We start from the raw sequence: 256038 nt of genomic DNA, 5'->3' as shown, positions 1-256038 counted from the left end.
TGTCTGGCCAGCAATTGACCAACATGTACCCGATGTCAAAGATTGGCCTCAGAGATATGGCCATAACTCTATAATTAGTATTTGCTAGTAATTTCCTTGCGGAGTCTTGGCGCATATTTGTTGGTTTAAACCTGTGTTTGGTGGTCACAGATGAGGATGGAGTCTTCACTTAAATGTTGTGAACATTCTAGAATTATTTTTCATAATACATATCCTGTATGACTAATAAACCTGGCACATGCCTGAAGCATGTAGGTGGTTATCATTTTATATGAGCAGGTGTAACAGCTCTAGAAAATGTAACTAATAACTTTCGTAGTTGGCAGTAAAATCAGTCAATGAAACTTCTTGGAAAAGGTGGGAGGTAGACTTGGAGAAAGTGGCAGGTAGACTTGGAGAAGGTGGCAGATGAACTTGGAGAAGGTGGCAGGTAAACTTGGCCATTGAGAGTAACCATAACAGAGTCTGGCGCTCAACATCCTGGAGTCTGCCAATAAAACTTTCAAAATGAAAAAGCTGAAAAGATGGTGCTTAGTTTTCGGCTTGCAATGACCTGATATGATCAATAACTGTCTTTGTGCAGCGAGTTACTTGATAGATCGATAGATCACTAGTTCATTTGATGATACTGACATGTCAAAAAATGACCTGACCCTAAAAACAAAGCAATCAACATTTGCGATGAGAGACCAACTGAGCCTAAACTGCAAAATATTCTCAGTAAATAAAACATTTTCATGAAAAATGTAGTGAAACCGGAAGTTGATCATAATATTCAGTTTGAGAACCTTGAACAAAAATAATTTTCCATGAAATAAAATAACATAATTGCTGACAATACGTTTTATACTTCTGTATTATTATTTTTTCAGCGAGTAAATAAAGAAACTGGTCATAAAGAGATGTAGTAACAATATTAATATATAAACAAACATTATATATAATCCCACGACCAATCGAGCGGAAGCGAAGTTTGAGAGTTTTTATGATAAATGCATGTGCACACAACTTACAAAAATTATTCATCAACAATGAGACGAACCCTTGTCTCGAAATCTCATCAACAAATTTAACCATCGTTTTGTAGAGTCGTTAAAGTATAATAACGATACAAAACACATATAAGCCTATTTAAATATGTTACCAAGTCTTTGAAAAGTTTCGACATATTCTTAAAACTTACCCATCTGATCAGATTATACACAAATAGACAGATTAATTTGGCCAAAAATCGTCACAAAATGCTTGAAAGCTTGGTTTAATAAAAGTTAAGACCGGAAATTGAAATGCCGAGCGACAGAGAATAGAACCATTAAGTCGTGAGCATTTCACGAAAAAATAATGTGCACATTTCACCAGTCTATAGCATTGTCGAATTGCCGAAGGTTTCTGTAATTAACGTATAAGTACAGAAATCGTTTCCTTTTTGCTGATTTCAAAATAACTGATATTTTAGACACTTTTGAGTACTTTGGTATTCTAACTGATGTCCAACGCAGTGTAAGTAAAGGAAATGACGATGATATTTTTTTCTAACGATTCTTATGAGATTATCACAATATTTAATTATAAGTTTGGATGACTACAGAACAATGACTACGTAGTACAGATTTGCTAAAAATCTATATAAATATCACAACTTCTTGATATTGCTAGCTACATGTATGACAATCTGAAATGTAAACAAAATTGTGCATTGGTTTTCTATTATTACTCTATTACTATATTAATAATATTAGTTATTCTAATAATATCAGTGCATTTTACTTCTAATATTGGCCAATATTGCATTTCTCCTATTGCAGGGGGAGAGATATAAACATATAATCTTTTCCTTTCATTATTGCTATTTGTTGTATATAATAACACCCCACCCAGTACATTACAGCTACCATTGCCGCTGCCATTGCAGTTCTCCTATTGCACTGCAGTGCCATTTGACTGCTAATATTGCATTTCTCAACCATCAGTACCCTTTCTTTTTTTCCAATATCTCTTTGGTCGTGGGCTGTATGACAGTGGAATTTCTAGTATTATTATATATAATGTTATAATCACATAAAGATTTCGTGAGTCCGGCTTATGTATCCGACTTGAATTTTATTTATGTACTCCTTACAGTTCGAGAAAAATAAGCTGTTTTCCTTCTATTCTGGTAAATGACAGGACAGGGCATCAGATTATAATTGCTTCGTAGACAGCATGAGCCTAATAACATAGCCTGAGATCATCCTCATTATGTTTATGGGCTATGATGAGAGCATTCTCAATATGATATGTTTATGGGCTATGATAGTCATATAAGGGACATGATAGGATAATCCTGAAAATGTTACTTTTGAATTTGGCCAAAAATCTTTCTATATACTATAAAATAATGACATGTGTTAATCGCTTATTGTCGAAGACATAGAGAGGATAACTCCCGATGTATAAGTATTTGAAGGCGTAAGTGGGTGCTCATTGTAGAGTCTCAGTCAGAAACAGATAATGTTCAGGTGCACCCACGAAAAACATTATTTGAAACTAAAAGCGGCCTGATGCTAGACGATCCAATAAAACTTGAGCTTTGGTACTGCCTGACCAATTAGCATTGAGCATGGATGAATCAGCTCCCATCTGTGCTTCAAGCCTTTTAGTTTCAGGTGCTTTGACTGCTTCTACCATTCAAAGATTTTGATATCAATAGTTTTGGTTTGATCACTGCCTGAACTCCTTTGATATAACATAAGTTCATAACCATTAAAGGTTGACTTGCAACAAAATTCACATTACAGTTATTTGATATAAAAAGATTCACCATGTCTTACTCTGTTGTGTTGTAGGTGCCAAATATGTGGGAAGGTGACTTCAAGCTCTTAAAAGCTAAAAAATGAACAGTTGATCGCAGCCACACAAGACCGCCGTAGTTTGGATTCTCTTTCCAAAACGGCTCAAATGTGATGTAGTTGTGGTAGATGGTTTCTGTTTACACTTTCATGCAACCTTATTCGTCGAAATATTTTCACAAATATACTTCACGCAGTCAATAAAACCATGTCTATTGTTCTTACGCGTCTGTTTTATTGTCTCTGTAATGCTGTCACTTTTAGCAGTGATATCTTATAACTTACCGTAAAAATTCATTTAATTTTTAAACCTTACCTCGAAGGAGTACATATCATTGTCTGATAATCAAGACGAGCCTGTTAGTCACCTGTGATAATCGAAAAGTGCTGCCAAAATTTATTTGCGAAGTATTGGGTCACATGATCAGATTACGACTTGACGATTAGATCAAGCTGAAACAAAACTGTAAAATAGCGAGCATCTATATTTGATACGGGGTCTTCAGCAAAACCCAAAGTGTTTGTCATAAACTAGTGCTACGATAAGTTTATATTGAGCTTTTTATTGGCCTTTCAATTCACATGAGAACATCACGTGACAAGACAATAACCAAACTGTCATGACAACGTCAGAGAAATAAAAGAGATTCCAATCTACGGCGGCTTTTCGTTTCTGAGCTTTTAAGAGCTTGTAATCGCATTTCCACATATTTGGCACCTACAAAACAACAGAGTAAAACATGGTGAATCTTTTGATATCAAATAACTGTAATGTGAATTTTGTTGCAAGTCAACCTTTAAGGTACCATTTTTTACATTTCAACTTAGCAATGGAAGTGAGATTACAATATATGACAGAACTCTATGAAGCATCTCAAATAATATCTCTGTCTCTTATAAACTATGAACAGAAGACTGGTAAAGTATTACTTGTATATGAAGGCTAGTTTACCATGATATCGACGCCAAGTTTGACACTGGTTCACCTACAACAAAAGTCAGAAGGATCAATCAAAAATAGCTACAACTTCACAAAGATCACCACCTCACAAAGGTTACATTCTCACAAAGGTTACAGTCTCACAAAGGTCATAGTCTCACAAAGGTCACAGTCTCACAAAAGTTACAGTCTCACAAAGGTCATAGTCTCACAAAGATCACATTGTCACAAAGGTCACAGTCTCACAAAGGTCACAGTCTCACAAACGTCACAGTCTCACAAAAGTTACAGTCTCACAAAGGTCATAGTCTCACAAAGATTATAGTCTCACAAAGGTCACAGTCTCACAAAGGTTACAGTCTCACAAAGGTTACAGTCTCACAAAGATCCCATTCTCACAAAGATCATAGTCTCACAAAGGTCAGTCTCACAAAGGTTACAGTCTCACAAAGGTTACAGTCTCACAAAGATCCCATTCTCACAAAGGTCATAGTCTCACAAAGGTTACAGTCTCACAAAGGTCATAGTCTCACAAAGGTCACAGTCTCACAAAGATCACAGTCTCACAAAGATCATAGTCTCACAAAAGTCACAGTCTCACAAAAGTCACAGTCTCACAAAGGTCACAGTCTCACACAGGTTACAGTCTCACAAAGATCACAGTCTCACAAAGATCATGGTCTCACAAAGGTCACAGTCTCACAAAGGTCACAGTCTCACAAAGGTTACAGTCTCACAAAGGTTACAGTCTCACAAAGATCACAGCCTCACAAAGTTCATAGTCTCACAAAGGTCATAGTCTCGCAAAGGTCACAGTCTCACAAAGATCACAGTCTCACAAAGATCATAGTCTCACAAAGGTCACAGTCTCACAAAGATCACAGTCTCACAAAGATCACAGTTTTACAAAGGCCACAGTCTCACAAAGGTCATAGTCTCAAAATGGTGAAACTGTGACCGTTCTGAGACTGTGACACGTGAGATGCCTCTGTGAAAGGTGCCTCATGATAATCCTTCCTCAATTCAGGAGCAGTGTCTCTTTTTATTCTTTGATGACCTTTAATCCTTGATGACCTTTATTCATTGATGACCTTTAATCCTTGATGACCTAGCTTACCATGATTCTAGCTTTGTTGGTAGACTTTCTTCAATCCTGATGTACTTTGTGGCAAAAAGGAAAGAGGTCCAATCCACTGGTGAGCCTGTCATAACTTCATGTTGTCTAACACAGGCTTTTGGCACTAAGGCTTTAAAAGGCTGTTGTCTTTAAAAAAATTATATATAAGAACTCCCCTAACCTTGAACAGCAAATTAAAATTTTTATTTTTAACTGTTTCATAAACCTGATACTTTAGGTAGATTGATGTTTTCTGCTTTAAAAAGCTGCCAGTGTATGTAATCTTGTGAGCTTGGAAAGCTACGGGTGTGTCTCTGTTTTCGCACTGTCAACAGTTATCGCTGAGATTGCATGCAATGACTCAGTCAGGCACAACCAGGTATACCTTTACCACATAATGTTTGCTTTTAACCTCTGAGTGTGGTTTTCAGAATTTTTTTGTCTCAAATCATTCAAACCATTCATCAGCACGAATGTGTTTTGGAGCATTAGCTGGGAGTCAGAATGACAAAGGGGGGGGGGGGGGGGGGTTAGAGCTGCGCAAAACAGCAGCCTGAAAAACAGATACTTTCTGTATGAGTCATGATAGACACATGGTTTTACTTGCATGGTATGAGCTAATCAGCAGGTTTAGTTTAGCAAGATAAGATATAGGTCAGATAGCAGTGTTCATGTAATTATACAAGGTCAGGTATGAGTGTTCACTTAATGATATATAGGTCAGATAGCAGTGTTCTTGTAATTATATATGGTCAGGTATGAGTGTTCACCTGATGATATATAGGTCAGATAGCAGTGTTCATGTAATTATATAAGGTCAGGTATGAGTGTTCACCTGATGGTATATAAATCAGATAGCAGTGTTCATGTAATTATATAAGGTCAGGTATGAGTGTTCACCTGATGATACATAGGCCATATAGCAGTGTTCATGTAATTATATATGGTCAGGTATAAGTGTTCACCTAATGATATATAGGTCAGATAGCAGTGTTCATGTAATTATATAAGGTCAGGTATGAGTGTTCACCTGATGGTATATAAACCAGATAGCAGTGTTCATGTAATTATATAAGGTCAGGTATGAGTGTTCACCTGATGGTATATAAATCAGATAGCAGTGTTCATGTAATTATATAAGGTCAAGTATCAATGTTCACAATGATGGAGCAAATTACATTACTTATAAACTTGTAGTTTTGACGATGTTTTTTGAAACATACCAACCCTTTAGTATCTGTCTACTTATCAAGAATACCTTGCTTGTTAAGAGTAATGTTCTCTATTCTATCATTAGTAGCTCTTTGGCCATCTTATCTAAATCTGTTGTTTCAACTATAGGACTTCAGAAAGATGCTATGCAGCCAGATATATACATTACTTTAAAGAATAATATAGGATCAATAATGGAGCTTTGTTTTTTTATCCAGTTTTGCAATAATACTGAACAATCATAACTTGGGCTACAACTTAGCAGCGATATAATGCTAACGATTTAGCCAGTCTCCCCTGATATTATCTTGAAAAGCCATGTGTTAAAGCACTTGCGCCATTCCTGAACTGCGCAGCAGCTTGAAAACTCTTCTTTCTACATTATATTATATTAGTAACTCTATGATGTGAATCAACTGACACAGAGTATTATAGTAGTAACTCTATGATGTGAATCAACTCACACAGAATATTATAGTAGTCACTCTATGATGTGAATCAACTGACACAGAATATTATATTAGTAACTCTATGATGGGAATCAACTGACACCGAATATTATATTAGTAACTCTGTGATGTGAATCAACTGACACAGAATATTATAGTAGTCACTCTATGATGTGAATCAACTGAAACAGAATATTATAGTAGTTACTCTATGATGTAAATCAACTGACACAGAATATTATTTTAGTAACTCTATGATGGGAATCAACTGTCACAGACCTATGACAGCATGAAAAGAAGTCAGAGTGGGGGAGGCTGAAGGAATAGACAATAAATAATAGAACACGCATATTGATAGACCGACAGTTGATAATATATAGGTAATAAATTCAGTATGTTTCTCAGCTTGCTACAGTTTATTTACTGGTAATCTTCTGAATGTCAAACTAGGGTAAACTTTTACATGTTTGCAAAAATAGCTTCAAATCAAACTAAATGACTAAATCAGAATAAATGATTAAATCAGATTGAATTACAATTGTCTTAAGGCTGTCTCTTTTGCTGCCTTCTACTGCTTCTAGTAACTCTTGTCACTTTATATTAAATTACTCTTTATGTATTGAAATAATTTTAGTCTAGTGCCCCTTGTGGCCTTTTGTGGTAAAATCAGTTATTTTTAGGTTTTTTTTCTTTTCCAAGTTTACTGCCAGCTCTAATGTTTAATAATTGCATAGATACATACCCTACCTACAGTGAGACATATCCTACCTACAGTGAGACATATCCTTTCCTGCAGAGAGACATATCCCTATCTGTAGAGAGACATATCCCTACCTGTAGATAGACATGTCACTACCTGCAGAAAGACATGTCACTACCTGCAGAAAGACATGTCACTACCTGTAGAGAGACATACCCCTACCTGTAAAGAGACACATCCCTACATGTAGAAAGACATATCTCTACCCGCAGAGATATGTATCCTGCTTATCTTAAGACATGTCTCTGCATCTGGTTTAGGGAAAGAGAAGATCTTTTGACTGTTGCTAAGCATTTGTTTACCTGTCTCTGATGTCTCACCAGTCTCCTCATTTGACTTCTCTACGCAGCTGACAATAACATAACAGAATAAATTATGTCTTACGTGACCGTCGCTTTGTCTCTAATACCGAGTTATTCAAATGAGCTGGCGGCCACATATCCCTCTGCTGTTCACTGGATGAGAGAAGTGTCATAACCAGCCAAAGACAATGCGTCTCTCTGTAGCTATGCTTCCGGATGGCATAGCGGTTGGCTGCACCGATAAACTGAAGACTGCCAGCTGGAATTATCCGCAACAGGGCATCAAGGGCCATAGTCTAGCCTGTAGGGCAACTCCAAAAATGTTTAAAAAGTGAGGATATCAGGGGCTGTCAGGGTTACCATTCAAATTTTGAACTAACTGCCCACTTTTTAGGTAGATTATATTCACAATCTATATGTACATGTATATGTACTTACAGGTATATGTACTTACATGTATATGTACTTACATGTATATGTACTTACTGGTATATGTACTTACATGTATATGTACTTACATGTATATGTACTTACAGGTATATGTACTTACATGTATATGTACTTACATGTATATGTACTTACAGGTATATGTACTTACACGTATATGTACTTACATGTATATGTACTTACTGGTATATGTACTTACATGTATATGTACTTACATGTATATGTACTTACATGTATATGTACTTACAGGTATATGTACTTACACGTATATGTACTTACATGTATATGTACTTACTGGTATATGTACTTACATGTATATGTACTTACATGTATATGTACTTACATGTATATGTACTTACTGGTAGGTACCGTAAAAGCAAAACTGATTAAAAGCACAATAGATTTTTTATGAATGACTCATTACTGAGGAGAGCAATAAATCTCTCACGCTCTCAGCGTATGTCACGCTCTCAGCGTATGTCACGCTCTCAGCGTATGTCACGCTCTCATCGTATGTCACGCTCTCAGCGTATGTCACGCTCTCAGCGTATGTCACGCTCTCAGCGTATGTCACGCTCTCAGCGTATGTCACGCTCTCAGCGTATGTCACGCTCTCAGCGTATGTCACGCTCTCAGCGTATGTCACGAGTTCCGATGAGCTTTTCCATTGACATTATTACAAGTCAAATATTCAAAAGAATATAAGTACATGTTGGGCAAGTGCCAACTAAGATTAAAAGTTTTAAAATGTAATTGCATATTTGGATTTAAATTGTTATTACTCAAAATAGTATAAAAGTGAGATAAAAAGAATATTTTGGCATTGACAAAGCCAATTTTTGTTTTGCATAACTTTTACTTTTCCACAGTCCACTGAGCCAGCTGTATTCCTTCTCGAGCTGATAATAACAAGGTTAGACAACTACTGTTACAGTAGCATTTACTAAAGTTTTGCGACTTTTCTCATAATTCCCTTACGAAATGACTAAAATTGAGTTTCATATATTATAGTGACATCTCTGATGATATGCTGTTAGCAGGCTTTGCATTGCTTATCCACTGCTTGTTTTCGAATGTTTGTTGATGCCAAGATGAAGTGTCTAGAGTTGTCTGTGCATGGAGTTGGTAGACCCGCTGTCATCAGCTTGTTCAAGTGTAAAATGCTGAATTGGAGTTAAATAATAATAATTCACCTTTCGCTCATTGCTTAAACACAAGTCTCTGGTGTAAATGTCACAAGTGAATTCCATAAATACATACGCATGTAATAAGTGCGTACATAAATACATACATAAGTACATATGTAATACAGTAATAATAGAATTTTACATACCAATCACGAGTGCAGAGAAACAAATTGTAACATTTACTGAAATTCTAACATTTGATACTTTCATGTGTCACCAGTTTATGTTCAGACATTAATTTTCAGCATAGATCAACTCTTATATATTTTACTTTTGCAAAATAAAATAATTTAATGTTGAAATAAAATGATCCCTGCTAATCTCACATACTTTCAATCCTTTCCTTTTTTAAGCATCTCAAGTTGGTCTTGGACTGTCTTGGACAAAGGCCTCGTTTGCGATGAAGTGTAGGCCTGCTCTTCCGTGTTGTCGGATACAGCTTGGAGGAGCGTATTGTTAATATGACATGTTGAATTATGGTTATACTTGCAGCCATGCTAATCTGGGGTTTTATGGAAATTAGATATGTTCGCTACCTGTTGGCGTGTGCCTATGCAGAATATGGAATAGATTGATGGAAGATATCTTCAGTGACCTCATCCTTCACTCCTCTTCCCGCTACTCTCTGCTACTCTCGCTCTCTTTTTCCAGTTTCTGATTCCAATGTCTTCCCTTCCCTTTTATACTTTTCCCTTAAATGAAGCTTGTTTACTCAGTATCACTAGCAGGAGTCATCTTCTCTAGTGGCAGCCAGAGGTAAGTTTATTGTGAGATATGTAGACTTATTGTTACTGCATGGAACAATCAACATGGTATTTGTCACCATATGATAATAAGCCACACTCTCAACTTGGTAGTGAATTATGCAATAGATATTTTGACAAGCTGTGCTAGGCACAAAGACTGCCTACATAATTTTCTTCAAAGAAATAGTACACATCAGCGTCGCACCATCAGTGTGGATAATTTTGCTCTTTTTGAAAATGATTGCTCACTGGTGTAAGTTCGTTTTACTTACTGCTTAGCGCACATGGTGGGTTGTCGGTAAAGAATTACAGTTTTAATGTTTTGTAAAACAGGATAAAGTTTCATCTAAAGATTTAAGCATCAGGTTGTGAACAATACGACCCGAATGTGTTCACTACTCGACTTTCATACAGACATTACGTCAAAACAGAAGTTGACTGTAGAGTTGATATAGCAAATCGATGGCCATAAACAACTAGAATAGATTGACAATGTAAAGTGTTCTTAATGATTTATTAGTCCATAAACCGACCGCAGTGCCAATGAGTAAATATAGCTGGATCAATGAGCTTTTATATGATTTCTCTAACTCTATGAAAAAGTGCGTGTAACTATTTCTTTAAAAAGATGAAAACTCCTACGAAGGTTTTCTTTGAAACAAGGAAATGCAATGATTGCTGTCATAGCTGATGCCACCAACACTGCTGACACTGTAGCAGCTGCTGACACTGCTGGCACTGTTGCAGCTGCTGACACTGTAGCAGCTGCTAACACTGTAGCAGCTGCTGACACTGCTGGCACTGTTACAACTGCTGACACTGTAGCAGCTGCTAACACTGCGGACACTGTTGCAGCTGCTGACACTGCTGACACTGTTACAGCTGCTGACACTGCTGACACTGTTGTAGCCACTGACACTGCTGACACTGTAGCAGCTACTGACACTGCTGACACTGTTGCAGCTGCTGACACTGTTGACACTGTTACAGCCACTGACACTGCTGACACTGTTGCAGCTGCTGACACTGCTGGCACTGTTGCAGCTGCTGACACTGCTGACACTGTTGCAGCTGCTGACACTGCTGACACTGTTGCAGCCGCTGACACACTAAACACAAATAATTCTAATCTAATGTATGCTTAGTAAAAAAACGAACTGTACAAATTACTTGTGAGTTAGTAGATTTGTTAACAAAGGTTTACCACTCAACTGGACACAAGCTTCAAATAATACTTTCTCGATTTGTGGACAGAGGAAACAACTCCACAGAAATATATGCATATTTGAGAGCCTCATTTTGGCTCTAGGTTTGAACTTTGATGTTGATGAATACTCAATGCGCTCAAGGGGTGCAAGTGGTCTCTGTCACTCTAGGGGTGCGAGTGGTCTCTGTCACTCTGGGTGTGCAGGTGGTCTCTGCCACTCTGGGGGTGCAAGTGGTCTCTGTCACTCTGGGAGTGCAGGTGGTCTCTGTCACTCTGGGGCCATGTATTGTTGCCCGAGTAAAGGGACTAATGATTACCAATATCACCCATACAGCTGCATCGCCGGAGAGCTTCTCGGAATCAATATATCCTAGAGTCATCAAGTCAACATTGCCACAAGTGTTCCTGTTGATTTTCTTACTTTGTAAGAGACACCAATTACGCCCTTCACAATTTTAAGTTATCCATTTAGTACTTAGGCTTTACAATAGGTCTAAATGACCCCCTGGATAGTAAATCATGGGACATCATTTTAGCTAAATCTAATTACATCGTCCAATAGCGATGACGTGTTGACCGTCGAGCATAGACATTGTGAGAGTCCAATCAGCTGTTTAGACTGTTAGCGCACTCAATATCTTAAGTATAGAGGACACATTCTATTTTGAGTTGTCTGCTCTCTAATTAAAATTATGCTCCCGAATGCCTAAAACCTAGTTATTTGTAAACAGAACTCGGCTAGATGATTTTAAACTTAAATAGAGTGATGAACTTGACAGTAATCCAGTCTAGCCTCAAATAGCTCTATCAACTCTAGTTATGCAGTTATATCAACTATTTACAAACTAGAACATGATTTGCATCACAGATGTAAAATAGCTCATAGCCAGATATCATTGTGACAAAACAGCAGATGAATCCTAGGAGATATTTTGTTGGTAAGAACCAGCTGCCTTTCCATTGCTAACACAAACCTCAACATAGAAGCCCAAACAAATTATGCTTTGATTTGGTAAAAGTTCTCAAAATGACTCAGTCATTTTAACTGTAAACGCAATCTAAAATTTTGGTCATAACAATATAATAATGGAAAAAGTCCTACTCTGATCATGGATTCAGGTGTTAAACTTTCACTCAAACTCTTTGGCACTTTGCTTGAAATATATTGTTTAACAATTTTCTATTCAAGATATTTTCAAATAACAACTACTTGCTTTTTGATGAATTTATCAAACCAATGCTTACTCATTTGTCTATTATTCAGCAATTTATTTCATTTAGCCAATCCACCTGCATGGTTTCCTTCTCACCATATCTCCAGGCTTTTCTGTGTACATGTCTGGCTGTCCATCCCTTGATCAGTTTACCTGTTTACGTTATACTGTATGTTTACCTGTCCATGCACCGAGTCACCTAATCACTTGTCTACCCATTTATGGAAAGCCTATGTTTTAGGAACTGTCACCATCAATTAATATACCACATTTGCCAGACTCATAATTGATGGATAGAATTTTCTAAATCTGTTGGTTCATATTCATAGTTGTGGCAAGTTTAATGGAAACAAACTATTTTACAAGTAACATGGTTGACTGTCTAAATACACCCAAATTAATTTACAGATCATGTATAATACTTTGCCAAGCCCTAAAAGAGATTACTTGAACAGTATTAAGTCTTAAAAGAGGTGACTTGAACCGTAATAAGTTTTAAAAGATTTAAACAGTATTAAGTTTTAAAGGAGATGACTTGAACAGTAATAAGTCTTAACAGAAATGACTTGAGCAGTAATAACTCTTAAAAGAGATGACTTGAACAGTAATAAGTTTTAAAGAAGATGACTTGAACAGTATTAAGCCTTAAAAGAAATGACTTGAACAGCATTAAGTTTTAAAGGAGATAACTTGAACAGTATTAAGTCTTAAAAGAGGTGACTTGAACAGTATTAAGTCTTAAAGGAGATGAAGACATTTTTGTCTTTTGTATTGAAGTAAATTATCATTCTGCTCTACATTATCAGAACTCTATAGTGAATCTCAAAAAACTAGCAGTTTCCGGAATTTCAGTAATGTTGTTGACTATTGCAAAAAAAGACAACTCCTACTCCATGTTACTAGCCCACAGTTCATTCACAGTTCTCATCCTTTCATGCCTACACATGAGAGTCCTGCAAAAGAAGCAACAATCTTTGATGCAGCAACCATGCAATCAGATTCGCATATTGTGTTTAGTTTTTGTTAATTGTGTCTGATGAGTGTCAGGGACATCAACTGAGTTGAATGAATTCAGCAAATAGACTACATGGTAGTACATGTTATATGAGTAAATGGTTATATAATTGAAGGGAAAACAACTCCATAGTAAACGTCCCGGTTTTTGCCAGTTCTTGGTTTAAAAGGGGTGGCTATATTTTTTGTTTCAAATCAGCAGCTTTCTTGCCAGTTAAGGGAAACAATTTGGTGGCTAAAGGTCGCTGTGCACTGGCAGCTAGTGCTATCGGTGTAAAAAATATTATTCCTTGATACTTTTACCTTAGTATACATCTAAAAGTGAAACTTACTTTGCTGATGCACAATGCTGCCATACAAAAGGCCAAGAACATGATGCTAATGTTCAACAGAAAAAAACTTTTAGCAAGATATTACGAGGTTAAAGGCTAACCTAATGCTGTCCGCCGCTTGAAACGAAAGAAAGAGTTGATGTAGAAACTGCTCAACCATATATTTATGTGCTGAAATCTATCACAGATGAGACTCTTTGAATAAAACTTCTAGATTGAGGCTGTTGGTTATAAGTAATTATTTAAGTTCACAGGCTGCAGATTACAATCTTAACCTTAGATCTAAGTGCATTTCTTGACTTTTGGATATTATTATTAATATTATTATTTGTTCCCATTACTGAAGAATCATGAGACCAGGAACTTTTTGAAAATAACACTTTAATATTGTGAGCGACAGTTTTCTAATGCCTTCCTAGTTATTCAGATCAAATGTTTCATTGGGGCAGCCAATCCTAATAAATATGTTTTAGCATCAGTTCAGAAACACTATCATAGATCTTAACATACGAGTACATACAACTTAACATCTCATAGCATTATACAAACCATGAGTATAAATATAACTTTGCATATGGCTGTTCAATCAACTGGTGATGGAATAGTCATAGTGATTTTAGACTGTTACAACTAGCTTTGTTGTTGGAGTCAAGATTAGATGTCACTTATTAAGATTAGCTGTCATTTAAATAAGTTTTAATGACTATCAACAGGTGCTCATTGCCGGCAAGAGACAAAAGGTGTCAGGTGGCCCGACTGTCTTGAATAGTGAGCCACTCATTGAGATCTTGAAAAGAAAATGTCTTCAAATCAATCTAAAGAGAAAACACAGAAGGATGATGTTCCTCAAAAGTACTTACTCTGTGATGGAGTAGGCCATGCTAAAAATTCCTTGCAACTAGATAACCAAGTTGGCGACTGTTTTTTTATTACCCAGACAAGGCGAAGACAACACAAAATGGAAAATAGATTTCCTTTTGAAGGTCATTTGAACAGAATATAGAAACAAAAAGTTAAAATTTGAAGAGTGATGCCTTGATTGTGGCATACAAAAATATATGTAATCATGGATGGCACATAAGTTGTGTGAAGGCAACTCTAAAAGTTCTCTACAAAGTAGCCATCAAGCTCAAAAATATGTATTGGAGTTGCCATATCAAATATACAGTGCAATTTTTAAAATACCAAAATAATCTTATGATATAAATACAGCTAACTACAAGTAGTAGCAATGAATATATAAAATATAGGCCTTACTGTACAGGAAAATAAATAAACTTAATCTAAAACCTTTTGCGGAGTTGTCTGCTCTTTGATAAAAGTAAGATGACTCCGAAAAAATCTAATAATGAAGATGGCTACAAAAATTTACATGGTGTCTGACTCTTAAAAATGGCACTAGCTCCAACTGATCTATTCCTCGCACAATCTCAAGTTGATGAGACCACAGCATGCATGAAAGTGAAAGTCAGCAATCGCTGACAAAGTCATGTGACCATCTCGCATATTTTAAATACCTGCGTAGAATAGTTTTTTCAAACAATGATAAAAGCTCAAGTCTGCCATCGGAGAGGAAAGATTAGACTTATCAGTTTGAATATAGGAAAAGAAGTGTAATGGTGTTGAACAGAGGTCCTGCGCTTCGAGTCATAAGCGGCTCAGACCAATACTTGAGCAGTTGAAGAAACTAGCTTGCACTAAAGTCTAAAAAGGTCGTAGTAAGCCTATAGCTTGCGATACCAGATACTAGCTCGGGTTACTATAAGCTCTCCACTCTATCCCTAAGAGAACATTGGAGGTGGCTGAGGTAGCCGTTGTTGACGGTGCTATCCAGCCATTTTTCTGTACCATCCTCGATATAGAATCGCACCCTCATCTCAGCCTGTGTCTGATTGCAAACTGGCTTTGGTGCCTGCAATTAACATAAAATACGAGGGTTGTGTTCTCATGCCCATAATAGAAGAACTTGTTTAAACGCAACTAGAAAACTTTGCTGTATTCATTGTAAGCCGCTCCGTATATTTGTTAGACACATGCCTGTTCAGAAAATAGTTTTGTGCCAATAATTATGGGACACTTTTTCAATCAATTTGGACCTCATATTATTGAGTATTGACAACGTATTGAATAGAGGAACGATTTTAAATAGCTGAATTAGGTGATGTAAGCGATTGTTCCCGCTACTAGGTTTAATAATTTGTCAGAAGTTTCACAACATTTGAAATAAAAATCATTAGTTAGATTTTGTAAGAGATTTTATAGAACCCAACGCTTCACTTTAAACTAAATCCTGTGGTAAGTTTTACCAAGTGCTTTCAAAATAATTTATTTGACAAACTTTATCAAGTGACAGCAAAAGGTCGCCAAGGTAACTTGAAATTATACTCTGGCAAAAAATCTATTTGGATTCACTTTGTATTGAATTGTATTTATAAATAAATGATGTATTAACCCTTTCAATGCCGTAGATGCAGAAATGTGTTTTCTATGGTTGAGTGCCGTCGACGGATAATTGCGACTTTCCCAGCAATTGCGCAGTAACTTCATTTTATTATTTGTTGACAACATAACCCACGGTTTTTAGGAGTTTCATAATATTTAAAACATTTTCCAAAGATATCTCTATAAAATTAGCCTAAAATAACGAAGCAATTTTAAACTTTTATTTGAGTACTAACCTAAAAACAAACAGTTTTTGTGTAAATTTTGCTAAGTACTGTTCTGATCAGAAAACAGGTAATTACTTATGTTGATGGCGTTATAGCCAATTCAAATTTAGATTTTCATAATTATACAGATAATTAAAGTAGCAGCAGTGACTCTGATAGTGGTGAAAGTAATAGTTTTGTAAGAGTAAGGAACATTGTGGAGAATCGTTTTAGCTTCGCATCGATCGTAGCTTCACATAGCTTTATCATTGTGCAAAGTATAGATACATTGAATTTTTTGCATAGCAGTGTTAGTTGAAATGTTGGCAAAATAAAATATGTTACAAAAAACGTTCTAGAATCTAGATAGAATTTGGAATTGAAAAAATATTGTATACATATCATGAAGCAGTACCCGCAATTTTCGGTAAAATGGCTGGCACTAGACCGATAGCTAAGCTTGGATGGCACTGAAAGGGTTAAGATATTATAGTATTTTACAACAAACTTCTAAGTCTATGTAACTTTATATAACATTAAATAAGTTTGTGTCTTGCCTGCTAAGGTACGTGCATCCAATGCAATTATAATGTCATTCAATTTCTTAATCTCTTACAAGAGAAGACAACTTCTTGATTGAAAGACTAACAGTAAGAGCAGCGCGAAACAAAAGCATGCGCTAATAAAAACTTTATCATCGTGAAAAGTTCATCACTTCTTGTGTTGCTCTACACTTGACTATTGAACACAGGAAACAGCTCACTCGACTTTCAGCTAACTTTTTCAAGTCTTTTGAAAATTTTGAACATTTATATCAAACATAAAAGATGGTAAGCATTAGTCACGGCACACAATAATTTTAATTACTGCATTTCTGGCAGCCATCATATAATAGGATGATGTCGATACAAAGATTTAAATTTTCAAAAAGTATTTCTTGTGAATTGTTAATTTTTCAAAGAGATCAATTTAAGAAGGGTCATTCAGCAAATGAAATCTTTCAAAACTGAATGATATTATTTTAAATCTATTGTTATATGTATTTTTGTATATGTAAGATAACACTTGGTGTCATCTTCAAAGTTTACATAACCTAGACTAGCTGTAAGTGAACTAGAGATAGTTTCCTAGACTAGCTGTAAGTGAACTAGTGATAGTTTCCTATACTAGCTGTAGAGTGAACTAGTGATAGTTTCCTAGACTACCTGTAGAGTGAGCTAGTGATAGTTTCCTAGACTAGCTGTAGAGTGAGCTAGTGATAGTTTCCTAGACTAGCTGTAGAGTGAGCTAGTGATAGTTTCCTATACTAGCTGTAGAGTGAACTATGGATAGTTTCCTAGACTTAATATAAAGTGAACGTAGAAAGCAAAAATTAACAACTAATTTTCAGAATGGACAAACATATCCATCATTTTTCAAATAGCTTTCTTTTGCTAATCTATTCTTGCATAACATCCAAGCAAACAACCTGCCAATATGCTTCTTGCGCAAGCTGAGTTGAAGAGCTGTATTGATGCATGAGACACTGTTGGCTCCTTATGCGCTATTCCCATGCAAATTGCATTTTCATCTATATCTAAATAGCTCTATTATTCTCTGTTGAAGAGGTATCTCTATGTTTAAGGAGGGTCATATAGCTACGGCTCATTACCGTTATCACCTATTTGCCAGAAGCGCATCACTAGACCGGCGCTAATCTCTCGTCTCACTTCAACTCTTAAATCCTCAAATCTACATCTGCAGAGGTGTACCATGACAACCTCTAAAACTACAAAGGCACCAGGAAGTGGCACCTCTCAGAAAACTGCTAATCTGCTAATGACATAACCAAACTCTTCAGGTTGTGAGCCAAGTGTCTTGCTCAACCCTAGAACTATGATCACTGTTTCCTTGAAAACATTTGACAGGCTTATATACATATATATACACACATATATATTATATATACTATACATATGTCGTTTCAAAGTAATTAAGGTAAAAAAAGAAAACTCTATGAGTTGAATATATTAAACTTGAAGGATTTTCAATAATCGCAGCCTGACAAGCGCCCAGAGTGAAACAAAATTGTGGCTGCCACAGTTTTAATTGTTAAAACTGTGGCTGCCACAGAAACTTTAATCATAAAGCTTTCACGTAATGTAACGATTAGCTAGAAGCGTAGAGCGGAGTACGTTGAAAAATCTTACATAAGCTGCCTCCAAGTCAGCATGGACCCCTTGGGCGTTAAGCATGGCGGAGCAGAGGGCTAGGACGTCGTTGGGTTGAGATGTGTAACTCCCACAGGGACAACCCGGGCAGCCATTATTATTTGGGATATCGTTGTTCTGCTCCTTGAAATCATTATTGCCGTGGAAAACTGGTTGACCATCGACTCTGCAAATAGGTGTAATGCCATGTTGTTGACAGAATCGCAGGCAGCATGAAGGTAAAGACAACTCTTGCTGTTGGCATAGCACGCAGATTTGACTGCCAAGGTCATCATCACCTTTGGCTATACCTTGGTTATACTGAGCTAACCTTAGTATATTGTACGCTTAAAGATAAGAGTATGGGATAGAATAACAGATGTACTAGGAATTTATGACACAATCCTGTAGATGAAGCGATTGCTCACAGTTTATCATGTCTTTAAGGATGTGAAGCATGCAAGATTTAATAGCTCTCGTTGGCAGGTCAATGAAAGGCATCACATACTTTTGATATGAGCTACAATTCTTAACCTTAGCAGCTGACATTTTAACTGGCACTACTTCTTGAACTGACAGCCGCTAGAAAAGCAGCTTTGCTAACTTATTCAATAATTTTTTTTCTATTGCCAAACTAGCAATTTTCCTTGTGTATTTGTTTACAAATTGAAGACAAGTGTCAACAAGTGTCAAGTCACCAGTACTTTATTACAAGTACCTGCTTCATGTAATCTAGTTAAACGATATAGTGTCTCTACGAAAGGCAGAGGAAGCCATCCCTAATCGTACTAATTGGCCATTGCACATTCCAGTTTGTAATTCTTTATGACTTGATGAATGCTTAAGCGGAGAAGCAGCTGTCGGCAGCATCCTTGCGAGCTCACTTAGTGAATGTTTCAAACTTTGTTTCAGTGGAACGCGGTAGGTACAGCTTCAGCCATGGGTGGAGCTGATTGAAACCTTGAAACAACTTTGTTTCCATGGTGATCCATTTAAGTGGTTATGACGTAAAGCTGATGAGAGTAGAAAATGCAAACAAGTTTCTGGTAAACATCGAGTCATTAGGATAAAATGCTATGCCAGTGATTATGGGTTTGCAAAAAATTAAAAGTTGGACACATTAGACACAGGATTTCACACTGATGACACTTGTTGTACTTGTCTATTGCCAAACAACTGCAGGTGTTGTGTATTCTGTTAGATTCGTAGATCAAATAGAGAAATAATAGAGATGTAACAATATAAATAATAATAGTATAAATAGCATGCGAGAGCTACATACCCGTCATACAGTACGATGATTGTGGTCGATGCTATTTATGTCATATTTCCAGAAAAATCATAGGGCTTAGCTGATTCAAAAACATATCCTTTTAGATTTGTGTTGGTTTACAGTCACTCTTTTCAGTGAGTTTGATCTGAGTTTCATCCTAGTATAGTTCACTAGGTGTTTATCACTATTAAGTGACTTGAGACATTGAGCTCTGCTCTCACTATTGATAAAACATGGATGAACGTGTTTATACATGTAAATTAACTACCAAAAGGACTCTCTATGTCTATGACTCTCTATGTCTATGACTCTCTATGTCTAGCAACTTATGAGTAATAACCAAACTGAAAGATTGTTTATAATTATCAATTTGGAAAGAAACTGACTTTTTTGCCAAAATGTGAATTTCATATTTTTATATTTGGTGTTGTTTAATAGTAAGAAAAGACATCACTGTCAGGGACAAATTCTAGCAAGAAACGGTTATAATATGATTTAAGCTTGTTAAAATATTTATGCCAAAAGATAGAGCTTTCCTCTATGAAACTAAACCTATAAGATAGAGCTTTCCTCTATGAAACTAAACCTATAAGATAGAGCTTTTCTCTATGAAACTAAACCTATAAGATAGAGCTTTCCTCTATGGAACTAAACCTATAAGATAGAGCTTTCCTCTATGGAACTAAACCTATAAGATAGAGCTTTCCTCTATGAAACTAAACCTATAAGATAGAGCTTTTCTCTATGAAACTAAACCTATAAGATAGAGCTTTCCTCTATGGAACTAAACCTATAAGATAGAGCTTTCCTCTATGGAACTAAACCTATAAGATAGAGCTTTCCTCTATGGAACTAAACCTATAAGATAGAGCTTTCCTCTATGAAACTAAACCTATAAGATAGAGCTTTTCTCTATGAAACTAAACCTATAAGATAGAGCTTTCCTCTATGGAACTAAACCTATAAGATAGAGCTTTCCTCTATGGAACTATACCTATAAGATAGAGCTTTCCTCTATGAAACTAAACCTATAAGATAGAGCTTTCCTCTATGGAACTAAACCTATAAGATAGAGCTTTCCTCTATGAAACTAAACCTATAAGATAGAGCTTTCCTCTATGGAACTAAACCTACAAGATCGAGCTTTCCTCTATGGAACTAAACCTATAAGATAGAGCTTTTCTCTATGAAACTAAACCTATAAGATAGAGCTTTCCTCTATGGAACTAAACCTATAAGATAGAGCTTTTCTCTATGAAACTAAACCTATAAGATAGAGCTTTTCTCTATGAAACTAAACCTATAAGATAGAGCTTTCCTCTATGGAACTAAACCTATAAGATAGAGCTTTCCTCTATGGAACTAAACCTATAAGATAGAGCTTTCCTCTATGAAACTAAACCTATAAGATAGAGCTTTCCTCTATGAAACTAAACCTATAAGATAGAGCTTTCCTCTATGAAACTAAACCTATAAGATAGAGCTTTCCTCTATGGAACTAAACCTACAAGATCGAGCTTTCCTCTATGGAACTAAACCTATAAGATAGAGCTTTCCTCTATGAAACTAAACCTATAAGATAGAGCTTTCCTCTATGGAACTAAACCTATAAGATAGAGCTTTCCTCTATGGAACTAAACCTATAAGATAGAGCTTTCCTCTATGAAACTAAACCTATAAGATAGAGCTTTTCTCTATGAAACTAAACCTATAAGATAGAGCTTTCCTCTATGGAACTAAACCTATAAGATAGAGCTTTCCTCTATGGAACTAAACCTATAAGATAGAGCTTTCCTCTATGGAACTAAACCTATAAGATAGAGCTTTCCTCTATGAAACTAAACCTATAAGATAGAGCTTTCCTCTATGGAACTAAACCTACAAGATCGAGCTTTCCTCTATGGAACTAAACCTATAAGATAGAGCTTTCCTCTATGAAACTAAACCTATAAGATAGAGCTTTCCTCTATGAAACTAAACCTATAAGATAGAGCTTTCCTCTATGGAACTAAACCTATAAGATAGAGCTTTCCTCTATGGAACTAAACCTATAAGATAGAGCTTTCCTCTATGAAACTAAACCTATAAGATAGAGCTTTCCTCTATGGAACTAAACCTATAAGATAGAGCTTTCCTCTATGAAACTAAACCTATAAGATAGAGCTTTCCTCTATGGAACTAAACCTACAAGATCGAGCTTTCCTCTATGGAACTAAACCTATAAGATAGAGCTTTCCTCTATGAAACTAAACCTACAAGATCGAGCTTTCCTCTATGAAACTAAACCTATAAGATAGAGCTTTCCTCTATGGAACTAAGCCTATAAGATAGAGCTTTCCTCTATGAAACTAAACCTACAAGATCGAGCTTTCCTCTATGAAACTAAACCTATAAGATAGAGCTTTCCTCTATGAAACTAAACCTATAAGATAGAGCTTTCCTCTATGAAACTAAACCTATAAGATAGAGCTTTCCTCTATGAAACTAAACAGTAGCTCTCTATTGATTGAATGCTCTTTTACTAGATATACCTGAATACTATATATATATATATATATATATATATATATATATATATATATATATATATATATATATATATATATATATATATATATATATATATACTGAATTCAGTATATATATATACTGAATTCAGTATATACAGTATATACAGTATATATATATATATATATATATATATATATATATATATATATATATATATATATATATATATATACTGAATTGAACTTGAGCTGACAATTTACTTCTAATGAATAGTAAAAAAGATTTGTTATATCAGGTTTGTTTCAGTGCGCAACAATTTAGCCAAATTTTAAGGAAACATAATTTATGCGTCTGTGGCAGGAGTATTGAAATTACCATTTGGTATTATGAAACGGAACTGTTCCAGCAAATTATGACTTGTTACTCATAAACACACCGGTTTGATATAAGTTATTAGAAATTAGTTATTCTTGATTAAGCTGAGTCCTAAAGTCATCATAAACAAGAAATTTACTCGTGTTAGTCTCAGCACGGTCATATGCCTGTAACTTCATGCTTCGTAGCCTATAATTCTGAGAGAATTTCATCTGCAGCTGTAACCAACCCTACATAGTGATTATCTCATCTCGTGTGACTATCACCTTGAGTGGTTGACACTTTAATAATTGAGGGCTGTTTAGACCAGGTCTAGATGGGAACAGTACTACAACATTAAATGTATTTAATATGGTTAACATCAAATACAACGTAATAACATAAAAAGGGAATTTTCTAGAGATGAAATTAATGCATCAGAAGAAGGTGGTTACCTTATTTTTAATTTTTCTTGAGAATTCTTTTTAGCGATCAGATAATATGTGGGACTGCACTATAGCATTCAAACTGCGCTATTTCATTGCTATGTCTCTTAAAGTACCAAAGAGTCGAAGGATTTCAAAAACACTCCTCCATCAATGTTGCGTTTAAAATCAAGTTGAGAATTTATAACCAGAATCCTATTGGCTATAAGCCAATAGGAATTGGTACGAGCAGTTTTTCTCTATTTTCTAGCTAGTAAAAAGTGTCTACTACTTTTAACAAGGCTGTTTATAGACGGCTGACTACCAAGAGCCTTACTACACTGGGAATGTGTAATTGTGAATAGTTTTATGGAGCTAGCTGTAACAAGGAACTGGTTTGCAATATCCGGAAATCTGCACAAACACTGGGAGCTGAGAAAAGAGACTAATTTCTAAGGTCCTTTGGGACAAGGCGAACTGCTAAGCAGTGTGTAGGCGGAGCTGCAGTAATGACACCAGCGGCAATGTTAACATGCGCATTCATGCTTATAATAGCGATTGGCCTAACTTCAGTGCTGATGCTTCAAATAGCAATTACCTTGAAATGAATCAACTATTTTCATTTCAATATGTAAATTAGTTACAAATATAAACATGCCTGGTCTAAGTGACAACTTGCAGACACCTCCTACAATTTTAGACCACCTTGTTACCGCTTTTAGAGCAGCCTACTACAGCTTCAAAACACCTCAATACAGCTGCAGAACACCTCAATACAGTTTCAGAAAACCTCACTAAAGTTTCAGAAAACCTCACTACAGCATCAAAATACATTACTACTGCTTTAGAACACCTCACTACACCTTCAGATCGCCTCAATACATATTACTGGCCATTTCATTCTACCTTACACCTTTCATAGCAATTCTATTTGAAGATATTTTATGCTCTATCTATTTTAGCATCTATCAACCAATCATAGTTGAATATTAGCATCTATCAACCAATCATAGTTGAATATTAGCATCTATCAACCAATCATAGTTGAATATTATTTTGTTAGTTACTCTTTCTTGTTTTTGAAACTCTGTAAAGTTGAGTTGCCACAAGAATACAAAGTGAAAGAATGAGCTTACAAACGTACAAAGTTTGTGATTCGACGTCCGTTATGGTTATCAGTCTTTACTCAGCCGGAACAAGTTATCGCTCAATCCTTTCTAATGAGGACCTTCTTCACTGTTTAGCCCTAGCACATTGGCAAACCTACATATTTTACACTTAAGTCTAGTCACAACTCATCTAACCCGCCGATGAGTTCTTCAGCCTTGTTACCAATCATTAGTACGGAAACTGAATAAGCTAAACTCAACTCTATCAGCTCACCGAATGTCTGTGCATGTGTACATCTCTTGAGTATATTTCCTGCCCAGCGGTGTGCCACTGCATGACACAGTCCTGTTGTTCACTACCAGCTCCTTGTTAAAAGAAATATCTACAAGCAAAAACAAGAATATAGTCCTGAGTATAAGTTATCGCTGACCTCTACACATGCATCTGCTGGATGGCTTTTGAATTTCATCCTTTGTCAAAAGACATGGAAGGTATTGCTTGCTTTTTTACAAATGTCTTAAGGATTTGACTAGTAGTAGTTTCCGGTGGCAGAATCACAGGGCTGTTGGCAGTGAACTGGAAACCTATGTACTGAGTACTACTAGTAGTTGCCAGCGGCCAATGCAAAGGCTCAGTGTGGTTCAACTTTCGCAAGAAGCTGCAGGCAAAGCTTTCCAAAATGTATTAGACAGGTGAAGGTCAGCACTTTCGAGATAGCATGGTAAGCGACCCAGTTTTATGTACACATAAGCTGCCAAGCCTAGCGATACAGGAGTTTTACTACTTGAGATTAGCGACGGATCTCGCAGCTGATTTGGTAATCAGGCTTTAGAGAATCTTTCAATGAACGAGTCTCAAGTCTCTAAGAGCGCTTTTGGACCCTGAAATCTAGAGAGATATGTTTAATAGAATATTACAAAGTATCTCATAAAATGTCATATGCTATGGGTATTCAATTATTCCTATGCATATCCAACAACTTGAAGTTATCCTCTGCATGCTGTCAGCAATACGGCTGACACGGTAATTAATCTATCAAGAAACCATGAACAGATACACTAAAACATTTTTGGCAGACACTTAACGAATTTGTTATGAGGTAAGCGTTTGGTGAATGTAGGCGAACATTAAAATATTTACAAATATCTCTGGCAATAGTTTGTAATGCTTCGTCTCACCGTATGCACTAGTTTCCTGTCAACTGACTAGATTTGAGCTATCATGTACCCGCCGAAAAAAAACTACCATAGTTCTTCTAAGATTCCGGGTTACATGATTGGAATCTGAATGCCTCATGTGTTCCCTAATCCTACAATTCCAGATGTGAAGAATCAGAAACCTCAAAAATAAGAAAGTGGCTTTGAGTGTTTGCTACCATAAGCCTCAAAACTTTGGGTAGGTATGCATTATATTATTGTTCATTTCTGTTAAATAGCACTACTCTTTTCTATCGTTTGTTGAAATATCATTTATTGACCAGGAAGCTGAGCCTAAAGTCATGGGTTCCAATGAATTACAATTGGCAGCTGTTAAATTTAACTCTTTCGCTACCGCAAGCCGATATATCAGCTTTCGCAGTAATTTAAGAACTGATCGTAAGTTGATGTATTGGCTTATCAATAGGGTTTCACTTCTATTTTCATTACGAAGCCCGCGCATTGGCCAGACCAATCAAAATTTGTCTCCAACAGAAAAACCTTGTTGCCAATCACGTGCAACCAATAGAAAGTTTTTTGGCTCAACAATTACATTTCTAATTATTTTTCAAATCAGGAAAACCAGATGTTTATCGTCATGACAATAAAAAACTCACCGCGTTCGTTTAACGCAAAGGAAGCGTCAGAAAGTTTGTGACAGTGGTGTTCACGAAACAATTTTATACTTATCTTATAAAAAACTTTGTTCTGAATAAGTTTTATGTTACAGTAAAACAATATCTGTTTTGATTCTCAAGATATTGCTTGAATACTAACGGTATATTGGTTTTTCGAAAATCTGTTCAAATTAATTTGGGCAGAACAATTGTTTGGTCAGAATTTAATGCGGTAGCGAAACAGTTAAAGAGTCTAGCTCTCTCTATCAAAGTGCAATGGATTGTATGTCATGGTTCTCACCCCCTCCCCCTCTTCCTATAACCATGACTTTTCTTGGCAGGTCTCAAGCGTCATTTTCCATTGCCTCCAGCAGGGCAATTTTATTGAAACACTCTCTAGCTATCTCGCCACCGGCTCGCAGAGGAACTCCTCCACCTTTTATCAGGTTTCGGTTTTATTTCTGCTAGGTTGCTAGCTACTCTCGTCACCACACTGGAGTGCAGACGGAAGAGCCGATTTGGTCGCCGATGGTCTGCTTAGATTCAGCACAGGAGCAATTACGGTTGGCTGCCCTTCCTAATACCACCAAAGGTTCTTATGTTATTTGAACTATGGACCTACTCATTGTATGCCAGTGCACTAACCACTGAACTATAGCTGCTTCCTGAAAGCGAGAGAGAGAGAGAGAGAGAGAGAGAGAGAGAGAGAGAGAGAGAGAGAGAGAGAGAGAGAGAGAGAGAGAGAGAGAGAGAGAGAGAGAGAGAGATAGAGAGAGAGAAAGAGGGAGAGAGAGTGAGAGAGGGAGAGTGAGAGAGGGAGGGAGAGGGAGAGAAGAGAGCGAGAGAGTAAGAGGGAGGGAGAGAGAGAGAGAGTGGGAGGGAGAGAGAGAGAGTGAGTGAGAGGGAGAGACAGTGAGTGAGAGGGAGAGAAAGGGAGAGAGTGAGAGAGGGAGGGAGAGGGAGAGAGAGAGAGAGAAGAGAGAGAGGGAAAGAGAAGGGAGAGGGAGAGAGAGAGAGGGAGAGAGAGAGGGAAGAGAGAGTGAGAGGGAGGGAGAGAGGGAGGAAGAGAGGGAGGGAGAGAGAAAAGAGAGAGATGAAAAGAGCGTGAGAAAATGAAAAGAAAAAGAAGATGAGAAAAGAAAGAGGGTGAGAGAGAAAAAGTGAAAAAGAGAGAGAGAGAGAGAGAGAGCAAAAAGAGGCCAAAAGGGTAAATACTCTTTTTCCACTATTCCTCAACACTTCACGGTGAGCACTGCTTTTGATTTTCATTCAGCTTCCGCAATCAGGCACACAACAGATGGATGGTACAGGCATGAACTTTTCCTATCAGCAGCGCATACTTTCAAATTTGTACTCATTTGTTTCATGTAATGACGAAAACAATCGCGTGTATGAAAACATGAAAACAACAGATATTTGGTTGTTGACAACTATTTGAGAGAACTGGACGTAGCTGATGACAAGTAGGTGATTCATGCACTGACTAAAGACTAACTTAGTAGACTCGTATAAAATCACAGGAGTGATTACACTCTTTGACCTTTCCAAGCTTTTCAGAATGGTTCATGCTTTCAATTATATACAATAGATGAATGAAATAAGAGCTAATAATGCTTGTTTGATAGAGTTACGTGTGCAGATGGGAATGCGTACCTAATTTCATCTATAATCTCAGTCTATATTCCTAGATGTAGAGTGGGATCTCTCGGACAGACTGAGATATGAACAGTAAATTAACAGTGTGTTCTTCTGTCTACTGTTTCCGTTATACACCAATATAATAAGAATATATGGAACATAAGGACCCAAGTTTGCACTATTCTCACTAGCTCCTTTCTGTTTTTCTATATAGTTATGATTGGCTTAACTTACTAAGTGAACCATATTATAATCTCAAGCATTTTTTACCAATAACAAAAAGTGGAGAGAATTGAAACACGCAGTGAAACCACCGTCACAATCAATATTTTTAGACAGTTGGAGTGGCTTCACTACTGATTATAATCACTTATATGTGATCACGTTTTACTTGAATTCCATTCACGATGACCTGTAAATTGGCTATCAGCCACAGATTGTTCTGGACTATTAACTTTTCATAATCTATAATAAACCAAACCAGGTATTCAGCTGTGTATAGGAGCCTTTGAGCTATCAAACCTAAAAGAATAATTGATGGTCACCGAAATCATAACTCTTGCTATCATTTGTTGAGTACTATACTTACTAAAATAAAACATGTATATCACAACAGACTATCTTTAGTTTAGGTATCTTACAATAGACTATCTTCAGTTTAGATATCTTACAATAGACTATCTTCAGTTTAGGTATCTTATAACAGACTATCTTCAGTTTAGGTGTCTTATAATAGACTATCTTCAGTTTAGGTGTCTTATAATAGACTATCTTCAGTTTAGGTATCTTACAATAGACTATCTTCAGTTTAGGGATCTTATAATAGACTATCTTCAGTTTAGGTATCTTACAATAGACTATCTCTAGTTTAAGTATCTTACAATAGACTATCTTCAGTTTAGGTATCTTATAATAGACTATCTTCAGTTTAGGTATCTTACAATAGACTATCTCCAGTTTAGGTATCTTATAATAGACTATCGTCAGTTTAGGTATGTCATAATAGACTATCTTCAGTTTAGGTATCTTATAATAGACTATCTTCAGTTTAAGGATCTTATAATAGACTATCTTCAGTTTAAGTATCTCACAACACTCCATTCATGTGAATATCACTTGTATTCTTTTTGACAGAACTAACAATGTGATTGATTTATGTTTCCTGTAAACATAATAAATACTTTTAATAGACATTTAACCAGGTAGGAATCCTTTTTTATACTTATGGTTATTTGATAGCCATTCAACAGATAAGCTGACAAAGGCATGCGAAATACTTACTATAGACATACTTACTGTTGCGTATCGATGCACTTACTTTATAGCGTCGATACACTTCCTTCAGAGTATCAATATATTTAATTTAGAGTAGTGATATACTTAATTTAGAGTCTCGATACTATTACTTTAGAGTATCAATATGCTTACTTTGGAGTATATCGATATACTTACTTTACAGTATCGATATACTTACTTTACAGTATCGATATACTTACTTTACAGTATCGATATACTTATTTTACAGTATCGATATACTTACTTTATAGTACATCGATATAATTACTTTACAGTATTGATATACTTACTGTTGAGTAACGCATTACTATACAGCAGTTGCTTAGACCAGGAAATATGGCTGATAACTAGGTAATAGAGAATGAAAAACATAGAGTGGCCCTACGATTACTATTTGTTATGCTTCAAAACTATATATATATATATATATATATATATATATATATATATATATACATATATATATATACAATTACTAATTCTGTTAAGTATTTTCAAACCGGCTAATCGTTGACATTGACAAATCTTACCTTGTATGCGTGGTTTTCATGCAAAACTAAATTTAACAAATTTTTAATGAACATGTACGCGCTGAAAAAAGCCAGTATGGGTTTATACCTACACGGCCATCTTTCTTTTTAAATAGCAAATGTTTTCAACAAGAGGAAAGAAGAAGGATTAAGAGTTACCCAATTATACCATCGACAAGATGGTACAACTGACCACCAAATTTGCCTGCTTCATGGAAAAATATAAAAAAATGTATAATTTATTTTATCTTATGACAAAGCTTGCCACATTTTGAGACTTTAACGACAAGAGGGATGTGCAAGAAGTTGACAGTGGTTGACCATAATACTGAAAATACACCAAGCATCTGGTGTGATATGTGAGAGCCAGAATCCTACTAGCTAGAGAGGCTGGTTAAAGATGTAATACCATGATGTGGTTGAAAGTTTACCAATGCATATTAGCTGTGGTTGAGCTTCCCTTGATCATAGTTGAAAGCTCTGAGAGCTCTGAGAGCTCTAAAACCTCTTTCAGCCATATGCTGAGGTGTTTGTATTGCAAAACAAGATGGTGGACAAACAGAGAAAGTGAAAAATACATTTTAGTATAGAAAAGTGATATTTCCTGTATCTACAACATCTGATATTTCTCTTATCCCAAAGGAGACAGTTTGATAAGAAGAATTAGGTTCTATATTACAGTTCCAACATTTACGCAAACATAAAAACCTGCTGGAACAAATTGAGATGAAGCTGCAGGCCAACTAAAAGCCGGAAGTAATATCAGGTGACAACATTACTTTAAAGGTCCAAACACACTAGACGATTTATCGCGTGCGTCATGAGGAGCGCGGAGATATTGCTGGCGGTGTGTCTAAACGCACTTGAGCGATTCACTAGCAAACAATCACTATGTTTCCATGATGCGCAGTGCTTCGGTGTTGCGCTATCTCCGAATCATGGAAACGACGTCTTCGCACTGAAATCCCTGCGCACTGATCAGTGCGAAGCCAGTGCAAATTCGCAGCAAAGAAACAGCGACTGCGCAGTGGCTGCGCATAGCTCTCATGCCGTGGAGTCGGATTCTTTGAGGGCCGTAAACTAGTACAAAGGTTGTCTTGCTAATCTTGTTTTTTTTCTATTCTTCCGATCTTCTTTCCCCTAAAATTAATTATGGTCTGCATTGACGAGAATGATGAGGTGATTACTTTCCTGGACTTTGTTATCGATGCCACCACTTTTCGAAAAATAGGTGGCAAGTCCTAAATTAACGTTTAAATAATATATTACTTAAAAATACTTGTTAATGACGACAGAATCATAAAAAGACCGTTTATGACGTTCGGAATCCGTGATCGATTCTATTTCTCCATCAGGCGATTCGATTTATACAATTTCTCTTCTCTGGCTAATTTGCTGAAAACCACTGCGCAGCATGGAAACGTACATTCCCCTCGACTTCGGAGGGGGCTGCTTCGCAGTACTGCGCACCATGGAAACATAGTGAATAATGTGGGCACGCTCACAAGCTTCTAATAAAATTCTGTAACATTAGTTTTTTCGAAGTTGTTAATAAATTTAGGTAAGTCAATATGGCGCCGTCTAGGCAACAGCGTAAACAACTTTGTAAACAACTTCCGCTTTTATTATTAGGCCAATCTCCCTTTCACGAATTGTACTTGTGCAAACACACTTGGCATAAAACCGCTGAGTGTGTTTGCACCTTTAGCCATGTCAGGGTCTGTAGTTGTAAGAACTTCTTCAGTGGAACTGATGCAGGACTGAATTACGTAATAGAGATCAGTGGACACACCGATCTTTATTGTGTTGTACCATCAGCATATTTCCTAACTAGTATGTAAATTGCATAAGAGAATCTGCCCAGGGCTACAGACAGCAGGTTTAAACCTTTCCATACTAAGTCATGTAAACAACTAGTAGACATTAGACCCTTAATGCAGGTAGGGGAATAAAAATGTATTGCGTTCAGACTATGTCCTAGTTAAGTTGCCCTATTAAAAGATGTTAAAAATATTTACAGTCCAGACTATTCAACTATTGAAAAATTTCTTTTATAGCAGCAGCCTTGTATTCTGTGACAATAAAGTCTTAGCTCTAATTCCTATAATTCCCATAATAAGATTTTATAGTAACTTAGATGGTTTAATTCCTGTAAAGGAATAGCATTGCATCTAAAAGTACTAGAAACGCCCTACAATGTTAACCCTGGCTCCTATGGCAAAACAGCATTGATTCATCCATTCCATGTATCTGTTATAGTGAAAGTTAGTCTGACGTCATATGCCTCTAGCACTCTCCAGGGCTTGCTAAGCTTTGCGTCACATATATTTCTTGTCATTAATTTAGCAAAACATGATTTAGCCAGCAGGGAAAGGAAAAAACAAGTTAAAGCCTCATTTGCAAGTTGGTAAACCATGCAACTCTGTTTTGACTGAGAGTGACTGGTAATTAACGATGTGGGGTTAAAAACACTCAAAATACTTGGCCGTGTTTGATGGCGATAACAAGCCACTAGTTCGGAGTGCCGTTGGTCGCTGGCCTCGGCTCGCCTCGATTCGTTATACAACAAGTGGCAGCAGCCTACTGGGTGGAAATAATAATGAAATAATCAATATATATGGTTTGAACGCTTCAGTATGCGGCAAACTGCTCTTTGAATGGTGCATTCTGGGTGAATAAGTTTAAGTAAGTCGGCTAGTAGATGGAGAGTTGGCTCAGAGTGAATAGATAAGAACATTGGAGGTAGCCTCTGGTCTTCATCCAACAGACAGAGTGATTTCATAGAGATATAGTGATTTCACCATTTACGCATATCCAATGGTTTCTTGCCAAAAAATAGAAAAGCTGTTAACCAAACATCAGAAGGCCTTCACTATGCATTCACAACTTGTAGCTCTTCCAAATATACCGATAGGGAGGATTTGATCTAATTTTATGTTATTCTTTTATAAACATTTAGTGAAGTAACCAGCCCTCTAGCTCCTTGTAGATACTAATATATTTATATCTGGTGTTCATGCAAGTCTAACATTAGAGTACTAGACTAACAACCCCTCCCTCTGGCAGCGTAGCGCAACACGGGCCATAATGCTGCTCATGAGGTATTATGCACAGTAGTCACTATTTTTAGAATACGTAGATAAATTCCTAAAGCAAGGTTAGGGAGTTGCTTGATGTACCTCAATGAATCAAATGTTTAAGGCTCATGTAGTCTATGAACTGCCTATGAAGTTTTGGAGTCTATGGAGTTTATGGAGTCTATGAACTGCCTATGGAGTTTATTCAGTCAAAACACCACCAGTTATTTGACTGTCACCCAGCAGTACAAATAAGATCAACTCACGGCTGCTTGTTCATATTTCAGGTCTAATCAGCAATCCTTCGCCTCCTTACACATCTACCAGTTTTAAAGAGACAACAACATTCTAGATATGCCCCTGGCTGGCTTATATCACAGCAAAGGTAGTTTAAGCGTTTTTAGTCTGAATGAAATTAAGTATTGCTAGGTGGCACTCAGTAAACCATCACGTAGACTCAGGATGCGATAGGTACGAGGCTAAATACTGAATATTTTTTCAAATTTTTTTCGTTCCAAGTAACTATTTACGATGAAGTTTTGAGGTTATTTTTAATGGTAATATGATTATTAATATTTTTTTACAAAGAGGCACACGATAATAGTGATAGGATTCATATTGATTTTGCTATCATGCCATGCATGACTTGACTCTTGTATCGTTAGACTGAGGACCTTCCAGAGGTTTGCTGTGTTTCTATGCGTGGAGAATCAACCCTTGCTATCAACAATAAATGTAGGGTACACCACTAGCAAGGTTTAATTCTTCAAAGGAAGTCCTCCCTATGACCTTTATCCTTTAAAGAACAAATCCTCCTAAAGATTAGTTGACGAATGGAAACTTAATCTTCAAAGATTCCAGCTGCCAAAAGTATTATGATAATATAATAGGATTTAATAAAGGTTGTTTGAATTCCTACCTCAACTATTCATTCATACAAAGCAGCCATAACGAAAAGTAATTTCATATAGTTTCAATTGAGAATTAACTCCGAATATACTTAATAACCAATTAATTTGAAGGCAGATAAAATCTCAAAAAAAGAGATGTTTACTATGAAATGGACCGGGATAACTAATGAAATAGGTAATCAGAATAATAACAATATAAAATACATTCAATGGTTGGTAAACGTTTGGTTTGGCGCAATATTCAACTAGAATTTGTAAAATCTGGCAAAATATGATTTCTGCCTGCAGATAAACCGATTGACCACACTTCTTTAGAAGAGCGAACTTTTTGATAAAGTCCTTATCATCAGATTCTGCCGGCCCGACTCCGTTACTCACAGAATGCTGTAACTAATCACTATAATAGCTTTTAAATTATTATTATCATCGTTAATAGCCTTATCATGGCTGTATTATCACCAGAACCAGAACCGCTGCTATGAGTAGAATTGTTAGCTTAATGATTGAACCCTTAAAAAAATTAATTCCTAACAAAAGCAGCCTCTAAGCCCACTTCGAAGTTAAAATACTGCCTCCACACGGCTGCCTTGTAAACAATTGATTTAGTTTGTTGCTATCACCTTTTCCTTATACAACTGGCATCTGATTAATGCTAATAGATTCCCAAAATCATTGATATAACTGCCAAAGCCATGATCTATTTTAGTCCTGTTAAAAGGCTTGTAGTGAGATATGAGAAGAAGCTATTACATAACGGAGAAGCTATTACATAAGGTGAGTTGAAGAGTTAAAGGATTAAGCAGGCATCAGTGAATAATGGAGAGGGGCTGTCAGCTAGTCCTACTACAGATACCTATATATAGTCATCTCAGTCTCTTGTTTACAGGCTAGAAAATTTACGTGGCAATGTGTGTGGTTGGTATTATGGGAAGCCATCGACCAATGTAACCAAAGTTTAGGGTGAGCGGTTGGCTAAGAGGTTTCAGTGTTATGTATAGGGCTTTCTTTGACCCAGCCTGTCTCTTAATACAGCGATACAAGAACCCCGACTGCATTGCACTGGTTCATAACTGATATCCATAGTAATAAGTTGTTTTTAACCAGAGTGGTATGCCAGAAAGTTTTTTGCCGCCGGATAAACAAAAGCCTATATAAGTGGAATCTGGGAGCCTATCAACTCTGTTGGTTGTCCCCAGATGTTCCGGTTATTTCTAAAGCTGGCTGTACTAAAATGGCTCCTGCTGAGCTAACCTTAACTTCTGAATAAATGCCTAGAATCCAGTCTTTGTTCTGCACCAGCTCGCTGTGCACACCAGTAATAAACTTGCAAGATTTTAATGAAAATATCTGCTACTTTCTGACTAGCTTCATGTCAGAAGAAAACAGCAAATCAGACTACATCATAACAGAAAGAGAAACAATTGCATGCAGATCCCTCTTTGGCTCAATTTTTAAGAGGAAAGTGAAAGTTGTGATGGGGATGGGGGAAGGTAGAGAGAGAAACTGAAGTTTCCTGCTGATGTAAGGGCACCTGCTGATGTAAGGGCACCTGCTGTTAATTCTCATCATGCAATGTAGCTCCAAGTGTTGATCAGATGCACTTGACCTAAGATGAGCCCCGGACATAGTTCTACTGATTATAATGTCAACTCTTGAATGATGCAGCATTGAGTGAAAGTAATAGAGGGCAGGCCTAGCATATCATAGCATGGGGCTGCCAGGCCTGCGGTCTACATAATTGCCCAGCGGTGTTACATGATTAGAGGGCAATGGGTATACGCAGTGAGTGAGCAGAGTTGAGCAGCAGGCATAGTTAACGGAGTTTCACCAAGGGTAAATATTAAAACAAGAAATCCTTTTTGCTTAAAGTAATTTAACTATGCGCCTGATAGAGACTGTCAGATCTGTTGTCTATGTTGAGCACGCAGCTAAATCCTTGCTTCTTATATATAAACAGCGAATATAGATGTCTACATTTAACCCCTATCAAGGGCTGCCAGGCTGCATAATCCTCCATAAAACACATTGCAGATTTGATAGTCCAAGCAGCCCGGCTTAACCACTTGTTTGCTCACAAGATGGCAGGCTGTGCAATACATAGCTTTATGCTTCACGAAAAGAAAAGGCTTTACATAAATTCTCATGCAGTGTTTGAAGGCGACGTAACACGAGATATGTACAGCCATAATAACAAGCGTCTGAGCTGGCCAGTGATTAGATAACAGGGCATGGAGTGGGCCCTTTGTCGTGCGTCTTGGCGACCTTTGTCACGCTGCTTTTGTATGTTGTCTAAGTGATATATGACGCGATTCGCTGGTAACATTGTGTTTGATATTAGTATAAACGTTTGATAAGGGGGAAGCAGGCAGGATAATCACCTGCTGTAGCGTGGGGCTAGTAATTCGGGAATGATGCAAGCCTGCCCACTGGCCTCACATTATTGCCTCACATTTAGTTGCTGAAACAGCCTTTTTATTAGCCTTTAGTTTTGGTTTGGAATGGCTGACTTTCTCAGGTGGCTTGGGAAGAAAGATGGAAACTGAGAAATGATTAATCGAAGGAAATAGGTGTGCTTGTAGAGCTCACAACCTGCCCCACCATGTGACACGATCAATAAAATTAAAGTTAAACTGTGACGATAAAAAAGGAGAGGAGGGAGGAGCATGGGTAGAGAGTGAAAATGATTTGAAAAAATTGACAAACGTTTGCTAATCGTGGAGATAGATCAGTTCAATTTAAGTACATGATCAAAAAGCGAAGCAATATCTTTGTGATAGTCGACAGCCGTTATAATGTGTGATAGTCGACAGCCATTAGACTGTGGGATAGTCGACAACCGTTATACTGTGTGATAGTTGACAACCGTTATACTGTGTGATAGTCGACAACCGTTATACTGTGTGATAGTCGACAGCCATTAGACTGTGGGATAGTCGACAACCGTTATACTGTGTGATAGTCGACAACCGTTATACTGTGTGATAGTCGACAACCGTTATACTGTGTGATAGTCGACAGCCATTAGACTGTGGGATAGTCGACAAATGTTATACTGTAGGATAGTCGACAACCGTTATACTGTGGGATAGTCGACAGCTGTTATACTGTAGGATAGTTGACAACCTTTATACTGTGGGATAGTCGACAACCGCTATACTGTGGGATAGTCGACAACCGTTATACTGTAGGATAGTCGACAGCTGTTATACTGTGTGATAGTCGACAACTGTTATACTGTGTGATAGTCGACAACCGTTATACTGTAGGATAGTCGACAACCGTTATACTGTGGGATAGTCGACAGCTGTTATACTGTAGGATAGTTGACAACCTTTATACTGTGGGATAGTCGACAACCGTTATACTGTAGGATAGTCGACAACCGTTATACTGTAGGATAGTCGACAGCTGTTATACTGTGGGATAGTCGACAAATGTTATACTGTGTGATAGTCGACAGCCATTAAACTGTGGGATAGTCGACAAATGTTATACTGTAGGATAGTCGACAACCGTTATACTGTGGGATAGTCGACAGCTGTTATACTGTGGGATAGTCGACAAATGTTATACTGTAGGATAGTCGACAACCGTTATACTGTGGGATAGTCGACAGCTGTTATACTGTGAGGTAGTCGACAACCGTTATACTGTGGGATAGTCGACAACCATTACACTGTTTGATAGTCGACAACCTTTATACTGTGTGAATGTCGACAACCGTTATACTGTGGGGTAGTCGACAACCGTTATACTGTGTGATAGACAACAACCGTTATACTGTGGGATAGTTGAAAACCGTTATACTGTGAGGTAGTCGACAACCATCATACTGTGGGGTAGTCGACAACTGTTATACTGTGGGATAGTCGACAACTGTTATACTGTGGGATAGTCGACAACCGTTACACTGTGGGATAGTCGACAACCGCTACACTGTGTGATAGTCGATAACCATTACACTGTGTGAAAAAATAAAAAGTAGATAAAAATTAAGGATAATCAAAATAAACCGCCTTTAATGACCCCCAGCAGAAGTACAAAATGCTTGACTACTTCAGTTCAGATAGGTGATAAAGGTCCAACAAAAACAACTTTTTGTGTCTGCCAAAGTCAACTCAGCGTCTACTAAAGCGTGGTTCCAATATCGGCTGCGAGATCCTGGCGGCAATCTTGCGCAGCAAAACACTTGCGGCGCTAGGTTCGGCGGTTTATGTTCACATAAAGCCGTGCCGCTGATTATCGTTAAAAATGGCTACTCGCCATGCCGTTTGGAAAGTGTTGACCTTTACCAGTACAGTGCATTTCGAGAAGGTTTTGCCTGCGGCTTCTTACAAAAGTTGAGCAGCACTGAACTCTTGTAATACCGCCAGCAACTAGTGAGAGTACTCGGCGTGTTGGTTCTCATTTCACCACCGATAGCCCTACAATCCTGTCACCGGTGCTGGCGGTGTATATGGGAACCAAGGCTTCCCATCCTTTTCTCTCTCAACTCCGTGTCATTCAAGTACTTGGGTTTGTAAATGGAGAGGTCAGTGGTCGCATACCTATTGTGTTAAATTGCAGGGCTAAAAGCATTCAATGAGCTTCAATGTGATTACATGGTCACTACCTCTAGCAGCTATTATTGGACGTCAGACTGGTGCTCTCTATATGCTCCAGTATACAGAGCTGGTACTGGCAGCATCGGCTCCTGTTGCAGAGAGAAGATGCAGAGTAGGGAGTGACTTTCACCAGCTTATTGTAAAGACATAACTAGACTCACTTTTAAAAATAGTTCTATTGCGAGCAGCAGTGAACTGTTGTCATACGAAACTATTTGACAACTGTTTAACGCTGTTGGAAGGAGTTCCGGCAGGAGAAAGTGTGAGTCATGAATGCTGGACAATAACAAGTAGTAAACATAACTCCAAGGAGAGTTGAAGAGAGGGAAGAGCTGAATAGAGATGAGAATGTTCGTATCTCCAAGCAACATAATGAAGGGAAGAACAAGAAAAAACTGAAGAGTTTTTCTAGGTGAAGGTCATTAGTGAGCTTCTACTGTTAAGCCTGTCAGCAACTCGGTTCAACTAATTGTTGAATATTGATTATTTGATGCGATTCTCCATCTTGAAATACATTATATTTCACGTAACCACAGGCTTGCCTAGGAAGTTAGCTTAATTATCTTCAGTGTCAACAAACTGATAGGAAGAAAGGAGCTTTTACTACCTTTTTAGTAGATAATTTAAAAAAAGTTTTTGGCAAATAATAACGCTTGTCGTTGCTTTTTCGAAACCCATTAGATAATCACGCTCTAACAGCACTTGGTGATTATGTGTTTCATATTATACATCCATAGGGTCTGTCTATTAATCTGGCTAGCTCTAAATCATCAGCTTTTTTAGTTAGGGCAGAACCTGATTCTACCTGAAACCTGTCCCGTCTTCCTACTACAATAGAACCTTTTGCTGTGACGGTTGCTTTATGTCTCTAGCCTATGTTTTATAGACATTCACGAAAGATTGTATTAGAGTCCCGATGGTTACAGTGAGCATTTCAAGTATGAAGACATTTATATAGACATCAACATAATAACACTAGCCCTTTCAACTCAAGCTCCTCTCAATTGCTAACACATATTAGATATATTATAAATATAAATTGTATTATATCAAAAGTGCAGTGTCTCACCTTCATAAAATGATCGTGCGAGATCCAGGTCCAGAAGTCCGATGAAGATGAGAAGAGTAAAAATCTGGAGGCGCATGCTGGCGAAATGCTTGACAATACTTAGTTATTTGGTCTCAGTAGTACATTACTCGAGTATCAGTTGATCTCTTAGACTAAAGTTGAAAGTTAACTAAAGCCACAATACAGCGACTGTCTTCACAAAGTTGCTTAAGGTTCGGTTGTACTATCTGGTTTATCGATTGCCCCACACTCTATATTCCAGAGAGGAAGCGACAAGGCGGCTGAGTTAGCTAATACCTCCTGAATGGTTTGATCACCGCTGCTTCTTTCTAAAGCCTAGTAGAAAGCGTGGCGCTCACTCGCGACAGAGCAGACGCTGAATCCCTCAGCAATTATTATGAACAATGCCTGTATTGCTTCAACTTATTCAAGCTTACACAAGCGGCCAGATTTCTATAACCTACAGTCATTATGATGCAGTATTGCGTTGATAACAACACACGCACATGTTTATTATAGCCAATTACGTGTAATGTTCCTTAGGCTTGAACCAATGAATTGAGAGGAAACTATCACGAGCTGATAATTCCATTATTCTATAATTAGCCAAAACCTGGATTTTGTTGCCAACAACAAACAAATGATCAGGAAGGAAGTAAATTGGTCACATCAATATCTAAAACTGGACACTAAAAACAGAGCTTATCCTGATTGTGAAATTCAACGATAAACTATTTAAGGTTAACAGTGCCATATAACATTAGACAGTTAAAGATGCGATTGCGTCAAATTAGACGATTTAATGAAATTAAAACCAATAAAAGGCTAAAACATCAGCTACAATTTGATGTCATTTTTGTCTTTGTAGACCAATCCTGTCCAGAGATATATGCGTTTAAATGAGGCCATCTTTTAAAAAGCTCAGATTCCAACTGGTACTTCATTCATGACGTAACTAGAGAACATCTGAAAAGAGTTCACGAGTGATAAATATAAGGTCGCTTCATTAGCCAATCATCAGCACGAAATTTTTATATAGGTCGTAATAAATGTTATCACTCGTAAAACGCGTTGTCTGTTATCTCAAATTTAGGGATTTTACTCTATTATTAAATCGCATGGACATCGATATTTACTAAATTAATTTACAATGTAGCTTTAATGAATGACTCGATCGACACGTTTTATTGATGAACCACAGAATTGTAAAAATTGCTGTAAAGTTACTGCGAAGGTGACTTCGAGTTTTCTTGGCATCAGGTAATTAAAGTGCTACGGAGGAAAATAGGAGAGTTGAGATAAGTTTATCTTTTACTTTGAGTCTCCTATAGATATACTGTTGAGTTTACATTCAGATTATATTTCCCTGTTTGAGGTTATAATGTAATTTCCTGCGCGTGCAAGAGATGTATGTACAGTGAGTTCTTGACAGATTCTTTTTAATCCATAGCATCTAGCAATACAATGGCTTAGATTGATGAATATACTAAAGGTAATATTTTTACTACTCATTAATACATGTACTAATTATTACAATTATAACCTAATGCTATCACCAATCATCGTTATTATTTTTTATCATTTCACCTAACTATATTTGCATCAAATTTTCTTTGGCAGTTTTATCTAGTAAATTAGATTTATGATTTGATTTCAGATGTACACTTCTCACTTGTAAAAAGTGAAGAAAATTGATTGACCAATCCACATCTTTAACTTCCAGAACCAAAGCTTCGAATTGTTCGCTTGGCGTACTTATGCTTTTGTTAAACATTTATTCATTTTTAAAATTACACTCACAATCTATCTAACTCACAATTTGAAAGCTTTCAGTAGATACGCGTTAGAATAAGTATCTATGAATGACATATAGTTATTGCATTTGTTTTACTGATTACAGGATGTTTATGTGGTCCCACCAGCCGAAGCAGCTTTGTCAGTGTGGAAACTGCCATAGATGGGAAAGAGAGACTTGAGTGTGTGCTGCATAAACCATGATGCTTTGTTTGAGTTTGCTGCAGTAGATGAGTTTGTCTTTTGTATTAGCTGAAACTATGTGAGTGGCCACGACTTGATGGATATTTTTAACAAAAGCTTTATGCTGAGATGAAAATTTTTTGCTTGTAAAAATTATATAATAAAATAATATTGTTGAAGATAATGCAAAACATGATTTGCAGGACATTGAATGCCTCATAGCCCCGTTGACACCTGTGCTAAAATCTTGTCTGATAGATGGATTTATGAAGTGCAATCAGAGCTGCATGGACAGGCACTTTTGCATAGCTCGACCATTTGTTTAGTACTTCAATCAACTAATCAAATGTGAACAGTAAATTTTTTTCTACAAATTGATACCAATAATGACTCAATAACGTTGACAGTCAACTATACAATGTACATGACTTTTAGGGATGTAGATTGTTTCGCCACAGAATCTTTTCAAAGACGCAGCTAGCTTATTTTACTTAGTAAGAAACTAGTTTTCAGTGTGGGCAATGATATACAGCTCCTCTCCCAGGATAGGCGACAGGCATCATGTGGGCGGGGCTTTTGGGGGCTGTATATCATTAATGCGGGTAGCAATGGAACTGTGTCGATACAAAGACCCTTTTTCTACATAGTTTGCTTGACAGAACTACCATAGACCGGCAGAATTGGTAGTCGGTACTAAGATGTTTACACATCATTTAGAAAAAGCTAATATGACAAGCTTTTAATTTTCCTTATTTGAGGCGTTTGAGACATTGGTAATAATGTATCTGTAGCTGGATTTAAAATTTTATTCTAGCCAACGCGAGCAAATATAAGATAAAATTCATGCCAATAGAACCGCGCAGGACTAGACTTTTATAGCAATAGCCGATGTGATTACGAGAGTTAGAGACAGGTTGTATCACGCGTTACATCATTTTCGGCAAGTCTGGGCATGTTCTTTGGCTTGAGCGACGTGATCGAACTTCTTCGATTTCAATTTTTTAAATATCTTGACATTGAGATCGCCTAACACAACAAACAACATATCAACTGACAAACAAAGAAAAATACTTTCTTTTAAAATCAACTCAAACTTGACGCAACCACATCTTTAAGGTTTCTCTCTACTACAACCTAATATAACATTAGATAGTTAAGGTTTTTCTCTACTGTACTTTCATATAACATTAGATAGTTGAGGTTTCTCTCTACTGTACTCTCATATAACATTAGATAGTTGAGTTTTCTCTATACTGTACTCTCATATAACATTAGATAGTTGAGGTTTCTCTCTACAGTACTTTCATATAACATTAGATAGTTGAGGTTTCTCTATACTGTACTCTCATATAACATTAGATAGTTGAGGTTTCTCTCTACTGTACTCTCATATAGCATTAGATAGTTGAGGTTTCTCTCTACTGTACTTTCATATAACATTAGGTAGTCAAGGTTTCTCTCTACTGTACTCTCATATAACATTAGATAGTTGAGGTTTCTCTCTACTGTACTTTCATATAACATTAGATAGTTGAGGTTTCTCTCTACTGTACTCTCATATAACATTAGATAGTTGAGGTTTCTCTATACTGTACTCTCATATAACATTAGATAGTTGAGGTTTCTCTCTACTGTACTCTCATATAACATTAGATAGTTGAGGTTTCTCTCTGCTTTACTCTCATATAAGATTAGATAGTTGAGGTTTCTCTATACTGTACTCTCATATAACATTAGATAGTTGAGGTTTCTCTCTACTGTACTTTCATATAACATTAGATAGTTGAGGTTTCTCTCTACTGTACTCTCATATAACATTAGATAGTCGAGGTTTCTCTCTACTGTACTCTCATATAACATTAGATAGTTGAGGTTTCTCTCTACTGTACTCTCATATAACATTAGATAGTTGAGGTTTCTCTATACTGTACTCTCATATAACATTAGATAGTTGAGGTTTCTCTCTGCTGTACTCTCATATAACATTAGATAGTTGAGGTTTCTCTCTGCTGTACTCTCATATAACATTAGATAGTTGAGGTTTCTTTCTACTGTACTTTCATATAACATTAGGTAGTCAAGGTTTCTCTCTGCTGTACTCTCATATAACATTAGATAGTTGAGGTTTCTCTCTACTGTACTCTCATATAACATTAGATAGTTGAGGTTTCTCTCTACTGTACTCTCATATAACATTAGATAGTTGAGGTTTCTCTTTGCTGTACTCTCATATAACATTAGATAGTTGAGGTTTCTCTCTACTGTACTCTCATATAACATTAGATAGTTGAGGTTTCTCTCTACTGTACTCTCATATAACATTAGGTAGTCAAGGTTTCTCTCTACTGTACTCTCATATAACATTAGATAGTTGAGGTTTCTCTCTACTGTACTTTCATATAACATTAGATAGTTGAGGTTTCTCTCTGCTGTACTCTCATATAACATTAGATAGTTGAGGTTTCTCTCTACTGTACTCTCATATAACATTAGATAGTTGAGGTTTCTCTCTACTGTACTCTCATATAACATTAGATAGTTAAGGTTTCTCTCTACTGTACTCTCATATAACATTAGATAGTTAAGGTTTCTCTATACTGTACTATCATATAACATTAGATAGTTGAGGTTTCTCTCTACTGTACTCTCATATAACATTAGATAGTTGAGGTTTCTATCTACTGTACTCTCATATAACATTAGATAGTTGAGGTTTCTCTCTACTGTACTCTCATATAACATTAGATAGTTGAGGTTTCTCTCTACTGTACTCTCATATAGCATTAGATAGTTGAGGTTTCTCTCTACTGTACTCTCATATAACATTAGATAGTTGAGGTTTCTCTCTACTGTACTCTCATATAACATTAGATAGTTGAGGTTTCTCTCTACTGTACTCTCATATAGCATTAGATAGTTGAGGTTTCTCTCTGCTGTACTCTCATATAACATTAGATAATTGAGGTTTCTCTCTACTGTACTTTCATATAACATTAGATAGTTAAGGTTTCTCTCTACTGTACTCTCATATAACATTAGGTAGTTGAGGTTTCTCTCTACTGTACTCTCATATAACATTAGATAGTTGAGGTTTCTCTCTACTGTACTTTCATATAACATTAGATAGTTGAGGTTTCTCTCTACTGTACTTTCATATAACATTAGATAGTTAAGGTTTCTCTCTACTGTACTCTCATATAGCATTAGATAGTTGAGGTTTCTCTCTACTGTACTCTCATATAACATTAGATAGTTAAGGTTTCTCTCTACTGTACTCTCATATAGTATTAGATAGTTAAGGTTTCTCTCTACTGGACTCTCATATAACATTAGATAGTTAAGGTTTCTCTCTACTGTATTTTTATATAACATTAGATAGTTGAGGTTTCTCTCTACTGTACTCTCATATAACATTAGATAGTTAAGGTTTCTCTCTACTGTACTCTCATATAGTATTAGATAGTTAAGGTTTCTCTCTACTGGACTCTCATATAACATTAGATAGTTAAGGTTTCTCTCTACTGTATTTTTATATAACATTAGATAGTTGAGGTTTCTCTCTACTGTACTCTCATATAACATTAGATAGTTAAGGTTTCTCTCTACTGTACTCTCATATAACATTAGATAGTTGAGGTTTCTCTCTACTGTACTCTCATATAACATTAGATAGTTAAGGTTTCTCTCTACTGTACTCTCATATAACATTAGATAGTTGAGGTTTCTCTCTACTGTACTCTCATATAACATTAGATAGTTAAGGTTTCGCTCTGCTATAATCTCATAGAACATTAGACAGGCAAGGTTTCTCTCTACTGCAACCTCGATTTACCTTATTATACAATCACATGCATTATCGTAATATTAATCTTAAATTTTTAAGTTTAACAATGTAGAAAATTATTGTTGTATTGTAATACTATATGGTTTATAGAACAACATTATAGTATTGCGATATTGTACAAAATTATAGTAGTGTTTGGTATGTAGTAGTGCATGGTATATTATTACAATGTAGTTTGTATTATTCTACTGCATTATAGTCCTGTATTATTTCATTGCCTAATAGTCTTATGTTATGCTAAAGTATTTCAGTATTGTATTGCATTATAGCATTGTATTATTTTTTTACAGTATTTTAACCTCGAATTATACTATTGTGTTGTATTATTTCTAGTAGTCTAGTATTATATAATTATATTATACATGTGGTAATGTATTATAGTTTTGTATTTTTGTATTATAGTCTTGTATTGTAAAAATGTATTATATTATTCTATTGTAATGTAATGTTATATTTTTATATTAGCGAATAAAAATAAATATTTTTTTAGATTACAATGTAATGTCACTCAAAGCAACAAGTTTTTGATTGATCCCATGTTTATTTTTTAATGTCTATGTCTATGAAGGTGTTTATTCTTTAATGTCTATGTCTATGAAGGTGTTTATTCTTTAATGTCTATGTCTATGAAGGTGTTTGGATTAATGCTCCATTCATCACATATATGTACTGTAAAAGCATTTCTAGATCTCATACCTGTGTATAAAAGAGGTTTACTAGCACAAGCAGCTGTAGTTACTTGGCAATCCTCTGTTTATGAGCAGACAACTCTTAAAATTAAACTGATTAATTTTGATTGGTGCCAACAGATTAATTTGAAGTCAGAATTTCCAAAAATAAAAGAGCAAAACAGGTTGTGATTTGTTCTGTCTGTAACATGCCAGATTGGCAGCTACCTGAACATAGTCGTTCATAACAAATTCGCTGGCATTTGTTTATCATTATTGGTGGCTCTGCGAACCTGAACAAAGCTCCATTGTTTACGGGAGACCTGATAGAAAGACAGAGGTTATGACTGCGTGTCACATTTGATAAAGTGAATGTCGCTTTCTCTGTCCGGCTGAGAGCTGCGGTTGATCCATTCTGATATTGCTGACTAACTACGCAGATTTACAAATTCTGATGAAAAATTTGAAGCTCACGATGTACAAGGCAGCAAAAAACGATCAACTGCATAATTACTTTCTCTGTTTAATAAAAACAGCAATTTCTACACAACATGCTGTAGGAGCTTCATCCCAGGTGATGAGAGTTGGCTGTTTTACACATGCAAGAAGAATTGATGGTGAGAAGAGAAAGTGTTGGATGGAACCTGCTGTAGGTGGAGCCTGTAATGGCTGAGGCTTGTGATGGGTGGATTCTGCAATGGGTGTAGATTGTGATGGCTGAAGCTTCTGAAATGGATGGGGCTTGTGATAGGTGAAGATTGTGATGTGTGGAGCCTGCAGTGGACAGAGTTTGTGATGGGTGGAGCTTGTGGTGAGGGAAACTGGAAAATGAGAGGAAATGGGAGGAGCTTGTCATGCAATGGAAGTGGTGATGAGGGGCCATGTAATGGGAGAATTATAAGCTAGGAAAGGCTTGCGATAAGGAGGGTCATGATGAAAAGGAACTAGATAAAATGCTGGTAACTTAGTTATATTTCAAACACATGCAGCTGTAAAGCTGTCAGATAACCTTTAAACAGTCAATTTGGAAATTTAAATTCATCAACAGACAAACTTTTTTATGCTGCACACCCTTCCTTTGCTAGAAAGAAGGAGTCATTGTCTATCAACCATTTGAAGGCTGTGCTGGCCATTTTTAACTGGACAGCGATAATTTTACAGCTGTTAATGTATCTTGCAGGCTGCTGTTGATAATGAAAGCAGCTAATATATTTGACCATCAGGTTTGGCTATACAGAGAGATTGACACTGCAACCTTTCATTTGAGTACCCTTCCTTCTCCCCCCCCCCCAGGCAGTTGGTGTACAGATTACGACAAAATAACAAAAATGTTAATATGCTGTTCTACAAAATACACGTAGCTCCAACAACGCCTTAAAGAAATGTATGTTGTTTGCTATCTCAGTTCAGCATCATTCATAAAAACAGATTCTCTCACACCTGAAACACTTGAAACTTTGTAAGACTTCAGAGCCTTAAAAAACTTGAAGACTCAAAAGTCAAACTTAAAACTTGAAGTGTTAATGTGTCACCTCTTTTTGTCTATTAGGTTACAATGTTAACAATGTTAACAGTTAACAGTTAACGCATTAGTAGTGAAATGTGTTAATAGTAAATGATGTTATTAGTTAGCCATGTTAATAGTTAACTGTGTGAATAGTTCGCTGTGTTACTAATTAGCCATGTGAATAGTCAACTGTGTTACTAGTTAACCATGTTAGCAGTTAACCAGGTTAATATTTGTTATTTATTATAGTTAACTATTAGTAGTTAACCACATTAATAGTTAGCCATACTAATAGTTGGTTATGTTAATAATTAACTTTGTTAATGGTAAATTGTGTTAAAAGTTAACCATGCTAATAGTTAACTGCGTTAATAGTTACCAGTGTTACTAGTTAGCCAGGTTAGAAGTTAACTGTTTCAATAGTTTGTTGTGTAGGTAGGTAACTGTATTAATAATTAGCCATGCCAATAGTTAACCATACTAATAGCTAACCATGTTAATAGTCAACAATTTTAAAAGTTAGCCATGTTAATAGCCAATTGGTTTAATAGTTACCAGTGTTAATACATGTAGTCAACACCATCAGTTGACACTGACTGTCAGTTCAACACCATCAGTTGATACTGACTGTCAGTTCAACATCATCAGTTGACACTGACTGTCAGTTCAACAACATCAATTGTTACTGACTGTCAGTTAAACACCATCAGTTGATACTGACTGTCAGCTCAACACCATCAGTTGATACTGACTGTCAGTTCAACACCATCAGTTAATACTGACTATCAGTTCAACACCATCAGTTGATACTGACTGTCAGTTCAACACTATCAGTTGACACTGGCTGTCAGTTCAACACTATCAATTGATACTGATTGTCCGTTCAGCACCATCAGTTGACACTGACTGTCAGTCCAACATCATCAGTTGATACTGACTGTCAGTTCAACATCATCAGTTGATATTGACTGTCAGTTCAACACCATCAGTTGATACTGATTGCCAGTTCAACACCATCAGTTGATACTGACTGTCAGTTCAACACCATCAGTTAACACTGACTGTCAGTTCAACACCATCAGTTGACTCTGACTGTCAGTTCAACACCATCAGTTGATACTGACTGTCAGTTCAACACCATCAGTTGATACTGACTGTCAGTTCAACACCATCAGTTGACACTGAATGTCAGTTGAACACTATCAGTTGACACTGACTTTCAGTTCAACACCATCAGTTGACACTGACTGTCAGTTCAACACCATCAGTTGATACTGACTGCCAGTTTAATACCATCAGTTGATACTGACTATCAGTTCAACACCATCAATTGACACTGACTGTCAGTTCAACACCATCAGTTGATACTGATTGCCAGTTCAACACCATCAGTGTATATTGACTATCATTTTAACACCATCAGTACAACACGTAAGTGTCTGTGTCAGGATTCAGGTCTTATACGAATTAACAACATGCAGGTGTTCGCAGCAGGTATATTTGCATTCGAAACAACAAAAACACGAACACATCTGTAATAGGTGTTCATACGAATTAATATTAGCATCAAGATGTATATTCCAGGTACCCATCTGAAATAACAATTACGCACAGGTACCCGTTTCAGGTACCCATATGAAATAACTATAACATGAAGGTGTCCGCAGCAGGTACCCTCACGAAGAAACAATAACACGCAGGCGTCTGTTGCAGGTAACCCTACAAACTGACAATAGCATACAGTTGTCTGTACCAGGTACCCGTATGGAATAACAATTGCACTAATGTGTCTGTACCATGCACTCGCACAAAATTGCAATAAAATGCAAGTGTGTGTACCAGGTGCTCATACAAATAACAGTAGCACGCAGGTTTGTGTGTGTACCAAACACCTGTTTAAGATAATCCTGATATTAAACAACCAGGTGTCAGAAGTAGCTGCTCACATTTAGGTGATAAATAGTTTTTCAAAGATGCTTTAAATACATGTATTAAAATGGCCCGGTGTACATGTTACATAGCTGTTCAGGAGCATGTGTGTTATTCAGAGTTATTCCCTCGTGTCGACTTATCAGTAAGAATAAACAACTCCGAACAAAACAAAAACATTGTTGGTCTCTGGTTTCTAGCGGATATAATCTAAAACTGGTAATGATAGATTGAGTAGTGTTTGCAAATGTTATTTTAAGACATTCGTTTGGTCGTAGCAACCATTTACCCCTGAGGCTTGTTAGAAATATGAGTCACTCACACCGCCTATTGACATTGTTCATTGTTTATTCAGTACAATAGCCCTCAAGCTCTCAATGCAAAATACATAATTATCTAGCTTGATTTCCCTCAACCAAGATGAGGGGGCTATAGTACCCTCGCTTATGCAGAATGGAAATTCAATATATTGATGCAAGCCTGCTTGTATTACTCGCTAGCATGGGCTGCCTGACGTATGTGAATAGCATTACAACTCAGCATAAACCAACACCTAATAGTTTATACAGAACAACTTGTGAAGATACACGTTATCCTCTTTTCCTTGTAGTAGCCTGCTGTCAAGACAGAAAGGAAACTAAGGTATGGTGTAACAGTATGAGGTACTTCACCTTATTTTTGATATGAAGGGGTGTTTGCACTTCACATATTGCTATAAACAACCGCTAGCATTTATAAAAAGAGTTGGATACAAGTTTGTAACTGCAATTAGGCTAATTATCTTTTTGTGATGCAAAAACACAGGTTTTCTATTCTTGCTGCAGATGGTTATAAGGGTCTGTTCGGCTCAGAAACACTATTGGATTGAAGCATTCAAAACACACCTTTAACACTGGAATAAGTGCAGAAGGCGTTCAGTGAACTAACAGGTTTTTTAAAGATTACCTGATCACACAAGAGGCAAAAGAAATCAAGAGAAACATAGTACACTAATAGCAGGGTGACCTAATTCAGACAAACCTGATATATATCTCCAGTTATTTCTTTGTAGTTCACTAGAGATACAGTGCGATGTGTGGCAGTATTAAGGTAGTCATCTCGCTGCTGATGTTCTTATTGGACAGTGCAGTCAGCTCAACAACAGGATCTCCTTGTCCCTTAGAGAGTGCTGCTCAACAGGTATTTTTACACCCAACCATCTGCATGTATAAATTTCAATATTCGTTTGTTTGTCTGTTTGTTTGTATGTCCGTCGGTCCAGCTATAGAGATAAACTTTTAAGAATGAGAAATCCTCTGCAAACTGGATTTAAACCCACATCCTCTAGTTCTATGGACATCCATTTATCCGATACGCTACACGATCATAACTGACTATACCATGGAATAAATAGGGCACTTACTTGGAACACATGCCAATATTTTATGGCTTCACATTAAGCACTACTACTAGTAGCATTATGGTAAAGTCCTACCAGAAGTAAAAACATGAAGCCATACTAAAAGAAAAATGCATACCCAAACATGAAGAACATTGTTTAAACTTGTACGTATGTCTTACAAAAATATTGCAATCAGTATAGATGTTATAGCGATTTGTTATTCACTAGACTTTAACTAACCGTTTGACTGTTCACAACCAGGAAGGCTTGGATCTTTGCAGTTGAGTGTGTTTTATCTTATTTCACTATTTCGCTGACACCGACACCACGTCAGCACTACCATGAAGTTTAAAATTACATAGCATGCTGTTACAAAACACACAATATGAAATCATACATGTAAAACTTTATAAAAACATTCAATGTAAGAAATGTAAACCAGTGTATGCATTTAAAGTATAATAACATGTAAAGAGACGTGCAGCCTTTGCCTCCTTTTCTATATTACATCTTGGCTCTCAACATGACCATCAAATGGATTGCACTATAAGTTGAAACACAGAATCGAATAAATTTTAAACAGACAGCAAATTGCTTGTAGTTTTATATAATCTACTAACTATCTAGGAACTTTGCAGGGGCTGACAGGCCCAACATAAAAAGCCGTTAAAGATTAACTTACAAACGTTTTAGTAGTTTCCATCAGATACTATCGACTTTTTTCGTAAAATTTGCTTAGAAAATCAAAACATTAAAATCAAAGTTTTGTACATTTGGGTGTTTCAAGATTACAACCGACAAAGCTTGATTGCGGTACCGAAATGATGCCATCAGTCGTGGGCTGCTTGTCTCTCTTGTTATTAATAAAGGCTGCTGCGTTCAAGTCGCTCTCTGCCAAAGTGCAACTATTAACGTCATAATAGCACTTTCTCTTGAAGCTGAGCGCTTTAATCGTGGTAAAGTTATGTTAATTTTAATCTTGAAACATCCTGTCAATCAGATCCACCAAACATTAAAAACTATCGCAAAGAATAAAATAATACAAATACTTTCTGATGAAATATACTAAAATGTTGTCTAAGTTCATCTTTAATGTAGGTGTTTGTAGGTGAAGAGGGGTTGGGGGTAGGGGTTTGTAGGTGTAAAGATCCTGTTGCTCTGGTGAAACAATCTGTTAACATCGTGATGTTAACAACAATCTGTTAACACCGTGATGTTAACAACAATCTGTTAACACCGTGATGTTAACAACAATCTGTTAACACCGTGATGTTAACAACAATCTGTTAACACCGTGATGTTAACAACAATCTGTTAACACCGTGATGTTAACAACAATCTGTTAACACCGTGATGTTAACAACAATCTGTTAACACCGTGATGTTAACAACAATCTGTTAACACCGTGATGTTAACAACTATCTGTTAACACCGTGATGTTAACAACAATCTGTTAACACCGTGATGTTGTCTAAGTTCATCTTTAATGTTAGGTAGTCGCCTTGAGCGACTGAGTTTAAAGTGCAGTATACCATTCACTCACTCTCTAACTCACTCACTCAATCACTCACTCAATCACTCATTCACTCAATCACTCACTCACTCAATCACTCACTCACTCAATCACTCACTCAATCAATCACTCACTCACTCAATCACTCATTCACATGTATCGCTAGAATATTTTACTTTTAGACAGCCTACAAACTTGAAAGTTGATACTGTTAGAGTTGATCAAACAAGATGCAAGTGAAACTAGTCCTATATCAACTCTGATTAAGCTTTATTCATTAAAATAAGAAAGAAATTTATCAATTAGTTTTTGCCCAAAAGCTCTATATGTGTAGCTCAAATGCTGTGAATGTATTGTTTAGTCACTCTATGTGTTATCAAAGGATTCATATAGAGCTTAGGTGTTTTTTGAGCCAGTCAACCTGTATATTTTAGACTTAGAGAGTTACATAACAACTCTTCTTTAAACAAACAATTAAATTGGTAGTTCTACATGAAAGTCTCTGATTAGCAACACGGTGTTAACAGATTGTTTCACCTGAGCAGAGACCAACAGAACCGTCGAGTATTGAATCAAGTATACGTCTTCTGTCTTGCCTAGTTTCAATTTCTATGGAACCACACAACCCCTTATTACGCCTCCTGATGATCTTAGCCATAAAATCTAAACATGTTCTTAAATCAGAGGCTATTTCACCATTTATGTGACTTCACATAAATATGTAAATGAGTTGTTGAGTTTTAAAATGCTTTCTTTCCGAGCTGACTTCTTATGCTGGCCATCTTTCTGTGTGCTGAACTTTTGGTGTTTGTAGCAGTTAATAGTAAAGGTTATTAGTGTTAGTTTCTGGTACTGGTTGGTAGCATTAGTTATAGTTACTGGTACTAATAGCTAGTACTACTAACTAGGAATAGTAGCTAGTACTTCTACAACTTGCCATGGCTAGTTTCTACTACTAGTCACTACTACTAGTTTCTACTACTAGTCACTACTACTAGTTTCTACTACTAGTCACTACTACTAGTTTCTACTACTTCTTGCCATGGCTAGTTTCTACTACTAGTCACTACTACTAGTTTCTACTACTAGTCACTACTGCTAGTTTCAACTACTTCATGCCATTGCTAGTTTCTATCACCATTTATTGCTGACTATTACTCTTCTGAAGTACAAGATTTTACTACATAGACAAGCAACTGTTGTCTCACATGCATGATATCTGCAATTAATGCAATTACTATCATCAGCTGTCATAGCAAGTGTATGACTACCTTTTATGTGCTATAAAATCGTTCTATTACAGTATCAAAATTTTTGCATTCTTATGGTAGCGTATTATATGCCTCTCTAATATGTCATACTAATGATGTTTGTCTTTGTATCGTCGAAACCACTCACTTAAAGCTTGTCTGAAAATAGCACCTTGCTCATCCGGCCCACTGGATAGCCTAGATTCAACTAAATAGCCTAAATAGCAACTACTTGTTGTCAAAAACTACTCCTCCGAGTTTCCTAATAGCAACCTGCATAGTTTGACTCTCCACCTCCACCTTCCCCTGCCCTCTCCACCTTCCCCTGCCCTCATCTCCACCTTCCCCTGCCCTCATCTCCACCTTCCCCTGCCCTCATCTCCACCTTCCCCTGCCCTCATCACCACCTTCCCCTGCCCTCATCACCACCTTCCCCTGCCCTCATCACCACCTTCCCCTGCCCTCATCACCACCTTCCCCTGCCCTCATCACCACCTTCCCCTGCCCTCATTACCACCTTCCCCTGCTCTCATCACCACCTTCCCCTGCCCTCATCACCACCTTCCCCTGCCCTCATCTCCACCTTCCCCTGCCCTCATCACCCTGCTAGAGTTATAGTTCACAATTTGAAGGTTATCAAGGCTGTGCAGCGGGACAATGACTCCAGAAATTCAAGTTGTTGTACCTTCCTTACAAAGAAATTGGAGACAATTATTAGGGGTTATTGAGTGGCAATGTACCTTCTGTTTATCTGTTTTCATTGAGCTCTAACCAAGGTATGATCGCTAGTCACATGATTTCAGGTGGTTTAGAATTCTTTTCATAAAAATAATCAGTAGGAAACGATTCAAGCTATTATTCTCCTGTTGAGCTTATGTCCGATTCAAGTCTAACATAGAATTTTAGTAATAGCTACCATCACTACTCATCTCACTTTTATTCTTACAATGTTGAGCTGTCTGTTTGTAAATGCTCATGACAACTGGAGACATGATTAATTAATTAATAATTAATTAGCCTTTTTATCACCTGGCTGCAAATACCCTGTTTGTAGATTCAACTCCAGAATTGGACAGATAACTCTCAAAGATATGAGCCTCTTTTATAATTTCGCACTCTTTAGTATGATGTGCGTTTTTTTAAAGAAAGGATACAGCAAATATCAACTAATTTATGTATGAATAAAAGCGTAAAAATTTAGCGAAGTGCTCAATGATCAAATCAAAGCAAATTAGAATTGATAAAGCAGACTATAACTTTAAATAAAACATTTTACTACTAATAGTTTCACGTTTGCTGAGAGCAATCCTCAGATAAAATGTTTGGACCAGATTTAGTTACTTTATAGACAGATTAAACTATTAAAATTACTAAAACTTTGTTGCTGGATGATTATGATAGTTAAAGGCTTCATAAAAACATCAGGTTTTAAAATTAGACAGTAAGAATTTGCTAGCATTTCTACAGGTGCTGATGAGTTCATTACGCTCGTTCAATGATGCTAGGTGTGGCCTGTATATTATGTAAAACTTAATGTTTCTATGAAGCCTTTTATGATCATAATCATCCAGCAACAGAGTTTTAGTAGTTTCAACAGTTTCCGCTATAAAGTAACTGAAACTGAAAAGCGTAATGAACTGATCAGCGCCTGTAGACACGCTAGCAAGTTCTTACTGACAAACTTCAAAATCTGCTGTTTCTATGAAACCTTTAACGACCAAAATTATCCAGCTACAGAGTTTTAGTAGTTTTAACAGTTTCACTGTTAAAATTAAAAGTAAACTTAAAGTAACTGAAACTGATACAAACATTTTATCTGAAAAATGCTCTCAGCAAGCACAAAACTATCAGTAATAAGTTTTTGATCTAAATTAAATGTCTGTTTTACCTATTGGTATGTATATATAGTATATCTATTTCTGAAAGTTTGTGTATGTGGGTGTGTAGTTCCAGCCATAGCTATTTAATGCTTGGAACAAAAAATCTGTACCACAGAAGATTTGATCCCAGATCCTCCGATTTGCTAGTCTGATGCCTTACCAATTCAGCCACACAAACTTGATGGATTCATTAAGCGATATATTTTGATTTATGGGAGCAAATATGCTACCGCTCTCCGTCACGACGCAAAGTGATGGCATAACATATTGAGAAGCGGTAGCTCTTATTAGTGAGCTTACTCAAATTATCCATTAGCAATGTGGCAGGCTAATAACAAGTGGCAGGCAACTCTCATTAACTCTCTTTATTTATAAGATGAATTTCAATACCCGGGCAACGCCGGGTAGCACAGCTAGTGTACTATATATGTATGCCATATATATACATATATATATTTATTTATATATATATATATATAATTTTGGTAAGAAATTTGTTAAAATTTGACTAAGCTTAAAAATTACTAAAAGTTTCATATTACACAAAAGGTGTGTAACACTCATCAGATAAAATGCTTATTGAGGACTAAACTGTACAGTCTATAGACTATACAGTATAGTCTATAGACTATAATGTATAGACTATAGACTATACTGTATAGTTTATAGTCTATACATTAAGCTCAAGTATTAAAAGCTAGATGGATGGGATCTATTATGTAACGCTATTTCGTAAAAGATGTTTCTTAGAATGTCTACAATAGATATTAGTTCACCTCGTTTGTTTAGAGTTGCCTTCTCGGGTCTTTACATGATGAAATATTTTTTAAAGTACATAACTTGCAATTTCCGCCATTTTTAGAGTAAGGCTTGGCGTGTGATAAATTTTCTAGGTTATGTGGTAGTCGGTGCTGCTTTCTTTGAGGTCCCATATGTAGCTGTTTAGCTCAGTAGAGTGGCGTTTAGATATGTCCTTGAATGTAGATTAGTGATGGTGATATCTTGCTTTGAAGCTGTTTTCGGTGAGCCCTGCATATGTGGCTACAGGTTTTTGTTATCGGTAGTTGTTACACTTGCCTGGTATGTCACTGATTTTGCTAGGCAATTGTCTGGTAATGGCCAGGTGTTCTTATTTCTGCAATTGCAGCCAGGATTACTTGTTTTTGGACTGTTCAGTGTTCAATTCAGAACACTGTGTTCAGTTCAGAATTTTATCACACTATCAAACTGTAATCATGTGATTTTAGTGTTTAGTGTAACCGAGAAGATAACTCCTAGCAGGTCTGCAATTAAACGACTCATTCCTTTTATTCAATGTGCTCAAGGTAAATAATATATATAAATATATGTATATTATTTCCCTCAAAAATCTAGAGGTAAATAATATATACATATATATATATATGTTGTTATATAATGCAAATGTTGTTATATATTAAATACAAATCAACTTTCTGTCCAAACACTCTTCTATTACACGGGCAACATTGGGTGGTACAGCTAGTATATGTATATATATATATATATATATATATATATATATAGCATTTCTAACTTTCAATCTACATAGCATGAGAAAAATAAAAACAACTGTAAAAGGTTTTAAAACTTTGTCAAGCAACTGTACCATTCAAGCTAGTAGCCTGGCATATTGCCAATGGAATATTCCACAAAGCTAGTTAATAAGGTTAGGCTTCTAATGACGGTAAGCCATGACTTTGAGTCTGCATTGTTGTCCAGCTCAGGTGTTCTAATAATAGCTATAGCCGGAAAACCAACAGACAGATATACGACATACAGACGGACTTTGAGAAATATATATATAGATATATATATATGTATATATATATTATTTATCTCTAGACTTTTTATAAAACATTCACAATCAATTTTTATATTAGATATTCCTAGGAGTAAGTGGTCAGGAATAATGAGTCATATATGAAGAGACTAGCCTGTTTTGACAAACTGTTGTTTTTGCAGAGTTTATGTAGAGAAAAATAAGATATAAACATTTAACCAGAGACTAGCCTCTGCGGTAAACTTTAGTAGAACTTGAGAACTTAGGCAACAACAGCAACTAAACATGTTGTTACTTGTGTGATCAGTCAGTTTTATTTGTATTTTTGTTTCAGTCAGTTTTATTTGTTCTTATTGATTTTATTTTTAATTTATTTTATTCTCAAGTTCTACTCAAGTTTACCGCAGAGACTGATCTTTGGTTATACGCTTTTATCTTATTTTTTCTATATAAATTACCTAATTACATTAGATTACCAATGTAGCGACCAAAATAACATCGCAGACAAGCCGCATAGACGGAAGAGAACAACTCCCTTTCAGTGCAGCTGATGCATAAGGTGCAGTATGTATTGTGACAAGCCGTTGTTTTGCTCGCTCCGCTCGTCGGGGGGACAACTCCGCAAAAAACAACAGTTTGTCAAGACAGGCTAATGAAGAGACCTGTCCTTTTATGTCTTGTCCATGTGCATTCAATAAGCTCATAGAGTCAGGTGGAAAACAGTATATATGTGAATATTACGGGGCTGGTTACAGTAGTAATACAGGTGAGTAGTAGCCTTACGAGTGTTTCAACTCTAGACAGGAAAGATGAAACTTCATTTGAATTGGCTGTAATCTTCTACCAACTGATTAACACTCTGATCCCACTTGTATGACACGATGAAGGTACACTTCACGAATTTATTATAAACATCTTACACCTTGCAGATCTGTCTGTCTTGTCACTATGAACCTCAAGTGGGCTGGCAGATCAACTGTGCAAACAGCGGCCTCTCCTTCTTGCCTAATATAAACACTCAGGAGCCAATAGACATTCTCAATCTTGGATTTAATTCCATACTATATATTGAACCAAGGCTAGTCAGGTGAGTGAAAACTATATGGTCCCTGTTGGCTAGTTTCTTACGTGTCAGTAGAATACATCTATAGAAAGTTAGATGTTATATGGCTGCAACAGGTGACACTATTAATGTGCTGCTGACACAGATGAAAAGTACAAAATAATGCTAACTTTATTCGTCTCTTATAAGTTACATGACTATTCATAAAGTTACAGATCTGGCTACACTGTTTATTAATGGCTGGAGTTGAACAAGGTTTAGTAGAAAAGCTCTTAAATAGTTTTTATAGCCAAACAAGCAGTACTTGATCCCCGAATGTGGATTTTTTATCCAGCCATATTGGAAGATGTTATGTTTCTGCACAGAAGCAATTAAATAGAGTATTAAATTAGAGAAATGGTTTATTGCACACTCCAGAGACAACTGATTTGATAACAGAAAACCCAAGTATTTATATGTTTGGTCATAGAAAAGCTTTGTAAAAAGCTACAAGCATTCTTAATAGCTATAATGAGACAGTACTATATAATATTAGCTTGTATAAAGCTTTAGCTAAAAAGCATAATGTATGTTGGCAAAGTACCAATAATACTTGGCACTTGCATGACACCTCCTCACTAAGCTAAAGGTTCTTTCTGGTTCTCTTAGACCTTCGGGGTTTGTCTCTGCTATACTCATCTCCATCAGGTAGACGAGGGTTGCGTGGTCTTCTTCTAGACGGAGGTTGCTCTGTTACAGTTGTAGGGGCTGGTAGTTGCAGTTTTGTCTCCTCTGTTATATCAGGTTTATCTCCAGGGTCTTGATCTTCTTCTATTGAGTATCTTGGTCTGAGTTGTTCAACATGTCTTCTCCAAGTAGGTCCCTTTGGTACCACTTTGACATTGAGACTACGAGTTCCATATATCTTAGTAACAATGGCTGGAACCCATCTAGGTTGTCTGTTGCGTCTAGGTCCATGATACAAGGCATAGCATGGTGCTCCAAGATTGTAGCTGTGTATCTTGCTAACTGTCTTTTCTGCCGATCTGTTGACTTCTCTGGATTGATGAAACTGTGCTATGTGTGCGGGTGATGGCAATAGGGTGTCAATCTTGCATCTCATCTGTCTTCCATTCAGCAGCTGTTGTCCAATAGTGTGAATAGTGCATACTGTATCAACATCATCCTCATCTTCTCTTGCATCAAACTCTTTATCAGGTCCAACTGGCTGTCTTGAGAGGACATCTGCATTTTGATGATGCTGGGTAGATCTGTATTCTATGGTGTAGTCATACTGATTTAGTACCAGTGCCCATCTTGCTAGTCTGTTGGCTGCTAGAGCTGGAACTCCTTTGGTAGGTCCTAGAAGTGTGAGAAGAGGTCTGTGGTCAGTTACCAAGATAAACCGTCGACCATACAGGTACTGGTGATACTTCTTTAGAGCAAATATGATTGAGAGAGCTTCTTTTTGTATTTGTCCATATTTCCTCTGTGTGCTGGTCAGTGTTTTTGAAACATTGGCTATTGGTCTCTCACTTCCATCAGGATAACGATGAAATAGTAAAGCTCCCAGTCCAGTTTCTGAAGCATCACATGAGATTCCAATGTCAAGATCTGGGTTGAAGTGTGCTAAGACACTATCAGTTTATAGCATATCTTTCAGTTTGTTGAAGCTCTTTTCTTGTTCAGTGCCCCACTTCCAGGTCTCTCCTTTGCGTGTCAGTTTGTGCAATGGTCCTGTGAGTTGTGACAGATTGGGTATGAACTTGCTGTAGAATTGTGTAGCTCCTAAGAAAGATCTTAGCTGAGTTAAGTCTGTTGGGACTGGCATCTGTTGTACTGCATCTGCCTTCTTTCCTTTAGTGATTCCCTTTGAAGTGAGTTTTTGTCCCAGATACTCTACTGTAGGTTGAGCAAAACAGCACTTGTCTTTTTTACATCTGAGCCCTCTTTCTTCTAATCTTTGAAGAAGTCGACGTAAGTTTTGTAGATGGCTCTCTGCATTGGCTCCACTCACTAGTATATCATCTAGGTATACTGCTACTCCTGGGAGGTCTTGTGTCAGTTGCTCCATGATTTCTTGAAAATACCCTGGTGCTGAGCTTATGCCAAAGGGCAACCTCTTCTGTAGTAGTACTCCTCGGTGTGTTGATAGTGCTAGTCGTCGTTGACTTTCTGGTGCCAACAATATTTGATTGTAGGCATCTGCTAAATCAATCTTTGTGTAGCAATAGCCTCCACCTAGTTTTCTGATTAGATCTTCTGGTAGTGGGATGGGTTTCCTATGTGTTTCTAGCTGATTATTGATAGTCTTGGAGTAGTCTCCACATACTCTGATTTTCCCTGCAGCTTGACCTGTTGTAGATTTGCGTACAGGTACAACTGGTGTTCCATACTGGTTGAATTGAGTTGGTTCCCATATGCCTTTAGCTACACCTGCTTCGTATGCTTGGTTGAGCTCTTCTGTCAAGGCAATAGGAACTGGTCTGGGTCGGCAGAAGACTGGCTTTGTTGAAGGTTTGAAGTTTATCTCTAGTTCAAAGTTCTTGAGACATCCTAGCTCGCCTTTGAATATTTCTGGAAATTCTTTGCACATCTCCTTACACTTGATTTGTAACCTCCCATCTGGCTGGTTCTCTGTGATTGTTGATACAAGGTTTTGTTGTAGCTTGTCATCAATAGAGATGCCTAGTTGCTGTATAGCAGTTCTTCCTAGTAGGTTGAGATCTTGTACAGCACTAATCACAAATGGTAGTCTGACTTCTTTCTGTGCATCCAATTGGGCAGTTAGCTCACATCTGCCAAGCGTCTCTATGAGATGTCCTGAGGCTGATTTGTAGTTAACTGTAGTAGGTTTTAGGTTTGGCTTTCCTAGCTTCTCCCATATTGATTTACAGATGAAGTTGTCACATGCTCCAGTGTCCGGTTCAAGTGTGAAGTTGTCTCCCTCCAGTTTGATGTTTTCAGCAAGTTTCACCATCTTGGTTGATGTGCATTCTATCATCTTTACTGGTTTTTCTGCTGCAGATGATTTCTTTTTCTTGCATGCTCTTTCTATGTGACCTTGTTTAGAACAAAAGTTGCAGGTGGCTGCTTTGAATCTGCAGTCATCCGCTGTATGGTTAGTTCGGTCACATCTGTAGCATAGCCTTCCTTCCTTCTGCTTGTCAGGTGTAGAGTTGTTTTTCTGGATTGGTTTGTATCTTGAGTTCTGTTGAGCAACCTTGTTGACTTTAGACGAGTTTCCATAAACTGTCTCTTTGGGCACTTTAGCTGCTTCTTCTGTTTCCTGTGCTACCTGTATAGCTTTGTTGAAGTTGAGTTCATTGTCCTTGACCTTGAAGAGAGATTTGAGAACTGCTTCATTGTTTACAGAGCAGATAAATCTTGTTCTGAGAGCCTCATCTAATGGATCTGTAATGTCTATGAAGGCACATGTAGTTGCATCTTGACGAATTCTGGCAGCTAACTCTTGAATAGTTTCTCCAGGTTTCCTCTGCATGTCACTCCAATACTTGTAACGCTCTCTAACAATGAAGCGCTTAGGGTCATACTGGTCTTTGAGAAATTCCAGTATTTCATCCATGTTGAGGTCGTTGATCTGCTTGGGTGTTGAAAGCTGAGCTGCCATATTACTAAGCTGCTTGTAGAGTGTAGGCTGTTGGTTGGTGAGAAAAGTGCCAGCAATCTTGTCTTGATGAATAGAATTTGCTGCAATGAATGTGTTGAATCTGTCTATGTAATCTGTTAGTAGCTCTGCTGTTGGGTCAAAACCTGGGAAGGCTGGAACAGCGGTTGCAGCTGTTTCTTGTTTCCGTTGTAGGTTTTGTAGTAGTAGCTCCATCAGTTTCTTATTCTCCTCCATTCTTTCATCTTGCTGACGTCTGTATTCCTCTTGTTGCTGCTTGAACTCCTCATGCTGCTGTTGTCTATGCTCTTCTCGCTGCTTTCTCTGCTCCTCTTGCTGCTGTCTCTGGTCCTCCTGCTGCTTCTGCATTAGCTTGATCAGGTCTGCTACTTCTGCCATTGTAGTGGTGCAATTTTGAACAGTTACTCTTGTAATAAACCAGAACTCTTTGTATCGATTTTATCAATGATAAAATCTGAACAAAACTTTTTGTAATTGTTCAAAAGAGAAATCCTTGTTGCCAATTAGCTTCTGTTATGTTTCTGCACAGAAGCAATTAAATAGAGTATTAAATTAGAGAAATGGTTTATTGCACACTCCAGAGACAACTGATTTGATAACAGAAAACCCAAGTATTTATATGTTTGGTCATAGAAAAGCTTTGTAAAAAGCTACAAGCATTATTAATAGCTATAATGAGACAGTACTATATAATATTAGCTTGTATAAAGCTTTAGCTAAAAAGCATAAAGTTTGTTGGCAAAGTACCAATAATACTTGGCACTTGCATGACAGAAGATAATTTCGCTTGACATGTTTTAGGATTACTTGACTGATAATGTGTAAAGCAATTCTCTTATTCTAGTGGTTTCTGTTGATAAGTCTCTCCATAAATCTTGGTTGCTCTTAACTGCTTTACGTAAATCATATGTAGGCTTTATATGGTCTGTTTACAATGAGAATTTTTACACACCTTCGCTGGGAGTGTGATGAACACTTTAATTATGGATCTTTAAAATGACTGACTAAGACTTATAAAAAGGCTTCTCTCTTCTAACTTCTCATTCAGTGAACCTTGAGGCTATGGTAGTATGACCTTCAGTGAACCTTGAGGCTATGGTAGCATTGTGTTGCAGATGCCTGTCAATCTATCTAGCCATATGTACGTATAAACCCTTATATCTTATAAGTGTTAGCTCTATCGCTAGTATTTAGTAATAGCGCTAACAACTATAGCCTATAGGTGTTAGCTCTATTACTAAATACTAGTAATAGAGCTAACAACTATAGCCTATAAGTGTTAGCTCTATTACTAGTATTTAGTGATAGAGCTAACGACTATAGTATATAGGTGTTACCTCTATTACTAAACACTAGTAATAGAGCTAACAACTATAGCCTATAAGTGTTAGCTCTATTACTAGTGTTATGTAGTAATAGAGCTAACACCTATAGCCTATAGGTGTTAGCTCTATTACTAGTATTTAGTAATAGAGTTACAGGAATATATGATTCCTTTGCGGTCTCAACTATTGAGGGTTTAAGAAGTTTGATTGTCTCTGGTTGCATTTGAAGTATAATTAAATTGCTTAAAACAAATCCTTCAAATCATTGAAGTCACTTATTCTCTTCTTGTAGAAATTTACGGATTCGTGAACTTCTGCTCCAAAATAACATTTTAAATTCAACAGCTTTTCTTAATGGCGGTGACATATTTGAAAATAGCTTGGAGTACCTTGATTTGAGCGAGAATAGTGGATTGAAGGCGCAGGGGCTGATCCGCTCATCCCATTTTATGGGTCTCATAAATCTTTCTCACCTCAAAGTCAATGATATTGGACTAACAGATGTGAACTTCCTTAAGGACTCAGATAATGACCAACACCTTAAATCGCTGGAGGTACTCTGTGCGTCTCATATTCTTAGATTTCTTTGATTGAAAAACTTTAAAGTTTGTTTCATAAACTAATTATTGGTTATAACTTGTCATATTTTGTCATAGAGTGACACAACTGCTCACACCTGTCATAACCTGCCATAACCTTCTTGATACAGCTTGTAGCAGTCTGTCATAGATAATAATAGCAGCATCAATGTTTTTTTGACACAGCTGGCTTTTGATGAAGTATAATTACCACTGCACCTTATTTGTATCTCAGAGTGATAAGTTTGAAGCCAGTTCAAATTGCCATGAATATGGAGAAGGACAAGCCGTACTATGCAAAAAGGGCATTCTAAATAATTGCAAATTCCCGTCATATTCCTGCACATCGTATTCTAACAAATGATCTTTGCATATATTCTCTTTGACTTTACTAAATGTTTATTTTATGTCAATTAAAGGTTTCAGGATCTTTTATAGGTTGTGTTCTCATTTTTCCTTGACATTTACCGCTTTTAATACATTTCAACTTACAAGATATGAACAAATTACATACAGCTTCAAAAAATTATTCCGAAAATATCATTTCTTGCTGCTGTAAAATGATCCACCTAGTATTACTTGTTTTAGCAGTGCAAGGTATTTCAAATGCTATATATCAACCCATTGATTTGATTTTATTAGGCCACTGTTGCCCTTTTTCTGTAGTGTTATAATTCTCATGTGGCATAACTTAGAAAAACTTCTGTTTAAAATGAAATTATTGTCGATAAAGTAGTATATATGATAACATATAGAATAATGTGGGTAAATGGAAAGCTGAAGATAAGAGAGTTTAGCTGATCTCACAGCTACATATACCTAAAATAAGTTTTGACAATCTCTTTACAGCAGTTCTGTGTGATGATTTGGTTTTCTTAGAAGCTTCCAGTGTAAATCTATATTTTTTTGTTGAACAATATTGATCTTTCATTGGCAGGTTCTTGAAATATCTTACAATGATTTATCTGGAACACCTGGCATCCATCCAGATACATTCCATGGGAAGAATCAGCTTAAAACGCTCAAAGCTGCTGAGGCTGGAATTTCTGATCTTCGGTTTCTAGACGAGCCCTCATTAAGGAACCTTGAAACTCTTGAACTGCAGAGAAATGAAATCGACCTGCTTATGGTTACAGACATCAGGTAGGAATCTTTTATTTCTTCATGTCTATGAACTTATCTCCTTGGTCTAGTGAGCTGGAATATATCTGGTTCTATGTAAAGATTTCAATGGTACGAACTAGAGGCTCATTCAATCTTCAAGTTTTCTCCTTATCTCTAGACCAAAACTACTTCCTTAAACTTCCAATTATTTAAGTTTGTGTTGTTACATGACTAGTGCTAGTTACATGACTAGTGCTAGTTACATGACTAGTGCTAGTTACATGACTAGTGCTAGTTACATGACTAGTGCTAGTTACATGACTAGTGCTAGTTACATGACTAGTGCTAGTTACATGACTAGTGCTAGTTACATGACTAGTGCTAGTTACATGACTAGTGCTAGTTACATGACTAGTGCTACTACCAGCTTAAAAAGTAGCAGTGGCTTTTCTATTGACTTAACAACTACTTAGGTAAAAAGCCCACAGCTAGTATGAGCATTAAAAATTCGCTTGAACATCTACAAAGTTTTTGTGAATTAATATTATCCAATTGCCTCCAGTTTATGTCAGTTCTATCTACATACATACATTCTGGGAATCACGAGAAGACTTGGAAAAAAATTGTTGGCCACCATTAAAAACGTTTTAAAATATCTCTGTAATGACTGTCTGGATATTGTTGTAGACAGCTGATGTTTCTAACTGAGTACTCTGTAATACATGCTATGATATTGTTGTAGAGATCTGACATCTCTCACTGAGTACTCTGTGATACATGTCATTATATTGCTGTAGAGAGCTGACATCACTCACTGAGTACTCTGTAATAAATGCCATGATATTGTTGTAGAGAGCTGACATCTCTCACGAAGTTGAATATGCGTGAAAACCTGCTGACCAGCTTGAGCCGAGATGTATTAGAAAATCTACCTGCAATAGAAATCTTTGACTGGGGTTTAAATAATGCCGTGTGTGACTGTTCGTTGGCTTGGCTTCGCCGCTGGTTACCAAATAATCCCAATATCATGACCCTTCCGCGAGAGCTGTCTAACTGTCCATATGTTACTGGGGCTGCAAGTTAGTAGTACATACATATATCTTTTTAAACTAGACAACCTGTCAATATGCCAGTGAAACTGCAAGTCGCTATTTTGGCACCCAGTTTTACTTCATATAGCTACAAGTATAATTTTTCTTGCTAGGATATTGAGAGCTCGTTCTGTGATTTTGCAGTGTGTCTAGTCACTGATGAGCCTACAAGCTACACCTCAACAGAGCCCACATCTAGAACCGGAAGTGAAGCCATCATGTCTACAGAGCACAATCAGTTTACTCTTTTTCCATTCTTCACCACAACTGTTGTCTTTACAACAGACCTCCCTTTATCTGCCATCATCGTAATAGCTGTGAGATGTTATCATAAAAAATACAGTGTCTAAACAGAACAGATGATTTTTTAAAAATAGCGGGAAGTGATCTGTGTTCATTGACTACTGTTTGTAGATTTCACTAGCCAACATTTATTGCTAATTTTTATTGGTTATGAGAAGAGTCTGAATGTAGTTCAACTCTGTATGTCATTCAGACACTGAATGTACATCAACTCTGCACGTCATTCTGACACTAATAGTACATCAACTCTGTATGTCATTCAGACACTGAATGTATGTCAACTCTGTGTACCAATCAGACACTGAATGTAAGTCAACTCTGTGTGCCAATCAGACACTAAATGTACGTCAACTCTGTATGTAATTAAGACACTGAATGTATGTCAACTCTGTGTGCAAATCAGACACTGAATGTATGTCAACTCTGTACATAAATCAGACACTGAATATACGTCAACTCTGTATGTCATTCAGACACTGAATGTACGTCAACTCTGTACATCATTCAGACACTGAATGTACGTCAATTCTGTGTGTCATTCAGACAATGAATGTACGTCAACTCTGTATGTCATTCAGACACTGAATGTACGTCAACTCTGTATGTCATTCAGACACTGAATGTATGTCAACTCTGTGTGCCAATCAGACACTGAATGTACATCAACTCTGTGTGTCATTTAGACACTGAATGTAAGTCAACTCTGTGTGCCAATCAGACACTGAATGTACGTCAACTCTGTGTGCAAATCAGACACTGAATGTATGTCAACTCTGTACATGATTCAGACACTGAATGTACGTCAACTCTGTATGTCATTCAGACACTGAATGTACGTCAACTCTGTACGTCATTCAGACACTGAATGTACGTCAACTCTGTGTGTCATTCAGACACTGAATGTACGTCAACTCTGTGTGCCAATCAGACACTGAATGTACGTAAATTCTGTGTGTCATTCAGACACTGAATGTAAGTCAACTCTGTGTGCCAATCAGACACTGAATGTACATCAACTCTGTGTGCAAATCAGACACTGAATGTATGTCAACTCTGTACATAATTCAGACACTGAATGTACGTCAACTCTGTATGTCATTCAGACACTGAATGTACGTCAACTCTGTATGTCATTCAGACACTGAATGTACATCAACTCTGTATATCATTCAGACACTGAATGTATGTCAACTCTGTATGTCATTCAGACACTGAATGTATGTCAACTCTATATGTCATTCAGACACTGAATGTATGTCAACTCTGGACGTCATTCACACACTAAATGTACGTCCACCCTGTATGTCATTCAGACACTGAATGTATGTCAACTCTGTATGTCATTCAGACACTGAATTTATGTCAACTCTGCTCAAAATCAAGTTTATAGCTCTTCGCGTTTAGATTTGCTTCATTTTTAAAACCAAAGCATAATTTTTTAATTGATTGGAACCGAGGTTGGAACCATTGGAACCAATCAAAACAGCAAGTTAAACTAATGTCTGTAGCAAGTCGCTAGCAAGCACTGCTTGATTGGACGAAGTCAATAGTGGCCAAGTTCTGGTTTACTAATGTAAAAGTATTAGTTAAATGTTAACTAACACCCAAATATCAATAGTTACCAATTTTTTTCTGCAATTGATGTTACGTTATGTGATCATACAAGTGATTAGTTTTGTAAATTTACTAGCAAAGGCGTTACTCCACAGCAAATATTCTTAACTAGGAGACTCTTAGCTAGAAAAATGGCCAATTCACAAACAGTCGCAGTTGCCTTCGCAACAATATTAGTAACCACCAGTTAAAACTGTTGTAGGTTATAGCCATTGCAGTTGTCCTAGGAATAGCTCTGGCTCTAGCGGTATGCCTCTACAAACACCGAAAAACCAGACACCCAAGCAGCCTAGGACAACAGGCTGATCCTCACATGTCAATTCGCAGCAATGATAGCGGACACATTTATGACTATATCGACGACAGATCTAAGAATGTCAGGTTTGTTATAAGAAACTATCTACTTAGAGTGATGGTAATTAATAAGAATTGTTTGTTTTTATTTTTGTTATTGATTGTTTGAGTTTAGTCTACATCAAGGAGAAAGGAAGGGGAAAACTGAGGCAGCTGGTCAAATTCATCCATCAATTCCAAGTTTTCCCCCTACTAGTTCCAGCGCTGCTAATGAAAGATATGATCAAACAGGTTACCTGATGCCAACTGCAAAACCTAAAATAAAGGTAAACTGTTTATTTTGTCATCTTCTCACTCTTCTGTCATTTAACTAAATGAGCATGAACAGATTTGAAGGGTCACTTGAAGATTAAATGCTTTTTTAGCAGTAAAATTGCTTCAGATTAGAAAAAACACAATACATAATGGATGGTAGAAGCCATGTTCTTTCATCTGATAAAATCTTTCCGAGACAGTCAGCAGTAAGATGAGTGTATAACTGAATATGGGTCAGCAAGGTCTGCTATAACAGATAAATTAACTATAAAACAACAGAAAAACAACTTGGGCCAATCTTTACAGATCTATTGCATCTTGATCTACTTGCTTCTTCATCAGTTGCACCTCCCATCACAGGCTCCTCCTATCACAGGCTCCTTCTATCACATGCTCCTCCTATCACCTGCTCCTCCTATCACATGTTCCTCCTATCACTTGCTCCGCCCATCACGTGCTCCTATCACAGGCTCCTCTTATCACATGTTCCTCCTATTGCATGCTCCTCATATTACATGTTCATCCTATTACATGCTTCTCCTATCACATATTCCTCCTGTCACATGCTCCTCCTATCACAGGCTCCTTTTGTCACATGCTTCTCCTATCATGGGCTCCTCCTATCACATGCTCCTCCTATCATGGGCTCCTCCTATCACATGCTCCGCCTATCACAGGCTCCTCCTATCACATGCTTCTCCTATCACAGGCTCCTCCTATCACATGCTCTTCCTATCGCAGGCTCCTCCTATCACAGGCTCCTCCTATCACGTGTTCCTCCTATCACATGTTCCTCCTATCACAGGCTCCTCCTATCACATGTTCCTCATATTACATGCTCCTCATATTACATGTTCCTCCTATTACATGCTCCTCCTATCACATGTTCCTCATATTACATGTTCCTCCTATCACATGCTCCTCCTATCACATGCTGCTCCTGGCACATGTTCTTCCTTTCACACACTCCTTCTATCACATGCTCCTCACATCACATGTTCTTTTTATCACATGCTCTTCCTATCACATGTTCTTCCTATCACATGCTCCTCTTATCACATGCTCTTCCTATCACATGTTCCTCCTATCACATGCTCCTCTTATCACATGCTCTTCCTATCACATGTTCCTTTTATCACATGCTCTTCCTATCACATGTTCCTCCTATCACATGTTCCTCTTATCACATGCTCCTCTCATCACAGTTTTTCCATCACACGATCCATTCCTTCAAGATCCACCTTTTCCTGCTTCTCTTTTACGATTGGGAAACTTTTCATTGCAAAATTTATTAACCACAGCTCAACTTTTCATTTTTTTGGTTTCCAATTTCATGTGAGTTTTCCAAAATCGAAACAAAAAAACACTCCCACTTTTACCAGCATTAGAAGCATGAAAGCAAACAAAAATTTCTCTTACAAAATTTTTTCTTCGATTTGCTAACCATAATAACCTGTACAGTAGATAGGGTTGGAATGTACAATCTCTTACAAAGAAGACAATTAGCGTTGTTGTAAACTTGAATATGAAAGAGCTCTTTTTTGTTGAAGTTGTAGGAGCTTCATGTCAGACTTCCTCAGCTGGCAGCCAGTTTTTGTGGTTGCCCAGCTTTAGCTGCTAGATTAGCTGCAACTGCATCTTTTATTTTAGCCTGATGATGAGTACTATGTAGACCCTGATCCTGAAAAAGCCTCAAATCCATCAAAAGGTGTCTACCAGTCTCTTAAACAAGACAACAGTTTGAGAATATATTCTGGCATTCCAGAATCTGTAACTCAAAGCACATCTGGGAAAGAAGCCACGGCTGGCACTGATAATGAAGCTTATAAGCTCTGACAAGCCATTTTTTTAATTATTTTTATTATTGTTTCATTCTACCTGCACCCTCTATCTGCACCCTCTACCTCAGCACTTAAATTCCCGGTTGATATGAATGACAGTAACAACTGCTTTGGCTCAGATTCAATCTGATGCAGCAGATCATAGGTTAGAAAGCTTGGTTCATGGCCAATCCCAGAGCAGTGGGTCAGAAGTGTAGCCAATCCCAGAGCAGCAAGTCAGACGAGTAGCCAATCATAGAACAATGCAATCAACTAGTTGTCAATGTAGAGCTGCAAGACAGGATTTTTAATATGTTTATTATATATAGCTCTTGCAGAACATGACTCATTTTAAGGAGATTTACATCTGGAGGTAAATCATTTTTAAATGTTTCGCAGCAATGCCTCTATCAATATTTTCTGTTTTCTGTCTTTTGAATATAATTAGCACACAATACTTGTAAGACATTCACCTACTATCGAAGTGTTTTCATAAATTTCATAGCATTCCGCAGACACAATCACTTCTTGAAGTCAATGACAGCGGTGTGAACTAAACTCAGTACAGTAAGAAATCGTGCTGCAAACATCAAGTCTGAAAAAATCTGAATGAGATGAAACAATAAAGGTACAAATATTTTTAATATATCCCAGCATGCTGTTCTGAAAGGGTGAAGAAGATGATCGTATATTTCTGCAGACCATATTCTGGTATAACACTAAAGAGTAAAATAGAGCTTCTGGAGAGAAAGAGCTTGGAGAAAGAGAAAAAACTGTATTTGTAAACAGATCTTGCTTTGTTCTGAAACTGTCTGAAAGAAAGGACAGAACTGGCAGCGGACATTTTATAACTAAGTTTACTCATTGACTACTGTAAACAGTCATCAACAATCTTATAAAGCTGTAAAAACAGTGTAGACAACTACAAGAAGTATGTCTGCAGTGAATAAACAGTTTTCAGCACAATACTTTGTTTTTGTTGAGCTAATCAAAATACAGTTAGAACAAAACCAGAAAACTGGCTGCGTTGTTCTAGTCTACCTATGCCAGAGTGAGCGGAGTCACAAACTCCTAACAGTAAGACAACAAGCAAGGCAGCTGGGCAACAAACTTGTAGAAAACTCTGGACAAGTAGAATGAAAATGACCATATCAAGGTCATTTCATTTTTCTACATTGAAGCAGATAAACATGAGCTGACAAACCTTGTTGTTGTTGTGGTAGTTGATAAAAATATTAATGTACTAAAATAACCAAAATCCTGGTTTGAAATGACTAAACATAGCTGGCAAGGAGAAGCAAAAAGGAGAAAAATATCAACCAGAAAGATGCTGGAATATGAAAACATCAGTTACACTAGTGATCATAGGAGCATTGAGTGTAGTCACACTAGTGATCATAGGAGCATTGAGTGTAGTCACACTAGTGATCATAGGAGCATTGAGTGTAGTCACACTAGTGATCATAGGAGCATTGAGTGTAGTCACACTAGTGATCATAGGAGCATTGAGTGTAGTCACACTAGTGATCATAGGAGCATTGAGTGTAGTCACACTAGTGATCATAGGAGCATTTAGTGTAGTCACACTAGTGATCATAGGAGCATTGAGTGTAGTCACACTAGTGATCATAGGAGCATTGAGTGTAGTTACACTAGTGATCATAGGAGCATTGAGTGTAGTCACACTAGTGATCATAGGAGCATTGAGTGTAGTCACACTAGTGATCATAGGAGCAATGGGTGTAGTCACACTAGTGATCATAGGAGCATTGAGTGTAGTCACACTAGTGATCATAGGAGCATTGAGTGTAGTCACACTAGTGATCATAGGAGCATTGAGTGTAGTCACACTAGTGATCATAGGAGCATTGAGTGTAGTCACACTAGTGATCATAGGAGCATTGAGTGTAGTCACACTAGTGATCATAGGAGCATTGAGTGTAGTCACACTAGTGATCATAGGAGCATTGGGTGTAGTCACCCTAGTGATCATAGGAGCATTGAGTGTAGTCACACTAGCGATCATAGGAGCATTGAGTGTAGTCACACTAGTGATCATAGGAGCATTGAGTGTAGTCACACTAGTGATCATAGGAGCATTGAGTGTAGTCACGCTAGTGATCATAGGAGCATTGAGTGTAGTCACACTAGTGATCATAGGAGCATTGAGTGTAGTCACACTAGTGATCATAGGAGCATTGGGTGTAGTCACACTAGTGATCATAGGAACATTGAGTGTAGTCACACTAGTGATCATAGGAGCATTGGGTGTAGTCACACTAGTGATCATAGGAGCATTGAGTGTAGTCACACTAGTGATCATAGGAGCATTGAGTGTAATCACACTAGTGATCATAGGAGCATTGAGTGTAGTCACACTAGTGATCATAGGAGCATTGAGTGTAGTCACACTAGTGATCATAGGAGCATTGAGTGTAGTCACACTAGTGATCATAGGAGCATTGAGTGTAGTCACACTAGTGATCATAGGAGCATTGAGTGTAGTCACACTAGTGATCATAGGAGCATTGAGTGTAGTCACACTAGTGATCATAGGAGCATTGGGTGTAGTCACACTAGTGATCATAGGAGCATTGAGTGTAGTCACACTAGTGATCATAGGAGCATTGAGTGTAGTCACACTAGTGATCATAGGAGCATTGGGTGTAGTCACACTAGTGATCATGGGAGCATTGGGTGTAGTCACGCTAGTGGTAATAGGAGCATTGGGTGTAGTTACACTAGTGATCATAGGAACATTGAGTGTAGTTACACTAGTGATCATAAGAGCATTGGGCGTAGTCACACTAGTGATAATAGGAACATTGAGTGTAGTCACACTAGTGATCATAGGAGCATTTAGTGTAGTCACACTAGTGATCATAGGAGCATTGAGTGTAGTCAAACTAGTGATCATAGGAGCATTGGGTGTAGTTAAACTAGTGATCATAGAAGCATTGAGTGTAGTCATACTAGTGATCATAGAAGCAATGGGTGTAGTTACACTAGTGATCATAGAAGCATTGAGTGTAGTCATACTAGTGATCATAGGAGCATTGGGTGTAGTTACACTAGTGATCATAGGAGCATTGGGTTTAGTCACACTAGTGATTATAGGATCATTGGGTCTCGTGACACTAGTGATCATAGGAATCATAGAAGCATTGGGTGTAGTCATACCTTTCCAAAAATATGGGTTATACCATTCAATATAGAATTGACATCACCCATTTAAGTTCATTTCATGAACAGACTCGACTGGTAAAAATCAAATCTGTGAACTTGAAATTCTCTGACCCGCAGTTGTAAGAGGAGAAGATGAATCGCTTTTGATTGCTATAAAAAAACTAAAATTGCAGCAAAACTTGGGAGACCGATTGTTGGAAACAGACATAATGTAGCGATAGTCCAGTTTGGCATGGTTTAAACTGGAAAGTCATGTATTGCAAGATGAGCACAGAGCAGCAGAATTTGTGCCACTTCTGAAAGCAAAGTTCAGATTTCTTAGTAGAATGTTTAAATAAACTCTGCCACTGTTTTTGTTAAATACTCAACCAAAGCTTTGCTGTACCTAAAACAATTATAGCCTTTTCAATGGCTTGAATTGCTGTATGGTGTTGTGTTTGCTAGACTATAGGGCTGACAACTCCTCATGGGATTGTTACTAGCTTAAGCTAGTAACAATCCCATGAAGAGTTGTCAGCCCTATAGTCTAGTTTATTCCATAAAGCAAACACAACACCATACAGCAACTCAAGCCATTGAAAAAGCTATAATTGCTTTAGATACAGCAGAGCTTTGGTTGAGTATTCAACAAAAACAGCGGCAGAGTTTATTTAAACATTCTACTGTAAAGGTTTGTGCGACCTTCACTTTCCTCCACTAGTACAAGATTCATGCATGAGTACAATACATATATTTCTGCTTAGTTCATAAGTTGTACAATAATGCTCAAGTAACAGGCAATGAGCAGGCCCAGAACAGCTCTGCTTTTCTACACAAATGTTCGAGCTTATATAGCTAGTAAGCTCCGCCTCCGTTCTACTTGGCTGGACCCGGCATGGCTGTGGCTTGGCTTGGCTGAACTCCGACCTCATTAACACGCCTGACTCAGTGCCGTATAGTTTCACAGAGTCCCGTGACCAAGAGCCGGAAACAAAAATGCTTGATTCCAAACAAACCCGATCGACTTACTGATCTCTAATGGAATATTCTTACCTCGCTCTCAACATCTCACTCTTTTGCATTTACTTTACTTTATTACAAAAATCACTGATAGTTTCTTGTAGAGAATTTTGTCTTTTTTCAAATGGTGTATAATACAACAATCAATTTCAGAGCGACTGCCAATGGGAGTAATTTTTGTTGGTTAGTGTTGCGGCCTCTCCATTATAACTTATAAAAAACAATAGTGGACGCGGTTTATTTGTTTGGAGCCGTGCGAGCTCCGATATGCGCATCCGTTAGCAGCGAAACTCTTTGAAGTTATACAGCTCTGTACTGGCAGAGTCATAGAGCTTTAAAAAGTCTCGCAACCAAAACCGGAAACAAAAACGTCGGATTCCAAACAAACCGTATCGACATACTGATCTCTAATGGAATATTCATACCTCTCTCTCAATACCGCTCTTTTTTGCATTTACTTTACGTTTTTGCAAAAACGTTATTAGCAGATTTTTGTAGGAAATTTTGTTTTCTTTCAAATGGTTCATGATACAACAATCAATTTTAAAGTGACTGCTAATGGGAGTAGTTTTTGTTGATTAATGTTGCGACCTCTCCATTATAACTTATATAAAAATAGTAGGCGTGGCCTGTTTGTTTAGAATCGAGCGAGCTCCCGTATACGCTTCTGTTAGTCGCGGGACTCTGTGAAACTATACGGCTCTGGCCTGACTGAACACAGCTTGGCTCAGCTTAACTCAGCCATATGCTCAGCTCCCAGTGGACCACATTCCACAACTCTACTAGGAAATCTGAATTCTGCTTTCAGAAGAGGCACAAATTCTATTGCTCTGTGCTCATCTTGCAATACATGACTTTCCAGTTTAAACCATGCCAAACTAAACTACCGCTATGTTATGTCGGTTTCCAACAATCGGTCTCCCATGTTTTGCTGTAATTTGAGTTTTTTATAGCGACCAAAAGAGGTTCACCTTCTCCTCTTAAAACTGCAGGTCAGAAAGTACAAGTTCACAGATTTGGTTTCAGCAAGTCGAGTCTGTTCATGAAATGAATTTTTATGGATGCTGTTAATTCTAAATTGAATGGTATAAACCATATTTTTGAAAAGGTAAGACTACACCCAATGCTCCTATGATCACTAGTGTGACTACACTCAATGCTCCTATGATCACTAGTGTGACTACACTCAATGCTCCTATGATCACTAGTGTGACTACACTCAATGCTTCTGTGATCACTAGTGTGACTACACTCAATGCTCCTATGATCACTAGTGTGACTACACTCAATGCTCTTATGATCACTAGTGTGACTACACTCAATGCTCCTATGATCACTAGTGTGACTACACTCAATGCTCCTATGATCACTAGTGTGACTACACTCAATGCTCCTATGATCACTAGTGTGACTACACTCAATGCTCCTATGATCACTAGTGTGACTACACTCAATGCTCCTATGATCACTAGTGTGACTACACTCAATGCTCCTATGATCACTAGTGTGACTACACTCAATGCTCCTATGATCACTAGTGTGACTACACTCAATGCTCCTATGATCACTAGTGTGACTACACTCAATGCTCCTATGATCACTAGTGTGACTACACTCAATGCTCCTATGATCACTAGTGTGACTACACTCAATGCTCCTATGATCACTAGTGTGACTACACTCAATGCTCCTATGATCACTAGTGTGACTACACTCAATGCTCCTATGATCACTAGTGTGACTACACTCAATGCTCCTATGATCACTAGTGTGACTACACTTAATGCTCCCATGATCACTAGTGTGACTACACCCAATGCTCCTATGATCACTAGTGTGACTACACTCAATGCTCCTATGATCACTAGTGTGACTACACTCAATGCTCCTATGATCACTAGTGTGACTACACTCAATGCTCCTATGATCACTAGTGTGACTACACTCAATGCTCCTATGATCACTAGTGTGACTACACTCAATGCTCCTATGATCACTAGTGTGACTACACCCAATGCTCCTATGATCACTAGTGTGACTACACTCAATGCTCCCATGATCACTAGTGTGACTACACTCAATGCTCCTATGATCACTAGTGTGACTGATGTTTTCATATCCCAGCATCTTTCTGGTTGATATTTTTCTCCTTTTTGCTTCTCCTTGCCAGCTATGTTTAGTCATTTCAAACCAGGATGTTGGTTATTTTAGTACATTAATATTTTTATCAACTACCACAACAACAACAAGGTTTGTCAGCTCATGTTTATCTGCTTCAATGTAGAAAAATGAAATGACCTTGACATGGTCATTTTCATTCTACTTGTCCAGAGTTTTCTACAAGTTTGTTGCCCAGCTGCCTTGTTTGTTGTCTTACTGTTAGGAGTTTGTGACTCCGCTCACTCTGGCATAGGTAGACTAGAACAACGCAGCCAGTTTTCTGGTTTTGTTCTAACTGTATTTTGATTAGCACAACAAAAACAAAGTATTGTGCTGAAAACTGCTTATTCACTGCAGACATACTTCTTGTAGTTGTCTACACTGTTTTTACAGCTTTATAAGATTGTTGATGACTGTTTACAGTAGTCAATGAGTAAACTTAGTTATAAAATGTCCGCTGCCAGTTCTGTCCTTTCTTTCAGACAGCTTCAGAACAAAGCAAGATCTGTTTACAAATACAGTTCTTTCTCTTTCTCCAAGCTCTTTCTCTCCAGAAGCTCTATTTTACTTTTTAGTGTTATACCAGAATATGGTCTGCAGAAATATACGATCATCTTCTTCACCCTTTTAGAACAGCATGCTGGGATATGCTAAAAATATTTGTACCTTTATTGTTTCATCTCATTCAGATTTTTTCAGACTTGATGTTTGCAACACGATTTCTTACTGTAGCGAGTTTAGTTCACACCGCTGTCATTGACTTCAAGAAGTGATTGTATCTGCGGAATGCTATGAAATTTACAAAAACACTTCGATAGTAGATGAATGTCTTACAAGTATTGTGTGCAAATTATATTCAAAAAACAGAAAGCAGAAAATATTGATAGAGGCATTGCTGGGAAACATCTAAAAATGATTTACCTCCAGATGTAAACCTCCATAAAATGAGTCATGTTATGCAAGCGCTATATATAATAAACATATTAATACTTCTGTCTTGCAGCTCTATTGTTCTATGATTGGCTACACGCCTGACTCGCTGCTCTGGGAATGGCCGCACGCCTGACTTGATGCCCTAGGATTGGCTACAGGCCTGACTTGCTGCTCTGGGATTGGCTATATGCCTAACTTGCTGCTCTGGGATTGGCTGCACGCCTGACTTGCTGCTCTGGGATTGGCTACACACCTGACTTGCTGCTCTCGTATTGGCTATGAGCCAACCTCTCTGACCTAAACTCTGCTGCATCAGATAGATTCTGAGCTAAAGCCGATTTTACTGTCATTCATATCAACAGGAATTTTAGGTGCTGAAGTAGAGGGTGCAGACAGAGGGTGCAAGTAGAGGGTGCAGACAGAAGGTGGAGGTAAAGGGGAAAATTAGAGTGTGCCAGTAAAGGGTGTAAGTAGAGTGTGCAGGTAGAGGGTGCAGGTAGAGAGTGAAGGTAGAGGGTGCAGCTAGAGGATGAAGGTACAAGGTCCAGGTAGAGAGTGGGGGTAGAGTGTGCAGGTAAAGGGTGCAGGTAGAGGACTAGAGCGTGCAAGTAGAGGGTGCAGGTAGAATGACACAATAATAAAAAAGAACTAAATTAAGTCTTGTCAGAGCTTGTAAGCTTCATTATCTATGCCAGCCGTGGCTTCTTCTCCAGATGTGCTTTGAGTAAGAGATCCTGGAATGCCGGAGTATATTCTCAAACTGCTGTCTTGTTTAAAAGACTGGTAGACACTTTTTGACGGATTTGAGGCTTTTCCAGGATCAAAGTCTACATAGCTCTCACCATCAGGCTAAAACAGAGGCTGGCAGTTGGAGCTAATTGAACTGCCAAGAAGAACCAAGAACTGGCTGACACACAAACTTTGAGAAATATATGTATAGATTGTAGATTCCTACTTTATCTACTGTACTGTTTTACTACAGAGTCAGAAATTGTTAAGAAGAATGATGGAACTTTCATTTGCTTTCATGCTTGTAATGTTGGCAAAAGTGTGAGTGTGTGTTTTTTTCGTTTCTATAAAACACACATGAAATTGGAAACCAAAAAAATTAATAAAAGTTGACCTGAGTTGAGGGATTTGAGTTGGTTAATAAATTTTGTAATAAAATGTTTCCCAACCTTAAAAAGAAGTGGAAATGGGCAGGTTTTGAGGGAGTAATTCATGTGATGGGCAAAATGTAATAGGAGGAACATGTGATAAGAGGAGCATGTGATAGGAGGAACATGTGATAGGAGGAACATGTGATAGGAGGAGCCTGTGATAGGAGGAACATGTGACAAAAGGAGCTTGTGATAGGTGTCTGTGATAGGAGGAACATGTGATAGGAGGAGCCTGTGATAGGAGGAACATGTGACAAAAGGAGCTTGTGATAGGTGTCTGTGATAGGAGGAACATGTGATAGGAGGAGCCTGTGATAGGAGGAACATGTGACAAAAGGAGCCTGTGATAGGAGGTGTCTGTGATAGGAGGAACATGTGATAGGAGGAACATGTGATAGGAGGAGCATGTGATAGGAGGAGCATGTGATAGGAGGAACATGTGATAAGAGGAGCATGTGATAAGAGGAACATGTGATAGAAGGAACATGTGATAGGAGGAACATGTGATAGGAAGAACATGTGGTAGGATGAGCATGTGATAGGATGAGCATGTGATAGGAGGAACATGTGATAGGAGGAACATGTGACAAAAGGAGCCTGTGATAAAAGGAGCCTGTGATATTAGGAACATATGATAGGAGGAACATGTGATAGGAGGAGCATGTGATAGGAGGAGCATGTGATAGGAGGAGCCTGTGATAGGAGGAGGATGTGATAGGAGGTGTCTGTGATAGGAGGAATATGTGATAGGAGGAACATGTGATAGGAGGAACATGTGATAGGAGGAGCCTGTGATAGGAGGAACATGTGACATAAGGAGCCTGTGATAGGAGGAGCCTGTGATAGGAGGAGCTTGTGATAGGAAGAACATGTAATAGGAGGAACATGTGATAGGAGGAACATGTGATAGGAGGAGCCTGTGATAGGAGGAACATGTGACAAAAGGAGCCTGTGATAGGAGGTGTCTGTGATAGGAGGAACATGTGATAGGAGGAACATGTGATAGGAGGAGCATGTGATAGGAGGAGCATGTGATAGGAGGAACATGTGATAAGAGGAGCATGTGATAAGAGGAACATGTGATAGAAGGAACATGTGATAGGAGGAACATGTGATAGGAAGAACATGTGGTAGGAGGAGCATGTGATAGGAGGAGCATGTGATAGGAGGAACATGTGATAGGAGGAACATGTGACAAAAGGAGCCTGTGATAAAAGGAGCCTGTGATAGGAGGAACATGTGATAGGAGGAACATGTGATGGGAGGAGCATGTGATAGGAGGAGCATGTGATAGGAGGAGCCTGTGATAGGAGGAGGATGTGATAGGAGGAACATGTGATAGGAGGAACATGTGATGGGAGGAGCATGTGATGGGAGGAGCATGTGATAGGAGGAGCCTGTGATAGGAGGAACATGTGACAAAAGGAGTCTGTGATAGGAGGTGTCTGTGATAGGAGGAACATGTGATAGGAGGAGCCTGTGATAGGAGGAGCCTGTCATATAAAGTGCTTGTGATAGGAGGAGCATGTGATAGGAGGAGCCTGTCATAGGAGGAGCCTGTGATAGGAGGAACATGTGACAGAAGGAGTCTGTGATAGGAGGTGCCTGTGATAGGAGGAGCATGTGATAGGAGGAGCATGTGATAGGAGGAGCCTGTGATAGGAGGAGCATGTGATAGGAGGAGCATGTGATAGGATGATCATGTGATAGGAGGAACATGTGATGGGAGGAGCATGTGAAAGGGGGAGCCTGTGATAAGAGGAGTCTGTGATAGGAGGTGCAACTGATGAAAAAGCAAGTAGATCAAGATGCAATAGATCTATAAAGAATGGACCAAGTTGTTTTTCTGTTGTTTTCCAGTTAATTTATCTGTTATAGCAGACCTTGCTGACCAATATCCAGTTATGCACTCATCCTACTGCTGACTGTCTCGGAAAAACTTTAGAAGATGAAAGAACATGGCTTCTACCATCCATTATTTATAGTGTGTTTTATAATCTGAAGCAATTTTACTGCTAAAAAAACCATGTGATGTTCAAACGACCTCGGACATCTGTTTATGATCTTTTAGTTAAATAACATCAGAGTGAGATGACAAAATAAGTGGTTTACCTCTACTTTAGGCCTTGAAATCGGCATCAAGTAACCTGTGAAATCATATCTGGGAGAAACGCTCGGAATTGATGGATCAACTTGACCAGTTGTTTCGGCTTGTCCATTCCCTTCTTCTTGAGATAATCTAAACTCAAACAATCAGTTTGATACAAATATTAACAATAATAATAATAGTTATTAATTACTCTAAGTAGATAGTTTCTTTAAACAAACCTGACATTCTTAGATCTGTCGTCGATATAGTCATAAATGTGTCCGCTCTCATTGCTGCGAATTGACATGTGAGGAGCAGCCTGTTGTCCTAGGCTGCTCGGGTGTCTGGTTTTTCGGTGTTTGTAGAGGTATACCGCTAGAGCCAGAGCTATTCCTAGGACAACGGCAATGGCTATAACCTACAACAGTTTTAACTGGTGGTTACTAATATTGTTGCGAAGGCAACTGCGACTGTTTGTGAATTGGCCATTTTTCTAGCTAAGAGTCTCCTAGTTAAGAATATTTGCTGTGGAGTAACGTCATTGCCGGTGAATTTACAAAACTAATCACTCCTATGATGCACAAATCATGTGCATATTAATTAACTAGCTGTGCTAACCGGCGTTGCCGGGTTAGAAAAAAGCCTTTGATCAGAAAATTGATTTGTATTTAACATATAACAACATTTCCCATTCTTACCTTCAAACCACATATTATGAGAAAAGTTATGATAGATAGCTTCTGATGGAACAGTAACTTTTTTGATACGCACACACTTCTATGCAAGAACTTTCATTATTAGATCAACATATTTTGGAGTTTTGTTTTGTTTTTTTTCAGTTCACTTTAATTGTATGATTACCGAATTACCAAATAATCTTTTAATTTAATCTTGCCAAAACTAACTTAATTTAGCTATTACTTCCTAATTATTTCACATTTATATCTAAACCCTGTTATAGTTGTTTTATTTTTTTTAATTTATTTGACAATCTCAACACATTATCTTCATGATATGAAGTTTAAAAGTTACAGTTGTTTGAAAAAGTTTGAAAACCTTTAGAGTTGTTTTTATTTTCTTTTAAATTATTTCAACTGCACAAAACACTTTTTCTCATGATATATAGTTTGTAAGTTAGAATATTAAATGTTGTTATATATGTTAAATACAAAATCAGTTTTCTGCGCAAAGACCTTTATATTACTAGTATCGAGTATAGTTCGTATAGTAGTAGAGTAGTAGTAGAGTAGTAGAGTAGTAGTAGTAGTAGAGTATAGTAGTATAGTACTAGTACTCAAAGATTTTATGGATAGCTTCTGGTGGAACAGTAACCTTTTTTATACACATGCACTTCTATGCAAGAATTGTGATTATTAATTCAATATATTCAGGGTTTTTATTTTGTTTTTGTCAGCAATACAACAATGATGTTGCTGCGCAACACCAAGCTGCTACGATGACACACCAACCTCCCCTTTGCCACCAGCCTTCACCACCACGGCGATACACGCCCACAGTAGAATGCTGTCACCGATCTCACGGCAGTACAAATCTGCCAACCCGTAGGCAAACTAAATCAGCAGCCTCGCCGCTACCTAATGGACTCTCAAGTCCGATCTCCACAGCGCAAATTGCTTGTCAGTAGAAGCACGGCAATACAGATGATCAGCTCACTTGCTCCCCAGCTGAGCATGTGATTCATGCCAGTTTATATAGCAAGACCCGTTAGATAGTCCCCTGGCTTTTTCTGGTTTTAAGTTGGCTTTTTTGTGAAAAGCCAACATTTCAATAGCTCTGGCTTTTCAAGATAACCACCCCTTACATTACCAAATCATATTTTATTGTAATCGTACCAAAGCTAACTTAATTTAGCTATTACTTGCTACTTATTTTCCATTTATTTCTCATTTAAACCCATAGTTGTTTTATTCATTCAATTTATTTAATCTGCACAAAACATTTTCCTCGTAATATGAAGTTTGAAAGTTACAGTTGTTCGACAAAGTTTGAAAACCTGCACAGCTGTTTTTAGTTTTTCTCTTAATTTATTTCAACTACAAAAAACACTACCAAAATAACTACACAATCGATACTAGTGCAGATGTAAAAATGAGATACCGTACGGTCTTTGTCTGATCGAATGGAGAGAGAGTGCCGAAGCTCTTCCCATATGCGTCCGCGTGAGAAGAATTGGCTTTTACCCCATATATAGTAGTTGAAACTTATGAAAAAAAATCCAAATAAGGGTATAGTAACATGTGTGCGCAATGCTAAAATAATTAGCGCGTGGCTACGGTTTATCAAATATGATAACGCCTTAGATCGGTATTTCCTAACATGGGCATCGTAACGTGTGGGCGTAATGCTAAATTAATAGCTATAGCTAGACAATCAAAACGACGAATACACGATTACACATCCGACCAATTTTGAGAAATATATATATATATATATAGATGTAGAAAGAATTTAGAGTTGGTAAAACACTCAAGATGACAAGAGAGTCGATATTTAACATCAATTGCAGAAGGGTTGACATACATTCAGTGTCTGATTGGCACACAGAGTTGACATCCATTCAGTGTCTGACTGGCACACATAGTTGACATACATTTAGTGTCTGAATGACATACATAGTTGACATATATTCAGTGTCTGAATGACATACAGAGTTGACATACATTTAGTGTCTGAATGATGCACAGAGTTGACATACATTCAGTGTCTGAATGACGCACAGAGTTGACATACATTCAGTGTCTGAATGGAATACAGAATTGGCATACATTCAGTGTCTGAATGACATACTGAGTTGACATACATTCAGTGTCTGAATGATGTACAGAGTTGATGTACATTCAGCATTTGCATGACATACAGTGTTGACATACATTCAATGTCTGAATGACATTCCGAGTTGACATACATTCAGTGCCTGAATGATGCACAGAGTTGACATCCATTCAGTGTCTGATTGGCACACAGAGTTGACATACATTCAGTGTCTGAATCACGTGCAGAGTTGACATACAATCAGGGTCTGAATGACATACAGAGTTGACATACGTACATTCAGTGTCTGAATGACATACAGAGTTGACATACTTTCAGTGTCTGAATGACATACAGAGTTGACATACATTCAGTGTCTGAATGATGCACAGAGTTGACATACATTCAGTGTCTGAATGACATACAGAATTGGCATACATTCAGTGTCTGAATGACATACTGAGTTGACATACATTTAGTGTCTGAATGACATACAGAGTTGACATACATTCAGTGTCTGAATGACATACTGAGTTGACATACATTCAGTGTCTGAATGATGTACAGAGTTGATGTACATTCAGCATTTGCATGACATACAGTGTTGACATACATTCAATGTCTGAATGACATTCCGAGTTGACATACATTCAGTGCCTGAATGATGCACAGAGTTGACATCCATTCAGTGTCTGATTGGCACACAGAGTTGACATACATTCAGTGTCTGAATCACGTGCAGAGTTGACATACAATCAGGGTCTGAATGACATACAGAGTTGACATACGTACATTCAGTGTCTGAATGACATACAGAGTTGACATACTTTCAGTGTCTGAATGACATACAGAGTTGACATACATTCAGTGTCTGAATGATGCACAGAGTTGACATACATTCAGTGTCTGAATGACATACAGAATTGACATCCATTCAGTGTCTGACTGGCACACATAGTTGACATACATTTAGTGTCTGAATGACATACATAGTTGACATATATTCAGTGTCTGAATGACATACAGAGTTGACATACATTTAGTGTCTGAATGATGCACAGAGTTGACATACATTCAGTGTCTGAATGACGCACAGAGTTGACATACATTCAGTGTCTGAATGGAATACAGAATTGGCATACATTCAGTGTCTGAATGACATACTGAGTTGACATACATTCAGTGTCTGAATGATGTACAGAGTTGATGTACATTCAGCATTTGCATGACATACAGTGTTGACATACATTCAATGTCTGAATGACATTCCGAGTTGACATACATTCAGTGCCTGAATGATGCACAGAGTTGACATCCATTCAGTGTCTGATTGGCACACAGAGTTGACATACATTCAGTGTCTGAATCACGTGCAGAGTTGACATACAATCAGGGTCTGAATGACATACAGAGTTGACATACGTACATTCAGTGTCTGAATGACATACAGAGTTGACATACTTTCAGTGTCTGAATGACATACAGAGTTGACATACATTCAGTGTCTGAATGATGCACAGAGTTGACATACATTCAGTGTCTGAATGACATACAGAATTGGCATACATTCAGTGTCTGAATGACATACTGAGTTGACATACATTTAGTGTCTGAATGACATACAGAGTTGACATACATTCAGTGTCTGAATGACGCACAGAGTTGACATACATTCAGTGTCTGAATGACGCACAGAGTTGACATACATTCAGTGTCTGAATGACATACAGAATTGGCATACATTCAGTGTCTGATTGGCACACAGAGTTGACATACATTCAGCGTCTGAATCACGTACAGAGTTGATATACATTCAGTGTCTGATTGGCACATAGAGTTGACGCACATTCAGTGTCTGAATGACGTACAGAGTTAACATTCAGACACTTCTCATAATAAATAAAATTTAGCAATAAATGTTGGCTCATGAAATCTACAAAATTTAGTCTGAGAACACAGACTACCTCCTGTTATTTTTGGAAGTTTGTCTTATCCAGCTCGATACTGTATCATTTATGATAATATCTCACAGCTATTATGATGATGGCAGATAATGGGAACTCTGTAGACATAGTGGTTCCACTCCCGTTTCCAGATTCAGGCTCACTCGGGGTGTAGCTTGTTGGCTCATCAGTGACTGGGCACACTGCAAAATCACAAAACGAGCTCTCAAATTTCTAGCAAGAAAGATTATACTTGACATTATATGAAGCAAAACTGGGTTCCGAGATTGTCACATGCAGTTTCACTGGCATATTGACAGGTTGTCTAGTTCACAAAGGTATGTTATGTACGTACTACTCACTTGCAGCCCCAGTAACATATGAACAGTTATCTAGCTCTGGCGGATAGGTCATTTTGATGTTGGGATTATTTGGTAACCAGCGGCGAAGCCAAGCCAACGAACAGTCACATATGGCATTATTTAAACCCCAGTCAAAGATTTCTATTGCAGGTAGATTTTCTAATACATCTCGGCTCAAGCTGATCAGCAGGTTTTCACGAATATTCAACGTCGTGAGAGATGTTAGCTCTCTACAACAATATCACGACATGTATTACAGAGTACTCAGTGAGAGATGTTAGCTCTCTACAACAATATCACGACATGTATTACAGAGTACTCAGCGAGAGACATCAGATCTCTACAACAATATCACGACATGTATTACAGAGTACTCAGTGAAAGAGATCAGCTCTCTACAACAATATCCTGACATGTATTACGGAGTACTCAGTGAGAGATGTTAACTCTCTACAACAATATCATGACATGTATTACAGAGTAATCAGTGAGAGAGATCAGCTCTCTACAACAATATCCTGACATGTATTACGGAGTACTTAGTGAGAGATCATAACTCTCTACAACAATATCATGACATGTATTACAGAGTACTCAGTAAGAGACATCAGCTGTCTACAACAATATCACGACATGTATTACAGAGATATTTTAGAACATTCTTGAATAGCTGCCAACAATGTTTTTTATGTTTTGTCATGATTGCCAGGATATATATAAGTAGATAAAAAGTGCCTTAACCTTAAAACAATGGGATAACTTTAATTTACAAAAACTGCAGATGTTCAAACGAATGTTTAAGGCTCATTAATATTTGCAGCTTGTACCTAAGGAGTTGTTGACCCAATCAAAAAGTAAATGCTAATTATTAAGCCAGTAGCACATCTAGTCATGTTTCAACATGACCTTAATAATTGGAAGTTTAAGGAAGTAGTTTTGGTTCAGAGAAAAGAAGACTTGAAGATTGAATGAGCCTCTCGTTTGTACCATTGAAATCTATGCATAGAACCAGATATATTCCAGCTCACTAGACCAAGGAGATAAGTTCATAGACATGAAGAAATAAAGGATTACTACCTGATGTCTGTAACCATCAGCAGGTCGATTTCATTTCTCTGCAGTTCAAGAGTCTCAAGGTTCCTTAATGAGGGCTCGTCTAAAAACCGAAGATCAGAAATTTCAGCCTCAACAGCTTCGAGATTTTTAAGCTGATTCTTCCCACGGAATGTATCTGGATGGATGCCAGGTGTTCCAGATAAATCATTGTAAGATATTTCAAGAACCTGCCAACGAGAGACCAATCTTGTTTAACAAAAAATATGGATTTACACTTGAAGTTTCCAAGAAAAACAAGTCATCATGCAGAATTGCTGTAAAGAGATTGTCAAAGCCTATTTTAGGTATATGTAGCTGTGAGACCAGCTAAACTCTCCTATCTTCAGCTTTCCATTTTCCCACATTATTCTTTATGTATGTAGTAAATGGTTTTCAAACTATGCTATACAAAAATCATAAAACAAAAAAAGGAAAAGAGGGCATCAGTGGCCTAATAAAATCAAATCAATGGTTTGATATATAGCATTTGAAATGCTTTCCTCTGCTAAGTCCAGTAATCTTAGGTAAAAGATTTTTAAAACAGCTAGCAATGATATTTTCAGAATAATTGTTAGAAGCTGTATGCAATTTGTTCATATCATGTAAGTTGAAATGTGTTAAAAAGCGGTACATGTCAAGGAATGAGAACACAACCTATAAAAGATCCTGAAACCTTTAATTGACATAAAATAAACATTTAGTAAAGGTAAAAAGAATATATGCAAAGATCATTTGTTAGAATAAGATGTGCAGGAATGTGACGTGAATTTGCAGTTATTTAAAATGCCCTTTTTGCATAATACGGCTTGTCCTTCTCCATATTCATGGCAATTTGAACTGACTTCAAACTTATCCCTCTGAGATAAAAATAAGGTGCAGTGGCATCTTCCTATTTGGCAATTTTACTTCATCAAAAGCCAGCCATTGACGCTGCTATTATTATTTATGACAGACTGTGACAAGCTGTATCAGGAAGGTTATGGCAGGTTATGGCAGGTGTGAGCAGTTGTGTCACCCTATGACAATATATGACAAGTTATACCCAATAATTAGTTTATGAAGTTAGCTTTAGAGTTTTTCAATCAAAGAAATCTAAGATTATGAGGTAAACAGAGTACCTCCAGTGATTTAAGGTGTTGGTCATTATCTGAGTTCTTAAGGAAGTTCACATCTGTTAGTCCAATATCATTGACGATGAGGTGAGAAAGATTTATGAGATCCGTAAAATGGGATGAGCGAATCAGCCCCTGCGCCTTCAATCCACTATTCCCGCTCAAATCAAGGTACTCCAAGCCATTTTCAAATATGTCACCGCCATTAAGAAAAGCTGTCGAGTTTAAAATGTTATTTTGAAGCAGAAGTTCACGAATCTGTAAATTTCTACAAGAAGAGAATAAGTGACTTCAATGATTTTGAAGGATTTGTTTTAAGCAATTTAATTATACTTCAAATGCAACCAGAGACAATCAAACTTCTTAAACCCTCAATAGTTGAGACCGCAAAGGAATCATATATTCCTGTAACTCTATTACTAAACACTAGTAATAGAGCTAACACCTATAGGCTATAGGTGTTAGCTCAATTACTACATAACACTAGTAATAGAGGTAACACCTATAGGCTATAGTTGTTAGCGCTATTACTAAATACTAGTAATAGAGCTAACACTCATAGGCTATAGGCATTCATATACCGGTATACATATGGCTAGATGGACTTACAGCTATCAACAAAACATGCTACCATAGCCTCAAGGTTCACTGTAGGTCATGCAACCATAGCCTCAAGGTTCACTGTAGGTCATACTATCCAGTTTCAAGGTTCGTTGAACGAGAAGTTACGCAGCATTATTAGAAATCCTAGTCCGTCATATTAAAAATCCATAGTTAAAATGTTCATCATGCTCCCAGCGAAGGTGTATAGAGATTCTCATTGCAAACAGACCATATAAAGCCTACATATGATTTACAGCCAAGATCTATGGAGAGACTTATCAAAAGAAACTACTAGAATGGGAGAATTGCTTTACACATTATTGGTCAAGTAATCCTAAGACATTTCATGCAAAATTATCTTCCAATATGGTTGGATAAGAAATCCACATTCGGGGATGAAGTACTGCTTGTTTGGCTGTAAAAACTATTTGAGAGCTTTTCTACTAAACCTTGTTTAACTCCAACCATTAATAAACAGTGTAGCCAGATGTGTAACTTTATGAATAGTCATGTAACTTATAAGTGTAGCCAGATGTGTAACTTTATGAACAGTCATGTAACTTATAAGTGTAGCCAGATGTGTAACTTTATGAATAGTCGTGTAAGCTATAAGTGTAGCCAGATGTGTAACTTTATGAACAGTCGTATAACTTATAAGTGTAGCCAGATTGTAACTTTATGAACAGTCATGTAACTTATAAGTGTAGCCAGATGTGTAACTTTATGAACAGTCATGTAACTTATAAGTGTAGCCAGATGTGTAAGTTTATGAATAGTCATGTAACTTATAAGTGTAACCAGATGTGTAACTTTATGAATAGTCATGTAACATATAAGTGTTGCCAGATGTGTAACTTTATAAACAGTCATGTAACATATAAGTGTAGCCAGATGTGTAACTTTACGAATAGTCATGAAACTTATAAGTGTAGCCAGATGTGTAACTTTATGAATAGTCATGTAACATATAAGTTTTGCCAGATGTGTAACTTTATGAATAGTCGTGTAAGCTTAAGTGTAGCCAGATGTGTAACTTTATGAATAGTCGTGTAACTTATAAGTGTAGCCAGATGTGTAACTTTATGAACAGTTATGTAACTTATAAGTATAACCAGATGTGTAACTTTATGAACAGTCGTGTAACTTATAAGTGTAGCCAGATGTGTAACTTTATGAACATTCATGTAACTTATAAGTGTAGCCAAATGTGTAACTTTATGAAAAGTCGTATAACTTATAAGTGTAGCCAGATGTGTAAGTTTATGAATAGTCATGTAACTTATAAGTGTAACCAGATGTGTAACTTTATGAATAGTCTTGTAACATATAAGTGTTGCCAGATGTGTAACTTTATGAATAGTCGTGTAAGTTATAAGTGTAGCCAGATGTGTAACTTTATGAACAGTCGTGTAACTTATAAGTGTAGCCAGATGTGTAACTTTATGAACAGTCGTGTAACTTATAAGTGTAGCCAGATGTGTAACTTTATGAACAGTCGTGTAACTTATAAGTGTAGCCAGATGTGTAACTCTATGAACAGTCATGTAACTTATAAGTGTAGCCAGATGTGTAACTCTATGAATAGTCATGTAACTTATAAGAGACGAATAAAGTAAGCATTATTTTGCACTTTTCATGTGTATCAGCAGCACATTAATAGTGTCACCTGTTGCAGCCATATAATATCTAACTTTCTATAGATGTATTCTACTGACACGTAAGAAACTAGCCAACAGGGACCATATAGTTCTCACTCACCTGACTAGCCTTGGTTCAATATATAGTATGGAATTAAATCCAAGATTGAGAATGTCTATTGGCTCCTGAGTATTTATATTAGGAAAGAAGGAGAGGCCGCTGTTTGCACAGTTAATCTGCCAGCCCACTTGAGGTTCATAGTGACAAGACAGACAGATCTGCAAGGTGTAAGATGTTTATAATAAATTCGTGAAGTGTACCTTCAGCGTGTCATACAAGTGGGATCAGAGTGTTAATCAGTTGGTAGAAGATTACAGCCAATTCACATGAAGTTTCATCTTTCCTGTCTAGAATTGAAACACTCGTAAGGCTACTACTCAGCTGTATTACTACTGTAACCAGCCCGGTAACATTCACATTTACATTTGTCCACCTGACTCTATGAGCTTATTGAATGCACATGGAAATGACATAAAAAGACTGGTATCTTTATATATGGTCCATTATTCCAGACCACGTAGTCCTTACGAATATCTAATATATGTTTTATGAAAAGTCTAGGGATATAAATATATAAAATGTATTAAAAACTGTAAACTTTAAAAACTATTTACTGCTTAAAGTTTCTCGGTTGTTACTATTCATCAGGTGAAATATATCAGGTAAAACTCAGCAACATATACACATAACATATATACGTATATCTTATTATATGAGAGGTGCCACACTACTAGCCTTAGTGCAAAGCTCATCACTTTTGTGATTTGAGCACTCTGGTGTTAGCACACTGACTTTCTTAAAGTATGTGAGGCAACTTAGTTGTTTCATGGCATGAAGTTACTCTCATTGGCAATGGGAATCTAGCTCCCTTGCTTGCTCTGAGCTGCTATGATGAGGCTTCAATAGCCAAAACAGTACTGTCCGTAGCATGAGTATATACATACATATATTTTTTCTCTCTCCTCCAAAAGAGAGAAATATCTTCCTCTTAGAGAAGAGATTGAAAATGTTGAGATGTAAGAACAACTGTAATTCCAGTAGTCATTGGGGCACTTCGCGAAATAACACTTGCGCATAAAATGTGGCCTGCCCAGATACCGACAGCAATCAACTCAGGTGAGTTGCAGAAAAGTGCGCTATTGGGAACAGCTAAGATCTTGAGGCGAGTGCTCAAACTCCAAGGTCTCTGGTAGGAGACCCGAGTTAGAGCAGAAATTACCACCCATGTGAGTTAACCAGGGTGAGGAAAGATTATATATATATTATTGTTTCCTCACCCCGGGTAACCCGCTTGGGTGGTAGTTTTTGCTCTAACTCGGGTCTCCTACCAGAGACCTGGGAGTTTGAGCATTCGCCTCAGGATCTTAGTTGTTCCCAATAGCGCACTTTTCTGCAACTCACCTGAGTTTATTGCTGTCGGTATTTGGGCAAGCTACATTTTATGCGCCGGTGTTATTGCGCCCAGTGCCCCAATGACTACTGGGATTACCGTTGTTCTTACATTCCAGCATTTTTCAATTTCTTCTCCAAGAGGGAGATATTTCTCTACCTTTTCTTTTTCTTTGCTGGCTATATTGTAGTCATTGGGTACTGCTATATCTATTATAGTAGCCCTCTTGTTCTCCTTGTCTACCACCACTATATCTGGTTGGTTTGCTAGGACATGCTTGTCAGTTTGGATGTAGAAGTCCCAGAGGATCTTAGCGCAGTCATTTTCATTCACCTTACCAGGAGCTTCCCACCAGTGTTGTGGTTTATTAAGGCCATACTCATCACATAGACTTCTATACACAATACCTGCGACATGATTATGCCTCTCAGTGTATGCGTTCCCTGCTAGCTGCCTGCATCCACTGATGATGTGTTGGATGGTCTCAGGTGCATATTTGCACAGTCTGCATCTAGGATCGTCTCTAGTGTGATAGATTTTTGTTTGGAGTTGCCTTGTTGGGAGCACTTGCTCCTGGACTGCCATGATTAGCGACTCTGTATTGGCCGTTAGGTTTCCTTTGTTCAGCCACATATATGTCTGGTGAAGATCGCCAACCTTAGATATTTGTTGGTGGTAAGCACCATGAAGAGGTTTCGTGTGCCAGTCAATTTCCTCATCATCAGGGCGTAGGTCCGTTGTAAGAGCAGCCGATTGAAATTCAGCTAGCAACTTATCTGAGATGGCCATGGAGGCTGCATATGCTTTGATGCTTTGCTTCTCCTCTTTCACTGTCTGCTGTACACTTTTGAGTCTCCTACCGCCATCTTTCCTATCAAGATACAATCTAGTAGTATCAGATTTTGGGTGAAGTGCTCCATGCATGGTCAGCAGTTTACGAGTTGCTATATCTGTTTCTTTGATGGCTTCCTCAGTCCACTTTATTATGCCTGCTGGATATCTTATTACTGGCAGTGCGTAGGTATTGATTGCCATGATTTGGTTCTTGGCATTGAGCTGGCTCCGTAAGACCTGCCGAAGGCGTTTCTCGTATTCGGTAATGGCTTTGTGACGTACCTCGGCTTCGTGGTTGATGTTGCTTTGCATAATCCCCAAGTACTTGTACCCTTCTTCTATATCTTTGATGGTACCATTTGGCATTCTCAGGCCATCTGTGAGCATAGAATGGCCTTTCTTAAGAATTAGCCTTCCACATTTCTCAATACCGAAGTTCATTCCGATGTCCTTGCTGTATACTTGAGTGAGGTGTATTAGCGAATCAATGTCCCTTTCCTTGTTAGCGTACAGCTTGATGTCATCCATGTAGAAGAGGTGGTTTATCTTGGTGCCAATCTTAAACTGGTACCCATATTGAGTCTCCTCCAGCATATTGCTTAGAGGGTTTAGGCATATGCAGAAGAGCAGCGGTGATAAGGAGTCACCTTGATAGATGCCTCGCTTAATTTGTACACTCGCCAGCTTTTTGCCATTAGCCTCCAGTTCTGTCTTCCATTTGGTCATTGAAATCTTGATGAATGCCACAAGAGCAGGGTGAACATTGTACATACTGAGGCACTCAAGTATCCAACTATGGGGAATTGAGTCATAGGCCTTTTTGTAGTCAATCCAAGCCATGGCAAGATTGGTTTGCCTTCTCCTGCTGTCTTGACAGACCGTCCGATCCACCAGTAACTAATGTTTAGCTCCTCGGGTGTTGCGCCCAATTCCTTTCTGAGCACTGGTCATATAGTGACTCATGTGCTCTTCCAGTTTGTCTGCAACTATTTCTGAGAGCAGTTTCCAAGTGGTGGGCAAGCACGTTATTGGTCGATAGTTTTTGGGAATCGGCCCCTGCTTTGGATCTTTTATCAGAAGTACAGTTCGTCCTTTGGTCAGCCATTCTGGATGGTCACCTTGTTCTATTAGGCATTCCATCTGCTTAGCCATTCTAGTGTGAAGTGATGTCAATTTCTTTAACCAGAAGGCTTGAATCATGTCATGGCCAGGTGCTGCCCAGTTCTTCATACGCTGCACTCTGCACTTGATGTCCTCTTTGCTGATGGTGAGTCCTTGCTGAGCCACAGTATGTTGATGGTTCTCTTTAAGCCTCTTCAGCCAATTTGCAGTGGTGTTATGAGTAGTCTCTTTCTCCCAGATGTCCTTCCAGAACTTTGAAGTGCTAGATCGGGGAGGCTCAGACATTGGCCTCTGCAGTTCACCTTTGAACTGGGAATACACTCTAGATGGATTATTGATGAACAGTTTGTTCATCCTCTTGTTATCCCGCTCTTTGGTGTACCGCTTCAGTCATGCCGAGAGTGCTACTAGCTGCTGTTTGACAGATTCTAGAGCTTCTATTGTGGCTTCCCTCTTTGGACGCTCCAAACTGTGGTTAGATCTCTCACTGAGCCTACTAACTTTCTTGCGCAAGTCCTTGATCTTATTTTGTAGCCTCAGCTGCCAGGATGGAATGGCTTGAAGCCTTGTTGGCATTGGCTTAATATCCATCTCCTCCAAGATGACGGTTGCTGTACTGTAGATTAAGGCATTAGTCTCACTGATATATATATATATATATATACATATATATACATATATATATATATATATATGTATATATATATATATATATATATATATATATATATATATATATATATATATATACAGCCAAACATGGATAACTCGCCCACGGATAGCTCGAACACATGGTTAACTCGAACGGTTTCTTTGGTCCGTTCCCACGTAATGATAAATTGCTATAGATAACTCGAACTCAACTCTGTTAACTCGAACAGTTTTTTGCCCATCGACTACCAAAACAGTTGTTATCGCTTTAGAAAATCACTTTATTCCAAGCCATAGAGGTAAACCTCAACTTTTCGTAATTCATAAGCGTCGTTATTAGCACCATTGGCAAAATATTTTTGTCAACGACTTTTCTAAAGGTTTGGTGAAATTTGATTTATACCAAACATCCGCTTAGCGATCGCCTTTCGCAAGCAAGGTAAAGTGAAGTAATCTTTGCATAAACTTCAAGAAAAATCGGCAAAATTGATCATGGGTAAAACGCTCATAAGAAAAAGATGTCTTTTCTTTTGAGCATTTCAACAACGATCAAGTTTTGCCAATGTCAATCTAAAAAACGTCCTGGCAGTAACATAACCTCAAACAATAAACCAATCTCAAGTGATAGAAAAATCTCTATACTTTTTGATAAAAACGTTTTAAACTTTACGTTAGAAGCATTTAATTTGAAACAAGCCATTTGTGCTTTTGATTTATATTATAGTTTGTATATGTACATGTATCTACTAATAAATAAGTAACTACATGTACTTGTGACAGTGCTCTGATAACTTGAACGCTCTGATAATTCGAACACTTTCGCTCGGTCCCGCGAAGTTCGAATTATCCATGTTTGACTGTATGTATATATATATATATAATTGTTTCCTCACCCCAGTTAACCCACATGGGTTAACCGGCCAATATGGCAAGTTGTACTAGTACTGGCTACTATTCCTAGTTAGTAGTACCAGCTGTTAGTACCAGTAACTATAAGTAATACTACCAACCAGTACCAGAAACTAACACTAATAACCTTTACTATTAACTGCTACAAACACCAAAAGTTCAGCACACAGAAAGATGGCCAGCATAAGAAGTCAGCTCGGAAAGGAACCATTTTAAAACTCAACAACTCATTTACATAATTATGTAAAGTCACATAAATGGTGAAATAGCCTCTGATTTAAATACATGTTTAGATTTTATGGCTAAGATCATCAGGAGGCATAATAAGGGGTTGTGTGGTTCCATAAAAATTACAACTAAACAAAACAGAAGACTTCTACTTGATACAATACTCGACGGTTCTGTTGATCTCTGCTCAGGTGAAACAATCTGTTAACACCGTGTTGCTAATCAGAGACTTTCATGTAGAACTACCAATTTTATGTTTGTTTAAAGAAGAGTTGTTATGTAACTCTCTAAGTCTAAAATATACAGGTTGACTGGCTCAAAAAACACCTAAGCTCTATATGAATCCTTTGATAACACATAGAGTGACTAAACAATACATTCACAGCATTTGAGCTACACATATAGAGCTTTTGTGCAAAAACTAATTGATAAATTTTGACAACATTTAAATATTTGAACATTGAATTTTGATAACATACTGCATGCAAAAGTTGTTGCAATGCATGTTGTTAACATCACGGTGTTAACAGATAGTTGTTAACATCACGGTGTTAACAGATTGTTGTTAACATCACGGCGTTAACAGATTGTTGTTAACATCACGGCGTTAACAGATTGTTGTTAACATCACGGCGTTAACAGATTGTTGTTAACATCACGGCGTTAACAGATTGTTGTTAACATCACGGTGTTAACAGATGGTTGTTAACAACACGGCGTTAACAGATTGTTGTTAACATCACGGTGTTAACAGATTGTTGTTAACATCACAGTGTTAACAGATTGTTGTTAACATCACGGTGTTAACAGATTGTTGTTAACATCACGGTGTTAACAGATTGTTGTTAACATCATGGCGTTAACAGATTGTTGTTAACATCACGGTGTTAACAGACTGTTGTTAACATCACAGTGTTAACAGATTGTTTCACCAGAACAACAGGTTCTTTACACCTGAATCACCTACAAACACCTACATTAAAGATGAATTTAGACAACATTTTAGTATATTTAATCAGAAAGTATTTGTATTATTTTATTCTTTGCGATAGTTTTTAATGTTTGAGGGGATCTGATTGACAGGATGTTTCAAGATTAAAATTAACAAAACTTTACCACGATTAAAACGCTCAGCTTCAAGAGAAAGTGCTATTATGACGTTAATAGTTGCACTTTGGCAGAGAGCGACTTGAACGCAGCAGCCTTTATCAATAACAAGAGAGACAAGCAGCCCACGACTGATGGCATCATTTCGGTACCGCAATCAAGCTTTGTCGGTTGTAATCTTGAACACTTGTAATCTTGTAAACTTGAATGCAATACTGATATGAACTATCACATCGACAACGACTAGTGACATCATTAAGACATGCATTTTTCTTCTGATCATTTTAATCGTAATCAAGTTTTGTCGATTTTAATCTTAAAACAACCAAACGAATGTTTAAAATTTAATTTGAATGTTTTAATTTTTTTAAGCAAATGTTAGGAAAACATCGATACTGTCTGATAAAAACTACTACAATTTTTGTAAGTAAATCTTTAACTGCTTCTTACATATGTTCTGTAGATTGCGCTTGTCAATCTTTCAGAGTTTTCTAGATAACTACTAGTTTATATAAAACTATTACTGGGTGTAAAAATACCGGTTTAAGACTATGACATAACAAATTGCTATGAGTTCTATTATACTAATTGTAATATTTTGCGTAGAATATACGAGTTCAAACATTTTTCTTCCTGTTTGGGCATTCATTTTCTTTTAGTAAGGCTTCACGTTTTTCTCTTCTGGTACCATGGCTTTACACATAATGCTACTAGTAGTGCTTCCCTAGCAGTGAAGCCATAAAAGATTGGCATGTGTTCCAAGTAAGTGCCCTATTTATTCCATGGTATAGTCAGTTATGATCGTGTAGTGTATTGGATAAATGGATGTCCACAAAACTGAAGGGTGTGGGTTCAGATCCAGTTTGCAGCAGATTCCTCATTCTTAAAACCTTATTACTATAGCTAGACAGACGGATGTACAAACGAACAGACAAACAAATATTGAAATTTATACATGTAGATGGTTGGGTGTAAAAATACCTGTTGAGCAGCACTCTCTAAGGGACACGGAGATTCTGTTGTTGAACTGACTGCACTGTCCAATAAGAACATCAGCAGCGAGATGACTACCTTAATACTGCCACACATCGCACTGTATCTCTAGCGAACTACAAATAAATAACTGGAGATATATGTCAGGTTTGTCTGAATTAGGTCACCTTGCTATTAGTGTACTATGTTCCTCTTGATTTCTTTTGCCTCTTGTTTGATCAGGTAATCTTTAAAAAACCTGTTAGTTCACTAAACGCCTTTTGCACTTATTCCAGTGTTAAAAGTTTATTTCAACTGCCTCAATCCAATAGTGTTTTGGAGCCAAACAGACCCTTACAACCATCTGCAGCAACAATAGAAAACTTGTGTTTTTGCATCACAGAAAGATAATTATCCTAGTTGTAGTTACAAACTCGTATCCACCCCTTTTATAAATGTTAGGGGTTGTTTATAGCAATATGTGAAGTGCAAACACCCCTTCATATCAAAAATAAGGTGAAGTACCTCATACTGTTACACCATACCTTACATGTAGTTTCCTTTCTGTCTTGACAGCAGGCTACCACAAGGAAAAAAGGATAACGTGTATCTTCACAAGTTGTTCTGTATAAACTATTAGGCGTTGGTTTATGCTGAGTTGTAATGCTATTCACATACGTCAGGCAGCCAATTTAGCGAGTAATACAAGCATGCTAGCATCAATTTATTGAATTTCCATTCTGCATAAGCGAGGGCACTATAGCCCCCTCATCTTGGTTGCGGGAAATCAAGCTAGATAAATGTGTATTTTGCATTGAGAGTGTCAGGGCTATTGTACCAAATAAACCGTGAACAATGTCAATAGGCAATAATAGGTCGATGTCAATAAGTGGTGTGAGGGACTCATATTTCTAACAAGCCTCAGGGGTCTATGATTGTGACAACTGAAAAGTTCCTATAAAAACAACTTCTAAAAAGGTAAAATCTTGCGCATTACAAATATTGAACTACTACTCCATAGCTCATAATCTAGCAGGCTGTCAATGGTCCCAGTTTAAATTAAGCAAACCTCAGGCCATACGAAAGAACTTAAAATAACATTTACAAACACTACTCAATCTATCGTTACCAGTTTTAGATTATATCCGCTAGAGACAAGAGACAAACGGTGTTTATGTTTTGTCAAGAGTTGTTTATTCTTACTGATGAATAGTCGACATGAGGGAATAACTCTGAATAACACACGTGTTCCTAAACAGCTATGTAATATGTACACCAAGCCATTCCAATACATGTATTTAAAGCATTATTGAAAAGCCATTTATCACTTGTAGCACTCTTCAGGGTGCCTGAGAAGAAAGATTGATGACAAGCATAACACTGCTTTTATATGTGAGCAGCTACATGTACTTCTGACACCTGGTTGTTTAATTTCAGGATTATCTTAAACAGGTGTTTGGTACACACACACCTGCGTGCTACTGTTATTTGTATGAGATCCTGGTACACACACCTACGTTTTATTGCAATTCCGTGTGAATACTTTGTACAGACACATGAGTGCAATTGTTATTCTATACGGGTACCTGGTACAGACAACTGTACGCTATTGTCATTTTGCAGGGGTCCCTGCAACCGACACCTTCATGCTATGGTTATTTCATGCGAGTACCTGCTGCGGAAACCTGTGTGTTCTAGTTATTGCATATAGGTATCTGGTACAGACACCTGCGCGCTATGGTTATTCTACATGGGTGCCTGGAACATACACCTGTATGCTATTGTTATTTCATAAGAACATTTGGCACAGACACCTCCGTGCTATTGTTGTTTCATATACATATATACCAGCTACAAACACTTGCGTGTTGTTAATTTGTATGGGACCTGGTACAGAGACCTGCTTGTTGTACTGATGGTGTTAAACTGACATTCAATATACACTGATGGTGTTGAACTGACAGTCAGTATCAACTGATGGTGTTGAACTGACAGTCAGTATCAACTGATGGTGTTGAACTGACAGTCAATATACACTGATGGTGTTGAGCTGACAGTCAGTGTCAACTAATAGTGTTCAACTGACAGTCACTATCAATTGATGGTGTTGAACTGACAGTCAATATACACTGATGGTGTTAAACTGACAGTCAGTGTCAGCTGATGTTGTTGAACTGACAGTCAGTATCAACTGATGGTGTTGAGCTGACAGTCAGTGTCAACTGATGGTGTTGAACTGACAGTATCAACTGATGGTGTTGAACTGGCATCAGTGTCAACTGATAGTGTTGAACTGACAATCAGTATCAACTGATGGTGTTGAACTGACAGTCAGTATCAACTGATGGTGTTGAACTGACAGTCAATATACACCGATGGTGTTGAGCTGACAGTCAGTGTCAACTAATAATGTTCAACTGACAGACAGTATCAATTGATGGTGTTGAACTGACAGTCAATATACCGTACACTGATGGTGTTGAACTGACAGTCAGTGTCAGCTGATGTTGTTGAACTGACAGTCACTATCAATTGATGGTGCTGAACTGACAGTCAATATACACTGATGGTGTTGAACTGACAGTCAGTGTCAACTGATGTTGTTGAACTGACAGTCAGTATCAACTGATAATGTTGAACTGACAGTCAGTATCAACTGATGGTGTTGAACTGACAGTATCAACTGATGGTGTTGAACTGACGGCAGTGTCAACTGATGGTGTTGAACTGACAGTCAGTATCAACTGATGGTGTTAAACTGACAGTCAGTATCAACTGATGGTGTTGAACTGACCGTCAGTATTAACTGATGGTGTTGAACTGATAGTCAGTATCAACTGATGGTGTTGAACTGACAGTCAGTATCAACTGATGGTGTTGAACTGACAGTCAGTATCAACTGATGGTGTTGAACTGACATTCAGTGTCAACTGATGATGTAGAACTGACAGTCAGTGTCAACTGATGGTGTTGAACTGACAGTCAGTATCAACTGATGGTGTTGAACTGACAGTCAGTATCAACTGACGGTGTTGAACTCATAGTCAGTATCAACTGATGGTGTTGAACTGACAGTCAGTATCAACTGATGGTGTTGAACTGACAGTCAGTATCAACTGATGGTATTGAACTGACATTCAGTGTCAACTGATGATGTTGAACTGACAGTCAGTGTCAACTGATGGTGTTGAACTGACAGTCAGTATCAACTGATGGTGTTGAACTGACAGTCAGTATCAACTGATGGTGTGTAACTGACAGTCAGTATCAACTGACGGTGTTGAACTGATAGTCAGTATCAACTGATGGTGTTGATCTGACAGTCAATGCCAACTGATGGTGTTGAACTGACAGTCAGTGTTAGCTGATGGTGTTGAACTGACAGTCAGTGTCAGATGATGTTGTCGAACTGACAGTCAGTATCAACCATAGATATATATACCTATATATATAGAGATATATATAGGTATATATATCTATGGTATCAACTGATAGTGTTGAACTGACAGTCAGTATCAACTGATGGTGTTCAACTGACAGTCAGTATCAACTGATGGTGCTGAACTGACAGTCAGTATCAACTGATGTTGTTCAACTGACAGGCAGTATTAACTGATGGTGTTGAAATGACAGTCAGTATCAACTGATGGTGTTGAACTGACAGTCAGTATAACTGATGGGGTCCATCTGTAACCTCGTTAGAATCTACCACACAGCAAACTTGCTAAGCACATATACAAGAGAATGCCAGTTTTATTCCATGCGAACTGTGTACTAGCTGTACAAGGCCTGTTAGTTTGATAAGCTAATAGCGCTATGTACACAGTGAGTAACCTGAGTGGCCAGTAAAGGCCTGCGATCATTGATTATCGAATTATAGCTGGAGAATCGGATGAATAACAAGAAGGAATGGCCTTGCTCAGATAGTACAGCCTGATTCAACGCAATCTCTCATGTGACCATTCGCTTAACTGTTATGGTATATTGAAAGCACATGTCCTTAAGCACAGGCTCAGTTACACTCCCATGTTGTAAATAATATTGCAATATGCATCCGGCTCGTTGTAACTTAATGATTAAAAGTCGTATATGGGAAGAGCCATCTGGTTTCAAATGGTGCTCCCCATTTAAGAAGTTGAGCATATAAACTTCTACGCAGTAGCACTGCTGAGGTGCGCCATTGTTGGTGAAGTGTAGGGGGTCTCTATTAATAATTTGATTCAAATTATATCTCCATTTTGCAAATGCATAGCTTGAGGTCAAAAGCTTGACATAAAAACATTAGTTATGAAAAGGATCAGTCAGCTATGGGCTACCGAGCTAGCAATGGCTATGAATGCCGCTGTAGACTAGCCGTACGACGGACCAGCCGTACGACGGACCAGCCGTACGACGGACCAGCCGTACGACAAACTAGCCGCATGACAGATCAGCCGCACGACAGACTAGCCGCATGACAGACCAGCCGTACAATATACCCACTGTTTTGTACTTTATTGTATGATACCGAGGCTAGCGTTAGGATCTGTGTTACAAAGTTAAAATTGTATTAGATGAACATGAATAAACATATTAAATTGAAAGTTGTATAAAAATAATCAAGAAGACATAAAATACGAAAATTAAAGAAGAAAAGGTAAGTGTTAAATTCAGGTATTTAAAGATGATTCCAGATGGGAATGAAGGCTGGTGAATGTCAGGGCTAACCAATCTCACAACCATATGATAATTAGCAACAGGTGCAAACCGCTATGTGAGGATTGGCATCTGCACTAGCCGTATATATTATAGGATTGGGTGGAGGCGACGAAAACGCAGTAGACAACGACTAAGACAATATAGATGACATTTACTGCGATTCCAACACCGAGTCCAATCTTATTCAGCCTTAGGGCCTCTGAAGCCTCTGAAGAACTTAGGCGGGCTCCAGCCAGGTCTCCTGCAAACAGTGATCACACAGGCTATCAAACACACAGGCTAGATATTGCTACCTAGTATCGGTACTGCGTATTACATTAGTAACAAGGAGATGTACCCCAGATATTACTACCTGGTATCAGTACTGTATTTTCTACTAGACATGACGTATTTACAAAAGTTAAACATTAAAGCCAAACAAGACTACAGTCCGTGGTCATTGTACCCTATCGCGCCAACATGATACATATACATAATATACATATACATAATATACATATACATAATATACATACACATAATATACATATAAATAATATACATATACATAATATACATGTACATAATATACATATACATAATATACATATACATAATATACATATACATAATATACATACACATAATATACATACACATAATATACATATACATAATATACATAATATACATATACATAATATACATATACATAATATACATATATAAGAAAACCTTTGAAATAATTGAGAGACTACAGTTGGTTTGCTATCTGCAAGTTCAGTTTATCACAATGTAGAATGTGTTTTCCGTCGAATCCTACAACCATTGTTCAGAGTCTCTAGTAGTCCCAGGTGCTACACTCAGCTAGTTTTTGTAGTTTAAAAGTTGCAGAGGCTTTGATTCTGATGCAAGTTAATGGAAACCATAACCAAGATGTTAAAATGTATATTAAGCGTTGAGCACGAAACAGGAAACATTATTTCAAGTTTCTCGTAAGAATTTTAAAAACGAGTATAAAATAGGTAGGAATATTAAAATCATACTAGCAGATGGTGAGTTTAGAAGGTTAGGTAGGCCTATATAATGTTGATTTCACCAGCAGTTGAAGGTGAGTTTACAGCATGATTAGGTATATGATATTGATTTCACCAGCAGTTGGAGGTGAGTTTACAGCACGATTAGGTATATGATATTGATTTCACCAGCAGTTGAAGGTGAGTTTACAGCATGATCAGGTATATGATATTGATTTCACCAGCAGTTGAAGGTGAGTTTACAACATGATTAGGTATATAATATTGATTTCACTAGCAGTTGAAGGTGAGTTTACAGCATGATTAGGTATATATTGATTTCACCAGCAGTTGAAGGTGAGTTTACAGCACGATTAGGTATATGATATTGATTTCACCAGCAGTTGAAGGTGAGTTTACAGCATGATCAGGTATATGATATTGATTTCACCAGCAGTTGAAGGTGAGTTTACAACATGATTAGGTATATAATATTGATTTCACTAGCAGTTGAAGGTGAGTTTACAGCATGATTAGGTATATGATATTGATTTCACCAGCAGTTGAAGGTGAGTTTACAGCATGATTAGGTATATATTGATTTCACCAGCAGTTGAAGGTGAGTTTACAGCATGATTAGGTATATAATATTGATTTCACCAGCAGTTGAAGGTGAGTTTACAACATGATTAGGTATATGATATTGATTTCACTAGCAGTTGAAGGTGAGTTTACAGCATGATTAGGTATATAATATTGATTTCACCAGCAGTTAGAGGTGAGTTTACAGCATGATTAGGTATATAATATTGATTTCATCAGCAGTTGAAGGTGAGTTTACAACATGATTAGGTATATAATATTGATTTCACCAGCAGTTGAAGGTGAGTTTACAGCATGATCAGGTATATGATATTGATTTGTAAACAACTTAGATTGTGCTGACCTTATAGCTGAATAAGTTTAGGTAATTTTGTAAAGAAATAGTTGGTAGTGGAGTTATGCTTGATTGAAAGTATGGTAGATCTGTACGGGGGGGGGGGGGGGGGGGGTGTTTTATATTTCATCAGTAAAGAGATCATCATATCACTTGATAAAACCAATTGAAAATGAAATTCACTAATTCATTGTTGTGCTAGGATTTCATGTAGTTTCAACTTGAGCTCTGCCATCACATTAGGCCTACTACTGTGTCCTAAATAAACTTCCACAGCTGATAATTGCATATAATTGCATTTCTACCGCACATGAACCACTAGGAGCTTAAAATATTATGTTTTTCACACAAAAAATTAAAAAACCATAAAAACCGGTTTTTTCGGCTGGTTTAAACCATTGGTTTATCTACCATACTTTTAATCCTTGATTATGCTAACAGCAGGGTTGGCTCGGTTTAAACCATTGGTTTAAATCGAGCCAACCCTGCTGTTAGCATAATCAAGGATTAAAAGTATGGTAGATCTGTTAGCATAATCGAGGAGGCAGTGCAACTGGATAACATTATATCGATGACACCTTAAAATATGCCACGATAATGGCTAGAGACTCAACAAGGCTCCTCTTGTGGAAAGCAATCATCCATCACATAATTCTTTTAATATATCTAACTTCAATATTCACACTGCACTGAATCAATATCTTTTAGCAGACTAGAGACTGGCACCGTATTCATGCTTACCTCCTAAGACTTACCTCTCACCGCCTAAAACTTACCTCTCACTGCCTGAGACTTATCTCTCACCGCCTGAGACTTACCTCTCACCGCCTGAAACTTACCTCTCACCACCTGAGACTTACCTCTCACCGCCTGAGACTTACCTCTCGCTATGGCGTCCCTGACCGCCTGAGACTTGATAATGGCGAAGATGCCAATCCAGAAGCAACAGAAGATGGTGACAAGTATGGAGTAGGTGCAGTGGTCCTCTGGCACATTACCCTGCAGCGCTGGGTTCACGTTTGTAACAACCACGGCTGTAATAGAGACGGGCAAAGCTGAATAGGGTAACCAGTAACCACTAGTTCCACTATGTATGTTGTTAGTCGTTAGTTCCACTATCGGTTGTTAGTTGTATGTGAATAGTATGTTTATTTGATATATATATGCATATACCGATATATCTTGAATCTAAAATGAAATTAAATGAAGAGTAAATAATAATAAAAGAGGCGATAGCAAATTTGATAGCAAGTGAAAGTAGCATAAAAGATGTATAAAAACTCGCAATAATTTGTAGCAGATAAAACTTTACTAACAAATTGTGATTTGATATAAATGAGTATATAACAGATATAAATGAGTATATAACAGATATAAAACAGAAATGCTCATATACTTGAAAAAGGAAGTTGAAAACAAAGCATCAATTATATGAATCATAACAAAATAAAAAAAGGCATTCTGTATAATAATTATGTTAAAGTAAAAAGTATTACCTTGTTACATCCTCTCAGGAAATGCAATAAGAATTGTCCTGGTGGTGATATAACGTGATAAATGTTCTTGATTGTGCTTTCTGATGACTTTAGTTTACTTTAGGAATACTGGTGAATATGATAAGTGTAAAACACAAGTTACCAGCTTGAGGTGCACAAGATAAATGCCTCAGGTGGTCCAAAAATAGAAAGTGTTGCTGCCAGTCGCTAATGAATCATAATGAATCATACTCCCGATCTCCCGATTACGAACCAAATACACAAATGTTGAAATAGTATTGAAAAACACATAAAATGAAAACAAGGTCTGGTGAAATTCCAACCATGTGGTTAAAATTGCCTTGTTTGCTGTCTCTTGAGGACAGCTGATAGACTAGGACAGTGAGTAAACATGTACATACTAATACGTGTAAAGCAAAATAAATTGCTGAATCTAACAATGCATTTCTTCTACCAGACCATTGACTACCATAGAGGCTTGATTACAACATAACCACAGTCTGACAGAAATTACTGTCATTCTTGCGCTGTTAAAATAATGAACTGGGGTGAATCAGAGCCACTTTAATAGGTCAGTGAAGCTGCAAACATTGACTTGACTATTGGTAATACACAGATCTTGATATGACCACGATAAGTTGATGACCTTTCAAGGTTGTCAACTGCGTATAATGAATGACACAGACGCTGAGCAGGCGTTTTATTGATTTACAACTGAGGCATGAGCGATTCTCTTCGGTCAAGCAGCGATACCGCGATTGCTTGCCACCTCTAACCCTGCTTGTCTAACCCTTACTCGCTCACACGCTGTGTCATTGTACTAACGGCCATAGCCACATGACTGACTACTTACTAAATACGCTATTTACTAGTGCAGAAGAAAAATAGTAGAGGTAGCCAGTAGAGGATTATCACTAGTAGTTTAGAAGGGTCAGCGAAGCACCCGAATCATGAGTGCATGTCAGACGAGTTCTTTAAAAAATCTGCTAATTTGCATTTTTCCAACAAGCTTGTACTACCTCACTGTACTGAAAGGCGTATTGCAGGGACTGGTAGCGCTAGTACCACAGGCATGTACTAGAAAGTAGAACTCGACTCACAACTCTACCTGTCCGCATGTTTTTGACATGTTCATGGACACGCATAGAACTAAGTGAATCTATAACATGTACCACATTCCACAATAAATGACTTTCCAACATTTTTTCACCGTAGGCCTACTCCTTTAGGGCAAAGGTAGGGAATTTGAAGAAACCTGCATTCAAAGGCAATAGACGATTTATGAAATGCTGTGAGAAAAAACGATGGTTTCATCAAAGCTTGTGACCTAATCTTATCGCTGCAGATGATATGCAAGTGGTTTCTATTGAGTGGATATAGTTATTAGTCGCTATCATACGAGTGACTGAGATAATAGAGTGGTACATACATTACATGTTAACACTCATGGGAACAGGCCTATCATACCTACATACATGTTAACACTCAAGGGAACAGGCTTACCATACCATGACTGACCCTAGGTTTTTCTATCCACATGCAAAAATTCTACTATCTTTTGGAGAGCTGCTTATCTTTCAGCGTATCTTTTGGAGAGCAGCTGAAGGCTATCAGGCATGTTAATTGTTATCACTGACTCTCAAGTCACATGGAAATTAAGCGGAACGTTATGCATGCAGGCTTTTCATGAACAGCTCGTTTGCTAGCTTATTTGTATTTTTGCGAAACATTTCTTAGCTTGATGAAAGTGGAAGCGTTGATCTATGAAATAGCTCTAGGAAACTTTTTATTAGAGAGATGCTGAAATATTTTTATGCAGACCTTATATGGCAATAGAATGAGCATCACATTAAGCGTCGTGTACATACCTGGTTGTCCGTAGTATCCCTGCTGTGGCGCATAGCCACCCACTGGGAGTGGAGCATATCCCGGTTGCTGGTTGTAGCTTGCTTGACCTTGCGGTGGGTACGGCTGAGCACCAGGAGGTGCATATCCCGTGGGCTGAGCATACCCTGTTGGGTTAGTGGCATCTCCATAGCCGGGTGGAGCGTCTTGCTGCTGAGCCTCTACAATCAAAAGTACAAAACTAAAATAAACTGCGCAAAATAGTTATTATTATTTATTATTATTATTTATATGAGACATACATGCATCTATATAGTAATTAGCAACAAGATCTTGCACTTTTGATTATTATTAGAGTATATACACGTAGTTATTTGATCTATACAGTAGACGCTCATGTAACGTACACCTCCTATAACGTAAATTCCAGATAACGTAAAGAATTTACGTGAAACTTTTGTTTCCTGCAACGTAAAACATTTCATATAACGGAAAGTGTCAAGCCCGGCGAGTTATCAAATTCGATCTAAACGTTACTCCATCTTGCCGCACTTGCGAGAGAAAAACGATGTGCGTATGAAGATATATCTATTATAGATACAACTTTCGCGACATTCTAGCTCGCCATTGATGGATCGTCAGATGTGTCAACAAAACAGGGAACAATAGCTGTGAAATTGTTCATAAATACAAAGGCGACCGATTGGTGCAGGTGTTACAGCCTCTGTCTACCGATCTGTAGGTGACGAGTTGGAATATAGTCGAAAGTTCTCTTTTATCCTAACCTTGACCTCCGGGGACAAATAGCTGACGAACAGGTAGTACCATTTTTTTAAAGTAAAAATATTTTGTTTCTATTTTTAATGTAGACATAAAATATTTGTCATTGCACTTTACAGAACAGACTTTGCTGTTTAGCAAAAAATAAGCAAATCATTGTAAATGAACGTCAAATATGTGCACTCCCATCAACTTATTGTAAAAATTATTGCAATCATGGTCTATAAAACCAGTGAAAGTGATCAGAAAAAGGAGAAAAGTTGCTGACGCAAACCAATAATACTGCAGTTGCGGTACAGCCCACAAATTAAGAGTCATGTCAATTTTTTTCTTTTTGCAGACCAAAAGGGTGAGTTTGAAAATATCTTGGAACGGATTAGGCAATTTACATGTATTTTACTGTTCTTACGACATAAATTCCCTAAAACGTAAACGTTTCTGGAACGGATTATTTACATTGTAGGAGCGCCTACTGTATAAAAGGTTTTTAAATTTTAACTACAAACAACCCCCTGCATCTGTAAATTTAGTTGACAGAATCAAAATTAAAACATGTATAAAAAATACGTACATAGGGATGACGAGAGACCAAAAGGAAAAGAAACAAGGGAAGAGAGGTAAAGGGAGAAAATGGTAGAAAGGAGAAATAAGAAAGCCAAAAGAGGAGGACAAAGAAAAAAGGAAAGAGGTGAGAAACATAGAACAGAATGGAATGAGAAAAGGGGAAGAACACACAGAGCAAGGAGAACATGAGAAATAGAGTAGAGAATGGAATTAGAAAGAGATGGAGAGAAAAAGAGAGGAAGAAAAGAAAAATGCATGAGAGAATAAGAAATGAATAAAATGAGTGTGGGAGAGAACAGAGCCAGAAAGGAACAAAGAGTAGACGAGACAGAAGAGAAAGAGTGATAAAAATGAACAGAAGGTAACACAAAGAAAAAAGACAAAAGAGAAAAAATGGAAGAAACAGGGTGAATATGACAACTAGAAGTGGAGCAAGACCGGAATTAAACTCCAGTTTAACATAGAGGATGGAGCAGCAACATGATTATAGAAAAACGCTTACAGCGCTTACTAAATACATATAAAATACTAAAGACAATGTTTAAAATGTGCAAATTGGACCAAAATGTGAAAAATGACATAACATTCTAGTCGTGATGGATAACGGCAATGTAAACAACGCAATGCATTCTAATTACTCAATTACATTCACAAACATATTTGCAACATAACTCAATTTAAAGCATGATGCATGTTTCATATATGCAGGTATACTTAGATAGGCTGCATATCTAATGTTACTAACCTTCTTGTTTAGACATAATTATGTCTCGTAACACTAGCTTACTAATGCCTCTAACTAAGCGTTCTAACCGAAGATCTACGGAGCTAATGGGCGATACCAGCGGAATGTATGTACATAAAAACTTGGGCCGCGAATACTTTTAGCTCGGGCTCTATTGGACAGCATGACAAGTTAGTGGAGCGCGTATAAACTCGATATAGGGGAAGGCGACTCCAATATGTCATGTACTTGAGATCTGCCCTTCATGACGACTTCTTGTAGCTTGGCTAGGAGGCCTGTTAATAAAGATCAAATATACTCTATTTTTTCGTATTGTATTGTGATACTTATTATCTTTACTTTAGTTATAATTGAAAGCCTGGTATACAATGGAAAAACTCCAACGTCCACTAATATTTGATTCTAGGAACATTGCAAAGAAAACCAAGTGCTTTTCCACTGAAACTAGCTGTAGTTATGGACACATGGCTAGCTTTATGAGCTCTATAAAAATAGAAGAACTACAAAAATGCCAATAGCTTTGTTGCACAAATATTAATATCATAAAAGCATCTAATGCGCATAATATTTAATAAACCACCACTGACTTCATCTCAGTCCCTGTTTGTTCAGCTGTCTTTGTTGTCTGTTGATAAATTCTACCAGAATAAAATTCTCTTTATAGCTCATTCAAAATTTTATTCAATTGATGAAAAAACAAAAAAAAAGATTCACACTATAACACCTGATTTTAAAAACTAATCTATCTTTACCATTATTTTATACCCCTTCAGGTCACAAAACAATCGAATACAGAGTGCCATCACAAGAGAACAGCCTTTCAACAGACTTACGCAAAATCTCTGCATTTACTAGTTTTAGAGTTAGTTTTAAAAGCCTACATTAATCCAGACCTGCTGTTTGAGTGTGCCAATTCCTGTGGGCCCAGCACCTCGATTAGCTGCAGAACTACTGCGCATGTGGGCCTCATCATGCCTTAACAAGTAGGAACTAAGTTTTCATTTATTTTGTTTATGACCATATCAATGACAATATCAATCAATATCAATGACAATATTATAACCATATTTTTATTTTGCTTAATGTTATATTTCTACTGATTGATGAAAAATAAAATTTATACAGACACGCATGCACACACACAAATGGGTGTCTCAAAAGGACTTTTCAACAAACCTGGTAGTACAGCCGACCAGGCTTAGAAGCACAGGTAACACTCAATAATCAAAACTGATCTATTAAATACTTAGATGATTTGGTTGGTGAGTTGGATTGGTTGATCTTTCCATTTGCTGAAAAGCTAGACAACTCTTCCATCAACAGTCCGTAAAGAAATGCTACATATCTCAGGAACACATGTAATTGCAGCTAAACACGCTGTTATCACATGTGCCTGTAGGTTTGAAAATAGATGTAAACGTCCTAGATAATACCAGTTCTATTAGTCATATTAGTTAGTTCATTAGTTCCATTGTTTTTATGTATTGTATTATAAAGCTGTTAAAGCATAGTGAGATTGAAAAACCACTTCATCCTACAAATTTTTAGCAGCATGAAGAGTTACATAACATCTAATTACACAAATCTATAAAAAAAGTTGCAAGCTAATCAAGACGGTATATGTGATATAAACCGTCTTTCCCGAACTATCAGCCTCTACCTTCTTCAGATGTTTCGAGCCATGCGGCTTATTTAGAGGCTGCAGCTATTCTATGGTTTTTTCTTTTACCGCTAGGGGTGCACTAACAAGACTTACAATCAAAATTAAAGAAAAGTTACCCAAAGGAGCAGACGTTGTTTTTTATTCATCTAGTAAATAGAACACAGATGACAAATTACCAACTATTAATTATTTTCAAATTCTTGCCACATCATTACGGAACCCAAACAAAGAAATTCGTATGAAGCAAGTTTTAAGCTGAAAGCCATCGCTTTTGCTATCCAGGAAGGAAACTGCGTGGCTGCACACAAGCTTAACATAAGTGAATGATGGTGAGATGCTGGAGGAGATAGCGGGAAAAGCTCATGTGATGCCAAAAGTCAAGGAAAGCTTTCAGAGGACATAAAAGCAGGAGGCCTGAACTCAAAAATGTCCTGGAGGACTGGGTGAACATTCAGAGAGCGGGTGGCAGAGGTGTATCCACTGTTCAGATCCGACTTGAAGCCAAAACCAAAGCGCGCGAAATGAATATTGAATATTTTAAAGCCGGGCTGTCATGGTGTTTTAGATTCATAAGACGGTTTCATGAAAAACCTGTCCATCAGAGAACGGACCACTTTTTGCCAGCAACTCCCCCTGACTACCAGGAAAAGGTTAAAAGTTTTAACACATTTGTTGAAAGCAAGATACAAGAGCACTCCATTGGACCAGACAAGACCATAAACATGGACAAAGTATCACTTACATTTGATCTGCCTCTGACCAGGATGGTTAACAAGACTGGTGCATCCTCTGTGTTGCTGAAAACAACTGGCCACGAGAGGGCACACTTCACCTGTGTGCTGGCATGCACGGCGTGCGAACAAAAACTTCCACCAATAGTGACTTTTAAGTGCATAACTATGCCTAAAGAACAACTACCGAGAGGTCTGATGGTCAAAGTTGACGCCAAAAGGTGGAGGATGGAAGGGTTGATGAAAGAATGGTTAAGAGAGTGCTACAGCAAGCGCCTGAAAAGTTTTTTCCACAAGACAAAAGGGCTGCTTGTTTTGAATAGCATGAGGGTACACCTCACAGATTCAGTAAAAGAGGCAACCATGAAAACAAACTCAATTCCAGCTGTAATTCCTGGAGGCACAACAATGTGCAACCACTTGACATCAGTGTGAACTGGGCATTTAAAACAGCACTCCGGGTTAAGTGGGGGACTTGGATGACGATCTAGAACAAGTCATTTAAAAAAACTGGACGCATGCGATTTGCTGATGTCTGTCAGTGGATCCTAACAGCGTGGAGTGCTGTGAAAAAAACCACCATCACCAACAGGTTTAAAAAGACAGCACTGCTTCGTAAGAGCGCCGCACTTTCAGAGCCAACGTCACCGGAGGAAGATAGTGACACCGAGAGCGAGGCAGACAGGGACAGATGCGATGAAGCGCTGATTTGGGTTTCATGGGTTTCAGCGAAGATGATTAATGCGAAGCGGAAAAAATGAAGTTGGTAAATACTTGTCATTTTCTATTGCTTTTGTCTCGTTTTAACCTTCAGCTTGATAGGTGCCTCGCTTGATTTGGACACTCACCAACTTTTTGCCATTAGCCTACAGTTCCGTGCTCCATTTGGTCATTGAAAGCTTGATGAAGAGCAGGGTGAGCGTTGTACAAGCTTAAGCATTGAAGTGTCCAACTTGGGGAATTAGGTCGTAGGCCTTTTTGTAGTCAATCTAAGCCATGACAAGATTAGTGTGGCTTTTCCTGCGGTTTTAACATATGTATATATATATATCTGTACATATATATTTCTCAAACTTTGTCATCGTTGTAGATGTTCAGCTATAGCTATTAGAATCTTGGAATAAAGAATCCGTATTGTAGAAAATTTGATCTCGGACCCTCTCGTTCACCAGTCTGAATGCTTTACCAATTCAGCCGCACGAGGTTGATAGATTGGTTAGGTGATATATGTCGCTACCAATTTCGGTCACGACGCAAAGTGATTGCGTAACGTCACGGAGAGGGGTAGCTCTTGTTAGTAAGCTTACTCAAATTATCCATTGGCATTGTGCCAGGCTAATAGCAAGTGGCAGACAACTCTCATTACCTCTAATTGTTTATAAGCTGGTTTTTGATACCTAGGCAACGCTGGGTAGCACAGCTAGTACATATATGCATATATACATATGTATGCATATATATATATATACTTTATATTTATATGTTTGCTCTGATGCTCATCAGAGGAAACAACTGCTGAACTTGTCTTTTTTCTTTACAACGTGAGTAGCATAAACTTAGTCATTTGCAGGGTATATGCTATAGCCTGTTAATCTAACAGCAGCTCATCATTGTCCCATGACACACTTGACACACCCCTTTTCCTGAACTCCTAATTATCATAAAAATAAGACAACTCCTAATTATGACATGCGCTACGAAATACTTTTGTTAGTTGAATTCTTGCGATGCTGTTTTGCTATTGCTCTGAATGTCTTTGCTGTTATCTCTAAAATTCTAGACTAAAATTATGTCAGTTTTAGTCCGAACTAACTAACTACCTAGAAACGAAATAATACTTGAGCTTACCGGTAGCTGGCACGGGGCGGGCACAAACGGCCGTTAAACCAGTATTGCGTCACATAAAGTTATTCATGCTCAAATATAGTTTCAACTGGGCTCTTGATAGCGTAGTAGGGAACACATTGATTTTGAACTAGTCTATGAATGATATATTGACGTTTAGCCGATGTCTATGTATATAACCCAGCCGGCATCCGGGGATAGCTTCTTGGCGTAAATACTCTGTTGTACCTTCTGATCAACATGGCCCAGGCAGCACGACGAGTTTCTAAAAGTGCTGTAGATTGGACAGCGTTTGCACAAAAAGTTCCTAGCAGAGAGCAAGAGGTTTATCGAGCTCTAAAAAATAGAAGCGATTATTTTGTGAACAAGTAAGTAACGTTCGTTTTCAAACACATGCAATTCCTTGCTCATGCCACTGCCAGCATGACCAAACCAACTTGCCACATAACAGTACATTCTCTTTACATGTTGGAAGACATGATATGGTGGTCTTTTTTCCAAGGTTTATACGAAATTATACAAAATTCAAAAATGGGCATACCACATCGATGTGGTTAGGCTATAGATTTTTCAATTAAATAGAAGTTTCGTCAAAAAAGATAATGGTCCAAATCGTTGTTGCTGACAGGCTATTAGTCTAATTCATAAACTATTTGTTGAAGCTGAAGACTATTGAAACGACTTGTATTATAACACTATCCTTTTGCTACAATTCCTTAAAAAGTACATATAGCATATGTAACATATTAACATGTAACATATTACATATAGCTATAACATCAACATTTTGAAACTACTCAAATTAGTTCAAATGTTCTTTAATCTAATCCATTATTTACTGCTGCCTAATTTCCACCATCTTACATGCCTCAATTATTCGGTTTATTTACTGTAATGCTACAACCAGCTAAAAACTATTAAATATTTTACTCAATTTATAATTATGTCCGTCAGTTGAGGAGGTAAAACACACAGCTAGCACATCCATTCATATTTAAATGGTAAAACACTGTACACTTAGGATGCAGGTAGACACTGCCCTCTGTATGCTTTTGCATATGATTAATATATATCTTAATATATATTTTATATATCTTATCTATATATTAAGATAATATATATTTATATATATATATTATCTTATATTAGTTAGACATATATAGTTAGCATTGCTACAATGCTAACTATATATGTCTAACTAATAGATGATTACTAAATGTCAAAACATATTCGACCGTATAAATATATACATATATGTATATATATATATATGTGTACATATATATATACATATATAAATATATGTATATATATATGTATATATAAAAAAAAAATATATATATATATATAATATATATATATTTTTTTGGGGACTCAAAAGTGTACAGCAGACAGTGAAAGGGGAGGAGCAAAGCATCAAAGTATATGCAGTCTCCATGGCCATCTCAGATAAGTTGCTAGCTGAATTTCAATCGGCTGCTCTTACAACGAACCTACGCCCTGATGATGAGGAAATTGACTGGCTTATAGACTGTTTTATGTGGTTTTCATAGTATTGTAACGGATTAATTTGTATTTAGATATTGTATACAGGAAATATAGCCTCGAGACACGAGTAAATTGACATACAGTCATACTTCAACTTACGAGCTTAATGCGTTCCGAGACTGAGCTCGTATGTCAATTTACTCGCATGTTGGTGCAATTCATTTATATATAGAACAATTAAATATATATTGATTGGTTTCCATACTCTAAAAAAGCAAATAAAACACTCAAAACAAGATATTATAACAGAAAGAACATGTTGGTTATTGTCCTTACGTAGTACATGTTTTCAAAAAGCAACAAATAAAAAACAATGCAAGGAAATGTGATTCATTAAAATGTAAAATTAAATACATACAATAGCAGTTAACACTCGCATTTGCCAGGGAGGGAGATATAAGTTATCCTTCGTTACAACAGGTGACTTTGGTAAATTTGGATTTTATCAAAGTGTTAAAAGACAAACTTACAAGCAAACCAAAAAGCAAACTCTCATTGTCAACTAAACGTAATTAAAATTTCTTCGGCGTTCCTAGTTTGAAATTTCTCGCTGGTTAGCGAGAAATGTTTCCTTTTTGTCGCTTTCACGACTAGCCGGCCGTTTTAAGATAAACCTATCTAAGGATGTTTGCCTTTGTCGCCCTTGCAACATGTTGCGATTAGGACGAACACAGGTGTCGCCACAAATGGTTAACGCACGACCACTAGCCAACTTGTACGAATGTCTGTTAAACAGTTTGGATAGATAGCGCCGGCCTTTTCACATTGCATCGTTTCAGTTACGCTGTCACCGGCCAATTGTTTGTCCAATGCCATCAGCGGTCGTGAAGATCGCTGCATCGTTTAGAAACTATGGTTAGTCCTTTTGCGAACTAAATGCCCTGAATATAATCCTTCTTTTTGATAATTATGAATGTATTTCTGTCATATTGCCGAGCTAGCTGAATCACGCATACACATTTCGCATATTTTTCAATATTTTTCCGTTTAATATCGACTGTTATCATTTGCTTTTTCTTTGTAATATCTTTCATTTTACTGGCAAACTTTCGGTCTACGCGCAGTACTTTTAATTCACATAATTCTGCACAGAAAATCGTGCACAAAAACACGGTACAACAGTATAACCTGAGCAGTTGAAAAATTCATAGTGATGCTGTTCTCATAAAACACCTCCGGCATACTTGGCAACTGACTCAAGTGCTCGTATCTCAAACATGGCTCGTATGTTAGTGCTAAAACGTGCTTGAAAGCTGGCTCGTATCTCAAGTTTCTCGTACGTTGGAGCACTCGTAAGTTGAAGTATTACTGTATGAGCCAAGTCTCAGTATGCATTGTGCTCGTATGTCGAGGTGTGACTCATGTATTTCTTTTAAATCACTCCATCGCTCAAAAACCTAATAATTCTTCAGGTAATTATCATACGTTACATTTAAACAACTGCATCGTATAAAACTAAATGTAGAAATTAAGCTACATTACCTATAAACAGCTAAATAGGTAAAGTAATGATGGATTAACATGTTTTTATTAATACTTACCATAGAGGTATGACCATGATAGAGGTATGACCATGATAGAGGTATGACCGTGATAGAGGTATGACCGTGATAGAGGTATGACCATGATAGAGGTATGACCATGATAGAGGTATGACCATTATAGAGGTATGACCGTGATAGAGGTATGACCGTGATAGAGGTATGACCGTGATAGAGGTATGACCGTGATAGAGGTATGACCGTGATAGAGGTATGACCGTGATAGAGGTATGACCGTGATAGAGGTATGACCGTGATAGAGGTATGACCGTGATAGAGGTATGACCGTGATAGAGGTATGACCGTGATAGAGGTATGACCGTGATAGAGGTATGACCGTGATAGAGGTATGACCATAGAGGTATGAAAGTAAAGGAATAGGCCCATGCTAGAATATTGCAGAATATACTCCTCTGGCTAAACAAATAAACAAATCATTTTAAATGGACGTCGAAAATGAGATTAATTTATCGTAAAATTACCGCAATCATGAACCATAAAACGAAGGAAAGCGATAAAAAAGAAAAAAAATTGTCGATGCAAAGCAATAATACTGCAGTTACAGTACAGCGAACAAATTAGTAGTTTTGTGTAGTTTTTTGTATGGCCATACGGGTGAATTTGAAAAATCCCAAAACGGATTAGACAATTTACATATATAATAATTATGTTAGTGTTCGTATAACTTAAAATCCCTGTAACGTAAACATTATGAATGGATTATCTGTTGTAGGAGTGTCTACTGTACTATTGCATGTAAAGTTGTGAACTAATAATCATGATGTACTAATAGAGTTATCTCATATCAGAGTGTACTAATAGAGTTATCTCATATCAGAGTGTACTAATAGAGTTATTTCATATCAGAATGTACTAATAGAGTTATTTCATATCAGAGTGTACTAATAGAATTATCTCATATCATAATGTACTAATAGAGTTATCTCATATCAGAATGTACTAATAGAGTTATCTCATATCAGGATGTACTAATAGAGTTATCTCATATCAGAATGTACTAATAGAGTTATCTCATATCAGGATGTACTAATAGAGTTATCTCATATTAGGATGTACCAATAGAGTTATCTCATATCATGGTGTACTAATAGAGTTATCTCATATCAGAGTGTACTAATAGAGTTATCTCATATCAGAGTGTACTAATAGAGTTATCTCATATCAGAGTGTACTAATAGAATTATCTCATATCAGAATGTACTAATAGAGTTATCTCATATCAGAATGTACTAATAGAGTTATCTCATATCAGAATGTACTAATAGAGTTATCTCATATCAGAATGTACTAATAGAGTTATCTCATATCATGGTGTACTAATAGAGTTATCTCATATCAGGGTACACAGCAATCCGGAGTCACTAAGTAAGATCAACTTCGATCACTACAAGTCAGCTCTGCCTGGACTTAAGATGGTTGGCGAGTTTGAGGCAGCCGTAAGTCGCATTCTTCTCTATTCATAATAAACAATTGTTTCTCAGTGTTCAAATTGCTACTGAATCTTTTAATTAGCTTTTTTATTTTAGGTTAAGAATATATTCAAGTTGATTATATTTGGTCAAAATTGATTCTCACTTGTATCTCTCCAAGACATTAGTCATGTTATCTAAACACTATCATAGATGTGAGAGTTTTTATCTCTCCAAGACATTAGTCATGTTATCTAAACACTATCATAGATGTGAGAGTTTGTATCTCTCCAAGACATTAGTCATGTTATCTAAACACTATCATAGATGTGAGAGTTTGTATCTCTCCAAGACATTAGTCATGTTATCTAAACACTATCATAGATGTGAGAGCTTCATTAGTCATGTTATCTAAACACTATCATAGATGTGAGAGTTTGTATCTCTCCAAGACATTAGTCATGTTATCTAAACACTATCATAGATGTGAGAGCTTGTATCTCTCCAAGACATTAGTCATGTTATCTAAACACTATCATAGATGCTAGAGCTTGTATCTCTTCAAGACATTAGTCATGGTATCTAAACACTATCATAGATGTGAGAGTTTGTATCTCTCCAAGACATTAGTCATGTTATCTAAACACTATCATAGATGTGAGAGTTTGTATCTCTCCAACACATTCGTCATGTTATCTAAACACTATCATAGATGTGAGAGCCTGTATCTCTCCAACACATTCGTCATGTTATCTAAACACTATCATAGATGTGAGAGTTTGTATCTCTCCAAGACATTAGTCATGTTATCTAAACACTATCATAGATGCGAGAGTTTGTATCTCTCCAAGACATTAGTCATGTTATCTAAACACTATCATAGATGCGAGAGTTTGTATCTCTCCAAGACATTAGTCATGTTATCTAAACACTATCATAGATGTGAGAGCTCGTATCTCTCCCAACACATTAGTCATGTTATCTAAACACTATCATAGATGTGAGAGCTCGTATCTCTCCAAGACATTAGTCATGTTATCTAAACACTATCATAGATGCGAGAGTTTGTATCTCTCCAACACATTTGTCATGTTATCTAAACACTATCATAGATGTGAGAGTTTGTATCTCTCCAAGACATTAGTCATGTTATCTAAACACTATCATAGATGTGAGAGCTTGTATCTCTCCCAACACATTAGTCATGTTATCTAAACACTATCATAGATGTGAGAGCTCGTATCTCTCCAAGACATTAGTCATGTTATCTAAACACTATCATAGATGCGAGAGTTTGTATCTCTCCAACACATTTGTCATGTTATCTAAACACTATCATAGATGTGAGAGTTTGTATCTCTCCAAGACATTAGTCATGTTATCTAAACACTATCATAGATGTGAGAGTTTGTATCTCTCCCAACACATTCGTCATGTTATCTAAACGCTATCATAGATGTGAGAGTTTGTATCTCTCCAACACATTCGTCATGTTATCTAAACACTATCATAGATGTGAGAGTTTGTGTCTCTTTAAGATTCATGATTTGATCCGTTCCCAGTTTTATCTACGTCGGTCATACATTTAAGAAATAAAAACATATCCTCTATTTCCATTGCCATAGTTAGGGCTTGGGCAAACAATCATGGTGGCAGGATGGTGCTATGACGAATGTAATTATTACTCTGCCACGAACTTGATATGGAAAATAATAGTCTAGCTGAATTGTTAGACGAGAACAATCATACAATATCAAACAGTAAGTTCCAGAAGATGTGCGAGTTGACTGATATTATTGTCTGTCTATTGCAGTATTCCAAAGTCGAGGTGCCCTATCCTGTCGACAGTGAGAAAGTCGCAGATCAGATAAAAGCTGATAGAGCCAAAGCGGTATGTATTCTTTTTATTGCTGTGGTACAATAGTAACAAATTTGGTAAACAGCCACTAAGTAAAAATATTTGGACTATAGAGTTATCGTCTTTTTTGAAGTTGGACAAGAGCAGACAATTACACATATTTGCAATTCCTGTTTGGAGAGCATATACATATAGGCTGGTGCCTTGGTTTACTATTCTATATACTGTAAAGTTAGCTTCACACCTTGTGTGACATGTGTAGACAAGTGACGTGTATAGACAAGTGACGTGTATAGACAAGTGACATGTATAGACAAGTGACATGTATAGACAACTTGTTTACTGTTTTCTCTTTAATCAGAGCCAAAGTATTGACAGTTTTTTCTTAAACTAACTTGCTACCTAGGATAGGCAGATGATGTCAATTGAAGCAGTTTTAGCAGGTCTGTCAGTCATTTCGATATGGATGTAGGCAAAGTGTACTCATTCATCTAGTTTACTGTTTGCAAAAATGAATAAAGGGCAGTGGTACCCTATGAGCCTGTCGTGTGGACTATAACCATTATTAGTGTCTTATCTTTGACATAGGCCTTGTAAGAGCATCTTGTTGGCACTCATTTGCTCAGGTGCCTACCACAACAATGCCTACCGTGTTCTAGTGCTATATCATTGCCTATCATGTGTTACTGTTACTACATGTATGTACAAAGGGTACTTTTGACTATCTGTAGATGTCAGAAAGTGACAAACTTGTGAAACAGCTGGAGCATGAAAAGTCCCTCAGCGCCCTCTATGTGAGTCTTATATAAGGCTGAAGCCTGCCTGACAGCCAATTGATAACTATTATTATTATTACTATTATTATTTGTAGCAATTATATCATTATCTTTTATTTTTCGGATTTATTGTAACATTTGTAGAACCATTCATCAATTGTAAAGTTAGGAATTTGATAACAAAAAACTGCATAAGCTGGACATTGTTCAAGCGGGTCAATGTTGGTTTTTAACTCCAACTCAGAACCGCTAATTACGCTGGCATGTCACCATGCTTCCATCTGCTCTGGTTGTCCCTTTTCAGTCTCCAGAAGGTAGCTTCTAAATTAGAGCATTTCATATTTGGGAATGTGCATTTGCCTTTTTTACAAAATGTATAGTTTTAAAAATGAATGCATTTGTAAAAATGTCCAGAATACGCAGGCTGGTAAGATGAATGTTATAAAGTGATAATTCATTGACATCTAAGCTTGCACACAACAGTTATTATAATGTAATTGTTTAGGGCTGGTTTTATTGTTTTACGGGTCTACTTCTATTGCCCTATCCATTGCTACCTCAAAAGTATACACACCTAGTATATACTGGATATTATATGAACACATCTGTAAACATAGTATTCTGGACCTTTTTCTAACAAATTTTTATTTAGTTTGTTGCTCTTCTCGTTATTCCTCTAAAGCTGGATTTCTCATCTCTTTATTTATGGCCAAAACTTTGTGCTATGGAGTAATTATGAAATACTTTCTCATCTGTGATTTTGACCCTCTCCTACATCATTATTTTATTGCTGACTTCCTTTATTAATCTACCACTTACCGCTTCCTGTTTTGCTGTTTCACCGCTGACTTTTCTATTTTGAGCAGCTGCGTAAACTGGATGAACTGCCACCCTTAGATAAATTCACCATGGAGATGGAGTATGACTACTTCTCTTGGCTGAACCGAACGACTCACCCTCAGCTTTACCCGGCAGACTATGCTCCTGCCCAGCCTGAGAACCTAGAGTACAATGACTCCAAGGGACTCAACTGGCTGCTCAGCAAGTTTAAGATAAATGTGAAGGTGTGATGGGATCACAGGCTGACTGGAAACTCAACCTAAATTGTTTGTTTCGCTTGAGTGTAACAGAATTATCTGTATATTTTAATATCTTCATATATTCTCTGGAGATAATAAATAGTTTGTGCTCTCTGTTAACATGTTCAGTATGTAATAAATATATCAGTAAAATGAAGTCAACATTAGACCATGTCCACCACAAACATATCAATTAGTTGTAGCTGTGCTACATAAAATTTTCCGTCAGATGAGTAGTTCCATCACAAAAGGTTCAGTATATGCCCTAGTCGGCGTAGTCCGAGAACATACACACACAGGCCAGTAGGAATGTATGGACATCCTTCACTTGGAGAGCAAGGCATCGATCTGCAACAGATAGCGAGTTGGTCAGCCTGACGAAACAGGCATATAGTGAAGATTAGGCTCTGTTCAGCAGAAGCTTCACACCAGGAGATGTGAATATTGTGAAGATATCTTTAATTATTATTGCCTTCCTTTTTATCGATTACCACCAGTTGTACTGGGATCCATGATTTTGAAAGTAAACAAAGGTATAAAGTACTGTTTAATATTATTCAAACGCTGTAGAACCGAACAATGTCAAGGAGAACTGGTTACATATGTACAGGCTTACCTAATAGTTGTTTTTGTTAAACTGGACATTGCGTGTTTTAAATACGCAGATATGACAGTCGGTTGAGGTTTGACTCGTACCACACAACATGTCCAATTGATACACCATATAGAATGGGTGCAACATGGTTCAATGGTGACACAAATCTGATGACAAAGGTTATTTAGCCAGTCGTTTTTATTTGTGTAGTTCGAAACTAAAGAAACAGCCAGGATGACTGCCGGAAGAAAATGACCAATGTCAGAGTAGCAGTTGACCTTCAGTGCTTATCCAGCTGCTTCGATAGAACAAAATCTAATAGAATGAGATGTTGTTGATGTTAGACGTTACACATTACACACGAGTTCTAATGGTAGAACTATCTGTACAGTTACTAAGTGAGCTGCTAGCTGTCAGCATGAGAAGGAATCTCACCTGCTGCTTGTACATCTGTTTGACATCGATTAGGTCCAGTCTGAGTTCAGTTACTTCCTCTTCCTTCTCTCCGTACATCTGCAGAAGTGCCTGATACCTCCCATTCAGTTCCTTCATGTAACAGACATTCACATAACCGGGTACCCGCATCGCAGTAACAATATGAGCACAAACAGCCAATGGCCTAAACAATAGGAACATTGGACATACCTTGTACTGTTGTTGCAGTCGGCTCAGCTCTCGCAGCTTCATTTCTTGTTTGCCATTCTCCTCAGTTAGTTTGACCATTTCTTTCGTCAGCGATTCTCTCGTCTTCTCATGCTCTGCTATGTCTGCCTACAGGACAAAATGTTGTTCGACGCACCCTTGACCTCCAGGATAGTTAAGAATTGTGAAGTAATGCTGGAAAGCGATACAGGTCTTCATACAGCTGCTGTTCAATATCACAGATCAGCTGAGCTACTACTAGAGCGACGGCTATTCGAAGTAAAACAAACAATGATCATAGTCATGCGCGTATGATGAAGTCTTACCAAGATTTTTCTTTATTGAACATGAGCCAACACTGCCATGTTTGTTGAAAGTAGCAATTAAAACAAAGATAGCATGTTATGGTCATAGCCTGTGGACTTTTCATAGATGATAATTGCTAAGTTTTCATTAGTCACAATAAAATGAAGTATGACAGCTCAGTCGCAAAGCTACTACTGTTTCACTAGGATACTACCTACCAACACATGCCAAAGCTACTTCTGTTTTACTAGGATACCACCTACCGAGACATGCCAAAGCTACTACTGTTTCACTAAGATACTACCTACCGACACATGCCAAAGCTACTTCTGTTTTACTAGGATACCACCTACCGAGACTTGCCAAAGCTACTACTGTTTCACTAGGATATCACCTACCGAGACTTGCCAAAGCTACTACTGTTTTACTAGGATACCACCTACCGAGACATGCCAAAGCTACTCTGTTTCACTAGGATACCACCTACCAAAACATGCCAAACCCATCATATTTACGAGATCGGAATAGAGCTTGACGACTTCTTTCTCAAACCAAATTTTAAATTAAATGAATTACTTTATAAGAAAACTCAGGCCGCTGTCTAAGCCAAAGATTTTGATTGCTCACCTGTAGCTGAACTATCTCCCCTTCTCTTTGCTTTACTTGTGACTCCAAACTTTCAAATAAAGAGGTCGTACTGTGGTTCCTCATGCTATCGTAAAGACTCGAACCAGTCATAGTTGACGATGTTAGAGCCCGCTCCAACAGTTCATCCTGTAAATAGGTTGCTGGCTTCTCAAGTTGTGTACAAACGAGAGAGGACAACTGCACTTAGTTTTACCATGGCAGCGTAAAACCTCTGATAAGCATGACAGATCTAAAACACTGACTTGCTTCAATGAGCGTCTTGCGGTAAGTGGCTTGCTCTCATCCTGCATAAAACTAGGCGAAGGGGTGCTGGAGAGATGACTTGCATTCAGTTCTTGTATCTGCTGTTCCTACAGAAAGGAAACTATAACAGTTGTTTGGTGCGGACTACTGCGCAGTTTGGATCTTAGCAAACATACTTTCCCCATGCATGGAGCTTAGGCTACAGCAAGAAATAGGGTGCTAAACACAACAAAATATTATGGAAGCATTGAAGCTAGAAACAACGGGGAAGATCTAGAATGTCAAACTAACGAGCAAATGAAATAGTATAGCCATCGAAAAGAAGATTAGAGAGGTAGAGACAGAGAGAAGATTAGAGAGATAGAGACAGAGAGAAGATTAGAGAGGTAGAGATAGAGAGAAGATTAGAGAGATAGAGACAGAGAGAAGATTAGAGAGGTAGAGATAGAGAGAAGATTAGAGAGGTAGAGACAGAGAGAAGATTAGAGAGGTAGGGACAGAGAGAAGATTAGAGAAGTAGAGACAGAGAGAAGATTAGAGAAGTAGAGACAGAGAGAAGATTAGAGAAGTAGAAACAGAGAGAAGATTAGAAAAGTAGAGACAGAGAAAAGATTAGAGAAGTAGAGACAGAGAGAAGGTTAAAGAAGTAGAGACAGAGAGAAGATTAGAGAAGTAGAAACAGAGAGAAGATTAGATAAGTAGAGACAGAGAGAAGGTTAAAGAAGTAGAGACAGAGAGAAGATTAGAGAAGTAGAAACAGAGAGAAGATTAGAGAAGTAGAGACAGAGAGAAGATTAGAGAAGTAGAGACAGAGAGAAGATTAGAGAAGTAGAAACAGAGAGAAGATTAGAAAAGTAGAGACAGAGAAAAGATTAGAGAAGTAGAGACAGAGAGAAGATTAGAGATGTAGAGACAGAGAGTAGATTAGAGAAGTAGAGACAGAGAGAAGATTAGAGAAGTAGAGACAGAAAGAAGATTAGAGAAGTAGAGACAGAGAGAAGATTTGAGAAGTAGAGACAGAAAGAAGATTAGAGAGGTAGAGACAGAGAGAAGATTAGAGAGATAGAGACAGAGAGAAGATTAGAGAGGTAGAGATAGAGAGAAGATTAGAGAGGTAGAGACAGAAAGAAGACTAGAGAGGTAGAGACAGAGAGAAGATTAGAGAAGTAGAGACAGAGAGAAGATTAGAGTGGTAGAGACAGATAGAAGATTAGAGAAGTAGAGACAGAGAGAAGATTAGAAAAGTAGAGACAGAGAGAAGATTAGAGAAGTAGAGACAGAGAGAAGATTAGAGAAGTAGAAACAGAGAGAAGATTAGAAAAGTAGAGACAGAGAAAAGATTAGAGAAGTAGAGACAGAGAGAAGATTAGAGAAGTAGAGACAGAGAGAAGATTAGAAAAGTAGAGACAGAGAGAAGATTAGAGAAGTAGAGACAGAGAGAAGGTTAAAGAAGTAGAGACAGAGAGAAGATTAGAGATGTAGAGACAGAGAGTAGATTAGAGAAGTAGAGACAGAGAGAAGATTAGAGAAGTAGAGACAGAAAGAAGATTAGAGAAGTAGAGACAGAGAGAAGATTAGATAAGTAGAGACAGAGAGAAGGTTAAAGAAGTAGAGACAGAGAGAAGATTAGAGAAGTAGAAACAGAGAGAAGATTAGAGAAGTAGAGACAGAGAGAAGATTAGAGAAGTAGAGACAGAGAGAAGATTAGAGAAGTAGAAACAGAGAGAAGATTAGAAAAGTAAAGACAGAGAAAAGATTAGAGAAGTAGAGACAGAGAGAAGATTAGAGATGTAGAGACAGAGAGTAGATTAGAGAAGTAGAGACAGAGAGAAGATTAGAGAAGCAGAGACAGAGAGAAGATTAGAGAAGTAGAGACAAAGAGAAGATTAGAGAGGTAGAGACAGAGAGAAGATTAGAGAGGTAGAGACAGAGAGAAGATTAGATAAGTAGAGACAGAGAGAAGATTAGAGAGGTAGAGACAGAGAGAAGATTAGAGAGGTAGAGACAGAGAGAAGATTAGATAAGTAGAAACAGAGAGAAGATTAGAGAAGTAGAGACAGAGAGAAGATTAGAGAAGTAGAGACAGAGAGAAGATTAGAGAAGTAGAAACAGAGAGAAGATTAGAAAAGTAGAGACAGAGAAAAGATTAGAGAAGTAGAGACAGAGAGAAGATTAGAGATGTAGAGACAGAGAGTAGATTAGAGAAGTAGAGACAGAGAGAAGATTAGAGAAGTAGAGACAGAAAGAAGATTAGAGAAGTAGAGACAGAGAGAAGATTTGAGAAGTAGAGACAGAAAGAAGATTAGAGAGGTAGAGACAGAGAGAAGATTAGAGAGGTAGAGACAGAGAGAAGATTAGAGAGGTAGAGATAGAGAGAAGATTAGAGAGGTAGAGACAGAAAGAAGACTAGAGAGGTAGAGACAGAGAGAAGATTAGAGAAGTAGAGACAGAGAGAAGATTAGAGAGGTAGAGACAGATAGAAGATTAGAGAAGTAGAGACAGAGAGAAGATTAGAAAAGTAGAGACAGAGAAAAGATTAGAGAAGTAGAGACAGAGAGAAGATTAGAGATGTAGAGACAGAGAGTAGATTAGAGAAGTAGAAACAGAGAGAAGATTAGAGAAGTAGAGACAGAGAGAAGATTAGAGAAGTAGAGACAGAGAGAAGATTAGAGAAGTAGAAACAGAGAGAAGATTAGAAAAGTAGAGACAGAGAAAAGATTAGAGAAGTAGAGACAGAGAGAAGATTAGAGATGTAGAGACAGAGAGTAGATTAGAGAAGTAGAGACAGAGAGAAGATTAGAGAAGTAGAGACAGAAAGAAGATTAGAGAAGTAGAGACAGAGAGAAGATTTGAGAAGTAGAGACAGAAAGAAGATTAGAGAGGTAGAGACAGAGAGAAGATTAGAGAGATAGAGACAGAGAGAAGATTAGAGAGGTAGAGATAGAGAGAAGATTAGAGAGGTAGAGACAGAAAGAAGACTAGAGAGGTAGAGACAGAGAGAAGATTAGAGAAGTAGAGACAGAGAGAAGATTAGAGAGGTAGAGACAGATAGAAGATTAGAGAAGTAGAGACAGAGAGAAGATTAGAAAAGTAGAGACAGAGAGAAGATTAGAGAAGTAGAGACAGAGAGAAGATTAGAGAAGTAGAAACAGAGAGAAGATTAGAAAAGTAGAGACAGAGAAAAGATTAGAGAAGTAGAGACAGAGAGAAGATTAGAGAAGTAGAGACAGAGAGAAGATTAGAAAAGTAGAGACAGAGAGAAGATTAGAGAAGTAGAGACAGAGAGAAGGTTAAAGAAGTAGAGACAGAGAGAAGATTAGAGAAGTAGAAACAGAGAGAAGATTAGAAAAGTAGAGACAGAGAGAAGATTAGATAAGTAGAGACAGAGAGAAGGTTAAAGAAGTAGAGACAGAGAGAAGATTAGAGAAGTAGAAACAGAGAGAAGATTAGAGAAGTAGAGACAGAGAGAAGATTAGAGAAGTAGAGACAGAGAGAAGATTAGAGAAGTAGAAACAGAGAGAAGATTAGAAAAGTAGAGACAGAGAAAAGATTAGAAAAGTAGAGACAGAGAGAAGATTAGAGAGGTAGAGACAGAGAGAAGATTAGATAAGTAGAAACAGAGAGAAGATTAGAGAAGTAGAGACAGAGAGAAGATTAGAGAAGTAGAGACAGAGAGAAGATTAGAGAAGTAGAAACAGAGAGAAGATTAGAAAAGTAGAGACAGAGAAAAGATTAGAGAAGTAGAGACAGAGAGAAGATTAGAGATGTAGAGACAGAGAGTAGATTAGAGAAGTAGAGACAGAGAGAAGATTAGAGAAGTAGAGACAGAAAGAAGATTAGAGAAGTAGAGACAGAGAGAAGATTTGAGAAGTAGAGACAGAAAAAAGATTAGAGAGGTAGAGACAGAGAGAAGATTAGAGAGGTAGAGACAGAGAGAAGATTAGAGAGGTAGAGATAGAGAGAAGATTAGAGAGGTAGAGACAGAAAGAAGACTAGAGAGGTAGAGACAGAGAGAAGATTAGAGAAGTAGAGACAGAGAGAAGATTAGAGAGGTAGAGACAGATAGAAGATTAGAGAAGTAGAGACAGAGAGAAGATTAGAAAAGTAGAGACAGAGAGAAGATTAGAGAAGTAGAGACAGAGAGAAGATTAGAGAAGTAGAAACAGAGAGAAGATTAGAAAAGTAGAGACAGAGAAAAGATTAGAGAAGTAGAGACAGAGAGAAGGTTAAAGAAGTAGAGACAGAGAGAAGATTAGAGAAGTAGAAACAGAGAGAAGATTAGATAAGTAGAGACAGAGAGAAGGTTAAAGAAGTAGAGACAGAGAGAAGATTAGAGAAGTAGAAACAGAGAGAAGATTAGAGAAGTAGAGACAGAGAGAAGATTAGAGAAGTAGAGACAGAGAGAAGATTAGAGAAGTAGAAACAGAGAGAAGATTAGAAAAGTAGAGACAGAGAAAAGATTAGAGAAGTAGAGACAGAGAGAAGATTAGAGATGTAGAGACAGAGAGTAGATTAGAGAAGTAGAGACAGAGAGAAGATTAGAGAAGTAGAGACAGAAAGAAGATTAGAGAAGTAGAGACAGAGAGAAGATTTGAGAAGTAGAGACAGAAAGAAGATTAGAGAGGTAGAGACAGAGAGAAGATTAGAGAGGTAGAGACAGAGAGAAGATTAGAGAGGTAGAGATAGAGAGAAGATTAGAGAGGTAGAGACAGAAAGAAGACTAGAGAGGTAGAGACAGAGAGAAGATTAGAGAAGTAGAGACAGAGAGAAGATTAGAGATGTAGAGACAGAGAGTAGATTAGAGAAGTAGAGACAGAGAGAAGATTAGAGAAGTAGAGACAGAAAGAAGATTAGAGAAGTAGAGACAGAGAGAAGATTAGAAAAGTAGAGACAGAGAGAAGATTAGAGAAGTAGAGACAGAGAGAAGATTAGAGAAGTAGAAACAGAGAGAAGATTAGAAAAGTAGAGACAGAGAAAAGATTAGAGAAGTAGAGACAGAGAGAAGATTAGAGATGTAGAGACAGAGAGTAGATTAGAGAAGTAGAGACAGAGAGAAGATTAGAGAAGTAGAGACAGAGAGAAGATTAGAGAAGTAGAAACAGAGAGAAGATTAGAAAAGTAGAGACAGAGAAAAGATTAGAGAAGTAGAGACAGAGAGAAGATTAGAGATGTAGAGACAGAGAGTAGATTAGAGAAGTAGAGACAGAGAGAAGATTAGAGAAGTAGAGACAGAAAGAAGATTAGAGAAGTAGAGACAGAGAGAAGATTTGAGAAGTAGAGACAGAAAGAAGATTAGAGAGGTAGAGACAGAGAGAAGATTAGAGAGGTAGAGACAGAGAGAAGATTAGAGAGGTAGAGATAGAGAGAAGATTAGAGAGGTAGAGACAGAAAGAAGACTAGAGAGGTAGAGACAGAGAGAAGATTAGAGAAGTAGAGACAGAGAGAAGATTAGAGAGGTAGAGACAGATAGAAGATTAGAGAAGTAGAGACAGAGAGAAGATTAGAAAAGTAGAGACAGAGAGAAGATTAGAGAAGTAGAGACAGAGAGAAGATTAGAGAAGTAGAAACAGAGAGAAGATTAGAAAAGTAGAGACAGAGAAAAGATTAGAGAAGTAGAGACAGAGAGAAGGTTAAAGAAGTAGAGACAGAGAGAAGATTAGAGAAGTAGAAACAGAGAGAAGATTAGATAAGTAGAGACAGAGAGAAGGTTAAAGAAGTAGAGACAGAGAGAAGATTAGAGAAGTAGAAACAGAGAGAAGATTAGAGAAGTAGAGACAGAGAGAAGATTAGAGAAGTAGAGACAGAGAGAAGATTAGAGAAGTAGAAACAGAGAGAAGATTAGAAAAGTAGAGACAGAGAAAAGATTAGAGAAGTAGAGACAGAGAGAAGATTAGAGATGTAGAGACAGAGAGTAGATTAGAGAAGTAGAGACAGAGAGAAGATTAGAGAAGTAGAGACAGAAAGAAGATTAGAGAAGTAGAGACAGAGAGAAGATTTGAGAAGTAGAGACAGAAAGAAGATTAGAGAGGTAGAGACAGAGAGAAGATTAGAGAGGTAGAGACAGAGAGAAGATTAGAGAGGTAGAGATAGAGAGAAGATTAGAGAGGTAGAGACAGAAAGAAGACTAGAGAGGTAGAGACAGAGAGAAGATTAGAGAAGTAGAGACAGAGAGAAGATTAGAGATGTAGAGACAGAGAGTAGATTAGAGAAGTAGAGACAGAGAGAAGATTAGAGAAGTAGAGACAGAAAGAAGATTAGAGAAGTAGAGACAGAGAGAAGATTAGAAAAGTAGAGACAGAGAGAAGATTAGAGAAGTAGAGACAGAGAGAAGATTAGAGAAGTAGAAACAGAGAGAAGATTAGAAAAGTAGAGACAGAGAAAAGATTAGAGAAGTAGAGACAGAGAGAAGATTAGAGATGTAGAGACAGAGAGTAGATTAGAGAAGTAGAGACAGAGAGAAGATTAGAGAAGTAGAGACAGAAAGAAGATTAGAGAAGTAGAGACAGAGAGAAGATTTGAGAAGTAGAGACAGAAAGAAGATTAGAGAGGTAGAGACAGAGAGAAGATTAGAGAGGTAGAGACAGAGAGAAGATTCGAGAGGTAGAGATAGAGAGAAGATTAGAGAGGTAGAGACAGAAAGAAGACTAGAGAGGTAGAGACAGAGAGAAGATTAGAGAAGTAGAGACAGAGAGAAGATTAGAGAGGTAGAGACAGATAGAAGATTAGAGAAGTAGAGACAGAGAGAAGATTAGAAAAGTAGAGACAGAGAGAAGATTAGAGAAGTAGAGACAGAGAGAAGATTAGAAAAGTAGAGACAGAGAGAAGATTAGAGAAGTAGAGACAGAGAGAAGATTAGAGAAGTAGAGACAGAGAGAAGATTAGAGATGTAGAGACAGAGAGTAGATTAGAGAAGTAGAGACAGAGAGAAGATTAGAGAAGTAGAGACAGAAAGAAGATTAGAGAAGTAGAGACAGAGAGAAGATTTGAGAAGTAGAGACAGAAAGAAGATTAGAGAGGTAGAGACAGAGAGAAGATTAGAGAGGTAGAGACAGAGAGAAGATTAGAGAGGTAGAGATAGAGAGAAGATTAGAGAGGTAGAGACAGAAAGAAAACTAGAGAGGTAGAGACAGAGAGAAGATTAGAGAAGTAGAGACAGAGAGAAGATTAAAGAGGTAGAGACAGAGAGAAGATTAGAGAGGTAGAGACAGAGAGAAGATTAGAGAGGTAGAGACAGAGAGAAGATTAGAAAGGTAGAAACGAAGAGAAAATTAAAAAAATGTACCTTTTCATTGAGCTGCTCAAGAAGAGTTGCACACTTTTTCCTTTCAGCCTCCAGCATGGTCTTTTCCAGCTCCAACTTGTTCTCAAGAAGTGTCTACATGCATGAAAGAACCAGATAGTAACTGATAGGACAAGCTCTGAACCACAACTTGACGACATTAGTCAACTTCAACATGTTTCAACCTGTTTGACATAACCCATGGCAGCTGGCCCCCTTAAGGAGTTGCCTTACTCCTCACAGTTATCAACAGCCAGTAACTTACATTTGCCTTCCTGACTTCCATTGTGTCCGATTCCATATTAGCCTTGTAGGTTTCTAACTGTGTCACCGCACTGAAATTGCATGTAACAACCTCTGAATTCATTCTATGTACATGTAATACGTAGGATATCATTTCTTACCTTCGTCAATATTCACGCATCATGTCAAATTTGAAACAAATATACCACTAACCTGAAAGTACAATTCATCAACGAAGAAAAAAACTTTGCTAGAATGAACGTAGCAATTACCTCCTAATGTTCATATATTTCCTTTTTCATGAAACAGAAGAAAGGAAATATATGAATTTTTAGCCTATTTTTGCTGAAACAGAAAAAATATATTATCAATATTTATTCACACTAAGTGATAATATGCACTTTGGTCCTAGCGGACAAAACATTGTAAGATCGCAAAATATATTACCAATTCTTGACTAGCAGTTCGAACTTTACTCTTCATGTAATAAAAAGTACCGTGAAGTGCAACAATATCTATTCATGCATTGAGTTGGACACCTGCATACAACAATCTCCGCTGTTGCTCATAATGAGCCAGGTCCTTGGACACAATGACCTCTACTTTTGCACACAATAACCTCTACCCTTGCCCACAATGAGTGCTAAACTTGTATGATATGAACTACATCATATCAAAAATGGCCTCTGAACATATTTCACCTGTTACATGATCTCTGACCTCTCACCTGTTACACTCACCTTGATATGAACTACACCATACCATACATGGCCTCTGAACATACTTCACCCGTTATATGACCTCCGACCTCTCACCTGTTACACTCATCTTGATATGAACTACACCATACCATACATGGCCTCTGAACATATTTCACTCGTTACATGACCTCTGACCTCTCACCTGTTACGCTCATCTTGCAAAGTAGATATTTTCATCTTGCTTACTTCTACCTCTGCCATGAGTTTACTTTTCTCTTGTTTCAGAGAGGAGAGTTGCGATTCCAATATTGAGACATGGGAGGATAATTCAATAGAGCTGTCACTTGCCTGTCGCTCCTTTTCTGAGCTGGTAGCAAGGCGGCCCTGCATTTCAGCTAAAGAAAGTAAATGATGACCATGGATTATGCCAAGACAAATACATAAATCTTCTACACGTGTCCGTCTATGCATAGGGGGTGTGTAAATACTCGAGAAAACCGGATGTGAATTTTCAAACCTCTCTCAAGAAGCTCTGATTCTCTCACTTATGAGAACAGATTGGGATACTCAAGTATCAGATAAAAACAGACTGCACATATCACAAGTGCGCAAGAACAAGAAAAAGCTGATCAATCACCATCAACATGTCTATCTGGTCGATTCTAATTTCATTAGTCTGTCAGTTTCATCAACTGAAACAGCCTGTTTAAGAGAGCAGCCTATATCCATGCAGTTGATGCCAACCTGTACCAGACTGTCAAACAACAAATGATTACTATAAATGAAATTACCAATATTCTATATGCTTATAAGACTCTGATCATGTAATTTTGCTTAACCGATTGCACTGAAAAAGTAATATTGGGGGTAGTTGAAAATGCTTCATAAAAATATTGCTTGGTGCCGATCTCGAACTCATGACACTCATCTTAGTGGACACACACTCTGCTAGCTGCACCAGTTAACCACCTTGTGACATAGCTGAATGATCTCCGGCTCAGCTGGATATATTAAACCCTGTTCTCCATATAATTGTGCCAAGATCTATCTGATTAGGAGCTCAAGAATGTGCCTTTGTACACATTAAAAACAATTGCGCTCACTAAACACATTCATGGATTGTAATCATGAAAGCAGTATAGCAATTTGCGTTGAAAACCTACACCATGCTGTAGACTGTTGGATTGAAAATGAAAGAGATTTGGGGCAATGTTGGACCTACTATTCGTGATCTATATTATGTTGAAGTCAGAAAAACATGAGACTACGTATGACCATGCTAAAAGGACATGAGACTACGTATGACAATGCTAAAAGGATACAAGACTACGTATGACCATGCTAAAAGGACACGAGACTACGTATGGCCATGCTAAAAGGACACGAGACTACGTATGGCCATGCTAAAAGGACACGAGACTACGTATGACTATGCTAAAAGGACACGAGACTACGTATGACAATGCTAAAAGGATACGAGACTACGTATGGCCATGCTAAAAGGACACAAGACTACGTATGACCATGCTAAAAGGATACAAGACTATGTATGACCATGCTTAAAAGATACGAGACTACGTATGGCCATGCTAAAAGGATACGAGACTACGTATGACGATGCTAAAAGGATACGAGACTACGTACGACCATGCTAAAAGGATATGAGACTACGTATGACCATGCTAAAAGGATACGAAACTACATATGACCATGCTAAAAGGACATGAGACTACGTATGACCATGCTAAAAGGATATGAGACTGCATATGACATGCTAAAAGGATACGAGACTACGTATGACCATGCTAAAAGGATACGAGACTGCGTATGACATGCTAAAAAGATACGAGACTACGTATGACCATGCTAAAAGGATACGAGACTACGTATGACCATGCTAAAAGGATACGAGACTACGTATGACCATGCTAAAAGGATACGAGACTACGTATGACCATGCTGAAAGGATAAGAGACTACGTATGACCATGCTAAAAGGATACGAAACCACGTATGACCATGCTAAAAGGACATGAGACTACATATGACCATGCTAAAAGGATACGAGACTGCATATGACATGCTAAAAAGATACGAGACTACGTATGACCATGCTAAAAGGATACGAGACTGCGTATGACCATGCTAAAAAGATACGAGACTACGTATGACCATGCTAAAAGGATACGAGACTACATATGACCATGCTGAAAGGATAAGAGATTACATATGACCATGCTAAAAGGATACGAAACTACGTATGACCATGCTAAAAAGACATAAGACTACGTATGACCATGCTAAAAGGATACGAGACTACGTATGACCATGCTAAAAGGATACGAGACTACGTATGACCATGCTAAAAGGATACGAGACTACGTATGACCATGCTAAAAGAATACGAGACTACGTATGACCATGCTAAAAGGATACAAGACTACGTATGACCATGCTAAAAGGATACGAGACTATGTATGACCATGCTAAAAAGATACGAGACTACGCATGGCCATGCTGAAAGGACACGAGACTAGGCATGACCATGCTAAAAGGATATGAGACTATGTATGGCCATACTAAAAGGATACCAGACTTTAAGACATGCATAATAGCTACTGCATTAAACTCGGGACAGTTTCAATAACTTTCTGATTATTTTTTACAGACTATTTAGACAGCTATGGAGTGAAATTTGGCAGAGCAAGTGAAAATAAAAGCTTAGTGACTAGTACATGCATGGCTAGCTTGGCCCACAGACAGACCAAGCTGGATGTATAAGAAATTAGAAAAACTGAGGCATTAATCAAATAGATTGGGCTCCTCCACACCTTGTAGCTCTAGCCTGTGCTCTTACCCAGTCTCTCTGTAAGACTCTTCTCCACCCGCTCCCAGCTCATAGACTGAGTACTGTATGATGATTGGAGGTTCTCTATCTGCCTTAGAAGAGGTTTGGTAGCTGAGGTTACACTTTGTGTGAGTTCATCATTTCTCTTATCAGCCTCTTCCAAGCGATCAAGAAGATCCTGTTTCTCCTGACGAAGACACTCTTCCCGCCGATGCTGTTCCTTTTCCATTCGACTCATGCTCAACTGCATGTCCTCAATCTAATACAATCAGAGAGTGAATAACTCCTACTACCAGTATCTGACTCATGCTCAACTGCATGTCTTCAATCTAACACAATCAGAGAGTGAATAACTCCTACTACCAGTATCTGACTCATGCTCAACTGCATGTCTTCAATCTAATACAATCAGAGAGTGAATAACTCCTACTACCAGTATCTGACTCATGCTCAACTGCATGTCCTCAATCGGAAAATCTTTAGTAGTAATGGCTTGCTTCTGTCATGTAGTGAAAATGCTTGGTAATGTTTGCATGTTCTCTAGCAGAGAAACACACCGCCAGGACTAGTTTTTTTATAAGCTACCTTGGGTGGTCCTAACACTTGTCAAGGGCTTCTTCTGGAACTGTCAGATTAACCAGAAGGGATGCATTTTGCAACACGTCCAGTCTGACAGAGCCAGGTAGCCAGGAGAAGGACAGAGGTAGATCTTTAACGTGCCTACGTTGTCAGTGATGGTCAGTGATGGTGATGATCAGTCAATTTAGGCCTCCAAATTATGGTCTAGATCCAAAAGACCCAGCAATTTAGGGTTGAAAACTTGCTGAGAGCTTTTTGTCAGATCGGCATTAAGCAGGACTCGAACCACCAACCCCATAGTTGACAGTTAAAGGTGCTACCGCTAGGCCACCCTGACACACTTTCAAATTTCCCAAAAACTGCTGCACTTCACATCCAGCAATTCATGCGTGCAGTTGACAATCCCTTAGACAATCTTTAACTAAGGGAGATAACTCACAGCTGCACGAATGAACTGCTGGATGTAAAGCGCAGCAGTTCTTAAGAAGTTCAAAGAGTTGACCTGCTTTTATAGAACGTATGCTATGGTGCAAGAGTGAGGGTGAGACTTAGTCACATACCTGACCCGTGAGGTGATCAGCATCCCGCAGGGCCTCTTTCTGTTTCCTGTCGAGCGCTTGTTGCAACTCCTCCTTCAAATGAACTTCATTGCCTAGCTTCAGTTCCTTGATATCTGCATCTTTAGCGGCGAGAGATTTGTGTAGCTCAGCGATTTCCCTGAAAAGTTGTTTATACACGAATGATTGAGAACCAGAGAAATTACATGAGCTTAAAAATTTGTGGAAGTTGCGTTTAGCAATCCCTCAATTAAGGGGACATTAACTTACAGCTAGAAGTTTTACCCTCCTGTAGCGGTGTAAAACCTCTATCTTTCCTTATGTTAAATCAAGCATGAATTATGTATAAGTTTGAATCTCCTACGTGTAGAAGTTATCCAATTGGGATTTACTTGAGGTATTTGGAGTTTTCTCATCATTTTAGGAAAATTACAGTAGTTTTTGCCTTGACTGGAATAAATGAGACTACTATAATCAAGAGGATAAGCAAATGCATCAGCAAAACCCATGAACAGAGATCTTTATAAATACCTCAATGTTTTTAGTCTACAATAACCAAATGTTGACTAACAATAAACACACTCAGAATAAGCAAAAGTTTTCAATTCATTTCACTCAGCCATCATCTATAGAGTGAGTACCATTCCAGTCCCCTTGCTGAAATACAACCAGCAGAGGATAACTCCAGGTTATTGGAGACGCAGAGAACTAGACAAATTCATATCATGTGCCCCATTTCTCTATAGATAACCTTTATAGCAGTTGTTCACGCGTAAGAATTCTGGACCTTATAAGTCATGAGCCAAATTTAAAATAGTTCCAAGGTCCAAATATGCATATACTAACTGAATGCTTGCCATTGCACAAGTAATAAAAACAGCTTACAAACAGTGGCATGTAATGTAATTGCTTCGGCTAAATTGACTAATCAGCTAATGGTAAAATTAACAAATTGGCTGATTTGAGTCAAATACGCTAGTAACATTACTATATATATATAGCGAGAGCAGTGAAGTCAGCTAGTAACTTTACTATATATATAGCGAGAGCAGTGAAGTCAGCTAGTAACATTACTATATATATAGCGAGAGCAGTGAAGTCAGCTAGTAACATTACTATATATATAGCGAGAGCAGTGAAGTCAGCTAGTAACATTACACACTAGCATTTTCGAAAGCGCTTCAAGAAAACGTATTTTAACCCATGTAATAAATGTGACCACAATTATTCCGTTGTATAGCAATGTAGCCTCTTGGCCTAGTAGACCAAATGTCTGTTTGAAGATACGAGTTAATATCACTGCAAAGCAGATTTTTCCTTCCTAAAACTTTATCTTTATAACTAACTGGACACACAGACGGAACACACAGACGGAACACACAGACGGAACACACAGACGGAACACACAGACGGAACACACAGACGGGACACACAGATGGGACACACAGACGGAACACACAGATGGGACACATAGACGGAACACATAGACGGAACACACAGACGAGACACATAGACGGAACACACAGATGGGACACCCAGATGGGACACACAGACGGAACACACAGATGGGACACATAGACGGAACACACAGACGGAACACACAGACGGGACACACAGATGGGACACACAGAGATTTGTACAGGTGGATATAAAAGTATTAGATGAATGCCTGGCGGTGCTCGAGTAATAAAATAATTACCCATTGAGTGTGAGTAAGTTATTTGGTAAGATAGCCTAAATCCTTATTATAGTAAAAACCGTGTGAGAAGCCAGCTTAATAAATGTTACGTTAATAACCAATAGTAACCAATACAAACAGCTTCAAACTCAAATAAATGTTTTATTTTGGGAAAAATTACAAAGAAATCATTGCACTGGATGACACAAACCTGCGAGACCTCCACAATTTGTGAACAGAAGAGACAAATTTCAATTTAAACCTGCAGATACTTCCTATATTAAAGAGAGGAGTGGAGAGTATTGGAAAGTATTCAGGTTACTAGACCTTCCAGTGTTTTGGGGGACTCAGATATTTACCACAAATTGTTCTACTTTTTCACTTAGGCGCAGAATTTTATCTAGTTATGATAAAACATATGGTAAATATTAATCTATATAAATCTAGTTATGATAGAACATATGATACATAATAATCTATATAAATCTAGTTATGATAGAACATATGGTACATAATAATCTATATAAACCTAGTTATGATAGAACATATGGTACATAATAATCTATATTAATCTAGTTATGATAGAACATATGGTACATAATAATCTATATAAATCTAGTTATGATAGAACATATGGTACATAATAATCTATATAAATCTAGTTATGATAGAACATATGGTACATAATAGTCTATATAAATCTAGTTATGATAGAACATATGGTACATAATAATCTATATAAATCTAGTTATGATAGAACATATGGTACATAATAATCTATATAAATCTAGTTATGATAGAACATATGGTACCTATTAATCTATATACATCTAGTTATGATAGAACATATGATACATATTAATCTATATAAATCTAGTTATGATAGAACATATGGTACATAATAGTTTATATAAATCTAGTTATGATAGAACATATGGTACATAATAGTTTATATAAATCTAGTTATGATAGAACATATGGTACATAATAATCTATATAAATCTAGTTATGATAGAACATATGGTATATAATAATCTATATAAATCTAGTTATGATAGAACATATGGTACATAATAATCTATATAAACCTAGTTATGATAGAACATATAGTACATAATAATCTATATTAATCTAGTTATGATAGAACATATGGTACATAATAATCTATATAAACCTAGTTATGATAGAACATATGGTACATAATAATCTATATAAATCTAGTTATGATAGAACATATGGTACATAATAATCTATATTAATCTAGTTATGATAGAACATATGGTACATAATAATCTATATAAACCTAGTTATGATAGAACATATGGTACATATTAATCTATATAAATCTGTTCGTCAAATTTAAGTTTGTCGTTAATCTGTCAAGGTCATAACTATAGCGATTAACTAAGGTCCTGTCAAGTCCTTAGTTCCTTAGGTCGCTATAGGCTATTTCAGGTGGTTAGGTGACAGATTAACTAAGTTAATCTGTCACCTAAGATTAACTAAGTTAATCTGTTAAGGACCTATAACGATTAAATTCTAGGAATAAAAAGCGAGTGCCGTACTGGATTTGAACTCACGAAGCTTGCATCCACAAGTTTGTAAACAGGCATGTCTAACCTCAAGGCTACGCCTTTCTTACCAATCTATTGCTCTAACCATATATTGTATATATAACCTTTTTGCGATTACACTCGCTAAATTATTCACTGATACAGTGCGCCTACAGATTACGATGCCCTGTTATAGGATTTGTTCGTCTCGCCATGCTAGGACAAACTCATTTTCTACCATACAATATCAACAAAAAAATTTCTCTCGAAATTAGAGTTAGCAATTGGTGTACTGATTATGACGAAGTAAAAATGTCTCGTGGCTATTCAACAAAATCCTCCCACAATGCCTGAAAGAGATCTACACTATCGCAGTTCAGCGTTTTTTCTTATTATTTAGAATAAAAACGAAACTGGAAACGGATAGGTGATAAATTTTGGCTGACGACAAAGTTGAAGTTTAGAAAATTTCAAAGCTGTAAGTATCTGTTTAGTACGATAAATTCATTCAAGTTCAACGCTTACGTCATACGTCTGTCTCGAAAGTAAAAACTCCCTATCCTTCGTTTTTTCGTGATGTCATTCTATCGTTGTCTGCCATCTTTATGGACAACTTTTATCGTTAAAAACATGAAGCATCTACAATTAATTATTGCAAACAATGCTTTTGTTTGCAAATTTTCATTTTAATATTAAAACAACACCGAAAAATACTATCAATCAAGATAATGACGATCGTTTTCTACAAAGATGGCGGCTTTTTCGTGGACGAGCGCATGTGCAAACAGGGTGATGACGTCAAAAAAAACGATGGATAGTACATACTGCACTTAGTACATTATAATGTTCCATGTTATTGCAGATCATAACCACTAAATGCACTAAAGTTATTATAGGTAACTATCGTTGCTAAGGTTAATTTATCATTTTGTTACTAATATCTAATATGTACAGTACTTATATCAAATTTTGATGATTTTCACCAAGAGTTTGCGTTAGAGAATTCCTATGGGTTTCCATATCATTCTATACAATATTTTCGCCTTACCATGCCGACACGGAAATAAATTAAAATCATATAAATGTATACCAAATAATTTTTGAACGTCATCATAGCAATACAGACTTCATTTATCCATTACTTACTAATTATTTCACATTTACATTTAAACACCTTTACAGTTGTTTTATTTTTTCTCTTACGTCATTTGAACTGCACAAAACACTTCTCTTATGATATGAAGTTTAAAAGTTAGAACGGTAAACGTTGTTGTATGTTAAATAAAGATAAGTTCTGTGCGCAGACTCTTTTTATTACTCGGACAACACCGGGCATTCACCTAGTTGTTTATAAGTGAATAAAGACCAAAGAACCATTAACTCTATTGAACATAGAGACATAGACATCTAGATTCAATAATGAATGTCAATAAAAACCAACTTGTAAGAGTTGTCAACAGCCGATTCAGCCCTCCTCTGTTTCTCTAAAGCCTCCTCAGCCTCCGTCTTCAGTTTACTTGTTTCTGCCTGATAGTTCGAGACAGCAGAGTTTAACTGCTTGATTAGCTCCGTGTGTTTCACCTCATTCTGGATTTTAGAGTCAAGCACCCCCTTCAGTCTCTCCAGCTCAGCATTCAGCGTTTCTATCTTGTGACTGACAATAGAAAACGTTTTAACATAAAAGACTACAGTTAACAATAGAATCTCTTGCAGTTTATGAGCACCTGCCATACATGACACAGTGTGTCACTCGCACCACCATATCGTATTATAATTGTCATGCTCATAGACACTTGCAACACCTGTCTTCAGTTGCCGGCGGTATAAATGACAACACGAACCTCTGATCCCTGTTCAACTCATCAACATCCTTCTCCTTCTTTCGCAGCTTTTTAATGAGATTGTTACTGGCCAACTGTTGTTTGGTTAGCTTCTCTCCCTCCGCTAACAAAGAGCTGATCTGCTCATCCTTCTCCTCTACGATCTTTTGCATCTTTCCTGAAGTGCCAATTCTAAAAGAGATTTTGGGGCCTATTAAGTTGAAAACAACTGGTCTTCATGCGTTATGACTATTACTGGCAAGTATCCAAGCGGGTTGCTTATACTGGCGTGTGTCCAATCATGCCGAATACCACAAACCAGTGTCCTTAGCAAAGGCAAACACATCAGCAAAAGTGCAAAGGAAACCAGACAAATATGAGTAGAGTTTACACGTTGAAGGGAAGACCACTACCAACCGATTATGCAGCTCTTCTTGAGCGGAGAGATATTGCTTTTTAACAAGTTCCTTTTCTCTCAAAGCATTCTGAAGCTTTCTCTCTACATCATGTAGCCTCTGGCCAAACTCACTCTTCACCAAATTCAAATCACCATTTGTCTCTTCCATCTGCTCGATGCGCCTACAAAACATAACCACAGTCTAGAATAGGAACAACAGAGTGGTGGATATAAGCAGATATCTAATAGGAACAACAGAGTGGTGGATATAAACAGACATCTAATAGGAACAACAGAGTGGTGAATATAAACAGACATCTAATAGGAACAACAGAGTGGTGGATATAAACAGACATCTAATAGGAACAACAGAGTGGTGAATATAAACAGACATCTAATAGGAACAACAGAGTGGTGGATATAAACAGACCTCTAATCGGAACAACAGAGTGGTGAATATAAACAGACATCTAATAGGAACAACAGAGTGGTGGATATAAACAGACATCTAATAGGAACAACAGAGTGGTGAATAAAAACAGACATCTAATAGGAACAACAGAGTGGTGGATATAAACAGACATCTAATAGGAACAATAGAGTTGTGTTTATAAACAAATGTCCAGTAGGAACAGCATAGTGGTGAATATAAACAGGTGGATAAACAGAAATCTAATAGGAACAACAGAGTGGTGAATATAAACAGATATAAACATGCGGATAAACAGACATCTAATAGGAACAGATGAGTGGTGGATATGAACAGAAGTCAACACCATGAATATACGAGTTGTTTAGTTGCTGTTTCCACTCAGTGATTGTCATCGACAGAGTGGCTATAAAATAGTGTGTCAAAATTGGCTCCAAAGCTTCATTTTCAGTTTTATCAGGTGGTACTACACAGTCAAATGATACGACAGGCAATGATGATAATTTGATTAATAAACTAGAAATTCCCCAGTCATACAGCCCACTAACCTGTCTTGACAAACTGTTGTTTTTGCGGAGTTGTCCTCCGTCGCGCGGGCGAGCAACACAACAGCTTGTCACAAGACGTACTGCACCCGATGCATCAGCTGCTCTTATAGGGAATTGTTCTCTTCCATCTATGCGGCTTGCTTGCGATGTTATGTCGGTCGCTCCATTGGTAATCATAACGGATTTCGCGCAAAAATTTACGTAGAAAAAAACAAGATTACAACGTTTAACCAGCGACCAGTCTCTGCGGTAAACTTTAGTAAAACTTGAGAACTTAGGCAACAACAGCGACTAAACATGTCGTTATTTGTGCGCTCAGTCAGTTTAATTTCTATTTTTGTATCAGTCAGTTTTATTTGTTTTTATGGATTTTATTTTCAATTTATTTCATTCTTAAGTTTTACAAAAGTTCACAACATAGTCGTAAACAACCAACAGTCTTTGGTTAAACGTTGTAATCTTATTTTTTTCTATATAAATTTTTGCGCGAAATCAGTTATGATTACATGATTACCAAAGGAGCGACCGATATAACATCGCAGCTAAGCCGCATAGATGGAAGAGAACAACTTCCTATAAGTGCAGCTGATGCATCAGATGCAGTACGTCTTGTGACAAGCTGTTGTGTCGCTCGCCCGCTCGACGGAGGACAACTCCGCAAAAACAACAGTTTGTCAAGACAGGCTAACAGCCCACGCTACCAAAGTGATATCGGGAAAAAGGAAGGGTACTGCTGGTTGAGAAATGAAACCTTAGCAGTCAAATGGCAATGCATTGCATTAGGATAACTGCAATGGTAGCTGTAATGTACTGGGTGTTATTATGTACAACAAACAGCAATAATGAAAGGAAAAGATTATTTTTATATCTCTACCCCGCAATAGGCAAAGGCAATATTAGAAGTAAAATGCACTGATATTATTAGAATAACCAATATTATTAATATAGTAATACAGCAATAATAGAAAACCAATGCACAATTATGTTTACATTTTAAAGCGTCATAGCTAACAATATCAAAAAATTGTGATATTTATAGAGATTTTTAGAAAATCTATTTAACAAAACTATTAACAAAAAATAACAGTAACATATTGCCCAACATCGGTCACTATATAATTCGATCTTGTAAATTCGAATGACTATTCTCATAATTAAGTCTTATAAAATCGAATAATTATTCTTATAATTAAACGTCGTAATAATTTTATAAGAATCGTTAGAAAAATATCATCATTTCCTTTACTTTCACAGCTGTGGACATCAGTTGGAATACCAAAGTACTCATTATAAGTGTCTAAATTGTCAGTTACTTTGAAATCGGCAAAAAAGAAAGGATTACTTTTCAGTACTTCTACGCTAATTACAGAAACCTTAGGCAATTCGACAATGCCATCGACTGGTGAAATAAGCCAGTTTTTTTTTCGTGAAATGCGCACGACCTAATGGTTCTATTCTCTGTCGCTCGGTGTATCGTTTGCCGGTCTTAATTATGATAAAAATAAGGCTTGTCAAGTTTAAATAACGATTTTGGGCCGAATTAATCTGTCTATTTATGTATAATCCGATCAGATGGGTAAGTTTTAGGATATCGTCTACAAATAATAAAGCTTTGGTAACACATTTAAATAGGTTTATATGTGTTTTGTATCGTTATTATACTTAGACGACTCCATTGAAAAATGGTTAAATTTGTTGATGAGATTTCGGTACAAGGGTATGCGATGGCCGTTGATGAATAATTTTGGTGAGGTGTGTGCACATATGCATTTATCGTAAATCTCCCAAACAGTGGCTTCGCTCGTGTTTGGTCGTGGGAAAACAATAAAAATATTGTAAAGCTCGAGCAATGTAAGGCGAATATAAAAAGTATGAATAAGTTTAATGTTTGGCATGATGTCATTTTCATGCCTCTTGCTGGTGAGAAATTGTTATGCATTTCAGCAGCTGCACTTTATACGCAACATCCATCATCTATAAACAGTCTTTTACTCCTTACAAAGAACAAAAACAACCAAGTTTATCACTAGACTATTTGTCCTCATATTTACCCTATTTCTCAGCTAACTGGATCTGTGGTTTACCATCAGCCCGTAGAAACACAGCACTTAATTAGACCACTGAACAGACTGAACTAAAAACAACCATCCAACTTCATTGCCATGTTTGCAAAATGCAAAATTTGCGGAGCATTAACCATAAGACTATAAATCCAAATTAGCAACAATGAGCATTGGCTTACCTGCTGCCTGCTGTCTATTATTTACAGAACTCTATGAAGGATCAGATATTTTCAAGAGAGAGAGAGAAACCATTACATATTGTGGCTAGAATTAATTCACTGATATCCAGTGAAATAAGCAAGACAAAGGTTGGGTGAAGGGCAAAAGCAAATCTATCACTAGTCCATCCTGCCCCCATCCTAGTCCCCAGCCCCCCATAAAAATCCTCTTTAAAACCGTAACTCCATGAATCTCACAAACCTCTTGAGATGAGCATTGACCTCTAGCAGTTCGCTTTGCTCTCTGCTAATCGATAACAGCTTGTTTTCTCTTGCCTCAAGAACTTCAGTAAGCTGCGAGACTTTCTACAGATAAAAGAAACCCTGGCTATAAACTCTATGCGCTGCCACTACTGCCACTGTTGTTAAAGAACTGCACAGCATTAAGTCGCTACACGCCGCGCGTAACAGATAAATATTCGTGTGAAGTTATTAAAGACGCTGATGCCTAAAGACACCACAGACCATAATGACCTGGACAAACAATCAACTCATAATCCAACTGGTTACTTATAGAAATGCATGGAGGTGTTGTGGTTTGGGCTCTCACCAACCTTATCACAGCCATTGCCAAAATCATCTCATATTAAAAAGAAAAGTGTACTCATCTCTATGAGTTGAAATCGAAATGATTATATCAGCTACCAGCAGTTTTTTAAAGAGAGCTCTAACATATTAATGTCGCTGATTATTGACCTCTCTAGCACTGCCCTCCACTAGCCCTACGGTACTAGTAATACAGTCTAGTAGAGAAGGTACATGTCACCTCTGACTGGTTACTAACCAAAGACAATGTAATTTCCTCGCAGTAATTTCCCAGCAGTCATGCAATTCAATGCATAGGCACTAGGGCCTTAGTGAGTATTGTCATTGCCTACGGTAGTGTTTACTTTTACTATGGTAACTGCGTTACTGATGACTAGCGCATTGAATAGCACTGCCTGCGACCATGGCATGAAGTAACCGTTGACTAATAAAATGTATAGCATTATCTGAGGATAAAAGCATCATATGTCTCTCTCCCTTGATTGATAAATTGTGTCGAATCACTTAATCGGAGTATATTCCCTCCCCAATTTTACATTAGTATCCCTGTGGCGCAGCCATTGACAGCTGTGTAGTACACCTTTACCTTTGGCTGCTGTAGTGTGTGGTACCACTAGTACAAAATAATTGAATAATTTATTAATGCTCTGGAGCAAAAGGACCTTGGCTTACGAGAGTTATCAGGTGATCAGATATCTAAAGGACCTTAGTTTATGAGAGTTATCAGGTGATTAGATATCTAAAGGACCTTAGCTTATGAGAGTTATCAGGTGATCAGATATCTAAAGGACCTTAGCTTATTAGAGTTATCAGGTGATCAGATATCTAAAGGACCTTAGTTTATAAGAATTATCAGGTGATCAGATATCTAAAGAACCTTAGCTTATGAGAGTTATCAAGTGATCAGATGTCTAAAGGACCTTTGTTTATGAGAATTATCAGGTGATCAGATGTCTGAAGGACCTTAATTTATGAGAGTTATCAGGTGATCAGATGTCTAAAGGACCTTAGTTTATGAGAGTTAACATGTGATCAGATATCTAAAGGACCTTAGCTTATGAGAGTTATCAGGTGATCAGATATCTAAAGGACCTTAGCTTATTAGAGTTATCAAGTGATCAGATATCTAAAGAACCTTAGTTTATAAGAGTTATCAAGTGATCAGATATCTAAATGACCTTAGCTTATGAGAGTTATCAAGTGATCAGATATCTAAAGGACCTTAGCTTATGAGAGTTATCAGCTGATCAGATATCTAAAGTATCTAATCTTGTGTTGATTTCAAAACAAGATTATTGATGGTTTTTCCTTTACTCACGGAACACAGCATAAAATCATTGTTTTATTTTTTTTAAATTTCTAGTTGGGAATGAACGAAAGAAATAGAGTAAACAGCAACCTAAACGTATTTCTGCTAGTGAACTCCTTCAACACTGGAGCAATGATATTTTTGGTTACTACATTATTGTAATATATAATGTGTGTATGTGTTTTGGTCAAACAGAAAAAATGATGGCAGTTTCCTTTTCACTAAACTACAATATACTAAACCATAACTGCCACGAACAGCTTTCATAGTTTTATCATGGGTAAATCAGACACGCTGGTTCAGATTTTGTACTTAAAATAAAGATTGGTCCATTAACTTTCAATGTAATTTTTGTTTTCAAAGCTTTTTTTACAGCGATTCAACATCGGTGTTGCAAACGACACTACAAGCCCTGCCCGTAAATATGTGACATAACCTAGCTTTTTAGGGATGGAAGTTGGAGATGTTTAGTCTGATCTAGAATTACTGAGATGTGTGTCTTAAAACCCATTATTCTCTAAATTCAGCCGTCAAAATAAGTCTTTTCTGAAAGGTAAATAAGCTATTTAACATCGCTTGTAGCTTGTTTCAGGATGCTTGATAGGCTGAACGCCGAGAAAAGTGAGCTCAAAAAGTGTGATTTTATCGTAAGCTAGCGTTGTTATTGAGTCAATTGTAAGCTACATGTAGGTTACGCCACAAGATTAATGATATGCGCTAAATAGCCAACGCTTTCTAAATGACATCGCTTTGAAGACATAATGCAAATTAACCTCAAAACTGTTTGCAAATTGTTTATTGCGACAAAAAATATAAAAATAGTGTAACCATAGTGACAAGCATAGTCGATTTGCTATTTGAAAAGCTTCTACTTGGGACGGTGGCTGTTGTGGTTTAAACATCACCTTTGCTTTTCACACGCACTGATTCTAGTGCAGAATTTTTTTACTGATTCTAAAATTCTTTAAATTGAAGTTATATGGCGGAAACTTTGCTTTTACAGCCAAAGTATTGAGTGTATGCCAGCAAAATATGGTAGGCTTGAATTAATTCCACCCGGAAAATTATGAAATCTCTAAAGAAGTACATGATATTTTTATACCAACAGTCAGTAGACTGAGCTAATGTGAGTAACTAAATTAGCGATTTTGGGTTATTGTTATTTTGATATATTGTCATAGGTCAATTTTTTGTAAGAACTAATGGACTTGATGTTGCAAATTTGGGAGCATTGAATGGAATCGAGTCATTGAAGTTGGAATAGCTAAAGAATTGAGGATTGAATGGTTAATTTCTTGATAAGAGTTGAAATGAATCGAGCCATTTTTCAAAACTTTATAAACATATATGATAAACAGATAAAAATGAGCCAGTCAAAGAGATGGTAGCATTGTGAGATGGTGGGACTATAGTAGAGTAGCATTGTTAGATGGTGGGACTACAGTAAAGAGATGGTAGCATTGTTAGATGGTGAGACTACAGTAAAGAGATGGTAGCATTGTTAGATGGTGGGACTACAGTAAAGTAGCATTGTTAGATGGTGGGACTACAGTAAAGAGATGGTAGCATTGTTAGATGGTGAGACTACAGTAAAGAGATGGTAGCATTGTTAGATGGTGGGACTACAGTAAAGTAGCATTGTTAGATGGTGGGACTACAGTAAAGAGATGGTAGCATTGTTAGATGGTGAGACTACAGTAAAGAGATGGTAGCATTGTTAGATGGTGGGACTACAGTAAAGTAGCATTGTTAGATGGTGGAACTACAGTAAAGCTGCACTGAAAAACTAGTGACTCTCATCCCATAGAAAAGTATTCGTTTCTCTCGTATCACAATGAGTAACATAATTGTATTTTCTGGAAGACAAGACATGAAAAGACAACTTCAATATATGGATAAATAGTTGTAGGGTGCATTGGCGTTTAAAGACAGTCTGCCTAAGTGTGAATAAAGGAGACACCCTCCCTGTGACTAAACATAACTCAACATGCTGTCAGTGTAAAACTTAATCAACTAAACTTTACCCTGGCCATGCTATGGGTCAGGGTCATTCTCTCCTTGAAGGAAAGTTGTTCCCTCCAACTCATCATACAAGAGCTGTGGACTCAGCCTCTGATCTTGTTTTAAAGATCTCGGCCCCACCCTAAATATACCAGATTTTCTTCTTCTACCATTAATATATTGTAATGGACTCCTCATGCTAATCATACAGACCTTAATGCATCCAACGATCATATAAGAGTTGCCCCCGCCTTGACCATAAATAAGTTATTACCTGACCTCTCATAAATCATGCGAGAGTTGTCTCATCACCCTGATAACACTGGAGTCCTTCCCTCATCTTGAGCATATGAGAGTTGTATCATCACCCTGATAACACTGGAATCCTTCCCTCACCTTGAGCATATGAGAGTTGTCTAATCCCCGTGATAACACTGGAGTCTTTCCCTCACCTAGACCATATGAGAGTTGTCTCATCACCCTGATAACACTGGAGTCATTTCCTCACCTTGATCATGTCAGAGTTGACACTATTTTCAGCCTTTCTTGCTTCACTCTGGCCAGTTGACTGCTCTGACTGGCCGCTGCTGTCCTTATCGCTGCCGGGGCTAAACTGAGGAGAAGAGACGGGCATCTCATCATCAGGGGAGATATTCCTTATGCGTGTCTTGAACACACTTCTGCTAAGTGGAACGAAATCCATCATGCGTGCCTCTCCGTTGCCATCGCCGTATGTAGAGGCCATCGATATAATTTCTATGTCTGAAGAAGTTGCAGTCTCAAAGTCGCTGTAAATCGTATCAGATGTTTGTGCACAAGTGAGGCTATACATACATGTATACGTTAGTTTTAATGAAATATAGAAGAGTGCGGTGGTAAGGAAATGGAGCAGCACTGAAAAGAAGAATAACAAGCGTTGCAAGTGGATTCACCCATGTGGCTAGCGAAGTTACCAACTTGCTAGGATCTCTTGTGAAATATACCATCCTGAGTGCATTGACTTCATACATTTTGTATTAAAAAGAAGAGCCATATATCGTAAAACGTTGGAATAAATGAAACAAGTCCAACAGCAATATTGTTCTGCTAAGGATTATTAATACAGCAGTGAAAATTTACTAATCATTGTGGCTAGTAAATACAGCTAGTCAGACAACATGGTGTGTTTGTTATGAGAGCACCTGGCAGTGCCTGCCAGAGGCCAGACCCATCATACAACGAATGGTACATTACCATTCTCAAGCTCTGACTTCTCTTCAATTCATACGGTAAACTGGTAGATTATGAGACAGTATGTATCTAATAGTCTATTAGCACTATTACAGCCCCTCTGGCGCCTCACACTCGGTGCAGTTGACCGGTCAGCCCAGGACACACAATGGAAAGTAGAAAAGAGAAAGAGCATAGTGCAAATATGTCAACTTATAGGTGATAAAACCGGTAAAAACCAGTATAAACCGGCATAAAGCAAACAAACTCACGTCAAACTTGGCAGGCTGTAAAACAGTACAGACTTATAGAATGGATGGTGCACAGTGATAGACACTACGACATAGCAGACTTTTTAGTACCACGAATCAATTTAGATTATGGTTAAACAAGACCGGACTAGCGTGACTCAAGTACCTTTAAAAGAGGCATTCCGAGTAGCTTTGCAAGCATACCTGAACTCGCTGGGAGCCCTCCGCTGGTATTCACCGACTGAGTCAGCCATGTTTGAAGATACAGGAAGTTCACATTTAACATACGAGTTGTCACTGCAGGTGCTCTGATCCATTGCTATGCTGTCAGTCATAGCAGCGCTGCTAGCATCCCGTGGTGAAGGCAGCTGTAGAACATAGATTATTATAAATAGGAAGAACATTGCATAATGAAGGTGTAGACAATGAACTAGTGAGTAGACAGCCTACCTCATCCACCATTGTCCCTTCAGATGACCCACTGACAGTCGTTAGTTGTGATGTGCTCGCTGTATTGACTAGGGTTGCATCACTACCTGTGCGTACTGGTGACTCTTCTTCATGAGCACCAGGAATCTCTATGGGAGGGCTGAGCGGCTCAACTGCTACTAAATCAGATCTAGTAAACTTTGCTGGTTCAATACTTTGTGCTCCGCCCTCTTCATGTTGAGAGACTGCTGGTTCATCGTCTGATGACTCCTCAGATCGGTTTACAGCTTCTACAGCATCAGCTGGTGTCAATCTGTCAGCTGTCGCATGGTTCACCAAAACAATGTCTGAATCAACACTCTTCGAGGTAGTATCCAAAGATTCATGAGCAGAATTTTGAAGGTAATGTGCAGTAACGAATGGATTCTGGGAAGTGTTCAAGGGTTGGTCACCTGATAAATCGATTTGAGAAGCCTGTTCTATGGGTGCATGTGCACCAAGCTGAACACCAGCCTCAGCAGCCGAAGAAAATCTACTATATTTTAGAGTTTCTTCAACTACATTGTGTGAAGCATCTACCTCAACTCTGCTTAAAATATCCCGGCTTGCGGGTTCTTTTTCCACAATATCAAGTACATCTTCTGTCGCATCAGGTACCTTCTCCGGCAATTTAGACACCTCCTCTGGTGCATCAGGTACCTTATCCACTGAGGCAATTGTGTCGCCTTCTGACTTAACTGCTGTTGTAATGTTGTTTATATCAACAGATGTGATGCTAGTGGAGCTCATAGCGCCACTAAGACTCACTTCTTCTGAAGTGACAGGTACAGAGTCTAAATGCTCCTCAGGAGCTGCTTCATGTGATACAAGATTTGTCTCTTTTTCCATTACATTTACTGGAGTTGCCTTACTCGTTCCTAGTTTTACAGCACCAAGTCTACAACACGCCACGACAAGATAGAATCGCGCATACAACATGAACTTTCAGCAACAGGTCAAACTGATTACTACTTACTTTTTGGGTGTTGCTTTTTCCGCAGAAGATCGCTTAGCCACTCTCCGTCTTTCTGCTCTCTCCCTGCGAGCAGCGGCAGAGTTACTGATGGAGCCGGAACTGTTAGTAGGTTCCAAGCTATTTGTTGGAGTCACATCAATTGCAGCATCTGCAATCGACGTAAACTAAGCGGTCAACCAACTGGAACACGCTTTGTGGTTTACAAGTCTTAAGGTAGTATATAACTACATATACAATAAAGACAAGTCTTAAGGTAGTATATAACTACATATACAATAAAGACAAGTCTTAAGGTAGTATATAACTACGTATATAATAAAGACAAGTCTTAAGGTAGTATATAACTACATATACAGTTGAGACAAATCTTAAGATAATATACAACTAGATGCAAAGTTGTGAAAGTCAATCGCTTGGCTGAGCAGAAAAATATATCTGGCCATAAAAGCAAGCTGGAACTAGGGTCAAACTAAGGTCAAACTACGTTTAAACCAAATGTTCTCTTAATGCATGTAGCAAATATCGATTCTCTGCTGACCTGTGGCAGACTCAGTGGAGTCCATCGGTGGCTGAATTGTGGTGGACTCAGTAGAGTCCATTGGTGGAACAACAATTTGCTGCTCAGTCAAAGAAGGTGTATCTGCAATCGCGTCTACAAGGGACAGATAAATCCTATATTCCTACCAACTGTCCATGCAAGCGCTATAACCTGAAATACCTAGCAGATGTTATTTTTACATGTATGTGATGTGTCAATTTAGAAACTGTAAGTCTACAAATTTGTCACCAGCTAATTAGCTGACAATAGATTGCACTGACTGTGTACTGGTATCATTGAAATAGCTAAACTATACGCTCATAGACTTCGATGTCTATCATTACTTATATACTATGACAATGTAAGTCAGCTGTAGTACATCACTCTCAAGAGGAAACTCGCAGCCTCATCATATTTCATCTCCATACCTGAGTTCGAGTGTATGTTTACATGCGCTAATGTTTGCACACACACTTGCAGACACCCGTATTAACTTGTCAACCTACAGACACTTCCGTTTGCGCTAATCTGCAAGTGCTATGTTAACTTGTCAGTCAATAGACAGGTACTATATACAAACATATATTTGCAGACACCTGCGTTTGCATGCCAATAAAAACTCTCCGATTTGGTCACACTGGTCAGCATATTCTACCATGACAAAAGTTGGTAAAAATATAGATTCAAGAGTTTCTAACTCACGTGAATTAGAAGTGACTGGAGCTGTTTCAACAATAGCCTTAGAACTGGCAGGAAGTAGAGATGGAGAACCCCATGATGACCACGTAGAATTGCTGCCTAAAATGAACAGAAGCTGCCATGACTTAAGAGTAGTGACATGAGTAGAAGCGAATATGAGTGCAACTGAAATAATTTCCACGGCAGCAGGGTCAGTGAGAGACTTTCAAAACCTGTAATGACCTAGAGAGCAACACTAGATCGCGTGTGACTTATCTTAACCTAATTCCACATGACTTCATCGTAGCATAGTAGTGAGATGAAAAGTCTAACTAGTTCTACAGCTAGTAAAAATTTAGCTTAAGTCTTGCCGGAGTCGTCCACGCTCCCATCTTCTGTTGGAATATCAAGAACCTTGTCTATCTTTTTCTGTGCATTTTTGATTGCATTGGAAGCAAGAGAAGTAAACTGTCTGGTGTCCCACCAACTCATCTGCAAATAGAGGAGTAATTATCACTGGTAATAAAAGCATGCTGATAGTTATAAAACGACCATTGCCACAGATCCTAATAGACAATTTAGACTACCTCGATTCATAGAGAGAATCCCTTAGAGAGCAGCCATTTGCTTAGTAGAGGTATCTTTACCAGTGGCTGAAAATCCTTATTCCTGAATCTAAAATAGGATGAACAATCAATTAAGTCTGCATCTGCTATTCCCGATGCAACAATGTGCTATGATAACAATGCTATACAATATGATAACACTGGTGTTATAGGTGCAGCACTAAGACTGCACATATAACACCATCAGCGCAGGTGTAGAATCAGCCACTGCAAGGATCACCATGCGATTTGAAAATTCAACTTTAAAAATAGAACCAAAATTTGCTTGTAAAAAATTAAACTAAATATTAACACAGAAACTCCCATCTACCTTGCGATGACAAGAGTCAACTCACATAAGCATGTAACTGTCTATGTGATGTCTATGTCTATGTCAGTGCACGGAGAACAGTTAAAATTGTCACGGCGTTTCTTAATATTTTTCAGAAAGCTTCAACTTGAATTTACAAACTAATTTTTAAATAGTTTTTGCAGGCAGTTAATATGTCAGCGAGAGATAACTTCTGACTTATGAGGTTGATCTGTTCTTAAGACTCTGATTACCCGAATTTCAGTGTAATTTGGAACATCCTGAACAAAATAAATATTGTAAGGTATTTCACTATAACACGCAGTAAATCGCATGAAAATAATAGCAAAGAAAGAAAACTTCTCATCACATGAATTGAAGATGAAGAAAAAAAAATCAAAGAGGATCAATATCAATTTTAAAATCAACCCGGCGTGTACAACCATCTGAATCTGAGTGATGCACTGAAGTTGTCTCCTCCTCAATAACAAAGCATATTCATCCATGTGTGCTAGCAACTAGTTTACATCGATTACAAGACTAAAACAGTACTATGTTAAATATTCTTTTTAATATTTTTTTCTTGAGACGCAGTCCTAACTTTGCGACAACATAAGTTGGGACTGTCATAACCTGAAGACCCTGTCCAGTGTTTGCAGGTAGAATTAGCCTTATTTAAGATAGGCAAATCATGATTTAAGAAACAAATTTGTAATTGGTCCTACTTCCCTTTTATAATTCTAATATAATAGGGACAGTAGAATGAGAAGAAGCAACGCCTCTTGATTAAAATTAAGTATACAACCCCAAATTATTGCTGTTGAGTCTGCAACCCAAAATTACTGCTGTTGAATATACAACCTCAAATTACTGCTGTTAAATATACAACCCCAAATTACGGCTTTTAAATATACAACCTCAAATTACTACTGTTAAGTATACAAAACCAAACTACTGCTGTTAAATATACAACCTCAAACTACTGCTGTTAAATATACAACCCCAAATTACTACTGTTGAGTATACAACCTCAAATTACTGCTGTTAAGCGTACGACCCAAAATTACTGCTGTTGAAAATACAACCCCAAATTACTGCTGTTGAATATACAACCCCAAATTACTGCTGTTGAATATACAACCTCAAATTACTACTGTTAAGTATACAACCTCAAATTACTGCTGTTAAATATACAACCCCAAATTACTGCTGTTGAATATACAACCCCAAATTACTACTGTTAAATATACAACCTCAAATTACTGCTGTTAAGTATACAACCCCAAATTACTGCTGTTGAATATACAACCTCAAATTACTGCACTTAAGTATACAACCTCAAATTACTGCTGTTGAATATACAACCCCAAATTACTGCTATTGAATATACAACCTCAAATTACTGCTGTTAAGTATACAACCTCAAATTACTGCTGTTAAGTATACAACCCCAAATTACTGCTGTTAAGTATACAACCTCAAATTACTACTGTTAAATATACAACCTCAAATTACTACTGTTAAATATACAACCCCAAATTACTGCTGTTAAGTATACAACCTCAAATTACTGCTGTTAAGTATACAACCCCAAATTACTGCTGTTAAGTATACAACCCCTAAATCTATGAATGAATAACACTGTCATATAGGCAGGAACAACACCTAAATGAAAACTTCCAACAACATAATCTCAAGAACAGAACTAGTGAAGCTATCATAACCTGATACTTGAAAGATGGGGCAGCACAGAAATGTTGGTTTACATGATAAGATTAAGGTCCCTAGAGAAGTATAGCGCACTCTGCACTTGTGTATTAGTTTACTGTTTAAACGCAGCCAAATGCATAATCCATATTTTTTCAATATATCAGCGATTGGCTATTCTAATGTATACTTTGCATTCCAGAAATAATTTGAATAAAGTTAGAAGTTTCCTATGCAGATCATGCAGAGACTATACAGTCCTATCCCGACATACAAGTGCCCAACATACAAAAAAATAGAGATACGAGCAAAATTTTGAGCAAATTACAACCTTGAAATACGAGAAACCTTTGAAATGCAAGCATACAAGTTGGTTCTCGAAGTATGCAAAAGGTCTCTTTTGAGAACAGCATCGATTGGTCTTTCTCATTGCATCAGGTTCAAAAATATTTCGATACGGTAGATTAGAGGTTACAGTGAAAACGGAGCAAAAAGCGTCAAGCTGGAAACAGAGGATAAAAATTAAGACCATGGCAAACTTAAAGGTTGACTTGCAACAAAATTCACATTACCGTTATTTGATATGAAAAGATTCACTATGTCTTACTCTGTTGTGTTGTAGGTGCAAAATATGTGGAAAGGTGATTACGAGCTCTTAAAAGCTCAAAAACCAGTAAAAGATCGCAGCCACACGAGACTGCCGTAGGTTGGATCCCCATTCCAAAACAGCTCAAATGTGATGTAGTTGTGTCTAACTATGTCTATTGTTCTTACGCGTCTGTTTTATCGCCATCGTAATACTGTCACTTTTAGCAATGATATCTTATAACTTACCGTAAAAATCTGTTTAATTTTTTAGCCTTAGCTCGAAGGAGTACATATCATTGTCTGATAATCATGACGAGCCTGTTGGTCACTTGTGATAATCGAAAAGTGCTGCAGAAATTATTTGCGAAGTATTGGGTCACATGATCAGATTACGACTTGACGATTAAATAATGCCGAAACAAAACTAAAGATGCGAGCATCTATATTTGATACGGGGTCTTCGGTAAAACCCGAAGTGTTTGTCATAAACTAGTACTACGATAAGTTTTATATTGAGCTTTCTCTTGGCATTCAATTCACATGAGAACATATGACAAGACGATAAACAAATTTCGTGGTTACATCATCGAAATAAAGAGATTCAAATCTACGGCGGCTTTTTGTTTTTGAGCTTTTAAAAGCTTGTAATCACATTTCCACATACTTGGCACTTACAACACAACAGAGTAAGACATGGTGAATTTTTTGATACCAAATAACTGTAATGTGAATTTTGTTGCAAGTCAACCTTTAAAGGTAAATTTAGTAAGACTACTGAATTCTCGGTGATGCCAGAGTAATCAAAAAAGGATTTGACCAGAAAACTTATCTTTATTTAACATATACAACATACACCTTTCTAAATTTTAAACTTCATATTATGAGAAAAGTGTTTTCTGCAATTAAAATGAATTAAGAGAAAAAATAAACAATAAGCATTTGAAAGTGTGTGTATGAATAAAGGTCGCTTCTTCATGGAAAACTATTTTTATTTAACATATAGCATGTAACATATATAGTTATTATATATAACATATATATAGTATATATAACTTCTATATACATGTATATATAACATACATATATAACATATATATAACATATATATCATATACCATTTTACTTAACAATCTTACTATTTTTTTCCACTTATATATCATTATTATCCGACAATGTTCATAACAATTGACAATTTGAAAACAAAAATTTGAATTATAAATTGTTTTGTAATATTCTCAAGCTCCCTGGCTAAAACAGTCAGGTCCATATGTATGTAATGTAGCTATGTGTATCCATAATTGAGTGTATGTGTCATATTTTAGTTGTTCCTTTTGTCTTATCGCCATTGTCTTACTCTTGTCTGAAATCATTAGGTTCTTATCATTTTCACTTGAGACAAGCTGTGAATAAATGTGTTATGTAGGGCTTTGTGGTTTCAGTGCATTGTAATTACTTCTTCAGTTAGTTAGATACTTTGAGTAACTGTGACGTAATACCATCCCTCTGAGTTCTCTTTGTGCGATTGCATTTATTGGGAGATTCTAATACACGTGCTCAGTCATGCAAGTTGTGTTGCTCATTTACTGACAATCTTAATCACATGTACATGTAGGTTGATTACAAAAATGCACACTATAAAGTTTTTTTACCATCAGCAACATACCGCACCTCAACAATCACAGCTTTTTTAGTGATCATTAATTATATATATATTAACTAGTTGCGAAAGCAACGTGGCCTATTACAACTGTCAGTTATTTATTGTTCCAATGTATAGCTATCTGATTTACAGCTATTTGACATTTGCCAATGAAAATAACGCTTTGTTGTATTTTTGACCAAAGAAATAACTCGCAAAATAGGCAACCTATAGGCTGCCTTATGTGCACGACTTCTACAACATTTTCATTGTAGCATGGCAGAACAGCTATTTGCAGGAAAGTGCCTACCGCATCGGAAACGTGAATAAAATGCTTTCATTCGGTCTCACAAAGATCGTGGTGCTATTACAACCAAGTGTTGAGTCATAGATATAGGTTATCAACCTAAGAAGGCCCAAGGATGAAACTCAATGTTTTTCATACTATTTAATTGGGCTGTTAAACAAAACGATTTATAGCTTTAAAATTATAAGGCTACTAAAAATTTATAGAGCAGAAATGCTACGCTCGATAATTTTCTTTATCTTGACGGGCAACCTTCTTCGTTATCTTCACTTTAGTCTCAGCATGGTACCCTCAATATGATTTTTTTGGAATTTATGGTATATAAACTTCCATTGTTGCGAACTCATTTTTTGCTAAAAATATTATTCCATTGTTAAAATTCTCCATCAGAATTAGTATTTTCAAGTTTAATGTGGTTAATGAAATGAACACCTTGCGTCAAAGTATTTGGTTAACCTGTAGAATTATTCTTCATATCGACAAAAATACAACCATCATATCATTTTATTAATCTAACAACAGGAATGCAAAATTCAGTAACTAAGGCAGTTCGAGTAAAAACCCATACAGTCGCAAGTCGCCGCGACTCACTAAGGATGTACATATATTGTCTAACCGAGCTCACGTTTTTGCGTGCTGAAAACATTCAAAATACCTAATTGTACAGATACTGGAATACCAGTTAACTTACTTGCAGTGAAAAAAAGGCAGCTGCAGTAAGTTTGTGTGGGTATAACGGTACTGTTGAAGCAGCTTAAAAAGAGAAAACTTGCTTATGTTACAGCTTGTTTTAGCGTTGCACGACCGTGACCTTGTTTAAAAACCGAATGCCACATAATGCGGGGCGCGTATAATATATCACAGCTTAAGCTAATTAGTGTGTCGCAAAATGCGTCTATTACATACAAAAAGCAAACAACTTCTAACAAGCTAACATGTCAGCACTGATGAATCAGGAAGGCATATCAAACTCAAAGGTTATGTATTAGGTAACAGTTAGCTTTGAAATGAGATTAATCGGTCGACATTTATTGACTTTCTTCTAATTTACAATACAAAATAAAAATCAGTGCAGCATATAAACAGCCTAAAGTCGATGAAGATTAAACAGTATGTACATAATCTAGTGAGGTGAGAGCTGGCACGGATGTAGTATGAAAGCTTCTCGGTGAAGGGCATATCTAGCATGAGCTCCTTCTCTAGTAGATCATCCATGTTTACGACTGGAGAGAACTTTCCTGTAATTTACAGACAAAACAATATTAAAGTGTGTTATGGATTGATTCAATGTGAGTCATAAGCATGTGTGATATGTGCCCACCTTTTTCAACGCTGCTTCAGAATTGCCACCTGAATCAGCAGGCCGTTTCCTGCTGCCTGACTTGTAATGGGAGTTGTTATCATTTGTAGGTGGCTCAGGAAGGACAACTCCCTTCTTAAGAATTATGTTACCATATTGACTCGTCTCCCTGCAGTAAAACTAGGCTGATTGATATATTTATATATTGATATATTTCTACATGTATAATGATACATTGATAGAGTTGACATTCCTATTATTATGTAAATAATTCATTCTAGGAATGACTACATTATAGGGATTTTACGTTATAGCAGGAGTGGAATACATGTAAATTGCCTAATCTGTTCCAAGACCTTTTCAAACTCACCCCTTTGGCCATACAGTAAGGAAAAACTTTGAAAGGATAAAGGATTTGACTTTTTGATTTGTTTTTATTTTGGATCGTAACTGTAATATTATTAGTTTGTATGGACAACTTCTTTCCTTTTTCTTATCACTTTCACTTTTTTTATGGTCAATGAGTGTGGCAATTTTACACCAGGTGAGCGCACATCTTCGACGTTCATTTACAACGATTTATTTATTTTTTTTAGACAGCAATGTCTATTCTGAAAAGGAAAACTAATAACAAATATTTTATACCACAATGAAGCGCAAAACCAAAGTATATCTTGACTATAATAAGAGTGGCGTCTACCTGTCTGTCATCTACCTGTCTCCAGGAGGTCAAGGTTAGGATAAAAGATAGCTTTCGATAATACTCCGGCTAGTGACATTCAGATTGGTAAACCTATGTTGTAACACCCGTACCAATTGATCGCCTTTAGATATCCATAAACAATTGCAGAGCTACTTATTCTCTCTGTTTTGCGGAAAGAATTTTTTCGCACAACTGCGGCGAGAGAGAAAGCAACATTTTAATGCTGGCTACAAGATTGTCGTTATTCAAATCAAGTTAGAGAGCTTTCACTGAGTTGACGCTTTACGTTAGATGCAATTTTTTACATGGTACGAAGCATAAACTACATAAATATTTTTTCGTTATGTTGAATTTACGTTACAGGAAGTGTACGTTATAGTAGCGTCTGCTGTATTTATAAGTGAGTATGAAATTTACACTTACACCAAGTTCAGGGCTTCCAGACAATACGGTAAGAAAGCTAATCTACTAGTTTTGTGATAGACCTGATAATAATATATAATCCCTGATATATTGATTGATATTATCACAGGCATTAACGATGGAATTATACAGAACTTATCAGGTAGGACTAATGGCAGTATATGCCGTAAACCTGTACATATACCGTAAACCTGGTTTTAGCTACCGTAAAACCACTAACTGAATGCCGTGGGGCTCTATTTCTTAATCCTTCATCTATAGTGGTGGTCAAGTGAAGGTGGCATTCAAATAGAGAATGGTGGTTTATTTTTCAAATTTTTTTATTTTACTGGCGGTACTTTTCAAATGGCTTGTCAGAATTTCGAGAAGATAAATTTAGCCCTTTTTCCGGGCGAAGCGAGTGCCACCTATATTTTGCTCTCTCTTTCCGGTGAAGCTATATTAAACCTTTTGAATGCAAAAAATCTCCTAACTTACCTCCAACTTATCAAAGATCTCTTAATAAAATATGCATTGGGAAGCCAAAAGATATCTCTACCAGATGTTATCTATTGTTTGCAATTAATCTGCGATGATATTATAGCCTCTGCCTTGCTTTGCACATGTTACAGATTTCAATTTTTTTATTTCATTCTAAATTTGAAAGCATATTTCTATTTAAGTTCTATATTTAACACATATTCAGCACATTCTATTTCTAAGAATCCAGACCAAACAAGGAACTACTATTAGCCTGAGACAGTTATTAATTATTTCTACGGCGTCGCTTTCAAAATTTTAACAAATAAAAAGCTTTGGAATTGGAAAACGAAAGAATTGATTGTTACTGATGTAAAAGATTAATTACTAATCTTATCTAATGATCAACTTATACTATGGGCTCATAAAGATCAAATAATTTCCAAGTGGCGGTCTATTGGAGGTAGCGTTTAATTAGAGGTTTTATGGAAGTTTAAAACTGTACACACTTATCTAGTGGTGACGATAGAGTTATACATAGTCATACCCTGTGTGTACGATTGCGTAAGCATTCTTAGCTGCCTCATAAAAGTCAAACCTCTCCAACATCTGCACACCTGCCTACAAATCAATGTATTATATTGCGATAAGTGACAAGAGGAAGCAGGTTAATGAATTGAAACGACATGCAACAGTGTCTAGAACTTACGTCGGGTTCACTTCTCTTCACAATTTCTTTGTAAGCATCCCAGATGGTTGGAATAACTTTACCAACATCCGGTGGAACAACTTGCATGAGTGTCACCTGACCAATAAAGAAAGAACTAACATGCCACCAGACCAATCAAAAGACAGCTAAATCACCTGACCAATAGAAAGCCAGTTAATATCAAACATCGCCAACTTAACACTGGTTAGCCAGTCACACTGCACAGAAATGATGTGATGAGAGATCATAGGATTACACTATAGAAAATTAGGAATATAATTATAAGAATATAATCGGTCAGAGCAATGAAAGCTTACAACACCATAAAAATATTGAACAATACCAGTGAGAAGATAACTCCGAACTGAACAATCATTAATGCAGTTTTACAGCATACAGTAGCTTTTGTGGTGCGTAGAGCTAAACTAGTAAATAAAAAAACTCAGGTAATAATTAACTATTGTTATGATAATTGAGGCATTTATATTTACCTTTTTTATATATTTATTTATTTCTAATTTTGTCAAGCTAATTATGAAAAACGTACGAAGGAGTGGTGCCTGTCTTATAAAGAATTTGTCCTTGAACTCTTCTCATATCATGCTGCTTTACTTTCCCGACAAATAATAGAGGACAAAAAGAGGACTGCAGCTAATAAATCACTTTATTAACTGTGGACTTCATAACCTTTATTTACTAGCTATTATAAGCAACACAGACACTACCATTCAATTCATATAGTATTGCAAGATGATCAATTCACTTGTTGTTCAGTATGGTCCCATGGCAGAAAGAGAGGATAACTTACCGGTGCAAGAACATATCTGTCAAGAGGAAACAACTCCAGAACACCATTTAAAATCTCTGGAATGCAGTTACCTAAGAAAATGATAATGAGAGAGAAATAGAGCGATGATGAGGGTAAATGTTGGCCCTACAGTGCAAACTAGGTGAACTGAGGATGAAGATATGCATCCCTGTTTTAATGTGGAGTCGTGCTCCCATGACATATGAGCACACAATGTTTGTGATCAGAAAGAAAGCACAACTCTTAACACTGATATGCTCATGGGTGCGTTTCTAACGTGAATCTAGGTGCACACAACTACATTATCCAGATCAAATGCACCTTCTGGCAGCATCTAAAACTATTTAACTATTCAGGAACACTTTCGAAGGTTGGCAAAGCATCCGATTCAATAACAATCACTGCTGAATGAAACAAGGTCAATGACTATGTAAGCCAAAGAAAATAGACTTTAACTGTTAGCAGGCATAGCTAGGAATCTTAAAACAGAGCAATTTTTTAAATACAGTCAAACATGGACAACTCAAACTTCGCGAGACCGAGTGAAAGTGTTCGAGTTATCAGAGCGCTCGAGTTATCAGAGCGTTTAAGTTATCGGGGCACTGTCATAAGTCCATGTATTTATTAGTAGATACATGTTCATATACAAACTATAATATAAATCAAAAGCATGAATGGCCCTGCTTTAAATTAAATGCTTCTAACGTAAAATTTAAAAAAATTTTATCAGAAAGTATAGAGATTTTTCTATTACTTGAGATTTGTTTGTTGTTTTATGTGATGTGACTGCCAGAACGTTTTAGATTAAAATTGGCAAAACATGATCGCTGTTGAAATGCTCCGAAGAAAAGACATCTTTTTTTTAGCATTTTAACCCCATGTTAACCAAAATCAATTTTGCTAATTTTTCTTCAAGTTCATGCGAAGGTTACCTCGCTTTTCCTAGCCTTCGTAGGACCATCGAATACTTGCTAAGCGAATGTTTGCTAAGAGAATGTTTGATAAACAATCAAATTTTACCAAACATTTAGAAAAGTCGTTGATGAAAATATTTTGCTGATGATGGTAATAACGACACCTACGAACTACTAAAAGTTGGGGTTTATCTCTATGGCTTGGAATAAAGTGATATTCTAAAGCGATAACAACCGTCTCAATAGCCGTTGGGCAAAAAACTGTTTGAGTTAACGAAGTTGAGGTCAAGTTATCTGAAGCAATTTATCATTGCGTGAGAACGAACCAAACAAAACCGTTCGAGTTTACCATGCGTTCGAGCTATCCGAGGGCGAGTTATCCATGTTTGACTGTACTTGCTATTTAGGCTAGGTGAGCGACAAGTGAACATGGACCCCACAAGTTGAACACTGAAGTCTAGATTAATTCGCTCATTAGAGTTACTTCCTAACTAATGGAAAGTTGCAACAAGTGCTGGCTACTTCCAGTATTTACGTTTAGAACTGCCGAGATGTGAGACACAAAACAAACAGAACACGCAAACTTACCATCCATACGGATCTCCTTAGCCCCGGAGTGCTTGCAGAGAGAGCTTGTAGGAAAATGAGCGTCAGCAAACACTATAAGACATGAAACATGTAGCATGACGACAGTTCCATGTAACATCCATATACAAAAGTTCGCTAGAATGTTCAACCTCAGACTTTCACAACCTAAATGCTTCAATGTGCCTCAAACAATTCTTAACAAAAACTGAGTTTTGCCAATGAGTTAGACATGGAAGTGGAAATTGCACAAGGAGACATACCGATGGTGTCTCCGTGCCCCATCTCACACAGGATTTTAAGAAGCTCTGGTGATAGGATGACGGGGATCCTCTTTAAAGGCATATTGGCTCGTCTCTGAAATAAAGTAAAATGCCCTGAAAAGACAAAGTAAAGAAAATTCCTTAGGAAAAGGTACAAACAAGCACATTGCAGTCAGACAGATACAGGAAACCTAGAGGTCAAAATGTTCAGGCAGCAATCAGTAAGTGGAAAGTCAAGTCTCAGTCTCCAATGTAATGCTGTTTTACGTTTGTCATTCGCTGTCAATCAACGGGTAGAGTGCAAAGCATACAAAATGGTGTGAAAATCGGCAATTCCAGATACAGATATTTCCAACTCCAGGTTGTATAAAATGAAATCCAACTTGCCAAGTTGTCACCAAGTACTGCAAGTGGTCTTTTATCATTTGTATCATGATTAGATAGTAAATAAAGGTATACAGAAATGACAACCCTCAATTATAGTTGCATTAATAGCAACTGCATGTATCAAAATTTTCTAATATTCAGAGATGATAACTCCAAATAGAGTTGATGACACCGAGTGACCATCATCGTAAACATTATTTCACAGTAACAAATGCCATTAAAATCAGTTAAAGATACAAAACTGCTAAGAAGGCTAACAATCAGTATGCTGCTGACTACTACAGGTACAAACAATTACAAAGTTGAACTATAGAAAGTTTAGGTCAACAAATAGCCATGACAAAGCAATGTGTTCATGTAAGTCAAAAAGCATGCAACTCTGAGCGCAGCACACATGGAGGATCTTGCACTCCCAATAAATTAGTGTTCAGCTATTTAATCTAAATGAGTCTTCTAAAACTACGAATTGGGAGAAAAGTCGTATCAAACCAGCTTATGGCGCTAAGATCCCAAATAATGACAGTAATGCAAAATTGCGTGGTAAAGTAAATTATAGTTGCATGTAATAGCGGCTGCTAATTTGCTAGTATTCAGAGATGACAACTAGCAATTTTGTGGTAAATTCCTAGATGCAAACATTGAAAGAGAAACTAGGTGTCAGATTGAGTGATGAACTAGAACATGAGCTGCAGGTGTAGTTTGATTCTGCGACCAAGACAACATTACGCGGTGCGGTCATATCAGAAGGGGCTGGCAAAAACTACCAGCACCAAACAGAAATTTACTCAGTCCAGTTGAAGAGGTCAGAAGGAAGCACAACTCTAGTGGACAATAAAATTATTCACGAAAACGTTTACAAAACGTAATACAGTTTTTGGAACAAACCCGTGTGTTTTTAGGGCTAATACAATGAAATACCAAAAACATTTACAGTGTTAATAGATATGAGGATAAGTCCGATACGATTTTTCATAATTTCCTGATGTATTTCCAGGTTTGAGCTAAGTTGACACAAGAATATAAAATTTAACGAAAGAAAAATGTGAAACCCACTGCATTTTACATGCCATATGGCATGTTTAAACTGTGATTACCAATAGTAGACTATTGCTTGATGAAATGGGCAGTAAGAGTATAGCGGATAATGGGCTTATTATCTTACATGGGTAGTGTGACGGTTCAATGTATTCTCTATGTATGGTGGCAGTATCTAGTAATACATAATTCAAGTACAAAAACTGCTGGTTTGACTAAATAGTTTATCACAGTATAATACGTGACACTTGCCACAGCAAGTGCCGAGACAGATCCAAGCAAAACACCATGAAAGTCTGACATAACAACATGCAATGTCATAATATTATTAGACTAGTGGAATGTCCAGCGTTGCACGGGTATTAAAATTAACTTAGAAACAATGAGAGGTAATGTAGTTGCCTGCCTTTACTTGCCGTTAGCCTGGAACATTGCCAATGGCTAATTTGAGTAAGCTTACTAAAAGCTAACTAGTTGCTCTCAAGGTTGAGCACTCATAAAATTACACTACTGATCTCCGTGACGTTGCGGCGTAACGGAGAATGGTAGCATATTTGCACCCACATATCTCTTAATAGATTCATCAAGCTCATGTGGTTAATTGGTAAGAGATAGGAGTGGCCAATGGGAGGGTCTGAGATACGATTTTCTGTGAAACGGATTATTCATGCCAAGATTTTGATAGCTCTAGCTCGACATACACAGGCAAAAACTTTGAGAGATATATATATATCTATATATATATTTATATAGATACTGTGGGAAAAGTCTCAACATTCAACGCTCCATTAGGAGGTTAATGTTGCAATTGTGTCTTCTTACATTCTTGATGCACTTCATGGTGTCGTATGGCGTTTGGCCAATGTAACAGTGTGCAATGCCACTAGGGAGGAGAAACATGACACCCTCGTGCATTAAGTGCTGAACCATCTCTGAGATGTCAGAACTTGAATACTTAAGTTTTAAAACTTGAGCTTCTTAAGTTTAATTCAGGTTCAAAACATAAAAAATGCTTATTTAGTAATAAGTAGAATGTGCAGGTTCTATTATCCGTAAAAAAGATATGCATCCAGACCTGAGTTGAGTTTTGTGTCAGTGCATAAACTCAGAAACTTTCTATTAGGATTTCTGCGCTAGTGATCCCGCTAAAAGTATTACTCAAACAAACAAATGAATGCGAGATATCGCTATGACTCCAGCTTTGAAAGAGGCTGAAAAACTAATGCTGAGTAAATCGTACTATACTGAATGTTTTGCGAATCACTAAGTCGGAAGGTGAAGATTAGAAGAGACAACTGGCAGCGTTTTCAATGACATATCTATTCCCCATACTGCTACAGGGTTGACACCATTTGCATTGATGTTTGGATAAGAGATGAGTACAAAGCTATCAATGTCTTGTCGCTGCCAGCACTGTTGATCAAGCATGGGAGGCAATATGGTCGGTACAAAGGAAACACGAGGGCTCATGCTGATAGAGAAGCTAAAAAACATTATATCAGTTTATGGGCCACTGCAGTGTTGAGGTGTGAGGCTAGGGATAAATTGGATTGTAATTATAGTCTAGAGAAGTTTCATGTAACTGGCATTCAAGGCCATGATATGATTTGTGTCAGTCCAGGTAGTAAAATTACATGATGCCACGCGTCTGTTGGTAAGGAGCTTGATTACGGATTTCACGGTTAGTTTCGTCTAGTCATGGTGTGTCAAATTTTAGTTCTAGTCTAGACGTGGAAGGATCTAGACAGGGTGTGTTTTTGAATCAGGTTTCGTCTTCTAGCCAGGTTTTGTCAAGTCCTAGGTTTAGTGTTCGAGCAAGTACTTGAAAGTGAAAGTTATCATCAAAGTTTTTTGACGTTGTAAACACTTTGGGTTTTGTATTACTGAATATCACTGTTGGTTTTCTCCATTTATGTATGCAGTGTTCATGATTTCATTTATATAGTTCTGTTACACTTGCCATGTTTTACCTCCGATTAAATTGTAATACTTATGCCATGCATATTCATGGCTTGCTTGTTTTCTTGTTTGCCATTATTGTGCTAGTCCTGGAGGAATGTTGTGCTTTGAGATAAACTATTATATTTTATGCTATTTTGTGGTTTTATTGTGATGCATGGGAAGTTTGGTTCATTCTTATTTACTTTATCTGTATTAATCGGAGACAATTCCAATGTAAGCTATACATCTACATAAAACTATGTACATTATATAGTGACGCGCCCATTCAATCTGACCACCCACTTAAAATATGTGTTTCCAAGCCGATGCAGACATTAGTCCTGTTTGCCAGCCTGTTGCAAAAGGGTACAAGCTGGGAACTCAACAGCCCAGCTGGGTCACCAATCATCTGGCTGATATGCAAAGGCTATTACAACTAAATTCAGATGGTGTGTTGTGTATTACACTCCCAACAAAAGGACAGCGCAGACAGCTAGCTATCCGTCGACATGAGCAACGTAAAAGTGCCATCTAAACTGTACACCGACAAGCTCACTTGGGCTTCAAAAAGATTGTGGAACAGTTAAAACTACTTTGGTACTAGCCAGGAATGACAGGTGATGTGAGACGATCTGTTGCCCATAGAAAACAATGCCAACAAGCAAAACTAATTACATATAAGAATGGCTAAAAAAAATCATCTTTACACAGGATAACTTTGGCAGGTGGTGGCTGTTAACCTGTATGGACCATTCCCACAAACAAACCGAGGACACACTCAAATCTTGATGCTAGCAGATTAATAGACCAGGAGGTGCAACGTCATTCCTGTTTTTGATGAGTGAGCGTTTTTCTACTTCGGCGTACCAGAAATCATATAAAGCGAACAGGGGAGCCAATTTGAGTCCCATTTGTTCGCTGAATGCTGCTAGCCATAGGGAAGCAAGAAAACCAGAACAACCCCATACCATCCAAACGGAAATTCAAGGGTCGAAAGATTAAATCATACATTGGGAAACTCATTACGAGGGCTCTCTGTGGTACGGAACACAAAGAATGGAGCGAGTTATTGCTACAAAAGAAGACTTCTAAAAGCGGAATATGTTGCTCAGCTGCCAACTAATTTGCAAGAAACAAGTCATTGACTGCGTCAACAGCAGTGGACTATGCATACCACCGCCAGCGATGAACTTGCAACGTTTAAGAAACTGGGATCGTGTTTGGCTCAAATTATGAACGAGGCAAAGGGATGAATGAAGCTCAAGCTAAAATATTTCAGTCCCTACCTTATCGCAAAGTCTCTTCCCTATCAAACTTATAAAATGCGGTGAAATGGTAAGTTGACAGTAGAACATGAGGGGCGAATCAAACTACATTTGGAAGAATCTGAAGAGTTAGGTATTAACCCAATGGTAAATGACCGCTTAAGCTGCATTGCCCCAACAGAAAAGAGTAAACTGAATACAACTCCAGTATCTGTTAACGAAGCTTTCTTTCTGGGTCATACCAAATAGCTGATGAAAAGAACTCTAAAACCTTTGCTTTTGGAAAACTACTGGCTAAACCAGTGGCGAACTGAAACCCCTAACCGATTCATTCTGAGATGGAATGCAAAAATTAGAAGGGGTTGATGTGGTAAAATTGCGCAAAAATTATGAAAAAGACGTTCCACGCCTAAGAAAAAGGCCACTGCTGCTCTGGAATTACAAGCAGAAAATCCTCAGAAAATAGAGAAGGAATACTTGTTGGTTCTTTGTTTTGTAATTAACTCTTCTCCTGTCTCAATTAATGTGTTAAAAAATGTAGCCAAATTTTTATATTGTATATTTACTAATAAATGGTGCTTTTTCGTTTAAAAAATAACTGTCATTTCAACCTAGAAGTTTCAACTACTCGTAACCACCAATCATATGTAGAGTTTGTTTCTGCTCACTTACATAAACAGCGGTTTTTGCATTTGAGAGTGAGTCAGAATGTAGGTAAATATGGTGAGCAATACTGTGATACTATAATAAATTTATTCAAGTATACGGTAACACATATTCTTTACTAACTTAGCTTGAACCAAAGGATTGCAATGCTATATACAGTCTGGTAACGCCTGTGATATAATCCGATTTATCGGCTCTTGTTGGAGTATCATTGATATATAGTCTACTATTGGCTGGGATATATAGTCTGTACTAGCGGTTCTTGCTTGATTTGAGCTGATTTATACATAGTCTGATATCGGCTGTGACTTAGTCTGGACTATCGGCTCTTGCTGGGGTTGTGCCGGTATGTAGTCTGTTATCGACAGGAATACAAAGATTCTAAATTATCGGCTCCTGCTGGAGTTGCACTGATATATACTGCCCTGAGAAAGCAAAACGCCCAATCTTGATCTTTGTAAATTGTTCAGCACAAGCACAAACGCGTTTTAGTTGAGCCTGGCCTTAGTATTAGCAGTATTTCAATTATCTTTTCTGATTTGCTATGAGATAGCCAAAAATCTACCAGAAACTTTTTTTGTGAAAATTCAAAATCAAAAGGGTTATTTCACTTGGAGCGTTTTGATTGCCTAAATTTACACTTTTCTATGCTGGCACTAAGCAATCAAAACGCCCTATCACAGCAGATAGGGCGTTTTGATTGCTTAATCGGACAGGTTTCTTATTGTTAGTTTGCCACAGTCAATTTGCTACAACTGGATTATCAAAGGATTACAAGTTTCAATCCTGATATTAATCCAGTCAGCCAAATGATAAATGTTGCAATTTGTATTACTAATCCAGTCAACACAGGGATTAAAGTCCTGTAATAGCCATCTTTCAGCACAAAAAATAAGAGATGATCCAAGATCTAAGTCTCATTCAAACCTGATGTTATGAAATGAAACAGTAAGTAAAATAGTGGTTTTAATATGATCAAACGCTTTTATTGAAAATAATTTAAAACAAACTATTGTGTGCAATAATGTCAGTATTTAAAAAAAAGGAAAACCTTTCCATGGAAATGTTATAACAAACTTTTCATCAAATCTCAGAGTTAGATTTTAGGATCTAGACATATGTCATTTCAAGATCGTTGGGTAATAATAAATAAATTATGATAAAAAAATATAGCAACAGCATTGAGCACCTAGAATTGCACTAGCTTGTAAAAGCTGCCTTATAAACAACCAAATATATTTGCTTCCCATTGTTTGTATATTATGCGATTACATAATGCTACTCATCATGCCCAACTTTGTGTATGTTCAGGCCAGCAGAAACGCCCTATCTGCAGATAGGGCGTTTTGATTGCCACTTTATGTGTGGTAAATGTGGATAGGGCGTTTTGCACATAGTGAAAAGTGCTATTTCTGGTGGTCTCAGAAGTATGAAATTCCAGGACATGTTAGATCTCAACCTAACTTAAATATAAGAACAAAAAGTGAAGTTTGAAAAAATAGTCAGGGCGTTTTGCTTGCTTAGGGCAGTATACAGTCTACTACCAGCTTCTATATATAGAGTGGCAATCCTGTATAGCTGTCCATCAACATCTATACGCTTATTTGCCGATGATGCCATCCTTTACAGGCCTGTTAGTTGCGTGTCCGACAGCCAAGCATTGCAGGACCAGTTGAGCAGAGTTGCTGCGTGGGCCGGATCTTGGCAGCTAAAATTTAATGTAGCTAAATGCACATCCACGTCAATGGAGCCGGTTAAATTTTTGCATACATACAGTTATGGAGGCACTCCGCTTATTTCATCCCATTCCTTTGTATACCTGGGCATACAGGTTTCTAAATCGCTCAATTTTAGTGATCATATAAATTTTATTATGCGTAAGGCTAATGCCACCCTTTACATGCTTATGCGAACTCTCAAAGGAACTTCCCATGCTGTTAAGAGAACGGCTTATTTTAGTGTATGTCGTCCTTTACTGGAGTATGCTTCAGAGGTGTGGAATCCACATTTTATGTACATCATTAGGGATTTAGAAGCCATAAACAGAAGAGCGTTCAGATGGGCAAACGGTTTTAGAAAGTATGACAGTATTACATCTTCAATGGAAAACATGTCTTGGCACACTCTTGAAGAGAGAAGATGCACTAAGGATAAAAACACTTTACTGAAAATTTTAAATCAAGACCTTATGGTCGATTTTAAAAAGTTTACACTGTGCAACTCCGCCTATTTTACTCGTGGGTCTAATATTAGGCACACTATTAATACAGATGCCATGAAGTTCTCATTTTTTAACCGAGTCATGAAGTTTTGATATATATATGGAACAAGCTCAATAGCAGATTTTATTTAACTCTCGATTTTACAAGAATATCTGATCTCTTTTATCGTTATAGTCGCATCTTATCTCTAAAGGCTTATCGGGCCACAAGAGATATTTTATCGAGATAGAGAGATAGAGTGTACTATCGGCTTTTGATTGATTTGCACTGGTTTATAAAGTCTGATATCAGCTGTGATATAAAGTCTATATTAATGGTTTTACAAAGATAGTGTCAACTTGTGGTTATTTGGCGAAGGTGTTTCAGCTACTATAACAAAAAATGAGTTCCTACTTGGCCTGGAACGGGAGTTGCCCTGATTTTCCTTCAGTTACAGGGGGTGATCGGTTGGCGGTTATTGCAAACAGCGGATATCACTGTTGTTACCTAAAACATTGTGTAATTTAAACAGCTGCATTTAAACACATTACTGCAGTGTATACAAAGGCACTACGCATTCTGGGTCTACTCAAGCACTCACTTTACAGTGCTCCTCAGAAAATTAAACTGCTTGCATATAAGACTATTTGTCGGCCCTTGCTTGAATATGCTGCGGAGGTATGGGACCCAGTAACTAAATCTCATTCTACTCAATTAGAGAATATCCAAAGTAAAGCTATTCGCTTTGTAAAAAACATCAAGGGTCGAGATATTTCAGTGACTGACAGCAAAATTGAAGCGGGGCTGACCTCACTTCAAAAAAGAAGGCAATTGCAAAGAATTTCTTTATTTTGTCGTGTTACAACAGATAACTATTTGCTTCCTTCTTTTGAGGACACTTTAAATTTTATGCAGAGCTCAACTCACAGTATGAGTACTCGCACTCAGGGTTACAATGCTATTGCTTGTGAGTCAAGCTTGTTTTTACAGAGTTTTTTAGTACGAACGGCAAGGGAAATTCGCACAGGAGAAATTCTTGATGATTTTTAAAAAAAAACTAATATTACTATAGCTTTTTCATGTAAATTTTTTATTGAATAAATGGGTTTAACAATATTTTGATAGGCACATGAAACTGTCGTTCTAATATGGTGCTATAACGTGCATACTTTTAGGGTGGATTTTTAACAATCAATTTTAGATATAAATCTTACAGTAAAAAAAATTAACTTTTCATTTTAATGACTCTCAATTTTTACGATTCAGTGGTCAGAGGGTCCCACATTTTACTCGGCTCAAGAGGTCTTGGGACCTAATTTATCCAGATCCAGAGCTTACCATAATTTTATAAATATTTATTTTAACATAGTGGCCTTTTTACGTACTAAGAGATCTATATGCTCTCGTGTACCTAAGCTCTGTATGTTCAATATAAATGTTTATTATTTAGGAATGATAGGAACTATGAGCAAATGTCAAAAATCAATCTATTTTCACGCAATTGTGTGAACTCGTAAAACGCCCTTCAATATTCTACAGACTGGTTTAGATCTTTACGTTCAGAAATCTTCCTATACATCGCGCCAATCTAAAGGACTAGGCGATATTTGCGAACGGCGGATACTGCCTTTTAGTAAAGTACTTCTACACACTCACCTTGTTAAACGGCAAATAAATGTAGTCGAAGTGGTTTAAAATAATCTAACGATTGATGTTAAGAAATCAGACTATGTTTCCGCCTTCAGCCGCAGTTTTAACCTTTTATTCTTTATTTCTTGTCGCAATAGTAGATATACGGTAGACGGACATAAATACTTTATCTAGATGTCGAATCACTTGCCCGAATAGAGAGTAATAGGGTAACTTTTTTAAATATCATACATTTGCTAAAGATTACTACTTTCTCTATTACGATAAGTATTTGAGCCAAGCAAGATCAAGGGATTCTTTATTTCTTACACCAAGATCTGACCTTGAGTGATCTGACCTGGAGTGACCTTGTTGTAAGCATTTTTAACCTTCTAGATTCAAAAAATTATAAAAAAGGTACTGATTGCTGGTTTAGCGTCTAAAATAGTTGTTGAAGTAATTCTCGCTGATCGTGCCATGTGCGTAGCACAAAAAACACCAAGTAAACTATCATTTACTACCTTGAGAGACAAACATGTTGCATTATTTATAAGTTCTCTTTTTTTTTATAAAAAAACACAATTATTCTATATTGAAAATAGGTTTGGTTCGTACACAGGGCTCATGTTTTCTTATTCTGCACATAATGAATGCACAGCAACACGCCATGGATAAGTTACACTTTTAAAATGAGAGCCTCGATTCTTCGGTGCCCCTTCGTCGTTTAATGAACTAAAACGTTTATGAGTTTAAACCCCAAATTATTATACTTAGACTGTTAAATCAATCGCCAATAATTGTATCAAATGTTTAATGAATAAACTATAACACGAATTTTTTTCTGTATCTTCTTTGTTATTGTCTCCCTGGAACGCTCTTATACATTACTTATATGAACTAAAGATTGCCCTGATCATGTACAATTTTTGTTGGTTTATTTTTGTACAAGCTTAATTAACTACCCAATGGTGGGTAGTTAATTAATTGAAGGTGGGTCAATTATAAGCCAATAAAATGGATTTCTTGGCTCAACGAAAAGTGGTCCTTGCTAATGTGTTTTTTCAAATGTAAGGATTTAAGTGACACAAAGTTTGTTTTGGTGTTGAAAAAATTGTTTACTTGTAATATTCTTTTAATCTATCACACTATCCACATATCACAATAGCTTGTTATCAAAATATCGTAAACCCTCTAATTGAATGCCATGGCGCTCTATTTTTCAACCCTCCCTCTATAGTGGCGGTCCATTGGAGGCAGCGTTCAAATAGAAGCTGGCGGTGTATTTTTCAAATGGCTTGTCAGAATTTTCTAAAGCTGGGCGATGCAACGGGCGACGCGAAAAACAAGGAATCACTATTAGCCTGAGACAGTAATTATTTCTATAGCGTTGCTTTGAAATTTCATTTACCATCGTACATTTATGCCTTTTTTATTGTATATGTAGGCTACTTCGAAATAGAAAGACCGTGTTAAACAGAGATCTACTACTAGCCATAGTCCATTATTGATTATTTCTATGGTGTTGCTTTCAAAGTTTTACCGAAAAATAAAACGAAAAGCTTTGGACTTAGACGAGAGAAATAATTGCTAATGATATAAACGATTAATTATTAATACGATTTTGTTGACACTTGTTTACTGATCAGTTGATATTATGGGCTCATTATGGGATCAAATAATTTTAAATTGGCGTTTTTAATGGTGTAATTTTTAAAGTGTCGTAATTTTAAAGTGGTCAAATGGAGGTGGCGTTCAATTGGAAAGTGGCGGTCTATTTTTCGACCTTTTTTTAAGAGTGACGGTCAATTGGAGGTGGCGTTCAGATAGAGGTGGCATTCAATTAGAGGTTTTACGGTATATCAGATCTCGGTTTTGATAGACATACATGTTTTGAAGGACGAACGGCAAACTTTGAAATTTATATTCATGTATATAGACTAAAGAATCTTACTGCAAATCATAAATAATCTGGAAATTCCTTTACTTTAATTATGTAATTTAATAGAGTTGCATTTTTGGTCACATTTTCGACTTGATACTAAGCTCACTTCTTATGGCTTTTGTGTTTCAGTTGACCCATCCTATGACCTATCCATTGACCTGTGACCTATCTATTAGACCAGGCAGTCAAAGTTCAGTTAGCTTGCTGCTACTTATCTGGCCGATCAGTTATCTAGTTACTGCTGATAAGCATAAACTTTAGCGTGTCGTTAATGTTGTTGGTTGGTAACAAATTTATGTTAATAATGACCAAGTCGATTTCAGCGTTATAATACTGATAAAAGTTTCCTAAAAAAGTATAAGGATATAAAAATGAAATGGTCGTTAGTCATTGAATAACATTACGGAGTTCATTGAAACAATGACATATGTTAATATACGCAATCTTTATAGATGGCATGCTGTATATATATATATGTATATATATATATATATATATCGCCACTCATGGCGATAATTAAAAATCCTCAAATATTTGTAAAGTGGATGAAATACTTTAAACCTCAAGACATGCTTAGATAACAAATATATTACGCATACACTAAGTGTAAATTGGGAATATATACAAAACCTTAGTTGGCACTGAAATTACTGCATATCCTTCCAGGTTTGTCACCTGATAATCATTTTATTAACCTGATGATCACTAAAAGTTGAAGTTTGCTGAGATGGTAGTTCTTCATTGTTAGGTTTTGAAGTTTTGCCCATAGTTATGTGGGCGTCTATGTAGAACGTAGTTTTGAGCATGTAAACAAAGAGTACAGTTGCCTGTTTTAATGAGACTGTTCGTCATGTTAAGATGAAGATTTTGTCAATGTGTATGTTGATGTGATGTTGATGTGATGTTGCTCATAAGTTGGTGCAGAGTGTTTACATAGAGGCTGTTAATAAACCTAATTTTTGTTTAGTTGAACAGAAAGAGAATGCATTAAGCATTCGTTCAAGAATCTCTTCTGCGGGACACAAGATGGCTGCTCGCAAGCTCTGCTCTACTCAACTCCTGCCATCTTATTTCGCGTGGGGCTTTTTCATCACCCTCAGCGCTATTTTTTTCATATTTCCGTAAGTAAGCATTGAGTATTTACCTAGCGTCACTTACGATTGATTTTTAACATCTCCCTTTGCGTTAGATTTTAGCTTATCAGCTCAACTCAATGCTCGTTAAATTTTTTGCTTGTTTTGTTGTCAGATGTCAGGAAGTGTTGAACAGCCATGAAAAATGGGGACCCGCTGTAGTTGTCTATGATGCTGTTCTCACTTTACTCGCTTTTGCACATTTTCTTGCTGCCACATTTGTTGATCCTGGCCGCTACCCCAAAGGTACGTAATCTATGAGATTTCATATCTCAGTTTTCAAGTCGATTGTTTACATTAAAAATATATCTATGTTTATACATCTATGTTTGAGGCGATCTGACTGCCAGGATAGTTCAAAATTAAGATTGACAAATCTTGATTGCGGTTGAACTGCTCAGATCAAGCAAATGTGCGATTATGACATCTATAGTCTTACAGAGACTGACAGAATAGAGACTCATAAAGCTGCAATTTGAACGCAACAGCTGATATCAACTATAGCAACGATAGCAGCTAGTCACATCAATTCACACATATTTTTCTTCGTAGTATTTTACTCGGGATCAAGTGTCATCTATTTTAGTCTTGAAGCATAAAAAATACCGATACTTTCAGATAAACTCTATTAACATTTGGTGCAAGTTTATTATGAATGTATTAGAATAGCAACAGATATAGTATAGAATAGTGTAACAGATTTAAAGGTCAATATTGATTGAATAAACTCTGTCCTCTCTTTCTAAAAATGTAAGTATTTTTATAACCCCCTCTCACTTGTGTTCCACATAGACTGATTTCTAGAACATGCGGTTATCAATTTAGCATAATCACGCCTATATTACTTATTGAAAGTTACTCTCCTACACATATTTGTCTAGTGCGGTCTGCTAGACTTATCTGTGGGTTATCACTGCTTATTTAACTTTTTGTCACACAGCTTTGCGCTGTCGCTGCCATTAGAAATAAAAGCCTGTTAATTGGTTGTCGTACCTTTTGTGCAGCGAGTGGTGCCGAAGTGGAGAATAGTGACACACGACAAATTCTCAACAGGAACATACACATAAAGGGAATAGAGTTCAGGGTGAAGTGGTGTACCACTTGTCAATTTTACAGACCTCCACGAAGCTCTCACTGCAGTATTTGTGACATGTGCATTGACGTGAGTTGTCTTCTCTCGTAGACTGTAGGACATTATTTTCTTTATTCTAAAGTGGTTAATTTTATGATTATTCTATGAAAGAATAACCTTAAATGTGTTTTCACAGAGCTTTGACCACCACTGCCCGTGGGTCAACAACTGCATTGGACGCAGAAACTACAGGTTCTACATACTGTTTCTCTTCTGTCTTTGGACTCATATGATCAGCGTGTTGACCATCAGCCTGGTCACCATCGTTAACTGGTCTGGATCTCTCGGACAGCTCATTCCTATCATGACGTATCCTTCTTTCTATTCATTTCTAGCTCCTTGTTTACTAGCACTAGCCAACTAGTAACCTAGCTGTTTCCTCCCTAACCGTAGTTGATAAATATTGTACAGCTTTCAATGCTCTCTAATAGCATGATAAAATCTTCCAAAAATGTTTTTATGAACAGAGTTGTCTTCTCTCTATGGGTATCTATACTCTTGGATATAAAGTATTTAAGGTAAACACAGATTAGCTTCTAAAGCTGTTCAAGCTTGGTCCACAGGCTAAGTGGTTCATCCACTACTCATGGTTTATAGTTGTAAAGCATGCATCATTGAGATATGAGATATTATTCCATCGCGGAGCGGTGTTACTATAGCAAGTGCTGCCATCACAGAGTGGTGCTACTATAGCAAGTGCTACTATCACAGAGCGGTGTTACTATAGCAAGTGCTACCATCACAGAGTGGTGCTACTATAGCAAGTGCTACCATCACAGAGTGGTTCTACTATAGCAAGTGCTACTATCACAGAGTGGTGCTACTATAGCAGGTGCTACTATCACAGAGTGGTGCTACTATAGCAAGTGCTACTATCACAGAGCGGTGTTACTATAGCAAGTGCTACCATCACAGAGTGGTGCTACTATAGCAAGTGCTACCATCACAGAGTGGTTCTACTATAGCAAGTGCTACTATCACAGAGTGGTGCTACTATAGCAAGTGCTACTACCACAGAGCGGTGCTACTATAGCAAGTGCTACCATCACAGAGTGGTGCTACTATAGCAAGTGCTACCATCATAGAGTGGTGCTACTATAGCAAGTGCTACCATCACAGAGTGGTGCTACTATAGCAAACGATGAGTCGATGCAGCAGCCACCAAAGAGTGGCTGCTGAGATGAACTGCCAGTAGCACTTTAGCTAGTTGATGGATCCAATTATTGAGATCATATTGCCAAGTTAAATGCAGTGAATTGGTGACACACTGTCTGGCTACGAACATAATTAACTAGATTGATGTATATATGTACAAGCCTTCCCTGAACCTTATATACAATCTAAATGTACTTGTTTTACAAATTGCTATGACCACTTAAATCATAGCCTTCCGATTTTGTATGAGAGGTGGTCAAACACTTATAAATGTATATAGGCTCTCATATTTTCAACCCTTAAATGGATATGACCTTGACCTTGTTTGCAGTATTATAGAGTGCATTTTAGTGGTATTATTCTTGATACCGGTAACTGGCCTGGCAGCATTCCACACATTCCTAGTGTCAGCAGGTCGTACTACTAACGAGCAGGTGAGATGATATCTTCTCTGCTGTTTTGAAAGTCATGATAATGGTAACCTCGCTACGTTCATATGATTTCAACTCTAAAATTTGTTCTCTGTCAGGTGACTGGAAAAGTGAAGGCTGGGTTTAACCCTTTCACTAGAGGTTGGCTGAATAACTGGCTCTACTTGTGTTGGGGTCCACGAATTCCCAGGTAGGGCCATGTCTAATTATCTTCCAGTGCTTGTAGACCTACCGCTAGCCCTTTGCGCTTTTGTTAGCCCTTTGTTGTGCTTCCGCTAGCCCTTTGTTGTGCTTCCACTGAACAACTGCAAGCCGGAAGAATCTGGCTTGCAGTCGTTCAGTGGAAGCACTTGCTCTACCAGCCATCTTCCCTACGCTGTTATGGACAACTAGGAGTTAGACTTGCCAGTGTATGTTATGTGGTTTATTGACTGTGTGGGAGATAATTGCTGTGTGTGTACGGTTCAGTATTATAGTCTTCTACTACATGCAGCATGGGGTCTCAGGTTGGGTATATGCAAGTGCCTAGAGGCAAACCTCGACATATAATGTGGTTGTCCCGTGACGTTAACTTCGACTGTCAGAACCTTGGTGAATGTAGGAGGAAATAATCTTATTAAAATGCATTGTATTTCGATAACATACATCGTAGTTACAAACCTCAAAAACTTATTAATAAATACTTCAGTATTAAAACAAATCAATTGTATAGCACGATATCAAAGCATTGATTTTAAAAACTAAATTTCATGTAAGAAATAAAGTGCAATCAATAAAAATATGTTTTTATTATCGCTTTGTCTTTACATGAAAAAGGTAAGTTGGCAAAACAGAAAGCTGCTGGTGTTTAGGTAGAGCTAACCTAAGTTTGGCTCTATGAAATTTAATAGAACTATTAATATAACCCTCTATGCTTTCACTTGTTTTACACTGAATATTTTTTACATTTTATTTTTAATCATCACGTTCAGCTTCTTCATTTTTATTAGCCTGTGTTCCTTGCATCACTTCCTCTTCTCTACTTTAAATGAAAAGCTTTGAATTTTTGCTAAAAAATTGATCTGAGGATGTTTGTTTTAGTTGTCACGGAAGCATTGACCTCTTCAATTTATCATTGCTTCCATCATTCAGCCTAGTCTTATTGACTTGTAAAATTAAAGGTGGAAAGTGTGAATTACTGTTAAATATTTGTTGAGGAGTGTAGAGGGAGGGAATCAAGTTCCTCAAAGAGAATCAATTACATTGTACACAGTTACAAAACTAATATGCTTTGACAAGCTTCAAACATCATATGTTGAAATTGTTTACACTTTAAAACTATTTTTTTATCAATTTCATGTCATGTTTAAAATAATTCACATTTACAGGTAGAGTGAAATTTGTCTTTATGCTAATTACTGCACAAATCTGTTGATTTGTCCCTTTGAAGATGACTTGATTTCCAAGTCGTGTCAGCGCTAGTTACCATAAAATGTCCTTGAAGTGTCTATCCTACAATGTTACCACGGTTACGAGGAACCCTTCATTGAACAGAGAGTACATAGAGAGTAGTTAAAGAGTAAATAAGGGAAGTAATATAATAGGTGTGTCATTGATGACAAGTCATTAAATTTAGTTATTTTATTTATTAGAGATTAATTGGGCAGTGTTATAGGGTTTATAGTTGACTGGTGCAAGTACTTCCACAAGTTTGTCATTGGTTGGAAAAAAATTTGCGTTTTTATTTGGCATCATTGTTTGGTGAAGAACTCTTCTCGCGTATCCACTGACAGACCGTGACTCTTGGATTACCTGGTTTATTTATTAAGTACAAAGAGGAAGCTGTCCCCTGTTAAATGAAGTAAAATAAATAGAACTGGTTGAAATTTAGAGGCATGGCCATAAGCATTGTTCAGTATTTCAGCCCTTGAGACAGCGAAGATAATTTGCCTAGTTTTATAGCCGCCCCTCAAGACCTGGAACCTCAGTCAGTTTGTTTAATGTATCTGGCTCTTCTGTCAATCACCCATTCATTGTTAGCTTGTCTAGTTGTTTTAAATATCATAGTTTTCATATAAACACAGTGAATGCACAAAATTGAAGATACTTTTCAATAGTTTACACGATATAGACAATAAGAACGAGAGGAGTCGTCTGCTGTACAACTCCTGTCATCCTGTGTCTGCAGACAACAAGTACACTCCTCTCCATAAACATGCTAGCGTGAATAGGCAACTCCATGTTGACAAGCGGGCTTGATACATTGCAACATCCCTACATTGCATCGTCGCTACATTGCATCGTCGCTACATTGCATCGTCGCTACATTGCATCGTCGCTACATTGCATCGTCGCTACATTGCATCGTCGCTACATTGCATCGCCGCTACATTGCATCGTCGCTACATTGCATCGTCGCTACATTGCATCGTCGCTACATTGCATCGTCGCTACATTGCATCGTCACTACATTGCATCGTCGCTGATGTAGGTTGATAGGCTGGGAAAAGAAGAGAGATCTGATGAGCAAGGTGGCTCTTAGCAAACCAACTGGAGCCTCTGGAGAGGATGTGGCGGTACTTATAGACAATCAGTCGGAGGGGGGTAACTCTGCGTCCGCTGCACTTCAACAGTCCAAGGTAAGTATTGGCTAGTCAGTTGAGTATCTTGTTTGTGCTGTTAGTAATAGCCTTCTGCGTGTCTGATCAGTGTTATTCAGTTGAAGGGCTGGGCCTCTTGCCCTCTCTAAATCTGTATAGTATCTGCATTTTCCTTAGACTCGTTCTACTGCTGACCATCATCGTTGCAGATTCCAGAATGACGCACTAAAATTAAACATGAATTTATCTTGTTTGGATATCGCGTTGTGGGGATGGTATGTAGATTGCTTCCTTGAGATCTCGCATTGTTTAGCACCTCTGCCGACCCACCCGCTCTTGCATTAAGTATAGCGCATGTCTTAGCCCGCAGTCAGTCAGATGTGGAGTGCATGTATCACAGGCTATGGCATGGATCGCTAGCACGGCACAAACTATGTATATATCTTTATAATTGTCAGTCCTGTTTTTATCGTGCTGTGTAAGCATGGTAGAGGTTTGAATTGTCACTCGGTCATGCTGTTGGGCCCCTACATGTACAAATGATCTAGTGAGCCGTGCTCAGACTTTCTGAGGCTTTCATGACTATCCGCCCTTTAGTCAGCACATTTATTTCTTATTGGTTCAATACAGAAGACCTTAACAATTACACAGGCACGCTCCCTTTTGTGTAGGTAAGCTAGGGTTTCCTACGGAGTCCTAGCATTGGAAAGGTTTGACAATCATCTACATGAGCCCTTTTAAAAGTTCCAAGTCAGCGTATCTGTTCCTGTAAAAGCACGTTTACCCGCACTACATATGTATATTGTATCTCTGGGATAGCAATGACCGTCTATTACAACTATAGAAATATCTTTTGTTTCTGATTAATTTGCGGGTGAGTGCTTCTGCACTGTAGTGGTTAATTATTAGCCTGTACACGTAATGTAATTGTTAGACTTGGATGCTCCATTGAACATTATACTTAGATTATTTATTGATCATTATCCTTGTATTATCTATTGATAATCCTATGATTATATATTGATTATTATCATTGGATTACATATCGATTATTGTCATTGGATTATATATTAATTGTTATCATTGGATTATCTAATCATTGTTATCATTGGATTATCTATTGATGATTATCATTGGATTATCTATTAATTATTAGTCCAGGGTGCTGTACTAAAACTGTATCATCAACATAAGTAACCACTTGTCTTGTCATCAACCAATCATTGACAAGTCGTACATTATAGTTAAGATGTCTACCTACTACCTACATGTAACTAGGAAGATAGCTATAAAACCTAGGCAAGTCTCCAATGCAGTTTATGGCATGTTATTACAAGTGTTGTATGCTATTTTTAGGTCGACGTGCGAGCTGGTGAGGACTCACGAAGTATGGCCAGTAGCGTTGTGTCCGACTATAGAATTGTGAGAAAGGCAATAAACCTGGAAAAGTACCACAACACCGCCTCTACCAACAACCTCATAAGTGATGGCGCGAGTGACTATTATATTCCTCAAGAATGTGAAAGCGAGGTTGGCTCTAGGATAGAGAGGAATGATGAGAGTGCACGACTCCTGACAGCTAGCAGCTACGACTACAATGGCACAAGTGATTGTACAAATGGACTCCAAAACACTGACAGCACAAGTGTGGACAATGATGAATCATCCACACTGCTTGATAAACATGAGCCTTTAGTGACATCCATGTAGCCGATGACAAGTTTCTAGTCCTTTCTATAGAATTTTTTCTCTATTTATGGTTACGTACTTAGGAATTGCTAGTATCTACTTATTGTGCGGCGTTACCAAGGACACATTTTAGAAGACGAACTCGTTACAAGGTCACACCTAAACCATGTCTTCCGGATCAGGACATGAGCCGCATAATCTAAACACATGTTGATTAGTTTTTTAGCTTGTCCATGGTTTAGTGTCTGTTCAGATGTTGCTGACATGGTATTGATATTAATGGTCTTTCACAGATGATTTCTGGTTTATCTACAACTTGATTTTTCCCCTGCCTCCTGTATTAGGGGCGTCTTCTTAGATGGTGTTTAGGAAATTTGATAGATTAAACAGAATCCTTTATTCACATGTTATTACACAAAGACCGCAAGAGACAAATTCACCGCCATGCCTCACAGTGGCCTGTAGTTCAGTGCAGATAATCGCACCCTTGAGCACTTTGTCTACATTTTACAGACTTCCGTTTTCAAAGTTACCCCACGGGTGATTCATTATTACGAGTGTTGTTTTTTTATACAAGCATTTGTCTTACGTTCCACGGTACTAGCTGCTGATCTTCTATATCTAGACTCCGACTGTCAATATTAAATTAAAGATATCATACATTGCTTTCAGTTATAATATTACTTAGCCCTAGGGCTGGTGCGCACAAGTTTTACCGTGTATACCAGCTGATTTGACTATTATTACTGTTACCTAAGGCATTACTGTTACCTTAGGCAGATAGCTCTGTGTCCATTCAGAGTCCTGTGTTTACATAGACATTGTAAAGGACTGTATATAGACAGAGTGAGGATGTCACAAGTTGGAATCACTCATAGATATATATACCTATGGTATATATATCTATGGAATATACCTATATATCTATATAGGTATATATATCTATGGAATCACTTGTCAGGAGGTATTCACTCCCATCATTCATCCTCGATTATATTGACAGTACAGGAGTATTAGCAATCACACACACTACTCACAAAGTCTTAACAAAGAAGTCAGTAATTGTAAATTACGATAAAACGAGACAAAAATTCTCATTCTCTGAATGACATAGCTGAACATTTCCTAAACGTATAAAACAGTGATGGTTATATTAACTCGAGTGCTACTGGCAATGCTGTATATGAGCTGAGCAAAAAAACTGCTTGGCTACGAGAGTTTGAGCTTAATATACTCTATAGATAACTTCATAGCTTCATCACATCCAGATATATTGCTCCCAGTTGCCTGTGCTGATGCATCCTTTCCACCTCCTTTACCATTAAGAAGGGGGGATACCTGTTCCACCCATTCCTTCGCCTTAAGACCCTTGTTAATTGCTTCCTGTAGAATAGAAAGCAAGCTGTATCTAAATCTTAATTCTTCAGACTTGTCTCTAAGGTTCACTATGTTGGTCTCCTGTTATTGTCTCTAAGATTCACTATGTTGGTCTCTTGTTATTGTCTCCAAGGTTCACTATGTTGGTCTCCTGTTATTGTCTCTAAGATTCACTATGTTGGTCTCTTGTTATTGTCTCTAAGATTCACTATGTTGGTCTCTTGTTATTGTCTCCAAGGTTCACTATGTTGGTCTCTTGTTATTGTCTCCAAGGTTCACTATGTTGGTCTCTTGTTATTGTCTCTAAGGTTCACCATGTCTCTTAATGTCCATTAACCTTTTCCAGGCAAAGTGAGCGTCCCCTATTTTTTGCACTTTTTTTCAGGCGGAGCGACATTATCCCTTTTAAATGCCAAAATTCTGCTAACGTATTGCCAACTTTTTGTTGATCTCTAAATAAATACGCATTGGAAAGCTGAGCAATATTTCTACCAGTTGATATTTATTGCTTGCTATAAACCTGCGACGATGTTATAGCCTGTGACCTTCTTTGCTCTAATTTGTTTAAGCTTTGAATTTTTTATATCATTCCAAGTTTCCAGGCATATTTTGATTTTATAACTATATATAACAATGTTGCGTAAAAAGCTTATTGCACTCATTGATATGTTTGCTAGTTTGCAGCCAAGACTGGCTTTTTATGCGCTCTAGAAGAGAAGCTATATGTGTCGATCCATTGTAAGTTGAGTTAAGATAACCGCAAGGATGCTATCAAATAATATGCTACAAATATGCAAATTTATAAGTTATATAATAATCTAAAAAATACTAAAAATATATGTTTAAGAACAAGTGAAACAAACAAAACATACTTATAATACATGCAGCAACAAAAATTAACATTTAGAAACCATAATATTTGCATCATTTGCTCAGTCAATTGCATTTTGATTGTTGCTCTGGTTTGCAACAATTTCATCTTCCTGCCGTTCAATACCGTACACAGTGTCTTCTGACCTCAACTCTTCTTCTGCACTGCTGAACTAGTCAATATTAGCACCCAAACAATTTTTTAGCAGAGCAAAACTTTTACGGATTGCATCTCACACAAATAATGATAAACATTTAGCCGCATCGCCTAAGCACAACTTTCAGCATGTAACTAGTCGTTCATATACGTACCACCATAAATGTAAACATGTAAACAGCTTTTGCACATACGTCAAAGTATCAAGACCATGTTAAACAGGGAACTACTATTAACTTGATACAGTCATTAATTATTTCTCTACGGTGTTGCTTTCAAAGTTTTAACCAGATAGTTCGAAATCTTTGGAGTTGGAAAAGGGACTTCGATAAGAACGGAAACAACGAAAGAATTATTTGTTATTGATGTAACCGAGTCATTACTAGTACGATTTTGCGAACACTTTCTACTGATTACTTGATATTATGGGTTTGTAAAAATCAAAGAATTTCCAAGTGGCAGTCAAACGAAGGTGGTGTCCAATTAAAGGATGGCACTCTATTTTTTAACCTGTCTCCTATAGTGGCGGTAAAACAGAGGTTTTCCGTAAGTTGAAAGACTAAGCATGACCTAGTTTGAAGTAAGCATGACCTACCTTGGGCACACAGCTCATACACAAGATCTTTCCCTCCTCCTCATCAACAGAAAATACCATCGCAGGAGTAGAAGGGGAAAGGGCCTTGAATTGTTTCATTGCATTATCAAGAGCCTTAGCATTAGAACCTGCTTCAAATCTATGCACGAGATAGGGGGCATCAGGTCGTGACCTTACCAGCTCCTTAGCCTCCTCGCCAACCTACAACCAGTGTGGATATAGGATTATATAGCCTTGTCTAGGCTACTTATGGTAAAAAGCTCGTATGATAACAGTTCTGCGACTAATATCTTCTCCTTCTCAAGCGACCTCCCCCTTCATCCCCTTCTAAGTGTTCTCTTTGAAACTTAACTCTCTAAACTTAACCAATGTTAATATTCAGAATAATAATATATATAATATAATATATGGTCTATAGAATAATATAGACCATCTCCAACACCTCAGTAGTTGTGTGAGGACCAGAGGAAGTTACAACTCAATTAGATGATACAATGAAAATACAACGCAGCTGAATCTAATTCTCTAGTCTTTATCCTCATGATGACACTCAGTAGCTTCTGCTCCTGCATTCATCAAACAGGCTGGGCAGAGTGCACTGAACTGAACAGAACAAGAGTAGCATTGGCTGCTTGCCAACAAGGAAAAGGCTTGAGCTGAAGGCTCAAAATTGCTATTGTGATGAGTCAGCAAATAGGATTGACACTTATACAACAGGTACTTTAACCATCTGTTAACACAAAGTCTTGTACAGAATTAACCTCTTGTGCACAATGCCTGAACTCTCACCCCAACATACCTTAGTAACGATGGCTGCCTTTCGGCTCCTTTCTATGTCATCCATTTTCTTCTTGAGAGATTGCAGAGAGTTACGTAAATTGTCTCTAATCCACTGTGAGATCTGCGCTGAGCCAACTTCCTCTGTTAGCGCTTGAATCTGAAATCGGGGTTTGTTAATTAGGGATATGTAATTTATGTTGACAATTATAATGTGTCAATTCACACAATAATTACATAGTTCCTTACTTGCTGCGTAATTTGTTTCTGAGAGTAAGATTTGCTAGTGAGTTGGGAATTGACATCCGTGGTCAACAAGTCAACTTGTTGTGTGAGAAGTTTAGCTTTATGCCCTGCCTGAAATGACAACTATGAATTGATCAACCTATGCATAGCATCACCTAACACAAGGAAGCAGGTAGTCTAAAATGACAACCCTGCACTCATCAACCTAAGCATAGCACAATGCCTGACTCAAACAAAAGAATCATATATGCTTTTGCCGAGATTTGCAGACCAGACATAAAATGGCTCATGACATAGAAGAAACGGAATTTCGTTTCGTGTATCCCAACCACCATAAAGAAATATGCTGCGGCAGCATGAGACACTGGCAGCAGCATTACAGTTGTAACTAATTTAGGATATTTGAATTTGACCTTATGACCTCTTGACACCCGCTTATACACAGTACACCAGGAAACAAATACTGGTGGTTTTCCTTCCTTGACCATGAGAAGACAAGTCATATTTACAGAAAAGTAAATCTTCACTAAATTGTATAAAACCTGGCACAACTCAGACTGTATGTTGTTCCTATTACACAAAACAAGGTTATTGAGTGAGTGAAACAAGGAAGGGTTGACAGATGTCATAACTCAGATGCTGCAGTGTACCTTCTCTGCCATGTGACCTGTAAAGGCAATTATGCGACGTGTGCCTTTGGCTATTGCTTCCTCGGAAACGATCACGACAGTTCCAATATGGCTGCTGTTCTGCACATGAGTTCCGCCACAAAACTCGACTGATGTTGTAGCACCAGCTGGCCCAGTAGGGTCAGCTAGCAGGTCACCGACCTTGACTCCTAGCGATAGAACCCTTACAGGGTCAGGGTATGTCTGTAATGGCAACAAATAGGAATAATAACTAATAAACAATAAACTTCCTATAACGTTAATAATCTGTTCTGAATACGGTTACGTTGGAGGGATTTTACGTTATTCGAACAGTACAATACATGTAAATAGTCTAATTCGTTTAAAACCTTTCCATACTCCCCTCTTTGGCCTTTCAAAAATGAAAAAACTAAACTTAATTAAATGGCCGTATTGTCCCACGACCAAACAAGAGTGAAACGATTGATTGGGAGAATTATGATAAATGCACATGTGCACACAACTCCTGAAAAACTATCCGTTAACTGCCGTCACCAAACCCTTGCAACGAAATCCTATCAACAAATTTAACTATTTTTCAGTAAAGTCGTTTAAGTATAATAATGATATAAAACGCATATAAACCGATTTAAATATGTTACCAAGCCTTTGAAAGGTTGACGCAAATTCCTAAAACTAATCCATCTGATCGGATTATACATAAATAGACAGATTTATTAGGACGAAAATCGTCACAAAACGCTTGAAAAGCTTCGTTTAATAAAAGTTAAGACCGGAAATTGAAACACCGAGCGACAGAGAATAGAACGATAAAGTCTTGCCACAAATCGCCACAAAATGCTTGAACACCTTGGTTTATTAATAGTTTCGACCGACCTACGAAACGCCAATAAAGCCGTGCGAAAGATAGTAGAACTGTTTACTGTGTACTGTTTGTCTACTGTTTGAGGCGTAGACCGATTTACAGGTACGAAAATGTGGTACACAGTTTATCAGCCTATGTTTTTGTCCAATTACCGAAGGTTTTTCAAATTATCTAGAACATCAGCCAGATTTCTTTACATCTTATCTACAAGGTAGGGCGTTACTACAACGCCCTTTTATGACAAGAATATTTCTTTATTTCACTCTAGTTTGCATAAAACTTCCAGACGCGTAACTGCCAACGCTTGCTCTCTGTTACATATCGCTGTGAAAACCATTCTACATTCATCACAACACAACCAACTTTCGAACTGTATATTACACATCAGTTTGCCGTTTAACGTTTAATATTGCATTTCAGAGATATAATAAACATATTTCTTTATTGTTGGCATTGTTGTTGTTAGTTAAATTACGTACAGTAGGTTAGGTCTACAGCTTGAATTACCAACTTTCCTTTTTTTATAAATTATGCTGTCCTTTAACAACCAACTTTCAAACTGTATATTACAATATATTTTACTTTTAACATTGCATTTCAGATATATAATAAACATATTTGATTATTGCTGTTGTTAGTTTAATTACTTACAGTAATTTAGGTCTACAGCTTGAATTAATATTTATTTTAACCAACAAACAACTTTCAAATTGTATATTACACGGCAGCTTGCCATTTACTTTTAATATTGCATTTCAATATAATAAGAGATATAATAAACATATATCGCTGTTGTTATTATTATTGCTATTATTACTATTGCTGTTGTTATTTAAATTACGTACAGTAGTTTAGGTCTACAGCTTGAATTAATATTTATTTTATTATTGTAAAACATAAGTTTGAGATAGTTAATTATTTATTTTATTGATATTTATTTCTGTTACATTTCTGTTGCGCCTTTTTAGAGTCGTGCTCCCTCAAATTTATTTTATATCATCTCAAACAAGTCTCATTTACATTATACTCTGTCAATTCCTGCTGATAACTACTTTTTCGACAACCAACAGTACCCTTTCTTTTTTCCATTACTACGTTGGTCGTGGGCTGTATGACAGTAGAATTTCTAGTAGCATTATCGGTTTTTAAAATTTCAAGTTTCAATCTAACCTGCATACCTACCTAGAAATCAGTAAAGACTGCTAGTTTTCACACAGAAGGCATACAAATACACAGGTATTACTTGTCAATGAGGCTATGAAGTGGAATGACCGACTTGAGCAGCTGGCTACAACGCACCTCATCAAATACAGCCCTTAGACCTTGAATAGCCTTAGCTTCCACTAATGGCGTGTTCTGAGGGTAGACTGTGTGTGCCTGTTGCACCATATCATTGCAGATGTCCTCAGCGCTATGCACCTGGTCAGAGGTCATGGCTCCCTTGCTGGAGAAATCAAATCTGAGTCTGTCAGGGGCAACCAAAGAGCCTTTCTGATCTGCCTCTCCTGCGGGTGACAGCAGATTGATATGATGAAAAAGGGAGGACGAGCAACAAGCGTGTCTCATCAATAAGAAACAAATAAATTACAGCCGCTCTGAATACTCACCAAGAACCTTTCTTAGGGCAAAGTTGAGTACGTGTGTGCCCGTGTGGTTGCTCATTATTGGTCGTCTTCTCACCTGCAGACAAGTGTCAGAAGGTGTATGCTCGGCCAACTCGAACACATTACTACATACAAAGATAAGAGTTCAAGAGCCTCACCTGGTCAACTTGACAGGTCACCTTGTCTCCTACATGGAGGGAGCCCTCGATGGCACCAACGTGCAGCACATAGCCTCCTCGCACCTGCACATTCTTAACACAAAACTCTGTGCCTTCCGTGTCTTCTACAGAAATTGAAGAAAAAAGAAACTGGAGGAGAAGAATGGGCACGATACATTATAGTTGTTCATGATTCAATGTATATACAGGCAAACATCAACAAATTATCACCTTGACATACAAACATCAACATACGATCACCTTGACATACAAACATCAACATACGATCACCTTGACATACAAACTTTTGACATACGATGTAGAATTTGAGTAAAGATATCACTTTAAACCAACAACTAAAATTTGAACATGCAGTTTAGTAAATCCTACATAAATCCCCTGCTTTTCCTCCTTTATTTGATAGTTTTGACATGAGACTCTCTTGAGATGAATTAACATAGTATGTAGAGGTCTGAATATACTTGCATCGAACACACAGTTATCCTAGATATTGACTAGACCTTTTAGAGTTCAAACAAATAGAGTAGCAGATAAAACAGACTAAATGAAAGAACAGAGAGCTGCGGAGAGAGTTCCAACAACTAACCTTTGGTGATAAAGCCTTCATCGTACGACTGCCCACCCTGCTCTGCGTAGAAGCACGTACTGTCCAGCAGAACTCCACATTCCTCTCCACCCTTCACACTCTCCACAAACTGCTTGTTCCGTCTCAGAGCGAGTACAACGGAATCGCATGTCTCAAACTCTGCCAAATATAAATCTTTGTTCTCTTTTGTCTATTAAGATTTCCGAACGGGCTGAACTACAGATCCTGAATAGGCAGAGAAATAAGTTGATCAGACCATGACTAGACTACAGATCAGCACAGCTAATCTCCTTTAGAGCCAATTGAAGCTCATTCACACATTGGATTAATTGTAATCACCTTCCCTCCGTCTCTTTGGTCAAGAAATCTACAGGGGAGCGAACGAACACAAAAAACCTGAGCAATGACTCACCATACTTTCCGCTGTCGTCAGACGTGTATCTATACTTAGGGGAGTCATCTGTCACTGGTACTGACTTGTCCTTCAGCTCTGCTATTGAGTGAACATCTAGCATGATGAGATCATCAACAGCACCACCTGCACTATGAGAGAGCAGCTAGAAAAAACAGAGGGTGTTGTTAGAGGGCACCCAGGTAAGTAAGACCAGTATTGATCGTATATCAGGGATCTTGAACTCAATTTACTTGGGGCTGCTAGAGGCAGAATTGGGACGAGACTGCATCAAGTTTGTACAATAAAAGCTTTTCATTAATTTCAAACTTCTCAGTTTATTGGCGCCAGTCAAAAACCAATAAAAATGCTTCATGTCAATGCAATTTTCACTAATTGAAAAATTTTAGTGTGCTTGCATCAAGCCGTGTCACTCCATCGAGAGTCATATATGCCACTGTGATTGGCAGCTTTGTTCAACTCCGCATAGAACCTTGTATAAAGCCATTTATAACAATCCAAAGGGTGGCGCTAACATCAAACTTTAATAGTAATGCAGGGGGGCATAAACTATCGGTTCACTGGCCGAAATTGGCGCACATGCTGTGATTCTGAGACGCGCGCTCTATCTTGTGTGCACTCCTTGGTGACACACGCTATTTCTTACCTGTGCGCGCTTCTTACAGTCCTCATATCCTTTACAGTCAACCTTTAGTGACATCTCCTCACACATGAGACCAGTTAGGTCAAGGGGAAATCCATAGGTGTCATAAAGTCTCCAGGCCACATCACCTGTTCATCATATGACACTATAAAGCTCAAGACAACTGAATGATAAGTCATGGCCATCATAAATGAACACTTCAATTGAATAAATGATGCCCGTCTGTTCAACCAACACAGCCTGGTGCAAAAAGGTGGTCTAAGGTATTGCTTCACTCACCAGAAACAACCTTGCTATCAGATGGCAGTTTAGCAATATGACGCTCCAAGATTTTTCTGCCCCGATTAAGGGTGCGGAGGAATTGTGTCTCCTCTTCATCTATCACATCCTTGACCAGTTGAGGGTCTTTCCGCACTTCAGGAAAGGCATCGCCCTACATCAGTAGCGGACAACCCCTTCTCTGCATGTCCCGCAAGCAGCAAACTTCACCCACAACATAATCATAGAGCTAATCAGTCTATCAAACCCTTCTTCAGCAGGGTGTGACAACAATGAGCTGATAAGGGATGACTATTACATCTGATATCAGCACAGTTTGACTATCTGTACAGATAGACATAAAAAGAATAACAAGTTACATCACCATGCAGCTTACATAAGCATATTTCCAGAGTTACGACATCTACAAAGTCCATCTTTGGGATTATCACCATCACATGCCAACTTTTGAAACTACCCACGTATTCCACTATTAGAACATTAAAGAAGGATGCCAGATAATCACCTAGAGCTAGTAATTCACCTAGAACTCAGATCAAACTCCTAAAAGAGTGTGACTTGAGATATACGCCTAGTTGCACTCTCGGCCAGCGACAACACCCAGATGATAACAATCTATGTCATGCAGTGTATGAAGATCTGCATCTGGTACCAATCTACACCAGACCAGGACTTAAAATTAGAGATTAAATATTATGAAACCTCAGCTGATGGAAAAACAACAGGACGTAGCCAGAAACCCCTGAAATTAGAAGATTCTGAATTGAAAACCTAAAATTTATAGTTTCCCTCCTGGATACCAAGGAGTGAAACAATACAACTTTAACTTACAACAATATAACTTTCAACCAATATAGAATGATGCATATTCACTCATATGCTTCACTCTGCAGCACAGCTTCATCATGGCAGGCAGACATATCAGTAGATTAGGTGGGAGAGTTGATTCCCAAGAGAACATGAGGGTGACTATAGTTAAGTCTCTAGACATTACTTTATATTTTTATAACTTAGTCTACAGTGTAACATATCTTTTTCTTGTTCTTAAAATAAACAATGTAAGTATACAATGCTACATCGCCTAAGACATCGAGGCAGTTCATTTCAGAGATGTACATGTATGTCAAACCGCCTGCAATAACAGAGCACGCTAGACATTCCTACAATGTAAATAACCCATTCAAGGAACGTTTACGTTACGGGATTTCACATCATACGAGCAGTAAAATGCACTCAAATCGCCTAAACTGTACCAAGATTTTCCTAAACTCCCCCTTTGGTCGTTCAAAAAGGAGAGAACTTGACTTAACCTTTTAATTTAATGGCTGTACCATAACTGTAGTATTATTGGTTTGGATCAGTGACTTTTCTCCTTTCTCTCATCAGTTTAACTCGGTTTATGGCCCATGGGTGTGGTAGTTGTATAATAAGTTAAGGGGAGCCCACACCTTCAATGTCAATTTACATCAATTATTTCTTTTTCTCTATACAGCTAAGTTTATTCTGCAAATGAAAAATAGTACAAATTGTTTTATGTCTAAATAAATAGAAATTTTTTTACAACAAAAAGAGAGATGCCTATCTGTCCGTCAGTCGCCATGGTGCAATGTTGGCACAAAAGATAACTTTCAATGATATGTCAACTCATGACATCCTCATCAGTAGACCGGCAGTCCAACGTCTGGACAAATTGATCACCTTTATGTAATTCTCAACAACTGTTCATCTACTTATTTTTTGCACTTTATCGACACATCTGACGATCACTCATGATGAACTAGACTGTTAGGTGAGTAGTATATAAAGAGATAATCCTATACATCGTTTATTCTCCTAAGTATGCCAAAAGAGAAAATGATATTTTTAAAGCTAACCATAAGATTTTTGTTATTCAAATTGAATTTGAGAACTTGTACCGACTTACACTTTACGCTATGTAGAATTTACCTTATGCGATATTTACGTTATAGGAGGGATACGTTATAGGAGTGTCTACTGGATAAGACTTTCTGAGCTATTATGCCTCATTAAAGCTGAGACCAATTGCATGTTTTGTGAACGCTGTGCACTTGGTGTGTTGCCTGGCTAACAAAAGATATCCTGAAACATTCATGCATAAATCTTGCTCACTATAAATAATAGATGAAATCAACTCTGCCAAGAAAATGTTATTCCTAAACTTAACAACACGTGTGCTTACCAACAGAGAGACGACTACATCTACTAGAGAAGAGAATACTCCAGGCTTGGCATTGAGTTTTTCACTTGCAAACCGAACTCCCCTTCGCAGTATACGTCTCAGAACATATCTGGAGAGGATCAGCAACTGTCACCAACTCTGGCACGCAACTTAACATCTACACAGGCTTGTAAAATAGGATCTTATGTCATAAAGACTTCGTATCCATCAATGGCCAATTAAACATTTTCTACAACTATAAATAATTTTAACCATACAGATTCCCAACCAAGTGTGCTATGATCTGCATCACTCTCGACCGCCTATTTACATTTAGGATTATTTGTGCACATAGTTATAACACATGATGATCTCTCACAGCGCACATTGCTGCCAGGTTACTAGTAATGCCATAAAAGTTTTAATTGAATGTCATGGCGCTCTATTTTTCAACCCTGAGGCAATTTACTAGAAGTGACATTCAAATAAAGGGTGGCGTCGTATTTTTCAAACACCTTGTCAGAATGTTAAGAAGATAACTTCAACTCTTCTACGGGCGGAACTCGCCCATATTTTACGATTTCCTAGGGTTGGTGGAACATTAAAGACTTGGTTGCGTCAAAAAATTCGATTTAATGAAATTAAGGCCCGTAAAAGGCTAAAACATCAGCTACAATTTGATGCCATTTTTGTCTTTGTAGACCAACCCTGTCCAGAGATATATGCGTTTGAATGAGGCCATCTTTTAAAAATTTCACATTCCAGCGGGTGCTTCTTTCGTGACGTCACAAGCAATATATCTGAAAAGAAACCACGAGCGATGGATATGAGGTCGCTTCCTTAGCCAATCATCAGCGCAAAATTTTTATATAGGCCGTAATAAATGTTATCACTCGTAAAACGCATTGTCTGTGATCTCAAATTTAGTGATTATACTCTATTATTAAATCGCATGGACATCGATATTTACTAAATTAATTAACATTGTTACTTTAATGAATTACTCGATCGACACGTCTTATTGGCGAACAACATAATTGTAAAAATTGCTGTAAAATTACTGCGAAGGTGACTCCGAGTTTTCTTGGCATCAGGTAGTTAAAGTTCTACGGAGGAAGATCAGAAAATGGAGGTAAATTTATCTTTTACTTTGAGTCTCCTATAGATATACTGTTGAGTTTACATTCAGATTATATTTCCCTGTTTGAGGCTAAAATGTAATTTCCTGCGCATGCGAGATACGTATGTACAGTGAGGTCTTGACGGCTTCTTTTTAATCTTTAGCATCTAGTTATACAATGGCTTAGATTGATGAATATACTAAAGGTAATATTTTAGTACTCATTAATACATGTACTAATTAATAAAATTATAACTTTTTGCTATCACTAATCATCGTTTTATATTTTTTTATCGGTTCACCTAGCTACATTTGCTTCAAATTTTTTGTGGCAGTTTTATCTAGTAAATTAGATTTATGATTTGACATTAGATGTTCACTTTTCACTTATAGAAAGTGGAAAAAATCGAATGATCAATGCAAATCTTTAACTTCCAGAATCAAAGCTTCGAATTGTTGGCTTGGCGTACTTGTGCCTTTGTTAAACATTTATTCGTTTTTAAAATTACACTCGCAATCTATCAAACTCCCAATTTGAAAGCTTTCAGTAGATACGCTTTAGAATGACATAGCTATGAATGACATATATTTATTGCATTTGTTTTACTGATTACAGGATGTTTATGTCGTCCCACCAGCCGAAGCAGCTTTGTCAGTGTGGAAACTGCCATAAAGAGGAATGAGAGATTGGAATGTGTGCTGCATAAACCATGATGTTTTGCTTGAGTTTGTTGCAGTAGATGAATTTGTCTTATTGTATCAGCTAAAACTATGTGAGTGGCCGCGACTTGATGAATATTTTTAATAAAAGTTTTATGCCGAGATGAAAATCTTTTTGCTTGTAAAAATTATATAATAAAATTATATTACTGAAGATAATGCAAAACATGATTTGCAGAATATTGTAGTGAATTGGATATGGTATATGGATGTCCGCAGAACTGGAGAATGTGAGTTCAAATCCAGTTTGCAGCAGACTTCTCATCCTTGAAACTCTATCCCTATGTATATTCTTTTCAAAGACGCAGCTTGCTTATTTTACGGTAGTAAGAAACTAGTTTTCGGTGTGGGCAATGATATACAGCCCCGCCCCAAGGATAGGCGACGGACATAGTATGGGCGGGGCTTTTGGGATGCTGTATATCGTTAGTATGGGTAGCGGCAAAAATGTGCTGATACAAAGACCTTATTCTAGATAGTTTGCTTGACAGAATTAGCGGAGACCGTTAGAATTGGTAGTCGGTACTCAAATGTTTACACAGCATTTGGAGAAAGTGAGTAAGACAAATTTTCAATTTTCGTTATTTGAGGCCTTTGAAACATTCATAATAATGTATCTGTAGCGGGGTTTAAAATTTTAGTCTAACCAACATGAGCAAATACAAAATAAAATATATGCCAATAGAGCTGCGTAGGACTAGATTTTTATCGCAAATAACCGATGTGAATACGAGATATATTGACAGATAAATCACGCGTGACATCATTTTGGGCAAGTCTGGGCATGTTTTTTTGGCCTGAGTGTTTTTACCTCGATCAGATTTTTTCGATTCTAATCTTCAAATATCTTAGCAATGAGATCGCCTAACACAACAAACAACATATCAACTGATAGAGAAAAAAAATGCTTTCTTTTAAAATCAACTAAAATTTGTCGCAACCACATCTTCAACTCTTTTGGAGGCAAAAATATTTGCTAATTTACCTCCAACGTGTTGTATAACTCTTAATAAATATGCACGATGAACCTGATGCATGTCTCTACCGGTTGATATTCATAGCTTCCAATAAACCTTCGATGATTTTATAGACTGCGTTGCAATTTATTGAAGCTTCCAAGTTTTTTCATTTTAAATTTGAAGGATTTTTATAACAAGATTGCATAAAAAATTGCACTCATCGATATGTTTGCTACAGTTTGCAACCAATACTGACTTTGTAAGCTGAGTTCAGATTACTGCAGTCATGCTATCATTAATAATCTATCAAATGTTACAAATATGTATTCAAAAACAAGTGACATTAACAACCGTTATTATCATACATGCAGAAATAAAATTTACCATTTTTGAAACAAAAATAATTGCATTGTTTGCTCAGCAGGTTGTGCTCTTTATGTTGCTTTTGTATGGAACCATTTCATTGTCTTCTAGCTGTTCAATACCTTCTACAGTGTCTGCTGACCTCAACTCTTCTCCACTGCTGAACTAATCAACATTAGCATCCAAACACTTTTTAGCAGAGCAAATAATGATAAGCTTTTAGCCAGATGCATGCTTAGCACAACTCGTCCAAAGCATCGAAATTGCTGAAACATTTTTCCAATACGTCGAAGTATCAAGACCACATTGAACGAAGAACTACTATTAGCCTGGTACAGTTACTAATTATTTGTATGGCGTCGCAATCAAAGTTTTAACGATAAAACCTAGACATCAGAACCAGTCTTCTTTACTAACTCAGCTGTACCTTCTGAACCAATCTTTTTTACTAACTCAGCTGTACCTTCTGAACCAGTCTTTTTTACTAACTCAGTTGTATCTTCTGAACCAGTCTTCTTTATTAACTCAGCTGTACCTTCTGAACCAGTCTTCTTTACTAACTCAGCTATACCTTCTGAACCAGTCTTCTTTACTAACTCAGCTATACCTTCTGAACCAGTCTTCTTTACTTAACCAGCTGTATCTTCTGAACTAGTCTTCTTTACTAACTCAGCTGTATCTTCTGAACTAGTCTTCTTTACTAACTCAGCTGTACCTTCTGAACCAGTCTTCTTTACTAACTCAGCTGTATCTTCTGAACTAGTCTTCTTTACTAACTCAGCTGTACCTTCTGAACTAGTCTTCTTTACTAACTCAGCTGTACCTTCTGAACTAGTCTTCTTTACTAACTCAGCTGTACCTTCTGAACCAGTCTTCTTTACTAACTCAGCTATACCTTCTGAACCAGTCTTCTTTACTAACTCAGCTATACCTTCTGAACTAGTCTTCTTTACTTAACCAGCTGTATCTTCTGAACTAGTCTTCTTTACTAACTCAGCTATACCTTCTGAACTAGTCTTCTTTACTAACTCAGCTATACCTTCTGAACCAGTCTTCTTTACTTAACCAGCTGTATCTTCTGAACTAGTCTTCTTTACTAACTCAGCTGTATCTTCTGAACTAGTCTTCTTTACTAACTCAGCTGTACCTTCTGAACCAGTCTTCTTTACTAACTCAGCTGTATCTTCTGAACTAGTCTTCTTTACTAACTCAGCTGTACCTTCTGAACCAGTCTTTTTTACTAACTCAGCTATACCTTCTGAACTAGTCTTCTTTACTAACTCAGCTGTACCTTCTGAACACACACATTCTTCTTTACTAACTCAGCTGTACCTTCTGAACCAGTCTTCTTTACTAACTCAGCTGTACCTTCTGAACCAGTCTTCTTTACTAACTCAGCTATACCTTCTGAACTAGTCTTCTTCACTAACTCAGCTGTACCTTCTGAACCAGCCTTCTTTACTAACTCAGCTGTACCTTCTGAACCAGTCTTCTTTACTAACTCAGCTATACCTTCTGAACCAGTCTTCTTTACTAACTCAGCTATACCTTCTGAACCAGTCTTCTTTACTAACTCAGCTATACCTTCTGAACTAGTCTTCTTCACTAACTCAGCTGTACCTTCTGAACCAGTCTTCTTTACTAACTCAGCTGTACCTTCTGAACCAGTCTTCTTTACTAACTCAGCTGTACCTTCTGAACCAGTCTTCTTTACTAACTCAGCTGTACCTTCTGAACCAGTCTTCTTTACTAACTCAGCTATACCTTCTGAACCAGTCTTCTTTACTAACTCAGCTGTATCTTCTGAACCAGTCTGCTTTACTAACTCAGCTATACCTTCTGAACCAGTCTTCTTTACTAACTCAGCTGTACCTTCTGAACCAGTCTTCTTTACTAACTCAGCTATACCTTCTGAACCAGTCTTCTTTACTAACTCAGCTGTACCTTCTGAACCAGTCTGCTTTACTAACTCAGCTGTATCTTGTGAACCAGTCTGCTTTACTAACTCAGCTATACCTTCTGAAATAGTCTTTTTTACTAACTCAGCTGTACCTTCTGAACCAGTCTTCTTTACTAACTCAGCTGTATCTTCTGAACCAGTCTTCTTTACTAACTCAGCTGTACCTTCTGAACCAGTCTTCTTTAGTAACTCAGCTGGATCTTCTGAACCAGATTTTTTAGCAATTCATGAAATTGCTTAGTGGATCCAAGCAAGTTATTTACTGTATGCCGAGTTTATTTAAACTCGGCTTACAATGGATCCACGCACATAACTCCTGTTTTATTGCACATAAAAAGCCAGTTTTGGCTGCAAACCATAGCAAACATCAACGAGTGCAATGAGCTTCAATGCAACATAGCTAAGTAGAGTTATGAAATATTCAGACCGAAATAGTGCACCATGTCAATTATAAAAACTGTGAATGCCATGAGATAGTTACTCTGTAAAAGGTGTTCAACCCACCCTCGACCCTGGTTATCAGGACGACCACCATCACTGATTGCTACTGTTAGTGTCCTTATGTGGTCTGCCAGCACTCTGTAGGCCATATCAACTCCATCTGTATCTTCTTCACCTACGTGTCCTGTGTAGGGACGAGTACCAGTCGCCTGTGTGTTATACAGCAACAGATCTACACCTCAGAAATAACTAACACACTTACCAGGTAAATCAATATAACAAGGTTTAAAATGACTAAAACATCAATTACATAAAGGTACAATGTTCAATCGATACCTATGAGAAGACAACTCTTGTCGTTTATCTTTTTGCCCACCAACTAACCAGACAAGCGCAATGATGAAACACATTCGTCATTCTCGAATACTTTCGGCTAGAAGTTGATTTCATAACTGAAATATTATTCTTTATATTTAAAAGAGTATCATAAGTCGACCCACAAGATATCAACAGCACATGAACATGTCTGTCCAAACAAAAAATATCTGAATTTAGCACTAACACCACTAGAATAGCCAAAATGATATTCTTTTTCAACAATGATCACGGTTGTATATTGACTGATCAAGATTACCAATAAACCAGATTCCTGCTCCAAAACTGGCAATAGGTTGTAACATGAAATTTGATCAGTAAGGTTGGAACGTTAGGTGAGGATATGCAAAAAGTTGAGGGCAGATAAAAGCTAGTTACCTTATGGATGTAATCAAATATGGGCGTAAATGCATCTGTGTCATAGTTCGACATCTTGTTTTGCATGATGGAGGCGATACGTTCAAGCCCCATTCCTGTGTCAATGTTTTTCTGGGGTAGAATCTTAAGGCTACCATCTGGTTCCCTAGTAGAGAATTAATAATTTATATACAAGCTTCTCTTCTAAAAACTGTACACAAGTTTTATCTGGCCTCAAACTACCTGTTGAACTGGGTGAAGACCAAATTCCAGATCTCAAGTACATCAGGTACATCCATGTTAACCAAATGGGCTGCATCTCTCCCTCCAATCCTATCATAGTGTATCTCACTGCAGGGGCCGCAAGGACCGACCTCTCCCATTTCCCAAAAGTTGTCTTTCACATTGCCTGGAATCACTCGCTCTTCAGGCACTCTAGTCATGAAAGAGATTGACAAACAATTGAATTGACAAACAATTGAATCGACAATATGTAAGCTCAACATTCACTATTTAGTAGACCTACATCATACCTCACCACTACCAGATTTGAACATATAATTGAGAGTGAGCATACCCCATGTTATAGATCATAACAGATAGAACTATTGCGCAATGTGACCATATCAAACAACAGGAATCAAAATATTTAGTAGATCGGAGCCTTTGAACTCAAGTAACCTGATTAGGACATACCCTAAGTCCAACCAGATTGTCTTGGCCTCCAGATCTGGCTCAAGACCTTGAGCAGAATCTCCACCAAAGTAGGTAACATAAAGCCTCTCACTGTCGACACCATAAACCTCTGTCAACAACTGCCAGGACATCGATATCGCCTCTTTCTATATGTAATGTAAACCAGTCAGTTTGACAATGTAAAAATATAACGCCAGTCGCCTTCTGGTCATGTCAAATAATCTATTTGATTGGTCAGCATACAAATATGTGGATACAAGAATTAAAGTATATTTCAAGTCCCACAATGACAATAACCCATCACCACAATACCTTGAAGTAGTTCCGAAATAACCAACTTCCCATCATTTCAATACCTTGAAGTAGTCCCCAATGACCAACTACCCATCATCTCAATACCTTGAAGTAGTACCAAAATGACCAACTGCTCATCACAATACCTTGAAGTAGTCCCCAAATGACCAACTCCCCATCATCTCAAAGAAAGTGTGATGGTAAACATCTTTCCCTACATCATCCAGGTCATTGTGTTTGCCACCAGCTCGAATGCACTTTTGAGAGTTGACTACTTTTCTGTATTTGCCCATGTCTGTGTTGGGGTCAGCAATGCCAAGAAACGCTGGCTTAAACTACAAGTGACAAGCATTATATTGTTGAAATCACTTAACAAACATTCCTAATAGTAGAAATGCTTTTTAACCTGTTGCTTTGCTCGACCTATGAAGTATACCGTAAAACCTCTATTTGAATGCAACCTTTTTTGAAGGCCGCCATTAGTTGAACACGACCTTTATTTGAACGACACCTTTATTTGAAGGCTGCCACCTCTATTCGAACGTCAACTCTATTTGCCCGTCATTATAGAAGAGTTGACAAATAGAGCCCCACTCTTTAATTAAATGTCACCTCCAGTTGACTGCCCCCTTGACATTCTTTGATCTCTACGAACCCATAATAGAAAGTGTTGAATAGAAGTGTCTACAAAATTGTGCGAATAATGACTAATAGTAGTTGATACTTCTCCTTCTATTGATAGTAATAGTAGGTCTTGATACTTCAACGTATGTAAAAGACAGTTTCCAAATACGATGAAATCTGTACTAGTATTTTCAGACAACAATTTGTACTTGGCGCGCACGCGGCTAAAGGTTTATCATAATGTTCGCGAAGTTTTCGAACTAGCAACTTGTAAAAGCTTTGCTTGGCTAAAAAAATTGTTTGAAGGCTAATATCGACTAGGTCAACAGTGCAAAAAAGAGTCAGAGGTTAGCAAACATTGTGGAAGATATTGAATAGCCAGAAGATGAAATGGATTCAAACGAACGACACTGGCCGAGAAAATGATGCATAGGGCCTATACTTTTGTTTAAAAAAGGTCAATTTTTGTTTTTGAATACATTATAAACATGGGCTGTTTATGTCAGTTGTTTTTTAATATACTTGTAGCATTTGATAGATTATTATTAAAGGTTGACTTGCAACCAAATTCACATTACAGTGGTTTGATATCAAAAGATTCACCATGTCTTACTCTGCTGTGTTGTAGGTCCAAAATATGTGAAAATGTGATTACAAGCTCTTACAAACAGTTGATCGCTGCCATCACGAAACCACCGTAGATCGGAATCAGTTTATTTCTCTGGCGTAGTCATTACATTTGATTATTGTTTTGTCACATGATGTTCTCACAACACAGCAGAGTAAGACATGGTGAATCTTTTGATACCAAATAACTGTAATGTGAATTTTGTTGCAAGTCAACCTTTAACTTATAAATTTGCAGATTTAAAGCATATTATTTTATAGCATTCCTGCAGTCATTTAAACTCGGCTTACAATGGATCAAATCAACGCTCAGAATTCCTGATCTACTGCACATGAAAAGCCAGTATTGGCCGAAAACTATCAAAAATATCGATGAGTGTAATGAGATTCCAAGGCAACATTGTTAAATATAGTAGTAAAATAAAAATATGCCTTTAAATTTAGATAGAGATAAAACATTGAAAGAACCAGCAAATTTCAACGCAGGCTATATGATCATTGTAGGTCGGTGCAGGCAATAAATATTAACTGATAGAGATATTTCTCAGCATACTGACGCATATTTATTTAGAGATCTACAAGTTGGAGATCAGTAAATTAGCAGATTTGTTGCATCCAAAAGGGTTAATATTGCTCCACCTGAAGGAGAGTGCAAAAAAGGCGACATTCGCTTCGCCCATAAAAGGATTAAATTTAGCCTCCCAAAGATCTGACGAGCTACTTGAAAAATACAGGGTCACCCTCTATTTGAAGCTCACCTCTAATAAACCGCTATTGGGAAAGGGGGTTGGAAAATAGAGGTTTTACGGTCCACCCAGGCAAACCAAAGTTCATGTTAGTCATCTGTTGACCAGTAACTAAGCAGAAAGAAACCCGTGTTCACTTTTTCTCACTTTTAATTTTCTGCCAAGTTTACATCACCGCATTTTTTATTCTTCAGGTTTTTAGGTTTTTTAATTTTAAATCAAGAAATTTTAATTTACCCCTGTTTTATTTTTTCCACAAGGTTTACTTTTCCATGTTTGAATTGAGAATAAGGTCAGATTGTCTTTTCCTTCTTCAGTCATATTTCTTCCAGCTTGCATCTCTTGACAGTTGATGCTTTGCTTTCCTTGTCTTTCTTCGTTATCCATTGCATCTAATTCTAAATTATCTTACTCGATCATTTGGAAAATTTTTGTCTGCTCCAGTTCTCTACTATGATTATTACCCTAGAATGAAATTATTCGATAGATTTAATCAGTCGCGATCTCGCGTACTATCAATTTTGCGAATTATTAAAATCCTTGAACAATTAGTTTTATTTTTAACACAAAGAAGAATAACTACTACCTCAAGTTAAAACTAGCCGCTAGGCAGAGTTAGTAAACGTAGCCGAGTAATGATATATGCTTACAAGAATGTGATTTTATCTGCTAGGAATTTTCTTTAAACGGTTTTGGATATAACAAGGAAAATCTCAAGATTGTAGAATCCAAAAAAAATTAATTAAATTTAGACGAAATTAAATAGTTCATATAGATTTAGTAATGTGGTAATGTCAGGTAATGTCAAACGCAATAAAATGCAAGAACACACTGGTCAAGGTCATGTATACTTACTATCTGTTTACAGACCAGTAAAGGTAAATTAGTCATCTAAGGTTAGTGATATGTTAATATGAAACTGGCAGGTGAAAATTTCTGGTAAACTCGCACCTGGTTCATGCCTGCATTGGCAAAGAGTAGAGTTGGATCTTCATGTGGTATAACTGATGAAGAGTGAACATAAAGATGATCCTGCTGTTTCACAAAGTAATCTATGAAAGTCTTCCTAACTTCATCACTTGACCATTTTATATCTGACATCTGCAAGAAACAAAGGAAGAAGCTAATAGATGCCTGTGTTAAAAGAAAATTAGAGCAATTTGTGAACCACCAGTCTCATTGGCAAAAAGTGGGTTTCTACCTCGACGTAGCAAAGAACTATAGTAGGTTGCTATAACCCTAAATCATAGATATAGTAAACCCAAGATATGCAAATGATCAAAATAAGTGAGGCCTATAAATAGCATGACGCAACGTCATGGTGATGTGTAGAGTGAATCAGCTGATCTATGAATTCCTATTGACTTAACACTGAAAACTGCACAATTATTCCATAGTTTGTGCATCTGAGACTGCATATTTTATTAAAAATATATAAAACTTATATAATGACTTTGAATGAGAAAGGCAAGAATCTTACACACATGGTAATGAATAATACCAATGGTTTAGAAACTTCTATACCATAGATAATACAAAGAGTGACCAAATAGAAATTAAACTAATAACAAACTACTGAATCAAATGAGATTTAGAAGCAGTTAAGTTGGACCACTGTATTAAACACCCATTAGACATGACTGAAAATAACTAGATGAGATAGTTTTTGTCTAAGCTTGGTTGAACTAGATTCCTGCTTTGAAGCGGCATAGTGTATTCTGATTTTAATATAGGGATTTACTATAGTTTCGAGTAGATTGGTGGCATGCACTGTGCATGTAAAACCTTGATTGAGATTATCTAATAAGACATATGTTATTGTCTGTGATATTACTCGTTTAAAAACTCTGTGATAGCATAACTCTCCATGCATCGTCAGCGTAAGTGCTTTTCTGCAGCAATACATATTCGACTTATCAATGGGGTTGTTGTCACCAATCCTCCTCTCTTGTTAACTGAGATTAGGGTTATGTCATAACTACTTCTACTTCCCACTACTTCTACATCGGTCAAAAACTTGATACAGTCATCACATTTGAGTTCGAAAAAATTCCTCATCGCCGCATTGCTCATCTTCACCTTCCTCAGCTTTTGTCTCTTTCTTCTTCTTCTTCTTTCTAGCCAGAGAATGTAGCAGGAGTTGGCCAGTTTTTTCAGTCCTGCTCACATCCAGATCAATACAGTTAGCATCGGGACTTGGCGTGATATCTGCTTTTATGAGCAGTGCTCGAAGTGCAGATCTAAAGCACTACACATCCGAGTTATTGTTATAGCCCCCCTTAGATGGTATTGTCGAAAACAGAGTCTCAATGTGATTCTGGTTGATCCTAAAGGTTAGGAAGTAGTTGATGTAAGGGTAGTTGCTGAAAAGATATTGAGCAATGCCGTATACAGATTTGGCTGCTGACTCAAAACCAATGATGAAGGCTTTCCTATTATTTTCCACTAGCAGCTTTTCACTTGGTGTCTTTAACTGGCATAGATAGCTTATGATATTGTTGAGAACTTCTTGTTTTGAGTTGAGTTGGAGTTGTGTCTTGTTATGGGCAATTCAGGATATACCTGGGGTGTTGTAGTCTACTCTGATGACATTTCCCGAAGAATTTGGTCTTACTGTTACGTTTATGATTTAAGAACTAGTATGACAAGCATTCTTTCACTACTAAACTCATCGCTCAATTGAAAGCTCTGATGCACATCACTGCGACATAACGTCGTGAAAACAACAGCCAATTATATGCCACACTTTTGCTCCATTGTAATGATAGCTATTCGTCAATCTAGGGTGTACTATATCTATGCCCTAAACAGTGGTTTGACATGGTTTTGAGACAACTTATGCATTTTATGACAGCTTACATTTCCTTAAATTAGTATTATGCACTGTGTGAAAAAGGTGAGAAGGTAATCAGCTCTGTGAAGACCTTAGCTTTTTAATATTTTAAGAAATGTGCGTTACTCTTTTTTTGTTTTATATAAAGAATTTGTTGTGATGAAACAAAATAAATAGAACAAACAAGTAGAATTAGAGCAATTTGTGAACCACCAGTACTATTGGCAAAGATTGTTTTCTACTTCGACATAGTAAAGAACTATAGTAGGTTCCCATAAACCTAAACAGTGAGTGGTAAACACTGTTCGCAGTTTAACAGTTATTATTTTCATACTATTGACTATTAACTTGCCATGTTGCCCTTCAAGTGTTTAGATGGTTTCGAGACAACTCATGAAACTGTGTTTTATGACGGCTTACATTTCCTTAAATTGGTAGCCTATCATGTACTGTGCGAAAAAAGGGAGGTAATCAGCTCTGTGAAGAACTTAGCTTTACAATCTTTTAGGAAATATGCGTCACTTTTTTTGTTTTATGTAAGGCAGGGTTGGCTCAGTTTAAACCAATGGTTTAACAACTATATATAACCACTCGGTTTAAACCATGGGTCTAAACCAGCCAAAAAAACTAATTTTTATGGTTTTTTCATTATTTTTGTGAAAAACAATACTATGCAATTATATGTAATTATCAGCTGTGGAAGTTTATTTAGGACATAATAGTAAATTAAATTGCAGAGCTCGAGTTGAAACTACATGAAATCCTAGCACAACAAAGAATTAGTGAACTTCATTTTCAATTGCTTTTTTCGAGTGATATAATGATCTCTTTAATGATGAAATATAAAACATGTGAAATATACTAATCCAATCATCGTCTCTAATAATGAATAAAATACTCTCTCAAGTCTGGCCAATGAAAAAGGATTACTTATAATTAGAAATTTAAAAAAATAAAATCTTTTTGGGCAAAAGCTTTAAGTTTGCAAACTAATATTTCATTTATTGAGCACAAGCCAAAGTAGTTGGATTGTTAAAGTTCAGTTTGTGTTTTGAAAAGTTAAAGGTGTGTCTCAAATTTCCCACATGCCTCGCAAACAGGATCCCGTTTGGCAGTTTTTCACTCGGACTGCAAAAGGTAAAGGTTTTAAGGCAAAATGTAATAGGTGTGCTGTCGTAACGCGAGGTCACACAGCAAAATTCTTACGTAGCAAAATGTCAAGCTGAAAACACCAATTTAAACAGTGATGCTAGTATTCAGGTGATAGAAATTGAGTCATCTGCCACTGCTCCAAACACTAGCAATGCATCTGCATTATGCTTTGCTCTACGCTACCACACAATTAAACACTCGGATTCAAATTTATTCTTATACATAGAGCTGTATGTAAAATATTCACTTAATGTGATAAGATTTCTTCTCTGTATTTCATCAATCATGTTTGATTAAAGACTCATTTCCAAATTTCCATGTTTACTCTCTTTTTTCCCATAACTCCCACAGTACCATCTTTAACAGATGATTTCACATATGTGTGTTCAATACTCAATCATGCAGCTATAGTAAGTGATATTAATTAGACTTAAAATTGCAAAAACCTTGGTAAAATTATAAAAACCGGTTTAAACCAAAAAAACCTGGTTTTTTTCCTAAAAATCGTGGTTTTTTCTAACCCTGATGTAAGGACTTTGTCAAGATGTGACAAAAGCCCCTAATGTAATTCAACTGGTACACTAAATATTTATGCATGCTATCGCAATCTTAAAAGAATAATTTCATCCTAATGAGCCATTCTTCAACTTTTATATAATCATTGTGACCTAATTAGTAAATGGAGTATCTAAACCCTGGTAGCTCGACAAACGGATTTGTTATTCTAGACTTCTTGCATCATCCATTTTGTTTCATAATATTGACGTATTTTGCCTATCACGCTTATTGTATTGGAAGTTGTTCAGTGCTAGAGCAATTGAGATCTGCGGATAATTTATATTACAATAGCCAGCCAGGCATATATATGCATGTGCAGTTCAGGGTGCATGCAAAATCTATACTTACCCATGCCTTGGGATTACAATACTCTCATACATTCTCTTTAGTATTTTTAAACTTACTAAATTAGGACCAGCCATTGATTAAGCAAGTATTTTTATGTTTTTGGCCACTAAAGGTTTCTGCGTAAAATAAAAGTAGAAGCAAGTAGCCTAGTGTTGAATCAATTTTATCAGTTTACAAAGTCTGTTAGCTTTACAGAAAAAAGAAAAATTTGAAGTGGCTACACATCTAATCTTTGTTTCTCTTTAATGTGTCTACATCAGAGAACATTTCTACTATCAATTTTGAAGCTATGAGAGTATTATTACTCAAACTACAAACATTGTAGTCTGTAATTTTGGCTTTTACTTTTAGGATAGAATACTTCCTTTGGAGAGTTGACGTCCTTGTACACAACTTGCTAAATGCATATATAACTCCACACTCAAGTAGCCAGATATCGCCAGATATTCAACAAAACTTCAAGCTGAACTAAAAAAAAACTTCAAAACTGAAAAGCGAGGCATCTTGAACATAAGCCTACACAATACTAACAGGCTAACAAATTGCGCCTAAATTTCAAATTTAGTCTGAGAGAAAATGAAAAGTGAAAATTAAAAGAACCAAAAATAAAGCAGTGATGGAAACCATAATTAGAAGTCAAACAATAATATACTAGAAACATATCATTGAAGCCATCCTAGTTTACTATTTCCAGACAATCTGAAATTCTATACAGAATGGAAAGCAGTTATAAAGAATACACTATTTAAACAACAGATAGACACTGGGTCAACGACGCAATAAGCTCATGTCTTATATTACAACTATCAAAAAACAGCCGTGGTGAACCATCCAGCATTGCAGATAAACTACTGGGATGAATGTTAACTATGAGGCATAACCTATGCTGCATTGTGTTTTGATTAGTATGTGCTATTTCATTTTAGTTACTAAACTTTAGATTGAAAAGTAATAAACATAACTCAAATAGATAAACTAAGACTTTACAAGTTCGATATTGTAGCATCTACAAATATGTCACGTTCACCTTAACTTCAACCAAATTTATAGACATGCGTTATATATCGGGCTTACGACCAATAAATAAACACTTACAATAATCAAATACCCTTTTATTATAATGTAAAACTAGTAATTTATATAATTTTCAAAGTCAGTCTTTAGCCAGTATAATTTTTAACGCAGCAAAATTCTGATATTCTAAAGCATTTCACAATCAGATATAATGTTGAGAGCTAAAAAATTACCTTCAAAGCGATACTAGCAAAACTGCCAACGTAAACCCACTCAACCGTGACAGCGTTCAATTCTTATCGATATTATTGCTATAATGCGTTACGATTTCATCAGCATGGACAACAAAGGTCTTTTTTCCCGGAAAAGCCTTATGTTTTGCCCAAGCCTCGTTGATAGAGGTATTTATTCTCTCAAGACGAAACGGGTACGTTGCAGATTTAATGGAAATTTGCCGCATATAAACACCGATGAGTGATGGGATATGTAAAAACTCTGTTTCGCAGTTACCTACATCGCAAACGTTTTACTGATTTGTTTTCACAAAGCTATGCGTTAAACTTTTATTTCTTTGATTAAATAATTTTTCATTTATTGTAACATTTTTAACGTTTACTTTATTAAAAATTTCATTTTATTAATAATATTACAAACCAATACCATGTAAAACTGAACTTTTTGCAAAATGTAATATTCTTTGTGCGAAAGCGCGTCATGTTTACCTCTGCCACGCCTTTTCCGCCAAGAGAGCTAATGTTTGCGAAATTGGGTTTACGCCCATCTCGGAATCCTCTGTTGTCGGTTAGTATTAGTAACATGCAGTCTTTAATCAATAGCTATTATATTGCTAGAAATTCAAGCTGTTTTTCTATATTTTGGCAGTTCTTGAATAAAAAAAGATTGAAAAAAACAGCAGCTGCTAAAACCTTTCAGCAGCTGCCCATCAGCTTGTGAAGTAATTTCTCCAATAATTCCTTAATTTCCAAATGTTCCCTTTGTCATGGGTGGATGTAAAGAAATTATGTTATGCATAACTAATCTACATACACACACAACATCAGTGTTGAATTTTCTATGTCATTTCATTCTGCTTTGACTATGTTCAGTTTTAAGTAAACGCTCGTAGTCAGATGAACAACACTCTTGAACAAGGTGGTGGCCCTGAAAAGGGCCCTTTGGGGGAAAGTCGGCTCGGAACTATAGGTTATAGTCCGATACAAATACAAGCCGAAAGCAAAATTAAAAACACTGAAAAAAGGGAAGAAGGGGAAAAGAGAGGAAAGAAAGGAGGAAGCGAAGGGAAAATTTTTGCTGGTATACTGGTTAAAATAAAGAGTTCCCACGTATTTTGCCTCCTGCGTGAGGCTTTCAGTGGGAAAAACCCGATCCGATCCGAGTCGAAGATCTCAAGAGGAGCTAGTTGCCGAACAGCCACAGAGGGTACTGCCGGCTTTGGCTCAGGCTTCGAGCGCTTTGCAGGTCGCCATTGGGGTCGCCTGTGAGGAGGCGAGTGCGTTCGAGGGCGTCTTGCGGAGCGTGGAGGAGACTGTCTTCGAGGGTGCCGAGTTTCAGGTCTCTGGTGAGGAGGGCGACGTCGCGGAGGAGATCGGCCCCGGCTGCAGGGTTGCTCGGTCTGACAGGCTACAGTCCTCGAGTGCTCCTGTAGCTTATGAGTCTTCAGTTGGTCTAGCGATGTAAATTCGGCGCTGCATGTGGGGCAGCTCACACGCCGACGATGTAAGCGCTCGTGTTTCTTCAGATCACGAAGGCTATTAGCTTTAAAGGAACATTCTATGCAGTAGAGCACCATGATTGCGACTGATGTGTGTTAGAACTAGCTTACGGTATTTATGGGTAATAAGCGGGCGTATCAGAGAGAGGACTTGTAAAGCGGAGGTAATAGACACTCGTTTTGTTTGTTTTGCGCTAACCTTTGTGGTAAGATTTGACTGGATGTTTATTGAATCTTATCGTTTTGCTGTCTTATCCATGTGTGTAACCAATTACCGTCAGTGAAATTGACCTATATTATTTTTAACCAATCATCTTAGTTTTTGCCATTTTTGTGTGTATATAAGGACATGCAATCGTGTTGTGAGGGCGTTCTGCTCGTGTTGTGCTTTGTGCTGATATTTGTGAATAAACTTTGACGCTTTCTCAAAGTGTTGTTAATTGAATCATAGCAGACTATCTAGTAGGAGCACTAGCTTTATTTGCTTTGTCTTCTCCTCATAAGCCGTGGCTTAAGACTGCGTTTTATAGCTGCAGCCACACAAGGCTTCGAGGGACGACAGACAGATTTGGCGAGTCTGTAACGCTGTGCGTAGGCACGTGGTATTAGACAGCGAACCACAGCTGCATCCACGCTAGTGCACCACCTCAGCCAGACAAGTGTTCTGCCAACTAATAGGAACTAGACATTTAATGATAGTTGAATAATTTCATGCCTGAAGCCGAGTAACTCTAACTTCCAAGAGTTTTGTTCAGTGAGTTACAGTGTTGGAGTATACCGGCAACCAGATTACGAGGCCAGTAATCGGTCTGATCCTACGAGGCCAGTATTCGGTCTGATCCTACGAGGCAAGTATTCGGTCTGATCCTCCGAGGCCAGTATTCGGTCTGATCCTACGAGGCCAGCGTTCGGTCTGATCCTACGAGGCCAGTATTCGGTCTGATCCTACGAGGCCAGTGTTCGGTCTGATCCTACGAGGCCAGTATTCGGTCTGATCCTACGAGGCCAGTATTCGGTCTGATCCTACGAGGCCAGTATTCTGTCTGATCCTACGAGGCCAGTATTCGGTCTGATTCTACGAGCCTGTGTTCGGTCCAAATTCGTCAGGGCCAGTCTTCGGTCCAGCTTAGTCAGACTTAGGGTAGCTCCCGTATAATCTTGACGGTCGGGTGTGGCATCATTTGCAAGGACTACTTTAAGTGTGTGTACTTTTGCTTTGTCATGTGGGGACCAATTTGGTTATTACTGGTTCAGGTACAAGTGAAGGGGTTAAACTATTGTAAGCGATACTAATATTTACCAGTAAAATGTACTTTTTTATTTGATGAGTCCAACAATTAAAATGCACAACAAACAAATTTTTTGACATTTATTCTAATGACACAAAGATTAAAATAGCTAATAAAACTTACACCCTTACTCGAATGATCATCCATGTTTGCTTGCTCGGTCCATACGACTGCAAGTTTTGATGGTCAGATAAAGGTCATGGCAGTCATTATATGTAAAGAAGCTTGGTACTTGAGATAGGGAAGTAGAAAAGGATTAGCTGATGATGGAGAAAAAGGCTCCATAGGTAGGGAAATGATAGAGGCTCCAGAGGCAGAGGGCAAAGAGAGGGAGGCTCCAGAGGCAGCAAAACACACCTTAGCAGGCAGAGGAAGCCTCAGCAGGTCCTTGAAAAAGAGAGAGAGAGAGAGGTAGATTGATCCGTTGAGTCATTGGAGCTATTCTCTTTTGTAGATGACTCTGTTAGCCTGTGAGAAGGTGTTTAGGCACTCAGGTTTTGTTCTGTGTGTTGCAGAGGGTTAGCAATTGAGTAAACTTGTCTTAAGTACGTCATCGGAGTCTACTGATTAGAAATGATGGCTAACTTCAATTGTTTTGGTCGTGTCTGGTAAAGGTCTGATATCATTTAATGGTTTTCTGGCATGTCAATTGTTGTCCCTTTCTTTATAGGCTACTTCCACAGGAGGCTTCTAAGCTGCTTGTAGATGAGTATGTGACTGTCTTTATTGCTGGTTCTCTACTGTATTAGGTGTCATGTTCAATGTAATATTGCATGTCTCTGGTGTTTAGGCATTTCTCCATTATGCTATCTGCTTTTTCTTATACTTAAATACAACATTTTCTCCATAATTTCAAAATTGGTAATAAATTATAGTATTCAATCAAGTTGGCAAGTTTACTGGTTTTGTTTACTTTATTGTGAAAAAACACGCAAAACAAATGTGGTTAAACATGAAATCTTGCGCTTTTATTAGCATGTTTCAGCAGCGTTTCATGCACACATGTATCCTTCCGACTACTGAAGTCATTGAGACAAGGCATTGCGTCATGGAATAGTGCTGAAGTCATTTTGATAAAGCATTGTGTCATGGAATAGTGCTACAACTGTATAGATCTATTTGACACAAAGATTTTTAGTCATTAAAGCAAATAAGTAACATTTGATTGCATTAAAAAGTTTAGTGTTTTACTGTAACACTTCAGAATTTCATACATATTAGCTTGTTTCAGCCAGCTAAAATCATTGTGATACAGCCTTGTCAAGGAATTGTGTTGTAACAGTTAGCAGCCGATTGCTTATCATAGCTATTAATATTTGGAAAAAATATACTTACTTAAGCATACTATTTAGTGCATGACAAAAGCCAGTATGATGGTATATTTCAGAATTCTGCTTGAGCCTTCAAGAAAGCAGGAAACAAACTTACTGGTAAAAACTTATGGTAAAAGCATGCAATGTAAAAATGTGGCATTTATGTTAAATTATTTTGCATACACATCGATTCAGTGCTGCTCTGTAATCTGTATTGCTTGACTAGCTTAACTTTTGAAAGAGCATAACAATTAACAGAAATAAATAACATTACTTAATTGAAAGTTGTCCTCTTTCTACTCTCGTCAGCTGAGTTCATGGTGCAGTCAGTTTAAGCTGAAGTGCACTCAATCAAAACAAAATCTAGATATACTCTTTACATTTCTTCACAAACACAAAAATCAGCAAAATAGGAGAAGGAAAATTTACTTATGTTCACACGGCCAACAAAACTATTGAATTCAGCATAGAGCTAGTAGCAGGAACTGCAGCAGGTAAATTGATATCTAACTTGTTGCCTCAGTCCATTTAGTATCTCCCAGTATTTTGTTGATTTCAGCATCTATCTTATCTAAATTACGTGCAAATTCTATTTTTGATGTCATTTTCTCATTTTAATTTTTATAAATAATTAGAAATGAAATACTTCTGGTTTATTTTTTATTTGTGCCAGTTGATTCTCCATCTTTTATTGGTTCGAGTAAAGTTTACAAACAAAGCATTTTGGAATACAAGTTTTAAACGACAGCTGATGTTTTTATTTCTGTATTCCAGTTGATTCTCCATCTTTTATTGGTTCATCAGTTGATTCTCCATCTTTTATTGGTTCGTCAGTTGATTCTCCATCTTTTATTGGTTCATCAGTTGATTCTCCATCTTTTATTGGTTCATCAGTTGATTCTCCATCTTTTATTGGTTCATCAGTTGATTCGCCATATTTTATTGGTTCATCAGTTGATTCTCCATCTTTTATTGGTTCGTCAGTTGATTCTCCATCTTTTATTGGTTCAAGTAAAGATTACAAACAAAGCATTTTGGAATACAAGTTCTAAACCACAGCTGATGTTTTTGTTTCTGTATTCCAGTTTATTTTTTCAGTTAATTTTCTCAGACATTAAATAATGACAGACAATATCAGATGCAATTCTTTATATTTAAATCAGCTAATACGATAACCAAAGCCTACAAACAATATTCTGATTCTTTATGTAACTTTTTTTTGGTAATTATAAATACAAAATTGTGATGAGAGTGTATTGCAATTTGTTTCATATTATTTGGTTTTAAATATCATAGTAGGCGCTATAGGAATGCTTAAGAACTTTCCTCAAACATGATTATGCATTATACTCACTGACCTGCTCTCCATTTTCATAACAACACCTGAAGACACTTGGAATTAGCAGTCACTGCAGAACATGCAGTTATTATGTATTATTTCTATACTCCTTACAGGAATCTTTCTTTATCATATCCAAAATTGGAAATTGGTGAAGATGGTTGAACTCCAGTGTAACAAAATAGGGGAAAGTACTCGACTGACTGCAAAGAATACTTTACTTTATATATTTGAGATTGAACTTCCTTCAATTTATATCAATGTTTACATGATGGATCGGAAGACCCCTCCTTTTCCTTTGCATGCTTGTTCAGATTGTGTGCTTCCAGCTTTGTGGTTATATGTTTAGGAATTCTTTAAAACACATGCATGTGTTTTAAAGAAAACATATTTGTTTTTTTTTACAGAAAAGGGGGTAACTAAAAGTTCATCCTAACTAAACAAATACCCACATGGCTGATCTAGACTATGTTGACCAGTTGGCGAGGTCCTACAAGGAGAAAGCTGAAGTCTCTAAAAAATGGAGAGATTACCTACAGGTAAAAATGTAAATACGGATAATGTATAATTGTTAGTACTCAGAAAATGTTGATATTGAAAATGATTTAGCTTTTAGATAGAAATAATTAAGTTTATTAATTACAGCTAGAATCAAAATGAAAACTTATAATACCAACATTCTCAATATGGTTATATGAAAAATCCAAAAAAATAAAACAAGCAATTACTGTGTTGCCTTATAGTAATGTAGCATGCATTACTGACTTACCAAAATATAAGTTAGCAGCCATGGATACTTTTTACTACTGTCTCCAAAAATATTAACCATCATGAAACTCGACCCGTATGAGACCATTATTACTATTTACACGACAGGAGAAGGCAATTTCTAATCATAAAGAGTTGACCAACTTGTCAAAAATAAGGATCATTAATGATTGGTCATTGCTAACTATTATTGGTTAAAAAATAAAATTAACTATTTTTACAATAAAATATTAGTTGTTTGTCATTAAATGATTATATCTTTCAGTTTATATCAAAGTAAAAATCTAGCCATTAGAGTTTCTGTACTCTATCATAGGACAAGCATCCATAGTTATCTGGTCTCTAGTACTACTCTGGGTTAACAATAAGTGTTTATGACAGTAAGAATTCACACTTTAGCAATGAGCATATAAATAAATACTTTAAATTAGTAGAAAAAGTTTATTCAAATGAGAGTCAGTATACTCACACTAAGCCAGATTACGTAGCTTGCTAAACTGTTAGTATAGTTTTTCTGACATCTTTCTCAAAAGAACTCATGAACCAAACAGCGGTACAAATGCTTTTTTACCGGTACTAAATAAATGAGTTTTAATACAATTAAGGAATCATTGTCCCTCTTGCTACTTAAAGAATCTGTCTGTATATTTGTGTGTGTGTTAGTTCACCTTATAGAACGGTCTTTCCTTTTTTCGGTTCGGTCATATGAAGCAAACTGAATTAATATGAGTAGTAAATAAATCGATAAAATTAAATAAAATTCACTACTCATTAAATAAATTAATGAGTAGTAAATTTAATTAGTAAATGAGTAGTGAATTAATATTTACTGCCAACGGAAGGTCACGTGAGCGTTCATCTTTTCCGGCCACCTCGACAATTGTTTTCGCTTCGAAAATTACCTACTAAATTTCCACTTCTAAAAGGTAAGTACTTCTCATTCAATGGTATATTTTCTATGAATTGCCACACCTCCACTATTTGAAAATGTTGGATTTGCCACTGTTCATGATTGTAAATATGTTTATTTCCTTCCGTAGCTGAGTTACTAATTTCTTTTCAGCTGCGAGTACTGTAACTTACTACTACAGAACTTGCACGGGTACTCCGAGCAATGGTGAAAAGAAAGAGAGCAGCTGGTATTGACTTACTGTCACCCTGCTTTAGCCATGGCCAGCTGTACGTTGCCTGCTCAAAAGTAGGCACAAGCCAAAAACTGTTTGTTCATACACTCGACAATAAAACAAAAAAGGTTGTCTATCTGCATGTGTTGCATTGAATTATCATTGTGTTATTGTTATTTCATTGCTATGTTTTCCATGTTCTGCTATACCTACATACTATCAACATGCAGCATTTTCTAATATATTTTTCAGTAGGTCTATATATTTTTTTTTTTCATGCATTCGTTTTCCTTTTTGTATCTCATAAAAAGGCTACCATGTTGGCGTTGTTTTCTTATTGTAATATGCTAATGCTGTATCTGCCTTGACATCGTACTGTCTGTGCTGTTATACATATAAATTTTATCAACACAACCACATTACTGCAGCACGGTTTGTATATACCATGTCAAAACACAAGCTATAGATGAAGAACTGGTGAGCCATAATTAGTGTTTTAAGCATGTAGAAGTCTCCATTCAATAAATGCTGGCGATAGCAAAATATTTTGTAGAATTTCTTAAGATGCGAAATTTTTCAATACTACCAGTGTGAAGAACTTCAGTTTGCTTAGCAATGTCAATTTCATTATCAATTCTCTGTACCAAAAATGAACAACTCCAATTGGAGTAGTTTGAAACTGATGCATTGTAGACCAGCTGTAAAACACATTGCAGATTTTCATTGTTCTCCCCAACATTATTGACCTGTCCATGTATGACCGCATATGTGTATGCATTGTCTGATCAGGCCAACAATTTTAGTAGACTGCATATTTGGAGTTGTTTTACAGTATGAAAGACAACTCTCAATAAACCTCTTGCTGTACGTGAATCTGTTTCCGTAGACGGGTAATGCAGCTAGTATAATATAAGTCTCAGTGTGTGTCTGTCATTCTACTGTTCAGCTATAGCGATAAAGTTTTGGTAATGAAAAAATCACCTTTTAGCTGAATTTAAACTCACAACATTCAAATCGCAAATCCACAAACAAGTCCACACAGCAAGTAACCATAATGCTAAGCCATTCTTACTTTCACTGCTCTTACCATATACTGTTAAATCTTTTCGTGGCACAAGCCAAATATGAACTTTTTATTGTTAACTAGTTTTACTTTTTGTGTTTTTATTTCTTTGAATTTTTTAAGCCAATCTTTTTTGCCGTTACCTATTTTTTTAAGTTGAAATTTTCATTTGTGCCGTTTTAATTTTAAATGTGCCGTTGCACTCATATTTTTGGTAATTCTGAACAAGCTAAATGCTTTTCACCTGGACAATTGTATTATATAGAGTAGGAGTTATATAGAGTAGTTTTCTCTACATTCTCTCTTCCTTTGGTCAGACAAAGACAGTCCGATATCTCATTTTTACATTTGAACCAGTATCGAAAGGTACCAGTATCATTCATGAAAACTTTTATTATGACGAGCTTCTGTTGTAACAGCAATCTTTCTTATACACACACTTCCATGTATTCATTGCTCATTTGTTCTCTTAATTTATATGTATGTTAAATATAAATAAGTTTTCTGTGCAAATATATTTTTTTATTATTCATCTAGTAATTTGATACACTTATATCTAGATACACTTATATCTAGATATAAGTATATCTAGATACACTTATATCTAGATATAAGTGTATCTAGATATACTTATATCTAGATACACTTATATCTAGATACACTTATATCTAGATACACTTATATCTAGATGCACTTGTATCTAGATACACTTATATATAGATACACTTATATCTAGATACACTTATATCTAGATACACTTATATCTAGATACACTTATATCTAGATACACTTATATCTAGATACACTTATATCTAGATACACTTATATCTAGACCACCCTCACAGATGACTAGTGAGAATTCTCGCCTCGCGGTGACTCAAAGTTTAGCTTAAGTAGACATCAAATTTAGTGTCAACCCGTTTCTGGTATTATATTCAAATCACAAAACACTCTTAAAGAGTTGCATTTGTTTTTCTAAAACACTTCGTTTGACTTTTTTGAAAAATTTTAAATTAGTTTCATTTTTAAACTTCAAATTTTTTTTCAGGGACTTACAACAAAATCTAAATTAAGATTTGTTCAGATTTACGTGATAACTGAACAGCCTGTATACTTCGATGAAATTTGCACAAAGGCAGAATACAGATCATACTCATGAACTATGTCTCTCTAACTAAAAAGAGGTCATTAGATTTATGCCATGGTAAAGGAAACTGGAATGACTCTCGCTATGCACTGCAACAAATCTTGATCAACCGCAAGGTTGTGGTTCAAGATAGATATAATGTATGTATATGTGCATATAATAATATATAAGAGTTGCACTTATAAGCAAGGCGGAAAGTGCTCTGTCTTATCTTCCATGTCGCCCTCACTATATATGGACACTGTGTTTAGGTTTTGCCGCATAGGCTCGCAAGTCGTCTTCCGAGACTCCATACTCAAGGCGGCAGACTTCTTTTTGCATTAGCATTTTCTCAGAGTGATGTCGAGAGAGCCCCAGGTAGCTGTCTTGTGCATAACTTGGGCCACATTTTCCAAGTCGTTGGCGTCTTGGAATAGTGGTCTGGCTCTCCATAATTGTTGCTTCTCCAAGGTCTGGCTAGCAGAACATCGACCAGTTTCTGCGGCTGATTTTGGTTGCTGAGGTAGGGTGGTGTGACTCCTGGCTGTTTTTTGTGTCCTCGGTCAGGCTGGTTGGTTTTAAAGTCCACTCAGTCAGTTACTTTATCTAGCTGGTTGGTTGCCGAGCCGTGCAGCAGTTTTTTGTTTTGAGAGGGTCGGTTTATTGTCGCTCTTCTGACCCTGTCAGAGCTGGTTCTTTGTTGTCTGAACTGGTGTACATAGACCCATCTGTATCTAAGAGTTTCAACCCTGCACAGTTAGGAGCCTATCCTACTTCGGCTGATTTACTAAATAGACGGTCGACTTTTAGTCCTCGGCGTGGTGAATGCATTTTGATGGTGAGCTTCTTTTCTTCATATCATTATTATCATCTCGCATTCATCAAGGTTTTCTTAATCTTCATTCCATAGTCATTATACACCACCAAAGTTGTCTTCTCTTATCTTCTTACCTAATCTACCTATCATCACCGCCTAATCACTCACTGCGCGAAGGCATAACGTTCAACGTTTTTAATATTTTTAAATTACTAATAGATAAAAGAGGTCAGGCAGCAAAGTGAAGGTGTGCCTTTGAATGAGCCATAGTGGTAAGAGTTTTTTTTTATACAGTTTCAATGTTTGTTTTTCTTATTTATCGCCTTTGTTTGAGTATTAATGCATTTCGTTAAAAGCGTAATTTATCGCAAAGAATGCAAATAAGCAATTACCCTATTTAGATTGTTTATTGTTTATTTGTAGTTTCACCAGTTAGTTTGTTCAAATACAGCATAACTTCGTGAACAATAAGCTGTTGATGAGGCCCCATTCACACTCGGTATGGTGTTTTTCTTAGTGCTGCAGCACATGATCTTAAAAACATGCTGCCAGTAACAAGGGGATACAAACATGGCAAAGTGTTGAATAACGCGATTTCTGCTTCCCCAATTGCTTGTAGTGAAGTGACGAATACCACACTGGTTCTGTCTCTTTTCCAGTGCGACTGCAACCTTTTCCAACTTTTGAGTGGAGAGATAGCGTATTGTTCCTACAATCTCTCTTTTCTGTTGGTCTTCACTAGTTATTGCCAGAGGGTGTGAAGGAGGCACAACTCTGTTTTCTGATCAGCTCTGTCTTTATTATAGATAGTAGAGTTGTCTGACACTTTGAAGGCAAAAGGCAGGTGTCTCTGCCGTAGTTTTCTCAAACCAGTCGAGTTAGTCATGAAGTTTGCGGGTAGCACTCTCGTCTGGAACGTCAAGCTTATCCATTACCTCTTTTTAAAAATGCCATCCCTTGTGACCTACAGGTTAGGTTGATCAGTTTCAAGGCTGGTTCAGGCAGCTTCAACCGGCTTAGGGCTAATAATATATCACAGTCACACTTATAAGCAAACCCAAAGGTGCTCTCTCTTGTCCTTGGTGCTGGCCTCCTTATATCGTTATATATGTCATGATTAGGCCTTGCTTGTACTGAGTCATTTTTGGGTTGGATCCATTGTGTCTTTGCCGGAAGTCTGGCCATTCAGATGAAGTAGAGCTGAACTACGCTGAGAGCTTGCCAAGGCACAAGGCTAACTGGTTTTCACCATTCCATTCCATGTTTATGGTCCGTCTACAGAGCTAAAGCCTTAGAAGCAAGTCTTTATATTTTATCACTAACAATGTATCAATGTCTATGGTCACTTTATGTACACAAATTCACATATGGATCTAATTGTATCCTCATTATGGGAATTGTACCAATGTCTTTGGTAAATCTGAGTATAGATGTCTGTAGAACGAAATCTAAATATATCAACATAAACGGAGTGAATGCGTGAGATAATCAGAGTTACAAGAGACTCTTACTTGTAAGATGCATCATATGATCATATTGACAACTTATTAATTAATAAGGTGTTTTACAGGATGTCATTGTAAAAGCTTTTTTGTAGCGTCATCCAACTCAGGTAAATCATAATCAGTCACCCTTTAATCTGTGCAAACTTGTACAGATGTTTTAAACACGGATTTTCATTGACAGGTTCATACTTTACAATTTTAATGTTCATCTCAAAAATACAGAAAACGTCCTGAATACAGATTATAGCAAAATATTGTTGTACATCTGAACACATACTAGCTTGGCACACAATTCTAAAAGGAATATAATTAGTTTGTAAATATGTTTATTATCCCTTGACCAAACGAGCGGAGCTAATGTTTGAGATTGTTTATAATAAATGCATGCGCACACAACTCACTAAAATTATTCATCGAAAACGTCGCAAACCCTTATACCGAAATCTCATCAACAAATTTAACCATTTTTGTGTAGAGTCGTTTAAGTATAATAATGATACAAAACACATAAAAACATATTTAAATATGTTACTAAGTCTTTGAAAATTGTCGACAATATCTTAAAACTTACCCATCCAATCAGATTATACACAAATAGACAGATTAATTTGGCCGAAAATCGTTATTAAAACTTGCCAAGCTTTACTTTTATCAAAATTAAGACCGGCAAATGAACCGTCGAGTGACAGAGAATAGAACTATTAAGTCGTGCGCATTTCACGGAAAAATAACATGCACATTTCACCAGTCTATAGCATTGGCGAGTTGCCGAAGGTTTCTGTAATTAACGTAGAAGTACTGAAATCATTTCTTCTTTGCCGATTTCAAAGTAACTGACATTTTGAAAACTTACTTTTCACTACTTTGGTATTCTAACTGATGTCCAAAGCAGTGAAAGTAAAGGAAATGACAATGATATTTTTTTCTAACGATTCTTATGAGATTATTACAATATTTAATTATAAGTTTGGATGACTATTGAAGTGTTATAGTCACACTAACAACATAGATAATGGGCAATATGTTACTGTTATTTTTTTTTTAAATAATTTTGTTAAATAGATTTTCTAAAAATCTATATAAATATCACAACTTCTTGATATTGTTAGCTATGACATTTTAAAATGTAAACAAAATTGTGCATTGGTTTTCTATTATTACTGTATTACTATATTAATAATATTGGTTATTCTAATAATATCAGTGCATTTTACTTTTAATATTGGCCAATATTGCGTTTCTCCTATTGCAGGGAAGAGATATAAACATATAATATTTTCCTTTTATTATTGCTGTTTGTTGTATATAATAACACACACACCCAGTACATTACAGCTACCATTGCAGTTATCCTATTGCATTGCAGTGCCATTTGACTGCTAATATTGCATTTCTCAACCATCAGTACCCTTTCTTTTTTCAAATATCACTTTGGTCGTGGGCTGTATGACAGTGGAATTTCTAGAAATCCTAGTCTATATTATATAAATCGCAGTTTGTTATCATCATCGTCTGTTCAGATGTCTGCCTGCCCAATTATAGCTATTAAAATTTTGGAATGAAAAGCTTGTTGCATGCTGGATTGAACTCACGGAGAGTGCGTTTCAAGTTTCAAACCACGAGGTTTAACCACTGATCTATACAGCCATTAGCATTCCATCGCTCTTATCATATACTGTTTACGGTATACACATGCTCAATGACGTATTAATTGAAACTCTTTATACTCTATGAAACAATGCTTTTTGGTCTTTTCGAGAACTTCTATTTTTAGTTTTACGTAAAGTTCAATTGCTAAATTAGTAGAGTCTAAAATTTTTTACGCAGACGATAGTAGTAATTGTATAGTAATTCTCGAGTAGGAATAGCCTCTACACTCTCTCTTCGTTTGGTCAGACAAGGTATAAGACAAAAACAGTCCAATATCTCATTTTTACATTTGTACCAGTATCATTGTATTCAATGTTTTGATGCACAGCTTCTGCTGCAACAGTAACCTTTTTCATACACACATCTCTATGCAAAGAATTGTTATTATCAATTTAACGCATTCAGTGTTTTTATTTTGTTTTCTCAATTCGTATTAATTGTATCATTACCCAATAATCTTTTATTGTAATGGCAGCGAAACAGACTTAATTTAGCTATTACTTGCTAATGATTTCACACTTACATTTAAGCATTTTTATAGTTGTTTTATTTTGTTTCTCAATTTATTTGACCTGCACAAAACATTTTCCTCATGGTATGAAGTTTAAAAGTTGCAGTTGTTTGACAAAGTTTGAAAACCTTTACAGTTGTTTCATTTTTTCTCCTAATTTATTTAAACTGCACAAAACATTTTCTCATGATATAAAGTTTGAAAGTTAAAATAGTAACTGTCATTATATGTTAAATAAAAATAAATTTTTTATGCAAAGACTTTTATTACACGGGCAACGCCGGCTATTCACCTAGTTATTTTATATTACAGGCCCATGGGATAGCAAACTTCTGTGTGACTTTAGAACCAACTGCTGAAAGGTGTAGACTAGTTTATGACATAGAAGAAAGTTGGTACAAAGGTAACCATCCTCTCACTTATGATGAGCATCAGCAGATGATAAGTAACCATAAGGAACTTCTAGAGAAGTACAGAGAAGATTCCGGGATAGACTTTGGTAAACTTGATGACCCAATGATTGCCTTGAGCGATGATGACATATTCAGTGAGGAAAATTTTACAAATGCGAAATCATTCTGTGAAAAAGTGTTTGCGGCCAGCAAGACATGCAGTGAAGGACTTATTAACGTCTCAAAAATGATTCTCCAATCAAGTATTGATGTACTTAAGAAGAAGAATGAAGAAGCTCCGTGTAAGTTTGCTATCATTGGATTGGGTTCCATAGCAAAAGGGGATGCAACTCCATACTCTGATCTAGAATATGCCATCATCGTAGAGAAGGAATCAGATTACTTTGAAAAACTAGCAGTAGACAGCTACTTCAGAATAGGGAATCTAGGTGAGAGTCCTTTGAAGTCCTTTGATATTGATGAGTTGAAAACAAACAGTGAGTTAAGTAAGCTAGCTAAGAGTACTGTCACTGGATACAGAATAGATGGAATCACTACAAACTCTGGTAACATCCCAACAGGTAATGGTAAGGAGGGAGGCCTGAGTCTGACACTAACGGTAGAACAGTTCATGAAGCTCTACAGAAATGAGGCTGAAAGACCAGTTGGTTGCCTTGCAGATAAATCTGACATGCTCTCCTCTACTGTCATCATATTTTCAAATGAGGACTCAACTGATCAGAGCCAGCTGTATGCACAGTTTGCTTCTGAAAGAAAATCATATGAAGATTCTTTTGTAGGAGCAACGGTGAAGAAAAAACGTTTCGATTTATTTAAAAGTGACATTCATAAATATACCTTCTTACCAGAATTTGTATCATTTCGACCTCCTCAGAATCTGAATGTCACGGTGAAAGAGAAGATATTCAGATATCCAACTCTTCTTGCTAACAACTTGAAGATGTGTCTTGGACTCAACTTTAGCCAGTCTTGGGAGATTTACAGAGAGATGAAAAAGCAGGGTCTGCTGTCCTCAGAAACTTTCCAGTATCTGAACATACTTCTTGCTCTCTCCATATACATCCGTACTTCTTCTTATCTGAAGGTGAGATCTCAAGCAGAGTTTGTACAAGTTGACAAATACTACCGAGGTGGTCAGATATTGTCCTATGCTGTTCCTTCACATTTAGTTGTTATTATGGGTTGTCTTCTCATCCCGATCAAACGATTCATCAGATCCAGGATGTTGGAACTCACAATTTCTGCTGACACAAATGAACAGTCAAGCATCGATTTGTCGTCATTGCTTCGAGGTCTTCAAGTTCCTCAAGAAGATTTGTGGCTGAAATCAGAAGTACTATATTTCACTGGCCAATACCATGATGCTAAAAAAGAAATCAGCAAAGCAATTGAACAATCCATTACCTCAACAACCTTTGCTGAGTTAAAAGAGATCAGTCGATTGTCTGAGGATCATACTTTATTCAACAAACGTCTACAGTTGTTTGCGTACCTTTTGTATTACTCACAAATTTACAAGCTAGCTTTAGGATGCTTCCGATATTTGTCTGAAAACCAGAAGCCACCTCAAAAGCAGCCTCAAAGCAGCCTTTGGAAGCTGCTGGCAGCACACTGCAGCAAAGAGATCGGTGACTACAAGGCTGCTCAACGACTGCTTAAAGAGGTGAGTCAGTTGTAGGATATCACTGTATAGTGTATAGTTGTATAGACAGGCTGTATAGTTGAGTGATGGTAGAAAGAGGTTAATAAATCGTAGCATGTCACAGGCTTATGATGTCATCTCTTCATTACCTTTGGTAGTCCATCCCTGAGTGACTAACTACTTGCATAAACTAAAAATGGATGCCAGCTTTATAAATCCTATATACACACACATGTATTATACATTCCCTTTGTTTGTTGTGATGTTTATTCTCACGTTTGTTGTATATATTTGCTGACAATTTTTATAGCTTATGGAGTATTGTGGCTAACAGAGACTTTACATTTAATAAAAGATAACATGTTCTCCTTTTAGCAGTCCCTCATACAAATGAGGGTGTATGTTAGGTTGATCAGTAGCTAATTAAATTTCTATTGCATTGAAGTTGATTAAAACAATTTGGTTGTAAGATGATTTGATTGATTCAACCTAACTCTGTTGTCATAACCCTAGTGATCAACTAATACTTACTAATTATTTATTTCCGCAGGGAGAGCAATCTCTGAAGATGTCAGAGGTAAATACTCATGGTGTAGAGGAGAACCATAGGGACACATCTCTTACTTACGCAAACATCGGTTCAGTGTACCTGGCTTTGAGTGAATATGGGAAGGCATTGGCATACTTTACTAAGGCTCGAAACATAGACCAGGCTTTATATTCTTATACTAAGCATGTAGACTTAGCCAGAGATTTCTTTTACATTGGATTGGTTAATCAACGGCTAGGTAACTATAAGCTAGGATTGGGCAATTACTATGAGTCATTAGAAATGCTTAAAGCAATACATGGAAAAGGTGCCATACGTCCTGATATTGCTAGCAACTATGGGAACATTGGCTCGACATACCACTGTTTGAGTAAATACGGACAAGCATTAGAATACTACACCAAAGCATTAGACATTCGAGAGGCTGTGTATGGAGAGGATACCAATCATACCGATATTGCTAGCAGCTATAGTAACATTGCTTCAGTATACCGCTCCTTGAGTAAGTACAGACGATCATCAGTATACTACGCAAAAGCATTAGTCATGCTAAAGGCTGTGTATGGAGAGGACACCAACCATACTGATATTGCTACTGCCTACAATAATATTGGTTCAGTATATCGCTCTTTGGGTGTCTACAAACAAGCATTAGAATATTACATGAAAGCATTAGACATGAAAAAAGCTGTGTATGGACAGGATACCAACCATACTGATATTGCTACCATCTATGATAACATCGGTGACGTATGTCGCCACTTGGGTGACTCCAGACAAAAATTAGGATACCCCATGAAATCATCAGACTGGCTAAAGGTTGAGGGAGGCGAAGGCACCAAAAGTAATTACATTGCTGCATGCTCCAAAAAAATTGGTCCAGTGTACAACTCCTTGAATGATGAATACAGACAAGCATTAGAATATTTCAAGAAAGCACTAGACATGCGAAAGGTTGTATATGGAGAGGATACCAACCATACTGATATTGCTAACTCCTACAATAACATTGGTTCAGTGTACTACTCCTTGGGTGACTCCAGACAAGCATTAGAATATCAAAGGAAAGCATTAGACATGCAAAGGGCTGTGTATGGAAAGGATATCAACCATCCTGATATTGCTAACTCCTACAATAACATTGGTGCATTCTGCACCGATTTGGGTGACTACCAACGAGCATTAGAATATCTAAAAAAGGCATTAAACATGCTAAAGGCTGTGTATGGAGAGAATACCAACCACACTAAAATTGCTAACTGCTACAGTAACTTCGGTATGGCACACAACTCCTTGGGCGACCACAAACAAGCTCTAGAATGTCACATGAAATCATTAAACATGCTAAAGGCTGTGCATGGAGATGTCATCCAAAATATAACATTTGCTACCTCCTACAATTACATTGGTTTAACATACTACTCCTTGGGTGACTACAGACAAGCATTAAAAAATTACACCAAAGGATTAAACATGCTTTAGTCAGTGTATGGAGATGCTATAGCATGCAATATCAACAATATCACGCGCAATCATTAGAAATGCGAAAAGCTGTATATGGAAATGATACCAACCATACTGATATAGCTATCAACTACAATAACATTGGTTCAGTATACCACTCATTGGGTGACTACAGACAAGCATTAAAAAATTACACCAGGGGATTAAACATGCTTTAGTCAGTGTATGGAGATGCTATAGCATGCAATATCAACAATATCAGCAATATATTCAACAATGTCAGCAATATATTCAACAATATCAGCATTGTTGAATACCAACAATGCTGATATTGTTAGCAGCTAAATCGCACCTAGCTCAACATGTTTCTTATTGGATGGTCACGGACAACTGTCATAAGGTGAGTATAAGGCATCAGACATGAAGTTCAATCACTGAAGATAACAATGATGGCTCACATTTACTTGTTATTTGAAGATTTCTATTTATTTAACCGCCTGTCCTAATATTCCACTTTAATATCTCTGGACTGAACATCACTCGCCCCCTTATTAACCCATCTTCTGCTATATAACTTTACATTGTACTAACTATCCTGTATTTTCTACTGATTATTATGGTTTCATTTGGGCTTGCTAGCCTACCATATCATAAGTTATATGCTTTATGTTTATGAACATACAATAACGGATAAACTAATATATGTTTTTCTGAGGTGTTCTACAACCTCATTGTAATAGGCAGCCATCTTGGGAGTTACGTATTTCATTGTATAACACAGTTGAAAAATAATAAACTTGGTAAGACAGTCTTAAATTTTTTTTGAATGAAGCTGCAACCAATTCATTACACAAAAATGAGAACAATAACTAACATTTTGGTGCCTATACTATTATACAAACATTTGATATGCAAACAAAAATTTATACCACAAAAAGAAAAACTTTGAAAGCCAGGTCATAAAAATCTGGAAGCGGCTGTTCTCATCAGCAAACATTTATGAAAAGAGTTCTGTTCTATCTGATTCCATCTCAGTAGTTGCAGCTATAAATACATGAAAATATGTTGTGGTCAGGAGCTACTTGCACACTATACTGTAGTAAACAATGAATAATAAATTAAATCCAACGCAACCTAAATTCTTATAGTCAGATCTATGACTTGTATCATGGTTAAGGGAGCTTGTCTTTGGACAGCCCTCATCGGGGTATTTATTCTTGGTAAATTATCGTAGGCCTATCCAGTCATATGGATTAACTAGAAATTCCCCTGTCATATAGCCCACAACCAAAGTGATAATGGAAAAAAGAAAGGATACTGATAGTTGATAAATGCAATATTAGCAGTCAAATGGCCCTGCAGTGCAATAGGATAACTGCAATGGTAGCTGTAATGTACTGGGTGTGGGTGTTATTATGTACAACAAACAGCAGTAATGCAAGGAAAAGATTATATGTTTATACATGTATCTCTCCCCCTGCAATAGGAGAAATGCAATATTAGAAGTAAAATGCACTGATATTATTAGAATAACCAATATTATTAATATAGTAATACAGTAATAATAGAAGTACTCAAAGTAATAAAGTACTCAAAAGTGTCCAAAATGTCAGTTACTTTGAAATCGGCAAAAAAGAAACGATTATATTTTCGTACTTCTATGTTAATTACAGAAACCTTCGGCAATTCGACAATGCTATAGACTGGTGAAATGTGCACGTTCTTTTTTCGTGAAATGCGCACGACCTAATGATTCTGTTCTCTGTTGCTTGGCGTTTTGTTTGCCGGTCCTAATTTTCATAAAAATAAGGCTTGGCAAGTTTTAATAACGATTTTCGGCCAAATTAATCTGTCTATTTGTGTATAATCCGATCAGATGGGTAAGGTTTAGGAATATGTTGACAATTTTCAAAGACTTGGTAACATATTTAAATAGGTTTTTATATGTTTTGTATCGATATTATACTTAAACGACTCTATTGAAAAATGGTTAAACTTGTTGATGAGATTTTGGTACAATGGTTCGCGACGGTGTTGATGAATAATTTTCGTGAGTTGTGTGCACATGCATTTATCATAAATCTATCAACCAATCGCTCCGCTCGTGTTTGGTCGTGGAAAAATTATTAAAATTAAACCTGATGGTATTACAGTTATGAAAAACAAATCAGGAAGTGGCATCTGAAGTTTCAAGTCTGACTTTGAAAGTTTGTCTCCGAATTTTGAATTTAACTGGCTGAATGTCAATAAGATGCGAAGACATTTGAAGCGCACCAAAGTCTTATTTTTTACTACTCTCTATTCCTCCCGTCTCTCACTCATGGTCTTTCTCGGACTTTCTTGCTAGTTCTCTCTCCTCCCTTTCTCTTGCTCTCCCCACCTCCCTCTCACTTTCCTCCACCTCTCTCACTCTCCCCATCTCTTTAGCTCTCCCCTGGCTTTTTAACTTTCTCCCATTTTTTTTGCTCTCTCCTGTCCCTCTTTCTCATTCTCTTTTTCACTCTCTCGCACGCTTGCTTGCTCTTTCGCCCACTCTCTCTCATTTTCTCGCTTTTTGCTCTTTTGCTCTCTTTTGCTATCTCTTTCGTTTTTTTATCACTAGTTCTTTCACTCTCGCTTTTTTTTCACTAGCTCCCTCGCTCGCAAGTGAGAGAGAGAGAGAGTGCAATAAAAAGCTTCTTTTTCTCCCTTCTTTCTTGCTGGTCCTCTCACTCTCGCTTGCCTCCTCTCATTCTTGCTTGCTCTCTCTCACTCACCCTATCTCGCTTGCCCTCTTTCTAGTTAACTCTCTTTTTCACCCACCCTTTTTCTCTCTTTTACTTGCCCACTTTTGCTCACTTTCTTTTGCTTACCCTCTTTCTCTCTTGCTTGATCTCTTCATCTTGCTCTCTTGCTTTCTCCCTCTCTCTCTCTCAATTGCCCCCTTCTCTCTATCGCCTTCTTTTGCTGGTCTTCTCTCTTGCTTGCCCTCTTTCACTCTCTTTCTCTCTTGCTCACCCTTGCTCTCTTGCTCCTTCTCTCTTTTTTGCTCTTACTTCTTGCTTCTTTTGCTCTCTCTCTGCATTTTTTCTCTCACTATTTCTGCTTTTTTCTCTTGCATTCTCCCTCATCGTTCTGTTCTCTCTTGTTGCCTTTGGTCCCTCCACTCGTTTCTCTTGCTCTCTTTTCTCCTACTCTTTTTCTCCCCCGCCTTTTCTACCACACATATCATTATCCCTTTTTCCTCACTCTCCCCTCTCACTCTTAAAGGTGTGATTGCGTCAAAATGGTCGATTTAATGAAATTAAGACCAATAAAAGGCTAAAACATCAGCTACAATTTGATGTGATTTTTGTTTTTATAGACTAACCCTGTCCAGAGATACATGTGTTTGAACGAGGCCCTCTTTTAAAAAGCTCACGTTCCAGCGGGTGCTTCAACCTTGACATAGCAAGTGCTACATATGAAAAGAGCCCACGAGCAATAAATATAAGATCTCTTCTTTAGCCAATAATCAAGACAAAATTTTTATATAGGTCATATTAAATGTTATTGATCGCGCAACGAGTTGTCTGCAATCTCGAAGTTGGGGATTTTACTTTATTATTAGATTGCATCGATATTTACTAAACTAATTGACATCGTTACCTTAATGAATTACTCGATCGACACGTTTTATTGACGAACAACAGAATTTTTAAAATGCTCCTAGTTCTTGCGAAGGTGACTCTGAGTTTTCTGAGCATCAGGTGGTTAAAGTTTGGGGCAAACAGCTTATGGTTCGAGCTGACAGGCGTCAGCAGCGTTGTGCTGCAGAGGAAGATAAGAGAATAGAGGTAAATTTATATTTTACTTTGAGTCTACTATAGATATACTGTTGTGTTTACATTCAGGTTAAATTACTCTGTTTGAGACTATAATGTAATTTTTTGGCGCGTGTGCAAGATATGGACGCGCAAGAAGTTCTTAATGGCTTCGTTTTAATCTAAAGCATCTAGCAATGCAATGGCTTAGATTGAGGAATATGCTAAAGGTAATAATTTTAGTACTAATACATTTAATAACTAATAAAGTTATAACTTTTTGCTATCATCAATCATCGTTTCATTTTTTTATCGTTTCACCTAGCTATAATATTTGCTTCAAATTATTTTGGCAGTTTTAGCTAGTAAATTAGCTTCCATCACTTGTAGAAAGTGAGGAAAATCAATTGATCAATCATGCGCATCTTTAACTTCCTGAATCGAAGCTTCGAATTGTTGACTTGGGGTACTTATGCTTTTCTTAAACATTTATTCATTTTTAAAATTACACTCCCAATCTATCTAACTCCCAGATTGAAAGCTTTCAATAGATACACGTTAGAATGACATATCTATGAAGGACATATATTTATTGCAATTTTTTTACTGATTTATGTGGTCCCACCAAGGAAGCAGCTTTGTTAGTGTGAAAACTGCCATAAATGGGAAAGAGAGACTTGAATGTGTGCTGCATAAACTATGATGTTTTGTTTGAGTTTGCTGCAGTAGATGAATTTGTCCTATTGTATGAGCTGAAACTATGTGTGCGGCCACGACTTGGTTGTATATTTTTAATAAAAGCTTTATGCCGAGATGAAAATTCTTTGGCTTGTAAAAATTATATAATCAAATAATATTGTTGAAGATAATGCAAAACATGATTTGCAGAACATTGAATACATCATAGCCCTGTTGCTATCTGTGCTAAAATCTTGTCTGATAGATGGATTTATGAAGTGTAATCAAAGACCTTATTCTACTTAGTTTGCTTGACATAATTACCATAGACTGGTAAAATTGATAGGCGGTACTCAAATGTTTACACAGCATTTAGACTTTAGAGGAAGCTAATATGACGAGTTTTTAATTTACCCTATTTGAGATGTTTGAGACATTCATAATAATGTATCTGGAGCTGGATTTATGCTCTCTTTTAAAATCAATTAATTATTGACGCACTGACATCTTTAAGTTCAACAAAGTGATAATATCTGCTGATTTGGATACTTGCCTTTGTATACTCAAAAAGCTGAGTAATTTTGGTCATGAGGCGAGTTACAGTTGTAAATATTAACGATTTATAGCTGTCTTTGACTGTGAGACATATCTGGACTTCAGCAGTCTACCAATAGTAACAAAAACCATAGAATGGGTAAACTACATAGACTGGCTTCAATGTCTTTATGTTCTAAAGTTGCTGGCTATAGCACAGCGCAGAGTTTTCTCAATGAAGACTATGACGAACATTCAATAGTAAAGTGTATGATTATAAGAGAAAGTATATCATTAAATATTTTCTAGAAAACAGCACAAATATCATAGTGCCATCCAAAAGGTATGAAATTAATGATGATAGACAAAAGCTGAGGCTTCCAGATAATGTGAACTTTTTGCTAGAGGGTACTTTACTAAAACGATTTTTTAATACCTAGAAAAAGTTCTATTGGATTTATGACCAATTTCCATCTATGGTTGCGTTAAAGGGAAATACTATAAATACCTGTTTCAATAGAAAGACCCTGATGCTGCGATTTTTTACATTTTGTAAATGATTTAGTGATCTTTATTGCTCGATTCATAAGGGAAGGTCGAATTTTGTTGTTTAATTGATATTAAGACTGTGAAAATAGTAAAATCAAAGGTGACTACATTTACATGGGTTGAGATTGTAACACGATGTTTTGTACTTGCACAACTTAGCGATATATGACATGCGTACAAGGGCTTTTATTAGGTGGTAATGAGAGAAAAGCTTTTGATGGTACAGAAAAAACAACTGGAGAATCACACATCTCAGCAGATGGCTAGGGAGTTGCCGAAAGCGCTGAGGGAATAGTGCTACATTACAATACGGTTGTTGGTATCATAAACGCATGTGCTCAAAAACTCCACAAAAAAGTAACTACTGACAAGATACATAGACAGGAGACTTACAATACATTGCAAAACCTTTTGAATCTGGGCTACAAATTGTATCACATATGAGAATGTACCATTGACCGAATGAAAATGCGGCATCCAAAATTGTCAAATTTTTCAATAACTAAATATTTCAGTAGATGGTCGTTACAAGATCACAAAGCAACAAATCCTAAAAGAAATTAAAAGTGGAGAACTGTTTGGAATGGGAGGAGTGGATATTCATGTTTGTGATGAATATAAAGAAATGTTTTTAGAAGTTTGTTCTATTAATAAAGATGCTCATCTGTCAAGAGAATGTATTGGCATGCATATGAGAGTTAGCTATTGAACATGACCTTCAAAAACACTCAATGAGAACTTTGATGAACAGTATAAACCTTTGTGACAACCTGATGTTGTCTCAATAAACTATCTTAGGTAGCTCTTAACTAATAGGTAAGAAAGGTACCTGGTTGAGCCTCTACATACAACATTAAGTCGCTCAGGATGCCGTTTCATAAGTAGAAACTTTTGTAAGTAGAAACTGATTTTATCTAATAAACGTGTGATTTTATCTAATAAACGTGTGATTTTATCTAATAAACGTGTGATTTTATCTAATAAACGTGTGATTTTATCTAATAAACGTGTGATTTTATCTAATAAACGTGTTATTTTATCTAATAAACGTGTGATTATATCTAATAAACGTGTGATTTTATCTAATAAACGTGTGATTTTATCTAATAAACGTGTGATTTTATCTAAAAAAAGTGTGATTTTATCTAATAAACGTGTGATTTTATCTAATAAACGTGTGATTTTATCTAATAAACGTGTGATTTTATCTAATAAACGTGTGATTTTATCTAATAAACGTGTGATTTTATTTAATAAACGTGTGATTTTATCTAAAAAAAAGTGTGATTTTATCTAATAAACGTGTGATTTTATCTAATAAACGTGTGATTTTATCTGATAAACGTGTGATTTTATCTAATAAACGTGTGATTTTATCTGATAAATGTGTGATTTTATCTAATAAACGTGTGATTTTATCTAATAAACGTGTGATTTTATCTAATAAACGTGTGATTTTATCTAATAAACGTGTGATTTTATCTAATAAACGTGTGATTTTATCTGATAAACGTGTGATTTTATCTAATAAACGTGTGATTTTATCTGATAAATGTGTTCCAAGACCCACAAACTCGGAAATGGTATTTGTACATGTATATATTAAAAATACATACAATAGTTAAGCCTTATAAAGTTTTACACTTCGTAAAACTAAACTAATATAAGGTAATATCAAAGTTCATGTTATGTTACATAGCACCACAGAAGTCTGGTGTACTGAATGTGTTGCCATCAAGTCTCTCTCACAACCACCTACATTATGTAACCAGTACTTGTTAATTGTTTCACATTTAAACACCTTTACAGTTGTTTAAGCTTTTATTTATATTTATTTTTCAAAGTATGTTTTCAGTATGTCTAGCTATAGCTATTAAAATCTTGGTTTTAAAAATTCCACATTTTGATGGATTTGAACTCATGAAGACCGCATTTGCAGTTGTGCAATCCAATGCTCTAACCACGAGACCACGAATGCTCTTGCGATACATGGCATATACCACATAAGATATACATCCTTTCCCATTTTCACACAAAAATTACGTATTAATTTCAACTTTATGAACTCTTTTAGCTATATGAAACGCGATGCCTTTTTTGTCCTCGCCGTATTAGGGCTAATTTGTTTTCGGTAAAACGATATCAACAATACATTCTCTCGAAAATAAAATTTGGCTATTATTGTACTGATTACCACGAAATAACGATTTTTATTGGGTTTTCTCACTTCGTATCAATAATATCATTACAAAAATTGTATCCATTGTATTATTACAAAATCATCTGTTTCGTAGTTTACATACTTGCTATTTATTACACATCTACATTTTTTCGCTCTTCTAATTTATTTCAGCTGCTCCGAAAACTTTTGTCAGCCACACTGCGGTTAATTTACATTTTACACTTACACCACATTAATTTATAAGTACTTCCATGCTAAATAACGTGTTAATTGAAACGCTATAAATTCTATTAACTCTATGCAACACCATGTTTTTTTTGTCTTCGCCGTATTAGAGATAATTTGTTTCCGCTAAATGATATCAAGAATAACTTATCCCAAAATTAAAATTTGGCGATTGTTGTACTGATTACGACGCAATATGGGTTTTTATTAGGTTTTGTCAGGTTGTGTTTTTGTATCATTACCAAATCATCCGTTTGGTAGTTTACTTACGTGCTATTTATTTCACATCTACATTTTGTTGCTTTTCGAATTTATTTCAGCAGGCCCGTATTCCCTGGGGCGGTTGGGCGGATGAGCCGCCCCAAATCTTTAGTGATCTTTGGTGGCTAAGTAATAAGAATGGCAGTCTAAACTCATTCACCTAAAATTTCCAAGTTGGGAATTCCAACAACCATTGAAAATTCCAACAAATAGTCTACTAGGAACTAGCATTCAATATTGTCTCCGTGGTGGTCTCGCCAAGTGGATGAACTTGTGAGACTTTATTAAGACTTGGAAACTGAACTTTAGTGCTCATAGTGGGGGTGTGAAGAAGACTCGCACACTTGCATTTTTACTAATTTTCAGGCTCACTAATCTAGTATTGGTTTTGCCTGCCACTAATGCAGTGAGTGAAAGATCCTTCTCTGCATTGAAGCGAATTAAAACATCGACGAAGAGCACTATGGAGCAGGGTTGTTTAAATAATCTTCTAATATTACACATATATAAAGACGTTGACATAGACACAGAATCAGTTGTGAAAGATTTCTGCCATGGACACATTGACAGAACAAGAACTATTACTATAAAGAAGTAATAGCTCTTGTTCTGTCAGTGTCCCTTACAGAAATATGTACATGTAGTGTCATGAGTTTTATATCGTTCGCTGAATAAAAAAAAAGTTTTGCCTACTTGGAACTATAAACAATATGTTTATCCCAAACACCAGCACCAAACAAGTGTTTATGACCAAACAAGTGTTTATGACCAAACAAGAGCATAGCAAGTGTTTGGGAGATTTATGATAAATGCATATGTGCACACAACTTCCGAAAAATTATCCGTTAATGGCCGTGACCAAACTCTTGCGCCAAAATCTCATCAAAAAATTTAACCATTTTTGTATATATATATAATTGTTTCTTCACCCCGGTTAACCCGTCTGGGTGGTAATTTCTGCTCTAACTCGGGTCTCCTACCAGAGACTTGGGAGTTTGAGCACTCGCCTCAAGATCTTAGCTGTTACCAATAGCACATGAATCTGTTTCCGTAGACGGGTAATGCAGCTAGTATAATATAAATCTCAGTGTGTATCTGTCATTCTACTGTCCAGTTATAGCGATAAAGTTTTGGTAATGAAAAAATCACCTTTTAGCTGAATTTAAACTCACAATATTCAAATTGCAAATCCACAAACAAGTCCACACAGCAAGTAACCATAATGCTGAGCCATTCTTACTTCCACTGCTCTTACCATATACTGTTAAATCTTTTCGTGGCACAAGCCAAATATGAACTTTTTATTGTTAATTAATTTTACTTTTTGCGTTTTTATTTCTTTGAATTTTTTAAGTCAACCTTTTTTGCCATTACTTATTTTTTTAAGTTGAAATTTTCATTTGTGCCGTTTTAATTTCAAATGTGCCGTTGCACTCATATTTTCGGTAATTCTGTACAAGCTAAATGCTTTTCACCTGGACAATTGTATTATATATAGAGTAGGAGTTTTCTCTACATTCTCTCTTCCTTTGGTAGACAAAGACAGTCCGATACCTCATTTTTACATTTGAACCAATATTGAAAGGTACCAGTATCGTTCATGAAAACTTTTATTATGACGAGCTTCTGCTGTAAGAGCAATCTTTATTATACACACACTTCCATGTATTCAATGTTTATTTGTTCTCTTAATTTATTTGAACTTCATAAGAACACTTTTCTCATTATATGAAGTTTCAAAGTTAGAATGGTAAATGTTTTATACATGTATGTTAAATATAAATAAGTTTTCTGTGCAAATATATTTTTTTTATTGTTCAGCTAGTAACTTGATACACTTATATCTAGACCTCACAGATGACTAGTGAGAATTCTCGCCTCGCGTTGACTCAAAGTTTAGCTTGAGTAGACATCAAATTTAGTGTCAACCCGTTTCTGGTATTATATTCAAATCACAAAACACTCTTAAAGACTTGCATTTGTTTTTCTAAAACACTTCGTTTGACTTTTTTGAACAATTTTAAATTAGTTTCATTTTTAAACTTCAAATTTTTTTCCAGAGATTTACAACAAAATCTAAATTAAGATTTGTTCAGATTTATGTGATAACTGAACAGCCCGTATACTTCGATGAAATTTGCACAAAGGCAGAATACAGATCATACTCATGAACTATGTCTCTGTAACTAAAAAGAGGTCATTAGATTTATGCCATGGTAAAAAAAACTGGAATGACTCTCGCTATGCACTACAACAAATCTTGATCAACCGCAAGGTTGTGTTCAAGATAGATATAATGTATGTATATGCGCATATAATAATATATGAGAGTTGCACTTATAAGCAAGGCGGAAAGTGCTCTGTCTTATCTTCCATGTCGCCCTCACTATATATGGACACTGTGTTTAGGTTTTGTCGCATAGGCTCGCAAGTCGTCTTCCGAGACTCCATACTCAAGGCGGCAGACTTTTTTTTACATTAGCCTTCTCTCAGAGTGATGTCGAGAGAGCCCCAAGTAGCTGTTTTGTGCATAACTTGGGCTACCTTTTCCATGTCGTTAGCGTCTTGGAATAGTGGTCTGGCTCTCCATAATTGTTGCTTCTCTAAGGTCTGGCTAGCAGAACATCGACCAGTTTCTGCGGCTGATTCTGGTTGCTGAGGTAGGGTGGTGTGACTCCTGGCTGTTTCTTGTGTCCTCGGTCAGGCTGGTTGGTTCTAAAGTCCACTCAGTCAGTTACTTTATCTAGCTGGTTGGTTGCCAAGCCGTGCAGCAGTTTTTTGTTTTGAGAGGGTCGGTTTATTGTCGCTCTTCTGACCCTGTCAGAGCTGGTTCTTTGTTGTCTGAACTGGTGTACATAGACCCATCTGTATCTAAGGGTTTCAACCCTGCACAGTTAGGAGCCTATTCTACTTCGGCTGATTTACTAAATAGACGGTCGACTTATAGTCCTCGGCGTGGTGAATGCATTTTGATGGTGAGCTTCTTTTCTTCATATCATTATTATCATCTCGCATTCATCAAGGTTTTCTTAATCTTCATTCCATAGTCATTATACACCACTAAAGTTGTCTTCTCTTATCTTCTTACCTAATCTACCTATCATCACCGCCTAATCACGCACTGCGCGAAGGCATAACATTCAACCTTTTTAATATTTCAAAATTACTAATAGATAAAAGCGGTCAGGCAGCAAAGTGATTGTGTGCCTTTAAATGAGCCATAGTGGTAAGAGTTTTTTTTATACAGTTTCAATGTTTGTTTTTCTTATTTATCGCCTTTGTTTGAGTATTAATGAATTTCATTAAAAGCGTAATTTATCGCAAAGAATGCAAATAAGCACTTACCCTATTTAGATTGTTTATTGTTTATTTGTAGTTTCACCAGTTAATTTGTTTAAATACAGCATAACTTCGTGAACAATAAGCTGTTGATGAGGCCCCATTCACACTCGGTGTGGTGTTTTTCTTAGTGCTGCAGCACATGATCTTAAAAACATGCTGCCAGCAATAAGGGAATACAAACACGGCTAAGTGTTGAATAACGTGATTTCTGCTTCCCCAATTGCTTGTAGTGAAGTGACGAATACCACACTGGTTCCGTCTCTTTTTCAGTGCGACTGCAACCTTTTCCAACTTTTGAGTGGAGAGATAGCGTATTGTTCCTACAATCTCTCTTTTCTGTTGGTCTTTACTAGTTATTCCTAGAGGGTGAGAAAGAGGCACATTTCTGTTTTCTGATCAGCTCTGTCTTTATTATAGATACTAGAGTTGTCTGACACTTTGAAGGCAAAAGGCAGGTGTCTCTGCCGTAGCTTTCTCAAACCAGTCAAGTTAGTCATGAAGTTTGCGGGTAGCACTCTCGTCTGGAACGTCAAGCTTATCCATTACCTCTCTTTAAAAATGCCATCCCTTGTGACCTACAGGTTGGGTTGATCAGTTTCAAGACTGGTTCAGGCAGCTTCGGCCGGCTTATGGCTAATAATATATCACAGTCACACTTATAAGCAAACCCAAAGGTGCTCTCTCTTGTCCTTGGTGCTGGCCTCCTTATATCGCTATATATGTGTACTTTTGCTTGTATTGAGTCATTTTTGGGTTGGATCCATTGTCTCTTGGTCGCAAGTCTGGCCATTCAGATGAAGTAGAGCTGAACTACGCCGAGGGCTTGCCAAGGCACAAGGCTAACTGGCTTTCACCATTCCATGTCTGTTTATGGTCCATTTACAGGGCCAAAGCCTTAGAAGCAAGTCTCTATATTTTATCACTAACAATGTATCAATGTCTGTGGTCACTTTATGTACACAAATTCACATATGGATCTAATTGTATCATCATTATGGGAATTGTACCAATGTCTTTGGTCAATCTGAGTATAGATATCTGTAGAACGAAATTTAAATATATCAACATAAACGGAGTGAATGCGTGAGATAATCAGAGTTACAAGAGACTGGCACTTGTAAGATGCATCATATGATCATATTGACAACTTAATAATTAACTAGGTGTTTTACAGGATTTCACTGTAAAAGCTTTTTTGTAGCGTCATCCAACTCAGGTAAATCATAATCAGTCACCCTTTAATCTGTGCAAACTTGTACAGATGTTTTAAACACGGATTTTCATTGACAGGTTCATACTTTACAATTTTAATGTTCATCTCAAAAATACAGAAAACGTCCTGAAAACAGATTATAGCAAAATATTGTTGTACATCTGAACACATACTAGCTTGGCACACAATTCTAAAAGGAAAATAATTAGTTTGTAAATATGTTTATTATCCCTTGACCAAACGAGCGGAGCTAATGTTTGAGAGTTTTTATAATAAATGCATGTGCACACAACTCACGAAAATTATTCATCGACAACGTCGCAAACCCTTATACCGAAATCTCATCAACAAATTTAACCATTTATGTGTAAAGTCGTTAAAGTATAATAACGATACAAAACACATAAAACATATTTAAATATGTTACCAAGTCTTTGAAATTTGTAGACAATATCCTAAACCTTACCTATCTGATTGGATTATATATAAATAGACAGATTAATTTGGCCTAAAATCGTTATTAAAACTGGCCAAGCCTTACTTTTATCAAACTTAAGACCGGCAAACGAAACGCCGAGTGACAGAGAATGGAACGATTAAGTCGTGCGCATTTCACGAAAGAATAACATGAACATTTCACCAGGCTATAGCATTGACGAATTGCCGAAGGTTTCTGTAATTAACATAGAAGTACTGAAATCATTTCTTTTTTGCCGATTTCAAAGTAACTGACATTTTGGAAACTTACTTTTCACTACTTTGGTATTCTAACTGATGTCCAAAGCAGTGAAAGTAAAGGAAATGACGATGATATTTTTTTCTAACGATTCTTATGAGATTATTACAATATTTAATTATAAGTTTGGATGACTATTGAAGTGTTATAGTCACACTAACAACATCAATGATGGGCAATATGTTACTGTTATTGTTTTTTCTAAATAGTTTTGTTAAGTAGATTTTCTAAAAATCTATATAAATATCACAACTTCTTGATATTGTTAGCTATGACATTTTGAAATGTAAACAAAATTGTGCATTGGTTTTCTATTATTACATGTATTACTATATTAATAATATTGGTTATTCTAATAATATCAGTGCATTTTAATTCTAATATTGCGTTTCTCCTATTGCAGGGGAGAGATATAAACATATAATATTTTCCTTTCATTATTGCTGTTTGTGGTATATAATAACACCTACACCCAGTACACTACAGCTACCATTGCAGTTATCCTATTGCACTGCAGTGCCATTTGACTGCTAATATTGCATTTCTCAACCATCAGTACCCTTTCTTTTTTCCAATATCACTTTGGTCGTGGGCTGTATGACGGTGGAATTTCTAGAAATTTTAGTCTATATTATATAAATCACAGTTTGTTATCATCATCGTCTGTTCAGATGTCTGCCTGCCCAGTTATAGCTATTAAAATCTTGGAATGAAAAACTTGTTGCATGCTGGATTGAACTCACGGAGAGTGCGTTTCAAGTTTCAAACCACGAGGTTTCACCACTGATCTATACAGCCATTAGCATTCCATCGCTCTTATCATATACTTTTTATCGTATACACACGCTAAATGATGTATTAATTGAAACTCTATATACTTTATGAAACACAATGCTTTTTGGTCTTTTCGAGAACTTTTATTTTTAGTTTTACGTAAGGTTCAATTGCTAAATCAGTAAAGTCTAAAATTTTTTACGCGGACGATTGTATTATCTTGAGTAGGAATAGCCTCTACACGCTCTCTTCCTTTGGTCAGACAAGGTATAAGACAAAAACAGTCCAATATCTCATTTTTACATTTGTACCAGTATAGAGAGGTACCAGTATCATTGTATTCAATGTTTTGATGCACAGCTTCTGCTGCAACAGTAACCTTTTTCATATGCACACTTCTATGCAAAGAATTGTTATTATTAATTTAACGTATTCAGTGTTTTTATTTTGTTTTCTCAATTCGTTTTGATTGTATCATAACCAAATCATCTTTTATTGTAATGGTAGTGAAATGGACTTAATTTAGCTATTACTTGCTAATTATTTCACATTTACATTTAAACACTTTTATAGTTGTTTTATTTTGTTTCTCAATTTATTTGGCATGCACGAAACATTTTCCTCATGATATGAAGTTTAAAAGTTACACAAAGTTACAGAAGTTTGACAAAGTTTGAAAACCTTTACAGTTGTTTCATTTTTTCTCCTAATTTATTTAAACTGCACAAAACATTTTCTCATGATATAAAGTTTGAAAGTTAAAATGGTAACTGTCATTATATGTTAAATAAAAATAAATTTTCTAAGCAAAGACTTTTACTACACGGGCAACGCCGGCTATTCACCTAGTTATTTTATATTACAGGCACATGGGATAGCCAACTTCTGTGTAACTTTAGCACCAACTACTGAAAGGTATAGACTAGTTTATGACATAGAAGAAAGTTGGTACAAAGGTAACCATCCTCTCAGCTATGATGAACATCAGCAGATGATCAGATGATAAGGCACTTCTAGAGAAGTACAGAGAAGATACCAGGAAAGACTTTGGTAAACTTGATGACCCAATGATTGCCTTGAGCAATGATGACATATTCAGTGAGGAAAATCTTAAAAATGCAAAATCATTCTGTGAAAAAGTGTTTGCGGCCAGCAAGACATGCAGCGAAGGACTTACCAACGTCTCAAAAACGATTCTACAATCAAGTATTGATGTACTTAAAAAGAAGAATGAAGAAGCTCCGTGTAAGTTTGCTATCATTGGATTAGGTTCCATAGCAAAGGGAGATGCGACTCCTTACTCTGATCTAGAATATGCCATCATCGTGGAGAAGGAATCAGATTACTTTGAAAGACTAGCAGTAGACAGTTACTTCAGAATAGGAAATCTAGGTGAGAGTCCTCTGAAGTCCTTTGATATTGATGAGTTGAAGACAAACAGTGAGTTAAGTAAGCTAGCTAAGAGGGCTGTCACTGGATACAGAATAGATGGAATCACTACAAACTCTGGTAACATCCCAACAGGTAATGGTAGGGAGGGAGGTCTGAGTCTGACACTAACGGTAGAACAGTTTATGGAGCTCTACAGAAATGAGGCTGAGAAACCACTCGGTCGCCTTGCAGATAAATCTGACATGCTCTCCTCTAATGTCATCATATTCTCAAGTGAGGACTCAACTGATCAGAGCCAGCTGTATGATCAGTTTGTTTTTGAAAAAAAAGCATATGAAAATTGTTCTGTAGGAGCAAAGGTGAAGAAAAAGCGTTTCGATTTATTCACAAGTGACATTGATAAATATACCTTTTTACCAGAATTCGTATCATTTCAACCTCCTCAGAATCTGAATGTCACTGTGAAAGAGAAGATATTCAGATATCCAACTCTCCTTGCTAACAATTTGAAGATGTGTTTAGGTCTCACTTTTAGCCAGTCTTGGGAAATTTATGGTGAGATGAAAAAGCAGGGTCTGCTGTCCTCAGAAAACCTCCAGTATCTGAACCTACTCCTTGCTTTCTCCATATATATCCGTACCTCATCTTATCTGAAAATGAGATCTCAAGCAGAGTTTGTACAAGTCGACAAATACTACCAAGGTGGTCAGATATTGTCTTATGCTGTTCAAGCACATGTAGTCGTTATTATGGGTTGTCTTCTCATCCCGATCAAACGGTTAGTCAAACTCAGGATTTTGGAACTCAAGTCTTCTGCTGAGACTAATGAACAGTCAATCACAAATGTGTCGTCATTGCTTCTAGATCTTCAAGTTCCTCAAGAAGATTTCTGGCTGAAATCAGAAGTACTCTACTTTACAGGTCAATACCGTGATGCTACAGAGGAAGTCAGCAAAGCAATTGGACAACCCATTACCTCAACAACCTTTGCTGAGCTAAAAGAGATCATTCACTTGTCTGTTGATGATGTTTTATTCAACAAGCGTCTGCAGTTGTGCGCATACCTTCTGTATTACTCACACAATTACAAGTTAGCTTTGGAATGCTTTCAATATTTTTCTGAAAAGCAGCCTCAACAAAGCCTTTGGAAGCTGCTGGGAGCACACTGCAGCAAACAGATTGGTGACTACAAGGCTGCCCAACGACTGCTTAAAGAGGTGAGTCATTTGTGGCATATCACAGGCTGTATAGTTGAGTGATGGTGAAAAAGTGGGTAGGCTACTTTAGCTGCTGTAACATTAGTAAGAGAGAGAGCATGACATATCAGTAGAGAAGTTATCTACACTTACGGCAGTAATAGAATAATGCCCATTGTCAGATCGTAACAGTATACACAGATCCTCATGTTAGGTATATGGATGTATATGGTATATGATTAGATGTTGGAATAACCTATATCGATGAGTATCACAGGCACCTACCTAAGCAGATGGTAGATATGCAGATAATATTGCATCCTACATGTAATGTTACTGGATTTTTCCAACATGAATTTCAGAAATCTGATTTGCTGTCTTTATAGTGAAAATAGTTTATATTTTATTGTATTTGATTTCATCCAATCAAATGCTAATCAGGCCAGCAGTAGGATAGCTGACAGCAATTTAGAGCTGATCGCATTATCAACTATTGAAATGCTGAGTTGGAAATTTCAGACAGTTAGTTTCAGTGCCGGATTAACCAGATCAGCCTTGTTGATGGTATACCAAATATTCCAACCCTAAACACATGTCTATAACCATGGGCTAATTAAAATCTTTCCATACACCTGAAACTCCTAAATTAAATTCAAACAGACCAGCTTATCGTGTTTACTCCGTCATTATCATTGATAATCTACCCCTGAATGATTGACTACATGCATAAAACAAAAAGGCGTGCCACCTTTCCAAACCCTCAATACATGTGGATTATACTGAGCAAATAAAAATTAGGTTCTTGCTGTTATATTGCATATTTAGCTTTTTTTATTGAAAGCATTATATTGGTATTTTATTATACTAATGAACTAGGTTAAGACCAGTATGTTAATCAATCACTGAGAGGACAACCCACTGTTAAACTATTATTTACAGAGCTTAAACTTCAAACATTAAACTAAGTATCAAAATGTCAAATTAACAGCGAAGTGAGGATGGGTTCAAGCCCCTGCTTTAGCCGGAGCATGTGTTTAAACTCACCTTGTTGTTTGAACTACTGCTAGTTGGATGCTGTGTTTATACTCATGATTTTCATTGCTTACTTATTGAGTATTCTGGCTAATAGAGACTCCACATTAAAAGATAACATAATTCCTTCGTTGTCGTACATCATAAATAATGAGTTAGTGTGTTAAGTTGGTTAGTAGTTGATTACATTACTAGTACATTGAAGTTGATCATTAATTTGTTTGTAAAATGAATAGGTCAACTATGATTCCAACTAACTCAGTAGTCATAACCTCAGGGAACAGCTAATACTTACTAATCATTTCTGCAGGAAGAGCAATCTCTGGAGATGTCAGATGTAAATACTCTAAGTGTAGAGGAAAACCACAGAGACACATCTCTTACTTACGCCTACTTTGGTACAGTGTACCTGGCTTTGAGTCAGTATGGTAAGGCACTGGAATACTTTACCAAAGCTCTGAACACTGATAAGGCTTTATACTGTGATACCAAGCATCTACACATGGTCAGAGATATTCAGGCCATTGGAATGGCTAATCAACAGCTAGGTAACTATGAGCTAGGATTAGATAATCACTATGAGTCCCTAGACATGTTAGAAGCAATATATGGAGAAGGTGCCATACATCCTGATAGTGCTAACTGCTACAATAACATTGGTTTAATACACTACTCCATGAGTGACTACAGAAAAGCATTAGAATATCACACAAAAGCATTAGAAATGCTAAAGGCTGTGTATGGAGATGATACTAACCATACTGATATTTCTGCCTCCTACAATAACATTGGTTTAGTATACAAATCCTTGGGTGACTACAGACCAGCATTAGAATATCACATGAAAGCATTAGACATGGAAAAGGCTGTGTATGGAAAGGATACCAACCATACTGATATTGCTACCTCCTACAACAACATTGGTTCAGTATACAAATCCTTGGGTGACTACAGACAAGCATTGAGATACTACAAGAAAGGATTGGACTATCAAAAGGCTGTGTATGGAGATGATACCAATCATACTGATATTGCTACCTCCTACAATAACATTGGTTTAGTATACAACTCCTTGGGTGACTACAGACTAGCATTAGAATATCACATGAAAGCATTAGACATGGAAAAGGCTGTGTATGGAAAGGATACCAACCATACTGATATTGCTACCTCCTACAATAACATTGGTTTAGTATACAACTCCTTGGGTGACTACAGACTAGCATTAGAATACCACATGAAAGCATTAGACATGGAAAAGGCTGTGTATGGAAAGGATACCAACCATACTGATATTGCTACCTCCTACAATAACATTGGTTCAGTATACAAATCCTTGGGTGACTACAGACAAGCATTAAGATACTACAAGAAAGGATTGGACAATCAAAAGGCTGTGTATGGAGAGGATACCAATCATACTAATATTGCTGCCTCCTACAATAACATTGGTTCAGTATACGACTCCTTGGGTGACTACAGACTAGCATTAGAATATCACATGAAAGCATTAGACATGGAAAAGGCTGTGTATGGAAAGGATACCAACCATACTGATATTGCTACCTCCTACAATAACATTGGTTCAGTATACAAATCCTTGGGTGACTACAGACAAGCATTAAGATACTACAAGAAAGGATTGGACAATCAAAAGGCTGTGTATGGAGATGATACCACCCATACTGATATTTCTGCCTTCTACAATAACATTGGTTCAGTATACAAATCCTTGGGTGAGTACAGGCAAGCATTAGAATTTCACATGAAAGCATTAGTCATGCGAAAGGCTGTGTATGGAGAGGATACCACCCATACTGATATTTCTGCCTCCTACAATAACATTGGTTCAGTATACAAATCCTTGGGAGAGTACAGGCAAGCATTAGAATACTACACCAAAGCATTAGACATGCAAAAGGCTGTGTATGGAAAGGATACCAATCATACTGATATTGCTACCTCCTACAATAACATTGGTTTAACATACTACTCCTTGGGAGACTACAGACAAGCATTAGAATACTGCACCAAAGCATTAGACATGGAAAGGGCTGTGTATGGAAAGGATACCAACCATACTGATATTTCTGCCTCCTACAATAACATTGGTTCAGTATACAAATCCTTGGGAGGGTACAGGCAAGCATTAGAATACTACACCAAAGCATTAGACATGCAAAAGGCTGTGTATGGAAAGGATACCAATCATACTGATATTGCTACCTCCTACAATAACATTGGTTTAACATACTACTCCTTGGGAGACTACAGACAAGCATTAGAATACTGCACCAAAGCATTAGACATGGAAAGGGCTGTGTATGGAAAGGATACCAACCATACTGATATTGCTACCTCCTACAATAACATTGGTTCAGTATACAAATACTTGGGTGAGTACAGGCAAGCATTAGAATTTCACATGAAAGCATTAGTCATGCGAAAGGCTGTGTATGGAGAGGATACCACCCATACTGATATTTCTGCCTCCTACAATAACATTGGTTCAGTATACAAATCCTTGGGTGAGTACAGGCAAGCATTAGAATTTCACATGAAAGCATTAGTCATGCGAAAGGCTGTGTATGGAGAGGATACCACCCATACTGATATTGCTACCTCCTACAATATCATTGGTTTAACATACTACTCCTTGGGAGACTACAGACAAGCATTAGAATACTACACCAAAGCATTAGACATGCAAAAGGCTGTGTATGGAAAGGATACCAACCATACTCATATTGCTACCTCCTACATAAACATTGGTTTAACATACTACTCCTTGGGAGACTACAGACAAGCATTAGAATACTACACCAAAGCATTAGACATGCAAAATGCTGTGTATGGAGAGGATACCATCAATACTGATATTGTTAGCAGCTAAACTGCACCATGGTAACACAGAGGCAGAGAGAGAGAGAGGGAGGTTGTAAATAAATTAATAAAAACAACTATAACAGAAATGATAACACTAGACATGGTGCTCACACACTGAAGACAACCATGAGGGCTCAGGTAGGTTAGTTACTACGACCTACAAGTTACCTACTTACTAGTTAAAGATGTCCATTCATGTAACCAGACGATGTCTATTCATATAACCTTGTCGCTTACCAACCTGACTCTTGCTATATAATTAGCAGCAGCCATTAGGCGGAGAGAGTTGACTTTTTGCTGGCTCACCTTTTACACCTCTTTTTCCTTTTTCATATTTTATACTGATTATTATGGTTTCATTTGATCTGCTAGCCTACTATATCCTAACTTGCAAGTTTCATGTTTCTGGAAATATGATTATGACTAAACTCATATTTGGTTGTGAGATGTTCCACTACCTTAATATAAAGTTCAGCCATCTTGGGATATATTTTGACACAATGACCTTGACCTCTATAGCAATTATTGTCAATCATACCTGACCATATAAAATAAAGGAATAAAGCTAAACTGCTCAGGAAGTACCATATAATGTATAGCAAAACTAAAATTAATAAACAGACTTGGCAAGAGAATTTTATAACATTTTCCAAATTTAGCAGCAACTTATTCATTATTCAAAACAAAATTAAGAGAAAAATAATGCATGCTTTAATAGCTGTAATTGTTTTGTAAAAATTCATGCAAACAAAAACTCATGCTGCAGAAAATAAAATTGTCCAAACAGCAAATCTTTGCTAAAATTAAATTAATAACCGTTGCAAAACACCAAATATCCTCAGCATTCTCATCAGCAGATTTAGGAAAATGTTCTCTGTTATTTGGTTCCAACTCAGTGGTCATAGCATGGCTAAATTCAGACCATATGGTACTATGGTTATGTAAAAGAAGTCAGAGGATGGTATTAGTCCAGAAAAAGGTTCGCCTTATTTGGCTTCGGTGTGAATGTTATAAGTAATAAATTATGGTCATCTGCAGCAAGCTCTATCCGATGGTCTATATAATAATGCTTATAATAATCCTTTGATGATGTTTGTGCATTCCCTTCTTACACTATTTTAGCTTGCGATATCATTGGTCTGTGCTTTCACTCTGCCCATCATCCCCACACACCCTCCGTTTCCCATTCTCTTTCTATCTCTCTACCCTTCTCTGCCGCTCCCCCTCTCTTTCTCTCCCTCCCTCTCTCCTTCATTCTCTTTCTTTCACTCTTTCTCACTCTTTTGCCCGCTCACCATCATTTTCCCCATTGCTCTCTCATTCACCAATTCACCATCGCTCTCTTGCACTTCAGCATTTTTGCCCGCTATTGCTCTCGACCTCTTGCTTGCTATGGTTTTTTGCTTGCTATCGCTATCTCACTTGCCATCGCTCTGTCGCCATCGCTATCTCGCGTGCCATTGTTCTTTAGCGATGGCGGGAAAGAGGCAATGACGAGCAATGAAAAGCTTGCTATCGTTCCTTCATTCGTCACCACTCATGATCGATTGCTTGTAGGTAGGCCTGTAAAACCATTTTGTTGGTGGACAAAAATTTTTTAAATGGGTATCATTATAAAAGACTAATTTGTATACAATGTTACTTTTGCGAAAGGAGATCCCCTTAAAGATGTGATTGCGTCAAATTTGAGTTGATTTTAAAAGAGAGTACTTTTTTGTCTATCAGTCAAAATGTTGTTTGTTGTGTTAGGCAATCTCATTGTCAAGATATTTTAAGATTAATATCAACAAAAATTGATCGCGGTAAAAATGCTCAGGAAAAAATACATGTCCAGACTTGCACAAAATGATGTAACGCGTGATACAACCTGCTTGTATCTCTGGTATTCTCATTGGCTATTGCGATAAAAGTCTAGTCCTACGCGGCTCTATTGGCATATATTTTATTTTGCATTTGCTCATGTTGACTAGAATAAAATTTTAAATCCAGCTACATTTACATTATTATAAATGTCTCAAACGCCTCAAATAAGGGAAATTGAAAACTTGTCATATCAGATTCTTCTAATTGCTGTGTAAACATTTGAGTACCGACTATGATTCTGTTGGTCTACGGTAATTAGGTCATCGAGTTAACTTATTTCATCGTGGCCTTTGTATCAGCTAAGTTCTCAGTAGCTATCAACACCAGAAACTAGCTATCAAATAAATTAAGCGCGCCGCCATCTTTGGAAAAAGTATGATCGAATATATGGCGAAACCAACTGCATCTCAAAAAGTCATGTAGGCCTATAGTCAAAGTTATCTAGTCATTATTAGTATGTTTGTGAAAAAATTTACTGGTCCCTTCGATTAGTTAGTTCAAGTACAAAACAAATGGTTTTTTGAGTTGACCAAAATAGTGAACGCAAAACAACGTCAAGTGCGTTGAAATCAATTAACCCACAAATTCTGACAAAAAAGGTTAATAAAACTATTCATGCACCTGGTGGTTTGTGGACTCACCTGTTCACACTTAGTAGGGTAGGGCATAAAATTGTTTGAACTTAATATTTGGTCTGTTGGAATTGAGTCAAGCTATGAAAAAGTACCTGTCAATACAGCTCTGACTACACTTCATAAATCCATCTATCAGAGAAGATTTCAGCACAGATGGCAACTGGGCTATGATTTATTCAATAAGTTCTGCAAATCATGTTATGCATTGGCTTCAACAATATTATTTTATTATATAATTTTTGCAAACCAAAAAATTTTCATCGCATCACAAAGTTTTAATTGAAAACATCCAACCAAGTCGTGACCAGTCACATATTTTCAGTTTATATAACAGGACAAATTAATGTCCTGCAGCAAACTCAAACAAAACATATTATGGTTTGTGCAGCACACATTCGTGTCTCTCTTTCCCATTTATGACAGTTTTCAGACCGACACGACTGTTCCGCTAGTGAACCTGTAAACATAAACCTAGTGAACATAAACATCCTGTAACAATAAAACAAACGTAATAAATGTCATTCATATATATGTCGTTCTAACGCGTATCCAATGAAAGCTTTCAATTTGAGGGTTAGATAGATTGCGAGTGTAATTTTCAAAATGAATACATGTTTAATAAAAGCATAAATACGCCAAGCCAACAATTCGAAGCTTTGTTTCTGAGAGTTGAAGGCGAGCATTGGTCAATCGATTTTCCTCACTTTTTACAAGTGAGAAATGAACATAAATTTTAGTCATAAATCTAATTTACTAGATAAAAATGCCAAAGAAAACTATAAGCAAATGTTATAGCTAGGTGAAATGATAAAAAGTTGTGAAACAATTAAAAAGTTATGCAACGATGATTCGTGATTAACAAAAAGTTATATTTTCACTTGATAGTAGATGTATTCATGAGTACTGTCAAGGATTGTAAAGTTTGAATGTAGCAGAAAGCTGCAATCACTTTAGGAGTGGCATCGCCAAGTTAGGATTGCATCAGGGACTGAGTAAATCATCAGAGTAGTAAATGAGGTACTACTCCTATTCTCCTATGTATCGAGCATAGGAACCACCTAACTATTACAGCTGGTGAGAGACATCAACAAGCTTGATAGATGTAAGACCATATATGTTGTCACCACTACACATGGAGAAAATGTATGGTCATATGCTAATAAATTATGATGTCATCACTACATATTAAAAAGAGCAATACATCATAAGAATTACCAAAGATTATTCTACAGAGCAAACAACTTTGCAGAGGGACAAGCACAAACAAGGGCGTATATAATGTACATCAAACCATCAACCAGCCATAAATGAATTGAATATTTACAACACCTTTATAGATATAGCTTATAACATCATTTATTATAGATAATATGACTTTGTGAAATCATAATACAACTATGCATGAATTTTGATGTCTTGAAAAACAAAATTGATGTAATGGCTATAGAATGTATAGCATAAAATATGAATATCTCTTTTGATTTATGTTAGGTAGATAATTAGAACTGTTTGTGGATGAGTATTATAGCAAAATCCAATTTTTATAAATAAGTTATTGACCGTTTTTAGGTTACGGCCAATCTTGTACAAATTATTGACTTGGTTTAATTAACGGGCATATCCCATCATTAGAGATTCCCAAAAGATGTCAGCTGTCAAGGCGTCAGATATCAAATGACAGAAAAGAGCGCTGGCTGACATCGAAGACACTAGAAAGAGACATTACGAAAATGTTGTAAGAATCCAGTGAAATTTGGCAATGATTGAGAATAAGTGTATAAGGAGGAGCTGGCAACAAGCCAAGGCAGTGAAGATATGGCAGCAGCGAGAGGGAGCAACTGGCAGTAAGCCAGAGAAATCAGTGAGAATTTGGCAGCAAGCCAAGCAGCAAAAGAGGGCACATAGAGAGAGACTAATATAAAGCCTGGTTCCCATATCGATTGCGAGACTTCGGCAGTAAGATGCACAGCAAAACGCTTGCGACGCTTGGCTCAGCGGCAAATGTTCCCATAAAAGCCACATCATTAATAATATTGTAAACATAATTGCGTAATCTGTTGTATAATCGAGCTGGTGGGCCGCGGGCTACGCTAATGCCCGAGGTCATGGTAGTTACAGGTAGTTACGAGAGGTTACGGGAAGTACGAGAGGTTACGGGAAGTACGAGAGGTTACGGGAGTATGAAGGCGTGGGGAGATTGAGAGAGGTTTTTTCTTTGCATCAACCGCATGTAAGTACACACGTTTATATAACATGGCGCAGTTGACGAAGCTCTGATTTTTTTTTCTTGTTTTGTTATCATTAGCGATAGATTTTCTGGTTGCGGGTAAGTTTAAACGGTTGAAGAGACCCTTTCACCAAGGAAGTGAAGAGTAGCGAATACGTGGAAATTGGTAGCCAACAGGGGACTAGCCAAAGGTACTAGTAGATATGGGACAAGAGGCAGGGAGTATCACAAGGACAGTGACAGTAAAAAGTATAGAGATAATAGCAGGGAGAGGCATGTCTCTAGATATAGAGCAGGCAGTAGAGAAGGCAGTGGAGGTAGAGTATGCTACAATTGCAAACGTAGTGGGCATGAGATGAGGAGTTGTCCCTCCATTAAGTGTTTTTGTTGTGGACAGCGAGGACATGTATCCCGTTATTGTAGGGATAGGAGAGAAGTAGGTTATGACGGGCGAGGTAGTAGTAGGAGGTCAGGAGGTAGTCGAGATAATAGCTACGAGCGGTATGGTAGCAGGGACAGTAGTGGGGAGAGGTACAGGGGCCGAGAAAGCCCCCGCGAAATTAGAGGCCAATTTGGCAGGTACAGAGACAACAGTATGGATAGGTTTGAGGGGGAGAAATATAAGGAGAGGTACCAAGATAGTAGTAAGGGCAGAAGTGTTAGGTTCTCTGGTTCTAGGGATAAGTATGAGGATGACAGTTGACTAGGAAGGAGAATTGTAGAGGTTTTGAAGGTCAATGGGAAGAACGTTGAATTTACGTTTGATACTGGGGCAGAGGTGTCGACTGTAACCGAGGGGACGGCCGAAAGGCTGAACCTACGGCTAGAGGAGCCATCTACTGTTTTGGCGGGAATAGATGGTCGTAAGCTAAGAGTAGTCGGTAAAGCAGGTGTTCAGTTGGAAAGTAAATATAGATTTATGGAGACAGAGGTATACGTGGTGAAAGGATTGAGAACAAACTTCTTGGGCATAACTGAGTTAAGGCAGCTTAAATTATTTGCTGTTGTAAACGCGGTATGCGAAAGTAAGTTTGAAGCTGTTAAGGAGTGTAGAAGTATTAAGACAGTTAAGCCGTTTTCGTCAAGAACCATTATTGCTGAGTCAAGTTATGTTTCAGATGATGTCGAGTTGCAAAACCTGACAAATAAGTCTGACAGAGAGAGCGAAGTTAAGAGCGGTCACACAGGTCAAGATTGGTGGACTTGCAAAACCAAGGAAGTGAAGAGTAGCGAATACGTGGAAATTGGTAGCCAACAGGGGACAGCCCAAGGCACCAGAGATGTGCAAGTGTTTATGGGGTGTGATAGAGAACAGAGGCACAATGAGGTAAGGGAAGGTGCTGAGAAAGTAGCTAAACCAGTGTCTGTAATGGAAAAGGTTTGCTCTTTTTTAGCCGAGATATCCAGCAATGGAATGTTAGACAGAGAAGGTCATGAGAAAAAGGTAGCGGAGATTGAAAGAGAGGAAAGGGAGGTGCGGAGGAAGTCGAAAGAGAAATTAGCTAAGCTGAAAGCCAAACGGGAGGCAGCAGTCATGGAGTTGGAAAATGTCAAGGCATTCAGGGTAGTGGTGCAGGAGTTAGCCGAGGTTCAGAGGAGAGTTGCTAGTAGCAGACTTGCACTGGTTGCAGGTGAGGTCGAGCTAGATAGGTCTGGGCCTATGCCAACTCCCAGCTCTGTGGTGCCATCCCCTGTGCAGCCGGTTACGGCCCAGGTGGAGACCTCCCACAGGAAGCCTGTCGAGCCTGCCTCTTATTGGGGAGAGCGAGGTAAAGACGGAAGAGACGGAGATGAGGTTGAGGAGTCATTACTGACCCAACCAAAAGACTCCGGGCTAGTCAGGGTT

At 37.2% G+C, this 256038-nt stretch overlaps 13 protein-coding genes across 17 annotated transcripts; 5 read left to right on the top strand and 8 right to left on the bottom strand.

Moving 5' to 3' along the window:
• Positions 1 to 7486: 7486 nt before the first annotated feature.
• On the bottom strand, positions 7487 to 10274 carry LOC137394522 (300 kDa antigen AG231-like). Its single transcript, XM_068081247.1, has 4 exons — positions 10261 to 10274; positions 8504 to 8714; positions 7785 to 7867; positions 7487 to 7655 (listed from the first exon to the last, which is right to left on the bottom strand). Exons 1-4 carry the CDS (start codon positions 10272 to 10274, stop codon positions 7487 to 7489), a joined length of 477 nt encoding a protein of 158 aa, XP_067937348.1.
• A 385-nt stretch (positions 10275 to 10659) lies between these two features.
• On the top strand, positions 10660 to 11133 carry LOC137394521 (uncharacterized). The gene has a single exon (XM_068081246.1). The coding sequence runs from the start codon at positions 10660 to 10662 to the stop codon at positions 11131 to 11133; it is 474 nt and encodes a 157-aa protein (XP_067937347.1).
• A 3533-nt stretch (positions 11134 to 14666) lies between these two features.
• Positions 14667 to 39592, bottom strand: LOC137393735 (uncharacterized). The gene is made up of 4 exons (XM_068080416.1): positions 39204 to 39592; positions 24539 to 24647; positions 18593 to 18779; positions 14667 to 15667 (listed from the first exon to the last, which is right to left on the bottom strand). The coding sequence occupies exons 1-4, from the start codon at positions 39277 to 39279 to the stop codon at positions 15515 to 15517; spliced, it is 525 nt and encodes a 174-aa protein (XP_067936517.1). The 5' UTR covers positions 39280 to 39592; the 3' UTR covers positions 14667 to 15514.
• Positions 39593 to 57964: 18372 nt separating this feature from the next.
• On the top strand, positions 57965 to 70619 carry LOC137394830 (uncharacterized). The gene is made up of 8 exons (XM_068081602.1): positions 57965 to 58041; positions 63263 to 63524; positions 64486 to 64691; positions 65505 to 65731; positions 65888 to 66060; positions 67863 to 68041; positions 68130 to 68280; positions 69920 to 70619. Exons 2-8 carry the CDS (start codon positions 63420 to 63422, stop codon positions 70103 to 70105), a joined length of 1227 nt encoding a protein of 408 aa, XP_067937703.1. The 5' UTR covers positions 57965 to 58041; positions 63263 to 63419; the 3' UTR covers positions 70106 to 70619.
• Positions 70620 to 71404: 785 nt separating this feature from the next.
• On the bottom strand, positions 71405 to 73267 carry LOC137394520 (mucin-2-like). Its single transcript, XM_068081245.1, has one exon. The coding sequence runs from the start codon at positions 73265 to 73267 to the stop codon at positions 71405 to 71407; it is 1863 nt and encodes a 620-aa protein (XP_067937346.1).
• A 2138-nt stretch (positions 73268 to 75405) lies between these two features.
• On the top strand, positions 75406 to 76413 carry LOC137394519 (uncharacterized). The gene has a single exon (XM_068081243.1). The coding sequence runs from the start codon at positions 75406 to 75408 to the stop codon at positions 76411 to 76413; it is 1008 nt and encodes a 335-aa protein (XP_067937344.1).
• Positions 76414 to 77277: 864 nt separating this feature from the next.
• Positions 77278 to 85828, bottom strand: LOC137394895 (uncharacterized). Its single transcript, XM_068081675.1, has 5 exons — positions 85694 to 85828; positions 85419 to 85534; positions 80856 to 81034; positions 80640 to 80766; positions 77278 to 78216 (listed from the first exon to the last, which is right to left on the bottom strand). Exons 1-5 carry the CDS (start codon positions 85743 to 85745, stop codon positions 78031 to 78033), a joined length of 660 nt encoding a protein of 219 aa, XP_067937776.1. The 5' UTR covers positions 85746 to 85828; the 3' UTR covers positions 77278 to 78030.
• Positions 85829 to 101940: 16112 nt separating this feature from the next.
• On the bottom strand, positions 101941 to 109590 carry LOC137394568 (proline-rich transmembrane protein 1-like). Its single transcript, XM_068081298.1, has 4 exons — positions 109475 to 109590; positions 107409 to 107606; positions 104926 to 105078; positions 101941 to 102353 (listed from the first exon to the last, which is right to left on the bottom strand). Exons 1-4 carry the CDS (start codon positions 109488 to 109490, stop codon positions 102187 to 102189), a joined length of 534 nt encoding a protein of 177 aa, XP_067937399.1. The 5' UTR covers positions 109491 to 109590; the 3' UTR covers positions 101941 to 102186.
• Positions 109591 to 113907: 4317 nt separating this feature from the next.
• Positions 113908 to 122065, top strand: LOC137395186 (ATP synthase subunit d, mitochondrial-like). The gene is made up of 5 exons (XM_068082016.1): positions 113908 to 114081; positions 118163 to 118259; positions 120046 to 120123; positions 120822 to 120884; positions 121733 to 122065. Exons 1-5 carry the CDS (start codon positions 113954 to 113956, stop codon positions 121934 to 121936), a joined length of 570 nt encoding a protein of 189 aa, XP_067938117.1. The 5' UTR covers positions 113908 to 113953; the 3' UTR covers positions 121937 to 122065.
• Positions 122066 to 122155: 90 nt separating this feature from the next.
• Positions 122156 to 153383, bottom strand: LOC137395185 (TATA element modulatory factor-like). Of its 3 annotated transcripts, XM_068082013.1 has the most exons (21): positions 153293 to 153383; positions 152591 to 152704; positions 152053 to 152200; positions 151059 to 151974; positions 150813 to 150976; positions 150630 to 150644; positions 149657 to 149936; positions 145495 to 145598; positions 142054 to 142215; positions 141658 to 141828; positions 141258 to 141470; positions 136589 to 136745; positions 135459 to 135708; positions 132805 to 132997; positions 131924 to 131993; positions 131662 to 131754; positions 124379 to 124486; positions 124116 to 124262; positions 123186 to 123311; positions 122976 to 123086; positions 122156 to 122293 (listed from the first exon to the last, which is right to left on the bottom strand). In XM_068082013.1, the coding sequence occupies exons 2-21, from the start codon at positions 152649 to 152651 to the stop codon at positions 122270 to 122272; spliced, it is 3513 nt and encodes a 1170-aa protein (XP_067938114.1). In that variant the 5' UTR covers positions 152652 to 152704; positions 153293 to 153383; the 3' UTR covers positions 122156 to 122269. The 3 variants fall into 3 exon arrangements, with proteins under 3 accessions (XP_067938114.1, XP_067938115.1, XP_067938116.1); XM_068082014.1 differs by lacking the exon at positions 150630 to 150644; XM_068082015.1 differs by lacking the exons at positions 122156 to 122293; positions 122976 to 123086 and having other exon boundaries at positions 123273 to 123377.
• Positions 153384 to 159432: 6049 nt separating this feature from the next.
• Positions 159433 to 173659, bottom strand: LOC137395187 (fucose mutarotase-like). Of its 2 annotated transcripts, none has more exons than XM_068082019.1 (8): positions 173641 to 173659; positions 164589 to 164682; positions 164329 to 164400; positions 162827 to 162897; positions 162019 to 162114; positions 161857 to 161930; positions 159746 to 159893; positions 159433 to 159662 (listed from the first exon to the last, which is right to left on the bottom strand). In XM_068082019.1, the coding sequence occupies exons 2-8, from the start codon at positions 164668 to 164670 to the stop codon at positions 159642 to 159644; spliced, it is 564 nt and encodes a 187-aa protein (XP_067938120.1). In that variant the 5' UTR covers positions 164671 to 164682; positions 173641 to 173659; the 3' UTR covers positions 159433 to 159641. The 2 variants fall into 2 exon arrangements, with proteins under 2 accessions (XP_067938120.1, XP_067938119.1); XM_068082018.1 differs by lacking the exon at positions 173641 to 173659 and adding an exon at positions 172498 to 172519.
• A 215-nt stretch (positions 173660 to 173874) lies between these two features.
• LOC137394980 (palmitoyltransferase ZDHHC8-like) lies at positions 173875 to 184433 on the top strand. 2 transcript variants are annotated; one of them, XM_068081756.1, is made up of 9 exons: positions 173875 to 174086; positions 176622 to 176775; positions 176903 to 177033; positions 177792 to 177949; positions 178056 to 178228; positions 179406 to 179508; positions 179604 to 179695; positions 181976 to 182123; positions 183441 to 184433. In XM_068081756.1, exons 2-9 carry the CDS (start codon positions 176681 to 176683, stop codon positions 183792 to 183794), a joined length of 1254 nt encoding a protein of 417 aa, XP_067937857.1. In that variant the 5' UTR covers positions 173875 to 174086; positions 176622 to 176680; the 3' UTR covers positions 183795 to 184433. The 2 variants fall into 2 exon arrangements, with proteins under 2 accessions (XP_067937857.1, XP_067937858.1); XM_068081757.1 differs by having other exon boundaries at positions 173876 to 173942.
• Positions 184434 to 184745: 312 nt separating this feature from the next.
• On the bottom strand, positions 184746 to 210739 carry LOC137394979 (alanine--tRNA ligase, cytoplasmic-like). Its single transcript, XM_068081755.1, has 20 exons — positions 210613 to 210739; positions 205426 to 205575; positions 202624 to 202812; positions 202184 to 202329; positions 201731 to 201922; positions 201509 to 201653; positions 200819 to 200964; positions 195214 to 195322; positions 193014 to 193167; positions 192738 to 192862; positions 192092 to 192236; positions 191680 to 191838; positions 191073 to 191197; positions 190918 to 190990; positions 190610 to 190815; positions 188446 to 188667; positions 187799 to 187906; positions 187572 to 187709; positions 186773 to 186973; positions 184746 to 185156 (listed from the first exon to the last, which is right to left on the bottom strand). The coding sequence occupies exons 2-20, from the start codon at positions 205573 to 205575 to the stop codon at positions 184983 to 184985; spliced, it is 2907 nt and encodes a 968-aa protein (XP_067937856.1). The 5' UTR covers positions 210613 to 210739; the 3' UTR covers positions 184746 to 184982.
• Between the last annotated feature and the right edge of the window lie 45299 nt (positions 210740 to 256038).

The sequence above is a fragment of the Watersipora subatra genome, chromosome 4 (genome assembly GCF_963576615.1).
Source record: "Watersipora subatra chromosome 4, tzWatSuba1.1, whole genome shotgun sequence".
NCBI lineage: Eukaryota > Metazoa > Bryozoa > Gymnolaemata > Cheilostomatida > Watersiporidae > Watersipora > Watersipora subatra.
Note: the sequence above shows the minus strand (reverse complement) of the source record. Positions and strands in the feature narration are given on the sequence as shown.

Bases quoted from the DNA above. Each gene is read 5' to 3' on its own strand.
- LOC137394522 (XM_068081247.1), bottom strand. The intron at 7,868-8,503 runs GTGAGAGATTTA...GGATAATTCCAG, and splicing joins GCGTGACATACGCTGAGAGC to CTGGCAGTCTTCAGTTTATC. The intron at 7,656-7,784 runs GTTATGACACTT...TGTTATTGTCAG, and splicing joins AGACGCATTGTCTTTGGCTG to CTGCGTAGAGAAGTCAAATG.
- LOC137394521 (XM_068081246.1), top strand. From the start codon at position 10,660: ATGATTGCTGTCATAGCTGATGCCACCAACACTGCTGACACTGTAGCA.
- LOC137393735 (XM_068080416.1), bottom strand. From the start codon at position 39,279: ATGCGCCTCCAGATTTTTACTCTTCTCATCTTCATCGGACTTCTGGAC. The intron at 18,780-24,538 runs GTGAGCTGATAG...ACCTATTTGCAG, and splicing joins TACACATGCACAGACATTCG to AGTCGATGGTCAACCAGTTT. The intron at 15,668-18,592 runs GTAAGATTTTTC...TGTTAATTGCAG, and splicing joins CTGACTTGGAGGCAGCTTAT to GCACCAAAGCCAGTTTGCAA.
- LOC137394830 (XM_068081602.1), top strand. From the start codon at position 63,420: ATGGGTCTCATAAATCTTTCTCACCTCAAAGTCAATGATATTGGACTA. The intron at 65,732-65,887 runs GTTAGTAGTACA...GTGATTTTGCAG, and splicing joins ATATGTTACTGGGGCTGCAA to TGTGTCTAGTCACTGATGAG. The intron at 68,281-69,919 runs GTAAACTGTTTA...CTTTTATTTTAG, and splicing joins CTGCAAAACCTAAAATAAAG to CCTGATGATGAGTACTATGT.
- LOC137394520 (XM_068081245.1), bottom strand. From the start codon at position 73,267: ATGACTACACCCAATGCTTCTATGATTCCTATGATCACTAGTGTCACG.
- LOC137394519 (XM_068081243.1), top strand. From the start codon at position 75,406: ATGATCACTAGTGTGACTACACTCAATGCTCCTATGATCACTAGTGTG.
- LOC137394895 (XM_068081675.1), bottom strand. From the start codon at position 85,745: ATGACCTATCCGCCAGAGCTAGATAACTGTTCATATGTTACTGGGGCT. The intron at 81,035-85,418 runs GTGAGATATTAT...AAACTGTTGTAG, and splicing joins CTGCCATCATCATAATAGCT to GTTATAGCCATTGCCGTTGT. The intron at 80,767-80,855 runs GTTTGTTTAAAG...GTTTGAGTTTAG, and splicing joins GACAGATCTAAGAATGTCAG to ATTATCTCAAGAAGAAGGGA.
- LOC137394568 (XM_068081298.1), bottom strand. The intron at 105,079-107,408 runs GTATGTACACGA...TCTCTATTACAG, and splicing joins GGGATACTACGGACAACCAG to CCGTGGTTGTTACAAACGTG. The intron at 102,354-104,925 runs GTAAGTCTCAGG...CACTGTTTGCAG, and splicing joins CAGGGACGCCATAGCGAGAG to GAGACCTGGCTGGAGCCCGC.
- LOC137395186 (XM_068082016.1), top strand. From the start codon at position 113,954: ATGGCCCAGGCAGCACGACGAGTTTCTAAAAGTGCTGTAGATTGGACA. The intron at 118,260-120,045 runs GTAAGTCGCATT...TGTCTATTGCAG, and splicing joins TTGGCGAGTTTGAGGCAGCC to TATTCCAAAGTCGAGGTGCC. The intron at 120,124-120,821 runs GTATGTATTCTT...GACTATCTGTAG, and splicing joins AAGCTGATAGAGCCAAAGCG to ATGTCAGAAAGTGACAAACT.
- LOC137395185 (XM_068082013.1), bottom strand. From the start codon at position 152,651: ATGGACTCTACTGAGTCCACCACAATTCAGCCACCGATGGACTCCACT. The intron at 151,975-152,052 runs GTAAGTAGTAAT...GGCGTGTTGTAG, and splicing joins GAAAAAGCAACACCCAAAAA to ACTTGGTGCTGTAAAACTAG. The intron at 150,977-151,058 runs GTAGGCTGTCTA...TATGTTCTACAG, and splicing joins AAGGGACAATGGTGGATGAG to CTGCCTTCACCACGGGATGC.
- LOC137395187 (XM_068082019.1), bottom strand. From the start codon at position 164,670: ATGCCTTTAAAGAGGATCCCCGTCATCCTATCACCAGAGCTTCTTAAA. The intron at 164,401-164,588 runs GTATGTCTCCTT...CATGTCTTATAG, and splicing joins GGGGCACGGAGACACCATCG to TGTTTGCTGACGCTCATTTT. The intron at 159,663-159,745 runs GTGGGCACATAT...TGTAAATTACAG, and splicing joins CTGAAGCAGCGTTGAAAAAG to GAAAGTTCTCTCCAGTCGTA.
- LOC137394980 (XM_068081756.1), top strand. From the start codon at position 176,681: ATGGCTGCTCGCAAGCTCTGCTCTACTCAACTCCTGCCATCTTATTTC. The intron at 177,034-177,791 runs GTACGTAATCTA...CCTTTTGTGCAG, and splicing joins TCCTGGCCGCTACCCCAAAG to CGAGTGGTGCCGAAGTGGAG. The intron at 178,229-179,405 runs GTATCCTTCTTT...CCTTGTTTGCAG, and splicing joins CAGCTCATTCCTATCATGAC to TATTATAGAGTGCATTTTAG.
- LOC137394979 (XM_068081755.1), bottom strand. From the start codon at position 205,575: ATGTCAGATATAAAATGGTCAAGTGATGAAGTTAGGAAGACTTTCATA. The intron at 201,923-202,183 runs GTATGTCCTAAT...TTTCATGACTAG, and splicing joins ACAATCTGGTTGGACTTAGG to AGTGCCTGAAGAGCGAGTGA. The intron at 190,816-190,917 runs GTGAGTATTCAG...TGTCACCCGCAG, and splicing joins TGCCCTAAGAAAGGTTCTTG to GAGAGGCAGATCAGAAAGGC.